Source organism: Telmatherina bonti (genome assembly GCF_933228915.1).
Source record: "Telmatherina bonti genome assembly, chromosome: 8".
Classification (NCBI taxonomy): domain Eukaryota; kingdom Metazoa; phylum Chordata; class Actinopteri; order Atheriniformes; family Telmatherinidae; genus Telmatherina; species Telmatherina bonti.
The window spans coordinates 10,510,029-10,798,386 of NC_136626.1; the positions used below are offsets into that span (position 1 = coordinate 10,510,029).

The following is a 288,358-nucleotide window of genomic DNA, read 5'->3' on the forward strand; positions in this document are numbered from 1 at the left end:
ATCTTTATGAAAATTCATACACATGAGCTACATGCAAGGGCGAACAAAAAATCCTCTTAATGTCATGGTGAAATGTCGACAGGAAGGCGGCCATTTTAGGTCAAAGTCAATATTTTGGCGTTTTAGCACCTCGCATTTTAACGAACTCGTCCTAGAGCTTTTATCCCACTGAGCCACAAATTGCTGAGGATGTTCAGGAGGCATGTGTGATTAAATGTTGTGTTATTTCTTCTAATAGGAGACTTAGTTTACGAGGGGCGGGGCCTCAAAGTTTGATGTCTCGCCATGAAAAATTAAACGGATATAACTCCCACATAAAGCAACATTTCTGCACCAAATTTGCTAGATATGATGGCAGTCCCCTCCTACAGAGTTCTATATGTCAATATTTTGATTATGAAATAGCCACGCCCCCTGGAGGTCAAAAGTGTTGTTTTTTGCTCACACACCCATAACTCTGGCTTGGTGGACACCACATGGCCCAAATTCACTCAGGCATCACAAAACATGTTGGTGAAGAGATCTGGTAAAGGACGTTGCTCTACGCTGCACGGCGTGCCCGTGACACCATGGCGAAGTTCCATGCGGCGGCGTGACATCATAAATCACTATAAAATTGTCAGTTTTGATCTGATCACCCGAAAACTTATAGGGATTAATAAGGGATCAGTCCTGAACAGATTAATGTGACCATTGCTGGTGTAGACCTAAGCTCCGCCCACTTACTACAGGAAGTGTTTTTTTCCACGTTTGAGGGTCATGCTTCTAAGCAAATGGTCCCAAACACTTGAGACTCCTCCAAAACATGTCAAACCCTTTCATGATGCGACAATAAAAACCTCAAGTCGCTACGCTAAACGGGACATGGCGAATGGCGGTCCAACGCCATGAAACAGGAAGTACCTGTGACCAAGCCATGGAACCTTGGACCGCCACCATACTTGCCATGACTGATGACAGTAAGGCCCTGAACTAAGCCCCATTGAAACATTATGGAATAAATGGAGCATGTCTCCATAGCGCCCCCTACAAAATTTCAATCAATCAGCCCCGCCCACTACATGGACCGACATGAATAAAATTCAGCACAGTTGGAGAAGCTTCCAGTACCTTCAAAAAAGTCTCTTGGACATATGGGCTAAATTCAACAGGAAGTCGGCCATTTTGAAAAAGGTGCCATTTTTGGGGTCATTTCTTTGCCATGCATTTTAAACAACTCCTCCTAGGGATATTGTCCAACTGACACCCAACTTGCACAGGATGCTCAGGAGGCATGTGTGATTTAAAGTTGTGTTATTTCTTCTAATAGAAGATTTAGTTTAGGAGGGGCGGGCCCTCAAAGTTTTATGTCTTATTAACAAAGACTTATTGCTAAAACTCCCACATAAAACAACATATCAGCACAGGAATCGACCCATTTGATGCCAGTCCCATGATGAACAAAATCTACAATGCAATAATATGACTCTGAACTAGCCCCACCCCTTGGCAACAACAAGTGTCTGATATCATGAACCAGGAAGTACCTGTGACAAAGCCGTGAAATTGTTGATCTTCACCATACTTGCCATGAGTCATGACAGTTATGTCCTTAATAGAGTAAAATTACAATATAGTGGAGAAGATCGTAAATGGCTCCATAGCGCCCCCTACCATATTTCAATCAATCAGCCCCGCCCACTACATCGACTGACATGGATAGGATTCGGCACAGTGTTAGAACCTTCCAGTACCTTCAAAAAAGTCTCTTGGACATATGGGCTAAATCAAACAGGAAGTCAGCCATTTTGAAAAAGGTGACATATTTGGGGTAATTTCTGTCATTTTCTTTGCCATGCATTTTGAGCAACTCCTCCCAAGAATTTTATCCAACTTTAACCCAAATGAGTCAGGATGCTCAAGAGACATGTGTGATTAAAAGTTGTGCTATTTCTTTTAATAGGGGATATCATTTAGGAGAGGCGGGGCAGCAAAGCAGATGTGATGCAACGAAAAGGAAAACTGACATAACTCCCACAAAAAACAACCAACCTGCACCAAATTTGCTACAGATGATGCCAGTCATATCCTTCACATTTGTGCATGTCAATAATTAGATTATAAATTAGCCCCGCCCCTTGGTGAAAGGAAGTGACCGTTCATAAGGCCTAAATGGCCTGAAGTGCAGTCTGGCTGCACTTTAGGTCGAGAGAGGCATGGGAAGGATGTTGCCAGGGGAGGCGGTGGCATTATGCCGAGCGGCGCCATGGTGCGAGGGCCTATATCACCGCTTGCGGTTTTAATTATTATTATTATTATTATTTTTATTCGGACACTTCGCGTGCTTTTTTGGAGGCCTGAACGTGCTCGAAAACTCACCAAATTTTGCGTACCCCCCCAAGGGAATACGAAAAATTTGATATTTTGAGGTGCTCCAGAATGTTTGGGCGAAACTGAACGAGAGCGCCACCTATTTTAGGTGCCCCGCCACTGCATGTCGTTAATCTTTATGAAAATTCATACACATGATCTACATGCAAGGGCGAACAAAAAATCCTCTTAATGTCATGGTGAAATGTCGACAGGAAGGCGGCCATTTTAGGTCAAAGTCAATATTTTGGCGTTTTAGCACCTCGCATTTTAACGAACTCGTCCTAGAGCTTTTATCCCACTGAGCCACAAATTGCTCAGGATGTTCAGGAGGCATGTGTGATTAAATGTTGTGTTATTTCTTCTAATAGGAGACTTAGTTTACGAGGGGCGGGGCCTCAAAGTTTGATGTCTCGCCATGAAAAATTAAACGGATATAACTCCCACATAAAGCAACATTTCTGCACCACATTTGCTAGATATGATGGCAGTCCCCTCCTACAGAGTTCTATATGTCAATATTTTGATTATGAAATAGCCACGCCCCCTGGAGGTCAAAAGTGTTGTTTTTTGCTCACACACCCAGAACTCTGGCTTGGTAGACACCACATGGCCCAAATTCACTCAGGCATCACAAAACATGTTGGTGAAGAGATCTGGTAAAGGACGTTGCTCTACGCTGCACGGCGTGCCCGTGACGCCATGGCGAAGTTCCATGCGGCGGCGTGACATCATAAATCACTATAAAATTGTCAATTTTGATCTGATCACCCTAAAACTTATAGGGATTAATAAGGGATCAGTCCTGAACAGATTAATGTGACCATTGCTGGTGTAGACCTAAGCCCCGCCCACTTAAAACAGGAAGTGGTTTTTTCCACGTTTGAGGGTCATGCTTCTAAGCAAATGGTCCCAAACACTTGAGACTCCTCCAAAACATGTCAAACCCTTTCATGATGCCACAATAAAAACCTCAAGTCGCTACGCTAAACGGGACATGGCGAATGGCGGTCCAACGCCATGAAACAGGAAGTACCTGTGACCAAGCCATGGAACCTTGGACCGCAACCATACTTGCCATGACTGATGACAGTAAGGCCCTGAACTAAGCCCCATTGAAACATAATGGAATACACGGAGCATGTCTCCATAGCGCCCCCTACAAAATTTCAATCAATCAGCCCCGCCCACTACATGGACCGACATGGATAAAATTCAGCACAGTTGGAGAACCTTCCAGTACCTTCAAAAAAGTCTCTTGGACATATGGGCTAAATTCAACAGGAAGTCGGCCATTTTGAAAAAGGTGCCATTTTTGGGGTCATTTCTTTGCCATGCATTTTAAACAACTCCTCCTAGGGATATTGTCCAACTGACACCCAACTTGCACAGGATGCTCAGGAGGCATGTGTGATGTAAAGTTGTGTTATTTCTTCTAATAGAAGATTTAGTTTAGGAGGGGCAGGCCCTCAAAGTTTGATGTCTTATTAACAAAGACTTATTGCTAAAACTCCCACATAAAACAACATATCAGCACAGGAATCGCCACATTTGATGCCAGTCCCATGATGAACAAAATCTGCAATGCAATAATGGGACTATGAATTAGCCCCACCCCTTGGCAAAAACATGTGTCTGATATCATGAACCAGGAAGTACCTGTAACAAAGCCATGAAATTGTTGATCTTCACCATACTTGCCATGACTTATGACAGTTATGTCCTTAATAGAGTAAAATTAAAATATAGTGGAGAAGATAGTAAATGGCTCCATAGCGCCCCCTACAATATTTTAATTAATTAGCCCCGCCCACTACATTGACTGACATGGATATGATTCGGAAAACTTGTAGACCCCCCCAGTACCTTCAAAAAAGTCTCTTGGACATATGGGCTAAATCCAACAGGAAGTCGGCCATTTTGAAAAGAGTGCCATTTTTGGGGTCATTTCTGTCATTTTCTTTGCCATGCATTTTGAGGAACTTCTCCTAAGAATTTTGTCCAACTTTAACCCAAATGAGTCAGGATGCTCAAGCTGCATATCTGATTAAAAGTTGTGTTATTTCTTTTAATAGGGGATATCATTTAGGAGAGGCGGGGCAGCAAAGCAGATGTGATGCAATGAAAAGGAAAACTGACATAACTCCCACAAAAAACAACCAACCATATTTATAGACATGTATGTACAGATGAACATGCAGGTCCATCTGAAGGAATTATTAATTATGTGAATCAGTTTCATATGTGTTTTCTTGTTTAGAAGCAGACTGATTGCTCTTTGATTTATAGACATTTGTTCGGATTCTTGGATAGAGTGGTATTGGATCAGCTCTGTTGATGGATTGATTAAAACATCCAGTGCGGCTAATACTTACAACAATAAGTTACTGAAAACTATATTTATGTAAATGATGTTAACAGTTTTTAACAAATGTCACAGGCATGTTAATAAGCATAATGAATTAAAACTAAACTTGAAGCATTTATGTATTATTCCTCCCTGTTGCTCTTTGTCTGTACTGTGGGGGATTACATGAAAAAGAAAAAATCTGAGGCTTTGGTTCTGAGAATGAGCAGCTAATTCTTGTTTTGAATAAAGTAAAAATAATGTAACATCCATTTATGGAAAACTGGTGGGATTTTTTTTTCAATTTCATTAAACACTGTGGCATATTTGATCCACTTTTAGATTATTTTTTTCAATTTATTGAAGCCAGAGTATGTAAGATTTCAAAGCGATTCTTTCCAACACTAGGTGGCAAACACCATGTAGTGAGCAAAACCACACAACTGCTACCTCTACAAACCACCACAGGGCGGAAGTAGTGAGCTAAACTTGCTCCTCACCCCTCCCATCCTCTAAATACAGCGGAACCGTCACCGTCCACAAGACTCAAAGTTTATTTCCATCCAGTATTTCAGCTACACATGAACCGGTAAGTAACTGTTAACACAACAGGCTCTTCGTCATGCTGAAAATGATACTCTCTTATGGTGTTTTTTTTGCAAAGTAGTACGTAAAAATGACAATATCGCGTATGGAATAAACGGTGGTACTAAGAAGAGGCTAAGCTACGTGCTAAGCTAGCTATAGTTGTTAGGCTAATTCTAACTTTATTAATATTTCTGCATATATTCAGCTGATGTTAGACTGAATCAGCCTAACACAGGCAGTCAGACACTGACATAATGCAGAATTTACATGTTTGAATGTTGTTACAGCGATGATCCGTGTACACACTTGTTTTCAGTGATGAATATGACATGTTAAGGTTGCCAGGAAGGCCGAGGCAGGGCTGGTGGACGGTCCGAGGACAAGCGGGTCAGTCTGAGGAAGACGACCTGCAGCTTCCAGAGATGTGACTGGCTAGCTGTAGTACAGGTAAAATGCAGTTTCATGTTCACTGTTTTGTCTCAAGATATTACTGATAAAAAACATTTATTACAGGAATTCCACAGTATTCCAATAACCAACAATGGTAAACGAGGCTGAAGTTAGCTTCCGATTCGCAATATGTGTAAAGGGCAATTCCACTGAATTTTTCGGAAACACCACATTAGACCAGGTCCTGACAAAAAACTACAACACTTGGACTCTTAAAACCTGGGTTAAAATATTCCACATACTATGCAGATTCAATAAAACATAGTGTCTGATTTGTGAAATCTTTATTCTATTTGTGAAAATGCAAATAAGGGTCATTTCATGACTTTTTTGGCATCTGGACCACATTACATCAGGTCCTGACAAAAAACTAAAACACTTAGACTCTTCAAATGTGGGCTAAAATATTCCACATACTATACCAGTTTTTTGTCAGTACCTGGTCTAATGTGGTGGTGTTTCCAAAAAATTCAGTGTAATTGCCCTTTACACATATTGCAGCCATAAGCTGTGGATCGGAAGCTAACTTCAGCCTCGTCAATGGTAACTGTTTTATGTATTATTTGTTGTTGTAACATAAATGTAATTTTATATTTGAGCTTGTTACCTACTGCTCTGTCTTCCATATGTTACTTGTTGCTTTGGCATCCAGACATTAGTTTTAGATATTACAGTAATATATTAACTTAGTCTCTGAACAAAGTTGGTAGACACAGACCTTCACTAAAAAATCTGATCTTTCACTTTTCACTTTGTTTTCCATCAGTTAGTAAAATGTGGCTCTATTTATCTAACCAATCTTTTGTATAATTTTGCAGAGACGTCTTGATGACATAAATGTGAAGGACCTAAGAAGACTCACATCCCAGCTCCTCAGAAGGAAACAAGGCTTGATTCCCAGTTGCTGTGTGGCTACTGAAGAGCAGTTTCCTGATCTGCACAGACACAACATTGGTTTTATTTTTGGTGTTTGATTCTTTTTTTCTTTTCTAGTAAACCACAATTTAATAGCATTTCTGTGGAATCTATTGTTTACATGTTCGTTGATTGTATTGTTTCTTACTTATAACTTTGTGTTACTAATTAAGTAATTTGAGCTACTTTGTACAGTTTGAAGCGTTTTTAAAATAAAGAAATTTAAATGCTTTTCCCCATTTATTCAATACATTCAAGTCATCTAAATAACTGCAGTAGGATGTGATCATACAGGAACAAGATAAAAGTTTATTACAATTTATGACTGTAATAAATACAGATCTAACAGTGTATAAACACAGCACAAATCCCACAGAGAAAAGTCTATGATCCACAAACAGAAGACACAACTATATACAAAAGATGTGAAGTTTAGATTCCACAATAGAAGGTCAATAATTCCTGTTCATGTTTTATGTGTTGCACCCTCGCTGCTGACTTCATACACATTTGTAAACTTTTTTGTTCATTACACTTATGGAAATAATTATAAGATGCAGTGGCCCAAATTCACTCAGGCATCACAAAACATGTTGGTGAAGAGATCTGGTAAAGGACGTTGCTCTACGCTGCACGGCGTGCCCGTGACGCCATGGCAAAGTTCCATGCGGCGGCGTGACATCATAAATCACTATAAAATTGTCAATTTTGATCTGATCACCCTAAAACTTATAGGGATTAATAAGGGATCAGTCCTGAACAGATTAATGTGACCATTGCTGGTCTAGACCTAAGCCCCGCCCACTTACAACAGGAAGTGGTTTTTTCCACGTTTGAGGGTCATGCTTCTAAGCAAATGGTCCAAAACACTTGAGCCTCCTCCAAAACATGTCAAACCCTTTCATGATGCCACAATAAAAACCTCAAGTCGCTACGCTAAACGGGACATGGCGAATAGCGGTCCAACGCCATGAAACAGGAAGTACCTGTGACCAAGCCATGGAACCTTGGACCACCACCAAACTTGTCATGACTGATGACAGTAAGGCCCTGAACTAAGCCCCATTGAAACATTATGGAATAAATGGAGCATGTCTCCATAGCGCCCCCTACAAAATTTCAATCAATCAGCCCCGCCCACTACATTGACTGACATGGATATGATTCGGGAAACTTGTAGACCCTCCCAGTACCTTCAAAAAAGTCTCTTGGACATATGGGCTAAATCAAACAGGAAGTCGGCCATTTTGAAAAAGGTGTCATTTTTGGGGCAATTTCTGTCATTTTCTTTGTCATGCATTTCTAGAAGTTCCTTCTAAGAATTTTGTCCAACTTTAACCCAAATGAGTCAGGATGCTCAAGAGACATGTGTGATTAAAAGTTGTGCTATTTCTTTTAATAGGGGATATCGTTTAGGAGAGGCGGGGCAGCAAAGCAGATCGTGATGCAATGAAAAAGAAAACTGACATAACTCCCACAAAAAACAACCAACCTGCACCAAATTTGCTACAGATGATGCCAGTCATATCCTTCACATTTCTGTATGTCAATAATTAGATTATAAATTAGCCCCGCCCTTTGGTGACAGGAAGTGACACTTCATAAGGCCTAAATGGCCTGAAGTGCAGTCTGGCTGCACTTTAGATTGAGAGAGGCATGGGAAGGATGTTGCCAGGGGAGGCGGTGGCATTATGCCGAGCGGCGCCATGGTGCGAGGGCCTATATCACCGCTTGCGGTTTTAATTATTAGGCCCGAGCACCTTGGCGGTGCGAAGGCCTATTGTAATTGCAGTGTTTATTATTATTAGGCCCGAGCACCTTGGCGGTGCGAAGGCCTATTGTAATTGCAGCGTTTCTTATTATTATTATTTTTATTCGGACACTTCGCGTGCTTTTTTGGAGGCCTGAACGTGCTCGAAAACTCACCAAATTTTGCGTACCCCCCCAAGGGAATGCGAAAAATTTGATATTTTGAGGTGCTCCAGAATGTTTGGGCGAAACTGAATGAGAGCGCCACCTATTTTAGGTGCCCCGCCACTGCATGTCGTTAATCTTTATGAAAATTCATACACATGATCTACATGACAGGGCGAACAAAAAATCCTCTTAATGTCATGGTGAAATGTCGACAGGAAGGCGGCCATTTTAGGTCAAAGTCAATATTTTGGCGTTTTAGCACCTCGCATTTTAACGAACTCGTCCTAGGGCTTTTATCCCACTGAGCCACAAATTGCTCAGGATGTTCAGGAGACATGTGTGATTAAATGTTGTGTTATTTCTTCTAATAGGAGACTTAGTTTACGAGGGGCGGGGCCTCAAAGTTTGATGTCTCGCCAGGAAAAATTAAACAGCTATAACTCCCACATAAAGCAACATTTCTGCACCAAATTTGCTAGATATGATGGCAGTCCCCTCCTACAGAGTTCTATATGCCAATATTTTGATTATGAAATAGCCACGCCCCCTGGAGGTCAAAAGTGTTGTTTTTTGCTCACACACCCATAACTCTGGCTTGGTGGACACCACATGGCCCAAATTCACTCAGGCATCACAAAACATGTTGGTGAAGAGATCTGATAAAGGACGTTGCTCTGCGCTGCACGGCGTGCCCGTGATGCCATGGCGAAGTTCCATGCGGCGGCGTGACATCATAAATCACTATAAAATTGTCAATTTTGATCTGATCACCCTAAAACTTATAGGGATTAATAAGGGATCAGTCCTGAACAGATTAATGTGACCATTGCTGGTGTAGACCTAAGCTCCGCCCACTTACAACAGGAAGTGGTTTTTTCCACGTTTGAGGGTCATGCTTCTAAGCAAATGGTCCCAAACACTTGAGACTCCTCCAAAACATGTCAAACCCTTTCATGATGCCACAATAAAAACCTCAAGTCGCTACGCTAAACGGGACATGGCGAATGGCGGTCCAACGCCATGAAACAGGAAGTACCTGTGACCAAGCCATGGAACCTTGGACCGCCACCATACTTGCCATGACTGATGACAGTAAGGCCCTGAACTAAGCCCCATTGAAACATTATGGAATAAATGGAGCATGTCTCCATAGCGCCCCCTACAAAATTTCAATCAATCAGCCCCGCCCACTACATGGACCGACATGAATAAAATTCAGCACAGTTGTAGAAGCTTCCAGTACCTTCAAAAAAGTCTCTTGGACATATGGGCTAAATTCAACAGGAAGTCGGGCATTTAGAAAAAGGTGCCATTTTTGGGGTCATTTCTTTGCCATGCATTTTAAACAACTCCTCCTAGGGATATTGTCCAACTGACACCCAACTTGCACAGGATGCTCAGGAGGCATGTGTGATTTAAAGTTGTGTTATTTCTTCTAATAGAAGATTTAGTTTAGGAGGGGCGGGCCCTCAAAGTTTTATGTCTTATTAACAAAGACTTATTGATAAAACTCCCACATAAAACAACATATCAGCACAGGAATCGACCCATTTGATGCCAGTCCCATGATGAACAAAATATACAATGCAATGATATGACTATGAACTAGCCCCACCCCTTGGCAACAACAAGTGTCTGATATCATGAACCAGGAAGTACCTGTGACAAAGCCGTGAAATTGTTGATCTTCACCATACTTGCCATGAGTCATGACAGTTATGTCCTTAATAGAGTAAAATTACAATATAGTGGAGAAGATCGTAAATGGCTCCATAGCGCCCCCTACAATATTTCAATCAATCAGCCCCGCCCACTACATTGACTGACATGGATATGATTCGGCACAGTTTTAGAACCTTCCAGTACCTTCAAAAAAGTCTCTTGGACATATGGGCTAAATTAAACAGGAAGTCAGCCATTTTGAAAAAGGTGACATATTTGGGGTCATTTCTGTCATTTTCTTTGCCATGCATTTTGAGCAACTCCTCCCAAGAATTTTATGCAACTTTAACCCAAATGAGTCAGGATGCTCAAGAGGCATGTGTGATTAAAAGTTGTGCTATTTCTTTTAATAGGGGATATCGTTTAGGAGAGGCGGGGCAGCAAAGCAGATATGATGCAATGAAAAGGAAAACTGACATAACTCCCACAAAAAACAACCAACCTGCACCAAATTTGCTACAGATGATGTCAGTCATATCCTTCACATTTCTGCATGTCAATAATTAGATTATTAGTTAGCCCCGCCCCTTGGTGACAGGAATTGACTCTTCATAAGGCCTAAATGGCCTGAGGTGCAGTCTGGCTGCACTTCAGGTTGAGAGAGGCATGAGAAGGATGTTGCCAGGGGAGGCGGTGGCAATATGCCGAGCGGCACCATGGTGCGAGGGCCTATATCACCGCTTGCGGTTTTAATTATTATTATTATTATTATTATTATTATTTTTATTCGGACACTTCGCGTGCTTTTTTGGAGGCCTGAACGTGCTCGAAAACTCACCAAATTTTGCGTACCCCCCCAAGGGAATACGAAAAATTTGATATTTTGAGGTGCTCCAGAATGTTTGGGCGAAACTGAAGGAGAGCGCCACCTATTTTAGGTGCCCCGCCACTGCACGTCGTTAATCTTTATGAAAATTCATACACATGATCTACATGCTAGGGCGAACAAAAAATCCTCTTAATGTCATGGTGAAATGTCGACAGGAAGGCGGCCATTTTAGGTCAAAGTCAATATTTTGGCGTTTTAGCGCCTCACATTTTAACGAACTCGTCCTAGAGCTTTTATCCCACTGAGCCACAAATTGCTCAGGATGTTCAGGAGGCATGTGTGATTAAATGTTGTGTTATTTCTTCTAATAGGAGACTTAGTTTACGAGGGGCGGGGCCTCAAAGTTTGATGTCTCGCCATGAAAAATTAAACGGATATAACTCCCACATAAAGCAACATTTCTGCACCAAATTTGCTAGATATGATGGCAGTCCCCTCCTACAGAGTTCTATATGCCAATATTTTGATTATGAAATAGCCACGCCCCCTGAAGGTCAAAAGTGTTGTTTTTTGCTCACACACCCATAACTCTGGCTTGGTGGACACCACATGGCCCAAATTCACTCAGGCATCACAAAACATGTTGGTGAAGAGATCTGATAAAGGACGTTGCTCTACGCTGCACGGCGTGCCCGTGACGCCATGGCAAAGTTCCATGCGGCGGCGTGACATCATAAATCACTATAAAATTGTCAATTTTGATCTGATCACCCTAAAACTTATAGGGATTAATAAGGGATCAGTCCTGAACAGATTACTGTGACCATTGCTGGTGTAGACCTAAACTCCGCCCACTTACAACAGGAAGTGGTTTTTTCCACGTTTGAGGGTCATGCTTCTAAGCAAATGGTCCCAAACACTTGAGACTCCTCCAAAACATGTCAAACCCTTTCATGATGCCACAATAAAAACCTCAAGTCGCTACGCTAAACGGGACATGGCGAATGGCGGTCCAACGCCATGAAACAGGAAGTACCTGTGACCAAGCCATGGAACCTTGGACCGCCACCATCCTTGCCATGACTGTTGACAGTAAGGCCCTGAACTAAGCCCCATTGAAACATTATGGAATAAATGGAGCATGTCTCCATAGCGCCCCCTACAAAATTTCAATCAATCAGCCCCGCCCACTACATGGACCGACATGAATAAAATTCAGCACAGTTGGAGAACCTTCCAGTACCTTCAAAAAAGTCTCTTGGACATATGGGCTAAATTCAACAGGAAGTCGGCCATTTTGAAAAAGGTGCCATTTTTGGGGTCATTTCTTTGCCATGCATTTTAAACAACTCCTCCTAGGGATATTGTCCAACTGACACCCAACTTGCACAGGATGCTCAGGAGGCATGTGTGATTTAAAGTTGTGTTATTTCTTCTAATAGAAGATTTAGTTTAGGAGGGGCGGGCCCTCAAAGTTTTATGTCTCATTAACAAAGACTTATTGCTAAAACTCCCACATAAAACAACATATCAGCACAGGAATCGACACATTTGATGCCAGTCCCATGATGAACAAAATATACAATGCAATAATATGACTCTGAACTAGCCCCACCCCTTGGCAACAACAAGTGTCTGATATCATGAACCAGGAAGTACCTGTAACAAAGCCATGAAATTGTTGATCTTCACCATACTTGCCATGAGTCATGACAGTTATGTCCTTAATAGAGTAAAATTACAACATAGTGGAAAAGATAGTAAATGGATCCATAGCGCCCCCTACAATATTTCAATCAATCAGCCCCGCCCACTACATTGACTGACATGGATATGATTCGGGACACTTGTAGACCCTCCCAGTACCTTCAAAAAAGTCTCTTGGACATATGGGCTAAATCCAACAGGAAGTCGGCCATGTTGAAAAAGGTGCCATTTTTGGGGTCATTTCTGTCATTTTCTTTGCCATGCATTTTGAGCAACTCCTCCCAAGAATTTTGTCCAACTTTAACCCAAATGATTCAGGATGCTCAAGAGACATGTGTGATTAAAAGTTGTGCTATTTCTTTTAATAGGGGATATCGTTTAGGAGAGGCGTGGCAGCAAAGCAGATGTGATGCAATGAAAAGGAAAACTGACATAACTCCCACAAAAAACAACCAACCTGCACCAAATTTGCTACAGATGATGCCAGGCATATCCTTCACATTTCTGTATGTCAATAATTAGATGATAAGTTAGCCCCGCCCCTTGGTGACAGGAAGTGACCCTTCATAAGGCCTAAATGGCCTGAAGTGCAGTCTGGCTGCACTTTAGGTTGAGAGAGGCATGGGAAGGATGTTGGCAGGGGAGGCGGTGGCATTATGCCGAGCGGCGCTAATCTTTATGAAAATTCATACACATGATCTACATGCTAGGGCGAACAAAAAATCCTCTTAATGTCATGGTGAAATGTCGACAGGAAGGCGGCCATTTTAGGTCAAAGTCAATATTTTGGCGTTTTAGCGCCTCACATTTTAACGAACTCGTCCTAGAGCTTTTATCCCACTGAGCCACAAATTGCTCAGGATGTTCAGGAGGCATGTGTGATTAAATGTTGTGTTATTTCTTCTAATAGGAGACTTAGTTTACGAGGGGCGGGGCCTCAAAGTTTGATGTCTCGCCATGAAAAATTAAACGGATATAACTCCCACATAAAGCAACATTTCTGCACCAAATTTGCTAGATATGATGGCAGTCCCCTCCTACAGAGTTCTATATGCCAATATTTTGATTATGAAATAGCCACGCCCCCTGAAGGTCAAAAGTGTTGTTTTTTGCTCACACACCCATAACTCTGGCTTGGTGGACACCACATGGCCCAAATTCACTCAGGCATCACAAAACATGTTGGTGAAGAGATCTGATAAAGGACGTTGCTCTACGCTGCACGGCGTGCCCGTGACGCCATGGCAAAGTTCCATGCGGCGGCGTGACATCATAAATCACTATAAAATTGTCAATTTTGATCTGATCACCCTAAAACTTATAGGGATTAATAAGGGATCAGTCCTGAACAGATTACTGTGACCATTGCTGGTGTAGACCTAAACTCCGCCCACTTACAACAGGAAGTGGTTTTTTCCACGTTTGAGGGTCATGCTTCTAAGCAAATGGTCCCAAACACTTGAGACTCCTCCAAAACATGTCAAACCCTTTCATGATGCCACAATAAAAACCTCAAGTCGCTACGCTAAACGGGACATGGCGAATGGCGGTCCAACGCCATGAAACAGGAAGTACCTGTGACCAAGCCATGGAACCTTGGACCGCCACCATCCTTGCCATGACTGTTGACAGTAAGGCCCTGAACTAAGCCCCATTGAAACATTATGGAATAAATGGAGCATGTCTCCATAGCGCCCCCTACAAAATTTCAATCAATCAGCCCCGCCCACTACATGGACCGACATGAATAAAATTCAGCACAGTTGGAGAACCTTCCAGTACCTTCAAAAAAGTCTCTTGGACATATGGGCTAAATTCAACAGGAAGTCGGCCATTTTGAAAAAGGTGCCATTTTTGGGGTCATTTCTTTGCCATGCATTTTAAACAACTCCTCCTAGGGATATTGTCCAACTGACACCCAACTTGCACAGGATGCTCAGGAGGCATGTGTGATTTAAAGTTGTGTTATTTCTTCTAATAGAAGATTTAGTTTAGGAGGGGCGGGCCCTCAAAGTTTTATGTCTCATTAACAAAGACTTATTGCTAAAACTCCCACATAAAACAACATATCAGCACAGGAATCGACACATTTGATGCCAGTCCCATGATGAACAAAATATACAATGCAATAATATGACTCTGAACTAGCCCCACCCCTTGGCAACAACAAGTGTCTGATATCATGAACCAGGAAGTACCTGTAACAAAGCCATGAAATTGTTGATCTTCACCATACTTGCCATGAGTCATGACAGTTATGTCCTTAATAGAGTAAAATTACAACATAGTGGAAAAGATAGTAAATGGATCCATAGCGCCCCCTACAATATTTCAATCAATCAGCCCCGCCCACTACATTGACTGACATGGATATGATTCGGGACACTTGTAGACCCTCCCAGTACCTTCAAAAAAGTCTCTTGGACATATGGGCTAAATCCAACAGGAAGTCGGCCATGTTGAAAAAGGTGCCATTTTTGGGGTCATTTCTGTCATTTTCTTTGCCATGCATTTTGAGCAACTCCTCCCAAGAATTTTGTCCAACTTTAACCCAAATGATTCAGGATGCTCAAGAGACATGTGTGATTAAAAGTTGTGCTATTTCTTTTAATAGGGGATATCGTTTAGGAGAGGCGTGGCAGCAAAGCAGATGTGATGCAATGAAAAGGAAAACTGACATAACTCCCACAAAAAACAACCAACCTGCACCAAATTTGCTACAGATGATGCCAGGCATATCCTTCACATTTCTGTATGTCAATAATTAGATGATAAGTTAGCCCCGCCCCTTGGTGACAGGAAGTGACCCTTCATAAGGCCTAAATGGCCTGAAGTGCAGTCTGGCTGCACTTTAGGTTGAGAGAGGCATGGGAAGGATGTTGGCAGGGGAGGCGGTGGCATTATGCCGAGCGGCGCCATGGTGCGAGGGCCTATATCACCGCTTGCGGTTTTAATTATTATTAGGCCCGAGCACCTTGGCGGTGCGAAGGCCTATTGTAATTGCAGCGTTTATTATTATTATTATTATTATTATTATTATTATTATTATTATTCTCCTAATAAATGAATTGCTTTTTTGGAGGCCTGAACATGCTCAAAAACTCACCAAATTTTGCGTACCCCCCCAAGGGAATGCGAAAAATTTGATATTTTGAGGTGCTCCAGAATGTTTGGGCAAAACTGAATGAGAGCGCCACCTATTTTAGGTGCCCCGCCACTGCATGTTGTTAATCTTTATGAAAATTCATACACATGATCTACATGCTAGGGCGAACAAAAAATCCTCTTAATGTCATGGTGAAATGTCGACAGGAAGGCGGCCATTTTAGGTCAAAGTCAATATTTTGGCGTTTTAGCACCTCGCATTTTAACGAACTCGTCCTAGAGCTTTTATCCCACTGAGCCACAAATTGCTCAGGATGTTCAGGAGGCATGTGTGATTAAATGTTGTGTTATTTCTTCTAATAGGAGACTTAGTTTACGAGGGGCGGGGCCTCAAAGTTTGATGTCTCGCCAGGAAAAATTAAACAGATATAACTCCCACATAAAGCAACATTTCTGCACCAAATTTGCTAGATATGATGGCAGTCCCCTCCTACAGAGTTCTATATGTCAATATTTTGATTATGAAATAGCCACGCCCCCTGGAGGTCAAAAGTGTTGTTTTTTGCTCACACACCCATAACTCTGGCTTGGTGGACACCACATGGCCCAAATTCACTCAGGCATCACAAAACATGTTGGTGAAGAGATCTTATAAAGGACGTTGCTCTACGCTGCACGGCGTGCCCGTGACGCCATGGCGAAGTTCCATGCGGCGGCGTGACATCATAAATCACTATAAAATTGTCAATTTTGATCTGATCACCCTAAAACTTATAGGGATTAATAAGGGATCAGTCCTGAACAGATTAATGTGACCATTGCTGGTGTAGACCTAAGCCCCGCCCACTTACAACAGGAAGTGGTTTTTTCCACGTTCGAGGGTCATGCTTCTAAGCAAATGGTCCAAAACACTTGAGACTCCTCCAAAACATGTCAAACCCTTTCATTATGCCACAATAAAAACCTCAAGTTGCTACGCTAAACAGGACATGGCGAATGGCGGTCCAACGCCATGAAACAGGAAGTACCTGTGACCAAGCCATGGAACCTTGGACCGCAACCATACTTGCCATGACTGATGACAGTAAGGCCCTGAACTAAGCCCCATTGAAACATTATGGAATAAATGGAGCATGTCTCCATAGCGCCCCCTACAAAATTTCAATCAATCAGCCCCGCCCACTACATGGACCGACATGGATAAAATTCAGCACAGTTGGAGAACGTTCCAGTACCTTCAAAAAAGTCTCTTGGACATATGGGCTAAATTCAACAGGAAGTCGGCCATTTTGAAAAAGGTGCCATTTTTGGGGTCATTTCTTTGCCATGCATTTTAAACAACTCCTCCTAGGGATATTGTCCAACTGACACCCAACTTGCACAGGATGCTCAGGAGGCATGTGTGATTTAAAGTTGTGTTATTTCTTCTAATAGAAGATTTAGTTCAGGAGGGGCGGGCCCTCAAAGTTTTATGTCTCATTAACAAAGACTTATTGATAAAACTCCCACATAAAACAACATATCAGCACAGGAATTGCCACATTTGATGCCAGTCCCATGATGAACAAAATCTACAATGCAATAATGGGACTATGAATTAGCCCCACCCCTTGGCAACAACAAGTGTCTGATATCGTGAACCAGGAACTACCTGTAACAAAGCCATGAAATTGTTGATCTTCACCATACTTGCCATGACTTATGACAGTTATGTCCTTAATAGAGTAAAATTAAAATATAGTGGAGAAGATAGTAAATGGCTCCATAGCGCCCCCTACAAAATTTCAATCAATCAGCCCCGCCCACTACATTGACTGACATGGATATGATTCGGGACACTTGTAGACCCTCCCAGTACCTTGAAAAACGTCTCTTGGACATATGGCCTAAATCCAACAGGAAGTCGGCCATTTTGAAAAGGGTGCCATTTTTGGGGTCATTTCTGTCATTTTCTTTGCCATGCATTTTGAGGAACTTCTCCTAAGAATTTAGTCCAACTTTAACCCAAATGAGTCAGGATGCTCAAGAGGCATGTGTGATTAAAAGTTATGCTATTTCTTTTAATGGGGGATATCATTTAGTAGAGGCGGGGCAGCAAAGCAGATGTGATGCAATGAAAAGGAAAAATGACATAACTCCCACAAAAAACAACCAACCTGCACCAAATTTGCTACAGATGATTCCAGTTATATCCTTCACATTTCTGCATGTCAATAATTAGATTATAAGTTAGCCCCGCCCTTTGGTGACAGGAAGGGACCCTTCATAAGGCCTAAATGGCCTGAAGTGCAGTCTGGCTGCACTTTAGGTTGAGAGAAACATGGGAAAGATTTTGCCAGGGGAGGCGGTGGCATTATGCCGAGCGACGCCATGGTGCGAGGGCCTATATCACCGCTTGCGGTTTTAATTAGGCCCGAGCACCTTGGCGGTGCGAAGGCCTATTGTAATTGCAGCGTTTATTATTATTATTATTATTATTATTATTATTATTATTATTATTCTCCTAATAAATGAATTGCTTTTTTGGAGGCCTGAACATGCTCAAAAACTCACCAAATTTTGCGTACCCCCCCAAGGGAATGCGAAAAATTTGATATTTTGAGGTGCTCCAGAATGTTTGGGCAAAACTGAATGAGAGCGCCACCTATTTTAGGTGCCCCGCCACTGCATGTCGTTAATCTTTATGAAAATTCATACACATGATCTACATGCTAGGGCGAACAAAAAATCCTCTTAATGTCATGGTGAAATGTCGACAGGAAGGCGGCCATTTTAGGTCAAAGTCAATATTTTGGCGTTTTAGCACCTCGCATTTTAACGAACTCGTCCTAGGGCTTTTATCCCACTGAGCCACAAATTGCTCAGGATGTTCAGGAGGCATGTGTGATTAAATGTTGTGTTATTTCTTCTAATAGGAGACTTAGTTTACGAGGGGCGGGGCCTCAAAGTTTGATGTCTCGCCATGAAAAATTAAACGGATATAACTCCCACATAAAGCAACATTTCTGCACCAAATTTGCTAGATATGATGGCAGTCCCCTCCTACAGAGTTCTATATGTCAATATTTTGATTATGAAATAGCCACGCCCCCTGGAGGTCAAAAGTGTTGTTTTTTTGCTCACACACCCATAACTCTGGCTTGGTGGACACCACATGGCCCAAATTCACTCAGGCATCACAAAACATGTTGGTGAAGAGATCTGATAAAGGACGTTGCTCTACGCTGCACGGCGTGCCCGTGACGCCATGGCGAAGTTCCATGCGGCGGTGTGACATCATAAATCACTATAAAATTGTCAATTTTGATCTGATCACCCTAAAACTTATAGGGATTAATAAGGGATCAGTCCTGAACAGATTAATGTGACCATTGCTGGTGTAGACCTAAGCCCCGCCCACTTAAAACAGGAAGTGGTTTTTTCCACGTTTGAGGGTCATGCTTCTAAGCAAATGGTCCAAAACACTTGAGACTCCTCCAAAACATGTCAAACCCTTTCATGATGCCACAATAAAAACCTCAAGTCGCTACGCTAAACGGGACATGGCGAATGGTGATCCAACGCCATGAAACAGGAAGTACCTGTGACCAAGCCATGGAACCTTGGACCGCAACCATACTTGCCATGACTGATGACAGTAAGGCCCTGAACTAAGCCCCATTGAAACATAATGGAATACATGGAGCATGTCTCCATAGCGCCCCCTACAATATTTCAATCAATCAGCCCCGCCCACTACATGGACCGACATGGATAAAATTCTGCACAGTTGGAGAACCTTCCAGTACCTTCAAAAAAGTCTCTTGGACATATGGGCTAAATTCAACAGGAAGTCGGCCATTTTGAAAAAGGTGCCATTTTTGGGGTCATTTCTTTGCCATGCATTTTAAACAACTCCTCCTAGGGATATTGTCCAACTGACACCCAACTTGCACAGGATGCTCAGGAGGCATGTGTGATTTAAAGTTGTGTTATTTCTTCAAATAGAAGATTTAGTTTAGGAGGGGCAGGCCCTCAAAATTTGATGTCTCATTAACAAAGACTTATTGCTAAAACTCCCACATAAAACAACATATCAGCACAGGAATCGCCACATTTGATGCCAGTCCCATGATGAACAAAATCTACAATGCAATAATGGGACTATGAATTAGCCCCACCCCTTGGCAACAACAAGTGTCTGATATCGTGAACCAGGAAGTACCTGTAACAAAGCCATGAAATTGTTGATCTTCACCATACTTGCCATGAGTCATGAAAGTTATGTCCTTAATCGAGTAAAATTAAAATATAGTGGAGAAGATAGTAAATGGCTCCATAGCGCCCCATACAATATTTTAATTAATTAGCCCCGCCCACTACATTGACTGACATGGATATGATTCGGGAAACTTGTAGACGCTCCCAGTACCTTCAAAAAAGTCTCTTGGACATATGGGCTAAATCAAACAGGGAGTCGGCCATTTTGAAAAAGGTGCCATTTTTGGGGTCATTTCTGTCATTTTCTTTGCCATGCATTTTGAGGAACTTCTCCTAAGAATGTTGTCCAACTTTAACCCAAATGAGTCAGGATGCTCAAGAGGCATGTGTGATTAAAAGTTGTGCTATTTCTTTTAATAGGGGATATCGTTTAGGAGAGGTGGGGCAGCAAAGCTGATGTGATGCAACGAAAAGAAAAACTGACATAACTCCCCCAAAAAACAACCAACCTGCACCAAATTTGCTACAGATGATGCCAGTCATATCCTTTACATTTGTGCATGTCAATAATTAGATGATAAGTTAGCCCCGCCCCTTGGTGACAGGAAGTGACCCTTCATAAGACCTAAATGGTCTGAAGTGCAGTCTGGCTGCACTTTAGGTTGAGAGAGGCATGGGAAGGATGTTGGCAGGGGAGGCGGTGGCATTATGCCGAGCGGCGCCATGGTGCGAGGGCCTATATCACCGCCTGCGGTTTTAATTATTATTATTATTTTTATTCGGACACTTCGCGTGCTTTTTTGGAGGCCTGAACGTGCTCGAAAACTCACCAAATTTTGCGTACCCCCCCAAGGGAATACGAAAAATTTGATATTTTGAGGTGCTCCAGAATGTTCGGGCGAAACTGAACGAGAGCGCCACCTATTTTAGGTGCCCCGCCACTGCATGTCGTTAATCTTTATGAAAATTCATACACATGATCTACATGACAGGACAAACAAAAAATCCTCCTAATGTCATGGTGAAATGTCGACAGGAAGGCGGCCATTTTAGGTCAAAGTCAATATTTTGGCGTTTTAGCACCTCGCATTTTAACGAACTCGTCCTAGAGCTTTTATCCCACTGAGCCACAAATTGCTCAGGATGTTCAGGAGGCATGTGTGATTAAATGTTGTGTTATTTCTTCTAATAGGAGACTTAGTTTACGAGGGGCGGGGCCTCAAAGTTTGATGTCTCGCCATGAAAAATTAAACGGATATAACTCCCACATAAAGCAACATTTCTGCACCAAATTTGCTAGATATGATGGCAGTCCCCTCCTACAGAGTTGTATATGTCAATATTTTGATTATGAAATAGCCACGCCCCCTGGAGGTCAAAAGTGTTGTTTTTTGCTCACACACCCATAACTCTGGCTTGGTGGACACCACATGGCCCAAATTCACTCAGGCATCACAAAACATGTTGGTGAAGAGATCTGGTAAAGGATGTTGCTCTACGCTGCACGGCGTGCCCGTGACGCCATGGCGAAGTTCCATGCGGCGGCGTGACATCATAAATCACTATAAAATTGTCAATTTTGATCTGATCACCCTAAAACTTATAGGGATTGATAAGGGATCAGTCATGAACAGATTACTGTGACCATTGCTGGTCTAGACCTAAGCCCCGCCCACTTACAACAGGAAGTGGTTTTTTCCACGTTTGAGGGTCATGCTTCTAAGCAAATGGTCCCAAACACTTGAGTCTCCACCAAAACATGTCAAACCCTTTCATGATGCCACAATAAAAACCTCAAGTCCCTGCGCTAAACGGAACATGGCGAATGGCGGTCCAACGCCATGAAACAGGAAGTACCTGTGACCAAGCCATGGAACCTTGGACCACCACCAAACTTGCCATGACTGATGACAGTCAGGTCCTGAACTAAGCCCCATTGAAACATAATGGAATAAATGGAGCATGTCTCCATAGCGCCCCCTACAAAATTTCAATCAATCAGCCCCGCCCACTACATTGCCCGACATGGATAAAATTCAGCACAGTTGGAGAACCTTCCAGTACCTTCAAAAAAGTCTCTTGGACATATGGGCTAAATTCAACAGGAAGTCGGCCATTTTGAAAAAGGTGCCATTTTTGGGGTCATTTCTTTGCCATGCATTTTAAACAACTCCTCCTAGGGATATTGTCCAACTGACACCCAACTTGCACAGAATACTCAGGAGGCATGTGTGATTTAAAGTTGTGTTATTTCTTCTAATAGAAGATTTAGTTTAGGAGGGGAGGGCCCTCAAAGTTTGATGTCTCATTAACAAAGACTTATTGCTAATACTCCTACATAAAACAACATATCAGCACAGGAATTGACACATTTGATGCCAGTCCCATGATGAACAATATATACAATGCAATAATATGACTATGAATTAGCCCCACCCCTTGGCAACAACAAGAGTCTGATATCATGAACCAGGAAGTACCTGTAACAAAGCCATGAAATTGTTGATCTTCACCATACTTGCCATGAGTCATGACAGTTATGTCCTTAATAAAATAAAATTACCATATAATGGAAAAGATAGTAAGTGGCTACATAGCGCCCCCTACAAAATTTCAATCAATCAGCCCCGCCCACTACATTGACTGACATGGATATGATTCGGGACACTTGTAGACCCTCCCAGTACCTTCAAAAACGTCTCTTGGACATATGGCCTAAATCCAACAGGAAGTCGGCCATTTTGAAAAGGGTGCCATTTTTGGGGTTATTTCTGTCATTTTCTTTGCCATGCATTTTGAGGAACTTCTCCTAAGAATTTTGTCCAACTTTAACCCAAATGAGTCAGGATGCTCAAGAGACATGTGTGATTAAAAGTTGTGCTATTTCTTTTAATGGGGGATATCATTTAGGAGAGGCGGGGCAGCAAAGCAGATGTGATGCAATGAAAAGGAAAACTGACATAACTCCCACAAAAAACAACCAACCTGCACCAAATTCACTACAGATGATGCCAGTCATATCCTTCACATTTCTGTATGTCAATAATTAGATGATAAATTAGCCCCGCCCCTTGGTGACAGGAAGTGACCGTTCATAAGGCCTAAATGGCCTGAAGTGCAGTCTGGCTGCACTTTAGCTTGAGAGAGGCATGGGAAGGATGTTGGCAGGGGAGGCGGTGGCATTATGCCGAGCGGCGCCATGGTGCGAGGGCCTATATCACCGCTTGCGGTTTTAATTCTTTTTGTTTTAGCTGAAACACATTCTTTCATAGACATGTGGAGGCAGATGGATAAAAGATGTAAATGTTTCAAGATGATCACCACAAGCAGAAGATGACTGATGTGAATTCAGTCCAGCAAAGTAGCAGATTGAGGTTCTGAAAGTTTCACAAACAGAGACGTCTCTGCAGTGCCCACAGAGAAGTCTGAGGTGCAATATGCATTTCCATGAACATAGAGATCATAGCTGCAGTATATAAATCTGAAAATTCACCTGCACATACATTTTCAATCAACATTCTCAGTGATGTGTGTGACAAAAAATGAATTTTCTTTAACTGAACGTTAGTCCAGGACAGTGGCAGAAACTGATTTCATTATTAGCTTTGACCACACCATTTATATCAATAAACCTGTCAACATACACTTCTTAAAAGTGCTTATATACTTTTGAATCATGGTGGTCAACACTCTCAAAAATAGAGGTACAAAATAGGGACATTTCTGTACCTATAAGTACATTTTAAAGAAATGTTCTCTTAGAAGTACAATACTAGTCTTTAAGAGACCAGAAGCACACCTTCAGAGTACGAAAAAGGGTTCAAAGTGACATAAAGTACAAATTTGTACCATTTTAACCATAAGGGTACCTGCAGCATTGAAAAATGCTTATATTGTTAGCAGCAGTGCTTTAAGTGGGCCGGGACGCAGTACCGGCACTTTTAAATTCTATCCTTTTTCGTACCGGGGCTATTTTCTACAGCGTATGGTGCATACTGGAACTTTTACCAGCTTTTTTTTCAGCGATCAGTATACCCTCCTACGACTTCACCACATATTACAACTGATATTTGATGATTTTATTTTAAAAAATTTTAAAAAGTCGCCTCAAAAGAAATGTATTGTTAAGACCGGTTTAGACACACAATGCTTGCTGTAGCCCACAATGTCAGTATTTTGAGTTTTTGAAGATTATGTCTAGATTAAAGATAAGATAATATTGCTAAGTGACATGGACCAGGCCTAATGCTGTGAAAACATAAAAATCATAACTTGATAAGGTACAAAAATAGACCAGAGCTGAAGGGTACAGAAATGTCTCTCAAAAGAGTACACCCCCAGCGACAAGCATTTGTACCTTTTTAGGTACAAGCTGGTACCTCTATTTTTGAGTGTGAAGGAAGCTTAAATGAAATATTGTCACCATTCCTGATAGCTAGTTTGCAGCCTTATACAGCAGGTGTCATTTCTGAGAAATGTTGCAGGTTGTTAAGCTGAACTAAAGAGAACATGTACAGAAGTCAGTCTCTATCAGAATTATAACTAGCCAAAGAAGAGGAGATGGATAACTTGCTCTATAGCGTTGACTGGAAACTTTACATAAAATTGTCACTATAAGTATTTTAATATCAACACATTGTAATCTCTGACACAGATGACCCAGCCTTTAAATTGGCATTTCAAATCTGTTGATGCTTCACACAACAGTTATTAATGTGACAGCCCCACCACTGTTTTGTCTTTAACTGTTTTACTTTCTGTTGAGCATGTGCAGGGCCATCCTTATGTGTGGCACACCTGGGCACAGTGTGCTCTGCCACAGTTTAAGAGCTCCACCAAGCCTGAGCTCAAGGTGTCTCCCAGGCTTGGGCTTAGAGATCACCCTGGCTGTGTGCAGGCGTGGCACTTTGTTTTGCTTTGGTTTAGGTTGCTTTGTTTGTTTGTTTTTTTTTTTTTTTTGGGGGGGGTTTTTTATTTGGTTACGTTTCTATTTTACTCATGTTGCTTTAATAAAGTTTATTTTTGTCCCAACCACTTTTGTCCCTGCCCCCCTTCTTGGTTGCAACATCTGAGCCTGGCTGTAACATTAATAAAACACCTAAAATCATTTGTGCTAAACAGCTACATTAACACACTTGTGCACATTGATAAAAAAATAAATAAATTTAAAAAAAAACAAAAGAGAGAGAGAGAGAGAGAGAGAGAAACAGGAAAAAAAATAATTTATCTATTAACAAAATCATTAAATATATACAGTGAGATATATATATATATATATATATATATATATATATATATATATATATATATATACATATAAATCACTGTATATATTTATGAACATTTTACTCCAACCATTAACTATGGTTAATTTTTGTTCTTTTATTTTAAAATTTTATTTTATCATGGTTCATTAAACTTTTTTTACATCAATGCTTACTTAAAGAATCCTAAGAATATCTTCAGTATATTTCTGGAACCCAAAACACCTCTCGGTGAAATGTGTCTTGGCAGCTACAGTTTGTGAGTGTGTATAGTTTTATGTTTTATCATGTGTCTTAAACTGAAGACATAAAAGATAAACCTTGTATTTTTGGTTTACATCTTTTTTATGGATGATTCTATAGTTGCAACGTCTGTACTGATCAATAACTAATTCCAGCCTGATGCTTCATGCCCCGGTGTTGACACTAATTGCTCTGCTACTGATAAAAAGATCCTTTTGAGCTGAATTGACTGCTGGCATTTTCAATTCAATTCAGTTCAACTTTATTTATATAGCGTCAAATCACGTCAATGCCATCTCAAGACGCTTTGCAGACAGAGAAAAAAAACATAATGAAAGCCAATTCATAATCAATTTGAATGAATATGTGTGTTTACAGTGACTATTAAAGTTCCAATTATATTCATCTAGGCAATATATAGACAGAAATGCAATATAAGATTCATAATTATCTCCCTTTTAAATGGACTCATAATATAGTAAAATACCCCTGTACCTCACAACTTCCAAGTACTTCAAGATCCATTAAAAAAGCTGGCAAGGTTAGAATAATAACTTGACACATTCTTAGATGTACTATAGGCATGACTGGTGGTGATCTGAAATGCAAATCCAGTAGGATTTGCAGGAAGTGGTCAGTTAGAAACTGCATATATTTTGCAGTAGTCATTTTGACACCTTCAGGCACCCTAAAGGGGCTTGCCATCCCCTTCCCTGTTATTCCAGCCCACTCCGCTACCACCTTGTTGATGCTGCAGGCTTCTTGGCACTGCTGGCCATTGGTATATAGGCAAGCGCCTAAGGTGCCAAACACTGGAGGGGGGGGCACTGCTGTAAGACAGAAAAAGGCAAAAAATAAATAAATAAAATTAATTTAAGTAAAAATAAAATAAAAAACAGATTCCCAACTAGTGACCTTTCCTTTAATTTCAGGTAGACGTTATTGACAGATGTCAACTTATCCAAGCGCTCCGGCATGGCTTTCAGACAGTTAAGAGAAGCAGTGAACAGTAAAAATGTTCTTTTATTCTCTATTTTTTTTACTTTTTACTTTCTTTACTGGAGAAATGAGACCCAGAGGCTGGACTAACTAGGGGTGTATGTTGGCGATGTCTATTAGAGCCAGAATATATGCGTTTGTCAGAATTGTCCAATTCAACAATAAAACACTGTCTCCAGTGTCAGTTCAAACCGTCGCCATCGAGAAGAGAGCCCAAGTTATAGTCGCGGGCCTTTCCCTACACTCACCGCTGCTTCAAAATACTACGTGAACTTCAGTGGATTCATGATGTGTGAATAGGATCTAAAATTTAGTCTTCTTTAGGTAGGAAAATTGAGTAATATAGTCTTTCTGAAGCAGCACTCAGTGAAATGCAACTTTTAATGTATGTCATTTATATTGGTTAACCACAGAAGGGTCAGAACAAGGCTGGTGTATGAAAAGAGACAGGTGCATGCAGGTTTAGAAGCCGTTTATGCAGTGAATTTGAAACTGCCACTTTTGGCTGAAAGAGGAGATGATCAGTGGGCATTTAGGCCAAAAAAAAAAAAAAAACACCTCTGCAAACAAATAAATACTTACATACATTCATACAGACTGGTGTGATGAACTGAGAAACAAAACAGAAATTTAGCAATTACTGTGTGTTATTGAGGAGATTTAAAAAAAAAAAAAAAAAAAAAAAAAAAAAAGCAACAACGGTCCATGGAAGCCACTGACTTAGTTTCTTAAAAGTTTGTGCTGTGTGCAGGAGAGTCGTCCTTTAGGTGCTGATTGGCCAACACACTGTGCCACCTCACAGCAGCTGGCAGTACAGCAGCCGCGTGCGTCTCTTATTGAGTTTACAGACTTTCAGCGCTGCTCTGGTGGCCATCTCAAACACATGCCTTACACCGTCCTTGGTCTTGGCTGAACACTCCAGGTAGCCAAAGGCACTAATGCGTTGACCATTTCTCTGCTCTCCCCAGACTTCACTGGTTCCTGTTTCATTTTGGCCAACTCTGTGTGTGCGCATCATTTCTAAGGTCTTTCTTGTTGCCCACGAGGGCCATTTAGGGACATTTGGACAGAAGTGTTTCACTTATGGGATTAATTTCTCTGAAATGTTCTCTAAATTGTCAGAAGTGTCTATGGAAAAGCAAGTGAGGATAACGTCTATGTTAGGATAAGTTTCTACAAATTAAACATGACAACAAGGTTAAAAGTCACTGTGACATAGCAGCACAAACAAATTCCTCATATTTAGCCAACAGTGAATGAAAGACTGTCGAGAACTACAAGTGAACATCTACATAACTACAATAAATAAATACAGTATAATAAATGAGATATTGTACAATAGGTCCATCCATCCATTTTCTTAACCTGCCAATTCAGGGTTGTGCGAAGCCATAGCCTATCCCAGCAATAACTGGGCCACAAGCAAATGAGATTTATATAGAATTAATGTGAAAAATAAAGAAATTGTGGTAGAGTGGTAAGGCCTTAACAAATATAACTGGACAACAAAAGGTAAAATGAGAAAGTTAACTTTTATTTAATACTAATGCCAGACAACACCACCTGGGGCACAGGGCTCCAGGAAATAAATGCAGGGTCGCTCCTGTTGAAATAAGAGACGTGGGAGGGAGTTTAAACGATTTAATTAAAAGCTAAAATTAACAGCGTATAAAACCCACTGTTAAGACCTATTTAAAAGCAAATAACTATATAAACCAAAGCAACCAGGCCAGCTGGGACCACCAGTGGAGGGCAGCCTACAGGGAAGGAGTGTCCCGGTGTGTTGCCACCTCTTACCTTATAAATACAATCACACTTCACTGCAAACTAACTGTGGAGCCCTCCTATGCCCAGTGCATCAAACAAACCAAACCAAACGTGAGGGTCCCCAACCACGGGTGCCTAGCCCATCCACCAAATGGTTCTCAGCTGCCTAAAGGAAACAAACAAAAGAAAAATCAACTTACAAAACTAAAGCAAAAGAAACAAACAGAACTCATTAAAAGAGACTACAATAAAATTATGCCAAATCAAAACAGCAGCAGGTGGATCTATAAAAACAGAAAACACAATTAGTAAAACTACAAAATTAGTTTTTTCCATTTCAAGTTCCTGTTTCTACTCACCACCCTGAGTAAAACCAAGCCAGGAGGAAGAGCACAGAGGGCAGCCAGTCACCACCACCAACACAGAATCAGCCAGCAGAGAAGAAAATCAGCAGGTGTCTTATAGGTACCTGCTGATTAGCAGGGAGGGGCCAACCTGAGCCACGTGACACCCATGTGTGCGCACCACCACAAAATCAATGAAAAATATTCTGTACTGAAGAAAATGTTGGGACCACAGGAAGCCCAGTCAAGTACCTGCACGTCCCTCTGCAGCCATGCCCTCATACTGTGTGCAGACGGTGGTTTTGTGTTGTCTCTGTAAATAAATCTGCATGGCTCTTTCCAGAAAATGTTTATTTTGAGGGCAGCTTATGTTGCTCTAAAATCTCCATAAAATCCATGTATTTCTTATGAGAAAACTCAAATACTAAAACACTACATACCGTCACAATGTGAAAGTGCCTTTTTTGCCTTTAAAATGGCAGGGGGATGGAGGGCTGGTAAGGGGAGGGGGGGCTGCGGACAGGTTCTGGTCCTTGGGGTGCCCTGCTCTGGTGTCACGGTGATGCTGGCCTGCGGTGGTTTTGCCCGTCGCATCTTGGGGCTCCAGTCCAGGGGCCTCCTCTGCTCTGGGCTTGGTGCTTGATGGGCTTGCCGGGCCCAGGGGATCCCCCCCTGATGCTTCGGGGCCTGGCTGTGCTCCCCTTGTAAACACACGGTTTACCCCTGCCACATCATCACACGTGCACATTCACACGTGCATGCCCACAAAGGCGCTCCTCTTTCCATTTGCTTTTTACTGAATGTTGCTGATATTTATGTGTTGCCAGGTTCCCTGCAGGTATGTTTACATGCATTCTTAAATATCATTATTATTCTATATTAGGTATCCTGTAGTTCCATAGCACTGCAGCAGTTTGTGTGTGTGTGTGTATGTATATATATATATATATATCAGGACTGATGATTACAATTAAAATAATAAAAATATTCAGATTATCAAGGGCAGCCATATATAAGACATGTCTCCCTTGCTGGAATAAATCTGTCTGGCTAAGCACATATATATATATATACATACACACACACACACAAACTGCTGCAGTGCTATGGAACTACAGGATACCTAATATAGAATAATAATGATATTTAAGAATGGATGTAAACATACATATATACATATATATATATATATATATATATATATATATATATATATATATATATATATATATATATATATATACACCGTGATTTTGGCAGCTTAGACAAAATTTTCCTGTACACTTTAATTCTGCACCTTTCTCTCCTCTCTTCTTTCTTTTTTTCTCTTTTCCTTCCCCCCCCCCCCCCTCCCCTGCCAGGTTCAGCATTAGCATATCAGGACTGATGATTACAATTAAAATAATAAAAATATTCAGATTATCAAGGGCAGCCATATATAAGACATGTCTCCCTTGCTGGAATAAATCTGTCTGGCTAAATCTGGCTAAAAAAAAAAAAAAAGCACATGCACGTTGTCCTAATACCGCACAGTCAGAACAGCCTCCATACAGCTTAACGTAATTATATACTTAGAATAAGGTTTTAGATACATTGTAAATTTATTGCATCATTCCAGCAAGGTGCTGGAAACCTTCCTCAGATGTTTTGTTCTATATTGACATGAAAACGTCCCCCAGTTGCTACATATCCATGATGAGAAAGTGCTGTTCCACCACATGTTAAGACACTGTGTTGGATCTGGTGACTGTAGAAATCACTGGAGTACATTTCATTTTAAAGAAACTAGTTTCTGAGTATTTGAGCTTTGTGACATGGTGCATTGTCCTGCTGGAAGTATGCATCAGAAAAAGGGCCACTCTGGTAATAGAAAAATGGACATGGTCAGCAACAATACTCAGGTAGGCTGGGGTGTTTAAAAATGTTCAAGGAGTCCAAAGTGTGCAAAGATAAGATCGACCCACACTACTAAACCAGCACCAACACAAACCTGAAACACTGATACAAGGCAGGATGGACTCGTGCATTTCAAAGTCAATTATAATTTTTCTTTGTGAGCAAATAGATGCAGGAATCAAAATTCAAAATAACAATAATTATATTAAAAAGGTATATGAAAATTAGTTTATCTTTTTCTGGACTGCTATAAGAATCAGTACAAAGCAGGAAGAAGCACAAAGTAAAGAAAATAAAGAAAATAGCACAAGAAAGTAGATAAGATGGATTCTGCATTAACCAGCTAAGATTTACCATGTCATGACAATCTGTTATTTTCACACATCAGCCTTTGTACTGTCCAGGAGATCTTTTCTCAAGCTGATTAATCTGTGGAATTATTGTTGCTACTTCCTCTATTTCATTAACATTTAGCTGAATTCCTTTGGGGGAACTTACCTGTTTGTTTTTCTGTAGGCTCAAACATTCATGCTTGCACTGTTGAATAAAGAGACGAGGATCATCCCGTCCCATCCTGTCACGCTAACTGTTCCAGTACAGATCAATTACAATCTATTGCTCTGGTTCTGATGTCTGCATTACATCATTTACAGTTTGCTTAATTACTTATAAATTTATCTAAAAAAAAAAAAAAGTTCAAATTACTGAGAAATTAAACAGTTGCAGAATTATTTAAAGGAATTTTCTTTGGATGAATTACGTCATAAATGATTTATATTCTCAAATCTAAGTCACCATGTATATTTTATAAATACTGAACTTGGTGAATTGGGTGTATCAGGAGTTCCTTCTTTCTGTAAAATAATTAAGAAAGGATGTCTTTTAATATTTTAAAATAAAAAATAGCTGCATAAAGGCACAGTTTCCTCTGAATATATATTTAATAAAATGCTTTGGTGTTATTGTGTAGATATATAGTCTGAACCTTCTCTCACATGTATTCTTCACTTTGAATATACGGAGCTTAATGAGTGTGAAAATGCTGCTGAAACTAAGCGTGTGTGTCCACGTACACACTGTAAAAGTCGAGGGCGGATATTACTTATGTGGCCTTTGCTTCTTTTCTTCTCTGTATCCAAAACCAGCCGGCTGAGCAATAAACTTAAAATCAATAACAAGGTCACTTAAAAGAATAATAAAGCACGTTGCCATTTTAGTTCCTCAACAACCACACTGAAATTTGTCATTTGACGTGGCCTATTAATCTTTTCTTTTCCTCACATCAGTTACCTGCTTTAGCATCCATGTAGATTGCTTCTGTCCTCTAGTGGAGAAAGTCAGAAAACACACTAGCACACACACACACACACACACACACACACACACACACACAGATATACATTCAGTGGTCATCAAGACCAGAGTTTAAAGGTTTTGACAATGGCTCATGCACTAAAATAAAGAATAATTTCAGTGTTTTGGGTTTTGTAACACAAATATTTATTGAGCGGATAATAATTGGAAAACTACAATATATTTGGTTCTGATGGAGAACATGAGGCGCTTCAGTATCTCGCCCATATGCACCTTGACATGGGAAGACTGGGGTTGGGCCCATTGGCTGCATGCAGGCCAGCCACACTGGAACAGATCAAGCCAGAAATCCTGGTGCTGTTTTTAGACTCTTAGCTAAATTTGAACAGATATATTAACCCTTTAAAGCCCAAAAATGTGGAGAGAAGTCTATTTTTTAAAACCGAAGTCTTTATTTAACCCTTTAACAAATCTGAAAAAATATATATTTTTATGGTATTTGTACCATTTGTGACGATGCGATATATCAAAATTATTATACTGAGTCCTCTGCTTTTTGGTATCCATCAAGGTGCAGGAGACCAGTATTTTATGGTGTACAACTGGGTTTTGAGTAAAATTTCAATCATAAAGTGATGTAAAATGTTTCAGAAAGTGTATGTATCTAATAGGATACATTTGGCTTTATAGGGTTAAAGAAGTAACCAAATCAGCTTGACGAACTTGAAGAATATATCTAGAATAAGAGGGCTGATGACTCAATACAGGGGTGTCCAAAGTTGGTCCTCAAGGGCCTCTAAATGTCCCTGCTCTAACGGTCCTTCCTTCCCTGCTCAAAAACCAGCAGGATTGTGGTCCTAGAGAATCCATGCTGGACACCTCTGGCTCAACATTATTTAGAAAAACTTGTGCATTTGTCTTCAGTATTTTTTAGCAAACGCAATGGAGTTTTTCCAGCTCTCTAAACAAAATCCCGGATGCTGCCGCTCAGCTTCACATAGACCAGAAAGGAGTACATGTCACTGCTGTTGTCAGATCTCCACACTGCCTTTCTCTGCACCAAATAATTGATTTTGAAATGTTGCTGCAAGGCTACAAGTGTCTGTTGCAATAAAAAGTTTAGACACGCTTTTTCAATAAATCCAATCGGATGGTGTGCCCAAAGTTCTGACAAGTACTGTATATCTAAGATCATATGGCAGCAGATATTAATTAAAATGTTATCGCCATTTGGACCCCATCTATTAATCTTTTTTCTACACAACTTATAACAAGTCAGGGTTGTGTTGGAGCTGCAGCCTGTACCCAGCTTTGCTCCTTTTGGGTTGTGAATTTCTTTCACTTGTTTTGGAGTTGCAGACCACCCCAGAGATCAGACTGACTTTGCTTAAAATTAACAAAACATTAGCTTTTGGATCAGAATAGAAAAAAACAACTTCCTCATTGTTTACAGAATCTTTACAAAGTATCTCTGCAAACGTCTTTGAGGTGCAATGTCCATATGATACCACAAGGGGGCGCTGCTAAACCACTCCTAAAACCACCGTGCTTTGTGAGTCCACTAGTGGCTGTGATTGATTACAATTTGTGGTCGTCGCTATTGTGTTTTTTAAATAAATATTTATTATTCAGTGCTATTGGACATTAAAAACTTTTTGTGGGCTGCTGGATTGAGGACACAGTGAAAGAAACAAATATCCCAACACAACCCAGGCAAACTTTATTTTAAAAAAAAGAAAAAACATTAACAACAAGAGGTTATTTATGAAAATTGTAAGAGTGTTTCAATCAAATGAAACGGATAATTTAATAAATGAGTACTAATTACATGGCGTCGCCTAGATATGGAGTCAATTACTTTAAACAAACAAAACCAGAACTAAGGTGATTGTCATTGGAGCCAAAGAAACAACTACAGGTCACCACATACCTTTATTCTGTACACCTAAAAACCACCAACCAGGCCAGAAATCTGGGTGTAGAGATGGACTCATACCTAAATCTGGAAAAACACATTGAGGGGACAATAAAGTCGGCTTACTATCACCTTAAAAATATATCAAGGATACAAAGGTGTCACGAAAGCAGTGGAGATGTGGTGTGGACCCAATTGCAGAGATGAGGGAGGCCGGTATGCAGAACTCAGAACGATTTATTTTCCTCAGAGGAACCCAGGGAACTCAGAACAGGCAAACTAACTGAGGTACAAACAAATCGTTCTGAGTTCTGCATACCGGCCTCCCTCATCTCTGCAATTGGGTCCACACCACATCTCCACTGCTTTCGTGACAGAATGATCCAGCCAACAATGAGTGAACATGAGTGGTATAAATACACAGGAAAAACCGAACGAGAAACAGGTGAAACAAATGAACTAAATGAACCCAGGTGAACCAAATCAATGAACAGGAAACTAAGACGCTAACCAAGAACCAAGACAGGAAAAACTACAAAATAAAACAGGAAGCCCAAAAACAAAGCATATAAAAACCCAAATCATGACACAAAGGTTTGATGTCACAGCAGGACCTGGAAAAACTAGTCCATGCTTTCATCTTTAGTTGGCTTGAGTACTGTAACAGTGTCTGTACGGGTGTTCCTAAAAAAAACCTATGAGACACCTGCAGCAGCTAATTCAGAACTCTACTGCACGTGTCCAGTTCTGAGGTCTTTACGCTGTCTGCCCCTCCGCCAGAGGATAAACTTTGAAGTTCTGCTGCTGGTCTATAAAGCTCGGAATGGTTTAGGACCAGAAGTACATCAGAGATCCCCTGTCCCATTGCGATCCCAGCAGACCCCTCAGGTCATCTGGATCCGGCCTTTTATCAGTTTCCAGAGTCAGAACCAGACATGGAGAAGCTGCATTCAGCTTCTAGGCTCCACCTTTCTGGAACAAACTTCTAGAAAGCCCCAGATCAGCTAAAACATTTATTTAAATCCAGGTAAAGACTCTCCTGTTCTCAGCTACAGTTCAGTAGTTTTTATCCATGTATGTTTCTTTAAGGCTGGAATTGATCACTTTTTTTTATAGTTTTAATTTAATGGGGGGTTTTTTTGTTTTGTTTTTTTACTTTTCCTTGTTTTTTTGTTTTCATTTTAAATTATGTTCCTTCTTTTCTAATGCTTTTTTGTTTCTGTAAAGCACTTTGAACCCTGTTGTTGAATGGTGCTGTATAAATAAACTTGCCTTGCCATGCCTAAATCAACAATCCTCCCCACCAGAGCCAAGACAGAAATTTGGCTCATATGACCATTTCTACATCAGAAATTTAACTAAAATTCTCTATGAAAAAAAAAAAAATCCAATAAAAGATTAAGTGTTCGTTAATTCTTCATAGTATAACTAGTGGTCTGCAGAGCTGCAATGGGTCATGACCCATTAATTTCCTGTAAAGATGGCACGGTGTGGAACAAACAACAGCAAATTTCAGTTTTAGAAAATAAAATGGGGGAGAAAAGCTTTAAAAAGCCGGAGGAAATTATCCCCAACAAATAGAAAAACCCAGAATAACGATACGTGGCTACCAAACGGCAACCTCCGGCGGTAAAAAGTGAAGCCTATGTGGAAGTGCATAAAACTGCAGTTCCCCCTTCATCCACTAGGGGCTGCAAAACAGAGCAAATCCCCATAGACTCCCATGTTAAAAAGACCAACTTCGAAGCAGAAACAAACGTGTTTACAGCCTGGTTCAAAAATCCATTTTCAGTTAATAGGTCAGGTTTACCTTCATGACAACTGTGGGGGGAGAGAATTTTTTCTAACTCGCCCGTTTAAAAGTAATTTAATCTCAAAATTTGGCAAATTTAGGGGCGTGTCCTTTTGATTGACAGGTACCTGATCTAACGCTTCAAGTAAGAAGAACGTGGAACAACAGCAGATTTTAACCTTTTATCAACGTGACTTAGCTTTAGCCCGCTTACCTCCGTTAGCTGGTTAGCTCCTGTTATGTTCGGGTTAGCTCGGTTTGCTCTTAACTACAGAAAGCTCAGAGGTAGCTAGATGTCAGTCATCCACCATGACGCTCACAGACCCCTCTCAGCTCCACCTCTTTACCATATTTGCATTTTCCGGGTGAGATGACAAGCATGCCCCTGCCAAGATGGTGACGGTAGGAACCGCCCACCGAGCTTCAATTCAGCTCTTCAGAAACCTACAGGTGACGTCACAGAGGCTCCCTCAATCTCTCTTTATATTCTGTCTATGGCTACCTTGTATAAGCTGCAATTCTTGTAAAATCTTGTCTGACTCACAAGATTTTACGACAACTAAGGCTTCTGCGCTAAACGCGGTTCAATGGAAACACCTGCAAATTGCAGTTGTTTGTTGCAACTTACAAATATCGCTTTTATATTGCAAAAAGAAAATGTAATGGAAACGCAGCCACTGAAATGTTTGTGTTGTGGTAAACCCTCCAGTGTTGCTAGCTTTTGTTTGAATAAATTTATTGAGATGAAGGAATGGCTTGTTGAACTCTTAGGCTGCCATTTGGTGGTGTCAAAAGAGATTTTGTGTTCAGTTTAAAATCATATCTAGGGTACACCATATATAATAATATAGGTATAATCATAAATCATAAAATTAGTTTTACTGGTTCCTCTTCAATGCAACTTCCTTTGTCTGACTGTATATTTGTAATTAAAGTAACACTGAAATAGATTGCATTTCTGTGTTACCTCAGTTAGACTAATCATCCCACTCTGTGGATTTATTTAATGCCCCCTGTTACTTCATTTCAGACATTATGTGGATATAACCAGAGGTGAGTCATGATTCAACATGATTACCTCTAAACAACTTTATGATGCAGTGGGTATCTTTAAATAACTAAATAACACATTCTGTTGTTGCCGAAATAAAGTCAGATCCAGTCAAATGCCTTTTTACTAAAGAAAGTGTTTTTGTTTATTGTTTTTTTCATTTCAAGCATTTTAAATTTCCGGTATCAGGATGTGAGTGACCTTCAGCACTGAACATGCTGTGCTGCATATGAGTCAACCGCCACAGGAGTCCAGGAATGCCATGGCTATTTGACTGCAAGTTTTGCTAATCGAGATGAGAAGAACTGACAAACTAAAGAACATGTTCCTATTTTCTATTAACCCACATTTAATCTGAAACTTTATCTTATGGTCACCATAGTCATATATCCTGTTACAACGTATAACAGCCTCAGCAGACTTTACAGGCCTTAACTCTAAAGCCAAACATCTTATATTTGTTACACAAAGTTTCTGAGACATTGTGCATCACTTGTCTTCTGCCTCCTAATAGATACCCGGAAGTAGAAGATTACAATGTAATATTTTTGATATATTACATGGTAATAAATGATAAATATCTTCCCCCAAATTCTTCGGGTTTTCTTGGATTTTGTTAAAGAGCCAAGCAAAGACCTCAGTTTTTAAAAATAGACTTTTCTTACCAGTTCTTCATGGTTCATGCTTTAAAGGGTTAACAACCCAAACATTACCCCACATCTACATTTCCCTTTCTGCTTCGTAAGCAGAAAGGGAGGGGTAGTTTGCAAAGCACACAATCCCGTCAGTTGAAACAGATTGACAAAATAAATTTTATCTAACAGCACTGCATAAAAAATGACAAAAAAGGATATTTTATTTAATTTATATAGGTAAATTAATTAAAAAAGAGGGAAATTTTTCTGATAATAACATGTTTACCACTATCTGGCTCAGAATCAGTTCGGTATCTGGGTCAGTGGTTCCCAACCATTTTTTCTTGAGGACCCTTTTCATTTGCATACTAAATGCTCCAGACCCCCCGTGCTGAAACCGTGCGTGGAGATTGTCACCATGAATAATGTTCTCCGGCTGAGCCTTGTCCCTCAATAAAACCAAAGTAAATTAACAATATTATAGCTTTGTTTGTTTTTTTCTGAAAATAGGGTCAATGTGTGGGCATTGATCTCAGTAACAATAGCTCTGTATGTTCAAAACCTCAAGGACCCCCTGTGAATTTTAGTGTCCCGGGCCCCTTGTTGGGAACCACATATCTGGGTGGCAGACCCTTCCTGCTGATTCTTGCAACAGTTTAACACCAGATGTTCTGTGGAATGTGTTTTTGCATGCGAATTGTTTTCATGTGACATATACTGGAGTATAACTTATTCAAAAGGAGCAGTCCAAACTGCATGAGGTATTGAGAAACAAAGGCAAATCTTGCATTGCTCAACAGCAACATTTTGTTTACATACTTTCCAAATTAGGGTCAGACTATGCATTATCTGTTTATGAGATGTTTCAGCCAGTCTCTGCTCCCTTACATGATAAACCAACACAAAATGTGCATGTTCTGTAGTGTTCTCCAAATTGTAACATCACACTTTTTTATTTACTTTTAAAATTACAACTGATTATTACGCCTTTTTGATTTATTTACTTTAAATGAGATCCTCAGCTGACTTTCTGTAATTCAGTGTGTTCTATTTGTTCAATTGATTTCTGCAAATGATTACCAGGAAGTTAGAAGATAACACAAATAAACTTTTACAGGAATTCACTTTTTCTTCTTTTTACAAAATGATAAAGTTAATTCACGTAACATGGCATACAGTTATTTGCAATGATCCTGTTTGTTTTTTTGGAGAATTGTACAACCATCCATTGAGTCAGCCTGTATAATCACTTTTGTTTATTTGTTGAGCTTTAGAAAAGATCTGCAATATGAACCTTATTTACTGGTCCACCTAAAATGACATTGTATTATTTTTAGTGTTTTATTAAGGGTTCTGCTTATCATATAAGGCACAGTGAGTGGCCACTTCCCGCTTTGTTCTGCGAGTTTAGAAGTGGAGACAGCACACACTTGTGTAATTATTGAGCAACCTTCTCTCTCTCTCTCTTTCCCCCAGTTAAACACACAGCTCCCTCTGTATAAAACACTGACAGTTTCTGTCGCCCTGTTTTATTTGGTGGTTCTGGGTAATGAAGAGAAAATGCATGTGATATCGCAAAGTTGTGTCCTCTTTTTGTGGATACAGGTGTTGACTTCTGTGGAATCCAAAGGTAAGTCCAAAAAATATTATTTAAAGCTGACCTAATTGTTTCTTTTGTTTGTTTGAGGTTTTTTTTTTATTTATTTCTTGATAACCTGCAACTAATATAACGACACAAAATCACACTTTCTTTATTGGTATTCCACAGATTGTACACCTGCAGAATTCAAAGCAAGTGACCACTTTGATTCATATTTGGAAACAAGTGGTCTGGAGTCCGCATACCCACCTGGAAGCTCAGTAAAAGTCCCCTGCAAGATCGGTTACACTGGATTTTTCAAGATCCTGTGTCTTGATAACGGTTGGAGCCCTGCGTCTGGGAATAAAATGTGTGAACGTAGGTTACACACAGACATCTATCTATCTATCTATCTATCTATCTCTCTCTCTCTCTCACGATTTATATATATATATATATATATATATATATATATATATATATATATATATTATAAATATGTATATATATATATATGTATATATATTATAAATATGTATACATATGTACTGAGATTTTTAGGCATTTATAGAAGTTTAAATAATGTACCTTGCCCTGTTTGTACAAACCGTTTTTATATCTTATGTTTTGCACCATCTATTTTAAGCGAAATCATGTGGCCACCCTGGAGATTCTAATTCTGCACGTTTTCGCCTCGTGGTTGGAGATGATTTTGTCTTTGGGTCAGAAGTTCTTTACACATGCAACAAAGGGTAGGACAATCTTACCACATTACTAAATTTGTGTTTACCATTGTGCTTTTGAATGTTTCACTCAAACCTAACGTCTCTGTTTAGTAACTATCTTCCATGTGATGACTTTTGTTTTCATTCTAATGACGATTAAATCCTTCCAGCTATGTAATGATCAGTCGCTCAGACCGACGGCGTTGCCTGGCAAATGGTTGGGACGGTGCTGTTCCAGTCTGTGAAGGTATGAATGACTGATTGAGTGCCTAATATTGTAAAGGAAACATTACTTTGAATTTCTTTCTTTTTCATCCAAGAGACATGACTAAATACAAACACTGTTTATGGATTCATACATTTGAACAAATTTCTTTCATCTAATTAATTTTTTTAAATGTTGGTCTGTACAGCCCGAAAATGTTCAGCCATTCCCGTGGATAACAATGTCCAAGCGGACAGGGAGACAGATGGAGCAACCTATGGCACCATAATTCGATTTAGCTGCATAGAAAGTGATGAAATGTTAAGTGGACCAAATGAGATTATTTGTGATCAAACAGGAAAATGGAGTAGCCAACCTCCAACATGTAAAGGTATGAAAGGCTTCCAACTAATATCCAGCATCTCATAATCTGCTTATGACCTAGAGAGATCCTAGCACACCTCTGTACCCACAATATTTTCTAAATATTTGGCAGTCTTAGAATTAAATTTATTTAAAAATGATTTATCCTATTCCCACATTTTTTGGCAGGAAGAACTATCTGATATATTTTAACTTGTTTATGCATAACCCACACTGTTCCTAACATTAAGTTACTGAAAAAATGTAATCTATGAAGGATGGACATGACATTAAAGTACCGAAAAGGAGATGAGAGTACTCTAACGATGAATTAAATCAGATTTTTTTCAGATTGTACCTGTTATCTGACAAGCTGCTAGTATGTGATTACTTTCTAAACTCCTTTAAATCAACAAGTGTTGCAGTTATATTAATCCTCATGTGTGATTTCAACAGGGATAAAATGTGAGGCCCCGAGTGTTGAGAATGGTCGTGTAACTGGCAATCGCAGAGAATATAAGGAAAATGAATACTTGAGTTTTGTCTGTAATGAGGGATACACAGCTGCTGACAAAAGACCTTCAAAATGTACCCATTTAAGAGGACAAGCAGAGTGGTTACCCACACCTGCATGTAGAGGTAAATACAATCTCACTAATGTATGCTGATTGTGTCATGCTACGCAGTGAATGTTGAGCTGTGAATAAAGTTCTATAATCTATATTGTTACAACAAACTAACAAATACACTTTGTTTACCTTTTTTTTTTTTTTAATTTATTTATTTATTTCCCCAGAAATAAAATGTCAACTACATCTGCAAGCTGAGCGAACTACATTTGATCCTCCATATAAAAATGTGTTTTCACCTGGTGAATCTGTAAGAGTCACATGTGGGGAGAAGGACTGGGTTTCCAACCCTCAGTCTACCACAGCAGACATCACTTGCAAAGATGATGGAGAATGGACAGCCCAACCAGTATGCCATGGTGAACAAATTACTGAGATTTTTCACGAGAGAGATGATGCACTTAGTTTTTCAATCTTTATGTTTGAAGAATTCTGATGATTACCAATCTCATCTTGATTTAATAAGATTTTATCTCATTGCAGAGGTTATATGCCACGACCCAACCCCAGATCAAAATGTGTATTACTGGCATGCCACTGCTGCTCAAAAGAGATTAGGTGGTACTAAAAGTTATTCTTGTAGATCTGGTTTTGTAAAACCACGTGGAACCACTCAAGCTGTATGCAGAAGAGATGGATGGATACCGAAACCACTTTGTGTAGGTAATGAGAATTTTCCCATATTTTCCTCTAGTAAGTTGTGGTTTAATGTTTTCATTTTCATTTCATATATATGGAAAATTAAAAATGAGAAGTTTTCTAAATGACTGACGTGTTCCTTAAATGGTTTTAGTTGTTTATAATCATTTTTTTACATTTTATTTATTTTTGTTTACTTAAAGACACATCTAGACATGTCTGCAGAGAGAATGAGGCAGAATGATGGAGGGATGGGTGTAAAGTAGTCTTCTCTTTCTTTTGTTTGTTTATCTTCCAGCAACACAGTGTTCTAAACCAGTCATTGAAAATGCAGAGATTGTCCGGAATATCAAGGATTCTTACCGTGAAGGTGAGTCTGTCACGTATAGATGCTCGACCGGGAACCGACAAGAGTTTACTCTGACCTGTCAGGAAGGAAGTTGGAGTGGGGTTCGGACCTGTCCAGGTAGGAATGTTCAGCTGTTAGAGATTATCTTTAGAGGTGAATTACAGTGCAGTTTCATAGAGTGTTTACAGCAAGGCAAGTCTATTTATATAACACATTTCATGTACAAGATAGTTTTTTTTTTTACATTAAGCATTGGAAATAACAGAAAAATACAATTGAAATATCCAGAAAAGAGAATTACAGTGTCCATCTCTGAAAAAATGTCATACTTCTCTTCCAGAGCTTGACAGACGTAATAACGAGCCCCTAAGCTTGAAAATTATGAAAATATGATGACAAATCAGAGATTTATCTATAAATTTAGCAGGACTTGCACGTCCATCCCAGTGACACTTTGAAGGTGTCTATAAAGACAACCTTCCCTACTATTTCTGAAAACTGTGAACACAACAGTCAAATATGGCCACTTCTTCCCTGCTCAGACAGCTGAGAGCGACCAGTAGTGTTAAAAACAAAACAGTAAATCTGCATCCAGTTGCAGAACAAAGCAATAAATCAAAAGCAATAAGATTTTTGTAACAACCGTTTCACATCAGATTTGTTCTGCCAAATGTTTCTGTCCATCATCCTGCGCTCTTTCACAAAACCAAAAGAGAAGGACCCTCATGACCAGATTTCAGCATTTCACACGCACTCAGACATGCCATTGAAAAAGCTACATACTGGCCCGTATGTAAGTGAAGCGCTTTGAAACGTTTAGTTCCTCTGTACTGAATCTCAGCTGCTGTAGAAAACACAGGGACACTGCAAAGAAACAACTGTATGAAAAGTTATATAAAACAAAAAAAAAAAAAACTGGTCCAGCTGTAGGACTGACTTCACAGGACGATACAATAAACAGCAGAGCAATTACTCAAGCATGATAGTAACATGCTCATGCCACCAGATGGATTTAAATGGGGCATAACTATGATTAAGCTTTAAAAATAACCTTCCTCTTTCATGTTGCATTCAGGTGTTATGTCTTGTACAATGCCTGACATCACAAATGGATTTGCCATTAAACCATTGGACGACACTCTGTACTACTCCTGTGATCAGGACTATAAGCCTTTTGCCTCAAAAGCTTGGTGGGGTGAGGCCAAATGTAAAGGCAGAACCTGGAGTGAAAATGTACGATGTATAGGTAATCATTTCCTCTTGTCTCAATATTTTTGAATGTCATTTATTCATTCATTTATTCACTTTCTTAACCGATTTGTTCAGTTAAGGGTCTTGCCAGTGAAAGCATTCACTGGGCAAGGTCAGCAGTCGATCACAGGGCAGTTTTCACTGTCATTTAGTAAATTTGCCACAAAAGAAAAAAAAAACTTCATGATGATGCAAGTATCATATTCTTAAAAAAGTTGTTTTACTTTATTCTTTCACATTTTTTCTCTGCTGTTTGCGTTCTTGTAAGTATTCATTTAATGGGACTCTGTTTATTTGGTGTGCAAGGTTTTTAAAAAAAATTCTCTGTGCCTAATAATTTATAATCCTGTCTTTCAGCAAAAAATGCATGTGGAAAACCTCCTGTGATTCCTAATGGGGTGTTGACCCGTGAAAGTGGTCGAAATTTAAGGATCACTTGTGATGATGGATATTCCACTCAGAATAATCCTATAACCTGTGAAAATGGAGAATGGACGGTAACAGAAGGTTCATTCGAAACTATTTGCAGCCGTGAGTAGTCACATTATTGTTCTTATTGCTATTAATATTTTTATATATGAAGAGACAAGTTTCACATTATTACCATCAATGTCCTCATGTTTTGCAGCCGATCGCACACAATGTGACCCACCACCTAAAGTTGAGAATGCAGTTATTCGTGAATCAATTCAGAAGAAATATTCATCTGGTTCTGAAGTAACTTACGTTTGTCGTGATAAGTATATGACACAGGGTAAAACTAAATTGACCTGCAGTAATGGGGCATGGGAGGACACCACCATTATCTGTGACCGTAAGTAAATAAAAAAGCTTTGAGAAGTTACTTAATGAACTTTTGAAACATGTTGTAGTTCCAGTTGTTGGTTTTACTCTTTATCTAGAAGATCCAGTGAAATAATCTGTTCATTTTAGTCCAGTTTTTTTATGTATTTAAAAATATAAAATCCAATTATTTAAGAAATACATACTGCTGCTAAAAGTTTATAACCTGTAACAATAATTATAATTTGTGATTATTATTATTTATTATTATGATTATTATTATGATTATTATCAACAGAAGTACAGTTAATCAGATCAGGAAAAACATATTTCTTACACTATTATACAAAACCAAATGGGAGGAATCCAACGCTTTCTTAGAAATATGTGACAGTAAAGATGTAAAGTTTCCTGCTACCCAGTTAAAAGCTGATTTGAAGTTCAACCTGTTATATGGTTTTATGTTTCTTTTATTTGAAAAATATTGGTGGGTGACTTAATTTAAGTATTGATATTACTGTTTTTGATTGATTCTAGTGTGATAAGACTTAGAACATTCTACTATATGGACAATAAAATGATTTATTTTAGATGTATTAAAAAATCACCTACTCACCCAAAATCAGCCTCTCACTGGGATGAGGCTAAAGTCAGGGTTTTAAAATAGTACCAGTAATAACTTTGTTTCTAGACACCCCAATATAAAAATTCTACATGTAAGACTTGACAATTACCACAAGCTTCATAAATCAGGAGTCGATGTGGTTTCTGTGGATTTGGTTCAACTTTGTTTCAAAAGTCTCAGATGTCCAGAATCACCTCCACTTACTAAGATACTACCAACTTTCTGGATGAGTAACATCTTTTTATCTGCATAAATGCCTTAAAATTTTGGCTCAATGCCACAGATCAATTTCTTTGCATCAATATGTTCATTTCTACAGCCCAATCAACACGTATTAGTAATGGTATCCATGATACTAGTACTTTGTTTACTTGGTATCAGAGCGATACCGCATCTTGCAGCATCACACACCCTCAGCTGAAAAAATCCCTTCGAGAGCAAAGCACAACAAAAGTCCTTAATTTCTTTTTTTGGGATATAGTAAATATTTCTTTAATATAATGATGTCATTCTTCCTCTTTAGTGCAGTTAAAGCAACTCCACTTATTGATTTAAAATTAGGGAAAGATTGTGGATTTTCTTTCGTGCATGGATGTCTATAGGTACTTAAAACAGAATGTAGAGCAGCATGATTACAGTCAGGAGGGAGGACTGGAAATGAACCCTACAGTTTGTTGTCACAGTGCCACAATTCGTCTCCTAACACCAAATATGAAGACTCTTTTACTGTCACAGAAATGCTTTTTTTCATCCTTTTATGTCGCCATGTTCACTTTATGATGACATGAGAGGTTCAAGAGGGATTGAAAATTATTGGACTTTTCCTCAACAGAATACTGTGAAAAGCTGCAAGATGACAAGCTCAGTGTTGCCTCAACCTCAGTAGAAGTAAGATATAGAAATGAAGACACAATTAATTACAGATGCAAGTATAGTAATAAAGAAGGCACTGCAACTTGTACTGATGGCATGTGGAGAAAAACAGTAGAATGTGAAGGTAAGAAGGAAGATTTCTGCTCATTTATCCTTAAATTATATAGATTTTTATCTATAATGGCCTTGCAGTCCTTTAAGTGTATTTCTTATGTAAAGGGAAAACATGAGTAAGAGACTTATTTTGACTCAAATAACATGGAGTGTGTCCATGTTAACAAGTCAAAACATTAAGAACGCTGTTCATTTAGTTTGCTTGCATACAAATCTAGACATGTCTGCAGAGAGAATGAGGCAGAAAAATGGAGGGATGGGTATAAAGCAGTCTTCTCTTTCTTTTGTTTGTTTATCCTCCAGCAAAACAGTGTTCTAAACCCGTCATTGAAAATGCAGAGATTGTCCGGGATGTCAAGGATTCTTACCGTGACGGTGAGTCTGTCACGTATAGATGCTCGACCGGGAACCGACAAGAGTTTACTCTGACCTGTCAGGAAGGAAGTTGGAGTGGGGCTCGGACCTGTCCAGGTAGGAATGTTCAGCTGTTAGAGATTATCTTTAGAGGAGAATTACTGTGCAGAGTTTCATAGAGTGTTTGCAGCAAGTCTATTTATATAACACATTTCATGTAAACGACAGTTCAGAGTGTTTTACATTAAGCATAAGAATTACAGCAAAGTACAAATGAAACATCCAGAATAGGAGAATTACAAGTAGAGAAATGGAATAAAGACTAAAAAAAGATGTTTCCATCTCTGCAAAAATGTCCTCTTCCAGAGCTTGACAGACATAATAACGAGCCAATAAGCTTGAAAATGATGAAGATATGATGATAAATCAGAAATTTATTGATCAATTTTGATGGACTTACACGTCCATCCCAGTGAAACTTTGAAGAGAAACTTCCCAACTATTCTTAGTAGCTGTGACTACAACATTTAAATCTGGCCACTTCTTCCCTGCTCACACACTCTAGCTGAGAGTGACCAGTGGTGTTAAAGACAAAACAGTAAATCTGCATCAAGTTGCAGAACAAAGCAATAAATCAAAAGCAAAATCATTTTTGCAACAACCATTTTCCATCAGATTTCTTCTATCAAATGTTTCTGTCCATCAGTTTACACACTTACAGGACACTCATGACCAGATTTTATATGAAAATACCTGTTTATGCTTGTTTTGCTTTATTCAGACATGCGTGTGAAAGAGCCACACACTGACCCGTATACACGTGAAGTATAACATGCAGACTTTGAAGTGTTCAGTTTCTCTGTACTGAATCTCAGCTGCTGTAGAAAAAAAGAGACACTGCACAGAAGCAGCTTAAAACCTCTCTTTTCTACATGTGAACTGTAATGTGACTGCTCTACACTGACAGTGGAAATGTCTTTAGACGTGGTGCTGCAGCTCATTATTGTTGGCAAAGCTTTAGAGAAGCTAACTTTTTATAACGGCTGACATACTAGCAGTTCAGACCTGGATGGGGTTAAAACTTACAGATATACAACTAGTCCTGCTGTCAGATTAACATCACAATATAGGAATAATTCACACATGACAGCAACAGCTCAATATTAAGCTTCATTCAACTGAAGAAAGATGTGTAAAAAGAAATTAACTTCAGTACAAGAGCAAGACTGGTGCAAAAGAAGAGACTGCAACTTGTGCTGATGCTGATGTAGGAGAAAATAGTCCAATGTGAAGATTAGAAAATATTCATATTAATATTAATATCATTTATAACGTAACTTGTTAAGTACCATGTTGTTATTTGCTGTAACTGCAGTTAAAAGGAGTTAAATAAGTTGTAAAGACATCTGGACAGGAAGTATATTGATGATGTGCTCATTGGAAGACGGCTACATCTTGTGTTTTATCTTTCTGTTGTTAAATATTAAAGGTTCAAGTTGTTCGACTCCACCATACCTTGAAAACGGAGACTACTTGGGAAGCAAAAGTCTGTATGCACATAATGAGAGAGTTGAATACAGCTGTCAGGCTTATCACAAAATAGAGGGTGGACCGTACAAAATATGCAAAAATGGTGTCTGGACTGGAGAGATACGATGCCTCAGTAAGTTGCATTTGAAAATTTCATCTTGAATTGTGGGATTATTTTGTATATTATACATAAAAAATACATATTATTTGACCAATCAAATGATATGTATAGTATAAATACATTAAGATCTAAATACATAGTTTATGAAGTGGATCATTTATTGACATGTAACAGGAAACCTGACGGTAAAAATGATTTCCTAACACTTAATACTTATATTGTTGGTGAAATATTGAATATCATTGAGAATAAAATCTCTTTGTGCCAAATCATGCATAATAAAAAACACAAGCATAATAATCCTGCTTCTTATGAGCCAAATAATGCAAATTAAAAAATATATCATGCATATTAGTAATTTAGTGAGACATTTAACAACCAATTAGGTTTACTGGGAACGTGTCAATAACATGATTAGGCAAGAAAGGAGCATCTCAGGAGGCTTAGTCTGTGAGAGACAAACCACGTAGCTGAAATGTCTGAGGAACCTGAGAAAGTGCTGCAGTAATTTCCAGATTAAATTATTTGATGGTTATTCTACAGTTCTGCTTTTACCAGATGAGGCCTAAAACCCTTAAAAAAGCATCAACAAACATTAGTTTTGTTAGCAAACGTCCTGATAAAACCTAAAATATGAGAGAATTTTCACTGCCTGAGACTCCACAGTAAATGCAGAATAAACCTAAAATGTGGTCTGTTTCAATTATTCTTTCACCTGCAAGTATTAATGTTAAAGACAAATCCTTTAAATAAAAAAAAAAAAAAAAAAGGGGGGGGGGGGGTGTATATATTTATCTGTCACAATATCCACACCATGTTCTGAAGGTTTAAACTCAGATAAAATACGTTGTTATGAGTTTGTTTCATTTTCACAGAAGTTCAGGTACATGACTGTTTCAGTTCTCCTTTGTTGTATTTTTCTAATTGCAAAACTCTCATTGTATTTATTCTCTTGCAGAACCCTGCACCGTGGCTGAATATGACTTGGATGAGCATAACCTTGATTTTTTAAAAACAGAATACAACAAACTATATGCAGAACATTTAGATCACCTTACATTCAATTGTAAACCTGGATATGTTCGTGCTAATGGTGTACCAATGCGTCAGAGGTGTAATGACGGTTTGATGACCCTGCCCACCTGCAGGAAACCATAGTGACTTCAGATGGATTAAAATGTGCATCAAAACATGTAAATGATCGACAGCAGTAAAGCGTAATCTCATTCACTGCTGTGTGTGGTTATTTTCATAACAGCATATGTGCTGAATCTTTTGTCTGTAAATGTTTATTAAATAAAAACTCAGTACACAACATGTGTTACTTAAAAAACATGAATGTTGATAGTTGTCATTCATTCATTCATTTTCCGAACCGCTTATTCCAATTCAGGGTCGCGGGGAAGCTGGAGCCTATCCCAGCTGGCTTTGGGCGACAGGCAGGGTACACCCTGGACAGCTCACCAGTCCATCGCAGGGCCATACAGAGAGACGAACAACCACACTCACTCCTAGGGGCAATTTAGAGTAACCAATTAACCTATCATGCATGTCTTTGGATGGTGGGAGGAAGCCGGAGCACCCAGAGAGAACCCATGCATACACGGGGAGAACATGCAAACTCCACACAGAAAGGCCACTGACCAAACCAGCCAAGGATTGAACCAGTGACCTTCTTGCTGTGAGGCCACAGTGTTAACCACTGCACCACCGTGCAGCCCTGTTGATAGTTGTGGTTTCTTTAATTCTCTTTCATTTTTTACAAATCTGAAAAAATCTGCATGAAATTAAATAATGTACAGGATCAGATGTATTTGAAAAAATGTCATTTTATTTTAAAATATTGTACAAAGACAAACAAAATTTCTTAATCTGAATACACACAAACACACGTACACACACCTAGATATGTGTATGTGTGTGTGTGTATGATTTATAAATGTTTTGTTTTTCTTTGTACATTGTTTTACAAACACTTAAAAGAAAAAAAACTTTGCCCACCCTCATCATGCTCTAGCCTCTCTACAAACATCTACATCCAGTTGAGGAACCAATGAGGAACGTTTAGTGACCAACCTGTGCACCACAGAAACTCTATAAATGTATTTCAGAGAACAGATTCTGTTTCATTTCATGCAACTTACCTCAACTCTGTAAAACATCAAGGAAACATCTGCAGCAGACAAAAACATAACATACTGTGATACTGTCAGCAGAAATCTCCTTGTGACTTACGGATGAGTCTGATAAATTTTAATCCAGCTGTAGATGATGAAAAAGCAGACGAGGCTCGTACACCTGTGGTTGCTATTGATGCTACCTTGCAGAACCTGTCACACTGCTGAAGTCATCCAAGATGCTAGAAGTGCTTGATTCTTGCTGCACGACACCGGACAAGTGCTTTTCTCGTCATGTTAGTGTTGAACCTTCTCATGTCAGATGGTGGGGATCCCTTCCACAAACAGCGACAGATAAAGTAGATTAAATAAGTATACAAATCCCACAGGAAAAGCTGATTCCTGACTGTGATTCGTTCATGCCGGGGAGGCCCACTGAGGCGAGCTCATAACGGCAGGTCTGTGTAAAGAGGAATTTAACCTATCACTGTCTGTATGTTTACATGACCACAGATACATCAAACGAATGTGTTTGAAGGAACAACAGCAACGTTTCTAACAGACAGACAAGGCTGTTTTCACACCGCAGGCGAATATGGCTCAAATCTGACTTATTTGCCCACACATGACCCATATCTGACCACTTTTTAACAGTCTGAACAGCACAAGCTTCATGTGACATCACACATTCATGCACGTATTATATTAAATATGTATTATATTCAGTCTCTTTTGGAGGTTCCCACACATTATATACCATTTAAAAGCTAAGCTTCTTGAGATTCCAGTGGCGTACTGGAACTATTCCAGGCTACAGTCACAGATTTAGTGAAACGTAGTTTATTGTTAAAGTCAAACTGTACACCAGTAGCTGATGATGTGCAACAAAAATGTTCTTGTTACATCAACAAGGATCCAGTAACCAGTCCAGTAAAATACAACACAGTAAGTACATAAGATTATAGTGTGGATTCTCCACATTCAGGAAAATTTCTCTTTGCTCTGTTCTGAGCGAATAAAGAGGACTAGTACATCTGTTATAAAAAGAGATTGTAGAGTTCCTAAGCACTACACTGTATTTGCACTAAATTATCTCCAGGATGAATTTATAAATGTTTGCAAATTTCCAAGTCAACTCTCATGAAGTGAAAAAAATTAAGTGCAGTCGTGTGAGCACTAACCTAAAGTCTCTGTGTAGTTATTTTGCATTTTATATATATATATATATATATATATATATATATATATATATATATATATATATATATAGAGAGAGAGAGAGAGAGAGAGAGAGAAATAGATATATAGATATATATATATATACTTAGGACGTAACATGCAGATGGGAATCTGCAGCTGAGAAGCAAAACTTAATTGAAGCAAGGAAAACAGTCCAGGGAGCTGGTAGAGCTGCAAGCAGGCGCAGGTGAACTGAAGTCAGGAGTTGGGCAACAATCTGGCGCCAAATGCAAGATGGATTCTAGAAAATGTACTGCTGGTGGGATGAGTTGATAAATGGCAGCCGTGTCTTGGGAGTCAAGCAGAAGAACCCCACCCCGTGCACACACACACACACGCACACACACACACACACACACACACACACGCAAACACACACATGCCTGGAGAAAGGAAAAGAAAAGGACCAGTTTGAGTCCAGAAAACCATGACACGTATTAACTGAATCTGGTGCAAAAAATCTTCTCACTCAATTTGATTAAAGTATTTGGTTCAGAGGGAAATGTGTGCCATGTAAGAAATAATGTAATACACTGGATCCCACAAAGAAGCAAATATGGAAAAACCACAGGGCATAATGAGAACTCTTTATTCCTACAGCAGTTGCAAAATGTGCAAGTTATGCAATTATTTGTTTAGAAGGGCAACAATTTGTCACCAGCTGGGCAGGTTGTTTGCTTTTTTGGACTGTGACATGATAGGTCATCCCGAAGCCGCCCACATGTACTTAGATTAGCTGTTCCAGACTCCCAAAACATTGGTTCCGTATGGATTAAACATGCAAATTATAAACAATTTTAGTTTATTTACTTAAACTGTGAACAGGGACTGAATCCAGCAATAATCATATCTCAATTAATTTTTGCACATTCATGGCAAGGACACAAGCCGGTGCTTGAAAGTGACTTACCTGTGTTTGCAAACGTGTGTGTGTTAAAGAGCAAGCTGGGGGAGTAGGAGGTGTCACTTCCCTTGTGAGAAGAGTAAAAGACAGGACGTCTTAATAGAGAGATTGTATTTCAGTTTTTTCCAAATACAGAAGCCTCTGGATTTTCATGATGAAGGCGCGTCTCCATCTTTGCATTTTTATGCTGTGGCTGAATGTGCAGGGCTCTTTGCAGCAAAACGGTAGGGAAACCAGAGTTCTATTTTCTGTTGTTTCAATGCTGTGCGAAAACATATAAAACATTCACTTTACAAGCAATTTATTTTGAGTTTATTTGAAAAAAAATTGCACATTATTTATAATTATATGTGTAGTAATATATATATATATATATATATATATATATATATATATATATATATATATATATATATATATATATATATATATATATATATATATATATGTGTATGTGTGTGTGTTTATAACAGTAATAATGTATGCTTGCATTAAATTTAATTATCCAGCAGACCGAAGTTTTACTGTGTAAAGTCTTGCAGATATTGCCGATGTTTTGCGTGAACTCATTTATTCATTTATTTATTTTTAGAGCCCACTTGTGAAGTCGACATGACAAACACCAATCTCTTCATAGCTGGTTTACCTCCTCAGAATCAACCAATCACAGCTGGACATAAATTACGTTTTCTCTGCAGTGATGAGCACAAACTGCAAGGTGCAAAGGAGATTGAGTGTTTGCCAACTGGACAGTGGAATCTGCCATTCCCAACCTGTTCCGGTACGTTCCGCACCATGGAGGTCAATTCAGTTGCCTTTTCATTTCATGTTAGATCAATTTTATTAACAGAGAAATTCAACTACCACATAGTTCATGACTCTGTTAACAGTTTGACTGTCTTACCTCGTCATTCTGTGGCAGGAAGAGTACTGGTATAAAGTGTTTCCACTCTTACAGTACTTTGCTCTTAAATCACACCAAGATGATACTTGATTAAAAACTCGACTTTGTGCCTTTCTGAAAAGAGTTTACCTGTTCTCTGTCTGTGTGCAGGAGTTCCTCCCACCATGCAAATATGTGCATGTTCAATTAATTGGTAGATCTAAGCTCACCTAAAAAAGTGAGTGTCTGTCTAAGTGTTGACCCTGTGATGGACGGTATTGTGTTTGTGCGTGAGTCAATGATCAAGGCGCGTTGTGCGTTCATTACCTTTATTCAACTACTTTCCACATGTTTACTACCTTGCCGTAAATTACACCTGCTGTCCTAAAAGGCACAGTAACCTCACTGTCACTGTGTACAACCAAGGGAATAACAACATGAAGCATACATGAAGCAGGCAAATGGCCTGTTCTATAACAGACTGGTAACATGTGCAGGGTTTAGCCTGACTCTCAGCCCCTCTGGAACCATGAATTGGATTAGAAAAGTATAGATTATTCGGGGTGATTTCCAAGACTAAAAATAATGTATATTCCTAATTATGTCCATGACCAGGGAAAAAAAAATAAAGGAACCCATTTAAGGCGGGCCTAGGCAAAACTGGAGACAAAAGTTTCTATCATAAAGGGATGCAAAATGTCTTAAGAAGTGTTTGTCTCAAATGTGATACATTTGGCTTTATAGGGTTAAGTTGATAAAAGAATTTCAAACTTTACAGAAGTAAAAGGGAAGTGTGTTAGAGATCAAATAAAAAGTGGGGCCTGAATTTACAACCCTTTGATGCTAAACAGTTACAATGATGACTCAAAGGCTGGAAATAACAAAGCTTGACTGAAGCTGCAGATTGTATTTTGTATAATGGTTATCCAAACACACAAAGCTAATTTTTACTATCTATTTTAAAACAATATTGATTTTTTTTTTTTTTTTTTTTTTTTTTTTTTAAAGATCCCACCTGTGAAGTTGGTGTGATGGACCATCATCTTTTTGTATCTGGTTTGCCACTGGACCGAACAATTCAACCTGGACAAAAACTGCATTTTCAGTGCAGTGAGGGGACTGTACTGAAAGGCTCAAGAGAAATTGAGTGCTTGCGAAATGGACAGTGGGATTCCCCCGTACCAACCTGCTCCGGTATGTTCACCTAAACTAGGGGTTAACTTCATTTAATTTAGTTTAAAATGTCTTCTGATCTAACTTTTGGATCAACATTATCTACTTTTACTTTGCTCACAGCTGGTAAGTATCTTCTGATCCAGTTCAGCTGAAGAATTAAATGCACTATTAGAGGTGTTAAAAAATGCTTCTATTTTTCCCCAGGATAAACTTCAATATTTAATTAAAAGGGCAACAAAACTATTTTTCTCTTTAAGATCAAACACACAAACTAAGCTCAGAGCTCAGACTAACAGAGAAAGCCTAACATGACTAATGCTGCAGGCCTCATCTGTGGTGGAACAAGTCTGATCGGCCTCACAAAGAACACAGTTACTGAAATAAAATTGTCAGCAAAACGACCAACAGGACAAGAAACAACAAGACAAGCAGCAGTGACAGAAACTGCAACAGCAAGGCTATGGCTCCAGGTGGAACACAGCTCAATACCAGAGGCAGCAACAGGTAGCAGGTCCAGATGTTGATATTAACACCTAAATACCAGAAATTCTGAGTAAAGCAGCGTCAGAGGAAGGAACTGTTGCAGATTAGGAGATATAAATAAAAGAACAATATCTTGACTTCATGTCTGTAAACATTACATGAATTTTAAAGCAACAAAAATTGTTAATGGACTTGGTGGAAGAGATAAAGGACTTGACAACATATAATAGTGAAAAAGGGCAATCACATCACCAGATGCTGGAAGTACAAAGAGCCAAAACAGGAGTGAAGACATAGAAACGTGTCATTCCTTCCAAGCAAAAAGAAGAGTGAATCAGTCCTAACAATGTGGCCTACTAACAGAAAGCAAACGAATATCCTCCTTAAACAAGGGAAGAGCTTGAAAGGAAACATTTTAACTCAATTAACGCCTTACAAAGATAAACTTGGGCATTGCCAAGGAGACATAGCTTCTAAGGAACAGAAGACAATTCAGGCAACATGGACTGCAAATTATAAGGTGTTTAGCCAGCTAAAAATCTCACCTGAGCAAGCTAGAGTGCTGCCCAACAGATAGATGGAAGACCTGGAAAATCACCGGGAATGCTGAAAGGACATATATGCAGAGACTATTTATGAGAGCTTTGGACTCGGAAATTGAGCCAGACAGTAATTTTTTGGACATTGTAAGCAATACAATAAATAGTGTGATAGATGTGTAAATTTAGATCAGAAAATCTCAATTACTCAGTTTATTTGTAAAAGTTTGAATGCCGAACACCAAAGTACTGCAAAACACTTGGTTGAAATTAAAGAACCATTTGACATAATCGTTTCTCTTCTATTCACCTTTTTTATGCTGATGTCTCACCGCTTCATCGGTTAAAGGCAGAAGAGGGGGAAAAAATACATGTTATAACACAAATATTATAATAATAAAGATTAAGATTTGCCTTCTGCCCAAAGTCAACTGGGATAGGCTCCAGCTCCCCCGCGCCCTTAATTGGATTAAGCAGTTCAGAAAATGAATGACTGAATGAATGAATGAAGATTAAAATTCAAGAATCAAGAGGAATCGCATCACCAGAACGCTAAATGTGTCCTGCGTATAGAAGGTAAACCATCCTTCTGCTACCATAATGATGTACAGGAGAGGTTTAAAAGGAAAAGAAAACCACACTAAGAAACAGAAAACTGTTCATTTCTCCATGTTAATATAAAAACAACAACCCTTTAACTTTCACATGAACAAAACAGCCAGAAGACAATGTTTCTTTGTGTTTCTACATTTGTTTTGGACAAGAATGAACAAAATCAATGTTTTTTTAGGAAATGGATGCAATGTTAAAAAAAAGAGGCTTTTAATAATGTAATAAAAGTGAAAAGGTTGAAATTTGAAGAAGTAGTGTTACAATACTTAGTTTGGCTTTTATATACCCAAACCAATTAATAAAGATGGCTTAGGCAGGTTTATTTCCATATTTTTTTAAAGAAAGTCAGAGTTACTGCAAATTTACCCCTACCAAATGGTAGACCAGGACCTTAAAGGGTTAATGGCATTTATAATTGGAAGGTAATCAGATCTGCCAACCAACCACCACAGTTACCCCGCTCTAACCAAAGCCAGAAAAGGTTAAATTGGTTTCAAAATAGAGAAAGTTCAAGAAACACAATTGTTGCATTGAAAGTGCAATTGCGTTTAAAAATTGAGGTTGAAGTGTAAAATTAATACTACAGGTGAAAATGTGACATCTGGAACTACAGTAACATATTAAGCTGTATTTTCTCTCTTGTTGCCCACATTCTTGTAGGTTCTTCAAGTTGTTCGACTCCACCATACCTTGAAAACGGAGACTAGTTGGGAAGCAAAAGTCTGTATGCACATAATGAGAGACTTGAATACAGCTGTCAGGCTTTTCACAAAATAGAGGGTGGACCGTACAAAACATGCAAAAATGGTGTCTGGACTGGAGAGATACGATGCCTCAGTAAGTTGCATTTGAAAATTTCATCTTGAATGGGATTATTTTGTATATTATACATAAAAAATACATATTATTTGACCAATCAAATGATATAGTATAAATACATTAAGATCTAAATACATAGTTTATGAAGTGGATCATTTATTGACATGTAACAGGAAACCTGACGGTAAAAATGATTTCCTAACACTTAATACTTATATTGTTGGTGAAATATTGAATATCATTGAGAATAAAATCTCTTTGTGCCAAATCATGCATAATAAAAAACACAAGCATAATAATCCTGCTTCTTATGAGCCAAATAATGCAAATTAAAAAATATATCATGCATATTAGTAATTTAGTGAGACATTTAACAACCAATTAGGTTTACTGGGAACGTGTCAATAACATGATTAGGCAAGAAAGGAGCATCTCAGGAGGCTTAGTCTGTGAGAGACAAACCACGTAGCTGAAATGTCTGAGGAACCTGAGAAAGTGCTGCAGTAATTTCCAGATTAAATTATTTGATGGTTATTCTACAGTTCTGCTTTTACCAGATGAGGCCTAAAACCCTTAAAAAAGCATCAACAAACATTAGTTTTGTTAGCAAACGTCCTGATAAAACCTAAAATATGAGAGAATTTTCACTGCCTGAGACTCCACAGTAAATGCAGAATAAACCTAAAATGTGGTCTGTTTCAATTATTCTTTCACCTGCAAGTATTAATGTTAAAGACAAATCCTTTAAATAAAAAAAAAAGGGGGGGGGGGGTGTATATATTTATCTGTCACAATATCCACACCATGTTCTGAAGGTTTAAACTCAGATAAAATACGTTGTTATGAGTTTGTTTCATTTTCACAGAAGTTCAGGTACATGACTGTTTCAGTTCTCCTTTGTTGTATTTTTCTAATTGCAAAACTCTCATTGTGTTTATTCTCTTGCAGAACCCTGCACCGTGGCTGAATATGACTTGGATGAGCATAACCTTGATTTTGTAAAAACACAATACGACAAACTATATGCAGAACATTTAGATCACCTTACATTCAATTGTAAACCTGGATATGTTCGTGCTAATGGTGTACCAATGCGTCAGAGGTGTAATGACGGTGTGGTGACCCTGCCCACCTGCAGGAAACCATAGTGACTTCAGCTGGATTAAAATGTGCATCAAAACATGTAAATGATCGACAGCAGTAAAGCGTAATCTCATTCACTGCTGTGTGTGGTTATTTTCATAACAGCATATGTGCTGAATCTTTTGTCTGTAAATGTTTATTGAATAAAAACTCAGTACACAACATGTGCTACTTAAAAAACATGAATGTTGATAGTTGTGGTTTCTTTAATTCTCTTTCATTTTTTACAAATCTGAAAAAATCTGCATGAAATTAAAAAATGTACAGGATCAGATGTATTTGAAAAAATGTCATTTTATTTTAAAATATTGTACAAAGACAAACAAAATTTCTTAATCTGAATACACACACACACACACACACACGTACACACACACACACACATATATGTGTATCTGTGTGTGTGTATGATGTATTAATGTTTTGTTTTTGTTTGTACATTATTTTACAAACATTTAAAAGAAAAAAACTTCGCCCACCCTCATCATGCTCTAGCCTCTCTACAAACATCTACATCCAGTTGAGGAACCAGTGAAGTATATATATATATATATATATATATATATATATATATATATATATATATATATATATATATATATATATATATATATATATATATATATATATATATATATATATATATATTTGCTGAGGTTGAGGAGCCACTTTATTTATGATCTTATCTTATTAGTTATTCATCAGAAACAATGCTGTTACAAAGAGAAAATGAACCCACAGAACTGGTTAGTGGTCAGATGTTAACTGTTTTATTGAACAATAACTGGGATGACCAGGTCCAAGGATCTCAGCAGTATCTGGGAATGCAGACAGAAAAGGGATCCAGAGAGGACCATCTGGGTCGGTCAGATGGCAGAACAGGCAGCAAAAGGCAGGACAGGCAGGACATTGTTGAGGCTGTGGTTGGTCTCAGACTAGGACTAGACAGAAAACACCTTGGAAAGGCAACAATCCAGCATAGAACAGTGAACAGCCTGGGGTTTAAAAGCATGTGAGGTGCACTCAGCTGTGCTGCTTAACAATAGACCACACCTCCAGTAAACACCACAGAGAGAGAGCTACACACACACACCAGGGCTTGCAAATCTATGACAACTGTAGTGTGTCCAGGGTCACTTGGCCATTTTAGGTCTTGTCTAGCATGTACAGGGAGGAATATTTACAGCTTTCTATGATATTATCTGGGTGTATTTACAACTTAAAATCCTGCAATTTTAATCAACTATTTAACCAACTATTTTATTGGACCACTGTTACCATACTTGTTGGTCTGTCTTTACTGCAGTATCATCTGCTACTCGTTTACAGAGTTGTTTCAAATATAAATTTGTCATAAATTTTTACTAAATCGGCCATCATGATTGTTGCCTGGAATGGCATACAGTACATATTCAAACTTCAGGGAGCTTAGTTTTCCATTGGCATATAACATGTAGGTACTGCAAAGGGAGGATGAATTAAATGCATATTTATCAACGCGTCATAATTTGTTCACAACAGGTCTTAATGCTCAATGCCAATTTCTTTGCCTAAATAAGTTTTTGTTTTCCCCATGCAGCCCTGAAGTGACCACCAGAAAGGATTGAGATGCCACATAAAGTATTTGACATTAATAGACTTTAATGTGGATGTCACATCTGTGTGTTTGTGTGTGTGTATCAGTTTTGAAACTGCTGTGCAATCAGTGCAAACAGAATGATGGTATAATATTGTTCTGCACATAGTTTACACTTGATCCTGCTACATCCAACCTCCTCCAGTACAGAACCAATCCTGTCTATTTCACTTCAAGGATGTAAATGTAGTCTCCACTGACAGTGGGGCTCTCTGACCGGGGCCTCCCTTTGCCGCCTCGTGACCAGGCTCGAGGGTCATTACAGCAGCACAACGTGCTTGATCAATTTGTTCTTGATTTTGGTACACCTGTCTTCAACTTCACTGATCTAAGATAATGTGGTTTAGATGTAAAATTAAGTGAACACAGTTTTCTTTTGTTTTTACATTAGCCAGTGGACTTAGAATGAACTATAATAAAGTATAATAAATAAATAATCAATTAGTTTCTGAAATCTGTTGCACCGAAACAATTTATGCTGTACTGTCATGAAAAAAAGCGTTTTATTATGACTTTTTTTTCATAGTTTTCCTAACAAACTTAAAGAACACACTCAATGCCTTTGGTGAAAAGTTGCTGTTAAATGGTGAAAAATAAAAACCCTCTGCAGACACACAGTGTTCCTGATTCAACCTTCATGCAGTTGGTCATTCAAGTCATTGTAGGTCTTGTTAATATCTGCTACTTCCTCTCATGCAGGAGTTTTCCACTTTTTTTGCTTGAAAAGAAAAATGCATCACTAAAAATCAAGTATCATATTCAAATGTATTGAGTCTTTATTGATTAAACATGTAGACAAAAGATTCAGCACATATGGTTTTATTAAAATGTCCACACACAGGAATGAATTATGGTAAGTTTTGCAGCTGTCGATCATTTACATGTTTCGTTGCACATTTTAATCAAGCTGAAGTCACTGAGGTCTCCTGCAGGTGGGCAGGGTCATCACACCATTATTACACCTCTGACGCATTAGTACATCATTAGCACGGACATATCCTCTTTTGCAAATTAATGTAACATGATCATTATGTTCTAAATACAGTTTATTGACTTCTGTTCTCATGAACTCAACATTATGTTCATCCAAGTCAAATGTATCCACAGTGCAGGGTTCTGCAAGAGAATAAAATACAAGGAGAGTTTTTGTCAATAAGAACTGAACCAGTAATATTCCTAAACTTCTGCAAAGTATAAACCTTCAGAGCATGATGTAGATATTGTAAGTGTCAAATATATTGGACGCTATAGCAGGCAGTGACAATTCTGTCATATTTCAAAGCAATGTTTGTCGATACTTTTTTAAAGGCTGCAGGTTTCATCAGGTAAATGCAATATTGTATAATAACCATCAAATAGTGTCATATGGAAATTATTGCAGCGCTTTGACTAACAGTTTTCAGTTATGTGGTTTTTTTCTTTCAGAGACTAAATCTCCTGAGATGCTCCTTTCTTGCCTAATTATGTTATTAACACATTCCCAATAAACCTAATTGGTTGTTAAATGTCCTACAAAATGATTAATGAATCAAACTGATCCAAATGATAGTATTTTAGCTTTGATTTACTTTTACATAGAAGGTAATAGTGAGTAGAAGCAGGATTATTATGCTTGTGTTTTTTGTTATGCATGATTTGGCACAAAGAGATTTTATTCTCAATGATATTCAATATTTCACCAACAATATAAGTATTAAGTGTTAGGAAATAATTTGTACTGTCAGGTTTCCTGTTACATGTCATCAAATGATCCACTTTATAAACTATGTATTTGGATCATAAAGTATTTTGAACATACATAGTATTTGACTGATCAAGTGTGTGTTTATTATGTATTATATACAGTATTATCACAGACTTCAAAATTAACATTTTTCAAATGCAACTTACTGAGGCATCGTATCTCTCCAGTCCAGTTACCATTGTTGCATGTTTTGTACGGTCCACCCTCCATTTTGTGAAAAGCCTGACAGCTGTATTCAACTCTCTCATTATGAGCATACTGACTTTTGCTTCCCAAGTAGTCTCCGTTTTCAAGGTATGGTGGAGTCGAACAACTTGAACCTTTAAAATTTAACAACAGAAAGATAAAACACAAGATGTAGCCGTCTTCCAATGAGCACATCATCAATGAACTTCCTGTCCAGATGTCTTTCCAACTTATTTAACTTATGTAACTGCAGTTACATCAAATAACAATATGGTACTTAACAAGTTACGTTATAAATGATATTAACAGCGTTCTTTATGTTCTGACTTGTTGTATGTTAACATGGTTACACTTTCTAATATTTGAGAGTCAAAACATCTCTTACTCCCTTTTATTATATAAATATGTTTGAAAGACTGCCAAGTCTAACTAAAATATACTATTAACTGTCTCATCAAAGACAACTGTGGTGAGAACAGTAAATACAAAGTACTATAAACTGTTAGGGATGTACTGTATATATATCATTTAAAGATAATGTATTTTGTTTCAAAAAATGTTTTTCTTATGTTCACATTGGACTATTTTCTCCTACATCAGCATCAGCACAAGTTGCAGTCTCTTCTTTTGCACCAGTCTTGCTCTTGTACTGAAGTTAATTTCTTTTTACACATCTTTCTTCAGTTGAATGAAGCTTAATATTGAGCTGTTGCTGTCATGTGTGAATTATTCCTATATTGTGATGTTAATCTGACAGCAGGACTAGTTGTATATCTGTAAGTTTTAACCCCATCCAGGTCTGAACTGCTAGTATGTCAGCCGTTATAAAAAGTTAGCTTCTCTAAAGCTTTGCCAACAATAATGAGCTGCAGCACCACGTCTAAAGACATTTCCACTGTCAGTGTAGAGCAGTCACATTACAGTTCACATGTAGAAAAGAGAGGTTTTAAGCTGCTTCTGTGCAGTGTCTCTTTTTTTCTACAGCAGCTGAGATTCAGTACAGAGAAACTGAACACTTCAAAGTCTGCATGTTATACTTCACGTGTATACGGGTCAGTGTGTGGCTCTTTCACACGCATGTCTGAATAAAGCAAAACAAGCATAAACAGGTATTTTCATATAAAATCTGGTCATGAGTGTCCTGTAAGTGTGTAAACTGATGGACAGAAACATTTGATAGAAGAAATCTGATGGAAAATGGTTGTTGCAAAATTTTTTAAATTTTTTCATATATTGCTTTGTTCTGCAACTGGATGCAGATTTACTCTTTTGTCTTTTTACTGGTCCCTCTTAGCCAGAGTGTGTGAGAAGGGAAGAAATTTGACTGTTGTGGTGTCAGCTACTAGAAATAGTTGGGAAGTTTCTCTTCAAAGTTTCACTGGGATGGACGTGTAAGTCCATCAAAATTGATCAATAAATTTCTGATTTTTCATCATATCTTCATCATTTTCAAGCTTATTGGCTCGTTATTACGTCTGTCAAGCTCTGGAAGAGGACATTTTTGCAGAGATGGAAACATCTTTTTTTAGTCTTTATTCCATTTCTCTACTTGTAATTCTCCTATTCTGGATGTTTCATTTGTACTTTGCTGTAATTCTTATGCTTAATGTAAAACACTCTGAACTGTCGTTTACATGAAATGTGTTATATAAATAAACTTGCTGCAAACACTCTATGAAACTCTGCACAGTAATTCTCCTCTAAAGATAATCTCTAACAGCTGAACATTCCTACCTACTCAGGTCCAAGTCTCACCCCAACCTCCTTCCTGACAGGTCAGAGTAAACTCTTGTCGGTTCCCGGTCGAGCATCTATACGTGACAGACTCACCGTCACGGTAAGAATCCCTGATATTCCGGACAATCTCTGCATTTTCAATGATGAGTTTAGAACACTGTGTTGCTGGAAGATAAACAAAAGAAAGAGAAAACTGCTTTACACCCATCCCTCCATAATTCTGCCTCATTCTCTCTGCAGACATGTCTAGATGTGTCTTTAAGTAAACAAAAATAAATAAAATGTAAAAAAAAAAATAATTATGAACAACTGAAACCATTTAAAGAACACGTCAGTCATTCAGAAAACTGGGACATTATTGTCCAGGTGAATGGGTGAACATTTTTGGGTTAGAAAGGGCAAACATTAAAAAATAATAATTGGATGAAAAAAAATTGTTTAAATGTATAGATCCATAAATATTGTTTATTTATCTGTGTATTTATTTATTTATTTATTTATTACAAAGAAATTCATTAAAGATAATGTTTTCTTCTTAATAATAGGTAATACATGAGTACACTTTTTATTGTCAGGTCCATCCTTCACCATTGATTTGTTTGGTTTTTGAACAGTTTGTTACATCAACTCAAACTGAATTTCTATAGCTCTTTTTGTGCCAGAGGCAACACAAAGTGCTTTTTAAAAAATAAATAAATTGTAAATAAATAATTATGAACAACTGGAACCATTTCAAGAACACGTCAGTCGTTCAGAAAACTTCTCATTTTTAATTTTCCATATATATGAAATGAAAATGAAAACATTAAACCACAACTTACTAGAGGAAAATATGGGAAAATTCTCATTACCTACACAAAGTGGTTTCGGTATCCATCCATCTCTTCTGCATACAGCTTGAGTGGTTCCACGTGGTTTTACAAAACCAGATCTACAAGAATAACTTTTAGTACCACCTAATCTCCTTTGAGCAGCAGTGGCATGCCAGTAATACACATTTTGATCTGGGGTTGGGTCGTGGCATATAACCTCTGCAATGAGATAAAATCTTATTAAATCAAGATGAGATTGGTAATCATCAGAATTCTTCAAACATAAAGAATGAAAAACTAAGTGCATCATCTCTCTCGTGAAAAATCTCAGTAATTTGTTCACCATGGCATACTGGTTGGGCTGTCCATTCTCCATCATCTTTGCAAGTAATGTCTGCTGTGGTAGACTGAGGGTTGGAAACCCAGTCTTTCTCCCCACATGTGACTCTTACAGATTCACCAGGTGAAAACACATTTTTATATGGAGGATCAAATATAGTTCGCTCAGTTCGCAGATTTAGTTGACATCTTATTTCTGGATTAAATGGGAAACAAAGTGTATTTGTTAGTTTGTTGTAACAATATAGATTATAGAACTTTATTCACAGCTCAACATTCACTGCGTAGCATGACACAATCAGCATACATTAGTGAGATTGTATTTACCTCTACATGCAGGTGTGGGTAACCACTCTGCTTGTCCTCTTAAATGGGTACATTTTGAAGGTCTTTTGTCAGCAGCTGTGTATCCCTCATTACAGACAAAACTCAAGTATTCATTTTCCTTATATTCTCTGCGATTGCCAGTTACACGACCATTCTCAACACTCGGGGCCTCACATTTTATCCCTGTTGAAATTACACATGAGGATTAATATAACTGCAACATTTGTTCATTTAAAGGCGTTTAAAAAGTAATCACATACTAGCAGCTTGTCAGATAACAGGTACAATCTGAAAAAATCTGATTTAATTCATCGTTAGAGTACTCTCATCTCCTTTTCGGTACTTTAATGTCATGTCCATCCTTCATGAATTGATTTTTTTTTTAACTTTTTGATTGCTTTTGCTAAATTTTCAGTAACATAATGTCAGGAACAGTGTGGGTTATGCATAAACAAATGAAAGTATATCAGATACTACAATCTGCCAAATGTTGAGGGAATAGTATAAATCAGTTTTCAAAAAAATCTAAGTAAAACAAATGTTAAAAATTACTGTAGATACAGAGATGTATTAGGATCTTTTAATAGTGTCAGAAGCTGATTATGGGATGCTGGTTACTAGTCGGATACCTGTCATACCTTTACATGTTGGAGGTCAGTCATTCCACTTTCCTGTTTCATCACAATGATTCTAATCTCAACCACCTAGGGCTTCATTCCTCAGTGTGCAGCTAAATCATGCTACCATATTGGTTCGTCTACATCCCTGCTCACCGACACATTATCACCAACATTAACCATTGGAAATTTTTTTCCATTTCGTCAGTGTTTAAAAGAACCTTCATATCCTTCTCCAGACATTTCCAAAACCATTCTCATCTTGACTCATCCGAACCCACAGTAACTGAGCATTTCTGCAATAAAAACAACTCAGTGGTGACAATCAGTGGAAGGTTTGGAGGATGGACAACAACAAAAGGACCACATGACTCTTTTGAACTTTTAGATGTTGACTCCAAGAGAAACATCATCATGAGGAGAAAATTGCAGTTATAAGTCATCTCTCGGCTGGCCTGGAAACGCCTCGGGATCCCCCCCGCAGAGTTGGCAAATGTGGCTGGGGAGAGGGAAGTCTGGGCTTCCCTGCTTAGGCTGCTGCCCCCGCGACCCGACCCCGGATAAGCGGCAGAAGATGGATGGATGGATGGATGGACTTGCAGTTATTTTAGTTGTTTTTCCAAAAAATTTTGAGGAAAAATAAATAAAAATAGAAATGATAAAAGTATTATGAAGGGTTAAACATGTTTCCTTTTATGAACTGTAAAAGTCACAGTTTTTCCATGTTTCTGTTCACAGTTTTGAGCTCAACCACATATGTTGACTGGACAGTGACTTTTTGACCCAGCAGCCAAACAGTTCATGTTAATCAAGACCAGAATGTGGGGCAACTGTTTCAAAGCAGGATAAGACCTTTTGAGCCAAAAACACGGGGTCTGCAGTGCTCGTCAAGAGTAACCTTTCCCAGAAATGAACCATTCCATAAGTGATGCTATTCACGTTTGCATTGATGCATTACCACCTATTACAGCAATAAATAATTACATATTGAAAGGTAAATAAAACCCACATCCAGTCCTCTTCATGTGGGACATCTTTATTGATTCAATAAGAGGTAATAATTCACAGTTGTCCAGGCAGCTCAGGTCACTTCCAGTTAACTAAAGCATTTCTCTGCCAAGAAAAGGGGTTATCACATTAACAAAACACCAACACAGAATCAGTCCATCAATAATTTGCCTAACCCTGAGTTCATTCATCTGAGATTGACATGGTTTACCGTAGCTGTCAGTCAGGCCTTTGTACACAAGTACAGTTCAGTACATATTCCTATAAAGCTGTGCATGAATATGCAACAATGCATGAAGAAGCAACCACGAACATCAGATCCTTGCTTCAGACTTTTACAGTTATCAGATGTCGGCTTTTCATGGTCATGTTAAGGGACTTAATATTTAAGTAAACCCAAACCTGACTTGTGCTTTGTGTTGTCTCACAGTTAAGACGGTCCATTAAGGCCCGTTTATGCTCAACACAGAAAACCAAAGTGTAGATTGACAAACAATTTCATCTGTCTCCATGTTTTTTTGGTCCTTTTTCAGGGTTTAGCTATCCATCTCTTCACGGAGGGACGTAGGACGAATACCAACAGAAATTATTGGGGACAGTGTTGAGTTGTAAGGGTGACACACGAGCAGCAAAAGGAACAAACCAGAGAAGCAGAAGAAGAAACAGAAAAAGACTACACTGAAACTACAAATTTATCCGAAGAAGAAGCAAAGGAGAGCTACATACACACTCACACACACATATACACTGCTTAAAAACATAAAGGGAAAACTAAAGTAACACGTTGTAGATCTGAATGAATGAAATATTTTTATTAAATACTTTGTTCTTTCCATAGTTGAATGTGCTGACAACAAAATCACACAAAACTTATCAATAGAAATCAAATTATCAACCCACGGAGGTCTGGATTTGGAGTTATACTCAAAATGAAAGTGGAAAAACAACAGGCTGATCCAACTTTGATGTAATGTCCTTTAAACAAGTCAAAATGAGGCTCAGTAGTGTGTGTGGCCTCCGCGTGCCTGTATGACCTCCCTACAACACCTGGGCGTGTTCCTGATGAGGCGGTGGATGTTCTCCTGAGGGATCTCCTCCCAGACCTGAACTAAAGCATCCGCCAACTCCTGGACAGTCTGTGATGCAACTTGGCGTTGGTGGATGGAGCGAGACATGATGTCCCAGATGTGCTCAATTGGATTCAGGTCGGGGGAACGGGCGGGCCAGTCCATAACATCAATGCTGTTACAAACCCCTGGCTCTGCTAGGGGAAAAGGGGGAGCAACATTAAAGACATAAGATAAGTTGAGGGAAACAAAAAGGTTTAATATTTTACCAACATTTTGGTCACCACACAACGTTGTTGATTCACACCACAAAATAATACAATAGCCAAAGAGAACCAGGCATCTAAAGGCTAACTACAAGGACCAATAAAACAGCAGCAGCAACAACACCAACAATCTCAAGGTTTCTCAAGGGGCAAGCTGTTCCACACCAGAACAGCTGCCCTGAATCTTCATTTGAAGCTGGTTTAAATAAGGAAGCTCCAACCAGCCAAGGAAGGAGCCAATCACAAACAGGGGATGGAACAGTCGGGTGTGTCCTGCAGAGGCAGCCAATCGCAGAGGTGTGATGGCACAGCTGCTTGTCGGAGTCTTCCTGAAATACACAAGCTGAGGCCTGGGGCTGTAACAAATGCCTTTGTGTTGCAGGAACTGCTGACACACTCCATCTACATGAGGTCTAGCATTGTCTTGCATTAGGAGGAACCCAGAGCCAACCGCACCAGCATATGGTCCCACAAGGGGTCTGAGGATCTCATCTTGGAACCTAATGGCAGTCAGGCTACCTCTGGCGAGCACATGGAGGGCTGTGCGGCCCTCTAAAGAAATGCCATCCCACACCATTACTGACCCACTGCCAAACCAGTCATGCTGGAGGATGTTGCAGGCAGCAGAACGTTCTCCACTGCGTCTCCTGTCACGTCTGTCACATGTGCTCAGTGTGAATATATATATATATATATATATATACATATATATATATATATGTGTATATATATATATATATATATATATATATATATATATACATATATGTACTACGTTTAGATTTGTGTGTAAACATGAGATGGCTTCTACTCAAATATGTACCAGTTTTCATTTATTTGCAGAAAAAGAATTAAACAGGAAAAATTCAAGATTGCAGCATCTTTGTGTTGACATTTTAAAGTCTAAAGTTTCTGACCCTTTAAGTTCAAATATTACCAATAACTATAATAATAGAAGTTTAAAGCTGCAAAGTACCATCAACATCAGTTTTAGTATATCTATTTAACTTAAGTTATTTATTTGTCATTTAAAAGGCATTCTGTCCATTTTTTGGTGGTTCAGTTTATTATATGAGCCGTGTGCCATCCATTCCTGCAGTAGTTAAAGATTAACGGTTCGCTCATTTTTGTGTAATCATTTCCCAATCTTTCTTTTTCTCTCCTGTGAAACCGCCAGCTCCAGCGCTATAAAAAATGTCTCAGTCTCTTATGTCCTGAATTAACTGTGGCTTCAAGGTAAAGAAGACAAAAATGTATGCGATATGTAAAAGTTTCATCCTGTTTTTGTGGATTTACACTCTGACCTTTGTGAAATGTCAAGGTAAGTCACAGAAATATTTTGGGTTTTTCTGTCTTTCTGTTGCTTGTTTTTTAAAGGGAAGTGTGTGTGTGTGTGTGTGCGTTAGTTCATATATTTATTCTGCAAACCACACTGGTTCTCTTTAATCCGAGCTTTTACTATCCAACGGACCCTCCTCTCCAGGACCCCTGAATTGACTATACGAGTGAGGCTGAGGGGAATGATCCCCCGTTGTTGGAGCACAGCCTCCATTTTCCCTTTCTGAAGTATAGAGGACCATCCTGTCCGTCCAGAGGCACTGGAACATAAAGTCCATTTTTAATACTGCAGATTAAATAAAGTGCAATAACCTGTTATTTGATGTCCAAATTTCACAGGGTTTTTGTGTTACAAGATTTAATTCTGTTGTATCTGCAGAAGCACAACAATGTGGCCATCCTGGCATTGCCCAGTTTGCAAGTTTTCATCTCGAGGGGGCGGATGACTTTGTGGTTGGATCACGAGCTGTTTACACCTGCAAAAAAGGGTAGGACTATAATGTTTTAATCTATTTTTTTATCATATGATTTTTGTATATTTCCTGTAAATGTGTTTTTTTTTTTTTTTTATTTGCAGCAAATATTTATTGTTTGCTTGAATGAATGATTAAATCATTGCAGTTATCAAATGGCCAGTCTGAGAAACATTCGCCGTTGCCTGGCAAATGGCTGGGATGGTGATGTTCCAGTGTGTGAAGGTATGAGGTTAACAAAGGAGCTCACTCATCATTACATTCTAAAGGGAAGAAAATGTAATCCAGCATGCATACCCTGTCCTTTTATAAAGAAAACTATTATAACTTTATATGTCTTTGCATATTTTATTTATACAGTTAATTTTGTATGTTTGTATTCACAGCCCAGATGTGTCCAACCGTTTCTGTGCACGACAATGTCCAGGTGTTTGGAAATGCAAAAGAAGCAACGTATGCCAGTGTACTTCGATTTCGCTGCGCATCCAGAGATGAAATCTTAAAAGGATTAGCAAAGATCTTCTGTGATGAAACAGGAAAGTGGAGTGGCAACGCTCCAACATGTGAAGGTATGATAGGCTTTCAATGATTTGGGCGGAAAACACAGAAGAAGACATCATTTTTATGATGTTTTACATTAAAAATGAATAAATAACCTCCAAACACTGAAATAGTCACCAGAACATTTAGATATAGAGAAATACAAATTTAGAAAGTATTTGGCTTTCTTAGCAAGGGTTAAATTGAATTATCCTCAAACTATTCTCACATTTATTGACAAAAAAAATGTTTGATATTGTTATTTTGTTGAAAATCAGGACACATATGTACACAACTTACACAATTCAAAACGTTAACTTGGAAACTATGAAGCTAGAAAAGTTCAATTGTTAAAAAACAACCAATTCAGATGATAAAAGATGGGCTTAATGTTAAACCTCCTGGCAAATTGTTAGAATACTTAACAATAAAAAGAAAATGTAAAACTCAAAAGTGTTTTAGTTTTATTAAGAACAACAGTTCAGTTCTATTACAATAATTAAGAAGTTAACAAGGGACTTAGCTTAGCACCAAGTGCATAAGATTGCATCCAAAAGCCAACATAACCCAGTCTTTCTTACTGACATAAATCAGAATTAGCTCCAAAAGCACACACAAACAAACACACACACGTATACAGTGCCTACATGCATTTTCATACCACTATATGTATCTTCATATATAGATAGAAAAATCTAGCAATATTCATGTATTAAATTGACAAGTCTAAAAAAGGGTTGGGACGACATATTTTGTCTGTTTAATGTTTAATATGAAAAGAAAAGAAAAAAAGATGGAAATATGAATGTTAAAAATTTAATTATCATCATAGAAAATGAGCTAAATAAGTTGTGAAAGCATTCTAAACATCAAAAATGTAAGAAACGCTGTTTGTTGTTGAATTCTGCCTGAAGACTAGAAAACCAAATGTTGAGTGAAACTGGAGATTAAAGTCCAAGATAAACACCAGGAGTGGAAATAAATGTGACATCATCTTTATGCAGCGATTGGTCTGTCATTCTTGCAGGGGCTGTAAATTGTTCAAAACCACCACTTCTTGATAACGGAGACTTCATGGGAAACCAAAAACCACAGTACGCACATAATGAAAGAGTTGAATACAGCTGTCAGCTTTACTACAAGATGGATGGTGAGCCGTACAAAATTTGCAGAAATGGTATCTGGACCGGAGAGATGCGATGCCTCAGTAAGTTACAGTAACAAAAATATAAGTGGTATTTTGCTTTCTGAAACAATTCAGTGTTGGTGAAATTCTGATTTTTCCAGTAATTTTTCTGTTTCACATCACTGATTTATAACCCAGGAATGATATATATCCTATCATAGTATGTTTTCTTTCACAGTGTTTATAAAGTTATTAATGATATGCAAGAATAAAAATACAGTAAAAGTTTTGTACAGTAACAAAGTTTTATTTCTCTTTGTTTATCCAGCAATTTTTACAGCTACGATTTCCCTGTTTTCTCTTGCAGTGCCCTGCACAGTGACTGAAGATGACTTAACATCACACAGCATTGATTTCATGAATAAAAAATCAGACACAACTTATGTAGAAAATGAAAATTACATTGAGTTTATTTGTAAACCAGGAAAAACGCATGTCGGAGATGTTAAATTGCGCCAGAAGTGTGATGATGGTACGTTGACCCTGCCCACCTGTCAGTAGAGGTTTTAGTGAACAGATTTTTATTTACATGAAAAGATTCATGTAAACGATTATTCTGGATTATTGTTCAGCATCAGGTCACTGTAATAAAAGGGTTTCCTATTTTTATGTAGCAAAGTCTGTCTTGTAAATTTACATCAATAAAACAATAACTTTTTTTCCCCCCCAATTTGTACTGTATTTGGGTGTTTATTTTGAATGCTAAACTCTAAAACACACATTAAATAAATATTTTCAGAGGTCTTTATTTATATTTGGTCTCTTAAAAGTACATAAGAAAAGAAACTAAGATTATTTTTGTACATTTACCATTTGTTCATGTCAAAAAGCTGTCCAGCAGGGGGTCGGAGACAAGTATCAGATCGTGTACGAGTGTTTTGAGACTAGTTTTGACCATAAAGTGATGCAAACAGTCCCATAAAGTTGTCCTCAAATATATTCATAGCCTCCCATTAATAAAGGAAAATAAAACAGCTGGTGGTGAAATCAGATGAAATTGACAAATGTAATAAAAATTTTATGAAAATCATCACATTGTTTTCTAATTCCGGTTAATTCAATTTAAAAAGCAAACAAATATGATAAAATAATACGTTACATCAGTCAAACTAATATATTGTTCAACCATCCTTTGATGTTTCCACTAGTCAAGTGTTTTCTGTTCCTCAGTCAGACTTCTCCACCTGTCAACACGCATTCTGTCCCACTGTTTATCAGAAAAGTGCTCCGATTTGTCCAGAACCCATTTGTGTTTTTTCACCTCATTTATATGAAAAAAGTGTCTTATATCACTAAATTATAATTTAGCAAAAGTTTAGTTATTGTTCTTTTATTTCAGTTATTGAGTGTAAATTCAGCCTTTTCTTTAATCAAAGGGTCTGAACACGTTAGAGGACGACTGTACGTACCAGATATGATATATACGACATTTATGGGTTAAACAGAAGATCTATGACGATGGAGGGCACGATGACTGGCAGTCGGTCATAAAACTATTGTGCAGAATAAGTTGGAAACTAAAATAAACTGTTTTCATCATCAGCAGTTTCGTTCAATAAATCCAAGATTATTACAATTTATAAGATTATTATAATACAAAATATATTTTGTCCTTTAAATTGAGTATTAAGGAGATTTTTTAAAGTATATGAATAATCATATGAAACACAGGTTTTCTGAACATTCATTTTGCAATTTTGTCATTTACAAAATATTTTTATTTAGATTAGCAGGTAATGAATTATAGGGTCACTAGAATTTTTTTTTTTTTACTTTCAATCAGTTACTGTACATCTTGAATGTTGACATCAAATAAAACATTGTATGTCTAAATTTGTTTTAGTTTGTATTTGTAAAGGAATATTACATTTTTTTTAACCAAGGTTTCTCCTCTCTCTGTTCAACTTTTCTGTCAAGCAACTTTTAAAAAAGGCACAAAAACACATAAAAAAAAAAAACTAAATAAAATAAAATGACAGTTTTCATTTATTTAAAAGGATTGTAAAGTTTATTTCCTTTCAAAACTTTACATTATCAAAGATGTTTTCTTTACCGTGGTCAACGTAAAACATTTTTAAAATGCCAAAATGGAAAATATACAATGCAAATGCCAAGAAATCCTTTTAATACCAAAGGAAAGACAGGGGAAAAAAAGAAAAACAGTATGATGCAAGATGTAGACTGCCAGCACAAACTGTTGCCAAGTAGTTAAAAATCTTCCACATTATGCTTAACAACATTATTTTCTTTTCATGAGATGCTGTGACCTTTTATTTAAGGAGAAAATCTATGTGTAACCAGGAAAAGCCGCAGTCTGGGAGCAACAGCCTGAGACTGAACCAACTCCATAGATATGCCGCCAATAAAAACCATGTCAACATATGAACACAAACACTTTCATATTTACAAAATGACAAACTGATTAAAACAAAACAATATTTTTTTCAGTAAAAAACTGATGAGATGATGATGTATTTACAAAACGATGGACAGTGTGTCTGCAACCATCTGAATGGCCCTGAGAGGATCCACGATGTCTTTGAGTTTGTCTTTTCTGAGGACCCACTCAGGAGCAAATCTGAAACACACAAAATCACAGCATATTTACATTAAAAACAAGATCCACGTGTCTCATTATCACACACTGCGTGGAAAAATACACACTTTGGTGCGGGACGAGATTTACGAGGCGTTGCTGCGATGAAGAAGCTCCCATTGATGGACGCATTCATCTTCTGTTTGATGATGGTTCTCTCTGCATCCATCTTGTGCTTGCGGGCAGTGAGGCGATAAATACTGCGTATCTTATCCAAGGCTTTGGGTAGTTTTGTGACTTCCTAAAGGAAAAAAAAAAATCTAATTTTAATTTTTTTTTTTCCTATAACATGGGTAAAATGCAGTTTAATGGGTTTGGTGTGTAAAGCAGCTGTGGACCTGAGCGCGATGCTTGTCCTGCAGCAGGAGGGCAAGAAGGAAGCAGGCTTTGGTGAAGATGCTCCCGCCTTTTTCTGCCACTTTATCACCCGCCTTCTCCCGGTACCTCTGCAGCAGATCTAGTAGCGTCTCCACCGAGTTCTCCACTGAATACACCGCCTCTATGGTCTTATGGTACTGAGGGGAGTGCAGAGAGGGGGGAGATAGACTGGTTCAGATGATGGAAATGATTCCAAACTTATGTTTCAGAATTTCATATATTAAGTCCAATGACACTGGTAAAACCATCGTTCTCATTAAATTTAACCCTGTATGGGGAGGGGGGGTTTAAAACCTGCACAACAGTTGAAAAGTCCTGCTTTAGCTTTTCCACAACTATTCATATGAAGGTTTTATACGATGAATTTTGACAGATCGTTGTTTGCAACATGGGATGAACCAAACTCTGGAAGGATTCAGCCACTGCGTAGCGACCATAGACTGTATATAAAGAGATGGACGGAGTCTCCGTGACATCACTCATAGGTTTCTGAAGAGCTGAATTGAAGCTCGGTGGGTGGTTCCTACCATCGCCATCTTGGTAGCGATGTCGTCTCGCCTGGAAAATACAAACATGGGCAAAGAGGTGGAGCTGAGAGGGGGGCTGTGAGCATCATGGCGGATGATTGACATCAAGCGAACTCCGTGCTTTCTGTAGCTAAAAGCTAACCCGGAGATAACAGGAGCTAACCAGCTAACGGAGGCAAGTGGGCTAAAGCTAAGTCACGTTGTTAACCGGCTAAAAACCGCGGTTGTTCTACGTTCTTCTGACTTGAAGCCAGAGATTGGTACCTGTCAATCAAAAGGACACGCCCCTAAATATGCCAAACTTTGAGATTAAATTACTTTTAAATGGGCGAGTTAGAAAAAAATTCACTCCCCCGACAGTTATTATGAAGGTAAACCTGCCTTATTAAACCTAAAATGGATTTTTGAATCAGGCTGTGAACATGTTTATTTCTGCTGTGAAGTTGGTCTTTTTAACATGGGAGTCTCTGGAGATCTGCTCTGTTTTGGAGCCCCTAGTGGATGAAGGGGGAACTGCAGTTTTATGCACTTCCGCATAGGTTTCACTTTTAACCACCGGAGGCTGCCGCTGTGTAGCGACAGAGCAGTGTGGTCACTTCCAGTTCACATATTTAATAAAGTAATAAAATTAAATTAAAACAAATCAGACTGTTTTATTTTTTGTTTTATTTGGTGGTGGTGGTGGTGGTGGTGGTGGTGGTGGGGGGGGGGGGGGGTCTATAAAAATGTCAGAAGTCTATAAAAATGTAGATTTAAATTTAATCTAGTCTAGGCAGTAAAATTATTTTTATAAACTGTGCTGCTGCAATCTTTCCTTAATTTCAAACTATGAAAAATAAAATAAATAGATAAAAATGGATGAAATGAGGTCATTCAATCAGCTTTTTTGTGCCACAGGTGACTATTTTCCAAGTCCAGCAATCAAAGTCCACAGACTTTAGAAGCAAACAGTGTTTGCCATGTTTGTGCAAAGCATGTGGAGAGCACTAAATATGGACTCTTTACAATCAGACTCTCAGCTTATTGGCCTTGAGTTTTCATTTTCATATTGCCTGTACTGCAGGAAAGTCATGTAATCTGCGTCCCTCACATTTTTCAGGTTCACAGAACAATCGGCAACAGACAACTCAGGAGGACACTTTATGGTGTAGCACCACCAGCCGTCCTGAAACTGCTGCACATTTTTATTTATAATTAAATTAAATTTTAAGCCTGTAAAGCTAGCAATGTCTCAAAAATAAAATAAAAATTCTAATAAAATAAAGAATTAACTTGAAAAATAGTGAAATCAAATATAAATAAAAACAAAACAGATTAAAATAAAATCAAATAGTGACACTGTGCATTTCTTTCAATGTGCAAGTTTTGTTGGTTTTTTTTGTTGTTTTTTTTGCTAAATAAATTATCAGCCATGGCTTCAGCAGGAAGTGTTTGCTAATTCTGTTTTAAAAGGTCATATTTTGTTCAAATAAAGTACAAACTTAGCAGAATGGTGGAAAAACAGAACTCATTGCAAATCAACAAGAGGTTACCAAACAGGCCGACCCAAAGTCTGGACAAGGTTTGCAGAAGAGAAACTGAGCCTCGACATCAACATGTTGATTTAAGAGAACAGAAAGTCTGCAGGGAAGTGACAAATCTGAAAACTTCAGGAAACAGTCTGCATGCATGCAGTATGATCACGTAACCTCTCTGCAGTAAACATGAACATGACCTTGCTCTGTTGCTACCTTCTCTGTGCACAGTCTATTGACATCAATGTGCAGCAAACACACATTTTTAATCATCAAACTCAGGATGAACAAAACAAATGCACAAGAATCCACTGAATATGTCAAGGAAAAAGAATCGTAGTTGTGTAAGACAGCTTTTCCTGCAGAGGATGCTACTGGGATTTGTTACAGTCATTTCATTTATGCTTTCGCACTTTCCCTCCCATCAATGTGACTTTTTTCCTCATTTTGGAGTTGATTTTCCTCCATGAGACGGAGGACAGTAACAGCTGTGCTTTGTCGACTTTGTTTAAGATGTCCAACAGTATTTATATGCTTCCTAATGTCACTAAAATAAAATAAATAATCACTGACTTTAGAGGGGGCTCTGTTCTCCCATCCACTGTGGGAAGGCCGACACTTCTCTCCCAAGCACCAGGGCAAATGTTGGACTCAAAGAATGACTTCCTAATCTCTCATGTTTGCATCTTGAATCATTTAAGATTTGATTATTTCTCGTCAGTACTTTTGTAAATACGCAAGCCTGGTTAAAAAACAAAAGACTTATGTTTACAAAGCAGGGCTGTTGCTACATACCGCCACATGGACAGAGTCCGCATAGTGAATCTTTCATTTAACCTTTTTTTTTTCCCCCCCCTTTTTCCAGCTTCTAGAGCTTCAGACCACCAGCAAACGCAGCATCTGTCAAGAAGAGAACGTCTAATATTTCTACTCTCTCAGGTGCTCCTTGCATCCAGGCTGTGCATGCTCCGCTGCTCCTTATTCATAAATGTGCAAACTAGAAGATGCAGTTACTACACTCCAAAATATATTGACGTAAGCTAAATGATCGTATCTGCGTCTCCTTCATGCTCACAAACTCTGAATGTTCATGTCCACAGCTGTGGCAGAGGATGTGGAAGGTTTTGGACTTAACAGGAATGTCACTAACCAGTGGAGGGGTGTCAAACTCCAGACCTCGAGGTGCCGGGATTCGGCAGGTTTTTGTCGTTTCCCTCTACCAACGCAGCTGATTTGAATCAAATGCAGACCAGCAGCTTCTAGTCAACCTGTTTTTAAGTTTTGGTCAGGTGTGTTGGAGCATGGAGACAACAAAAACCTTCAGGATACCAACCCTCGAGGACTGGACTTCGACAGAGGATGTCTGGTGACAAATACTCTCCATGCCTGAAGCATGCAGCCTCTCACACTGAAACCACATTTTAAGTCAAAAGCAACTCTAGTTTTCATGGGCCACAATCCTGCAAATTTTAGATGTTTCCCTGCTTCAACACACCAGATTCAAACTATTGGCTTATTGTCTAAATTGAATCAGGGGCTTTTGGAGCAGGAAGGCATTTGAAACATGTAGGAGTTTGCCCCTTAAAAAAACCCAACAAAAAGTCACTGAGTCAAAGAAAGTTTCTTTTTTGAGGGAAAAAAATTTTTAAATTTGATTCCTTCAGGAAAATCTTCCTTCTGAGCCTAAATGCAGCACATCTGCATTAACAATCAGAAGACCTGATATTCTGTCTCAAGGGATGAGGTGGAGAGGCTGTCAACCTGGTGCACACAGAACAATTTAAGCCTGAATGTCCAATAAAAAAAGAAAACATAAGACCTGATTCTGGACTTCAGGAAGCACAGACAGCCTCACACCCCTCTCCTTATAAATGTACAGGTGGAAGCTGTTTCCACCTTTACGTTTCTGGGCATGCACATCTCTGCTGACCACTCGTGGACCCGTAAGGCCCTGGTGAAGGTGGAAGAATAACCTGGACCAGAAGCTGCTGCTGGCCTTCTATCATCATTGGTGGAGGTTGTGCTCACATACTGTCTGTGTGTGTGGTGTGCAGGCTTCAAAGCAGAGGGCAAGAAGGCGGTGCAGAGGGTTTTAACACCTGTCCACATCCTGCTGTCACAGCAAAATAAAGGCCGTGACTGGAGACCTCACACACCCCGCATACTCATTGTTCCACCTGCCGCCTTCAGGTCGATAAAGTCCCATACCGCTAGACTGACAAGCAGCTGTTTCCCTATGGACTCACACACACACTACACACACACACACACACGGATGGGCATAACATTCTGCACACTACTGCACAACGTTAGTCTGGAAAGCCAGACTCTCGCTGTACCAGCGTGGAGTCTGGGGACTCACTCGCATTAAATGGATTTCTAGGGCGGGACAAACAAGCGCGGCGTAAACCAATCAGAAAACTGGCGGACGTGACGTCAGTAAAGCGGCAGCCTACAATGTCCGGAAGTGTTCAGTAAAGCAAATGCAACAGAAGAAACTAAACATGGTGTAAAAACATTTGATATGTTCCTGGTCATTTAAAACAGCATTTACGGCAAAAAGAAACGAACTCCCGCCATGTCCGTGTGCCATCATCAATGTTCTGAAGAATAAGTGATGACGCAAGGAAAGAATCTCTTCAGATCAACCAATCAGAGTGGTCGGTTTATTTAAGACCAATGCAAATCTCCATGAAGAAGAGAGACTCCAGACTGAAGTCACTCTGTATTGAATATATGGGGCACTCATGTCTGACATGCCAGGCTAGCACAGCGCACTCTTTAGTTTAACATCTGTATCTGTTTCAGTATCTTTTCCTTTTTTCTTTTTAACCGTGGTGTAAAATGACACTAAACAGCAATTTCATTGTAACTTGTGTGCAGTGACAATAAAGTCTATTCTAATTCTAAGATGTCTCAGTGCTATCAGGGTGGATTGGAAGGCCTATCATGAGGAGAACGAATGCTGTGAATATGAGGGATTCTTTGGATACATAGTGTTACTCTGACAGCATGGGATGAGTTTAACTGTAAGGTCAAGGCAACATCAGAAGCGCCTTCAGACCGTCTATCGCTGTTAAATGCCACTCTGTATCTGTGGTACCTTGGACAGGTTGAGGAGGATCTGAATGGAGAAGGTGATGACGTCCATGCAGGGGACGCTCCTGTTGCAGCAGCGGATTAGCGTGAAGATAACGTTGGTGGCTCCGCTCTCCACCAGGCGTTCGCAGCACTCTGGTGACAGCCTTGTGGCGGTCTCTACACACACACACACACACACACACACACACACACACACACACACACACACACACACACACACACACACACACACACACACACACACACACACACACACACACACACACACACACACACACAGTCTTTTCTTAGTGTTGAGGACAAGATGCACTATTTCGAAATGGCACAAATAATTTTGTCATTATCAGCAATTTGATTTATTACAACATAAAACCTCAAAACAGCCCAAGAGGAACTTTCTCCTTCCACATTTCCTTAAAATCTCAGCTTTTCTAAGGGTCACTTCTATTAAACATTTCCACATGGCCACAAGAAGTACATAAAAATCACCAAGGGGCTCTTGGGGATGGAAACAAGTCGCCTTTGACGCCACAAGCTACATGTATGTATACTGGATGTGGCAAAGACCAAACAAAGGATAAAGGGAGAAAAAGAAGAAGAGAACAAATAGGAGAAAAAGGAGAGAAAGAGAAAACTGATAGCAAGCAGCTCCCAGCTGCTACGTCTGGAAGGAAACTTAACAGAAAACATCCTATAGCCTCTGGAAGAAAACAGAGCAGACAATCCTCAGGAGCACCTAGAAAAAATATATGGTGTCTATAACTGGGAAAAAGATCAATAACAACAACTAGCGACAAATAAAAATATAACTCTAGCTATAGGTGATTAAAGTTGAAAGACATCGTGACAGTAGAAGCATGTGCATTAGAGATGTGTGTATGTGTGTTCTCTATTCAGTAAACTTTGGGAAATAAAACTGCATGCAGAGCCCAGTCGAGGTGCATTTCCTCTGTGTTGCATGATATTATGGTATCAGATGGCCTGATGATGATGATACTGCCACTGTTAGTAATGACGCTTTGTTTTTATATTTTACTAGTCTAATGCAGATTATTGCACATTGTGATAGTTATTGTGTTACATATTATAATGAATTGTGTTCTGAATGATATTTTTCATTCCTTCATGAATATTTGAATACTTTCAGACCCTATCACTGCATTTAAAAGAAAACCCAACTCTCTTTTTAACCCCCATCGGCAGCAACTAAACAGGACCAGTTGTCTTTGTTGGAGGCTTAAATATCACATGATCATATAAAAACCAAGTCTCACCCAGGTTTTTCAGGGCCTCAAGAATATAAGAGAAGTGTTTGTATCGAAGGAGGTAATCCAGTGCAGATGAGGTCTTGTTGTACAGTTTGTCCTCCTCTCGGACGCCAGCAGAGACTTTACACAAGCGGTACCTCAGCTTCACAAGCTTGGGATTGTCGTTCAGTCGGCGAGAGCGATGTCCTCTCCACAGAGCCTGAAAGCAGCAGATGGGGAAAAAGACAAGACAAAATAAACAAACTCCAATTACCTGCTGCAACAAAAAAAAGAAAAAAGAAAAAAAAAAAAAAAAAGAAAAGCCAAATGAAAACAAAAGAGACGCAAATGTGACCCGCGTACCTGAGCCTTGACGATGCCCTGTTGAACCCTCTCCTGACGCCTGAGGAGGAGGAATTTGCGGACGGCCATCTGGATGACGGAGGCAGCCCTGTGCCGCCGGGCGAGCCAACTCCTGACAGCTCTCTGTGCTGTAACCACCTTCTTTCTGTCCTCAAGATACAGCCTCCTCTGCCGCTTCGCTCTCAGCCATCGCTTAGAAAAGAGAAGAGAATCGTGTAAAGAAATGTCACACTGACAGCGCTGGAGTTGTTTGGATTTTCACTGCTTTACCTGTATTGTTAGAACAGAATGGATCTGTCTTTTTGCTGACTCCAAAGCCCAGTGAGCTTTCAGAGCTCGCTGGATCTTTATGGCAAAGAGATGATGGAAAGCCGCGGACGTGAAGCGGAACGTCCTCTCTACTCGGGCTGCCTGCAGGATCTGGAACATGTTGATGTGCATTAAAAACTACCTTATTTAGGATTTATTTCATCTTTAGGATTCCTGGACACAAACGATTTCATAATTTGAGCCATTATAAGTTTCGACATGGTTAAATAGACCAAACTAAAGGTTGTCTGGTAGACAAAGCAAACATTTCTTCCAGCTTTGACCCTCACCTGCTGTTTTGCTCTCCAGGCTCTGAAGCATCTCTGCAGAGTGACGACAGCTCGCTTCAGTTTGGTGTAGTCGCTTCTCTCCGCTTTTGCTGCCACGGTAGCTCGATATTTTCGTTGAATGATGAGGGCAGAAAATTTCAATTTCAGATACTGTTGTTGTTCATGATGTGCTCTGTAAGCTCTCTGGATGACTTTGGCAGCCTGATGCTCTTGTTTGATCATTTGTCTGGACTTCATTCCTCGATATGCAGCCTGCAGAACAACGGCTGCTTTTCTGACTTCCTGGTAATGTTTCACCTCAACACCTTTCCGTTTCTGGGCTCTAAACCTCTGCTGTAAGACACATGCTGCCCAGCACCGTCTCCTGAAGGCCTGCTGCTGCTTATGTCTCTTAAAGTTAGCTTGGAGGACGGTAGCCGCTCTGTGCATATTTGCAATGTCAGTTCTTACACGATGCCCTCTGAAAGCTGCCTGCAGAACGATCACAGATCGCCTCATTTTCAGAAACTTCTGCCTTTGCAGCTTCTGAAGAACAGAGGCCCGATAGCGTCTCTGGATGATGACGGCAGACAGACGCATTGCCAGAAACTTGACTTCCTCTCTGTGTTTTCTGAATGCAGACTGGATCACAGTAGCAGCCTGATGCCAGCGAGCGACCTCCTTTCTGACCTGCTGTCCTCTGTACGCAGCCTGAAGGATGACTGCAGCTTCACGCATCATTCTGTATCTTTGTGTTTGTTTCTTTACTTTCAGAGTTGCCCGATATCGTCTCTGAAGGGTCAGGACAGCAGATTTCAGAGTTTGATACTTCCTTTGTTCATGATGTGCTCTGTAAGCTCTCTGGATGACTTTGGCAGCCTGATGCTCTTGTTTGATCATTTGTCTGGACTTCATTCCTCGATATGCAGCCTGCAGAACAACGGCTGCTTTTCTGACTTCCTGGTAATGTTTCACCTCAACACCTTTCCGTTTCTGGGCTCTAAACCTCTGCTGTAAGACACATGCTGCCCAGCACCGTCTCCTGAAGGCCTGCTGCTGCTTATGTCTCTTAAAGTTAGCTTGGAGGACGGTAGCCGCTCTGTGCATATTTGCAATGTCAGTTCTTACACGATGCCCTCTGAAAGCTGCCTGCAGAACGATCACAGATCGCCTCATTTTCAGAAACTTCTGCCTTTGCAGCTTCTGAAGAACAGAGGCCCGATAGCGTCTCTGGATGATGACGGCAGACAGACGCATTGCCAGAAACTTGACTTCCTCTCTGTGTTTTCTGAATGCAGACTGGATCACAGTAGCAGCCTGATGCCAGCGAGCGACCTCCTTTCTGACCTGCTGTCCTCTGTACGCAGCCTGAAGGATGACTGCAGCTTCACGCATCATTCTGTATCTTTGTGTTTGTTTCTTTACTTTCAGAGTTGCCCGATATCGTCTCTGAAGGGTCAGGACAGCAGATTTCAGAGTTTGATACTTCCTTTGTTCATGATGTGCTCTGTAAGCTCTCTGGATGACTTTGGCAGCCTGATGCTCTTGTTTGATCATTTGTCTGGACTTCATTCCTCGATATGCAGCCTGCAGAACAACGGCTGCTTTTCTGACTTCCTGGTAATGTTTCACCTCAACACCTTTCTGTTTCTGGGCTCTAAACCTCTGCTGTAAGACACATGCTGCCCAGCACCGTCTCCTGAAGGCCTGCTGCTGCTTATGTCTCTTAAAGTTAGCTTGGAGGACGGTAGCCGCTCTGTGCATATTTGCAATGTCAGTTCTTACACGATGCCCTCTGAAAGCTGCCTGCAGAACGATCACAGATCGCCTCATTTTCAGGAAGTTTCCTCTCTCTTGTCTTTGAAGGAGAAAATCCCGATAGCGTCTCTGGATGATGACGGCAGACAGACGCATTGCCAGAAACTTGACTTCCTCTCTGTGTTTTCTGAATGCAGACTGGATCACAGTAGCAGCCTGATGCCAGCGAGCGACCTCCTTTCTGACCTGCTGTCCTCTGTACGCAGCCTGAAGGATGACTGCAGCTTGCCGGCTTTGCTCATACTGCTTCCTTTGTTTCTTCGCTGCTACATTAGCCCGATACCGGTTCTGAATGTTAAGAACAGCTGACTTCAGTGTAAGGTAGAGTACATGTTCATGGTGAGATCTGTAAGCCCTCTGGATAACACTTGCAGCCTGATGTCTTTGTTTAATCAGTTGTCTTGTTTTCATTCGACGGAAGGCGGCCTGTAAGACCGCAGCAGCCTCTCTCTTGGCATTCAGAGCGTGCACTTCCATTCTCATCTGTCTATTAGCTCTGTAGCGTGCTTGCAATACAAAACAAGCCCACTGAAGCCTCTTGTAATTTCTTCTCTGCAGATACTTTCTGAAGTGAGACTGAATAGTTACAGCTGCCACACATCGAACACGTTGCTGCTTTCTTACTGAATAGCCTCTGCAGGCGGCCTGCAGACAAACGACCGCCCTGCGTTTTGACAGATAGTCCGCACGGCAGGCTCTTGCCCGGGTCGCCGCTCTGTACCGCCGCTGACACACCAAAGCTGCTGCTTTTATAGCTAAGAACTGCTTTCTAGCTCGAATGGAGAGATACTTTCTCTGAATGACTCGAGCTGCTCCGTCCATCTCTGCAACGCTCCTCCTGTCCTTGTGCCCGCGAAACGCTGCCTGGATGACCACAGCTGCAGATTTCATTGCTCTGTACCTCTGCAGCTGTTCGTTTCTCAGCATTTTCGCCTTGTAGCGTTGCTGAATGATTATAGCGGCACACTTGGTGGCTAAGTACGCGACACGGATTCTGTGCATCCTGAACTGAGCTTGGATTGCAGCGGCAGCGCTGTGCTGCTTCTTCAGATCTCGCCTCACTCTAGATCCCCTGAAGATGGCTTGTATCTTTAAGGTGGCCTGTTTTAGCTCCCTGAACTCCTTCTGCTGCGCCCTGCAGAGGAGGAGAGCTCTGTATCGGCTTTGGGTGACGATGGCAGCACTCTGGAGGAGAAAGTATTGTTTCCTACACAGAAACATCCTAACCAAAGACTGAACGGTAGTGGCAGCCTCATGCTTTTTTCTCAGCTCTGTTCTAACTTTCATGCCTCTGAACCTAGCTTGGAGTGTAACACACGCAGCTTTCTTCTGCAAGTACGCCGTCCGTGTGTCCTTTCCAGTCACACAGGCTCTGAAGTGACGTTGAATGGCTACAGCTGCGGCCTTCTGGGATCTGTACTCTGCTTGTGCTTTGTGCCGACGGTAGCAGGTCTGTATCAGCGTTGCAGACCGATGCCACGTCTCTATTCTCTTCCTGTCCGCTCGGCCCCTCCAGTTGGATTGTACCACAACCGCAGCCTTCCTGACAGCGTCGAATTCCTTCTTTGCCTTGCGAGACAAAACTGCAGCTCTATACTTCCGCTGTATGACAACGGCGGCTTTCCTTAAGCTGAGAAACTTCCTTTGGGCAGCGCATTTCCTGAAAGCTGCCTGGATCGCCGACGCTGCGTCGTGCTGCTTTCTCAGCATCTCTCGCGCAGCTTTTCCACGATAAGCAGCCTGTATGGTAACAGCCGCATGTCTCAGTTTCACAAACTCTTTTCTTTCCACGTCTCTTGCCACCGAGGCCCTGAACCGGTGCTGGATTGTGACTGCGGCACATTTCCTCTTCAGTGCCATCTTTCTGACAGTGTAACCTCTGTAGGAACTTTGGATGAGAACAGCAGAGCGATGCTGCAGCTTCAGCGTCTGAAAGCGACGCCGCTGCGCCAGGCCTCTGTACTGAGCCTGGACTAGCACAGCGCTTCTCTTCAGCCTCTTGTACCGATGGAAACACAGCTGCATCCTGTACCACGACTGAATTCTTACAGCAGCATCGCATCGTTCTGCCATTTTCTTCTCGTACCATCTCTTATAAGCAGCTTGGATTAGTCTGGCAGCACAGTTTTCCTTTTGCGTTTTCCGAGCTTTCCAGCCTCTGTATGCTCTCTGTAGTTTCACCACGGCGTTCCTAAGGCGGAGATAACCTTCCCGGTCTCGTCTTGACAAAGCCAAGGCTCTTGAATACATCTGAATGACCCTGGCTGCTCGGTGAATTTTCCCATAAGCAGCAGCTGCCCTCCTCATTCGCCACTGCGCCTGGATTACAACTGTGTAATATCTGAGGCGTTGGTAAGCCCTAAAGGCAGAGAACGTCCTCCACTGAGCCTGTATGGAGAAGATAAGACCCATTAATCAAAAGAAAAACAGACAGCTGCATCATTATGCTGCAAAATGTCAAAAACAAAAGTTTTAACTCGGCAGGATGTAAATTCTAAATTAGAAATATTACCGTGTCCTTGGCTAAACTTCTCTACAACTGACCAACATCTTGTTATTTACGCATTTTCTGCCTAACAAACACCTGCCTGGATGACAGTCGCAGCTCGATGCTGCGTTGCCCGAAGTTCAGCTTCTTTCTTCAGCCACAGCCTGTTGCGAGCTGAAAAACCCCTCCAGACCGCCTGGATGAGAACTGCGGCTCGATTCCGCCTCTCGGCTCGACGCTTCTGAAGAAAACGTTTCACCAACACCTGGATTCTCCCAGCAGCCTTGTTTCTTTCCTGAAACAAACAAAGAAACAAACTAATTATCGCTCCTTGTCCTCCTTCCTCCTGCTTTTTCCTCATAAGAACAGGTGAAAAGGAAGCGTGTGCAGCTCGTTTGTAACATCTGGGAGTTTAAAGTCCAGGATTAAATCTTCAGTGAGAAATAAGGAATAGTGTTGAAATGTTGTGCAACTGCTGAGATCTTGTATCTTTACACATCAACCAGTTGCAGCAACTATACAGACTCCAGCATGTCCACCAGTAGAAACAACAACTGGATAGAAAATAGGCAGATGTATGCTTTTGTTTTAATCTCTGAAAGGTTTAATTGTGCATGTCTGCTGACAATTTCAGCTGCCTGTTGACACCTGAAAGCAACACTATAGAGTACTGATCAAGATCAGTTGTTGGGAAGGGCCGAACAGCAACCTGAAATATGCACAAAAAGAAAAGAAAAAAAAAAAAAAAAAAAAAAAAAAAAAAGAGTGTTTGGGACAGTATTGTGGTTATATTTTTAACCAGCTGATGAACAGATATTTATTAAAATGTTGATGGCTGCCACTTTGAGATACATGATTTGTGCCCCTAAGGAACCGTTTTAATTGCTACAAGTAATACAATTACAAATAAAACAAAACCAAATAAAACTAATTAGAGTCTAATTAGAAAATCTGAATTTCAAACAATTTATTAAAATAATCTAAATCTATTTTTATTTAGTAAAGTATAAAATAACTGATCAAAATCACTCAACAAAAGGTTGAAAATATGTAAATATATTGATAAACAACGTGATCAGCTGTTGTTGATTCTCGTGTAAGGTGAGAAGAGTCAGTGAAAGATGAATAAATATAATGAAACATAACAGATGCACAGCTGTAACAGCTGGAGACTGCATGGACCTCCAGCCCTGATGCAACATCAGGGTTACTGCTGGTACCACGCTGAATGGCCGGAATACTCTTCATGGAAACATGTAAAGAAACAGAAAAACCACCAAACCTCGTAGAGTTGGAGGTCTTTCTTTAATCTGTATCTCCTCCAGACACCTTGGATGACTCGAGCTGCTCTGGTTTCGTTCCGCAGGTCCAGCAGACGAGCGCAGAGGAAAGACAAGTAGGATACCACCACCTGCAAACAAATCCACCTGGATCAGGAAATTTTACTTCGGTCTTTAAATTTGAGTGTGTGATTAAAAAAAAAAAACAAAAAAAAAAACAACGTTTGTTTTGATTATTTACAGCACTTTGTGCTGCTGTTATGCATGAAAACTGCTTTATAAATAAAATTGGATTTGATTTGAATAAGGGCTGTCAAAATTAAAGTTTGAACACAAATCATTTAATCTTTGGCTTTGACATCATCCTGTCGAGAAAAGCTGCTTTTGGGAACGTAGGCACCTTGTCACAAGCTCAAAAATCACATGACCATCTGTATTTATGAAGAAATACAGACAGCCTTGTGTTTAGAGGACAGTGCAGGATGGCCCACTTCATGATGGCCCAGTTTGTTTCGTTTCATGCATGAGCTTTGCTGATCTGCCTTCATGCTTCAGACATGGTCTTTCATGGAAAGTGACCATATTGAGTTATCTTTACAATTAATCATGGACTTTAATACAGCAAATAATGATGTAATCTTCACATCTCTAACTACATGCACCATGGTCTATGTGTTATATGGACTAACTGAAAGCAGTGTCATGAACAGGAGAAAAGTCTTTCCCTTGCCGACAAAAGTGAAATAGTTTTTGCAGAAAATAATCTGTGTGCTGCAGAGGTTTGAGGGAAACCTCCCGCCTGGTCTTACCTTCTCGTTCGGGATGGTGTTGGACATGTCGGCCGGGTTGATCATGGCTGGAACTCCACCAAGGAAAGCCACAGCACCGTTAACCAACCTAAAGTTGTTTTTCTCATTCTCCAGCAGCTCTTTAAACTCCACTGATGGTGAATTTAGGCCTGTTAAATAACACAGATGCAGTTATAAGATGAGATTGTGTCCATACAGTATATTATTATTATCCTTAAAATAATTCCGATAGAGCTTTTCGAGCAATCATATTCCTCAGCTCAATCTTTTTCTGAACAGGGCCACTGTAAATATTTGCTACATTAGCATAATTAAATAAGTTAAATATCATCCATCCAACTTAAATTGTCATAAAAACATCTACTTCATTTAACAGGAACAATTTTTCCTAAAATTTCAAAATTTCGCCTGATGCTCAACAACTGGCTGCAATTGGGTGTCAGTGCAGAAGTGAAGAAGGCGACGCTGGTGATTAGAAATTAAATTTCAGTGAAAGTAGAGGTCATCTCAGCCAGAAACACGCCTGAAAGAGGAAAACAACGCTGCACATCTGAATATATTCAAGAGGTAAACTGAGCAAGCTCTTCTTCAGTAATTACATTCACATGCAGGATTATCTGAGGCCCTCTGCAGGTTTTAGATGTTTCCCTGCTCCAACACACCTGATTCAAACGAAACGCTTCTCCCCAAATCTTAAATCCTGCACAAACCTTTTTATGACCCTTTACTCTGAATAAGGTGTGATGCTGCAGAGAAACATCTAAAACATTCAACACAGCAGCTGTCAAAGACCAGAGCTGGAGATCTCTGATGGGATGCATCAAAACTGGGAAGACCAACCAGACCAAAACTGTGCTGACTCAACTCTTTCTGCTCTCCTCAACACATCACTTTAAACAGCTTGTGTAAAGGACTGGCTACTCTGAGCTGGCAGCACAGCGGACATGTACCGTTAGAGTCTGCTGGAAAGGAGTCAAAGGAGCTGTCTGAGTCGCTGGCTGCACCGCTAAGCTCCAGGCGGCCTCTGGGCGAGCACTCAACAGTCTGGGTGGTGCTGTGACTGACGGACGCTGCTGGCAGGAGGCCGGGGTGGTAGTGGTGGATGAGGTAGCAGAGCACACGGCCATCTGAGAAGGTCACAGAGAAGTTCTCCACCTGTACGAACAACAGACTTCAATCCCAGTCCCACACTGCACACATCCATGGTAACACCTAAACCTGTGAGCTGTCGGTGGAAGTATCACCTTCAGACAGTAGAAGTCACACACAGCGCGGACCCAGTCCATCAGCAGAGTAATCTTGTTGCTCGGATGTTTGTATGGCACCGTGGACTTTGCAGGACTGGGTTGAATTCCCCGATCCGCCCTCACAGAGGCGAGTCTGCGTTTGGTCCTCAGGGTCCGTTTCAGGAAGGCAATCTCCTCCCTGAGCTGATCCTCATCCAGAATCACCTCCACCTTTACACATGAATGGATAAAAGCGTGTGAATCCAACTCAAAAGAGGGCATCGTAACTTCATATGAAGTGGCGCGTAAACAAGATGCATACGTGGAAGGCAAAGATGATTTTCCACAAGAGGCTCAGCGTTTTCTCTCTGTGTCCGTCAACAATGTCTCTTGAATCGATAATGGAGCCTAAAAACATGAAGAGAACATATTATTTTGACTAAATTAAAAAAAATATAAAATATGTCAGTACGTCAATATTCAAAAGACTGAGCCAAAAGATGTCATTTCAAAAGAACAAAGACAGGGAGGTGTGCGTTTCGTAGTTACCACGCTCATCTTTGAGGTCGACCCCTTTGCCTTTAAGCACTTGCAGGGCGACGTCGACGTTGTGGACCTTCTGCAGGCGGCTGATGGCGGGAAGGCGGAGCTTTGCTGAAATCCTCCAGTCCTGAACAAGGAGCTCCATCACACGCCTGATAGCGACATCACAAGACAAACATAAATAAATTATTTTCGTCAACATCCCAGAATGGCAGGGAGACAGTTAAACTGGGCAGATTGTTCATTATATTTTCCTTTTGTTTGTAATCTAGTGTTGTTTTCTTCTTTATTTGTAATTTTTTCTTTGGGAGGGGTGGTGCTCTTATAAGCCTATTTGGCTTCCACTTCTCCCATGAACATGTTACTTGTATTGTGTTTTTTAGGAATTGAAAGGTTAATTATTGTTTGTTTCTTTTCTTGTTCATTTATTTTTACTTTTACTGTTATTTTTAAGTGCAAAAATAAAGGTACTAAAGCAAATTGTGAACTAAATAATCAGATTTACAGGTGAGGGTTGGACTTATACCACATGTGCTTATGATATTAAACTATATCTAGTATACTTAAAAAAAAAAAAGTGAACTATATGGACTAAATGAACATTTCTGAAATAATGCTGCATTTTATAGTGAATCTACTGTAAATAGTAAATATGATATGTTTCTGCTTTTTCCTGAGGTTACTGGATGGCTAAATGTTTGACTGCTTGTATCGATTATTCCCCTCCGTATTTACAATAATGCTTTCCTAACCTTTACTCCTCTTCACAAGAAGAAGAAGCAATAGATACAAGCAGTCCAGAATGTCTTTGCACACACTCGGAAGCAGCCATCCTGACATGCAGCATACCAAAATAACAGATGGATCCTCAGCTAAAAGACTACCAAGCACTGGCATCCAAATTAAACATCATTCAAATGCTAAACAATTTTGTGATACCCTGCCACATGTGGACAAGGCCTTAAACTCAGGTTCCCTCTGAGCTGCAGGACAAACTGCTACTCAGAGCAGAGTAGCAGAGCAGAGTTTTCAAACTCAGGACGTCTCACTCACACGAGGCGAATGCCACATTTCAAGTCGACGGCTAAATTCTTCACGGCAAAGTCGAACTCGTCGAGGGGCGTCTGAACATGGGAAACTTGGAGGCCGAGGTAGGCGAGGTGCCGGGGGAGGATCCCCTCTCCGCTCAGGAAGTCTCTTGAGAAGGCTAGCAGCAGGTCTTTAGTCGCCTAGAAGAGAACAAGGCACAACTTGATGCATATTTAAAACCCTCCAATGAAATCATGTTCGATAGCATCGCACATTTCTTTTCAAACAAAGTACAAGTACTCGCATTTGGGTGTTTGCAGATACAGAGTACTGATATCAGATGCTATTATTAGTACCAGTGCATCCCTAATTACCATTCATTCATTCATTTTCCGAACCGCTTATTCCAATTCAGGGTCGCGGGGAAGCTGGAGCCTATCCCAGCCGGCTTTGGGCGACAGGCAGGGTACACCCTGGACAGCTCGCCAGTCCATTGCAGGGCATCCCTAATTACCAAAAAAGCTAAATAAAATGGTGAAAACATGACAGCTGCAGATAGAACTGCACACCCATGGATGGCCTTTATGTCTGTAATCACCATCAGCAGCCTTCAGTATTAAGAGATAAATATTCTCCTTTCCTAATGGAAGTGTGGAAAGAAATCCAAATAAAATAAAAAAGCATAAAAAAATTACATTTAATGGTGCATGGAACCCTTTTCGTTCAGCGAATCCTGGTTCCTTTGTGATCAAATGATTTATTTATACTTCTGAAGTTGTTCAGATTGGTGAAGCGACTTCACTATATTTGCCTTTTGTCATGTGTGTAACGCAACACAAGACTTAGTACCGCACTGGGATTTATGTACTTTAGCTTTTAAGTAACTCAAAACAATTAAGTAACAGTGCGACAAAACAACATTTGGACATCACAACGTGACTCTTGTGAGTCAGTGGGAGAGGGAAATGTGCCAAATAAGTAAGTAAACAAAATCTCTTTGTGGATTTGGTCTGTGGGCCAAAGAGGCCTTGGCCTACCTTGAACTCTGCGTCCACACAGAACAGACACGGGTCGTGTTCAATCAGGCGGGATTCCTTGCCTTTGTCCAGGAAACAGACCAGCAAGAGCAGCTTCTTCAGTGTGAAGCGAGACAGCGCCTCCTCGTGGCCTAATGGAGAAAAGGTCAAGATCTGTCTGTGCGGACTAAAAGCCAGATTTTAGAAAAAACATCATGAAATGTGTGTTTAGACAGCATGCGGTCATATTCAGAACAGTTTTTCTTTTATATGAAGACAAACAAACAAAAATTTTTCCTGATTTTTTCCAAAAGAGATAAATAAAAAACATTCATTTATTTTCCAGACTGCAACAAAGTCCTTTTTCATTCACTAGTCCTGCATTATTTTTCCGAATTCATTTCAGGACTGCTGGGATGCTCCAGCATCCCCGCAACCCTGGATTGGATCAAGCGGTTAGGATAGTGAATGAATGAATGAATAAATGAATAATTTCAGGACTAGAAGTTATTCTATTTGGCTTTGAAACATAATTAGTTACAGAACTTTAAACTCTCTGACTGCTGGAGAAAGAAAATAAAACTATAATAGATGTTTCTCCTCAGATGTTTACCACCTATCACGTTTTAGACCAATGATTTGAGGCTTAAGTGGAAGATGGGGCCTTTGTTTAAATGGAGGTGGGTGTGTGATGATGTGTGTGTGATAAGGAGTGCATGATCAGGTGTATGTTTTGAAACTAAAGTTTTTAACCTAAATGTGTGATGGTTTTTATATAAACATTGATCATTTGTGTTTATTATATGAAGCACTTTGAGCTGCTTTTGTATGAAAAGTGCTGTATAAATAAAGTTTGATTTGATGCTCTCGTTGTTTTTGTTTTTTTACATTAAGTTTCACCTCAGTTTTGTTCTCCCAGGAAGGACCAGAAGGATTTTGACCAAGTTAAAAAAACATTTGAAGTTTTGCTTTAATAGCATTACTATTAGTTAGTAACACTAGTAACTACAGTTAGTTCTGTATCCTACATTATCAAAAGATTAAAATAAAGCAGATTGCAGTTCTAAGGATTTCCCTCGCATAGCAGTGGGAGATCATAACTATCATCCATCCTGTCTCACCAACTGTAGCTCAATAATGGATCAATTTTCCTTTCTACATGGAGGAAGCTGCTGCTCCGCCAACACGTGGAGGGAAGTAAACTTTTCTAAGCTATTCAATATAAGTTATTTAATTTAAAACTCCAACAAGTTGTTGAGTTTCTCTAATGGACTGCTGCAGCATGCTGATGATAATGCGAGGAAGTTTGTGTTTCTGCTCCAAGAGGAAGCAGACGGGAACCGATTTCCCTTTCATTTGCTGTGGATTAAAATAAATATCATAGTCAGCTATAATTCTAATCCCAACTGGCTGCATTATTGTCGTATTTACGCACATGTAGTTCAGCAAGTTAAATCACTGTAATATCACTCCGTTATGGGCGTCACTATAGCAACAAGTTCATCAACTGGTTCAGATCAGCAAAAAACGTCTGAATGCATTTTTGACAGGATGAAAGAAACGCGTTGTAGCTTCACAACGGTTGTTTGGCATAAAAACTACATTGATGCCAAAATAAAAAAGTTCCTATACTTTAGCATATTTAGAAAGCTTTGTAAAAGAGAAACAAACATTTGTTATAAAATGTTTGCTGTGTGGGACCATGGTATGTGGATTAAACACCGTGCATTACACGGTTTTAATGCACTGTGCTGTGCGCCTTGGTGTTCTAGACTGTGTCGTGCATTAAAACTGCACAATGCACGGCTCCTTTTTGTTTAATCCTCACCTATAACCTGCTTCCAAAGAGTCTCCACCTCTACATATTCCTGAACTGTCTGCAGAACTTACAGCAGGGGTATTCAATCCTGGTCCTCCAGTGCAGAGCTTCTCTGAGCCTGATGTGTTCCAGTAGGGACACTTGGAAAGTCTGCAGGACACCAGCCCTCGAGGACCTGGACTGAGTATCCCTGTCTTACAGTGTAAAAACAAGTCCTGTAATCTCACCATCTTTGTAAAGATGAGGCACTCTGGGGTGTCTGAACTCGGCGGCGATGTCCGGGTTCCAGAGGAGCCGCTGGAGGATGAACATGGCCAGACCCAAGGCGTCGCTGTTGCTCTCCAGCGAGATCATCTCACCGAAGATGGTCTGGGGGGCGAGCAACATTATGAACATGAAGCCACCAGTGATAACAGTGGAAAGGATGATGATGATTTTTCTGCTTTTCTAATCTGGGAAAAGCATTTAAAATACCTCGAGACCGATCCGTAACCATAACGGGTTGTACGACAGGAGCCAGTTCAGGACTTTTTTACGTTCACCTGAAAAGTGACAAAGAAATAAAAGGAAAAAGACATTAAGGAAAACTATTGTAGATTTCAGAGCATCAAAGGTGCAAAAATGCAACACCGCCAGCACTTTTACCTATGTCCTTCCAGAGATGGCGGTCTTTCCGGATAAGCAGCCTTCGCGCCTCCACCTCCAGCTCGAGCCTCTGAATGGCCTTGACCATGGCCTCAGATGTGAACAGCTGGCAGGCAGAACGACGGAGGCGGTTTAGCTTCCGTTTGGCCGTGTAGGTGCTGAAAGACATCTCCTCTTTGGTGGGAGCTTTGGGCACGCTGAACTTGTCATCGCTGCCCATCGCGAGAGACACGGCGTTCACTACACAAGACACAAATAAGAGAAGAGGCAATTAAGCACTTTAAGACTTCTTCCAAACTTCTCCCAGAGTGCTCGGTGTTTGCTACCTTTAGCAACTTCGGTGTTGACTTTAAAGTCATCGGGGGTGAGGACGTAGTTGATCCACCAGGTGAATCCTCTCTCCTGCTTCTCGATCCACCTCTCATCGTAGAACATGTTCTTGGCAGCGAACGGCATTGGATGTCTGGGTAAAGCTAACCAAAAAAAAAAACCCAGACAATTTAATTACAACTTAAAGGAAACAAGAGAAAAGAAAACCTTTTTCTAAGTCACAGACGCTTATTTTACTTTTTCAGCAATAAGTACCGGTTTGTGTCGGCTTGATGAAGGTCAGCTTCGACTGCGCTACGGCAACGACTTTGGCAACCTTCACAGATGGAGCACCACGTGTCCTCAAGGATAAAGGACCTGTAAGTAATGGAACTGGTCTTTACTTAGCAAAAGGTCAGGCAGTAAAGGGTCAAAAACTTCTTAATTGTGCCACTTGTTGGGTCTCATGACAGTTTTCTAATGGATCGTAGTCAGAATATATAGTTTACCTTGTGAGGTGGTTTTGGAGCTCAGCTGTTTAGTCTGGGCAGGAACAACAGCTCGGGTAGTCCTGAGAGATGATGATGTTGCTGACCATGTCGAGCCTGAGGAAAAACAAAACAAACATGCAACCTCTTAATAACACAGTTATAACTTCTCAGCCCAGGTGGAGCTCATGTACTCTGCATCTGTCCGGAACATAACTCAGTTATGGACCGACTTTTGTTAAACTTTCAGGAAATCTCAAATGGAATAAGGAACAAGTGATTAGATATCAGGTGATCCAGATCTCCGCCTGGTCCAGAATTTTTTTTAAAGGATTCTTCACTGTATGGAAACAGGGATGTTTTCTCCATTGGCGATTTTAACTAAAAAAATTAAATAAAAAATAAAAACATGCCAGCTATCACTGGTAAAACCTGCCAGATGGAAGTCTCTGTGCTTCTAGTCTAGTTTTCCAAACACCAACTTTGTGTGTTTAAGCACACACTGATTTAGCACCAAAACCACTTACCTGAGGTGGCGACAGCTGTGCTTTAAAGATTTGGGTGTGTATTGGCAAGATTCTGGCAATATGATATCCATATGATATGTCCAGTACAGGTGTGATATATTTCCATTCTAAAAGCAAAAACATTTATTTTTCCAGAATGTAATGGTCAGAAAACAACCACACCACAGTAAGAACTTGAAGCCGCAAGGTAATGTTAGCATAATGCAGTGAAATATTTATTAAATCTGTAGTGTTTTTTAATATCAATCTATCATCAAACAAAATATCGTGATATTTCAGTACATTTTTCTAGTTAATCTTACCGAGTTACCTGTGTTGTAATCTATATACTGGTACTTACAAGGACACACCAAATGCTACGTCCCTGGCTCATCCATTTTAAAACATTACATTATATTATACATAAATATAAATGCGTGTTAGGGATATTCAGCTTTTGGGTGAAATTTCACAACAAGCCTAAAATGCATTCAAACCTGTACAGGTGAACTTAATGTGATCTTCTCTAAGCTTTTAAATGCACATGTCCAACTGTTAAAATGTTTCAATAAATTTTGCACAAGTTGCTGTTCTCTAACAAGGAGCTTAACGGCAAAAATCACGGCAGCTGTGTGATCCTTGAATTGAGCAATAAATGTCCTGGTTCAATTAGAGCTGGTGTTTAAACAGTTGTCCTCATCATGCTGTTCACATTTTGACATCATGAGACCAAGACGACACCTAACAATGGAACAAGTCCCTTGCCATAGCGATGCTTCAAACAGGACGTTCTCAGACAGAAGTGGCCACTGAGCTTGGAGTGTCACAGAGTGTCATCAGCAGGTTGCAACAGAGATATGGAGAGACTGGAAGAGTCACAGAAAGGCCTAGAAGTGGACGTCCTTTGGCCACATCCCGTGCTGATGACCGCTACATTGTGAACACTGCCCTGAGAAACCGGATGATGAATGCCACTCAACTCCAGGCACATTTAAGAGAGGTGAGAGGCACCCAAGTGTCACGTCAGACCATTGGAAACCGTTTCCATCAGCGTGGTCTGCGTGCTAGACGACCTGCACGGGTACCTGACCACACCACCAGGCACAGGCATCATCGTCTTGCATGGGCCAGGGAGCATTTACGCTGGACGAGGAACCAGTGGGCCTCAGTGCTGTTCTCTGATGAAAGTCGATTCACACTGAGCAGAAATGATGGCCGGCAACGATGTTGGAGACGTCAGGGAGAGCGCTATGCATCAGCCACTGTTGTCACCAGGCGAGCTTTTGGTGGTGGCGGTGTTACAGTGTGGGCAGGGGTGTCCACTTGGTACAGAACTGCCCTACACTTTGTGAATGGTACAGTGACAAGCCCATACTACCTGAATAACATCATTAATCCAGTGATTGTGCCCCTACATGAACAGCACAGGCCTAATTTCATCTTCACGGACGACAATGCTCCTGCTCATCGAGGCCGCATCATCAGGGAACGGCTGTTGGAGACTGGTGTACCTCAAATGGAATGGCCTGCACTCTCTCCAGACCTGAATCCCATTGAAAACCTGTGGGATCAGCTGAGCCGTCGTGTAGAGGCTCGAGACCCTGCACCCCAGAACCTCAATGACCTGAGGGCCGCCCTTCAAGAAGAGTGGGATGTCATGCCTCAGCAGGCAATAAGTTGCCTTGTGAACAGCATGAGACGTCGTTGTCAAGCTGTAATTGATGCTCAAGGGCACATGACCAGATATTGAGACGTTCAAATTTTTTGTTGTGGTGTAACTACCATTGTTGTTACCTTTTGTGTTGAATGAATTTTTTGAGATGAGGAAATCAGAAGTGCATCCTTCTACTTAAATGTCTTCCTTTTATGATATTATATCACTGTAGCATGAACATATTGCATTTTCCATAAATTTCACCTGAAAGCCAAATATCCCTAACTTTTTGTGAGTAATATATATATATATATATATATATATATATATATATATATATATATATATATATATATATATATATATATATATATCTTCCCCCCCCCCCCCCCCCTCACATTTCATGTATTGTGCCGTTCTCATGTTCCTCTAAAAACACAATACAATTTTTTAAAAAGAGTCTTCTACATGCTGATGTGACTACTACTAGCCCGAAATACAAAAACTATTTAAGGTATTTTGATGAGTATTAGGGATGCACGGATCCACATTTTTTTGGGAGTTCTGATCCAATACCGATATCTGAAATTTTAATATCTGCAGATACCGATATTTACCGATACCAAATCTGTTTATGTGAACATTATTGTGACTATGGTTATTATTGCTGTTATAACTGTGTAAAATTTCATTAGGTTGTAACAAATGACCCATCCTTTCTGAAGTTACCTCACCCATACAAATATAATAACATTACAGATCTAACAATTTCAACAAGTTTTACTTTGATTTGGCACATTTTACCTAAATAAAACTATAAATGTGTGGTTTTGAAACAGATAGCTTTTAGTGTAACAAAAAATGTCACATTTTAACATTCAAGGCATTTATTTAGTTTAAAACATGTCTGAAGCATGTCATCAAACACATCTGCGTTAGCTTGACTAGTGTGGTATCGGGTATCGGTTTTGGTATCGGTACACTTTTCTTAATACAAAGTACGAACAGACACACTTGGTATTGAGCTGATACAGATACTGATATCGGTGCATCCCTAATGAATATAGAGAACATTTAATGGATTACATAACTAATAAGTGATTGATCTTTAGATACAACATTGATAAATGGTCTGGATGGTGGACAGATGAGTGACAGATAACAGATTAACAGGTGGGCTGATCCTGACATGGTTTATACACAGCAAAACTGAAACATTTATTAGATGACAGAAACTTCTGACTAGAATATTTCAGCATGCGTTTCACTGACTGTAAGCAAAACTGATGAAAACATGAGTGTTTCCAGATTTACAGTTGGATTCTCCGTTCCCTCCTCTGATGGAGCTGACGTGAGCTAAGCTGCTATATATTTGGACAAGTGACTGACGATTAATGGATTAATGATGATGGATGATGTTTTGCTGGAAGATCAATCATCAGCAGATAGTTGACCGATGGATAATTCATGCTTAATCAAAAGAAGACAGCTTATTTTTGATTTATGGACCCTTTAAACCGGAAAAGATCAATGGCATCGTCATTATCATGTTAGATGGATGATGTTTAGATTAGAGATATGACAAACAATGAAGATCTACATAGTTAGACAGCCAATAATAATAATAATAATAATAATGATAATAATAAACAGATGTTGAGACATCCAGTAATATAACTGAACTTCATCTGGAATTTTCTCACCTGTTGCTCCTTGTCGCTGTGGTGCATTCTTCCTCCGGACTGACCTCAGGGACTCGGTTTTTTTGGCCACCACTCTGCTCCTTTTCGGCCGCTCAGAATTCCCAGCATCCTCAGTCTTCCCGTCGCATTTCAAATACTCCTCGCTCTTTCTCTTTTTGTTCTTCATCGCCACGTGAACAGGAAACAAGTCTTCCTGAACGGAGGGAGGCGCAGCATCAGGTGCGTAGGAGGATGACGCCACGGCTGGAGGCGAGGCGATGGTAAAAGTGAAGGGAGCAGGGAGTGACGGAGGTGGAGAGGTGACGGCGAAAGAAAAACGCTGAGTGGAGGAAACGGGGAAGGTGGATGGCGCTGGCGAGCAATCAAGCCTCGATGTTGGGCTGGAGGAAGTGAACTCTGGGATGGGTTGCCCATCATCACTCAATGCGGCTCCAGCATCCACGTCAACGACTGGAAGGCTCGGCGTGCGTGGTCCAGACTCACACGGACTGCTGCTGTCAGAGAGTTCAAGCGTTCTCTCCAAGAGGCGTCTGCGGGATTTCTTTATTTTCCTTCCATCAGGACTGATCTCCTCCACTGGTGCTTTGCTCTTCGTCACCGTGACGGATGTGAAGGAGGCCTTTTTCACCTTCCCTGCAGCTTTCTCCTCTGAAACATTCTTTTTACTGACAAAGAAGGTAAGTCTTTGCCCGTTGGACTCTGAGAGGTCTGGGCTGTCGGGTAACGCTCTGAGGATTTCCCCGTCACTTCCACAGCTGTGTTTCTCACTCTTCGACTCCAGCGAATCTGAAAACTCACAGCTTGAGCTTGTGTCTCGAGGACTGGTGTGGATGTGGCTCAGGTCAGAGTCGATGAGAGCCAGAGCATCTTTTAAAGACAATGCAGAGACTCCAGCTGATACACCGTTTGCATCAGCACCAGCTGACCTTCCCGACGCTGAAAGTGGGCTCTCAGATCTAACATGAGGCATCAGCTTCTTGAACCTCTCAGGTGTCCCAACGGGGGACAGCGTCTTGTTGAGCATTCTGGTGAGATCTTTGTTCTCAGGTTTTTCCACCAGAGTGTCTGGACTGGCAGACACATTGCCTGAGTCTATGAACTTTGTGGTGGGGACGAGCAGAACAACAGGAGAGTTCTTCTGAACGTGATGGACAGCCTCCTTATCTAACAGAGCCACACTCTGAAGCCTCTGCTTGGGATGTAAAGCCCTGTTGTCCCCCGATTCCAGAGAGGAGGAATCAGTCTGGCCATCTTTCAACAGGGACCTCTCTCCGACAGCCCTTCCCGCGTTAAGGGAAGTGAGTGGGCTACGAGTTTTATCCCGCTTGTATTGTGGCTTTCGGGACACTTGGAAGGTTTTATTGGCAGCCATCTTCAGTGGAGGCTCCGTTTTCTTTCTCCTCAGCGCAACCACTTTTTCACCTTCTCTCTTGTTTTTGATTGTGTCCCATAAGCTCTTCTGAAACATAAATTTAACAAAACATGTCAAACGAATCATACTTTGAGTTTTCTAAGTAAAACTCAAACATAATGATTTATAAAATTGACTGATTTTTTTTTCTTTTCTTCAACCCAAGATTTAATAAAAACCTTGCTTGGCGTTAATGCAAAGAAAACACAAACATTTTCTTGCCGAAGAAGTTTGGGGGGAAAATGCCCTTAAAATATAAGATCTTTATACATACAGAACAGTTAACTAACTTTACACAAAAGTAAGGAAATGTGTGTTTGGTAGTTTATTTCTACCCTTTTATTGCAGAAATTTGTGTTGTATTATCCATCACTGGAAAGTAAGGGTGGGAAAATTTAATCGAAAAATTTAAAATCTCCATTTTTTGTTTCATAATTTAAAATCGATTTTTTTTTTTTTTTTTTTGTTAAAAAAATCCATTTGCTTTTATTAAATAAAATGAATCCACCATAAAATTTTTGTCATTTTTTTATTGGTTTTATTGATCTTTTTACGTGTCTTCTTGGGCATTATAGCAGCAGAATGATGGTCTGGCTACTGTGTTGTTTTCTCCTAACTGAAATCAGGAAAAATTACTCGCAAAAAAAGTTTTATAATTTTTGTTTTTAATCTAAAAAAATTTAGCAATATCAAACAATTATGAGAATAAATCGAATCGGCACCTAAAAAAAATCTGAATCGAACCGAATCGGGAGAAAAGCATATCATCACAGCCCTACTGGAAAGTATTATTATTTAGCTTTACAACAAAGTCTAACTTGTAAAGATTGTGCAACTGCAGAATAAGCAACACAGATAAACATGTGTGTAGTACCCCTCCAAAAAATTATGCAAAAATACCCCTGAAATATACACAAGTCGATATTCACTCGTTTTAAGATTCAACTTCTGCAGGTGTGTGTCCGTCTCAGAAGTTTGACTGACACCAAATGTACTAAAATATGATTCTGGAGGAAGTGACGATCCCACATCTCCAGAATAAGTGACCCATTTCCATCCTCAGGAATAACAACGCTCTGACACAGTTATTTTCACAAGTCTTAATGTTGATCTACCTTTTTCTTTTTGGGGGCTTCTGCTCTCCCCAGCAGAACTGCCTGGTGTTTGAGGACTCCATTGGCATTGAAGATGATGAGCTCTCTGATTCCACCTTCTTCAGCTGGAGTCCAGGTTATTATTAAACTGAAGGAGCCCTCAGGCTACAACACAAACACAATTTCTCTTTATCCTTCACCAGTTTGATTCTTGTGTCCAGTTAGAAAGACAAACATTATTTTATTCTTATTTTAGCTTAATTGCTTGCATAGTGTACACTATACCTGTTCAGATTAGCATATAATGTTAATTAACATAAATGAATAAATACCTGAATTGTAAACGTTTTGTGGTCCACAGAAAAACCTTTACTGGAGGGGATTTTGTCAATAGAAACCTCCGCTTCCACATCCTCTGAAGGGTTCTCAACTTGCAAAACGACTGACCTCGATGTCCCCAACTTTACCGTGCCAAAAGTCACAAAAGGAGGCTTTGAAAACTGAATTAAACTTAAAACCGGGGTATTATTCTCCTTGTTGGAGTCTTCTCTCCTCACCGGACTGAAGTCCAGAAATCCACGCTGCGCTGAAGTAACCGCTTCAGTCATGTTAAATCCCCAAAAGGTCTGCTTAAAATTAATCTACATCTCATACAGTTGGCTTTTTAAAAAAGTCAGTCAACCCAAAAACAAAATATGCTAACCGCTAGGTAAGTATCGTTTTATAGCGACAATGGTCGATCAGAAAACGTTACAACAGGCTTCCCACATCAACAGACTGGTTTACGTTCTAGTTTGAAATGTGCAGTGATGTTTGATCAGCCAATAACAGACGAGTGCGAGATGTGTCACGCCCAATGGAGAAAAAGAATGCATTCAATTTGCGAGAACGCAAAGCTAAGAACCAATCAGATGCCGATTACGTTTTTAAATCACCAGAATCCCCGCCTACATTCAGAGAGCAAATTAAAGTGAAGATGTATCACTCGGATATTTTTTTTAACATTACGAAAACGTATAACTAATATCAATTTATAATTAGACTTTAAGGAATTTAATCTCACATAACTGTGGTTAAAAGAATTAAAAGGATATTTTCATTTGCACAATTGCCATAAGCTGTGAGAAGCATTTGTTTTATTTTATGTTTGTCTGAATTTTTTGCTCAGTACGGATTCGTTCTGTTTCCAAGAACAATTAAAATAATTTAAGATGATCATGGTCCTTGGGGCCCATCGTACTTTAACACAGCCGAATCAACTCAATCGCTCAGTTATCAGGTTTTCACAGATCTTGGCAGGCAGATAAGTTAATCTGCATCAGGTGTACTGGAGTTGGAAGGAACGAAAACATGCAGGGCAGCAGGCCCCGAGGACCAGGATTAAGAAAACATTGGACAAGACAATGATAAGTAGTTTCTTTGACAGAGCACGACAAGTAAGCTTGAATTTTGACGTCACATTCAAAAAAGGTGTGTGCTGTGAGTATGGCCTTTATCCGGAGAGGTAGCTTGCCGTGATCGTATAGTGGTTAGTACTCTGCGTTGTGGCCGCAGCAACCCCGGTTCGAATCCGGGTCACGGCATATTTTCTTGAGGAAACGTGTTCGTTTTCCATCTATGACTGTACTGTATTTATTTCTATATTCTTGTTTGCATGTATGATATATATATATATATATATATATATATATATATATATATATATATATATATATATATATATATATATACCTTGGGAGGAGTTCCCCACTGGGACTTAGGAGTCTCCAGTCCATATTCTGCACAGATGTTCCTGTAAACTATGCCAGCTACTTGGTTATGGCGCTCCATGTATTCTTCGCCTGCTAGTATCTTGCACCCTGCTGTGAGGTGCTGGATTGTTTCAGGGGTTCCTTTGCATAGTCTGCACCAGGGATCCTGCCTGGTATGATAGATCTGGGCCTCGATTGCTCTGGTGCTCAGTTCCTGCTCCTGTGCTGCCATGATTAGTGCCTCTGTGCTCTGTCCTCCAGTCCAGCCCTCTCTCTCTCTCTCTCTCTCTCTCTCTCTCTCTCTCTATCTCTCTCTCTCTCTCTCTATATATATATATATATATATATATATATATATATATATATATATATATATATATATGTAAATGTCTATATGCTATACAGATTATATATATATATATATATATATATATATATATATATATATATATATATATATATATAATCTGTATAGCATATTAGACATTTTCCTGGAAACCAGACTAGATTTACAAGTGGATGTTTATTCAGTTGTTTTTTTGCTTAGGTTTGGATAAAGAAGAAGACCAACACTTTCAAAAACCAGTATTTCAAGTTCTTAACGTACTCAGCCATCTACCGTATCCACTGTCCTTTTACCTGCAAACCCCCCATTCTACTGTTGTACTCACAAGAGCCCCTTTTAATATGTTAATGTGTTTTCATGATTACAAAGAATACAAAAGAGCTGACTCACAGTTGGTGGCTTGACATGAAATGGCAGTTCCTTGAAAGGAGGCATGCAGGTACAAAAGCATGGTCTAATCATCTTTTGTAATTTGATCTCATTTTCTTTTTAACAGCTAATAATAGTTCCATGATTATTTCTCCATATCTCATAAGCCTTCATACTTAATACATTTTTCTAGGTAAATTCACACTGTGTGTTGCCAATAAAACTGTAATACACATATGCTACATTTGCAAAGACACAAGGAGATAGTGGTCATCGTTGTTTGTCTTTAAATCGTTTACTGTTAGTTATTATATAAAAGTTATCACAAAAGTGCATTTTTAAATCAGTAGATTTCTACATGTAATGTTGCAGCAGGTAAAATTGAGGATAATTCTGGCTGCTTTACACTAGATAATGGCTTACTGTACAAGCATGTAGAATATTAATTGTCCCTTACTTTTCAAAAGCAGTCTAAATCGGACATATATATTGTAATTCCATTTTTTTTAATTTTTTTTTTAGAATTTTAAGACAACATAAGCATATAATGAAGGTGAAATCTCTCCACTTGGGCCACTTTTCACTGATCTTCTGAGTGAAATGTTCATGCCACCGTGCTGAAAGACTTCATTGACACCATTTGCTGCTCCACCCTCTTCAGGTCAGAGTTGTTCACGTGACCCAGACGTCGTCCAATCAGCTGTCAGAAGAAGTCTGCTCGTAATTTTGAACAGACGCAGATCAGCCGACGTCGCAACGATGAGGGATTCTGCAGTTAACAGGCTAATAGCAAAACATCGCTGAATGTTTCCTCGTAATGTGGATTTTATTTATTTATTATTATATCGTATGAAGTTGTAAAACAATAGCGCTGCAACTTATAAGCATGAGTTCCCATATTATCACTCCTGGACCGTACCGAGCCACAAAACTGGTAAGTTAACATGGATTTGGTGGCTTGCAGTTTGCTAGCTGGTTCATGAAGGTCTTTGGAAGCGCGAGCCAAGCTTTTTAAATAAGAGTTGCTTCTTTCAAATCAAATTTAAATGGTTTATTTCACAGATACAGACACTGTTTTGCGTATTTTAATTCTTAGGTGTTTTACAAATGTCCCTCTCCAAACAATAATAACCAGCTGCTTGCTTTCTCAGTCACTTTGAGGTGCTACACCTGAACCAGCTGAGAAACTACGGAAGTTTACATTTACATCTAATAGAAGTGTAAAAAAATAAAAAGGTAAATTTCTGCCTGAAATAGTGAATTGTTGTTAATTTAAGAAATAAGTTAGTCACTAGTACTGAAACCATCTAAAGCAGAGGTGCCAATCTCATTTTAGTCCAGGGCATGCAGTATGATTTGAGCTCAAATGGGATCAAAATGGGCCAGATCAGTAAAATAGTCGTGATCTATAAGATAATAAGACCTATAAACGATGTCAACTTATTATTTTTCCATTTTGGCTCAATGCAAAAAGTACAATATCAAGAAATTTACATTAAATGAGCTGCACAATTGATAGAAGTTTCTTGGGTGCAGTTACAACATATTGCCTCCTTTTTTCATTTTTGATTGCATTACAACATAGAAATGTCAAAATATTTAATCACAGGTATCTGGAACTTAAAAATGAAAACTGTTCATATTATGATTAAATAAGTTGCCAAGAGCTTGATGTTATTTTTCACACATATACTGTAGGAAATATGCATGTGTACATTTTCTCACATATGTGTTAATATAGGTGCAAATAAAATCCAGTTACCACCTGTTTTGATCAGTGACATAGAATACAATAGTGTCTGACCATAATGCAACAGCTTTGAGGATTTCACTCTAGGATTCATGCAGAAGAGAAATGTGCAATTATCATAGTTTCTAACCTGACATGCTGGATGGTCTGTTGCAAAGAGCCTCATTCTTCTGTTGTAATCTCTCAAGAATTCACCTGTGTGACAAGATTGTCCAAAAAATCCTTGGTTTGTGGAAACGTTGCTGTTCTTTTAAACCTAAGCAACTGTTTGCTGGTAAGGTTATAATTCAAGTTTGTTTTAACTTGCTGAACACTTTAACAACTATGTTGGATTGCATATACATGCTTTACAGACAGACATACCCACCCATGAAACATGTAAACAAACTTAAAGTTATGCTCATCATAATTATCTTCTCTTTGTCTTCTTCCAGTGGAATGAGGTGACACGTTTGTTTCGTGCCGGCATGCCCCTCAGGAAGCACCGGCAGAACTTCCGGCATTATGCTTCCTGCTTCACCGCTTCTGCTGCTGTGGATTGGCTGCACCAGCTGCTCCAAAACAACAGCAACTTTGGCCCCGATGTCACCAGGATACAAACGGTTCAGCTCCTGAAGAAGTTTTTGAAGAACCATGTGATCGAAGACGTGAAGGGCCGCTGGGGAACAGAGGAGCTGGAAGACAACAACGGGCTGTATAGGTAAACAATATGCAAACTCTGTGTAGTTGTTCAAAATATATATTTAATTAAAGCTCACTGTAAAGATGTTTTTCTCCAGATTTCCCTCAACTTCTCCTCTGAAGCCCATTCCTTGTCCAGCTCCAGCTTCAACCTTCAGCTCCATAAAGAAAAGATCTTCATTCAGGGACAGAGAAGGTTTCTTCAAGTTTAGAAGCATAAAGAAGCATGAGAAGGAAGCTCTGGTGAGTAACTCATCATATATTATCCATGTTTATACAGTTTTATTTGAAAGAAATCACAAAATTTCCCTTCAGTTGCAGTTTTCCACAAACGTAAAAACAAACATTTCCTAGCGGAGATCAAACTTTGTATGTCATTTTCAGGAAAATGTAGATCCTGCCCTCCAAGTGCAGCAGGAGGGAGCGAACCAGCCCATGGAAGAGCAGAAGCTCCAGAGACGGGAACTGACGCCAGAGGATGAACGGGAAATCTGGAGAGACAGCACCCTGACCCAGTATAAACACAAAAACTTCTCACCTTGTGTCTTTGTTGCTGTTTTAGACTCAGAAATGTTCCACCAACATAAAAATGGAGATACAATTTGATGCGCAAGACCTGAGTAACGGTTAAAAAATTCCAGTGAGGAGCACCCACTTCTGTAGCTTAATGTCTTCATGTTCTGTTTTCAGCCTGCAGAGGATTCTGGGCGTCGCATCGCTTGAGGAGGTTTTAGACCATCGCTACGTAAACCCACAGAACATCATTCACAACATGACCAAGGTCAACAAGCACGGAGTTGTTACACTGGATGACAAGACAAGTAGGTTCATTCATCACCAACTAAAGGTCCTAAAGTTGAGATAAAGTCATCATAAAAGAATAATATATCCTGCATGTTGGGGCTGCACAATGTTTAATATTTACCTCCACAGCGATATTGGCCTGAGAGATATTCATAATGCCATGACTGCCTTAATGGTGATACGCAGTCATCCCTGTATTTACAGGTTTCTGAGGAAATGAAGTTGCGTTGTTCCAAACACAGCTGTGCGCGCTCGTTCTGTGTGTGTCAGTGGTGAATGAAAGGAACTCTAGTAGATGCTGTTTTCTGAGGCAATAGAGCACATTAGAGGAGAGTTGTGATGGTTGAAGGGAAGTGAGATGAGCGACAAAAATGGCTAAAAAGAAAAGCATGTTGTGCTGTTTGGAACTATTTTAGTTACAAGAGATGATGCACTACGAAAGCATACTACTTGATTCAGCCTCCAGGAGAAACGTGAATCTCCGCTGCCACCAAGAATACAACCATTAGTTACACAGAGTTCCTGAAAACTGGCATTAGTTACAGCAGCGCTGCAGATGTTAAGTCATGTAAAAGCTGTAAACAGATGAACAACACAGCAGTTTTTACTGGAATCCTGTAAGAAAATAAACAGAAGTGTTATTGAATTTAATTTTTCGCAAAACATGTCATCATAGCAACTTTGAGCAGTGTTACTGCTTGTTTACTAGGGCTGTGACGATATGCTTTTGTCCCGATTCAATTGGATCCCTTTTTTTTTTTTTTTTTTTTTGACTGCTGATTCGATTTAAATTGCAATTCTCACAATTCTTTGATGTTGCTCATTTTTGTAGATTAAAAACAAAATAAATGTGTAAAAAAAAATTTGTACGTCATTTTTTTTATTTCAGTGAGGAAAAACAACACTGTAGCCAGACCGTCATTCTGCTGCTATAATGCCCAAGAAGTTAAAAGATTAATAAAAACAATAAAAATTTTAAAAAAAAGACAAAAAAATTTATAACGGATTATTTTTATTTATTTGGAAAAAAAAATTTAAGAAAAATGTATTTTAAAATAGTGAAGCAAAAAAAAATACAGATTTTTTTATTTTTTTTAAATTCAATTTTCCCACCCCTATTGTATACCATAATATCATGCAGCCCTAATGCAGATGATAAAGTTTTACTTTGTTACCTGTTGTCATCAGCATGATTTAAATGAGTCGGACTGGACTGTGTGTGATAACCTGTCAACCCCTCACTAGATGATCTTCCACACTGGGTTCTGTCTGCCATGAAGAGCCTCGCCAACTGTGAGTCGCAGCTTCTACAAGCTCTCTATACAACAATAAATACATTTTCTAAAAAAAATAAAAATGTGTCAGAAAATCCAAAGTAAACCAAACTAAGAGTTTCTGACTTCATGGTTGATAACTTGGTTTAAAATCTGTTCAGTCTCTTATGATTTTTTTTTTTTTTTTTTTTTTTTTTTTTTTTAGGGCCGAAGTATGACAGCGACCAGCCGTCCTATCCCGGCTTTGAAAGAGATGTCTTCAAAACGGTGTCTGATTACTTCTACAGCCTTCCACAGCCGCTGCTTACATACGAACTGTACGAACTCTTTATCAACGTGCTGGGTAGGTTTGCTCCTTCCTGTTAATCCTCTTGGTTTTGGTGTTATGGTATGAAAGTACAGAGATTTCTGCAGGATCTTGTCACGCTGCTGTGTTGATGCCGAGTCCAGTGTGAGTTGAATGCTTAACGTCTAACCGTGCCTTGTACTCCTAACAGAATTATGGGATGTTTGTGAAGTCCTAACGGAAACGCTGTATGTGCAGCTGTACTTGTGCGTGCACTGATGTTTGTGTTGTCTCAGCTGGTCGGAGTCTAACTAAACTCTCTCCCCTCCCCTTCACCGTCTGCTTGCACTGACACTCTACCTGCACCGCTCGCCCTCTTCCCACCTCCCTCTCCTCGTCTGCATCTGCTTTCAGAGTTTTGTGGGTATGTCACAGCGCCCGCTAAGCTCCAGCGTGGGAAGCGCAAGAAGTCAGATCTTCCTGCAGTTCCTCCTCCAGCGAAGTCATCGTTTCGCTCCACAGAGTGTCTCCTATTGTCCTTGCTAAGGCAAGGCTCCTGCGACGAGGTGGAATCCCCCATGAGCGAGGTGCTCGGCGGGAAACTGCAGTCACGGCTCGCCGCACTGAAAGGAGACGAGGGCAGTCGGTTAGGAGGCAGCTGCAGCAGTCCGAGTGCAGCTGCATCCATGAAACCTCAAACCAGGAGTTGCTCTCTGGAAATCATCCTTGATGACTCTGCTCCTCTCACCCGGCAGCAGCTTTTTCTGTCCAGCGAGAGTCTGGCATTTTCCTCCCAAAGCAGGAACAGCCAGGGTGCGAGTCCTCCTGCTACTGCAGCTCAGGAAAGTCCCTCAGACTCCTCGTCTGAGTTAAAAACTCACAAAAACCCTTCAGGAGCTCCAATTAGAAATCGACTGTCTGTAGTTCCCGCAACTGGAGCGCCAGCTGCACAGAGGTTGCGCTCCTTGCGGCCTCGCAGCGTGGGCAGCTGTTTGGACATTGTCGCGGAAACCACAGAGGAAGACGTCAAAGAGCTGAAGTGGCAGGGTCGAGCAGCTAGCTGCCTCAACGTGAGCGCTCCTGCAAAGCAGCATCCCTCTTCCTCAGCTTCACGTCCTTCCTTCTTCTCTCATCCCTCCTCTTCTCCCCATCATGTTTTGACCTTTTTTTCACCCGCTGCGACCAAAGCACAAGGGTCCAGTACCGCCACAGGGCCCAGTATGCCTCGATATGCTTCCAGTACCTGTAATCTCTGGCCGCCCCCTGCGCCTGCTGTTGTCCGGCGCTGCCTCAGCTCTCTGGATGTGTCCAAGCCATCTCCACCTGTTTCACTGCTCAAGCCTGTCTGTGTGTCCACCAGCAACTTCCAGCATTCCCAACCAAAACCTGAGCACAGTAAGAGCCTCTTCCCAGTCTGTCTGTCTGCCTGCTAGGTCCACGTCCAATCAAATAACCTCATCTAACACCTACTAATATGAGTTTTCTTCTTGACTTGTCTGAGAAATGAGGTAGGATAAAGTAGGCATGCGAGTTGTTACAAATCATTTGATTGTGTTTTTGGTTTAGTTATTTTAAAAAGTGATGGAAGATGTGTTATCTTTAAATAAGACTGTTTTTTATACCCTTACTATTATAAATTCAGGAAAAAAAGTGGACACAAAAATAAGTGAGATATTTTCTGCCTTCATATTCGAGATTTTTATAGAATTGCATTGCTTTCCTTTGATTTTCCTGTTACTGGTCTACATGGAAACTAGAAAAGTCCCGTGTAGTTTTAAAAAATGGTGTTAAAAAAACAATACTGGTTGCCTGTAAAGGAGCAAATCTCAACGATGGCATACTGCGCTGCTTCTTAATGGAAACCTACGATATAATCCGCCCTTAAATCTTACCTAACCCATCTTGCATTGTAGTTTTAGTTAATTCCTCTCATCATTCATCCATTCATTTGTCTTATCTAGGGGTGTCAAACTCCAGTCCTGGAGGGCCGGTATCCAGCAGGTTTTTGTTGTTACCCTCTACCAACACAAATTTAAATGGATCCAGCAGCTTCTTGTCAGCCAATTTTTGAATTTCGGTCTGGTGGGTCGGAGCAAGGAGGCAACAACAACCTGCAGGGTAGCGGCCCTTCAGGACTGGAGTTTGACACCTGTGATTAAAGTGTCATGCAGTGATGGATGAAGGCGGCGATGAAGAGTGATTCTGATGTCTCTCGACTGACCGAGGAGCAGTGTGACATCATGACTGTGTCTGTGTATGTAGGCGTTCTCCAGCCTCAGTGTGAGCGTGTAGCCATCGAGGCCTTGCAGCTTTGCACTCTCCTCCTTCCTCCTGCTTCTCGCAGGAAGTTGCAGCTGTTGATGAGGATGATGTCACGCATCAGCCAGAATGTGGACATGCCACGCCTCCACCCGGCCATCGGTACCCGAACACTGGTAAACAACTAACTAAAACACAGGAAGCGTTTTAGATCAATTTTATCTGTAACTTTGAACTTTTTTCATTTCAGTGGTTCTGACGGATTTAGTTTTGTTTACTTGTCGTGGTTTCTCAGATGGTTCATACATTTTCCGGCTGTGTGCTGAGCAGCGCTGAAGAGTGCGACTTGGACGAGCTTTTGGCCACCAGACTGGTGTCATTTCTAATGGATCATCAACAAAACATCCTCTCAGTGCCAGAATACCTGCTCAGTGCGATCAGTGATCACATCCATTACCTACGCACAGCACAGGTACACTTTGTAAACTGTTGTCCATACACTGGAAATTAGATCATAATTCAATTTGCAGCATATTCTCTAAAGCAATACATATCCACACTAATGCAAGTAAATGCTTATGAATGCTGTCTGAATATTTTACTTTATTTTATTTGACCTCTTGGAAGGTTTAGGGTCATTAATCCTGATTTTAGACATTTTAGATGAAATAATATTTGAATGATGTGAAGATTACTTGCTGTTTTATGAGGCAATATGTACTCTACTGTATGAAGCTTCAAAGGTTGTAGAGCTTGTGTGTTTTCAGGGAACTACAGCCATGTTTTCAGATTGGTCAAATAGATATATCAAGACATCTAGATGATTTTGAGTGTGTGAAACACAATTTGAGAGAGAAAAGCATGAGCTTTGCTAAAGTTGGTGTCATTTTTACACGATGGAAGAATGATCCATTGTGTCTGAAATGAGCGCAGACGTACCGATGTTCTCCATCCTCTCCTCAGGTCCCTGTCGACTCTGCTCCCAACACCGATGATGGCGACCCCGTATGCGTGCCGGTACAGATGTATGCCTTCTGCCGTCAAATAAGCGGTGCAGAGTTTGAACAGCAGAAGCTGGAGTCTTCTCAGATAGCAATGGAAGAGTTGCTGGAGATCCTGCTGACAGACCAAAACATGAGTGACAAGTGCAGACGCAAGAAACTGAAGCAGGTAGTCTAAACCCTCCACATGCTTGGATTTTCTTACTTTAGCTATACGGTACAGCCAAACGTCAGTGGTACTTCCGCAGCATGGGGTGGAGTGTTGTATTTCCTGTAGACAGCACAGCTGTTCCTCTTATACCACGGCAGGAAATTATTCCATTCAGCAGAGGTTATTTTGACTCTAAAGCCATCTCACCCCTTTATCATTCCGGCCCAAACATCCCCCCACCACTACATTGTGTCTTTGCAGCCTTGTTAGTACACGGTGGCTGTCCAACAACCATCTAGAACCCCATCCATCTTTTGGATGAGTCCATCAGTGTAAAAAACAGTTTAAAAAAAGAGCCGCCTTGTATTTTAATTAAATATTTCTCTTTTGTTAAGGACGGTTGAAATGCAGCTTTATGCACTACAGACTGCAGTGTCCTGCATGGAGAGGTTCTTAGAATCCCACAGATGCCAACAGCTTCAGACTCCTGCTAGCTGCTCAATCGTCGCTTTTTTAAAGGCTTCTCTGCATTTGTTGACACCACTGCAATGACCTGGCGACCTGTCCTGGATGTACGCAGCCTCTAGCCTGCTCATTGCTGGGATAGGCTTCAGCTTACCTGCGACCATTAGTTGGACTTAGCAGTTTTGGAAAATTAATGAACGACTAACTGTTCTTTAAATGCCTTTATCTAAACCAGTCTGCTCTTTCAGTCACACACATTGATCCTCAGTTTTTACAAAATGTCTGTTTTTAATTCCCGCTGCAAGGTACTGTACCAGTTAATGCTTTCCATTTGCAGAAAGATGCTTCTTCATCGTCGTACTGTGTGGAAACTGCAGAATACCGTAAATGCTGTGTGATGAATGCGATTGGCTCTCGCTGCTCTGACGCCTCCGTCGTTGTTTCCTGCTTCTTATTATCGCCTTTGCTTCAGTTTCAGAAGCAGTATCCAGACATCTACAGACGTCGGTTCCCCGCCTCAGACGGGGAAAAGAAGACCGACACCCAGCCAAAGATAAAACCCCCCCTCCTCACCATCAGGAAGACCAAAATGTTCAGCATCAGGAATTAAACCAATGAAAAAGCTGCAAGCTCTCATTGCACTCCAAATTGTAGTTGGTTTTTTTTTTTCTTTTTTGCAACCATAAATATTGTTACATTAAAAATGCTGTTATTGATATTTCCTCGTGGGCTCATATTGTTAGGAGGGGCCTGTTGTATTTATGCAATGTAAATATGTGTGTATGCTGACAGCTGACATGGATATTAGCATGTTAACAGGACGTCTTTTAGACTGTTCCTACTTTAGAGATGAAGTTCATTTTTCCTGTTTTGTTTACCCGGTAAGTTTTGTCGCCGTATTCAGATTTTAGCTGTTCGTTGTTTGTGCTGTTATAAAGTTTAGAACAGATTTGGGAGAAAAATATGCAATTCTTCGATCCTCGGTGGGAGTTTAAGATTTATTTTTAATTTATTCATGGGGACGTGGAAATGTTTTGTTGTAGAATTATTTGTCTTGTGTTTTTTTTCTTTAGTTTTTCAGACTTCTCTTTAATAGAGACGCTCTAGTTTGACTTTAAATGTCCTTCAGTGTCTGAAATTTCAGATTAAGCTCATTCTTAGTTTTTGTTGCATTTATTTGTGATGTTTTTAGTTTGTTTTTAATTGTTTGTTTCCTGGAGATCTTTTAGTACCCAGATTTTTTTTAAATTCAACTCGGTCAGTAAAAACGGAGCCGATCAGTTCTGGAGTTTTTCTTATGAATCACATCTCTCTTTTTTTTCTGTTTGAGGAAGGATTTTGCACTTGGTTTAGCTGTTTTGTTTTGTTTCTGTACAAATATTATCATGGTTAATCTGTAGACATTTTCCTAAACACTTACCAGCTGTTCAGCTCCCATAGTTTGGAATTAAAACTTCATAAAAATGATTTCTTTGACATGTTAGCAGGCGATTCTGTATCATTGGCTGAAATTATTTGGCAATATTGCAACATTAACTGCTTGTAAGAGACATAATGTCTAGTTTCATAAGTTAATTTTGGTACGACATACCAACAAGTCTCTGGTCAGCTGAAGGTCTTTACAGATTCAACCTCATGTGACGTGTATGAGGAAATGTAAAGATTAGACTTTTTATTTATTTAGTATCCTATGAAGTATTAGTTGTAACCTGATGTTTGTTTATACCTCAGATAAAATGGTTTATGTATGCATGGAAGCATTTATGCATTCATCATCAGTGTTGTTTCGCTTTAACATAGGAGTGTATGATGTGCACCAACAACTTTTCAATGTTTACTATGCAAAGTCCTTGGAAATAAACCTGCATTGATTTTATGAGTCTGTTGTCATGAGTGCGCAGTTAAACTATGTAATCTTAGACTTCTCTAATGATGCCATGCGGCCACAGTTACTGTGTGTGGTTGTCAGGTTTCTGCTTTAATCTTAACTAACCCACCAACCTCACAAGATTCACTTTAACCTGAAGGACTGCTTGTTGATCAGACTTAACCTACCAAAGAGATTCCCTTTGACTACATGTTAACGTCCTTTTAACTGAGTTTATATGCAGTGAGAAAAACTAAATAAAAAGGATAAAGGCTTGACGAAATAAAGGTACTGGTAAATATTGAAGTGATAATAAATACCCATTCCTATAAAAATAAATACACAAGACTAAATAAAAAATTGATAGAGGGATCTACAAATATTCCACAAATTTGCAACATTAAGCTTGAAGAGGTTAAACATAAAAGTAAAAATTCACAATTTTTTAATATGAAGTCTTATTTTAACATATCTGTTGTGGCATATTTACCATTTATTACCATGTAATATGTCAAAATTATCTGCCTTCTGGTGTCTATGAGGGGGCAGATGATGACAATCAGATTATGTTAAACAGGATTTTGAACAAAGTTTTCATCATAAAGTGATACAAAATGTCTTAATCTTAATGTCACTGGGTTCTGTTGGATTAAGTCTAATGAGTGAGGACTGAACCAGACTCGGGTTTGTTTCATCCTCGCCCCAAAATGTTTATTACATATATTTTGTATTTATTTTTTCGACTATTAACCTCTGATTTGTGCTGCACTTTTAAGATCCTGGAGAAAAAAAGAAAGAAAAAATGGGGACTTTATCCTAGTTGATAGTTCAACTAATCCAAGTCAACTTCTCCAGACGAAACTATTCTGAAAGTATAATCGTCTCAACTAAACCTGGGACTATAGGTTGGGACTGGGACTATGACTGTAATATGATTTCATCTTTATCTAAGTTGCTTTTTTCCAGACCATTTCTGGCTCAGTGGCTCAAATACACTTTTTTTCAAGAAAGCCCGACTTCACTCATGAAACAGTCATTAAATCCACCTCTGTGTCAGAGAGGGTCCTTCATGTGGATAATTTTATGTCCAAACAGCTTCTTGTCTTCAGCTATGTCTCTGTCTTAAAGAAACTTGAAGTTTCAAATCAGACTGATGGTGTTACACTGGTTTACATAAATATATCACCTGGTAACAGAACAGAGAAAGGTCATGAAATTGTTATCGCTGTTATCCTCATAGTGAAACTTCAGTTAAAAGTCAGTCCTCAGAGGAGAATCATTCTTTCTACCAAAGATCATACTGATCTATGAAACAGGACATTTCAGTATGATCATGAGCAGCTGTCTCACAGAAAACACAGCTGGCGATTCAAAGGACAAGAGGATGAAACAGAGTTTTATAAAACTTTGCTCAAAGTCCTTCCTGTGACCGACTTTTGCAGTCTCCATGTTGGCAAATATTCCCATATTTAGTTCATTCTGGCAAATAAACCAAAAATTTTGGGGCATGATAGACAGGTATTAGCATCAGTCTGATGACATACATACATGACATAGTACTGCTCCTTTAAACCTTTTGTAATGTGACTCCTCTTTCATCCAGCATCAAACTATCATCTGTCAAGACAACAGACCACATAAAGAACACAAATGTACATGCTGATTATTTGTTTTCCTCATACTTCCCTCTTTTCCAAAGAACCAAGTGAAAAACAATGTTTTCCAGAGCTGTCTGGAACTAATTAGACAGAATATTTTCTCCTGCGTATCCCCCCTCCAAGCTGCAGCAACATGCTGCTTTTAAAAGCTGACTTTTATTAGTTTGACCCATGTCGTGGTTAGTGTGTGTTTTTGTTTTCCCAGGTTGAAAAAGACCATGTTTAGGTGCCTTCAGGAAATTCTGCATGAAGCTGAGGGCCAGACGGCTGAAAGGAGAGGAGACAAAGCTGGTTTGTTCAGCTCTGGTTAAAGGTGGGGGAGGCGTGGGGAAGACTTTTGAGAAGAGGGGGAGAGCAAAAGCCTTGAAAGGGATAGGGAAGGGGGTGAGGAGGGGAAAACGAAAGAAGGGAGGAGGGCTTAGTTTCTATCCTTCACCACAGAAAATCTGTTTAGTTTAAATCCAAGCCGGAGTTTCTTGTGTGCAGAAGGTGTGAGGAGTTTCTAGCAGCATGGTCAGCCGGTGAGAAAAACGCTTTCTTTTGGAGTAGGAAGTTAAAAAGTAAATGTAAACAGCTTTAAGGTTGAATTTTATTTGTTCCCTGGAATGAAACAAGAGAAATCCGCTGGCAGATGTGTGTTGTTTTGCTAAACGAGAAGAGTTTTTATGACGATTCATCTGAAGAGATTGTAGATCATTCAGTTTTTCATGCAAGATTTTTTATTTAAATAGCAGATGAAATGAAATATTCTAGTAAGATCCCAAACTAAGGCAGTTAAGAAAATATGGAAAAGGCATGGATTTAATACCTGGAGAGGATGCTTTTGCTCACATTTTCCATTATAAGGAGATGAAGATGAATTTCAGAAACATTTTACACAAACAGGTCCACAGAGGACAAGAGGATGTAAACAAAAAGGAGAACAAGAGGCTTTTATGTTTAAATGAATGAGTGTAAAAGTTAGAAGTAGAAAAAAGAAACAAGAAAAAGATTGTTATGGCAAGGTATAAAAGTAGAAACAAGGAAAGTCAACATCTGGTCCATTTCGAGCTGCTTTTCTCTCAGTTTTTCTCAGCCAGTCGAAACTGTAAACAACAACTTGTGAAATACTTTAAATTTCCATGAGTTACTAAGTCCCGTTGGTATTTTCAAAACTAACAATGAATCATGCCTCAGCTAAGCCATTAGAAATTAAAAAGACTAGCTCAGTTATGGGATGAAATTTGTTGTTTTTATGTCCTTCTTCAGCGTGGAGCATCCTGCTGCAGGCTACAAGAAGATCTTTGAAACAGTGGAGGAGCTGAATGAACCACTAGCTGCACATGTCACCGGTAAGAAAACATGACAGAAAGTCTTTATGCAGCCAAACAAGCTCGCATACCTGACACATCACCTAAAATACTCAGTATTGGTTCCAAAGTATTGATTTTCCACATGTATGTTCTCATGCAGCCGAATGATTCACAGTCAATGAAAACTTTACTTGCTAATGCTGCTTAGTTGAAGTCATTGAAAAAGCATCACTGCCCCCATTTAAAGCTTTTATTTACTGAGACTCAGTAAAGCAAGTAAGCAATTCTCAATTCATAAACATCTTTTTAGTTCAACCATGAAAACAGGCTGATTTTAGGTGAAAGACTCTGGGAGTTACTCTGAAAAAAGGCTACTCTGTATTTACTGTGTATTTATTTACTACTATTTATTCATTTATTATTATTTATTTTTATTTATTTTATTTATTTATTATTTATATTATATTTATATTATATATTTATTATTTATTATTATTTATTCATTACTATTTATTATTTATTTATTTACTACTATTTATTTACTACTCTGTATTTATTTACTCTGTAAATGGCTACTTCAGGTGTTTCTTCTGCATTGGTCTCATTATTAAAATATTTTTCTTGATAAGTTGTACAAATTTGACTTAACACAAATATTTGCCTTTTCAAAAGTTGCAAAGATCAGAAAGTTTGGGGCTTGTATCCTGTTGACACAGGTGTTATCCCGTCATGGCTGGGGGGCAGTCTTCTCAGGATGGGCCCAGGTCTTTTCGAGGTGGGAGATGAACCTTTCCACCACCTTTTTGATGGACAGGCTCTCATGCACAAGTTTGACTTGAAGAATGGTCAGGTGACGTACTACAGGAGGTAAGGATGATTTACAGAATCACAAGGTTTAATATGACCGTCTTAGTTCTACAACGTCTCATTTTTACACACCTGCTTTGACATGTTTTGTGAAGTTGGGAGTGGGACGAAGCACTTCCAGTAAATGTTATCATGCTTTTCTGTTCAAACAGATTATACAAAAACAGTAAAACACAGAGCAAGAGCATTGGATATTTGCTAATTTCATGACCATAGATAGATAAAAACGGCTTTACTGGTTGAGTGGATGTATGAGGCATGATGTTTGTGCTCAGATTCATCAGAACAGATGCGTACGTTCGAGCCATGACAGAGAACAGAGTTGTCATCACTGAGTTTGGCACCACAGCATATCCAGACCCCTGCAAAAACATCTTCTCCAGGTAACCCAGAGAACGGCTATGCAGCTGTTATTCAATATTTACTGCAGTTGAGTTGTTGGCTGGATACAGTAGGGCAGGGGTGGCCAAGTCCGGTGCTCGAGGACCACAATCCTGCAAGTGTGAGGAGTTTCCTTGCTGTAACAAATCAGCAACTCAAATGAATGGTTAGTGAGCAGACTGGTGCAGAGCTTCACATTCTATTCTATTCTGTTCTATTCTACAATCATTTAGCAGACGCTTTTATCCAAAGTGACTTACATATGAGTGAGAACAACACAAGCACAAAATCAAACAGTAGAGGAAGATGCTAGTGGACTGTCCACTTAGATGTAGATCCTTGCATGAAGTGCTACAGGCTTTTTTCTTTTTTTCTTTTTTTTTTGTTTTTTTGTTTACTCCCTTCCCACCATATAATATCACCTATGTTACAATACAAAGAATTAATATCATAAAGTTTGTTGCAAAGAACTGGGCTAAGTTCTCCAACTTTCCGATAAATACATCAAACTCTGCTGAAATCTGCTCATCTCTCAGGTGTGTTGCAGCAGGGAAACTTCTAATGCTTGCAGGACTGCAGGAGCTTATACTTATACTTTAAGTTATTATCGTACATCCTATTTAGGGACATAAGTGGTCTTTATCAGTTCAGTTGCTTGTAAAAAAAAAAAAAAAAAAAAAAAAAAGGTTTTAATCGGCTAATTGCCAAACTGTAAATAGCTTTTTCCACATCATACCTTAGTCTTCCGTGCTTCTTTTTATTCAGAAATCGCTCCTGTAACGTTTAAACATTTATTTCCTGATTTGAGAGTTGTGATGTTTGCACTGGCTGCTTTCAGCATCTTATATGTGAATGTTCTGGGACTTCTTACATTTAACATCGTTAGGGTTTCAGAAAGGTCATCTTGGAAACAGCTGTTTGCCAAGCCAACTTTATTTATAAAGCACTTTCTGACAGCCACTGGTAACAAAGTGCTAAACATAATATAATTAACATATTAAAATGATAAAGTTTAAAACCATAAAATATAAAACAATGAAACAGATAAACATTAAAAGCAACAAAAGCAAACTCATTCTGGGTAAAATGCCAGTGAAAATAGGTGGGTCTTAAGAAGGAATTTAAAAGTGGACAGTGATGAAGCCTGGTGAAGTTTGGACCTTTGCAGCTGTATTCAGTGTTTCCAATGTTCTTTTTGACCCTCCTGAATCATGATGTTTTTACTCGTGTTGCCATGAACAGATCATTCTGTTCAGCTCAGATCCAAGCTGCATGATGAACATTTAGTTTTCCTTTCACTTGTGTTTTAAGGTTCTTTACTTACTTCAGAGGCATTGAGGTGACTGATAACTGTCTGGTGAACATCTATCCGATTGGAGAAGATTTCTATGCTATCACTGAAACCAATTACATCACCAAGGTTGATCCTGATTCGCTTGAGACATTGAAGAAGGTGGGAGCTGATTAGAATTGAATTTTTTGTAGTTTCAGGCTTTTTGAGCCTCAACCAACTTACAAAAAGGTATTAATTGGGCATTTTAACATGAGTGAAACAATATAGTTTTGGAAATGTGAAATTTTATCATCTTTGCATGTTCTTGCATCAGGTGGACCTGTCCAAGTACCTGTCAGTGAATGGTGTGACGGCCCACCCCCACATTGAAGCAGATGGTACGGTCTATAATGTGGGGAACTGCTTTGGCAAGAACATGAGTCTGGCTTACAACATTGTCAAGATTCCACCTGCTCAGAAAGGTGAGTGAGGACCAGAGCAGGCTTGTTCTCACCTAAACACACAGCAGCAGCATTTGGTTCAGTTCTGGATTCAGATTCATTTGACAGAAAATGATATGATATTTTTGCAAATTGCTTTTTTTTAACTTCATATTTTAGCTCCACAATAGGGGGAACTGAGCCAAAATGGCCATTTTAGAGATCTTTAATCTGCCTGTACTGAAACTGCTCTAATTTAGCTATTTTTCATCTGTCATCCATTGCAGTATTAATGTTTATATATTTTACACAAATCTGATGAGATTTAAAGCCACTGCTACATCATTGCAAAAGGATATTTATTGTTGTTTTTTTTTTTTAGCCGGAAACTTTTCTCATGTGTGCCTTTGTGCCATCTTCATTGATTCTGCACCAGTAACACACATATTTACACATCTTTACAAGCCTTAAAAAGTTCCCTTTACTTTAACTAAGTTTTTCTAAGTCACCTTCTGGTTGCAGAAGAATACCATTTAATTATGATTATATGAGCTTTACTTAATCAAATGGTTAAATAACATGATGCATATTTATTTTGTGGGCTTTTTAAAAGGTACATTTTAATATCTGAATCTTGAATTGCATACCCGCATAAAATGCAATAAAGGAAATGAAAAATCTCCATGGAACGCAGGAGTGGATTTATCCCCTCTACACTGATGACAAAATCATAATGTAGCACAAAATATACTTTTTTTTTTTTTTACCTCTAGATCCAGTTTACTTCCTTCTGATCAAACTAATATAAAAGACAAAAACAAATTCTTTTTTCTTGAAAAATGTTATCTAAGGTTTAGGCATTAGAGTTTACAAATAGAACAATTCCAGCATTATGTTTGGCAGCAGATTTAACAAGAAAAGACAAATATGAAGACAATAAAACCAAATCCAAAACAACAAAAGAGGAGATAAACATCTGAAAATAAAAATGAGTGTATTTATGTGTGTCCAGATAAGTCTGATCCCATTGAGAAATCCCAAGTTGTGGTTCAGCTCCCGAGCAGCGAGAGGTTGAAACCCTCCTACTTGCACAGGTACACAGAAATGCCATTAATGCAATCAACACTATGACAGAAACAGAACTAAACATGTCTGTCTTTCTCCCTCTTTCTTCACCTGGAACATTAACCCCTTATGGGACAAGTGACTATTTTTGTTCACTTCATTTTCTTTCATATTCAGCATGAAACTTTTTTTTTTTTTGTTAAGGTAACAACAGAATGGAGGTCTTTGTACATACCAGCAGGACAATTTTTGGTTAAAATTTCTAATTTCAAAGTATTTCATAGAGTGGCCCTTAAAGGGTTAAAACCAAACTCTGTTTGCTTTTATGTCTGTAGTTTTGGGATGACGGAGAATTATTTTGTATTTGTGGAGCAACCGGTGAAGATCAACCTGCTGAAGTTCCTGTCAGCTTGGAGCATCAGAGGAGCAACATACATGGACTGCTTTGAGTCCAATGAAACCATGGGGGTAGGCAGGGACAAAGGGTGGGGGGCAGAGGTCAAAATCTGGGATTGTATATGCATCCTTTGCCATTCAATCATTAACTAATGAGCACTCAGCACATTGGTTATGTGTGTGTGTGTTGAAGACCTGGTTCCATTTGGCTACGAAGGACCCAGCATGTTATCTGAGCAGCCACAAGTTCAGAACGTCAGCTTTCAACCTCTTTCATCACATCAACACCTATGAAGACCAGGGATTCATCGTGGTGGACCTCTGCACATGGAAGGGGTGATTGTGAAGCTCTTTGTGTGTATGTAGCTGCTGAAATGTTTGATGTATATTTGCATCATGATGATGTGTCTCCTGCTCTGCAGACATGAATTTGTGTATAACTACTTGTACCTGGCCAACGTGAGAGAGGAGTGGGAGGAGGTGAAGAGAGCTGCCATGAGAGCTCCTCAGCCTGAAGTCAGACGATACGTTTTGCCGCTGGACGTCCACAGCGTGAGCTGACACGCACACACACAGCGAGCTTGGACCAACATTTTATCAGCTGTGCAGCATCCTGGTGATCAATACGGATGCTGAAGGAACAGCATCACTTAAACCTGCTATTGACACAAGAAAATAAATCATTTTAAGTTGAAAATATGATTATAACTAAATATTTTCTCTCAAATGTAACTATGTAAAATAAGGATTAATGTACCTGTTTTATGTGCTCTTTAAATATAATAAATAAAATCCAGTATTTGCTGAAATGTCAAACAGAGATTCATGAGAAAAATCAACCATTTCAACTTTCTTTCTGTTATCTTTGCTTTTTTCTCATGTTATTTTTACTCAATCACAAGTTCTGAATTAAAGTTTTTATTTAAAAAAAAAAAAAAAGAAAAAGAAATCATGTAAATGATGTTATGTGTGTTTTGATGTGTCCAGGAGGTGCAGGGGAAGAATCTGGTGTCACTTCCCTACACCACAGCAACTGCTGTTCTTCACCGCGATGGCACCATCTGGCTTGAACCAGAAGTCCTATTTTCTGCTCCGAGACAGGGTAACACACACACACACACACACACACACACACACACACACACACACACACACACACACACACACACACACACAGTTCAATCACAGCATGTCACACAAAGCATTTATAATAATGAAAAACTTTATTTAACCAGATAAACCCATCAGGTAATTTTAATGACAGAAAAATGGCACTGTCTCTGACATTTCTTTTATGTCCTGCATACCTGGTACTTTACTTTTTTTTTTTTTTTTTGTCTTGTTCACCTTTTTAGCAGGTAGAATTATTTTCTGGATTCTGTGTACTGCTGGGCAAATTTACTTTGCCAAGGGAAGCATTATAGATATTATGCTTCCCTTGATATTCTGGATTCTTATTTTTTATATTTTTATTTTGCATAATTTTTTGTATTACAAAGTTTGTACATTACATTTATTAAAATATCAAATATCAGGTTTTTAAGTCAGGTTGCTCTATTTGTACCTGTAGGAAGATTTGTTTTGTGCCCAGAGAGATAATTAACTTCATTATGACACAAACCGTACAGCAAAGGTAAACCAAAACAATCTAACGACAATAAAATGCAAGACAAAGGGATAAATATGGAAAAGATCAAATAATAATCACTAGCATCAATACAACTTTTAATATAAAATAACTTTTTAATCTAGGCCACAATAAAACAAAAGAAGAAACTAATTTCTAGACTTTACTGGGGAGGAATAAACACATGTTTAGCTTCGTTGTTCAGTCTACATGTACAGTTCTCATTGTCAGGGTGGATGATCAGGCTTTCCAGTCATGTTAAATACAAAAACCCAATTAGTTTCATGGGACCAAACACAAATTTCCTTCCTTTTTGTGCTAATTTCTGAATGTTACATCAATCCATTTCCCACTAATGAGCTTCCTCTCTGTTATCATCTGTCTCAGCCTTTGAGTTTCCTCAGATCAACTACTCTCAGCGCTGCGGGAAGAAGTACTCCTTTGCTTATGGCCTTGGACTGAATCATTTCATCCCTGACAGGGTAGGAGCACTTTCATTAATCCTAGTGAGAGATGAAGTCGCAGTGAGAGTCTGTGAAGTTACCACAACACTGTATGAGCAGCTGGTGGTTGTTGCTGTAGATCGTCAAGCTGAACGTGCAGACCAAAGAGACGTGGGTTTGGCAGGAGGAAGAGTGTTACCCATCAGAGCCGCTGTTTGTACCAACACCTGGAGCCACAGAGGAGGATGACGGTAGGATCCCAACCTTTTTGCAAAAACTAAGTCGCCCCATGATGACTTTAAAAGTTTGAGGAAAACCTTTAAGTAACTTCTCAAATACAAGAAGTTATTTTTTGTTTGTCTCTTTCTTTGTGTACAGATGTAAAGAACAATTGAAAATTTGGAAATATTACTGAACACATGTATGTATATATGTGTATATGAATATGCGGTAAACACTGATGGCAATTTGGGTGGGGTTTAATAGTTTTTTTTTTTTTTTTTTACTTCTGCCCACTCCTTTTTGAGTGTGGTTTTGTTTTGTTTGGTTTCTTTTTTCTTTTAAGTTACTTGTTGTTTTTTGTATGTTTTATTTATTTTTTTTCATTGGAAATATATCGAAATAAACTTTTCAAACCAAATGTTGTCATTAATCGTTGTTGGGTTTAGGTTAATTGTCCCTTTGTATGACCCAGTTTTAGCTGTCAGAGAGATGGCCTAACAGCTTCCTTCCTTCCTCCATTAGTTTCAAAATCTCTTCCTGTCGGATCAAAATCTAAAGTCAAACCTGTTTACAGTTTTTAAAGTCGCACTACTCACTTTTGGCAGATTTAGTCACTTTGGCACCCCCTGGCAATAATTATCCCTCCTGCATCCTGTCTTTTCTCTGAACTTTCTCTAGTCGGTAAAAGTTATCTTAAAGTAAACTCATCTTCTCGTCTGTTCCGACACTTTTTTCCTCTTTCTTCTCCTTGCTTCTTCTGAGAATATTATTTTGTGTTTCTCTAATAAATAACCCACAGTGCATTTTCAATATTGCCAATGTGATGATATCCACTTGCTGGATGTGGGGGTCTAAAGCAAAATGTTGTGGGCTGGAAAAGTAAAGTTTCTCAGCCTCAGGATGCTGCAAAGCAACGACAAACCCAGGAATGTGCAGAATAAATGCCAGCTTAACATCAAAATAAGTCAGAAACCAGATGTTTGGTTTTTTTTTGTTTTTTTTTAAATAACTCAAATGTACTGCATGTCTGATCTTAAAATGTATCTGGACTCAGAATCACCCCCTTTGTCTGGCCTCTGCAGGTGTGTTGCTGAGCATCGTGGTGAAGCCAGGCGCAGAGAGACCAGGATTCCTGCTGGTGCTGGACGCCATGAACCTGACGGAGCTCAGCAGGGCCACGGTGAACACCATCATCCCTGTCACTTTACACGGGATGTACAAGCCATAATCTTCTCCTCCTGAACGCTCCAGTCCCTTTCAGTTTCTTACCAGCTAAAGTGATCATTTGTAGCAGCAGATCTGCTAAAACTCTGGGAATATGCTCAATAAAAAAAAGAACTGATTAAATGGTTAAATAACATGTTAAAAGTAATTTGTTTAGCCTCCAGGTTACTTGTAATGTAAACAGTATCTTGCAGCTGGTGGTGAGAAGCAGCAGATGTAAACAGGAACACAATGGGAATGTTCTGTCAACAAAATGGTTCATAGCTGAAACAATCATTATACAGTAATAACAATAAAGTACAAACACTACTTTTGCTAAAGGTATTTCAAACAGTTTTATACAAATAAAAACTCATCATAATGACTATATCAGGCAACATTTTGAACATGTTAAAAGGAAGGAGGCACCAACCTGGATGCATGATATGAAAATAAATATCTTTAAATATTTCTTTAATGTGACGTTACTTTTCTGCTTTTTTTCCTTTAATGTTAGAAGACATGTTTTATAAAAAAAAACATTTTATGTTAACTTTAATGGCAATAAAACCTAAAAATGAAATGCATCGTTCAAAGTGGTGAATTTAATTATATTTGGATGATAATGCAGTGACAAAAACACACCAATTTGGCCATTTAAAAATGATTCTTTTATACAAATAAACAATAATACAACAATTACTTTACATTACTGATTACAGAATTACACTGTCTGTGTTGGAGCTCCGCTGAGGTGCTGTGATCTCTTTAGTCAGGACCTTCCAGAAGTGGCTTCAGGCTGACAGAGATCACCTAGCTGCACCGAATACAGCCCAACAATCGTTCAAAATGGCACTTTTGTCAGCCCACTGGCCAATCTGGAGCAGATTTCAATCTTACATGAATTCTCAAGTCCTGAACTCCTGGAGTTTTATGTAGGGGGAAAACCAAACCCTGATGAGGCACTTTTCCTGGCTTTTCTCCTTAGTGAATCCCTACATGTAGAGTAAAGATAATTATCTGAGTTAAAAATGCCTTTACAAATGCATCAGCAGTAAAACATGTCAGTAAAAGTTTTTAACATCTGGCCTCTATGCCAGCACTGGTCATAATCTAAGTTTCTGTATGAAACTGACTGATTAAATGATCACATAAATATAGATTAGGCAGCTGTACAGCAGTCATGTTGTCCCGATAACTTCTTCCAGTCAAACCGAAAACTTGCTTTAAGTCAAGTGCAAAAAGAAGCAACGTAATCTGGGTCATGAGCGGTGAGTCCAGGAGGAGAGAAGTGTCTACATGCGTAGAGGAGCTGACTGTCGTTTCTCTGTAGAAAGCTGATACTGTTGCTGTTTGATGATATCCAGGGCATCTCTAAGAACCTGCAGACGTCAACAAAAGTTATGTTAATAGCAGCAGAGTCTCTTCAAATGTGCCCTAACAGCTACCAGTGACTAAAACCAACTTTATTTGACCTTTCTGGTGTCCTGTGGCAGAATGACTCCATCGTCCCACATCCTGCCAGAGGAAAAGAAAGCTGAACTTTCTTCTTTCAGGCTCTTGTTCAGCTTTTCCTCCTGCTTTTTCTGCTCTTCCTCCTGCTCATCATCAGGGAGAAGCAGAGAGCCAGCATGACCCGGAGCCGTCACGGATACTCTGGCGTTGGGCCACAGGAACAGGAAATTAGGGTCAAACGCTCGTCCACACTGGAGACACACAGAGAAAAGATACTAAAATTAATCACACATGCAGTTGAAACCAGAAGTTAATGTTCAAAAAGAAGCATAAACTCTTTTCTTTTCCTTGTCTAAAGTTAAATGAAGCTAAATGTCTCCTGTTTTAGGTCAGTTAGATGTAGAGGGGTTGACTGAGATGCTGTGGAACGGACTCAACCAGGAAAACTGTGAATTTTTACTTTCAGAACGATTAAATTCAGTGATTCAAACATTGAAAGAGGATGAGGATGCAAATAGATATCTTAAAGAAGCACTTGTTTATTTGCAACTGTCACTCACCATAGCATAGCTGTCAGCGCCATGGCAACCACCAATCACCACAGTGATTTTTGGAACGGAAGCACACGCCACTGCTGACATCATTGAGCCCTGAGCCTTCAGGCGGTTGCTGTTCGTTTCTGCCTGGAAGACCAACACAGAGAACCCTGATCTGACACAAACATACCTGATTTTAATGTAATTTCTAGATAAATACATATTATCTATGTTTCATTATAGCCAAAAACCCTTTGAGACTGTTAACAATCTCACGCATTCAGAAAAACCTGGACATTGTGAGGGTGTTTTGCTGGAACCGAGTACCTGAGATGTGGTGAGTGTCAGGGCTGCTGCAGGTGCTGTGTTCTGGAGGAAGATGAGCGGGATGTCTCTCTGGTCACACAGCTGGACAAAGTGGCCTCCTTTTAGCGCAGCCTCGTATGACAGCACGCCGTTGTTGGCTACTATTCCCACCAAGTGGCTGAAAAATACAAAACAGCAGGGATAACACATCACAAATGAAAATATGAATTAATAACAGATGTGATACCAGCAAGCAGAGACATTCAGAAACTCTTTTGTTTGTGTTTCGGTAATATCTTTTTCTTTACACCTCATCTTTAAAACTGGAGCTTTCGGCTCAATGCTTCCCCAGATGAGCTGATCTGGGAAAGCGCCTGAAGTTCCCAGAAGCGGTTGCCAAGACAACAAATGGGCCACACATCGTCCTCCCTTTAGTAGCATCCAAGCAGGTAGTTCTCTTGAAGCTCACTGTGTCACAGGAGGACCGTATGGAGGAGGGAAAAGTACTCTGCTTGGTAAGCAAGATGTGAAACCATTGAAGTGGGAAGCAAAGGATTTATCGGCCAATCCAGGGTCTACAAGATGCTGGGAGTCGGCCAGAGAAGAGCCATCAAGCCTGATCAGTCCTGCCTGGAACGCCCGGGGGAGGGGGTCTGATTGTTAAAAGACCCGAAACCACTGTGATCCCAGGTTACATCACTGATGTTTCCAGGGCACCATATGGTGTATCTAAGATTTTCTTTATGCATCATCTCTAAAACTAAAACACATTTCATTATATGAATATAAGTTAATAATATTAGCATTCTGTCCATGCAGCTAACGCGTGTTAGCATAGCAATCACCATGAGTGGGTTTGTCTCTGTGTGTGTTTGGATCTTTCACCCGTGTATCTTTGCAAAGCCAGTAACCAGCGTGGTTCCATAACAAGCTTTAAACTCCTGGAAGCGGCTCCCGTCTGTCAGCCGGTTTACTATCTGGACACACAGAAGACAAAGAAACTGCATGTTATTAATTCTTAATCCCACAAACATAAGAAAGCAAGGCAAGTTTATTTGTATAGCACCTTTCAGGTACAAGACAATTCAAAGTGCTTTACATGAAACATTAAAAGCATTACAGAAAAAAGCATAAAAGAAAATAGAAATAACAAAATCAGAATAAAATCATAAATGATATCAAAATATTTAAAAGCAGAATTAAGTCAAAGTTACTGTGCAGATGTCATGGATGGGGCATGAGAAAAGAAATGTTTTTAACCTGGATTTAAAAGTTTCTACATTTGGTGAAAGTTTAATCTCCACTGGCAGAAGAACAACAAAGTTCCCGCTCTTCAGAGGCGAGACGCTTTGTGTGTTTGTGTTGTTGGGTTCTGTACCATTTTAACATCTAGACTGTAGCTGTAACTCTGAGGAGCAAGCCCCAGAAGCTCCTCTGGGCTGTACAGTGGCTCCTCCTCCGTCCTCCTCAAGGTGTCCTCCTCTTCCTCAGGCAGGTGGAAGTTGAGGGTGGAGATGATGTTTCTGGTGTAATCAAATGCCTCCTTCTCTTCCCAAGCGAAATGGTCCACGCAGCCACTCACCCTGAAAGGAGGCAGTAATGTGAAAAATTCACTTCAAGTTTGGTCTCTATTTGGGGTTTGTTTGATTTGCACACCTACGCAGAGTGCAGTCTAGCTCCTCCCAGGTCTTCTGGAGAAACCTGCTCTCCTGTAGCAGCTTTGACAAGCGGCGGTCCTCCCAAGAAAATGGTTCCTATCCGGTGCACCATCACCGCTTCTTCTGCCATCGTGGGGACGTAAGCTCCACCCGCCGTGCAGGACCCGCACACCACCGCCACCTGTATGATCCACAATGATTTCTAACTTAATACTGTGAACATTACATGTTTTTATTGATTTTTTTTGTTTAGTTTTAAAGACATTTTCAGCCTCCTTGGAGTCTTTTACCTGCGGGATCTTCATGGCGGACATGATGGCTTCATTATAGAACGTTCTTCCTCCCTGGTTCTTGTCAGGAAAAATCTCTGACTGGATAAGCAACACAAAGCCGATATGAAAAAATAAAGTAGCAGCCAGCTTGATTCATTATGCAAACTCCTAAAGAAAGAGGAATCTGATCTAAAAAAGATATTAAATTTGACGGGTGTGTGTTTTAACCTGCAGCGGTAGGAAAGCTCCACCAGAGTCCACCAGGTACACGCAAGGCAGGCGGTTTTGGATTGCTATTTCTTGTGCTCGGAGCTGCTTTTTCACTGTGATTGGATACGCGGTTCCACCTTTCACAGTTGCATCGTTGGCAATGAACACACACCACAAGTCATTGATCCTGCCGATGCCTGAACACAGACACAAACATGTACTTAGTGGTCTCCACAAAGGCTTACGCTTGAATATCCACAGAGTGAGGCATAAACTGGTCACAGTTTAGGATAAACACTGAGATTATAATCTATAGTTAATACCAAAGATACAGGAGGTTTCTGACCAGTCAGGCAGCCGGCTGAAGGGATATCCCCATACGGTAGACCCAAACCGGCAAATGGTGAAAGCTCCAAAAAGTCCTCATCATCCAACAGGAGCCGCAGTCGATCCCTCACCAGCAACTTCCTGTTTCTCTGAGTGTGTCTGGCGACGGCGTTCTCCCCTCCCCCTTTCCTCACCTTCTCCCTGAACTCTGCATACCTAATAAACACAGACAAGGATTTCACTTCATTCAATTTGAGATTTTCCCAGTAAAAATAAACATAAAATTAAAGTTCCCAGTCACTTCATTCTTAATTACATGACATTTTGCAACAGCAGTCCATTCGAAATAATGCAATCATGATTTCAATCAGAAAAATTCAGCGGTATATTCAATAAAACCTGAATGGTTGATGCTGCTGACCTGAGCAGAACCTACATCTTAAGGCAGGCCTTGCTGTTTCTCAGGTTGGCCTCGTACACGTGGTGGTGGATGGGCTGGAGAGGCAGGTCCAGCACTGGGAAGGCACTCCGCAAAGCTTTCCTCCTCCTCCCGACCGCAGAGCTCATACAGCGGACTGAACTCTGCCTGAGCTGCTCAGCAAACCTGCAATAGAAGATTCATATGAGAAACAGGTTTTCATGGTTTGTTTATAGCCGATAACAGATGAAAAGATGGAGACTGTTGTTACGAGCAGGAAAGACATTACTCTTATCAAGTAAGAGTTAACCAGACCTAATACAAAATAAACAGATTAGTGCATTCAGTTTAGAAGTTACATATTTCAGATATGCATTTGCAAACAGGCCTATATGTGTGTTTATATGGATGTTACGCCCCTGTCACTATGTAGCGTGCAAACAAAGTCAGCAAAAATTTATTTTTTTCTGTCATTTTAAAAACAGACTAATGGTAATAAATGTATTCCTACACTAGATCTGTAATATAGTGTGCTTTGGCTCCTATGTACTTCTGCAGCCTGTTAGTTACAACTGTGCCAAAGGTCGTCTGAAAGCTCAGCAGGAAAAATAAGGAAAATGACGGAAACAAACGCAAAAAAATGTCCTCTTACCTCAACATGCAGCTCTGCATATCTGACTTTGTGTGTTGTTTTACAGCAACTTAGAAGTTCATGAAAATTAAACGAGCACCAAATAATACCAACATCAGAGTATAAGGTCCCTGAGTTACTTCTTCTTCTCTGTTTAGCGATTCTCTGACGCGTCTACTTACCGCCCCCTACAGGAGCGGAATGGGAAGTGCAGCTTTACAAAATTATTACCGACAAAGAAGCAAACAAAATATTTTTATCTGAGTAAACTTACAAAAATGCTGCGCTTCGATACAAAATTTAGTGATCACACTCACTTTGAGAATTTTCAGCGTGGGTTCCTTGTACCTGAATTTGTTTAAAAGAAAATGTTCAATTTGCTGACTGTTTTACCATTTAAAGACAAATAATTTTTATTGTCCCATAAAAGTAAATTTTGCAGCAGGAATGACAAAACAACATAAGTAAGAATGTAGCAAGTCAAATTTTGACAGAAAATGTACACATTGTAATTTCCATGTTTGCCTCAGAGCGTCAGAAGGTTAGAAATTGATACAAGATCTTAAGAACTTACACTTGGTTAATTTTTTACCTTTAAAAAACCCCCAAAAACTGTAAATACCTGTAAATACTAATTCAGTTGGGAAATGAACAAACATTAGGTTATTAAAACAAAGCAAAACAACAACAACAACAACAACTGAGCAAAGTTAAAAAAAAAACAAACCCCAAAACATCTTTATTTTTAAATCTACCAGAAGGTCCATGCAAATCTGATTTAGTTGAAGAACACATGATGAAAATCTGACCTCTTCTAAAAACTTACGGCTGTTATTATTATTATTATTATTATTATTATTATTATTATTATTATTATTATTATTATTATTAGACATGTATTTTACTCAAAAGTATTTCTAAGTCCTCCAACTTTCAGATTGTTTTCAGGTTTACATGAACCACCCCACACTTTGGTCACTATGTCAACACCTGTACTATTACATCTTCACCACTAGAGGGCGCTGCTTCATTACTTTGAATCGGTTGATTAAACACGTGTCTTTATCGTGAGAATAATTTGTTTTAAATCAAATTCAGAAGAATATTGTCATCACTTGTACACATTTAGGTACTTTCTACATTCTGTTGATCTCACTTTTAATCTCCAAATGTTCTGTAAACTAATTTGCTAAATCAGAAGTCTGATTTTATTTACTTTAATCAACAATGTAAAACCTTTATAACAAAGACGCTTAAGATTTCAGATCACTGCTCATAGTTTGTAGCAGTCTTTTAAGAAATGAAAAGAAACTCAGAAATCACAAACTGGCATTATTAAAATGAAGAATATCAGAGAAGAGAATAATGTTGGAGATATTTAAGGGGCTGCAATGTGAATAAAATATAGCAATGGCAAACTATAAATAGGCAAAAAAAAAAAAAAAAAATTGTATTTAAAAAAATGTACTGGGTTAGAAATATGTAGCCTACAATGCAACATCCAACATTAGTTTGTAGTAATTTCCTCCTTTGATAATTATTTCTAAAAGTAAGATTATATTTATTTACTTAAAAACAAATTCCAACGGGAAAGGATTTTAAACATACTTTTAAAATATATTTTGAAGTCGTTTGTGCATTTCCTTATTTTGCCAAAAAACAATTGCTACTAATGTTTATAATTAAATTATTTCATTGATTACATAAAAACGTATAAATGTATTTTATTTATTTGCTGATAATTTCTAACTTCACAGGTTGGTTTATTCATACTTTCATGAGTAGTATTTTGATCCAGGACTCATGTGTTTGGGCGGCTCTGTAGATTCAGGAGAAGGCGGAGAGGGAGGAGAAGAAGGAGCAGGAGGTGCAGGAGTGTGTGTTTGGCAGAATCAGTCTGGAGGACCTGAGTCCCGGCGGCACTTTGGAAGAGTCCAAGCGGGGAAAACTGACTCCAAAACGGGAGAACTCACAAGCAGGTGTCCGCAATGAGTTGGGGAACGGAGCTGTGGGTGAGTTTAAATTCTAAAATGTGCTTTTGAGCAGCTGCTGGTTTTATTTTCTTTCCTTTTTGACACCGCGGGGACTTGTGGGAAACCGAGTGGAAGAAATGTACCGTGTTACCGTGAAAGCTTTGTGTCGAAGCGGCTAAAACGCCGCTAAGCGACCGGTCGCGCTGTTAGCCGGGGAAGCTAAAGCTAAATCCGGCTGAAAGGCGGTGACAGCGGCGGAACAAAAGGCAGGCACGTCTTCAGACACACGGGACACGACAGACAGACAGGCGGGGGTGAAGAAGGCTGCCACCTTCCCAAGGTTACTTGTTAACTTTAATAACACCCGTGCAGCTGAATTGATATTTTTCTTTTGTTTGACAGGCAAGTTGTGAAGTTGTATCCGCACGGTGTGTGTGTGTCACACCCTGTTTTTGGCAGGCACCAGGATGGAGGGAGAGACCACCATCCTGCTCAGTCCTTAAGATTAACCTCACATCCCTTTGGTTCAGCATAATTTGGCCCTTTGTTTCCAGCTATCCACTGTTTTGTCTGAACTTGCAGGTGATTTGAAGTTGCACATGTTTACACCAACAAGCTCTGTTTTAACACACCTCCCTGTGTTTGTCCTGCCTTCATATCCACAATATGACTGGCTGGAAGGCATTGATTTGAGATTTTATTTATAAAGCCTGCCATAAATAAATTAGTAAACATCAACATGAAAATAAAAAAATAATTGTACACCAGCCATGTCTCAAGTTTACATTATCCCCCCATACACACACACACACACACACACACACAATGGTAACTGATTAGACATGTTCTGGTTTCCATTCAGTATATTTTGGGGTGTTGGCCATCACAGGCTGTGTAACCAGAGAGTTGATGCCAGCATCATCCCCCCATCCTCCCTTGTAAACGTGTGGAGAGGAGGAGGGGATACTTCGCCTCCTTCAGATGATGCTCCTCCAGCTGACCTCGTGGTTATTATCTGCCATCTGAAATAAGCTAATTTTTTGATTGCTCAGCCTTCAGATGTAACGTGAGCGTGCTGGTGCGGACAAAGAGATAACTGTTTGCTTGTGTGAGATGCAGGACTTCCAAAGGAAGCGTTCTTGGACACAGAGTTTCTGTTTTTTTCCCCTTCCATTCATGTTTTCCATTCAGTTTATCTTTCCTTTCATACTCTTGCATTTTTTGTCTGTGGACTGAGTACAAAGAAGTGTGGACATCTTACACACAATTAGTTGTGTTGGATGGTATTCCCTGTTAGAGATGGAGACAAACTGGGTACAAATATATGAGAATCTATGACTTTCTTTTGGCATTTAAGGTCCTGTCAGTTTTACTCCCTCTGTTCTGGTTCAACCACTTCAACCTACTCTGTTTTGCTAAGGTAATGAGCCTTGTATCGTTTGGGAATTGAGGAATTGTGTCCATCTATCTGGGATAATCTATCTTTTAGAGGTCTAGGTGACCTCTACTCCCAGATTCCCCATAAAAACTAAAAGGACTGATAAAGAAAGATATATATATATATATATATAAAGCCAGCTTACCTTTGCTTAGTGGAGGGATAGGGTCAAATCAAAAGAGGGAACTGGGATTGTGCCTAAAGGTTTGATTTTTTTTGTGGGATTAGGCATTTGATTTTATCTGCTGTATTAGAATAAAAATATATTTAGTAGCATAAATGCTTGCAAAGCAGAATATTAGGACTGGTAGGTGTGGGACATGCTTGAAAGGATAAGCACGTTCAGCAGTTGAATAAAGATGGATGATGCATCTGTGTAGAAAGTTGGTGCATTAATTTCCAGAACTTTTCCATTAAAGACGGGCTTTGTTGCTGTATCTGTAAATATCATTTATTTGTTTTCCATCTCAAAGAAAATTGCTCCAAAAATCTTTTAAGTGTAGAAGAATAAATAAAAAATAACTCCACCCTGCCTTTTTTAGACAGTCCAGATCAAAAGGGGGGGCGGGGACACGGAACAAAAAAATCTGCGTCCTCTTTTTGCCAGTGTTGTGGTAAAGCAACGTGGTTGTGTAGAAGCTGGCTGATGGACCGGTGTAATCCTCTGATGGGATTAATGTGTTGGCTGTCTGATGTCAGATTAGGGATTACCATCCACGAAAACCATGTAAAACTGTTGATTGGCATTTGTTACACATTATATTCCAATGTGTTTTGCACATCACTATCCAGTTTAATTTGCTTATTTGTTAATTTAAAGTAAATAAAACTGAAATGCACCAGGCTGTCCAGTAGAAAAGATCACAGCCTTTTCAGTGATAATAAAAAAAAAAAAACTGCTAATGCTTGTAAAACGTGTATATTTTAATGAGAGTTGTATTAATTCAGACTATATTTCTTTTTTTTTTAATGCATCCAAGTCAGCAAATTGAATACATTTTAGTCAATCCTCTCTTCCAATGGGTGATCCTGACTCTTGTTTTTAATAAAATAAAGACAGAAAAATAAGAAAAGCCAAAGCCACCAGTGTAGCTCAGTGCTTTTGCTCTTTGCTTTGCCGTAGCTCAGCTCTTTGAGGCAACACAAAGCAAGTGAGGAACATCCTATTACTGCATTGGCTTCCTGCCTCAACACACACACACATAAAGTAGGAAGTGTGTGTCTGAATTAAAGCTCTGTCTGCGTTGTGTGTGAGTTAGTGCCAGGATGCCGCCCTGCTGTGCTCTGGTCTGTCTGCGTGAGGTGAGCTGGAAGCCAGCAGAATGGAGCGGCCAAGTCTGACTGAAGGACAAGAGGCTGACAGGCGGTCGTCCCTCCTGATCGGACAAACTGAAAGAAAAGGAAGAAGGGATAGAGAGCAACGAGGCAGAGTGAGGAAGGACATGTTCTAAACCACCGGCTAGCTTTAGGATTTTTACTTTTAAGGCTGTTGCAGGAACAGAAGAAAGATTGTAAAACTCATTCAGAGCAGGTTGTTAACCTCTGATCAGTGTTTTTAGGATTTGGCAGACCTCTTCACTGCTTCCCACAAGTGTCCTATGGGAGGCGTTGAGGTTATATGCCAGATATTTCATGCTTTAAGCAAGAACGTTGCTTGAATCCTCAGCATCAGGCTGCCTTCAGATTCAGACAACGGTGCTTGTTATCCAGGCTCCTGTTCAGGATATTTATAGACTGCAGCCTGCAGTACATCAAAGTCTGGCAATATCTCATTTTACTGACAGTAGGCTGGCATCTCTGCTGCTCTCAGATTGCTTCGTCTTGCTTTACCTGACCATCCACTGCAAGTACTGCACTTCACGTTTCATAAAAAAGGATACACATATAAGTTTGAGAGTCGTAAACCTGTGGATGTTTGACGTTTTAGATGATCAAACTGGGATTGTATCCACAGTAAAGTCACTGAATGTAATGGAAGCATTTAGCTTTTATTTAGAAACTGAGTGTGTGGCACATTTTGACAGCTCTGCATGATTCCTGCCAAATCTCAAGCCTTCATTTTGGTGCTTCTTCTCTTTTGCTTGTGGATCTGTTGTAGCTGAAGTTCTTCTGAGAAACTCGCTGTTTAGTAGAGCAGAAGCCTGGTTCTGTGCAGGTCACAGTGGGTGTGTAGGAAGTCATGCTGAAGCTGAAGGCATTGGCCTGGACATGACAAGCTGTTAGACTCTTGTCTAGCCAAGCCTGTCAACACATTGTATGTGCAGGGGGTGTTTTTGTAGGTGTGACTGAGAGATGATGATGATTTCAGCTCGGGGTGCGTGACAGTGACGGTCAATGCCCTTGTAGCTTTGTGGATCTCCTTGCACGACAAGGAGGATGTCTTTTATTAATTGACTGAATTGCCCTATCGTGCGCCCCCACCCCTGGAGACAAGGTGGAAGATGAAGATGAAGATGGAGAGGAGGGAAGGAGGTGTGATAGATGAGTGCATGAAGAGAGGAAATGTCATGATAGGAAGTTTTTTTTATAGGGAGAGGGAAACAGATGAAGGCAGATGGACTGAGATGAGGTTGGCACGGTTTAGACATAATGCATCAGATGAAACATTAATGATCCCTGTGGAGAAATTTGTAACGGGATACATCATGAATGAATGAATGCAATGTCAGTCAGAGCAGAGCAAAACGAGTAGAGAAATAAATGTAAACATTATCCGTATTTGCAAAAAGTTGAGCTTTTATATTTGGTTTGCTTGAACGTCATGCCAATTTGAGGAGATGTTTTCATGTAAATATAAATTAGCGACTGAATTCCAGCTTCTTACAGCAGAAACAGGGATTTATTGCAGGACTTTTTGATTCAATGTTTCTGTGTAATGTGTGAGCTCAGTCAGGAGGAATTAGCAAATCAAACACTGCATAGAGTGCAAAAAATATCAATTTAATTTCACAATGTTATCCCATAAATTTGCTACTTATTATAGTAACAAAAATGGGAGAAAATGCAGATAGTTTTGTACTAAACAGCTCAAAATTTGATTTAAAAAAAAAGACAGCTCTTGTGACACTGAACAAAGATTTAAAAGCAGATTCAGGTTGGGTTCCATCAACATTTTCTATGCACCTTTACAAAGAGTTGATAAAATGGTGATATTCCTATAAACTTACTTCCTCAGGTTTTGGGGGAAAACGATAAAAAAGATTTGCTGCGTGTGCTACAAGGCAACACCCACCCCGGGTCAGTTTACATCAGGAGTAGATAATTCTGGTTGTCGAGTGCCACAGTCCTGCAAATGTTAGGAGTTTCTCTGCTGCAACACACCTGGCACACATCAGACCTAGTTAGCAGACTTGTACAGAACTTGACATCAAACTGCAAAAGTCTGCTAATTAGCCTTTCCTTTGAATCAGCTGTGTTGCAGCCGGGAAACTCCTAACATTTGCAGGACTGTGGCACTCGAGGACCGGACTTGCCCACCCCTGGTTTACATTTTACTTGCAAGACTGAACACATGAATGATCAGCTTTTTGCCTCCAGATCACAAATGTTTGGAATAAATGCAGATATGAAGGAGAAGAATGAGAATCAGCATTATACAGAGTACTGTGAAACATTGTATGACTGCTCCTCAATACAGAGAAACAGAAATAAAATCACTTGCAAAAATATATGCTTGATATTAAAAAAAACAAAACAAAAAAAAAACCCTCCATAAAATCAGATTAACAGTTCAGAGTGTGACTAGCTGAGACCCAGACTGTTTCACAGTTGCAGAAGTTCTGATGGAGGAGATTGGGGGCGCCGAGGTCACAGTTCCCAGGTGAAAGCTGTTTGTCATCATGCTTGTACTGGATCTGAATCTCCTGAACCTCTTCCCAGATGTTTACAGTTCAAATGCTGAATGTTCTGGCTGGGTTGTGTTCCTGCTGATGCAAAAGGCCTTCTTCCAGAGTCTACTGGTGTATAATGGGTCAAACTGGGGGAGTTCAAACCCAGTACTGTGCTGAGGTGACCCTACTATTCATTTGGGACTTGCATATGACACAGTGATGGGACTGGTGAGGATGCTGTGGTGAAGACCGCATCCAAGACATCCAGTCAAAAAGAATTCTTCAGTTTCACTGGATCTGTTTTTTAGACTGGACTAATTTTGCTTTTATTATCTCATTTAGTACACAACTTCCTTATGTGATTTTTATTCAAGGAGAGGCTCAACACCTGGTGTGTTAACATTAACACACAGTGTCAAGAAGTTTGCAGGAAATAAAAATAATCCGTTTTTTCTTAACAAAGGGACAGTTTTTGAATGTAACAACAAGCTTAAACTGAAATCTGTGTTACAAATTCAGCAAACCACCAAAAGGAAGAACCGGCCAGTCCTCTAATTTCATTCCAGAAGACTGCTGTACACACACACACACACACACACAGACACACATAAACACAAAGCCTTCTTCCTCTGGACATATTTCCAGAGTTTATCCCCGCTGCTCCACGTTCCTCCTCCTCTTCCTTCCTCTCATCCTCCTGCTGCGTCCCTCTGGACTTGATCACAGCTGCATCCAGCCAACCAGCTGTTTGGCCGTGGAGTTCCTCTTGGATTCAGACACCATCACACCTGTACGCCTTGGAGACCAGTGACCCAGAATGAACCACGCTTTCTGTCGAACTAAAAGAGCCATTGCATGTGATCTCACCTGGGTTTATCAGCAACAGCTCTGATTTTCTTGGGAGGATGGAAGGATTTATTTGACTCTTTGATCAATGTTGCTGCGTTACTGTCCAATTTGTGGAGTCTAACAATTTCCTGGATGTTCTTCTATTTTTAGAAACAATATAAAGAAAGACTGACTTATTTTTAGACGTCGTATTTTTAAGCTTATATTTATTTGGACTTTTCAAGTCAGCAACAAAGAATGTGTAATATTTAGTTAACATAACTTATTTCTGCTGCGTGGCTGGTAATGATGAACTCGTTTCCAGGAAGAAAACAGTGAATCATTGTAGATAAACAGTTGCAGCCCTCTTCTAAGTCATGACTCTGCTAGATGCGAGGCTTTGGTCAGAGCTGCAGCTGTATTCAGCACTTGGTCTGTCTTCCAGGAGTCTGCCTGTCTGTCATCTGTTTATTAGTCAGTTATCTGATTAGCCAGCAGAGGAAAATGCAGGCTTCAGGCCACATGGAAAAACTGGAAGATGGGTATTTTACTGGTGAATTTTCCCTAAAACATAAAAACATAACCCAGTCATTAAAGTAAACCTCTGCTGGATGGCTGGATGCTGTCAAATCTTTACTCTCATGTTACATGAAACCGGACTGAAGCAGGTATTTCCACAAAGATCTGGAAAAAGTGGCCAGCTTTGTGGATCTGTGGCATGCCCTGTTCGAGAAAGATTAAATGTTATTCTGTAGGCGACTTGTCTTTGCTTTTCTCTGATCACAGTTATGGCATATCTTCATCAACTTGCCGTCTCATTTATAAACATATGTAGATTTTGTGTTTGAGTAGCCCACACACAATCTGTATATGTCTGGAAAGTGATGGAAAGAAACTAAATGCTTGGCATCACAAGTGCAAATTTACTAGAAAACATGCAAGAACAGGCCCATCATTAGAGCCAGTATTACTATTTGAATTAGGCCTTTAGAAAATAGAATAATTTTGACATATGTACAATTAAACTGAGGAACAAACATTCAGATATTGTTCACGTAAATAAAAAAAAAACGAAAAAAACGCTGATCAGCAAAAGGCTTTATAATCCAATACACACCACAATCCTGTTTTAGTTTAGAGGTGCAGTTATTATAAAATATGTTTACTAGAGAGGTTTACTGGAGTATTATCGGCATACTGATATTATCTGTCAATATTGACATTAAAATGCAGTATGGGAAATCATGAAAATTAGCTTTTACTTTTTTAGTGGAATAACTTTTACACAACATGCACATATTAGAGTTAAAAACTCTTCAGCTATGTCTCCTCTCACTTAAAATGACAAAATAAAAGAGATGCCATAGTTTTCCAGATAATTTTGTTTGTTTGGAACAACTGGCTCCAAAAACATCGGTATCAGTCGATATCAGTATCGGAAATTAGACAGTTGGACAAAATTGGTATATTGGATTTTGGTTAATATTAAAAGAAAAAAAGCCAATATCAAACATCCTTAATTCTTACCTTACTTTTTGGCATACTTGCCTTAGAGATTGGGCAAAGGAATACAATAATGATAAAAATCAAAAGATGAAAGAAGTATATTATCATGAACTGGAAGATGAGGACAGAACAAAATCTGAATATATTCATCAGCAGTTAATAGTTTGGATGGAGCTTTTATGCTCTATTAAAATCAGTTTGTACTCATTAAATCTAAAGTTTCTTTGAGTTCTGATAAATTTTTTCAACATTTTTTTAAAAACATTCATTCCCTATAAAGTACAATTGACATTGATGAGTGTAATATCGCCATGCTCCTCTTGGTTTGTCGTCATTACCGACTTCTCCAGTCTGTTCCTTTCGCTATGCAGAAACACAGCTGCAAACATTAGTTCTGTGATGTGATACAAAACTGTTATTGCCCGAAACGGAAAGAGTCAACTCTTAAAAATGCTACTTGACTCTGCACCATTTCACATCTCAAGCAACGACTAAACGTGAACACAGCTTGCATCTTCATCGTAAAATCTGATGAGGATTGTGTTGTTATCTGGTTGGGGTAAAATAATCAGTTTGTAAAGGGAAATAAAAAGTAAAAAAATTGAGGACAGAGACTGAGTATTTGTAAATGGCACCAAGATGTAGACATTTTCAGGTCTTCAGTCATTTTGTCAGCATCTTGCAGCCATCAATAGTGGATGGCGTTCTAAAGAGTCATTCTCCTGGAGAATCTTTTATAAAGTTTCACAGATGCATAACTAACTTTGCAATCAAAATCAGTGGAATGAGAACGCCCTGGTGTCTGTTGTAAACCTGCAACAACACTTTTAAGTTTGTGACATAGTCACTGAATGTCCTCCAGCTGATGTTTACTAAACATATCAGCTGCTGGCTAAACCTGCTCACCTGCAGCATTAATCTTCTCTTCTCAGTACATCTTTTCCATAGCAGGAGTTTACAGTACCAAGTTGCTTTATGACATACAGGATTAAAGGAAAAACACGATCTGATTTCCAGCTAGACAAAAGAGCACCAAAACGACACAGGGTCTCCTTACTTTACTGATCTCTCTCTCTCAGAAATATTACAGGGATTTTGGAGAAATTTAATAAAATTTGTGTTTGTATTTGAAATTTGAGGTGTCATGATGGTATTTGTGACATTGGACTGTCGTCTTTTTGCTGCAAAGTTGCTTTTTTGTATGAAGGATCCACATTAGCTGCTGCCAGTGCTGCAGGTAGTCATCTAGGAGTCCACATATAAAGAAATAATGCAAGAAATTGGCTTCAGACAAATTACTAACAATACAGTTTAACACCAACAACTCAAAAGTGCCATACCAGCCTGTACTCCCTATCACCCCACACCTGCATGATAAGAAACAAAACACAAAATATATAATTATCAATACTAAAAATACAAAATAATGTTTACAGCCAACTTTATTTTTGTAATGCACTGGACCAGATAACAGCAATAGTCAACATTATACAGTTTTATAACTTGTCTGATGGCGTGATCTGTTATGTTATATGCACATTTTTAAATCTTTAATTATGGACAGAACTTTTCCCATTGTGGTTACAATTCTGCTGATATGATGACACCCCTGTAGCTGTTCCACAAGAGTAACACCCTAAAGTTTAATTTTTATGGACTTGCTCCAGACCATAAGCCTTCATAATGATGGGCAGAGGCAGCTTTCTTTTAAGCCTGATTAGAGTTACGCACTTTGTTTTGGCAATATTTAGAAACAACTTATTCTTATCAAACCATTTAGACACACAGTGCAGGTCACCTTGTAACAGGTCTTTTAACTGAAAAAAGCTGTTTGGAGACATTAATAACATTTTAAATATTGATGATTTTTTTTAGCAGTAATTGAAAAGAGGAAAGGGCCTAAGCGGCTACTTTGAGGAACTCCACATTCTAATTTCTTTGAACTTGAAAAACTCCCATAGAAGTAGACTTAATGTACTCTATTAAATAACTTTGTGTCGACCTTACGACTCTGCACAAAAACCGTAAGCTGAGTGTTTTACAGTAGAATGTTTATCCATCACTTGTAGGCATGTTGGAACTCAGAACTGAGAAATTACATGGTTTTCCACGACTTTTCCATGTTTAGGTAAAAGTACTTTGTTTCAAGCTGAGTGAGGTTAAAAATATGAGCAACATGTTCAGGAATGTAATTAGCAATAAGGTTTATTAATTTACCGTCAAGATTTTTCAGTTCATACTGTTTATCCTTTTTATTCCAAATTTAAACTTACAAATTGTAAGTTACAATTTGTAACTAATATTTATATTTTTATTAGTTCTGTGGCCTTTTCATAATTAGAGCCATTCTTTTTAAATCTAAAACTTTCCCCTACATATTTATTAAAATATCACACAATATAATTTGGTTTAGTGTTGAACTTCCTTTCAAATTCAATGAATGAGGGAACATTATCATTTGGCCTGTGTAGAATATTATTTAAGCTTGCCAGAGTTTCTTTTTAATATGTTTTACTTTATGAACTTAATTTTAGAAATGTTTTTTTTCCGGGAATTTTCACTTCAGTAACATTTCCATATTGCGACCACTATGTTGTGACCACTAAAACCCACTGGAACGGACACAGTCTCAGAGCACACTTCTCTGTAATTTGTATATGCGTGATCAATACATACACATAGTAACCCTTGTAGGTTCATTAATAATTTGAGTTAGATTACATTTACTCATTGTTATAGTAAATCTTTCCCTCAGTGAGCAGGAGGAATTTTCATAACTAATTTTGCATTCAAAAGCAATAAAATGAAAACGCTTTGGGGGTCTGTTGTAAACCTGGAACAACACTTTGAGTTTGGGACATAGACACTGGATGTCCTCCCGCTGATGTCCTGTGGTTGTTAGTTTACATTAGTCATAGTAATAGTTCATCTTTCCTACAGTGAGCAGGAGGAGACAGTTTGTTGAAATCCCCCTGTAAATATAGTTCCCTGTCTGTTATTTTCATCAGTATGGGACAAATATAGTCCGTATATTGTGACAGAACTTGGAGTCTTAAAGTCATTCCTGACTTTAACTGAGATCTAGTTCTCTAAACTGCCACGTCTCTGTGCTTGTTATTGTCTGAAAACCAGAACCAATAATCTATAACCTGAATCTTTAATGTAGTTTACTATGATGCATCTGGGTCTGTCACTGCCCACAGCAGGTTTTCCTGCTCAGTGCTCGTGCCCCAGCTTGACCTCCCAATAGCTGCAGCTTTTCTGCAAGGATCCCTCTCGCCTCAGACTTGGCCCAAGTCTCACCAGGTGATTCCTCAACCCCATCAAGCAGCAGCTTGTTTCACCTGGAGAACCCCTGTAGTTGTTACATTTTATCAGTGTTTGAGAATAGACTATCATTCATTCATTCATTCATTCATTATTCTAACCGCTAAATTCAATGAAGGGTCGGGGGAAGCTGGAGCCTATCCCAGCAGTCTTTGGGTGAAAGGCAGGGTACACCCTGAACAGCTTGCCAGTCCATCGCAGTAGACTATCATTTATTTTCATTAAACTGAATTAAGATTTTTAGCATGCACATTACGTGTCTTTACGTCAGCCACCTCCTTCTATGTAAATCGAAGGCTTGTTTTGATTTCCTGGAGCTGTTTGGATAATGCATCCAGTCTCGTATGGGAAAAATCCATGATATGTTAGACAAAGCTTTTACAACTGTCTTGTTTTGATAGTGTCAAAAACATCTTTTTCTGTTTGAGAAACAGCTTGTTAACCTGTTATAGCAAAACATACCCCATCTCAAGTCTCTCATCAGGTTTATGCTTTGGTGGTTTAATAAGTCAGGATTAACAGCTGCTAGCATGAATTGTACAGCCGTTACCCTGAAACACACACATCTGTTCTACTGCTTCTAGCTATGGTGGTCTGTTTTCTTTAGTTATGTTTTTTTGTTTTTTGTTTTTATTTTTAATTTAGTTGGTTGAGTTGAGCTATAAATGTGGCGTAGCGGTGCTGTTGTATTTAATAGACGCTCAGCTAAATAGCTGAACAAACTTAATGCCTAAAAGTCAACAGCTGGTTACTCTGGTTCTTACCTTTTTACTGTATTGTGGTAGAAGACGGGAAAGAGAAATATTTAAAGTCAAACTTCAAATACAAGTAAAAATATTCATCTACTACATACATCTACCATCAAAATATATCACTAGCTACCAGGACTGTGACAATATCATCCCCCCTACTGGCGCCCTAGAATCGTCCCGGTTCGATTCCGATTTGTTGGGCGCCGATTTGATTTAAATTGCGATTCTCGCAATTCTTCAATATAGCTGATTTTTGTAGAAACAAAAAATTTACAGATTTTCTTTTGCTAGTCATGTTTCTTGACTTCAATTAGGGAAAAAAAAACCCACAGTAGCCAGACCATCGTTCTGCTGCTATATTTCCCAAGAAGACAAAAACAACACAAATTACAAAAAATTTTATAATGGATTATTTTTATTTATTTGAAAAATCGATTTTTTTTTTTAAACTTTTGAAATTCTGAAGCAAAAAATCCCGACATTCAATTTTATAAATTCGATTTCCCATCCCTACTAACTACAGTACAAGGGGATAAAAATCCACCATATTAATGATCTGGTCTGTTATGTTGTTATAGATCTGCTAAAAGTACAGAATCTCATGCACTTTCTATCTGCTGGCAACAGTGGGAGCATCTGTGTATGGTTTCTGTCATCAAATGAGATAAATAACATTGGAGAGTTTTGGGGTGTTTTTTGCCAAAACAGTGGGCAACCACCAGGATAATAAGGGGGGATACGCTGCAGCGGGCAGAGTTGTTTGTCCCAGATTCCTCATTGGATGGCGAGGACCTCACTCAAAAACATCAGTTGTCGTTTCTAAAACTTCTGTAACTTTGTTCAGTTTCACTTCAGCATCACGATTCTTTCAACGCATAATGCTCATATGACGTTTCATTGTTTCCTTGAACTTTTTTGTCCACTGCAGCAAATTTTTAGAGAAAAAAACAACACAATAAAAAAGTTTAAAGAGTTTAGTTGGAGAGAAATCCTTATTTTTTTCCTTAGTTCCATCCTCAGTTCCTTTAACACAATGGCAGACATTGTGATGCTTTCTTCTCTGAAGAGACCTCACAAGCTTTATTTTGTTCCTAAAATTGGTATAGATAGTTTGTAATTGCAGAGAAATAATCTATTCTTTTTTGGTATGTTGTTTTCAAGCAGAAATCCCCCAAACACCCTTGGGGCTAAAGAGGTTAAACAATTTTTTGCCGCTTCTTTGTGTTGTGTTCATGTGACTAATGACCAGTGGATGTGTGTTTGCCACATGATGATAAACCATTAGCTGCTCTTATCCTGCTGTTGATGGCCGTGACTTTCCCTTCCTCCTCATCCTCGTGGCAACTCCCTTCATGTTCTCAAACAACCCTGCCTTTCCCCTCTGGGTTATATCTTCAGAGTGATCAGAATTCTCCAACAAAGATACTATTTCTTTTTATTTAAAGGTTTCCCACAGGAGTAGATAAAATAAGACTTTACTTCTCATAGACTCTAGTTATGTGGAGTTGCTGCTTGTTTTTTCTTCTAGGGACCATATATGGGAAGTTTTTTTTTTAAAAATGTTGAAATGGGACAATTTTTCATCTGTTTTCAGGTACAAATGTTTTTCAGTTAACTGTAAAGTTTCTTGATGGTCTCTTACAATAATATATGCTTTAACTATGTAAGTGGAAATATACTTTTATAGTAAATAACCTAAGCTCTGAATAATGGTTCAAGAGCTTTTGTATGTTTTCTTGTTTTTTCAGAGCAACCTAAAGACCATTTCCCATAATTTCTAATGAGTCTTCATCAGTAGTTCAGAGATAGCACTAAGAAAGATTTTAGCCACTGGTTGATCTGATCTATGTGCTTTTTCTATAAAGAAGCGTGTGAGAAGCGTGTCAGTCCATGGAGTCCAAATGTCTATAACTGAGAAAATAATAAAGAAACAAATATGAACATTTTACCTGTGTTCATTTTTGTCAACACATGTGAGGTAATGTATCATCTTCTGTGACATCGACTGCACAATCTGACACTGAGTTGCAGCTTCGGGGTCATAATTTATTAAGACTGTGTTTTGTCATGGAGGGCTTTAAGGAATTTGGTTTCTGTTTAACCCCATGGCTGATTAACAGTTACCATTGTATACAAGAAATACAAAAGATGTATCAGACGTTTTATGTTGTGCAAGATGTATGGGAAACACTGGCTTTTGTCTGGAATTTGCCACATTTCACATACCATAAATAGAGATGTACACATGGGTCAAGTGTAACTAGGACAACCCCTCCTCGTTCCTTTCCCCACATTTCCCTTCAGTCTCCCTCCCCCGTGCAACATACAGCCTGCTTGCATATGAGGAAACAATGTTAATTTGAGCAACAAAAGTTTTCCCAGGCTGTTTATTTGGCAAATGAAGCTTCAAAGCCCAATAAAACTGCTCCGTGTTGCCATCAACTCTGAGCTGCTCTTTTTCACATACACAAACTAGCTGCTCAGCATGGAGGGTTGCAGGTCACCTAGGTAACAGTGCATGAAGTACACAGTGTACCCCACGGTTACCGTGGGTACCTAAACCCGACTACATCAGGTAGCTGAAGTGTAAAGTAAATTACTGGAATACACAGCTCTTCCTACATTTTATTTAACAGAGGCAGATTGTTGTTGTACAACTTTATAACAATGTTGCCTTTTTTAGAAAGCAGGAAACTGTTATTAACACAGAGACAATAGACCCCCTGATGGGATCAGATTTCAGCAGTCATTGGTGAACAATTTTAACCCACTTTGTGACCTTCTTTTGTCTTCCAAATTAGTCTTTAAAAAAACACAACATTGTTCGACTCCATTATAAGCTTGTCATCACTCATTTAAACCCTGACAGAGTTTAATAATTGTCACAGGGAATAGTGTATAAAAATGTGAGTCCATGTTCATGGAAGGAAAAGTTGGAGAGAGATGATTATAGTCAGGCATGCTGTCATTGACATCGCACAGTCTATTACACTAAATTCTATACAATATAATAACACTGACTAAAATCTTTTCAGAGAAAATCCTTTGAGGTGCACAGGACAACAAAGAAGTGAAAGTGCTTGAAAATGATGGACTAGAAAGTGGAAATGGCCGACTATAGGCGTGTGAAAGATGGTTATATGTGGTGAATTATGTCTACATCTCTGATTCATCTGTGTGAAAATCTGTAAATACAAGCTCCTGCCTCATATTGTCCCTCATAACGTAAGCAGCGCAATGTTAAGCCTGTTACATACTCCACAAGAAGCAAGAACTGAGTTCTTGTTCTCGAGGCTGCAAGAACAAGAAAAAACGTCTTGTTCGGCAGGTCTATACATACTACACGAGAAGCAGGTCTGCAGCGGGGAGGGATCACTGCGGGGGGTGATGTCTGCTTTATGTGCAATGAACCCGGTTGTTACCTCCGCCGCGGAGGCTGTTTTCCCCGGCGTCTTTTTGCTTAAGATAACTTAAAAGGTTACGGAGGGATTTTATAAATATTCAAGAGTTGTTGCAAATGTAAAAATGAAGAACTGATTAAATTCTGGTGGTGATCAGGATCACCGTTTGGATCCAGGAATGTTTTAAAAGGATTCTTAAACATTGTGCTTGGTGGAGGTTTCCGCTCTCCGAGTTTCTAGTTTCATATTTAACGAGCAGCTTCGGCAGGGCGGGTCGTGCACGCGGCTGGGTCAGAGTGTTTTATTGTCACATGTAAAAATGTTCGTACTTTCTCACCACCTCGATAAGCTGTTTTATCAAAACACTCCGTTTTGCCGGCAACAGCAAACACACGGAAGCAGCAATTCCGCTTCATGCTTTCTCTGTGTTAACCACGCCCACCTCCAATGTCCGACCAATCACACGATACTTCTCGCAGCCCCGCAAGAAAAAAGCTCTGCCAGCCCGGTGTGTCAAGAACTGTCCTCAAACACGTCCGCGAGAACAAAATGACGTCATTTTCTTCTCGGAGCCTCAAGAACAAGAAAAAAGTTCTCGCTTCTCGTGGAGTATGTAACAGGCTTTAACAATGTGACTCCGAGTAAACCATGGACGGGATGACAAACTTTATGCCATACTATGCTAATTTGCATGATGCTTAAGTAAATACAACTATCGGAAGATTTGACATGAAACTAGACAGTTATTCATGTTCTGCTCATTAGGGTCAGTATGTTTTGTTGATTATGTAAGTTTATGTTAATCATCGTCATTTGTTTCTTTTGTGGACTCTTTTGATGATGATTATTTTTTTTATTGTTCAAGTAAGTAAAATGTTAAGTATTTTCTGAAAATGTGTCTTTATAATGTTTCATCAGCAGCCAAAGTGTTCATTCATTTAACAGCATGGATTTCAATGAAATATAAATTCCCACTTACATTTTGGACTTAAATGATAAATTAGAAATTGGAATACTTAAACTCAGGAAGGTTCAATACCAACATTTTACTTTTATACCATAAATATATAAGGAAATGGAGTTAATGGTTATGCAAACATCACACATTCATAGGGAAGTTTCAGTGTGCTTGCATTGTATGTGCCGTTATCCAACGAGCTGAAAACATCAATCAAAATAAACCAGATGTATAGATGCAGTTTTCCATTAACAAGTCACATGATGATGGCAGTCATGCTAGTTTCCTCTCAGCAAGAAGTTAAAGGTCATTTCTCTGTGTCTAGATCGTGGTAATGGCTTTTCTCAGGACATATTTCTACAGAATGCAGGCAGTATTTTGCTTAATGGAAGCTATTTTAAGGGGTTTTCCATTCAGTATCTGAGAAGACAGTGGTGACATTGTAAAGAAAATATATATACCAAAGAAGCTACTGTGAGACTGAATTTCTTTTTTAAACACATCTCAGCTAAGTTTGACTGCTTTTATGTATCCAAAGGGTAAAAAACTTCCTAAAACTGATGTTTGAGCTTGAAACACCTGCAGTTGCTTTGCTTGTCAGATGAGAAGCTGTCAGAGTGGAGGTAAAAACATTTACAATCGACAGGTTGTTGTTTTTGTTAAAAGGCTTTAAACAGATCTGCTGGGTTTTTGTCTTACAAAAAAAAAAAAAACCAAAAAAAAACAGCATGCTGTCAGCACTCACACCAAGTATCTCAGCCCACAGTGAGCCACACGAACCAACATGAACACTTTGAGGGGAAGGTGTCACCGTCTACTCACAGTCTCACAGCTGGAGGCCTCGTGCCAAACTGACTGTGATTATGATGCCGGAGTGAGTGTTCAGATAAGTTAGAGACCTTGTGGCGATTTGTTGTAAATGAATACGCCGTTTGTACGTGTGTGTGTGTGTGTGTGTGTGTGTGTGTGTGTGTGTGTGTGTGTGTGTGTGTGTGTCTGTGCAGCTCTGATGACACAGCTCAATGGTTCCTTGGGAAGATACCCTAATCACCACTTCCTGTTCTTTCATATTGAACACGCAGGAAACACTGGTTAATCCTGTGGCAAACCACTGAAACTATCTGTGCTATATTTAGCAATCGATGTATGATCATGTCTTAGTGAAGACATTTTGTCCAGTTGTTGCTTCATTTCAGCAAAATTCCCAACCAGGAACAGAAATTAGCTTTTCTCAAACTTTTTATCTACAAATACACTCGTTCAGCAGATATTTGTTAATTACTATTATCCGCTACCTCAAACGATTGTTTTTACTCATTGACTGAGAATTTGTGGAGGCATCCAAGCCATTACAACCATAATAAAAGAATAAACAGTGACGTTGTTAGATTTGTCTAATTCCAAAATACTTTGTGCTGCTTTTATTTATCCTGAAGCTACTGTAAAAAGGTGATCACTGCCTTCTGCATTGTAACATTAGACCATAGCAGGTGCTAATAAACACAAGGCAATGAGCTTTAAGAGCTGCTGCCTCATAGTTGTGTAATATCCACTGCAGCTGTAAACTGTATAGCCTTCTTTGCCATAAAGCGTTATGTGAGTGTGTATATGTGTATGTAACGTCTCGCACTTGGTGACTTTATCAGCTGCTGTCACCCTGAAACACATCAGGACACTTGAAAGTCTCTAACTAAGGAGGGTTAAATAGAATTATTATGTATTTCTGTCCAAGAGACTGGCATTCCTCTATTCGCATCCTTTCAGAATCAGAGAGTAGGCAGGAAGTCTGCTGGTCGCCTGCTTCCTCCCATCCACAACTAAAGTGACCCTGGTCAATATCTCTTTAGATAAAAAGCATCAGATGCAGGAAGAGACAAACTAAAGGATGCTGATCAAAGTCAGCGTTGGACCTTTACTGATGAGGTGTAGAAATGTGTGAAAGTGAAAGTGCAGCCCTTTTATTAGAGTACACAAGATGAGAGAATGATGAAATGAACAATTTATCCAGTGAAAGAGACCGTCGGTTCCATTGATCCTCTGTAATATCTACTGTATGTATTGTTTCTGCACTAGCTTTTATACTAATGAATGTTAATTTTGAGTTTTTTTTGCTAGATAGGTTATTACTGGCTCACCATGTTTGAATTATACTCGTATCTCGAAGCTTTATCAGCCATTTTGCTCTTGTTCTTTCTTTCAGTCTTGCCTAACCTGTCTGGGTGTATATGAAGCTCCAGTACAGGAAAACAATAGAGCAGATCAGGTTGCTATGAAACTAGATTAGTCAGCTACACACAGGAGTAAACAGGTGTGAGCCTGTTTTCCTCAGACAGGCATTAAAATATAGCCTGAATGGCCTGGACTCAAATACTCAATTTTGGGATTTGATGCTGTGAATTGTTGGATTGACCTTCTACTTACTTCTGCTGTCTATAAACCATTTAAAGCCTCATCATAAATTTTTTCTAAAAGTTTTGTGAAGGCTTATATCTGATTTGAAGTGTTGCCTCACACTTTGCTTGCTCGGTGGAAAGAATTTCTGCTCCAGATGTGAAGAGGAGATTCTGGTGAATCTTTTGCACACAAGCCCAAAATAATCCTCCATGAAGCAGAAGTGATGTTAATGCAAGAAACCTGCTCGTTAATGTTGACATTTGCATAATTATAAAGTATGTTTGGCTGCAAATATTGCAAAAACTTTTGTTTCCTTACTTTAAAAGAGTCAGGAAAAGTGGTCGGATGCATACATGGCTGCTTGTTGGGACAACAGCATTATTGTGCTGAAGCTGGGCTGCTCATGTTTATTATTGTCACATGACACACACGTGCACTCTACAAAGCAGGTGTAACTCCTTCCCCCATCAGCAAATAGCTGAATAGGTTAAAGTTTGACTTCCACTGATTTATGGCTATATTGCAGAGACAAAGAAGAATTTCTCTTGAGCCATTTTTTTTGTGGTTCCTCCTGAAAACAACATTTTTGGCTTTGTGACACATGAGATACGATGTCAGACTTTTTTGATGCAGATGTTGTCATAGAAGAATTAAAGGTTAACAGTGGGTTAGAGCATATTTAGTCACGTGGACCTTTAACGGATAACTTGCAGTCGGCACAGTCTGGTGGTTGTTTAGTGTCCCACTGGTGGGTTAATGTTTGACTGACATCTCATGATGTCTTGTCTTTGTTTTATTCGAGTGAGTCCATGATTGTTTCACAAGAACTAAATAATAAGCCCAACTCTTCAAACCTCACAATCACAAATCCAGACAATGCTGTTAAAGTTAAAAGACATACTCTGCCTCCCATGTGATTTTATTTATAGTCACATCTAGAAGTTGTGGTATTAATGACCATATTTTTGGTGTTCATGTTTTGCAAACTAAACCTTTAAAAAGCAGAAATGAGACATTTTTACCTGCGAAAGACTTAATTTTTCCTGAACTCAGAACCTCTAAAACTGCAAACCTGAACTTAGACTGGTTTGCTTTTAGGCTTTGACCTCTTTGAGTTGACCCTGCTTGACTTTAGCCAACATCTGTTGCACCTATTTATCCGTTTCTGTGTCTAACGTGTTGAATTGCATCTGCAATGCCTTTTCCTTCTGCTTCTCTTCAGACCTTTCTTCATGTGAACCTCTGAGCTGTGTTTCCTGGCACACAATGAACACAGTTTCTGTTTATTCACCCCTGGGGCCAGCGATTGAAAATGTTTGACGGACTAAGCCATTGAAGGATTTGAAAGCACACATTCCAGTGCAGTCTGTCCAGAAAGATTACAATAAATACAGTAGAGACAAGGTTTTTGGTTATGATGCTGCTTCTTAGAGACAGAGTCTCTGACATGAAGCAGTTTGATAGTGTTCTTGTAGAACAACTGCACAGCTGTGCAACAAATACAAACAAAACTTATTTAGCTGTAAACAAACACAGAATGCAGCTATTGCATACAAAAAGAAATCTATCTTAACTCCTGCAGGACATTTTAAACTCCTGCAAGCACATGCAAATCCTCATCTGATTGGCTAAAATACCTCAAAGGCACACATTTAGCTCCACTGGTGTACAGTACACACAACAAAAACAAGTTCTAAACTCATGTCACAATCCAGCTCACTGACTTATAGCAGACTGCAGAGTTTCAGTCCTTGATTCGCTTTAATTCACTGGAATTATCAACAGTTATGCTTCATATTTCCCCTGCTTGTGTGGGGAGCCAGATTGCTGCATGTTTGTGCAATTATTGCATGGAGTAGTTTCTGTTTCTGGAAAGAAAGAAAAAAAATATTAGACCCTGCAACACAAACCAAACAGTGGTAAGAAGTGTGGGCAAGCAGCATGAAGATAAAACAGTGGAAGCAATTCATTTCATCTGAAGTAAGTCAATTACAACATGCTATTGGTGGAGGCTGTGGTGGGTTGAGTGCTATTTAGGACCAGGTTACAACTACTAAACTCATGCTTACTGCAGCTTTTAAGGCTACATGACATGTTTTCAAAGACGATCATAGAAAACTGAATCTTTGTGATTATTAACATGGTATCACCTGTTTGGTTTTGACTAAACTAGTCAACATTAGTTAAAACTAATTGTAAATGCTTTTTAAAAGCAGAAACCACATCAACACAAAACTAAAACAAAAATGTATCGCTTCACTTTTACCTTAAACTCTGATTATATTTTCATGAGAAGTTGCAAGTTTATACACTTCTTACAAAAATGTATTAATATTTAACTTTCAGGTAGAATTTACAGAAATTGTTACATGAAAGTTAAGTAGAAACATGCAAAAGTGATAAGTTTATCTTTTATTTAAACAAAATGGTTTTAAATAAAAATGTAACGTCTCATTGAGACATTACAGCTGTCAGAGTCACAACATTTAATGTTAATGTTTCAAAACATTCAAAACAGGTTTTTTATAGCGTTATGTTATACAGTAAGTACTTAAACACTGAAAAGTTGGACATTTACATTAACAAGTTCAGAAAATGCATAGTTAATTTCACAGTGTATTTCAGGTACCTTCTGACACACAAAACGTTGGATACCACCATCTTTGTGAGGAGTGTATGTATGTTTATAAGACAAGTGCTACCAAGACAATAGACACCACCTGCATTTTCTCCCTTTTCTTTAACGTACCTTTTTGGGGTTATAATCCAAAATTTTGTACAACTGTGAGACAAATACCAGTTTTTCATATGCAAAAAGTATTAAAAAAATTAAAGAGCGTGTGGATTTGTGGTTACACTATTGAATGTGACATTCTGAGAATATTTTCATACATAGTATCAGCCATTAAATCACCAAGATCATTATTCCAACATGTGATTGCAAAGTGTTGTTATATCATTGATATATTTGTCTGGCTTGTGCTGTAAAGTTTTTGTGTTTTAAGTCTGCTGATAACAATATTTATTGGTTAAATTGATTGAATTTCCAAATGTTTAATTCTTCTGCACTTTCTTTTGACTTCTTTGCTTTGTAGGTTTTTATGTTATGATATAATCAGACCTTGTGGTGTATCATTTACAGGTTTTGATTAGCAAAAACAATCTCTGAATTCTTTTTTTTTCCCAGAGATGCAGAGCTCTTGTCCTTTTTTAATTTTCTTCAACACCTTCCTCTTGTTTTCTTTACCTCCCCTCTGATCTGAAAATCTCTCTCCAGTCTTCTCCTCTCTGACACTCCCTCTTCAGCATCCAGCACACAAAACACAAATCCCATCTCATCTCCACCACTGCATTCTTGGAATAGAAGCTCTTGTTTTTTTGTGGAGGGGGGTTGTTTTTGAGCAGGATGAAACAGACACAGTAAACACACACACAAAGTGCAGACAGAGCCTGGGGGTCTGCAGGGTGATGCCAATGCTTCAGACAAGTTGACATTTCCCACCTAGTTTCTGCCATGTGTGCACCGGTGTGTGTGAGTCTGAGTATTTGCACCGTGCACTCTGCTCTTGAATGCCGCAGTCTGTAATTAGTCTATTGTCTTGGTAGCGTTTTCCGTGCTTATTAACCTCGCCTTACCCTGTGAAATGCTTACAGGCTGTCTGGCTCTCTGACTATCTTCGGAGGGGCCGTCTAGCTGCCTTATTGGTTATCAGCGAGTACTGAAGGCTGTCTTTTCCTGGTGGAATCTGCACACATGGCGTCTTCAGCTCTCCTCGTCTGGGAGCTGAATAACTTATTCATCTGATAACCCACATTAAAGCAGAGCAGTGGTTTTATCAGAGGGGTTACTCAGAAATACAAAACCTGTGACCTGTTTTTAAGCTTTAGTCTGGAAGAAAGAATATGCATGCCATCGTCTTGTCAGTCACTGCGGCTCGTATCTATTGTAGCTTCTATCCTGTAGCATAAAATACATTAACTGCTGTAGCACACGTTACAAATTAAATATTTAAACTTAATTAAATTCATATTAATATTTGATGTTAAATATTTGTTTTTATACTTAATCATTTTCCCTAATAACCTCAAAATGTGGCATTTTGTGATTAATCTTGTTTAATTTATACTGTAAGAAAACAGAATCATTACTGAGGAACTTGTTTCATGAGTCACTAATTACGTTCAACAAAATGTGGTAATTTAGTATTTTTTTTAGGTTCATTTGCATCTCAGAATCTTTTATAGTTCGGAGATTCATGTGGGACTGCTCCTTCTCTATTTACTCATTTAAGAGATTGACATTTTCACCCGTACCTGTGTTGTGAGGTCTCTGCTGAGGCTTTTGAGTTATGTGTGCTGGTCTTCTTCACCTGGTAACTCTTGGCATGCTTACACAACTGAAGGACTCTTGTCATTAATCCTGACATTATTGTTATTTCCACGCACGCTTACCGCTTGTCAAAGTGTTTAAATGTTTGTTTATTTGGCTGTTTGTAAAGTACAGTGCAAGTTTGTTTTTCTCACTGCAGTACTCCACTGCACACTGCTCAAATGCATGTAGGTTAGGCATCTAGTGTTGTGTTAGTGAATGCATCCCTTCCTGTTATTATGTGCTAATTATGCAACAGGATGTTGTTCTGGAGCTGCTGATAACATGGCTTTTTAAGCACCTTTTGTTGCGATCAGAGATCAACAGAGGGTGGTTATTTTGTCCTCTTTGGTATCACAACTTTCCCTTTTGTTTTCATTCTTTTATTGTCCTTTAAGTTATACACAAAGAATTTTTGTACATGGCACGCCCCCTTCATGAGGTCATATCAATGTGTTTTATCTGGTAATTCAGAAATATTTCTGCCATTTAGGACTAAAAGTGAAAAATCTGAAGAAGTTAAAGCCCAATAATCTTCAGACCTGGTCCTGGGTTGAATTCCTGAGTTAAGTGCACTAAAGTGCTCTCTAAATAGTGAAATGTTGCTTTTGCAGCAGCATGGGGTTACCGAGCAGACAAATTGTGGCTCCCAGATTCAGGCAACTAGTCTTTAGCCAACCCAAAGATGTTGTAATTTCCCTAGTGAGCCTGTCTGTGCTCAGCTTACCCCAAACTACAGAATGAGCTCATACTCTATTACTTATTCATAGACGCTGTCACACAGGCTGACGCAATCACAGGCAGACATGCTGCTAAAAGGAGGTAGATAAACACGTTTGCAGACCGGGCTTGCAGGAGAGGAGCCAGTGGGCATGAAGACAGGATACAGAAATAAACCCCAAAGGAACCCTAAAGCATGTAATAAGGCTTCAGTATAACAAACCTGCTGATCATATTCTTGCTTTTTTACATTTTGGCTACGTAAAAATGTTTTACTTTGGACCAAAATATGTGTTTTTAAGTTTTTATTTTGCTGCTGCTCTGATAGAAACCAATGGAAGTGCTACGTTTCATTGTGCCTTTGTTTGAATATACCAGGATAATTTTGTTTGTCTCAGCGACTGCAATTAGTCAGTGTGTTCTTCAACGGATGGCTGCTCTTGGCAGCAGACTCGCTCCTGCTGTCTGTTTTTGTGTCATTAGGATTTGTTTTCCCTGCAGTTCACAGCAAAAATAAGACCTCAAGTTACAGTCTTGACCAGATCACTGGGAGAGGACCACAGTGGTTGGTGGTTAAACAAACATTGGAACAAATAGTGGACTGGTGATCAAACTCAATTCTCCTTTTAATGAAAAATAAAAGAAAACCCCACAAATTCTTTGTTAAAAGGAATGCAGTTCTTTTCTTTTGTCCTTCCCATGAAAGATAAATTTTAAATTTTATTTACTGATCAAAGAAACGGCTTCATTTAAATCCCACTGTCTCCAGCAGCTATTTAGAGGGCTAAATGCTACTAAAACTAGAGTCAGCAGCTAATTCCCAGAGGATCCAATCATTGCCCTCATGATAAGGATCAAAACACTTGCTTATCGACTTAACTCTACCAGCGTATCTATTTTCTTTTCACATTTCGCTCCCAACACTGCCGAAGTGAAAAGTGTGAAGCCGGCGATGCTTGTCGCCGTTGTTTGAGACTCGTTTTTGCTCTGTTGGTGTGTAAAGAGAACGGTAACGGAGAAACACAGATTTCTCATGCTGTTTGTCGTTTGCCTCGGTGACGTGTGGATTTCTCCAGTCCAAGTCTTTGTGTTGACACGCGCACACACACACACACACACAGGAAAGACAGCCCAAAGCCTTCAGTGGCTTCAGCAGCTCGCTCATTATTTTTGTCACCGCAGTCCACTGTCTCCTTTTAATTGTTCAGAACGGCAAAAAAAGACAGAAAAGTATATTCTTTGTTTCAGAACACACACTTGGATACAGCTGTTTTTGTTTTTGTTAAAAGAATTGAATGATTTCAGTGGAGCCTGAAGGTTGTCGTGAGACCTTGTACCTAAAAAAAAAAAAAAAAAATCCTGGTTAAGAAGCACTCGAGCAACACCTGCACGTCCCGTCTTGTTGCCTTTCATGGGCCTTAAACGGAGAGTTTTAATGACCAGCAGCCGCAGTAGGCAACTGATAAGACAGGCTGTTTGTGCTAGATGGGTTTCAGGTGTGAGTTTGTCTGAAGGTGTAGCAGGAAACGTGGTTGTCCGAGAGTAAAGCGCTGATATTGTGTTGTTGTGTGTTGTAAAATACAGACGTGCTTATTGGATCAGAGGATGGATTGGCTCCTGTGATGTGGGGTAAAGTCCACTTGGAGAAAAAGGAAGTGCAAATTTATGCAACGTTGATAGAATTTATTGTCTTTATATGTTAATAAAAAAATTTCAGAATAGGACTGGTCCTTAGTTGGTTCAAAAGACCACCGCATCTAAATATAAATGAATCCTTATAGGAAATTGCAGAGGGAGAAGGAGCTCTTGATCAAAACACAGGAAAAAAAGCAGGATTTATACACGTTTCTCCTGTCGAACACACAACATTGCAAGAAGGAAAAGGAAGATAGTAGCTTTCGACTGCAACGAGCAGATATGGTGATCTCTCTGTGTTTATATGTTCAGGGGGATGGAAATGATGGTGTGTGTTTTACACTTGAGAGCAGTTAACTGTCACTGTCAATTAACAACAGATAAACTGTGACCTACAGAGCTGAAAGATGTCTATTTAGGCTCTGCGTAAACACACTCAAGACATAATCATTGAAGCTGAGGTGAGGTGTTCTGGTCCCTCATGTAGCCACATTATTTTACCACCGACTCAACCACCTGCTCGCCTGACAGGCTTCCACACAAATGGCAGGATTTCCACACAAACGGCAGGATTTCCACACAAACGGCAGGATTTCCACACGAACGGCAGGATTTCCACAAGGCCCACATCAAGACCTGCTGCAGCACCGACTGCTAGGAGTGTTATGTTAAAGCACACACACTTAATGAATATATTATAGGCTGTAAAGTCATTTATTTGATGTGAGCAGAGAAATTTTAAGTGGTGTGTAGTGCCATATGCAGAACACAGATCACTAAAAGGAAACTTTTGCAGAGCTGCTGATGCTTTTGTTTGCTACTCACCACAGCTGGTTCTGTTTGATGGACGCTTTGTGTTTCTTTGCATACTGAGTGATAAACGACATCAGCTCAAAAGTGGGGATCCAAATGATAATAGGAGGTATAAACTGGCACACTTAGAGCTGTCCACTTATAAGTGGCTCATCCAAATAGCATCTTTAAACAGGTATGAACCAGATTAATCAATTATTTTTGTTTAATGATCATCAGCCAATCCCTGTGCAAAGAAAGCAGATTAACATTCAGATGCATTTGTTGGCAGTGCTGCGTTGGTTTTGTGGGAACAGAATTACGAAACTCATATTACTTCCTCTTGTGTTAAATGACTCTTTAATTCTGCTAATGTTATGTAATATGAAGCAACCTCAACCAAAGACCGAGCTTACTTTGACACTAGGAAGCAAACAACCATGATTTTCTTTTTTACATTTTTTTAAATCGAAGTTGATCAGCTGCTTCTGCTTTTGCATTTAATGTGGGACGATGTAGTACGTGACACTGTGTAATCAATAAACTTAAAGAAACGAGCATCATATATTGGCCCCAAGTTCTAAAGACTGGCCCCAGACAACAAAAAACATATTGGTTGATTTATCATGATTTTCATCTCTTCCAGCTGTCTTCTGATGTAGGACTGTGGGAAGAAAGGAGGCTAAAACAGCAGATAAAATCAATTTTCTTTCTGTTTCTTCAAGACTCATGCCTTGTACTGATATTTTTTGGTTTACATCTAACACTTCTTTAAAGCTTGGATTGAATGGAAGAGTCATTTTAGGTGGAAATCTGGTACGACAAACAAGAGTCTTTCTGAGTTTTTTGTGTTTACATTAGTTACTTAACCTTCATCGCACTGCATAAAAAATGTGTTTTCCTTATAAAACTGCATTCTTTTTCACAAACAGAGAAAAAATCATGCCTATCTGTTTTAAAAGCACATATCTTTCTTGTTTGTTGTAATAAAGAATGAAAAAAATATGTTCATAGTGTCTTTTCATTGTCTTTTGCATATATTTTTTGAAAAAAAAAAGAAAAAAAAATACACACAAACAAAAATTTATTTACAGTTTTTCTTTGGAACTTTTTACTGGTGAAGATCAGGGCTGCATTCTATCTTAAAAAGACTCGATTGTCCTGCTCCGTCTCCCTTTGCATCGTTTACTTGGTCCGCATACCGATTAGTCTCGTGGACATATAGATGATCTTTTCGTTGAAGAATAGCTCAAACAGTTCCCCTTCAGACACATGATTTAATTGTCTTATAAATGTGGCCCTGCAAGTTCACAAACAGTGAACTGTGTGACTGTATTTTGGCTCATTCATGCACCGGCAGCTGTCAAGAGCTTGCAAAAATCGGGTGCACGAATGCAGCGGCAGTGTGCTGAAGGTTAATGCTGAATCCTCGGTATTCTTCAATGACTAAAACATGTTGTTTTTTTTTTGTCTCTCCTCCGCTGTCCTCATTGTCTGTCCTCTTTGTTTTTCATTCTCAGGACCAGTTTGATAATCTGGACAAACACACTCAGTGGGGAATTGACTTTCTGGAGCGATATGCAAAGTTTGTCAAGGAGAGGCTGGACATAGAGCAGAACTATGCCAAGCAGCTGAGGTAAGAGATGCAAACAGAGAGACAGTGATTTTCTTACATTGCAGCTGTGGAGAAGGACTTTATCTTTATTTCTTGCGTCATCTCACTCCCTTGTAATGTCTGGGTTTTCTTGATTTGTGTCTGATCTGACAAGCTTCTCCAGATAATGAATCCCAGTGTCACGTTTATAGTCTTTTATATAATACAGCGACACAAATAACATAAATAATGAGTAAACCTTGCAGATATCACAGCTTAAAGTACTTTTTAGATTTTTATTGAGTAGATGTTGGTATCAAGCTGACTTTCTACTCATGCAGCGTCTGTGTAAGGTCAGTTACAGTGTCACCGCTGTATGTTCCATGTAGGTCTGCAGAGGCTTGATGCACACCACTTCCAAACCTAAAATCCACCCCTGTGATTGGTCAGTTTGTAATTATGTTTCTGGATTTTTGGACGTTCTCGCCGAGCATGTGTGGTAAACACAGAAGAGAAACTGCTTTAATCCAGGGGTGTCCAGCTCTAGTTCCTGAGGGCCTAAAACCTTGGAGAGTTTCCATGCATCCCTGCTCCAACACACTTGACTCAAATGAATCAGTCACTGTGCCAAACTTCATTGGCTGTTGGATCTATTTAATGTAAGCCAGGTGTGTTGGAGCTGGAACACATGAAAAACCTGCAGGATTGCAGCTGCCAAGGACAGACTTTATTCCCCCCCCCCCGCAGTAATCCCATGCTCGATCGCGATTGCATGTTTTTACTGTGTCAGCTGCACCAGCACTACTGTATGCAGACTCCACGCGAGTATAAATCCAGCTTTACGATGCAGTTTTGCTTGTGTTTGGTTGTGTTTTGTAATTTGGTGTTTGGTTCAGCAGTCATTTGGCGGATTCACACCAGCCTTTTTGGTTCAAACCTCGTTCATTTGGTCAGAAAATCTGCTTAGTTTTGGAAATTGTGAGTGTGTGTAGGAATTCTGATTCAGATCATAGAAGTAGACATGATACACAAGTGGATCAAATACAGGGAGTGGATTACAAAGCAAAATGCATTGTGGGTAAACACACCTAAAACATAGATGGAAAAACTGAGTAAAAGTTCTAACAGAAGTATGGTCAAGCCAACACCGCTCGGGTCTGATGCAGCTTCATGTTTTGCTGCGATGTGATAGAAACGGAAGTTGTCCTGCATTAATCAATAGATGTATGAGGCTTTCTTCTTCTGTCTCCTGTCTGCTCCTTCATTCTTTATGCAGTGCTGCCTCTGGCAGGGAGAGGAGTGTGTTGTTTCAAAGGTTTGATTAATTTGAGAAGTGCAACGTGAAGACAAACTAAATCTGGAAGCATGTTCCACCATCGATTCTCGCTGACTATCCTGCTGCGAACGTACCATAGAGGCATAAACTCTTCGCGTCATGACTGCCCTTCTCCCACTAGCAGCACCAAGAATCACTTTTACAAGAGCAGTAATAAGAATGAACATATTATTAGACGAATGGGGAATGTTTTTTCATGCAGCTGGCATGATGTTGAGTTGTATGCAAAAGTTCTGGGACAGCTGTGCATCTTGCTAAAATTAGTAAAAAGCAAAGACTATGAAAGCTTTTTAGCCTTTTACTGCAATTTATGTTTAATTTCACAAAGCCCAGTTATCACTTCAGTTGTAGACGTCACACATCTGACAGGTGCTAGTTATTTATGATAATTTATGACCATTTAAAGAAAAAAAATCAGTGAGTAGAAAGCTTGTTAGCAGGAAGGCACGTGTGGGTAACGCCGTGGTGTTTCAGTGGGAACAGAATTGTGAAGCATGTGCTAACCCCCCTTGTGTCAATTAAAACTGAAATGAAAGGATATTGCTGATGACATGAGTATTTATATGCTATTGACTCCAGTGTTGCAGCTTCTACGTAACTCAACAAACACCAACCCAGCAAACCTCATTAAAAATCAGCAGGGTCCCAGTGGTTGCCAGTTTCAAGGGAGGAAAATCTCTGTTGAATGTATAATATGAATAAACATGCAGGCATCACTGCTGCAGGTCTGAAGTCTGGAGAATGTTCAGAGACACGACTGTCTACGTGAAGCTGTGCATGTTTCAGACAATAAATCAGACAGCAGCGCTCCTTACTCTGCTGATGACAAGAAAACACACACACTCATACACACATATTCCTCTGCTCTCCTGCTAATTCCTTCAACTCATTCACAACATTTACTGGGGTGTGTTTGTTCCCAGCCAGAAGGAGAGGACAGCCACAAGCTTTTATGTGTATCTGACTGTCAGCTTCTTGTGTTTATACTTGTCTTTTTCCTGCCTGCTTCTCCCTGTCATTCTGTCAGGAACTTGGTGAAAAAATACTGTCCCAAACGCTCTAAAGACGAGGAGCCGAGGTGAGTAACTTCAGATTACTTCTCTTTTTTGTTTGCCTTCTGGATTTCTGGAAAATGGAAGAGTGGAAAAGGCTTGTTGGACGCTATAAATAATAGATTATTCATTTGAAGGATCCAGACTCTGAGTTTGATTTGGTTATTCCCACTCCGCCTGTCTGTAGAGTTATTAAGCAGTTTAGTTGGTCATATGACAAGAGGGCACTTCGGAAGTGCTTGAGGGTAATCAGGGAGCACTGATTCAATTATTATATTTTAGGGGGTGCTGTTTAGTACTTACAGATGACTTGTTGTAGTTTATTTGAGAAATGCAATGAAAAAGTCAGATTTATTGTGTAAGACAACTCTGTGTGCAAAGCTGAGCGTAGTTTCATTGTTCTTTTATTATAAATATATGTTTTATCTGCAAAATATTTCCTCAAGTCACACCACAAACATGACATTATAAAAGCCAGAGAATAAATCAGATTGGTTAATAAAACTGCAAGATTTTTTATTTAAATGAAAATTGAATTAAATTAAATTAAAATGAACATAGCTAAAGTTAACTTTAGCTACAGCTAGATTTTGACTTACTAATCATTTATAATCTTGATTATAACTTAGTATAAAGAAGCAGAGCTTGCTGTTTTTACACAAATTTTAGAATTTTTTTTAGATTTTTAGACAACAGAAGTCCCACCATTCTGCAACGTTTTACATTTCCATTTTGTGGACAAAAAACTCTGTGAAAAATCCTGCAAAAATTGAGGTTACTTTGTCGCTTAAGTACATTTTTTCCTCATGTGATTCAGATTGAGATTGTGCATCTAGTGGCAGAGCAGAGACAAACGTGTCCTGTGCAAGCTTAATCATGCGTTAATTGTGTGCAGATTCACATCGTGTCTGTCATTCTACTCCATCCTGAATGAGCTGAATGACTATGCCGGTCAGAGGGAAGTGGTGGCCGAGGAGATGTCTCACAAGGTCTATGGGGAGCTGATGAGGTATGGCCAAGACCTCAAAGCTGAGAGGAAGCATGTGAGTACAGCAGCAAGCTCATTGTGATGCCTGCAGTAGTGAAAGTAAAAGTTACTTCCTGTCACAAAGTAGATGTTGATGTTTGTATTCTCTGCTGCTTAATGTGCATTTGCTTTTATGTGGCTTCACTTGAGAGGATTGATAACTTAGATGTAGTGTCAGCTATTTGGCTCTGATGTATCACCATGGTGATGGTAGAAACTAAAAAGAAGACTGCAGTATTTGGGGAGCAAACAGTTGCCTTTAATTTTTTGTGCCATGAGTTAATCTACAATATTCCACTTACTGACAGGGTTATTTTTAATCAGAGGTTTTCATCTGTGTCCCGATGTTAAAGGCATTTCCTGTTTGTATTTCCTGCTTTTACCAATTTTGCTACCTGTGTCATAGACTTGACATCATATCTCATAGATATGATTTGATTTTATTGCTGGTCTTATTTGGCTCAACAACTATTAGGATTGAAGAAAATTCTGTTTGTTGTTATCTGTCACAGAAAATGTCAACTTGTACTTTATTAAAATGTTGACAAATTCGATTTATTATGTAAAACGTGGAGCTAGTTTAAAATTTGGAAATGCTCTCTAAAATAAAGTAAAATTTAATTTTATTACTCTAATAGTTCCTGAGTGTGCAGTGTCCCCCTTCCTCTCTGTATTAATAACCATGACAGTAAGCAAGAAGGAAACTGGTTTGATTCGAGGTAAAAAGGCTCCAAATCAGCTGATGGTTGGAAGTATAATGTTGATTTCTATCCAATCTCTGGTGTACGTCTGAACCCATGGAGAGGAACATAAAGATTTATTTATAATTTCCAGCTCATTAATAAAAACAGCTTCACTTCTAGTCTTGTCTGGATTTTTAACAACATCCCATCAACAGATCCACCCCTGTAACAAGTCCACATTTACTGTTAATGACTGAATATGAAAGCTGGAAAGGACATGGACTTTAGATAGCTTAGTTAAATTATACAGTGTATTTTATTGTAAATTATATACTTCTAAAAAACACAACAAAAACCCCCCAAAAACTAAACAAAACAGCCACTCTGGTGTGGGCTGCTATACTTCTTTTAAGATGGATGGATGTAGCGCTGGGCGATATGACCAAAATCTCATTTCACGACGTAGCTCATTTTATATCCCCATAACAATATAAAATTATTTGTGTAATGTTGTGTCAGTCATCAGTTATGTGTCAGATGTTGCTTGGCAACGGCAGCAGTGATCTCCTTCCATATGGGGGAACTGTGGCTGTATGACGTTTCACAGGTAAATGTCTGTTGCAGCGTTTGCTTCTGGAGTTTCTTATGAGCTTTCACCTCCACTTGATGCTGCTTTTGCTGCTTTTGCTCATTGACTCTATTCTTTATTCTGTGTTCTTTATCCTGATTCTTGCGTAGGTGATAAAATGTGAGTTAGTTGCATCAGAGTCCGTTGTTGGGACTGTGAGCTAGTCTGTTGTCAGTTCCACGTCAGTCTTTTTATATCCAAACAGCATTCAGACAGAAATTTCCCTTTCTTTAGGAACAAGCTCATCAGTTTGGGTCGGCTGGTTATCTTTTAGTGAATTATCCTGCTCTGAAACACGTCTGCTACCGTCTTCCTCCATGTTTGTTTATATATTGCAGCGTTCATGCTGTAAAGTGCATCTTGACATAAAATACTGCAGTAAAGCAGCTTATTGTGGCATAATTGATAGAGCCTCACATGAAACGATCGACATTTTCTATTGTCCAAACGATATATATGGTCATATCGCCCAGTCCGATGGATGGATGGATGGATGGATGGATGGATGGATGGATGGATGTTCCACCAACCTCTGTGTGAAGTCCCTTTACAGTTACAGTTACTACTCCTGTAAATCTGTATTCTTCAGTGTAATTGTAAAAAAGTGCTGTTTTTCTCTTTGTGCACATATTCATGTATTTTTCTGTGTCTCTGAACGTCTTCGTGCAAACGAGCAGCATCTACAGGAGTGCAGGAAAGCTCAGCAGTATTTGGATCATTGCTGGAAACAGATGGACAATGTAAGTGGGAGGGGAGGGATGAAGAGAAAGATAAGTGTTTTAGAGTAAATATTCTCTCTCAGGGACGGCCAGCTGTGCTCATCTCATACTTGTTTGCATGAAGAATGAAAGAAATGCTAACAGAACGAACGGAAGGCCGAGCTGCATCCACTTTTCCATTCCACAGCGCAACAGAATCCTCTTTTTATAAACATGAGACTAATAAGGGAAAATATATATGTTGGATTGAAGAAACAATTATTAGAATTAGTTTTTTGTTCCAACATTAATACAAACAATAGATTTAACTTTTATTTTTAACTATAATTTTTTCCATTATATAAAAAGACAGCTTTGCCTCTTTCTTCTTTCTGGTAAGATTATTTGTCCAAAGGGACTCAGAACAGGGGCCAAGACTGGGAAACACACACACACACACACACACACACACACACACACACACACACACACACACACACACACACACTAAACCCTCCCAAAGCAAGGCAAGGCCCATGTGCCACATTTGGCCTTTGATAGCCTTCTGTCTGGCTCCTGAAAAGCTCCAGAGGGAAAGAGATATTCCATTTGTTCATTTCTGAGATCATTTCATTACATCTAGTTTATTTCATAACACTTTGCTTGTTACAGAACATATAATTAACCACTACAGTTCCAGAGGAGCTAACAAGCTAATAGCTGCTTGTTAAATTTATTAATAATACACGTGCAGTCACATTTTCTGGCCTGTGGCCCGTTAGAAGTTTCTCCAGTATTTCAGTGTGTGGTCTCCATGACTTTAACAGTGACTACTTAGTGACTAGACGGTAATGTCTCAGCTATTCACTGCCTTTCCTTCGCTGCTAATGTAACCCAGATGGGCCTTCAGGAAGTAAACTATCTGCGTCTGATTCATCTCCCTCTCATTCACATATTTCCTTCGTTTTATTTACTGACAGGAAATGAATGAGTAACGGTGAAATGTCATGCAACCATTTCTCTGAATATATCACACAGTTTACCCTCTTTATCCTTTTAGAGTAAAAAGAAGTTTGAGCGAGAGTGCAGGGAAGCGGAGAAATCCCAGCTGACCTATGAACGCTTAGATAACGACATCAACGCCACCAAGTCAGAAGTGGAGAAGGTAGGAAGCTCCACCTGCAGTGCCGCCGCAGTAAATCATTTAACAGCGCAGACACAGGATAACTTTCCTCACATGCAGATGTTTTATTACCATTAAAAATACCTGGATGGTGACTTCATTCTGCAGTTGGCAGAAAATTAAAGACAGAGAAGAAGAGTCACTGCAACACCTTGCTTTTTTCTGTATGTTTTTTTTTAATAGTTTAATGTAAAACTGTATTTGATTAATCTTCATGATGAATATTACAACAAAATCTTCCATGTTTTCAAATAGAAATAGAAAAATGTGCAAAATATGAGCTGATTCCACATTTTCTTCTGCTTTGGCTTTAAGAACAATTAAATGTGTGCGTTTTCTTTTGCGATATGGTGACCTCATTCTGTGTTTGTGTGCATGTGATTGTTGCTCAGGCGAAAGCCCAGTTCTACATGCGCAATCACATGGCCGACGAAAGCAAGAACGAGTACGCCGCTCAGCTACAGAACTTCAACGCAGAGCAGTGGAAACATTTCAATAATGCCATACCGCACATTTTCAAGGTAAAACACACATTTCACCTCATGTTTTTTCACTTTTCATTTTGATCTTTGAACTCTGAAACCGAATTTTAAATGATGTCTATGAAACCAAACAAATGCAGTTTCCAGCTGTAGCACAAGTCCTGCAGCATGTAACACCGAGTCAAACTTGGTGCTGATGCTCAGCTCTTTAAAACATGTCGAAATGTTTTAAAATCCTTTAAAATGACTTCTTGATGGTGTAAAGAAAAGAAGTTGGTTGAAAGAAAAAACTAATTCATTAAAATGAATGTTTAGGTAAGTAAACGTAGGTATAACAAGAGCGAGTCTAAAAGGGTCACAGTCAGTTCTATAACATTTTGAATCTGCATGCCAGCAAAGCACTAACTTTTGTGCCCACTCAGACCCGTATCATGTTTCGAGAAAGTGTTCTGCTGGGTGTTCTGCTAAGTGCTCCATTGAATGTTTAATTTAGCAGCGTATCTCGTGTATATCTTCATTAAGCCGGGTGTCAGTTCTGTCCAGCTAAATGAGAAGTTGTTTACACTCAAAAGAAGCTTGTAAAGTGTCTGTCGGAGCAGCGAAGCATCTCTTTGAGTGTCCCGCTTCCTCTGCTCTGCGTTAAGAATCTGCAAGACATGGATCAACGTCGGACGGTGAAACTGGGAGAGACGTATCGAAACTTTGCCGAGGCAGAGCGAAGAGTCATCCCTATCATCTCTAAATGTCTAGAGGGAATGGTTACTGCAGCTAAGGCTGTAGATGAGCGAAGGGTATGTGGCCAACAAAATCAGTCATTTCTTTATTTTTATGAAGAAATAAGTTTGTCCAAGGCTGATCTCTATCTCACCCCCCCCCCCCCCCCCCCCGCTGTTGCCTGATCTTCTGTTTCTTCAGGATTCAACCATCGTCGTGGAGTCGTTTAAGTCTGGTTTTGAACCTCCGGGTGACTTTCCCTTTGAAGACTTCAGTCAGAACTTGAGCAGAACAGGTTCAGACGGGACCATCAGCAACACACCTAAAGTAGACAGAGAAGGGGGCCCGGGGTCTCGCTCTGACCCAAAACACCCCATGAGCAGAACCAAGAACAAGCTGTGGCTGTTTGGAAAAAAACCAAAGGTAAAAGAGTTGAACAACCGTTCATCAGCTGCTCTGACGGTAATATCCAGCAGGTGATAGTATATGACACGGCTATATTCTTTCCGCCACAACTTCAAGATCCAGAGAATTAAATTGTTTCATATGAACAAGGTCAGAATTTCTTAATTGAACCTGGATTCTGTAGAGGTAGGTTTCTGTCAGACATCTGCTCTGGATGTGAACGCAGCACGCGGCGACGGGGTCAGAGGTGCGGTCTAAATAAACTTCTTTAGTTAATCTCACAGAAAAGCTAAACTTGAAGACAGGTTTCTAACAGGTGGACTCCAGAGAGAATAAAGGTAGCTGCTGATAAGCTGAATAGACATTCCAATAAAGATACTGATGATGAACGAGTGCAGGTGAATGAAGTTGGTACTGATTAGCTTAAACAGTTTAGGCTATCATCTGCACACCGTAATGGATCGACTACTGGTAACAATTTCAGCTGAGTCTGTTAAAATAGTTTTTGATGAAGTGAAAGAAAGCCGAGGAAGAGTCAGTTACAGTTAGTGGCCAGTCGTCTGTGTACCCGCCGCCTTATGATACCAACATGACTACAAAATACATAAAACATGCACAAATCAGAGAGAAATTAGCAGATACTCATCAACATTACGTTTTTTTCAACACCAAAGTTTTATCCTCAGCAGGTTTTTATTTTTCCACTCGTCTCTACCCCCTCCTGTGACACACCCTCCTGGACCTTGGTCATCTCCATAAAGGCAGTGTTGGTCATTTATTAACCATCTGCCGTTGGTTCATGTTTGCTCCATCAGCTGCCTCACAGTTTAAGGAAGGGATCTGTGCGATGGATGGGGTGTGTGCTTGTTGTAACTTTAACACTCACTGCTCAAAATCTCCCCAAACATGCATTCGGCTGCGATAATCTGGGTCTTTATGACCAAGGAGAAATCCATCAATTCTGTTCATTAGAGACCTAAAAGCTAGAAAATTCCACACATAAATTGTAAATAAAAACTACAATGAACACTGTCCACTGTTGCCTCGTGGATGTTCAGGTTGGGGATTGGATTGACGTAGAGATCGATGCAATCTGCTTGTTTTCCTTAACTAGTAATGACACTGAGATGACATTGTTGTGAAGTGGTACAGTTGAACTAAGCTATCCCTGACATATCATCCAGTGTTCCCATAGGACCCCTTTACCTGTACAAGGAAAGAATGGAAACAACATGACAAGAACAGATGACTCAGATTTGCTTGAATCATAAGATTAGAGCTGTTTATTTTGTGTGTGAAATCTTGAGAGGGCCAGTTTGTTAAATGTGACCCTGACCTTCTCCCTCCCCCACATCTAGAAGCCTCAATAAAAACAGAAGTACCTGTAACGATGCATCACATATCAAAACGATTTGTAATCCTGACTTCTGGCTTTGTCCCTCTCCTCCTGCTCCCTGCCAGTCCCCCTCTGACTCACCTCCCCCACCGCCTTCCTCCTCCTCTCATCAGCGGCACACCTCCCTCTTCTTTCCTACACCACGGTTCAGCTCTGACCTTGTGAGCCACTATCTGTCTGAGATAAAGACTACAGTTCCCAGAATCCCCCACAATTTGCGCGGCCTGAGAAGAGGGGTGAGATGTTAAGTTGAGCTGTGTTTGAGGCTGATTGAGGGGATTTACTTTCTCTAAAATATCTGCAGGATGTCTGCACAACCTGCAGCAGAGTTAAAAATCTCTCGTTTTAGAAGACTTTGATGGGGCACCGCTCTCATCAGGGTGTCATGATCAAAGTGTAAAATCATTGCAGAAATGGAAAAAAAATTGCAGGCATCCTGTAGTTTAGTTTGTCTCTCTCTCTTCCCTCTGTCACATTTTTTCTCATTTTTTTTTATTTTTTATTTCCTTGTCTTTTGTGATTCTTTTTCCTCTCATTTCTTAGACTTTTTCTTCACTGGCATGACTGCAGATCACTGATGGTCGATGGTGTGTTAGCCTGGGAGGAATTTGGAGGGTTTTAATTTTTAGTGCTACAGTTGCAGTGGTGTGTGTGTGTGTGTGTGTGTGTGTGTGTGTGAAGGGGGGAAATAACATCACCAGCATCAGGTGTGTTTTAAAGATGCTGGTCTGGCTTGAATCTGCAGTGCTGTGTGTGTGTGTCCTAACACTGTCATTCAGCTGTGAAAACAGAACTTTCTGTTTTCAGACGGTTTAATATGATCTTGTGAATAAACAGCCGGTTCTCAGTGCCAAGCTGGAGCTTCAACCGGCTTTCCTTCCCATCAGCTCTGTCAGCACCATCTGTGATTGGCTGCTTAATGTGTGAGATTTTCCTCAGAAGAACAGACGGACAAACGGGCAGACAGACTGCTCAAAGTATTTCTCACAGATTTATTGGAATTTTGCAAAAGTCCTCCAGGCAGACGAAGTGTATTAGATTCATATTTCTTTGACTCTAAAGACAAAATATAATTGTTAAAATTTAAATTATGGACAGATTATTAACCCTGAAATAATTATTAATATATCTGAATATAGATGGTGTATGGTCGTCATCGTTGCTTCATGTGTGTCTTTAAGAAAAAAGTGTAAACAGCAGAAACATAATATCATGTACTGTAGTCGTATCCACAAGATCACAGAAATGAGCGTAAACTTGCAAAATGATGACATTAAAAACTTTGCAGGGCATTTTACCTTATTTGACACACTATAGAAATAGTGATTTAAAAGAATAAACACAAACTCAGTGTTCTCCTAGTTTCATTTTATTTTCCTTTTTCTCAGTTTTCATTATGAATAACTTATAATACGTAGAAAACATATTTTTGTTCATTTCAAATCCGGCATGTTTTTGCTTTTACTTTGAAAATAAAGAGAAAAATGCCTCTCTTTTAGTCCAAAAATGTAATCCAAACAAATTAATTTCTCTGAAGGATGAACTGAAGATTTATGCAATAATTAAGAGAAATAATCTGCCTGTGGAGAAAGATAACTGCACTTGGTAAGATTTCCTGTAATTAGAAAAGATTTCGACCAAATAATTTCTCAAAACAAAATGATACTTAATAAGTACCGTATATAATAATAATACTTTTTTTGTTTTTAAATGACACCAAACATTTACACTAAAAGAAATAAGTCATAAAAATAAGATTTATTTCAGACTTTTTAAGGCACCCCCATCACTTTACACTGAATCCATTATATATTAATGGTTGTGAGAGGCTACATGTGTGCCCACTGCTGTGTGATAATATCCACCATGAGTGTGTCCAGCATCTCCAGTCACCAGCAAGCATTCATACACCAGAACACAGGCGTACTGGTGGAAGTGCCTTGCCCATGGACACATTGCCTGGGATGAGTTGGGAGTCGGACTGCAGACTTCACAGTTACTGGCCGACTGCAACCCCTAACTGGACTGTGTGCTGCACTAGCATCTCTTTAATCTCGTCTTAAAATATCTATCTTTTTTTAAAGCTTGCATTGTTTTGATTTTGGGAATTTTACCAAGTGCAAATATTTTTATGCATTGGTTGATTATTGCACTTTATTTTAATCTGAGTCTTTTCGAGTGATTTAAAGATGGCTAATTTTTGTTGTGTGTGTGACTTGGTCCTGGGAGATCTTGAACCAGGGTTTTACAATTGGTTGTGAAAGATGAGATGAATATCATGTGATCTCGTGGTTTAACTGATATGTGTGTCAAATAGCCAATTTCAGGATTTATTACCTAAGTCAGAAATAAAAAATAAAAAAAACCTTATTTTAAGAGAAACATGATAAATATTTGCTACACATTGTGGTCTTGCCAAGGACATCCCACTCAAATCAGACTTTATCTGGTTGAATGTGGGACTGTAAGACTTAGTTAGGAGACCTCTTTTGTTTTGCAGTGTGCTGTGTTTATTAAACAACCACAGTAAGTGTCATGATTAACTTTTCATTTTGCTGTGATGTTTGACGTTCAGACCACTGGGAGCACTAACAGACAGCGTGACTGGTCTTGTGTGATGACTAAACTGGTGACTAATCAGCATCCCATGTTCTCTTCTTTTACTATAATGGTTAATGCGTTACGGCTCAGTGGTCAGTAAAGATGGTAAGTGGATCTGTGTGAGTATGTAGACTAGACCTGGGAAGACCAGCGGTGTAGCTGACAGTGCATGTATCCCTGCTATGTAGGACCTCCCTTAGTATCCAGCACAACGCCTGTAGAGATGGCGAAGGTTAGCTGCTCTGTTTTATCGACTGGCTTTCCTGCAGTCTGTCAAACCTGCAGTACAGGTGGATGCAGACATGCTCATGAATGTACCGTTCCCCAGAAGTAGAGGAACAGATTTAATGTAGCCAAATGTAATAGAATGGTGTCTGCACTTACTTCAGTCTGCGTGGAAAATCACAAGACACATATTTAAAAAAAGCCCTAAAAGTTTTTTAAGCTGTGGTTTTTTATGTTTTTGAGCAAATAATTTTTAACATAAGTGCAGCACAACAGCTCCCTGTTTATTTGAAGTGCCTATTTAAACAAGGAGTGGAGGCATGAACCAGATTAAACTGCAACGTCTGGGTTCTTCGCTCTGTGGTATAATTAGTCATTAAAAACCTCTCCAGAGAACACGTTAGAGAAACAAACTCCAGTCTTCATTCTGTCTGTGGTGTTTTCTGAGGATCATTTTCTTCTTTTTATGTTGTTTCTCTCCACCAGGCGTCGTCCTTGGAGGATTTTAGCCACTTGCCTCCTGAGCAGAGGAGGAAGAGGCTGCAGCAGAGGATCGACGAACTCAACAAGGAGCTCCAAAAAGAGATGGATCAGAGGTAAGAAGCTCACAAGTTCGGACTACTCTCATGTCCTGCAAGAGGAGCAGTTGTGGATTTGGATTTGACAACATCTTCTTACTATCATTAGTTCAAGCTATCAACTATTGTACAAATGTCTGTTTTCCATCAGAGATGCCCTGAACAAGATGAAGGATGTGTATGAAAAGAATCCCCAGATGGGTGACCCCAACAGCCTGCAGCCAAAAATATCAGAGACCATTTGTAACATGGAGAAGCTGCGCTCAGAGATCCACAAAAATGAGGTACAAACGGGGGTTTCACAGCCAGATTGAATAGCTACAGCTGCTAGTGATGGCACTGCCGACTCATTTATGGTGGGAGATGGTGATGCTGGCAGTGTCTTCAACATGCCTACTAAACTCCCTCTCTGTGGACAGACTTGGTTGTCTGAGGTGGAGGGGAAGCAGAGCTCCAGAGGAGACAGAAGACACAGCGCAGACAACCACCATCACACTCCTCAAGGCAGAGAGAGGTGCAAAACATTCAGCTTCTTTCTACCTGCATGTAGAATTCCCTTTACAATATAGCAGCCAAAATAAAACACATGTATTTGCCATATTTTACACTTAAGCTCCTGAAAAGACTTGATGTATGATGTAAGATGAAATCAGCAGATATTCTGGATGATTCCTCCATGTTGTATCTGTACTTGGTTAGTATATGTAAGAAACCAGCAAACACAAAGCTCTCGCCTGTTTCCCATCAGTCCTGAGGGCAGTTACACAGACGACACCAGTCAGGAGCATCACACGCCTCACCACCGCCCCAGTCCCGCACAGCCCGGACCGCTTAACCCCGACCCGCATGAGTTTGATGATGAATTCGACGATGACGACCCGCTACCTGTCATCGGACACTGCAAAGCGCTGTACTCTTTCGATGGTAAGAACCTCATTACTACAGTTTTAAGCCTTAGATGACCAACTGGAGGATGTTTAAACATACATAGTGATGTGCAGAGAGATGCTAACGTCACATAAAAATGTCTTTAAAATGTGGATGTGAGACGAAGACCTTCCCCCTTTCAGGGACTCGTATCCGACCAATAATTTCTCCACATATGTACAGATCAAGTTGACATGAATGTGTAGGCGTGTCCAGACTTTTCATATCAATGCAGATCAAAGTGATTTGTCTTCATGTAAGCGATTGTTTCAGTTTCAGTTTTATTTATGTTGCAGCACTGCACAACCATGTTATCTCACAGCACTTTACAGACACATCAAGCCAATTCATAATAAATAGCCTAGCTAAGGAAAACCAACAGATTGCATCTTGACTTGGATCCAAGCTGGATCCTGAGCAGGCATGAGGTGAGAGTGGAAAGGAAAACTCCCTTTTCACAGGAGGGCAAAACCTCCAGCAGAACCCGGCTCAGGGAGGGCAGCCATCTGCCTGGACTGGTTGGGGTGGAGAGGACAGGAAAGACACATATTTGTGGACTGTGTTTTAGTTTGAGACTAAAACCAACACTAAGGCTGTTTCTTTTCAACTCTTAGGTAAGAACGAGGGGACGCTGGTGATGGCAGAGGACGAGGTAATTCTCTCTTTTTTAAAAAGTTTTTTTTAAGTAATTGACATAAAAAATATTGCTGATCTTATTTATATTTGTTGTTATGATGTTTTATTAATCAGTTTCTTTGACTTAATGAGTCAAAGAAAAACATGTTTAGGTGATATTTGACTTTAGCAGAGCATTAAAAGAGTTTTTTTTTTAAATTATTATTATTATTATTTTTAATAAAGTCTTTGGGTTCATCTTTCTTTTATCCAGTGTTGCCTGCTGTCCATGCTCACTTTAGCAGGAAAGGCGCCACCATGTGGTGATCTGTGAAAGTGGAAATATTGCAAACTGTAACATGTTCCAGGCAATTTTGCCCCAAATTTGCACAACAGCAAAGATGTGAAAACTGTTACAAATAAAGAATAATGGATGCAATTTAATTCAACCTTAAGACAATTTTTTTATTTCAGGATTTTAAATAAATCTGGATCATATTATCAATGCTGCAGTTTACTGATTTGTATGTAGTCTTTTGTTTCTTTGTTGCGTAATTCATCCCAGCGTCACCAAACCTGCTATGGACCATGTTTAGATGATCACAATCACTGCTGGTGATGTAGCGCTTGTCTGTGATTGGCTAACAGTCTTTTGAGGATGTAGTCAAACTGATTTCCTGATTTCTTCTTCTCGGCGACGTGAACTGCATAAAATAAACACAAGCTGCCGATAAATTCAGCAGCTTTACTCAATCACAGTGCAGCGTCTCTGGAATTTGCACTTTTTTGTTGGGTTATTTATTTAGTTTAGCTTTGTGTAACTAAATGTAACCATAAGATATAACTCCCTAAATTGTTTAAACACATAATCAGTAACAAAAGCTGATTAAACACAAATATAGGGTGTAAAATGTATTTGTTAGAAGGTAAATGAACTTTATGTGCTTTATTTATGTTTGTTCATCATGTTTGACATGTTAACCCCCTGTCTTCAGGTGCTGTACATCATTGAAGAGGATAAAGGTGATGGCTGGACACGGGCGAGGAAGCAGAGCGGGGAGGAGGGCTACGTTCCCACCTCCTACGTAGAAATAACTCTGGAGAAAAACAGCAAAGGTGCCGTCACCTACATTTGAAGCCACACTGTCCTCTGTCTGTCATTTCCTCCATATCTGCCTTCCTGTCCACGTAACACTACAAAAGGAAAAAAAAAAAAAAGACAGAACCCCAACATCTGCATGGACTTTTTACTTCCATTCCCCCGTTCTGGTTTCCATCCGTCTCTTTACTCCTCCGTCTGTCTGTTCCTCTAACATTGAGCATCTTCATCCCCTCATGTCTGTGGGACTCTTGTCTCAGAGGCAGTGCCTGACAAGCTGGAGAATACTGTGTATGTGAGTGAGTGTGTGTGTGTGTGTGTGTGTGTGTGTGTGTGTGTGTGTGTGTGTGTGTGTCTGAATATGAGGCATTTCCACCGTTGTTAGAGCCTCGTGACACTTCTTATCGATCAAAGCATTTAAATTGTTTTATGTAACATATTTGAAACAATCTCCTTTTTTTTCTGTCTTTTAATTATTTTACTCTTTCTTTTTTTTTTAAACTGGAGATGATCAAACTCCCTGATTTTAAACTATTTTTGTTCATGTGTTGATTTGAAGTGAAATATGTTCTCATTTTGTCAGATTTTCTTTCTGTTTGCTGTGTCTGTGGGTGTGTGTATGCTTTTTTTTTTTTCTTTTTTTGTTATTTGTGCCATTACACCAGTTTTGTCTGGATTTATCTGCAGTAATACGTTCTATTACCACTTAAAGGAAAAAAACCTCCACATTGCAGTTTTTATTACAGCACCCTCCTGAAAGAGAAAACACATTTACACATGAGACATTGTTACAGGAGAAGGGTTCATCTGGTCATTTTAATATCCTGACAGTGCAGATATTTCTTCATCTTTGGCCCTTTTAATGTACATTTTATTCTTTGGTTGGATAAAGTCGACAGGACTGCTAATGTTTTTGTGTTTTAGTCCCTGAAATGGCTTCAGTTCCCGAAAAGGGGCACCTACATTTCCCACAATGCCCTTTAAACCTTACTGATTTAATCTGTGATTCAGCCTCCACAAACCATGTGCCCCTTAAGAAACTTCTGTCATATTGTGTCATTTTTTCCAAACTGCTCGGGTACCTTCTAAAGGTGGCATTTTGAGGTTTTAGCCAATGTTTCCCAAAAAGGAGACCAGGTTCAGGAAATGAGCTGTACGTTGGATTAACACCAAACTTCAGTTTAATGCAGTGCATGAATGTGTTTTTTTCAGTCAGGAATAAACCAACTTTATTCTTAAGCTAGAAGTCTTCAACCTTAACTCTGACTTGAAACCCAGATGTAGTTTAAGAAAACACAAGTCCAGATGAGGAGGATTTCTGTTCAGTAAAACGTCTGTAAGAAGTTATGCAGGATTATTCTCACATTCCTGTAATTGCTCACATGTTTGATACTTGATATAAAAACTGCGCTGACTCTTTAGTTTCTGCAGCAACACGAGCTAAATCTCATATCACAGGGTTCAGCATCACTCCCTGAAGCAGCAGGATGCTGAACTTACTGCCACGTGTTTCATTGTGTGTCACCGTTCTTCAGTCTGCTGAGCTGTTGCCACAGTAATTCTGTGATTGATGTGAGTCATGATTAAAATGTTTTGAATTAGGCACAGAGTTTTCATTTAGAGAGACAGACTCTTTTTTTTTTCCCCCCCCCACATAAACTAAACACAGACTATTCATCCCGCAAGGTGCCTCATGTCTTTTCAGCTTCCTTTTTTCTTCCTACTCAGCGAATCAGATGAACAGAAAGTGACTTTTAGGAACAAACCCCCTGTTGTAGTAACTTGCTTTCTTTTCTATGTGACTGCAGGTTCCTGAGGGCTGCAGAGTGGTCGGGCTTTGATTGGCTGGTGGAGGGCTCATGCTGATTATTGGTGTCGGGGCTGATTAAGACACAGAGTAAGAGAGAAGAGGGGGAGAGAGGTAGAGAGATGAAGCAGGGCTGGGAGGGGAGGTCTGCATGTCTGCATGCTCACATATCCATAATCAGCAATACTTTCTGAGAAGAAGCCAGAAAAGATGATCCCAAAACCACAAATGGGCAATAAAATATTTAAGAGCGTTAAGTATGATCCAGGTTTGTACTCTGAGGAATCCATTTGGGTTCAAATCAGCAGGAATAAAAGTCTTTTAGACTAGGAGGTGACAACTACAGCAGCACGTACACCAGTCACCATCACAATGCTCAGTGTGAGTTGAAGCTGGAATAAATAGACATCATGGCGAGGTTGTGTGTGGTGACTGGAACTAACTGAGTCACAAGATAAAGTTAAACATCACCACAAACTGAATCCTCCAAAATCAACATAAATAACGTTTATATAAACCTAAGAACATGACTGTAGTGCAGATGGATCTACTGCAGGTCTGGTCCGTCACACGGCATCCAGCCGATCTTCTGTGGAGAACTATGGGAACGTTCTGATCCATGTACAACCAGTGTTCATAGTTTTTATTGCATCTGAGTGGAGAGTTGGCACTATTTTAATTCATTAATTTTTCGTTTTTTAAGGATCTTAGTTTAGATGCTGCAGAATGACTGTTGGTTTCCTTCAGTTTTAAGCCAAAACTTTTAGTTTTAAAGAGCTCAAAAACGCCGAGGAGGGAATGTGATGAATCAACTAAACTTATAGGGAAAAAAAACCTTTTGAAATTTTCCTGTAATTCTGGCCTGTAAGGGAGATTTTCACCCCTGCATGGAAGGTGAATATCACTTAACTGAGCATAAATGAAACACTTGTTCAGTTCTTGCTGAGATGAAACAGGATGACAATGTTTTACTGAAACACAACAAGCTGCAAGTTGTCTCCTCCTTGTCTCAATCAAACCAAAAACCAAACCCTGTTGTGAAATTTGTGGTAATAAGATGTATTTAAAGGGTGCAGCAGTAGATGCTCTCCTTTGGTAAGGTGTGATTTTCAGAAACATTCTTCCGTCTTTCTAATGTGTTTAAAACAGTTTATTTTACACACGCAACTGTTTGGGATCTTTTGACGCTGGATTTGATTTTTCTCTCAGTAAATTCATTCACATAATTTCCATCTGCTCCATCTCTGAATGCGTGAAAAGCATCTGATTTAGATCATCAGGGTGGTTTGCTGCCACTAACACGTCAGTGCTGCTGTGCTGCGACTCACTCCTGTCGTCATGCGTGCTCTGTTAGTGATGTCTGCCTGTCTGAGCCACTCTGCTCCTCATGCCTGCCTTCACACTCATCCAGTTGCATGTTTTAACGTCTCCCAGACATGACCAGGTGTTGTCATTTGTGCAAGTGCTTGTGTGTGTGTGTGTGTGTGTGTGTGTGTGTGTGTGTGTGTGTGTGTGTGTGTAACTCCAGCTGTGGTTGTATGCCGAATGCCACGTTGTTCTAATGAAGCATGATTTATTTATGTCTGCGTAACGTCCGTCAGAGCTCGTTATGTAGATAGGACTCTCAGGTGAAAACGGGACCTCTCTTCCTCGTCTTCCTCGCTCTTTCCTTTTCATCTGCCAGTCGACCAGCAGGTGGCAGCCTTCCCTCACCGACTGCGCCGCTCAGCTCCATCTGGACTGGGCCACTTTTAGAAGCTCCCAGCTTCAAAGAGGAGGTCTGGACTCTGCCTTAAACCTCGGCTTTGTTTTTATCGGTGGAAGGATTTTTTTTAACCCACCCGGCTCTCCTGCCTGACTACATCTCCCATCAGCCAGCTGGGCCAAGGGGAACGCTCAGCTGTTTCTCCACGAAAACTTCATTTATGTAATCAGCTTTCTTTTGTGAATGTGCTGACACACACACACACACACACACACACGTAGCAGCAACATGTATGGGGAAGCCACACAGCTCATGTCTGGCTGCAACATGTGAAAGTGTGCTGCTGCATGTGTGACGTTAGTTTTTAACCATTGAATGATTTGTACATAATATCCGTTTTGTCATGCTGAATGTGTTTCTATGGTGATTGTTTTTAGGTTTGTTTAGTTGATCCTCTTCTTGGGAGACAAGCAGGTTTGAATGGAACCGATGCACTTTGCCCTGATGTACTACAGCATTTGAATCCGATTAAATGAACGAATGAGAGACGATCTGTGTCGTCTGCTTAGACACGTGTGAACTTTATAAATGACCACTAAACAAAAATGGCTCTAATGTCATGATTTTTCTACTTTTTGTAACTCTTGATGAAGTGTTTTTTTGGTTTTTTTTTTTGTTTTATTTGCATGATTTTTCTCACCTCTGGTAACTTTAAACGCCTCACTTCATCCGTTTGATGTACTAACATGCAGAACTACAGTCTGATGATGCGTCGCACATCAACCGTATCCAACCAGCAGGCGGCCACACTTTGCTTTGTTTCTTCAGTGAAGCTGTGAAATGTGTAGATTGATGCTGTAGATGTTACTTGAACTACTTTTCCCGTCTTCGTGACACAGCTTCCATCTGTGACCATTCTGCAGTCGTATAAAAGGAAAAGTTATTTTTTTGCCACATTCTTGGACTTAAATGTGTCTCAGTTTGTCTTGAAAACACCCCTGTTTGTTTCTCAGTTTGTTGAAAGCTTTGAAACAAACAGGAGCGTCCCATCATGACCGACCGTCCTCTTGATTCCCCCATCACCGTGTAGGCTTTACTTGTTTCGGGATGCAAAATGGTGCAAATGAAAGAATCGGAAATGTCAGAATTTCTTCAGCCTCCCATGTTTTAAAAATATTTTTATGTGATCTGCTAATATGTTTAGATTTGCCTTTTTTTCTCTTCCCTCTTAACGTCATATTTGCAAAAGCTAACACAGATTCCATACGTGATCTAAAATAAAATGTGCATAAACATAAATGTGTTTCTGTCCTCCAGCAGTCTGGACAGCCACAAGCTCATTTCTGATTTATTTTATGGCTAAAGCTGATGTCTTCCAATGGCTGGTTTTGCAGAACAGTCTGCCCAAAGATATCCAACTTTTGAGTGAAATGAAATAATAAAAAGCGGGAACTTTTTATGTTGAAGGCATAAACAAGTGAATGTTTTGCCGTGTCTGATTATTGCAGCACAACAACTGGATTCCTGCTTAATGTCGTATATTTAATTAACTCAAAAGCAGGATTTATTCACATAGAGATCATAATCCTTCATCAGGGCTGGGAAAAGCAAATGTGTTGCTGTCTGTTATTGGTTTTGGATAATTCAAGTATTTCTCTTAGTTTTTTTTAACACGACCCTGAAAGGGGCAGTGGAGTGAAGCATCTCTTAAATCAAAACTGCTGTTAAAGAACACATATAATCTGCAATACAGCAATTTTAAACCCAGTAAAATAAACCTGTATAGTGTCTAATATAGTGTCTAATACTCTGTAATGTAATCATCACTGTACTGTAACTGATTTTCATGCAGATGTATAAAATAATAAACCAGCTTTGATGATGAACCTGCATTAAGTCCACTGTGAGCGCGGTGATGCTTCAGACCAGACGTCCTCTCTACATTCCTGCTTTTTTTTTTTTTTTTTTTTTGACTTGTATTCATGTGTGGACACTTGGCAGCCCTCACCTCCATGTAAAGACCACTGTGCTTTTTACAGGAAAATAAAAACAGCAGGTACAAGATGTTGGCAGGATAGAACCATGTAAATCTGTTTTTACCATGTTGTAATCAATGGCAGTACTTCTCTCTCCATGTTGTGCACATCTTTTTTACTTTGAATGTTTCTGACACTTTGTGAGCAAAATGCCTTTTTCTTTTCTTTCAAAAAGTATTCTAATAAAATAAGCAGCAATGGAAAAAAAAACTTTGTATTGCTTCTGTGAAGGCAGGAAAGGGTCGATGCTGTAATCACATACGAACATTGTGTCATACTTAACTGCAGCGTTACGCAGAAACACAGCTGTTGCAGGTCGTACAAGGACTCTTCTTTTCAGTAATTTTTTAAGTCCAGTGTCTTGTTTTGTGCAGTTTTATAGTGTTGATGTATTTTGCACCTTTGTGATCATTATGTACAAATATATAGCTGCACTAAAACGCCTATAAATGATCATACTTTACATCATTTTTTTTTTTTTCTTAAGTAACTACTTCAGACCTGCTTAAACCTATCCAATATTCAAACACTTTCAGAATTGCAATCCGTTAAATATCAGTTTAATTTTAATTAATAATTAAAAAAACTTAATTATTTTACACTAAATCAATGGTGTGGGGGGGCTGTGGTGCTGAATAAAGTCTTGGATATGTCAAAGATAAACAAATGGATTTAATTACACTATATTTTTATGAAGTATCAAAGAGTTCATCTGGATGCCTTTGTGGCTAAAAACGTTTAACTGACTTCCATTAAGACATTTTTTTTATTCCCACCGTCTCTACAGCTGGACCTTATACATTCTGTAACATCTGCATTTCATTTGAAGGAACTAAGTATAACGTTGCAGGTGTGTAGATTTAATCACCAACAGCTACAGATATAGTTTCGTGTTCTTGTTGCTGATGTTCTTCCTCATGTTGTTCTGTTTTTCTTCGTACAGGTGCTCCTGATGATAGTCTGATTTGTTTTCTGCTACATTTCTCTACAGAAAAAGCAGATTTTATGTATGGTTTTATAGCAGCTGTGTGTGTGTATTTCTGTCAATGAATAACAGCAGAGGTAAATCTGAGGACACAAGGGTTAAATTATAGTTTTAATTCTTCAGCACCTGCAGATATTTAACTCTTTAATCACCCAGATGACAACATCGGATCATAATCTGCATTTATTTAATCTTACCACAGAAGTTCATGACAATATAAACATTACAATTTTTTACATTTAGTCTACAAAAAGTATGTACAGTCTATTATTAACATGCTTCAATATGTACAGCTTTAATCAGTGATTTCTTTTGCCTTAATGTACAAAAAAAAAATCGTTTTCACAAATGCAGAAATTCTGCATATTTTTTCTTGCAGCGTAAATGCAAAATGAAGATCTAGATTCTTCAACTAATAACTGTTTGACTTTTTTTGTTTATTGCTTTTTAATCCAGCAGCAAACTGAACGGGTGGTTTTCTGTCAAAGATGCAAGTTTGAGAAAAGTGCAGCTGATACATGTTATTATATTATTAAACACATTTTATGTCTGTATGAACAGTCAGTCCATGGAGATCATTCACCAACTTACTTTAAGAAAAAAAATGCATCAAGGTATTTAATGACTTCAAAATGCATTTCTAGATCTAAAGATGGCTTTAACGCCTTTACAGCGGCTCTGAGCTCAAGTGATGCTGCTTTTAGGGATGAATAATATTCTGTCATAATTGTAATTTTAACCATGTGTTTCTTCTTGTTGGAGGGATTTGTGACCGCTGTCTTCTAAACATAAATGGGCAAATATGTTGTCACAGTCCACTAAAAACACTAAATATTCTTTTTTTATGTCTTCTTTTTCGATAAAGACGCAGCAAATAACATTATTACTTTCATTTAGTTACTTAAAGTTGTTACAATGTCAAAATGATCCACTTGCAAAAACTCAACATGTTAAACATTAAAATTAAATGTTTAGTAAAAATTATTCTCCACTTTGTGAACAGTTTTCTCTTGTTTATGTGTGGGAATGATTATCTATAACTGAGGTAGAGACGGAGGAAACGAACCAGCATAATAAATCAAAACGCTCCATTTAAAAGGCATATTGTTGTTTGTTTCTGCACTGATTTGCTCGAGTTTTTTAACTTGCAGCCATGCTGTGTGAAACCTGCTGACATTGTTTTTACTGGACTGTGAACCGTCTACTCCTCCTCCTTCCCTTTTGGCTTTGTCTCTTTCTCAAAGGGTCACCACAGCTCCAGGCTGACCTGCTCCAGCCTACAGAACCAGTACGGAAGCCATATTCGCATGTTTTCATTGGCACGTCTCACAGACTGTAAACTGTCTATCCAGCTGCTAGTCTGTCATTCTGAAGTCTACAGTCATTTTAACCTTTTGGACCACATCTTTAACTCTTCCTAAAGCTTCTTCTACTTTCTGTTCCGGGTTTTTCTTCTCAGACGAAGAACAAAGTGATGAATGCTGTACAGACTGTAAAGGTTGTGTGAGCTATATGTGTTCATGTAAAATATAATTAAGACTGAAAACAAGGCAGTGAACTACTGATCAATTTTAAATAGAAAGGAAAAAAGGAACAGACTTTTGCATGTGTTCGACCCGCTTGAGGCTCGATGCTGGAGTGGAGGCTGCAGATCTCCAGGTGGGCATCATGTCCTGCTCTGCGAAGCTCCTTGCCCTGGATGGCAGGAAATCTGTTCCGTGCCTCCTGCTGTGATGCGTGTTTGCATTTGCTGAGATAAAGTCAGATTAAGGTTTGGGTTTTTGGCGGAGGCTCCAGTTTCCGTGACAATGCAGTGAGGATAAGTTTGAATTTGTTGTAGCGATCTGATTGGTTGACTGTGGCTCCGCGGCTTCCCCACAGCAGCCGCAGCTGGAAGTCTGTTTTGAACACTTCAAGCAGATCTTCGTCACACTGAAACCCTGAGGACAAAAACACACCATCAGGTTTTACTGAGCTGGAAATAAAGAGGATAAAAAGAAAAGCTAAATTTGATTTAGTTTCCATGTTTATTTTTTACCATGTAAGATGTTTTGTGCGTTGACTGTGAAGCTCTGTGCATTGTGAGCGACATCACGTGCAGCGTCGAGGTGGCGCAGCATGATGTCACAGCCCTGGTCGCTAGTGTCCCAGAGCTCCGCCCCTTCAGATGTGATTGACGGACGCTCCATCAAGGTGAGGAGAGGCAGCAGGAGCGGGACGCAGACCAGAGGAGGAGAGGAGGCTGCAGGAGAGGAAAGATATATTCATCTTTTCTATCCTTTCTGTTTGTGATCATCTCTGATAGTCACAGAGCTTCCTGTCCTCCTACCTGTTCCCTCATATAAGTTCTTATAGAATGGTTTGAGGATTTTCTCATAACTGATGGCGGTTTGGGTGAAGTTCCTTCGTAGCGTCGTCCAAGTTTCCTCCAAACGGCTGATCTGGAAAATTAACAAAAATTTTATCAGACTTAAAAAGAAAAAAAGGAAATTTTTTCAAGACTACTTTTCTTTATAGAGAAAATTTTGTTTCTTTACTGTCCAATAAAAGTAAGTTAGAATTGAAACCTAAAATTATTTTTTTTAGTTTAAAAAAAAAAAAGGAGAATCATCTATATATATATATATATATATATATATATATATATATATATATATATATATATATTTGAGAAAGCATATTTCCCCGACTTCAATCAAAACTATTATTTTCAACAAAAACTACAGTTTTCTTCAATCAAAACTAATGTTTGTAAGTCAAAAATTACAACCATTGTGCATAAAAATAAGTCCTCTTTACAGTTAAAAACATTTGGTTACAAGTTGTCACAAGTTTGCAAATCAGTCCTCTTTGCAAGTTTTAAAGTTTTGGTTGTGAATTTAACTGCATTTGATGGGCGGGGCCTGCGCTGGTGAATGAGAGCAGAGTTTCTATTGGTTGGTTTCCCCTGGCTCCGGCGCCAGCTGCGCCTTCTGTGTTTCACCCATTTCTCTCTTGCTGTCCTGCTTGCAGGTAAAGTTGATAGCCTGTTGGTCTTGAAATCTATCCCAAAAGTTATCAATTGCACAACATATCGTTGGCCAAAACCCGTCATACATTTACAATACTCCCACTTTAAATCACAGCCCCGCGTTTTACACGCCACACCCTGAAATTCACTGGTTAAGCTACTCTGCTCAGGCCATGACTAGCAGACAACCATGTCCCTGCTAATCAGTGTGCTTGGAGCAGCAAACAAGGTGTTATAATTAAATACCTGTGTTATTATTGTAAATGTATGGCTGGTTGTGGCCAACGATATGTTGTGTAGCGGCTTTTTTTTTGTTTGGTTTTTTTTTACTTTCAAAAATCATTTTTGGTTTCAAATCTAACTTATTTGATTGGATAATAAAGAAACTGATTTCTCTCCATATTTCTTTTGGTTTTTATTCCTGTATTTCATCTTGTGTGTGTGTGTATGTGTGTGTTACCTGTGGCAGTTCCAGAGCCTTCATCAGAGCCGTGAAGGCGAACATGTCCCCCACCGTGTCCTTCAGCTCCATGGTAACCATGATGATGCGGTTCAGTGTGGACGCCCGCTCCTCCACGCTGCCTGTGCATCCCAGGATGTCCACAGCAACGCCGATCGCCATGGTGTGGTGCCTTGTAGACAGAGGAGAGAGGTGGATAATCAGCAACGTCTGATGGTTGTGTATGCTGAGAGCAGGAACCCCGTCTGATGCGTCAGTGTGTGTTCATAGTGACCAGATGAGCTTTTAGGTGCACCTGTGGGGAAGCCTCGTACAACAATGCTGGGAGTATGTTGGTCCTTTTCATGCTGGATGTGTTAAGTACCTTTCCATCAGGTCCAGCCTCAGCTGGCGGCCGTGCGGCAGCGTCACCAGCTCCAGACCAGAGGACACACCCATCTGGCCTTTCAGCTCCGGGGTCACTCCGAGGATCCTGGCGACCTGGACGGAGGGTTAGTGACGTTTGGGGGGAAAAAAAAAAAAAGAATTTTAAAACCATTTTTGTTCATTTTTTTATCATCCAGTGATGGAATCAAACACGTGACTTTTTCTGTGGCTGTTTCTGCTGCGTGATCCCGTACAGCGGCAGCAACATGAAAATCTCAACGTCCACACCGTCCCCAGACTCCTCGTTCACTACATGGTTCTGCACAAGCACACTGTGTTGTGCCCTCATTCATGCGGGTAATTTTATGAGCACAACTTTTTTCTCTCTGGATATTTGGACACACGAGGGCAGGGGTGGGCAACTCCAGTCCTCCTTCCCACCAGTGTGCTTGCTCAGGATGGGAGATTGAGTTGGAGCCTCCAACTCAATCTGTTGGTTTCCTTACATAGGGTATTATGAATTGGCTTTCATTATGTGTTTTTTTCCTGTCTGTAAAGCATCTTGAGATGGCATTGCTGTGATTGCCGCTATATAAATAAAGTTGAATTGAAATCCTGCAAGAGTTCAGAGTTTCCCTGCTGCAACACCTGATTCAAATCAATGTGTAATTGATGAAATTGATTGCAAATTTCTGTGGAGTTTGATGTCAAGCTCTGCATAAGTCTGCCAATGAGGTCTGATGTGTGTCAGGTATGTTGCAACTGCAAAACCACAAACATTTGCAGGACTGCGATCCTCAAACACTGGAGTTGCCCGCCCCCTGCACTGGGATCAGTGTTGTGCAGAAGTGTACAGAATGTGTGTAACATCAGAGGGGATTGTCGTTCTATGGCTTGTCCCGTTTTCTATTTCTTTTCCTCTCTTCCTCTGCGAATGTCTTTTTACATTCTCTGCTGAATCCGCCAATCAAAATAAGATGTTATTGTTCACTGTTCCAAATAAATATATGAATGATACCAAAAATGAAACGGAGGAAAACTGTCAAAGCAATATTTAGAAAGTATTTTAACCAAAGTATCAGATGAACTGAAATTATTAAAGAGATGAAAAATGATCAGGATATTAAACTGGCTGAGATCAGGTTGTGTGTGTGTGTGTGTGTGTGTGTGTGTGTGTGTGTGTGTGTGTGTGTGCACGTATGTTGCTAGTATTTTGTGGATGTTTGGCTCCTTTCTGATTATTTCAGTCATTACATTTGAAAAGTGAATCTTTGTTCCAGCAAAAAATCTACTAAAGTAGTTTTATGTTTACTGATGGTTAACACTATGTGTGTGTGTGTGTGTGTGTGTGTGTGTGTGTGTGTGTGTTTATTGTTTAAAAGGATCCCCATTAGCTGACTCTAAAGTGGGACGAGCGAGTCTTCCTGGGGTTCATACAAAACCACAAAACGCAACACAATAATACACAAGATGCAGATTTTAATTGCAATAATAATCAAAACTATAGCAAAAAATCCTTAAAAGCATCAGAAATTATTCACTAAAGTGATTATATTAATGGGTATTACATTGTATTCGTACAATAATAGTTTCCATTCCCTACTTACTCATGTAAATAGTGCATTCTCAGATGGTACTATAAATATACTTTTCTATTTAATTTACATTTGTTCAATGGCGAATTATTCCAATGATTAACGGCGGGATAACGGCGTTCCCTTTCAAGCATTTTATTTTGGACGTTGCAACGTATGTGTGTGTGTGTGTGTGTACCTGGCAGTCAGCCATCAGCAGGTGTCTGGCTATACTCTGGTGATTGTGGCTGAGCAGCAGCTCCTTCGCTCTCTTCAGAACCACCATCTCCAGTGGTTTGTTTTCCGGTGGCAGAAGTCGAGATCCGAACTCTGCTGGCTTAAAAACGGATTCTGTTTCCACAACCGGCCGCTGAAAAGCGTTCCTCACTTTTCTCCTCCTTTCATTCTCTTCATCCTCCTGATTTTCCCTGCCTGCATCCTCCTCTTCCTCTTCACTGGTGTTTGCTAAGGCTGCGATGGCGTGATGGTAGGAGCTTCTGTCCAGCCCTCTCCGTCCTCCCTCTTTGTCCTCCACCCTGTCCGTCTCCCCTTCCCTCTTCAGTCGCTCCACGTAGCTGCAGATGGGAGGATGGAGTTCAGGGTCTGTGACGTTGCTCGGGGATTTTGGCTGCCCCTGCGGGCTGCAGGATCTCAGGTCTGCAGGGCTCGGCTGCAGCCGCTCAGTCCGTCCCGTCGTCGCCTGTGACTCAGGATGCTGGACACCTTCAGCAGCTGAAACTATAGAAGTGGAGGAGCTGAGGGAGTCTGGGGGGAGAAGCTGGCGTTGGAACTTCTGGGGCTTCGTTGGAGGGACAGGAGGACCTGCGGCGACTATTAAACATAACAATATCCACCCTTTTTTTTTTAGAGTTTCTGGGCAAATTTAACAAAATAAAACACACATATAGTTCACTAAATGGAAAAAGTAAAAACCTGTGATGCTTTAAAGGAATGCAGCTGCATCCAGAATTCTCATTTGTGGTTTTAAGTTGGACAGAGAATGAATAAATGCAGTTACCTCCACTCCTCCTGGAGGAAGAATGCGTTTCTACACATGTGAAGTTTGCAGCAGGTACGTCCGGGCTTGGGGAGGAGGAGGGCAGCAGGGGCTGAAGGCAGGGGGGTCGAGCCAGTCGAGCCAGGGGCACTTTGCTGGGTTTGGGGGGCGGTTTAGGACACAGCTGGCTGTCGGAGCCGCGGATCGCCTGCCCTGCAGACACAAACAACACAACATGTGACTAAAATATTCACCTTTATCTCCAGCACTGTAACGTTTCGTTCAGCATCACATGGCAGCAGACAGCCTCGGTCTCATGTGTTATTTGATAATTAATGTGGGAGCCACAAGTAGAAAGAGGCTGATTTAATTTCATATTTACGTTTTAGTGACAGCGGGAGGAAATATGAAGGGAGTTTACACATCTAGAAGGACCAGCTTCTGATTATTTTCACAACCCACATTGGAGATTTTACTGGCCCCTGCTGAGCTTAACAGCTTTATTTTTAGCCTTTCAGACAGATTTTTTTTGCCTCATTTCAGTCATTCAGACGAGAATCCAGCAGATGAGAAATGTGTGCAGTGATTCAGAGGCTGTGGAACAAGGCGGCTTTATTCATTCATTCATATTCTGAGCAGTGGGGATGTTTTTTATCAACTATAGTTTATAGTTTCTTTTATTTAATTTCACTATTTATTCATGTTTATGGTTTTGTCTTGTTTTTGTTTACTTGTATTTTTCATGTGCCCTTTTCTTTTTTTTCATTTAAACTTCCTAAATATCTGCTGACCTGCTAGAGGCTCTGCTCTGCGAGGGACTGAGGGGCTCAGCACCGGCTCACTGCCCGTGCGAAACACCGGAGACTTGGGGCTGGGCAGCGGGTTGTTAGGAGACTGCTGGGGATACGGTTTGGATCCTGAAGAAGATAGGACAAGCTCTCAGTGTTTTAGAAACAGCCAGCAAAGAAAAGAAAAACAGGATAAACAGGATTTGTTTCAGATCTTTCAGACATGTTCTCACCAAGAGGTAGGAAGCTCTCTGATTGGTGCGCCTTGAGTGGGCGTCGTCGCTCCTGGACCTGATTGAGACTCGCTGGTTGGCTGCCGCAGCGATCCTTCAACCTGCATGAAACAGAAGGGTCAAATTTAGTCGTCAGAAAGGAAACATTTTCACGTGAAGAACACAAGATAAATAAAACAGAAATAAACAGAATCCACATGGAATCATGTTTTTCTTCTTCTCTGTTTCTTCTCTTTGGATTATTCTGTGTGGGATTACTTGTTTCTCACTCCTGCTGTGTTTTTTCCCACACAGACATGGACCTCATCCATCCTCCTTCATGTGCTCAAGTGCTGTAAGTCTGACACAATCTTGTACCTACAGAGGAAATCTAACGCACATGGAGCGTGTTGAACATGCAGCCTTCAGTCAGACGCGTATGAACAAAACTTTACCGTGGGAAAAGTTTTCAGTGTGTGAGCGAAAGTAAAACAAACTAAAGAAACTAAACTAAAGATGAGTAAATCTGTGTCTCCACTACTATTTATTTGTTCTTTTACATGTTATCTTACAGACTTTCCATCAGAGACGTCTCTAACAAACACATTATTAAAGTTGCAGGGGAATTTGCTGGCTTGTGTGAGTTTTAGGTGAACAAACCTGAGCTGGCTGCTTCGGGTTAAGCCGTTCTCCTGGCAGTGCGTGCCATCGTGCACGGCGTGTGCGTTGTCGTGCGTGTATCCGTTTGTAATGTTGAGGCTGAGACGTTTCTGGCCCCGCCTCTCCTGAGGCATCAGCCCCGCCTCCTGGTGACTGCCTGACAGACCGTACTTTTCCTCCAAGCAGCGCAGTGGCAGGGTCCTGTTGATCGGCTGGAAGATGATGGCTCCCACCACCTTCAGAGGGCGGGTAGAGGAGGGGAAGACCATTTACCAAAACATTACATTATCGTGCTGCTTCGCTAATATGTGATCTAAACAGAAGTATTAATAAATATTAAACCTCTCTATCACAAGGCTGATTCTTCTGCCTCCTGTCTGTAAAGACTTACCCAAAATAAATGAAGTGTATCATCACTACAAGGGCTTTATGTATAATCTGAACTACAGATATGTCAGAGAAATTATGTGTAACTATCAGAGTCAATACTTCTAAAACACAAAGAAAATCTAAATTTTGTCTCTAATTTCAGTGAAAACCGCTTTTGCATCAGAGTAGCCTGAATATTCAGTTAATAACTAATAGCAAAAGTAAAATCTTAAAGAATTAACTGAGGAAGTTTTATAGATATTTAACACACAGATGTCCAGGTGGAACCGCCTAAATGTTTCATCTGGACATGTTTCTTCTCCAGTAGAAGATTGAAATAGTAATAAGATTTTACTGATATATCATCATAGTGATTTATTTCATCCACGTACGTCAAAACGTTGTTTTTTTTTTTGTCATTTTAAAAATTAACTTAGATTTCTACAATTTCTCTTTCAAATAAAACCAAACAAGAAACACATTAATGAGACTCCGACTGGACGCGAATAAAAAGCACATCTGAAATAAAGTTTAGAATCAAGCAAAGGTTACACAACAAGAAATATTAACAATAACTATTTATACGTAATATTTTGTTTGTTTTTACTGTGTTTAACTTAGGCTAGGAGGCGAAGCCAATCTACCACACCTTTAATCACCTGACGAGCTTTTTTATACTTCCCTACTTCTGTTTGTCTCCTTCTATTGACCCCTCCCTTTCTTCTTCTTGTCCTCCTCCATATCTTCCATTCTGCTCACACATTTGTTGTCTTTTCATGCAGCTTTCCATTCTCCCACCTGCCTCTCTCCTTCCTCCCTGCCCCACCTTCTTTTTCTTCTTCTTTCTTCCACCTACATTTGTCTTTCTTTCTTTTTTATTTTTCTTTTCTTTCTACTGTCTCTATACTTCTCCCGTTCGGCTTCATCTCTCATGATGTTTCCTCTCATTTGCTTGTTTTCCTCTTCTTTTTCTATCAGGTATCATCCTCCAGTCAACTTCATAAAGAAAACTTTATGCCAGTGCTGTTAATGCGTGGTTCTTGCATGTGAACAAGATATTTCCTGGCATTGAAGTCATGTTGATGCTTGGAATCTCGCCACTTCAAAACAGTTTTTACTGAACAGAATGCATATTTCTGCCCATGAAAGTGAAATGAGGCTAAAACTCACTGAGGCATCATGCAGGTAAATATCTCTGCACACCACTGGTCGAGTTTGATGATAAATAACTCAATTGACCTGTCAGTAAAGAGAATTCAGGGACGGCTGCTAAAAATCTACATTAGAAACCCCACGAGGATGCAGAAGTCAGCGAACAGAGTAAAAACTTCGCTATAAAACATCCCTCATCTTCATGGAAACTACCGGGACTGTTATGAATCAGGAGGAGAGCACATTAGCAGAATGTTTTCAAGGTGAAACTTTTGACAACAAAGCAGCAAAAGATATATTTATGATTATGCTTTTTTTCCACATCTCTTTAGCTGCAGTGTTTGTCCCACAGTCATGGGTTCTGCAATCAGCAGTCTGCAGGATGCTACTATCAGGTTTTAGTTACATCTCCATGGGATTACTTGGTGTTTTAATTGTGTTTCATTTGTCATGTCAGTGTAAGGTAGAGTCTTTTAGGTGAGTTTCTCCCTATCACTTACTTACATGTTCATATTTGTGTTTCCTATAAAGTATGGATCTCATGCTTTTCTCTGTACAGAGGGCTCTCATGACAAGATGGCACTTAGAGGTGATAAAAGAACAAAAACATCTTAAAACTCACCTGTGAGACAGATTTTCTGTTGCCAACATAGTATCTAATGAGTGCAGGGACGCTTTCAAATCCTTCTCTCTCCAGCCGGTACTCAACTCTGGAGTAAGCTTCGTTCACCATCACAACCTGAAATGGACACAAAAATCTAGTTATTAACCTGTTATAACTGTTAAAGCTGGAAGCAGAAGGTGCAACAACAACAACTGATGTGGTGAGAAAACGAGCTGACGGTGCTGCACAGTGATGGTCTCATTAACCCAGAATTGAATCATGGTCTGACTGCTGTACAGAATTACTGTGTAGATCAGGTGACATTTAGCAGTAAATCTTAATAATTACAGAAACTAAAACATCAGGAGATGAGCAGCTGAGTACCTTCTTGTTGATTTTAAAGTGCTGAGCTGCGTTTCGCCATTGGCATGTCAGAACGTAGCTTCCTGGACTGGACAGCGAATCGCGGATCAAGAAATCTCCGTCACGCTGCACCAAGTTTTCTGCCACCTGGAACAACACAGGCAGTTACATAAGAGCGCACGCACACAAACAGTGGTTGTTTACAGTGCAAACATTTAATTAAATCTAATAATGGTCGTCTGTTGCACAACTGCCATTTTTATACGCAGGTCCAAGTGTTTATCGAAGATATGTAATACCTCAACCTGTTCCCATTCATACAGACACATGTATGTAACAGTAACTTCTCGGGTCACGTGTGCTGTTTTTGTGAAGAAATCTGAGGAATTTCATATCATATCTTCCACACATAACTTACTTAAGATGATTTTCTCTTTTCCCTTTATCAGTTGGAGGTTAGTACATAACATAAACAAGAACAGCAAATATTTTGTTCAATTAAAATAAAATTAAATGTAAAGTAACTTCATAAATCCTAGAGGAAAATTGAATTTTATTTAACAAAATTAACTGATAATTAAAACCAAAACTGAGACATGACACATTAAATCCAACTAAACACAGAAATATCTGTGAATTAAAACAACGTTTGGTGACAAATGAGCCCAAAAACCTCCGTTTCCATTCCAGTCTTGCTACATTTACAGCCTCTCTTCTTTTTCTCCTGAACACACAACCCTTCATACACAACTCAAGACTTTAATTAAGTAAGTGTTTGTGTAGTGTATAATGGTAGTTTAGTTTAGCCAAAGGAAGCAGCTTATTAAAAGTGATTACATCTTACTGCTACATTTCAGAGGGAGCACACAAGCCCTCTCTCCCAAACACACACAACGCAGTGTATAGAAGGCTTTCTATACACTGACCTAAGGTTACAACCTCAGTGCTGCTGCCAAGGCCACTATTTAAGTTATAATCTCCCTGTAATCACTGTCTGCAATAAGACGGTCTAATAATAGGTGATCTGGTTCAACAAGTTTTAAAAGGAGGGACTCCTGACGCAGATTTATGAGTGTGTTACCTGTCTGGGAATGGCTCCGTGGTACCATGCGTGGCTCCTCGGCTCCTCGCAGTTCATCTTCAGCTCTTCCTCGAGCTCTCTGCGAAGTTTCTCTGAAGAACAGTCCAGGATGAACTGGTCTCTGGAGAACTGCCATAAACACACCAATACACAGTTCAGTGCTTCCACGTTTATAAGATGGAGGTCCAGAATGAGCTGCAGACAATGGCATCGTCCATCCATCAATCCATTTATTCATTCATCCATCCATCCATCCATTTATTCATTCATCCATCCATCCATCCATCCATCAACCATCCATCCATCCATCCATCCATCCATTTATTCATCCATCCATCAACCATCCATCCATCCATCCATCCAACCTTTCGTCATCCATCCATCCATCCATACTTCCATCCATCCATCCATCATCATCCATCCATCCATCCATTTCAACACTTAAAGCCATTCAATTCTTTATCCCAAAAAGTATTAAAAGGCTCATAATATAATATGATAAAAAGTAGAGTATGCAGGAAATAGAAACTAAATTGATTGTTTGGCACATAGAAATGATAGGCTTTGACGGTTTTCTTCATGGTCATCCATTTAATGTGTTACACAATAGACTGAAGATCTTTTGATCCCTTTGAAAGAAGCAGTGACTGATATGGTTCTATCATATATGTGCCATTTTATTAATTCACTGTAAACTAAAATATCTAAGCAGATTGAAGGTCATGTAGTGGAAATATATGTGTTTCTTTTGCTTGTCTGTAGTAGCGTATTCATCATCATGTGATTTGTCAGGTTTATAATGTGACCACATTTCAATGTTAAAATCTTTTGTCGTTTTATTTAAATTAGTCAGTCGTGTAAACAAATGGGTTCATCCAACAGCTGCTGATGAGGTTTTCAGCATTCTTCAACCAGCAAATGTTTGAGCCTCTTTGAAACACAATGTTGTAGTCATTCTTATTAAGGTAAACTACAAACCGATCTATCACATCTAAAAATCATAAGTGCCCCCTTTTAAATCTTTACAGTTTAGTTTTTTCTCATTCAAATCTCTTTATGCTCCACATGTCTTATTTATACTTCCAAAATCCAGGTTCCCACATTGTCTTTGCTGTTTAGATGTGCGGTGTCATGATGCTGGAGTCTAAAATGCTTAGGCAAGGGATATGCAGGTAAACTTCGCAGCTGGAGGAGCAACAAGTGCTACATCTACAGTCAAAACTCAAATCGTTTATTTAATCTACCTAGCCTTTCCAAATTAACATAAAGTCAAAGAAAGATGTATGTTTTCAGCAAGAAACCTTATATAAAGTGTAAAGCACGATGGTGGGAGTATTATATCCTAATCAACAATCATTTTTATGGCCTATATCAAAGACAATGAAAGAAACTAAAGTTTAGGGTAAACATTTACTGCCAATCACACCACAGAGTGACTGAAATGACAAAAAAAACAAAAAAGAAATAAAGGCAAAAAAAAAAAAGGAGTTTTTAGAAACAGCCAGCTGTTCATGTCCCAGTATAAATAATGTGCATGAACTGGAACAATGAAACAGTCTAAAAGTCCAGATGTGGATCCTGCAGAAATGTTGAGGTGTAAAGAGGAAAGAAAACAGATGTCTTACAGAAGAGGGGAATGTGTGGAAAAAGGGACAAAAAGTCAGCTGACATAATGTTTTTTGTAAAGGTGCAACACCAGCTTCTGACATGGGAGGAGGGGGGTGAGGGTTAGCGATAATATAGAATTTTCCTATGATTGAGTAAATTATGTAATTAAACTTTGCTCTTAGTTTGTACAAGTTTAAATGTTTTATTGATTAAATATACTGTACTTTTTAAAGTTGCTAATTACTACTTGATATTTGGCACAACTCTATGCACGTATTTCCCTTGTTTTTTCTTTTCTTTTTTTCAGACCTGACATATGAATTCTGTGTAATCATGAGCGTATTATTACTTCCTCTACATACTCTTTTATCATAGTAGCCACATGCATACATTTCACATGTAATAAAGCTTAACTGTAATTTAATACAAATTCCTCTTGACATAAAATGATGAGAAAAAGTCAAGTAAAATGAACTCTGGGTAATTCCTTTTAGTTACCCAGAACCATACAAATATTCATCCATGTGTTTCAAATCAGTCCACTGAAGGTCATCTGAAATGTAAGACAAAGGCTAAAGTACCAGTTCAGATCGAGTCCAAACAGTCATGTTTCCCAGTTCAAACACTGATTTTATTGATTGGTAAAGTCCCAGAAAGTTTAGAAAACATGAAGACCTCCAGAAGCTCTGAAACACCTGCATTGCATACTCACATGAAAGCTGCTGGGTCTCTGCATTGTGCCTTTGGTTTATATTCCATAAACAGATGCTTCATATCAGACACACACACAACGTAGTTTCTATCCCTGAAACACGGCTGCTCACTAGATGCTCACACACTTCATTCTCGTCCGATCTGTCACACATGTCCACAGGCTGCCTTTCCGTTCTGCGTCCTCGCTCATTTTGCCCTTCAGTGTTCCCTCTCTCTCTCTCTCACGGCTTCACCCTAATGTGATGTCATCATCCTAACACCAACCGCCTGCCCAGACCTGCCTCCATACACACCTTGACCTGAAGCACACAAACACAAACACTTCTACGAGTCTTCTGCATCTGTGAACCTGTTCCTGAGAGCTCCTGCCACATGCAAACAGGTGCTTTTACCTTTTATCACTCAGGTAAAACACTCTAATTGACTATTCTGTTCCCTAAATGCTGACTGAGCTCAGCTAAGCCACACTTTCAGCAGTTTCTGACTTTGTTAGTTCTGTGATGAGTAATTTCACTTTCTTCTTTTTTTCTTATGAGTTCAACATGAGTCACAACACAGCACCTCTGAATTTGCCCTTTGTTCCACCGTCCATGTCTGAGAATCCTGGTCTTCTGCCAAAAAGAGGTTAATCAGTGATCCTTTCTGCGCTCAGGGCAGCAGGCATCATGACAAACAGTTGAACATGTTTATGCTGATACAGAATGTACTAAAATTTACACTCAAAGTTTAAATTTTCTTTCCCTGGCAAACTGAACCTCTGGATAAAGATAAAGAATTGGAGGGAGACAGAAGTTCAGCTTCTGGTGAGCAATGAAGCTGTCTGCTGTGATGATTGTCTTCATATGTTCCAAAGGCTTTGTGCACATCTCTGAAACCTGCCTGTCTTGTCTCTTTGTACTAACAGATCTCCTGCACTTGACTAAATCTAGACAATGTGGAAGAATCTCACTCATTACAGTCTCTCAACCAATCACAGTCGCACATTGGAATAACAGTAGCATTGTGCACAGCACACATGCATTCATTAAAATGTGATCTACTGAGTCATGTGCATGGATAAAACAGGAAATTTGTATTTAGGGGTCTTTATGACTCCGAAACAGAGTGCATCCTCTCCTCTGAATACCTTTTACCATCTCTCTGCGGCTATGCTTCCTGTTGTTTTTTTTTCATATTTTCTGTTCATAAGTCTTGCTAAAGTCATTAGAATAGACTCGTCTGCTTCCAGTCTCCAAACATGACAGGAAATCAGCATATCATGTTGCAGCTTTTACTCAGAAACAGCTCAATGCATCACAGGCTTGATGGTGTAGCACACGTGCACTTATTTAGTTTGAAACAGAGCATCCAGCCGGTGTCGCATGACTAGTGTCGTGTCGAATCTGAACGGTTATCCAGTCAAATCCTGCAGCTGCACCGACGTTGCCGAGTGGAGTCAGATTGTCTGTTCTGTAAGTCGTGAGGATTGATGAAGACAAAGCTTTTCTTTTTTAGTCAATTCAACAAATTTATCCTGAAACCTGCGGTAGGTAATCCTGCTCAGGGACATATTTTTTTACTCTGGGTGAAGTGGTTCCTCATCCTGATGGTAGTCTATACATTTTGTAATCATGAACAATAAGAAACATAGTTAGACCCCTCAGTTTACTGTAAATCTGTAAAAACTAACCAATTAAAACGTTCGGATCGAAGTGAAGTTGTTTATTTCTTATATTTTGAAAGCTTCTTCTCCCGGCTCCCCTCCTCCCCCTCCAGCACCGCATACCTGATCGCCACACTCTGCATATAAACAGCGTGTTAGGATGAAAATACAAAGTAGTGAAGAAGAAACTCGGAAGGCAAACATGGCTGAGAAAATTAAGAAAGGATTTCCCGATCCGAATCGGTTTATTTGCCTCCTCCCGCTAAAAGGCAGAGAAAGAGAAAATTGTTTGTGGAAAAAGCTGCAAATAAAAAAGCTGCGATGTGCAAGTTCAGGTTGGGTGGGGGTTGGAGTGAAGGGCGGGTGGCCTGACGCGTCTCAAACAGATTACTGATTGGAGGGGGAGGAGCCAAGACAGGGTACCACTTGCAAATCTTGCTCGCTCCCCAACATTACCTACCCCAGCTTTATGTCACAACTGAAGGTGTGAACTACATGACTGCTGAAAACTTCAGCATCACTTCTCATTTCTTTAAGACCTTTAAGACCTGAGAAATATTATTGATTGGTCTTTAATTTGAAAAAAGACCACTTGAGGGTGTCTATAAACCTTTTTTTGCTTTTGCATTGTGTTTTTTTTCCCACTAATTTCTCTCTTGTATGTGTGCAAGCCCCATTACTGAACTGCCACCCTAAAAAAAAGGCTAATTCTGCATCAAACTTGCATCCTGTCTGTTCTCTGAGCGCTTTCCAGCCAGTAAAAATCTGTCCAGTGTTAACCCTTGTCTTATCTCTTGCTCTGTCCCTTCCTCTCTCCCTCCCCTAATGTCCTCTTGGTTTACAACACCGCTTAAGTAAATTGTTGCTTTAACATGATGGAAAAACCTGCAGTGAAGTGCAGTCACAGTACGCTCGGAGTCTTGCAGTTTTTTCTGGTGAAGCAAATGATGACAGGCCTTGGGGCCGAAGCGATCTCAACCTATTCTCAAACTTTAAATGGGTAAGAAGCCCCGCGCTCGCTTGGAGCCGGGCATGCAATGTGAGCCGCCTAGTGGGCCACTTTTGTTAAGAAGAGCTGGTGCTGCAGGATAAACCGCAGCTTTGGGACCCTGCAGGACAATAATGGCTCCAGGAAAATACAGAGGTAATGTCAGTGTGCCTCGACATAAGGCCGAAACATGGAGTTTTAATGTTGGACAGTAATGTAGTGTTACTTTAAGTTAACCTTTAGTACCAGACCACTGGAAAAATTTTAGAGTTCAGTGTTTTGCTTGAAGACACAACATGCAGGCAGGAGGAGCCTGAACCATAACCCATATGGTTCAGGCTCATACATTTGGCCCAGCAGTGTAGGGAGGAAGAGGAAAATAACGTGGAGGTCATGGCACCTGTATTTTGTTAGACTTTTTGTTTTGCTTTTCATCAGTTGTAAGCTACACCTCTAACACTCCGCCATCCTTTTCCCGTTGTTTTCATGGCAAAAGTTTGACTGGATGAACTGAAGAAGAGCTGCAGGTTCATGTTAGTCTCTGCTGCTCACATGAGCTACAATGAAATGGTTTCACACCAGCAGTTGTTTTGTCCGTAGAGTGAAGAGCAGCTGGGTTTAGAAGATGGCTGAATAGCAGTAAAGTGGCAAGGTCACTGGGCTTGCATGAGGAGATGTAAATGGAGGGAGGGTATTGATCGGTCAGGAGGAGGAGGAGTAAAACAGCTCAGAAATGAGGAGTTGTGAAAGAGAATGAAAAGAAGGAGGGATGGAGAATGAGAAGGATGTGATTCATAGAGGAGTATTTTTAAAGGCTGCTATGAAGTATGATGTCATCCTCAGAGAGAGGCTGCATTTATACTGTACCAGTCTGTGTGAGCGGACCACAACACAGCAGAGTGGCTTAAACCATCCGTCTTTATGGCATCTTGCCTTTCCAACCTCTTCGTTTTCACACATAAACAGCTGACTGAGCCATAAAGTCACTCCATTTCCAGTCAATGTTCGATGTTCGATCCAGCGACACTGAATTCACAAGAACTCATGAAACCCGATCAGGAACCGCACCAATCAGCCTCAACATTATGACCAATGACAGCAAGGGAACTTTCTGCCCATGAACTTGTATTAAAACCAGGGAATGCAGGAAAGTCTAACAGTTTAAGTGACGTTGTTCAGGGTCATATTAGATGACTAAGTCGTAGCATCTCCAACTGCAGCTCTGATACGATGCAGCTGGGCTGTAGTGTTAGTTTTATGGACGGAAGGAAGAAGAGTAGTCGTCTTTCAACTTGAAAGTTGGGGGATTGATCCCTTTGACTGTGTGCCAAAGTGTCCCTGGGCAAGACACTGAACCTTAAGCTGCCCCCTGATGTGCCTATTGGGGTATATATGTACATTGTTTTGGATAAAGCATCTGCTAAATGGCTGTAGAATAGAATAAAATGGCCAAAAGTGTACCAAGAGGGAAATACCGGTGAAGCTGTAACTAAAATTCACTAATGCACCATGGGAACGAAGGTTTGCTCATCTTGTATCATTCATAAAACCTTTTAGAACTAAAACAGCAAAGTAAAACTCTTCTTATTTGCTGCGAAAGGGACTGCATGTCTGCACAGAATGCTCTGATGAATCGTGTCTTTGTTTACAGAAAAAAATTTGGCAGCTCATCCCTTCTTACTGTCAACATTTCTCTCAGCTGCCTGAAAGAAAGCTGAAAAGGAATAGAAATAATCTGCTCTGTAAAAAAGGATTTCAACTGTCCTTAGATTTTCTTTAGATTCATATTATTTTATATGTTTCTGATGCACATGTAACATCAGGTCTTTTTGATTCAGCGATGATCTGGATAGTTGACATTATAATCTCTGTCTTGCCCTAATCCGCTGTGCTCTGTATTGTTATGTGCAACGTGGTTTGTGATGAAAACCTGACTGAGTCATTTTACATTATAAACTATCAGCAGCAGCATTTGACCAATGCAGCATCGTTACGCCTTGCTACAACATCCGAGTTCGTTTATTTAATTACTTTCACATGTAATGTAATAATCAAAAGAAAAAAGCCTTATATAATACTAATAATGAAATTAAAAAAAATTCTGAATCTGCTGATTGTTTACATTGACCTGTAACATATTAATAAATGCCAACTTTAAGTGAGAAAGTCAGACATTAATGCTTTAATAATATTTTTACACAGTAACCTAATCCCCTGTTCATTAAATATTTTAGTTTTATACTCCAGGTAAAATTATTTTACAGCCCAGTAATCTCTAAATCACTAGTGACCATTCACCTTTTCTTAGTTTCAGTGCAAATAAGTAACAGGACATCCTAAAGATGGATACGTTTGATGGATAATGTAGCACATGTGCACGTTTATAAACATTTAGAAATGTTTTGAAAAGTTTTTTTTTTTTATTTACGTATTTAAATCATAGAAAAATATGTGAAATATATTATAGATTTATGACCAATATATAAAATGTATAACATGCAATTAATTTTTACATAAATTCATTTATAAAATAGATTTTTTCATAAATATGTTAATTAACGTCATAGGTTTTAAATACCTTTATGTTTCACACACACACACACACACACACACACACACACACATACATACATACATACATACATACATACATACATACATATATATATATATATATATATATATATATATATATATATATATATATATATATATATATATATATATATATATATATATATATATATACATATAAAATATATACATAGCCAAGCCAACTTTATTTATGAAAGCACGTTCCGACAACTACATATATATTTTTAAAATGTATTTTTTCTACATATTTTATTTATCTTATTTGTTTTACATTTGTATTTTCATTTACAGATCTCAATGGATCTACAACATCACCAAACATTTAATTACAGATATCTGGAACCGAAAGACACACACACACACACACACACACACACACACACACACACACACACACACACACACACACACACACACACACACACACACACACACACACATATACATATAAACAATAAACAAAAGGCTTTTACGGAATAAAACATTATCAACACACAAACCATTCATATTACCTGAATTAAACTAAAACAGAAACTAAGTCTTTAAACATCCCGATCACTAACGGCCGCCATGTCCAGTCTCAATGGTTGTCTGTAACTTATGTAACTCTATACCAGTTATTTTACCAATGTGGTTGTTCTAAATGACATGAATCTGATATCATGCTGATTGCTTTTTGGAATTAAATTCAGTTAGCGTGAGGGGATCTAATATAACCTGCAGATAAATGCTGCCTTATGTGACTTGGATATTTAGCTATTAAATCAGCACTCTAAGTTCCTCCAGATATGTAGAAATCTGTACCACTTGCTTGCTCAGTTGGCTAATTTAACTTTAATGTTAAATCAGAAGATTTACCCTTCACCCAAACATGTCGTGACACATTTAAACCCACGCATGCCGGCTGGACAGATGTCATCACACAAACGTTTTATCATAAGCAGTTGTTGCCACTGAGGTCATATTTTGACACAGCACATCGCACATCAGGCGTTGACACAAATCTGGTTATTTCATGATTATTTTTACAGGAGGTTGTGTTTAAATCTAACCTTAAAATAATCTCTTAATCTTCAATGTCAGAACAGGGATTATAGGAATTAAAATGGCTTCTAGGTACTGTTGTGCCAGTGGAGACACATTGGAGGCTCCCAGTGGTGCTGCAGCATGCTCTGGTCCACCATGCAGAGCTTTATTCTTTTATTCTTGTTTTATTCAGTTAGTTTTCATTTAATTCAATGGTAGTTAATTAACAATATGCATCAAATTTTGTAGAAAAAAACTATTTTTTTTCTCAAATAACATACATGGAGGATATATATTCCCTGAGACAAATATGTTGAACAAATATCTTCAAGTTACAAAAAGCAGCTTGATCATTTTTTACGACTAATTTCAATAATCACAATGAAATTGATCAAACAGTTTCACAAGTGCAATCACTGTCATCATCATTAAAATAATACCCTTGTGGTCTGCATTGCCTCTGGTACTTCCTTTTCCATTCATGCATTCATGCACATTTCTGTCTCTGTCTCCTTTAGGCAGGTCACAGTACATTTCTCATGGCTGCTGCTGCTGCAGGGTTTCTGACTATCAACCAACCCTGGAGTAAAGCAAAAGAATATTTTGGTTGCTGTTTGCTTATCCAGCAGAAACATCAGCTGAGCATTTGAATGTGTCTCAGTGCTCATAAAAGTTTCATTCCAATATTTCACATTTCCTTTAACATTTCTCAGACTGGATGGAGAGTTTTAAAGCGTTGGAGCTGATGAAAGCTAATTACTGTGCAGCTTCTCATGTCTTCATCGTCAGAGGACCCCTTCCTTTCCTGTTTAGATACAACTAAATGCAAGCATCTTCCTGTGTTTAGGCCAGGAAGTACTTTACTCATCAGTTTAGAAAAGCTGCAGGAAAAGCATCATCTAGGAGATTATGCTGCAAACGTGGATAGAAGGGAAGAGCAAAGAGCAAATCTCGCATTCTTCATTTACATGGTTTAGATCAGATGTACTCGTGTTAAAGACCAAGAAAAAGGCTTTTAAAGACTGATTAAAGCACTGCAACACTAAGCATCATCTCTGAATAACAGACGGGTAATACTGAGCTGGACTTCAGATCAGATGTCTGGTAACTAAGATGTGAGAAAAGATCCTTCTTGAATTACTAGTGTGTGTCTTAAAACAGTGACCTGTGTATGGGTGTACCTTGCCTCTCAGCTGGGATAGGCTGCAGCTCCCCCATGAGGATAAACTGAATGAAGCTGGGATAATAAAATCGATGGATTGATGGATATAAGGATGAATGGATGATGGATCACAAGGTTTGTGGATGAAAGTTGTGGATATTTAGCTTTTACTGCTTCACACTTTCAGTAAAGTGATTTCCAAAGTGCAGAGAAAATAAAGATTATAAAGGAAGACTGACATCCCATTTCAGTTTGACTTTATTTTACCAAATAATCTTTTTTTTTTTTTTTTTTTTAAAGTTCTCCTGTTGAAATAAATCTCACCCATGTAGAAAGAGAATCATATTATATATAAGCTTGTGACCATTTGTGTCTTTCAGATACTCATTGATTAGGATTTATGTGCAGGCGCAGGATCATGAAGCTGGTTGTCTATGGTTAAAGAGCAACCTCCTGGAGAGACAGATGGAGGAGAAAATAAAAGAGGGCAATGGAATAAATCCCCAGGCTCTTTGGAGTCAAAAGCATGGATATGTGGAAGGGAGAGGCGTGCACAGACGGAGTAGTGGGAGGGGAGGCCGAGCTTGAGGGGAAAAAACTGATAAGAGCAGTTCAACAGGGATGGGGATGGTGGCGGGAGGAGTGTGTGTGTGTGTGTGTGTGTGTGTGTGTGTGTGTGATGCCACTACACAACTCTCATTCTGGAGATAAGATCATGTCATATCAACAGATTTTTAAGTGCCTAAAACAATTCTACAAAGTTTACAACTCATCACAAAATGACTTAAAGCTTTAACTTTTTGTTTCCATCATTCATTTTACAGTAAGCTAAAGAGTAAAAGTATTAGTTATAAAGGTGTCTTCAATGAAAACGTTGATGATTTAGTTTAAACATATTTTTAGCACAGTGTAATACGAGATAAGAAGAACTGGGACTGGCTGCATTCATATGCACAGCAATGTTCTGGTATTAACACTGCAGGACTGTGCTTCAAGTGGGCCAATCTAATCTCATTTGCCTTTTGCAGACATGTATAAACATCCTCAATGCATCTTCTGAGATTCAGAGTTCAGATTCTTTTCTTATGAGTAAAATTAGAGCTTTTTATTTATTTATCTAAGAACTCATATAAGGGAGAAGCCAGTTTACTTTGTCACTTTTGTTGACGTGTGTTAGGATGTGCAGCCCAAACCGTGCGCTTCATGGATCTCCTGCAGCTCTCCGTGCAGGAAGATCTCACAGTTGACTTAGTTTACAAATTAATTTGTTCCTACACAAATCTCTGAATCTGCTTCACTCTGACTTTAATCTTAATAATAACAATGGATTAGATTTATATTGCACTTTATTGCTGATGGCACTCAAAGTGCTTAAATTGGGTCCATTATTCATCCTCTCCTCATCATACCTGGTGATGGTAAGCTACCACAGCTGCCCTGGGGAAGGCTGATGGACAGTGCACGCCAACCGCCTCTCTGACCGCCACAGAAACATTCATACAACTGCAATGCTGACACTGGAGATAAGGACAGTGAACTGTCTTGCTCAGGGACAGAACAACAGCTAACTGTTGAACCCTCAACCGTTCAGTCATTGGACGACCTGCTCTACCACCTGAGCCACTGCTGGGACAATATTCTGCTATTCGGTGTATCAGCCAAGTCCTATTAATGACTTCCACCAACATAATGACATTTAATCTTTCTTATTTCTTAGTTTGCATCGAGATATCTCAAAATGTCAAGGAAAACTCTACTAAAAGCCATTACCGAGCATTTACAAACACAATTAAAAGCCCAAACAATTTTATGGGCATGCATCAAAAACATTAAACAGAGCATGTCCATTTTAATGCTTCTGCTAATTTCCCCACTTCGAGCAAACCACACAAAAATATGGACTGGGAAAGCAGAGACTCTGCTGATTACCAAGATGTTTGTTTCATCATGCGTGAAAAAACTCACTTAGCTAGCAGTGAAAGAGCAGGAAAAGAGAAATCTTGATTTTGACACCTCTGTTGTGGTGTGGAATATCTGAGCTTTCTTTTGGAGCCCAGACTTCGTTTATGCATCTTGTTGTTGTGAAAATGTGCTCAATATTTATTTTGAATAACTCATTTCAGACAGAAAAACGGGCCTTATGAGGTGTGTACTGTAATGTTATGAATTTGCCCTTTATGACACATTAGCCTTGAACTAGCAATTACCTAACAAACTCCATCTATAATTCATGACAGTACTGAAGCCGTTAACATGTATTTTTCATGGTTACGGTGCTTGTTGATCCTCATCTATGTCCTCCACACCAAACCCATTACTTCCTGCTAAAAGTGAGTTTTTTTCCCCCTCTTCACTGTCACCTGCCACCCCGTGCATTAACAGGATGGACGACTGAATCGAAGACATGATTCAATACAATTTGTTAGTTGACCTTTTAACTGGATCACAATGAATTGGCCTAAACTGATTATGTCTGCAAAGTGCTTTGAGATGACTTAGTTGTGAACTGGTGCCATACACATTAAGTTCAAATGAACTGAATAGTCACAATATATGGTGTGTGTGTGTGTGTGTATGAACATATATAATAGGAAAATGCAGGCATTACAATTTACAAATAGATCAATATAAAACTGACTGAGTGTAAATTATCACACATCAAATGAATAAAACGTAATTATTTACATAACTCCACCTGACCCTCAGTTTGGTGGCTTGTGATCTCATCAGGAAGATTTCATCACATGCAACTTTTACACCTTGCATCAACGTGTGTTTTCCTTTATCTGGTACAATGACACATTCTAAAAGCTAGTGCAGAACAATCTGAAGAAAAGGATCCCGGCCGATCTGCACAGGGACAGAATACGTCACCGTCGCCTCCTGCACCGCTGCTCACTTCATCCAATTAAGGTAATGACATTCATACATTTTACTGACGTCATACAGAAGACAAAGCACCACAAGTTAGTAATTTATCATCCACATGTGGGTTATCACTCCGGTCCTGGTACCTCTGTATCTATAACTATCTGTGTCTCACCCTTGCCATCGCACACTGCCTTGTCTGTCTGCCAACACCAGTTATGGATGAAGCCAGCATATATCTCACTCACACACTCAAGACAGTCACACAAGTCAGTCATTTATGAGATCGTCTGGTCTGAGTAATACAAGCCCAGTGTTCAACTCACAGAGAGAGCAAGGCAAAGAGGAGGACTATTCAGCATGATTAGATTTTGTCCAGGCTAGAAGTGGTACCATGTGCTTTTTAGACTGTTTTCTGCAGGCCAACATGGGACTGTATCTTTTTTTATAATGCCCTTTGGTGGACTGGTCAATTTCCTGTGGTCTGCTGCTTTAAACAACAGCAAGACATCAAAGGCGTCCTGCTACGTATGCTTACGTTAACGAAAATTGCAGGCTTTTCATAGTTTAAAACCAAGCTAGATGCTATTTCTAATTCAGGAACTTAACAAAAAACAAACAACATAATAAGAAACAACATAAACTGAAGCATACATGTGCACAAAAACACTTGCACTTGCTGTCATGGATTGCACATGACAAGATTAACAATCAATACCTGCACACATGCTGCTCACACACACCATTTCTCTCACCTTTCCACTGATGACAGAGTTCTTGTGGTAGAAGCAACACAGAGCTGCTGCCAGGGCCTTCAGGTCGCATCGCTCTGACATTTCTTCCTACCTTATTTAACTGCGCAGACTGACATTAAATGCTGCATTCAGCAGGTTATTTTAGCTGTACACCTCCGCTCTGGTCCCACTGACCACAACCCTACAGCTTAACTTGGATAAGTTTCTCAATTGGAAAGAGCCAAATAATTCCCATTTGTTTATTCCAAGTAAAACTTTCATCCCAAAGGTATTCAGAAAGATGGAAAAATATAAAATGGATTAAGTAAAAATCCTCCAGAGAAGAAACTTTTTAAATCTAAGCAGACATGCTCCTCATTAGGACGACTACAGCTGCCATCATTCTGTCATCTCTCTGCTTCACAGTCCCCTGCAGAGTGATCCCTCCACTCCTCCCTCAGCTCAAAACATCCTTTCTCACACTTTTCCTCCTGTGCCCCACCCCCCCGGGGCTCCATATATGGATGGGAGAAAGAGCCACGTGGGAGGGTTTGAGCCTGTCATGTGTGGTTTGACTGGGAGTGGTTCGAAAGCAAAATCTCCCTCTCACTTCCCACTGAAAACACATGGATCATAAACGGATAATCATACTGTACTCCACACAAACTCACTCATTCTGCATCAGGCACATGATCCCATGTACATTTTCATATTAAAGCTGATTTATTAACATATTTCTAGTAGTGTTTGATTGATTTTTTTTTTTACTAATAAAAAGTACGATAAAGTAAAAAAAATTAAAAAAAATAAAAATTGCCTGATTAATTTTCCTTTTTCCAGCACTTTATTTTTGCCATTGAGAAACATTAATTAAAAGTAATCAAATACATTTTTTGTAGTACTTTTGGTGAGTTTCTGCACCTTGAAGGTGTTAAAAAACCGGAATATTTCAGTAACACAAGAGAAAGAAAAATCACTTCCTGACTTGGTAAGTTTGCAAAAGAAACACTCAAAAATAGCTGCAAGCTACTTTTGCATATGTAAATAATCCACAATGCTGCATTATGAGTGTGATAACAGGACAGAATCAGCAACGTGCATGTGTGTGTCCTGTAGAGTGATGCTGATAAATATCAGATCATTTAATGACTGGTGAGGAACTAAACTCCCATTCTAGTAAAAATGCCACAACTTTCCCACACTCTTAAAAATACACACACACACACACACACACACACACACACACAACTGCATTCAGGCAAAAAGATCATCATGAGTCATAAAAAAGCAACTTTTGCTTTACATTAAAGACACAATTCCGTCTACATGTAAACACACTAGTAAAAACACAAACACACAAAAGGGGTGACACCCCAGTTGAAAACATATTCTGCCACTAATTACAGTGTGAACTCGCTGAGGATCCAGGAAGGAAATACATGTCAAACATTCCCCGGGGCACCACACACACACACACACACACGCACACACACATGACTGTGGACCACAGCAGCCCCAAATCACCAGCTATGCTAAATGTTCACCTTAAAATACACATGTGTTGCTCCAGGAATGCTTTGGAAAACAGCGAGGGGCAGAAATCAGTGTGCTGAGGTTGTGTAGTTTCTATTTCATTTGTTGTTTCTGTCAAATGGACGGAGAGTAGCAGAGCCGTTTCAGCCTAATTATATTACATACTGAAGGATAAAATATATCATGGTATATAAATATGGATTTAAATATGTAGTTTTAAGATATGCGTTCAGCTTCCGGAGCAGAGATGGAGGAATGATGAGCGGAGATTTAGAGCTTGTGTTGTTGCAAGTAACAATGTGGACATAAGTGCCACTTAAATGGTTTCTCCATCTTTAAAAAGAAAACTGCTGATCGCAGCATTTTCTCCTTTTTTTTTCTTTGCTTTCTTGGCAAACATTTTGCCATAACTGAACTGTACTGGAAACAGAGGAATGGAAGAATAAGATGTGTTTCAGTAACGGCACAGAAAAGAAACCTGAAGTAGAAATAAATCATAGACCTAAAGTAATACATTATACACAGGAATGTTATGATCATAATACCGGCTGGAAGTTTGCCTGTTAGGGATGAACTCTGGTCATTTTGCTTATGGAAAGCTTAGCATCAGTGACAGTCACGGCCACTTCCACCATCATTTGAATGCATACACCCGAATATGAATTAGTGCAAGAGTTCATAATGTAAATGCTACGAGTCCAGGTTCTGAAATAGTATAACATAACTTTAAGCCTTCATCTACCTTCAGAAATCATAACATTCCCAGTTTTTACAGTCTGTAAACTGTCACACAGGCTCAGAAATAATACAACAACTGCATTTCCAAAGCTGAAATAATGTTAAATGCCTTGGCTTCCTTTTAAGTAACCGTTTATGGTTTTTTATTGCATGATACAAGTGGTGGATTTTAGAGTTGTCAAAATTCAAGTGGCTGAAAGAAAAAAAAGGAAGAACAAAAGATATATATATATATATATATATATATATATATATATATATATATATATATATATATATATATATATATATACACCAGATATATGTCCATGTTGAACAGTCACGTGTCCATGCCAATTGCTTTCCTCAATGAGGTCTTTGTACATTTTCATTAATTCATTCATTCTCCTAACCGCTTAATTTGATGAAGGGTCGCAGGGAAGCTGGAGCCTATCCCAGCAGTCTTTGGGTGAAAGTCAGGGTACATCCTGAACAGCTTGCCAGCCCATCGCTGGGCCGTTTGTACATTTTATCAACAATTTATTGTTTGATGTTGGTTAAAGTTTGAAATTTGAACAAATATCTATTGTCTGTATGATTTGCTAATTGTGTTTGTTCACGTATTTTAAGCACTTGACAAAAAAAAAAAAAAAAAAAGGAAAATATTTACTGTCATCCTTGAATTCTTTTATCAATGTCCAGGCTGGGGTTTTTCCACAGTTACATGCATAAAGCATCGCTGGAGTTGTAAAAAATGCTTGAAGAGTCACAGTTTATAACAATTAAAGATGCCCCTATTGAACTCATCCCTACATTAAACTGTCACAAATGTAACACAATATTGCACAACTATAACACCAGTATGACATCACACTTACAAGCAGGTCAGACATGCTGGACAGTAGTGTTAAACAGCAAAATGTCAATTACTGCTCTTCCATTTTTCACTTTTTGACTTTGCTGTCAGCCACAGTGGGTTAATGTTAGGCACATAAACATGCTAGGCTTTAAATAATAACACAGGTGTGGCTATAATTAGGAGGTTTTACTTTAAATGTACAGAAAATTATGAAAGATGGGCAGCTGCAAGTTTTTGCAACATTTTATCACTCTGTTTTAACATGCATCCAAAGACATGAGTCACATGACATAAATGAAAGACTCTTTAGGCCAGACCTCAGCATATTAGATCAAAGTAACCTTTGCATCTCTTCTATAATGAGTAGTGAGGGCAATAAAGAAAAAAAGGGCCAGAAAAAGACTTTTCTTGGATACAGAAATGAGGCGACACTGCCTCCTCTGATTCATACTATCTGTACAGATAAATGGGAGGAAGAAAATCTAATAAAATAAACTCTAAATACTCGCTGAGCAGGTTACTCACATAGTTGTCTGTTTGACGTTTTCCTTCATCGACAGGCTGAAACGATGAAACATGGTCTAACTGAGCACCTGCTGATCCATCTCCAGTTCAGCAGTTTGTCTCATGCTAGTAGTACCTAAATCTGCCCACTAGGTGGTGTACTCCTCCAAAACATCCAGTATATAAAGATAAAGATGAATGACATTTAAACTTTAAATTCATATCTGTTGTTACATAGTTTTATCCTGATACTCTCTCTATCCATGTGTGCAAGTGTGTATGGACTGCAAGTATATGGTGCACACACAAGCTACTGCAATTTAAGACCACACACACACACACACACACACACACACACACGCATGAACACAGAGCATTATTGTTTTGTAAAGCTCTGTCATGAGGGTGCAGAGCGACTTTCAACTCAGAGTGGGAATAAAAAAGAACAGAAGTGTGAAGAAAGAGGAACAGAAGACTCAGTGAATTACAGAGGAACAATCATCCAGCTTATCAAAAACCCCAAAGATTTAAATGCATCACATCCTCATATGTTCTTTATTAGATGAGATCAAATGTGACAGACAAAATCACCCTTTTAGTCTAATTGTTTTTCATCTTTTCCTTCATTAAACCTTACAGTTAATGTTGATATTGTTGTCTAATGCTCTGTTTCACAGAGTTCTGCTCAGCATGTTGGGATTTTAATGTTTCCATATCTTAAGAAGTACATGACATTTACTTTTCTAATGGAGAAAACAAAAATTGAAACTAACACTAAAATTAAACCTATTAACAATGTCCTTGTAATGCTACGTGTCTTCATGCACTGCCTGACTAAACATGGAAAATAAATATAATGAATGATCAGTTTTAAGTCATGCTGTAGAAACATATTCTGTCATCTTAAAAAAAAAAAAAAACTTAAAAAAAAAAAAGCAGGAAATTAACGCAGCTCTGGATGCAAAAAAAAGGTTGCAGCATAGCATAAGCTTCAAATAATCCCAGTGGAAATGCAGGAATCAAAGCTAAACCTTGGTAGAACTTGTCTTTTAGTTTTTCTGCCAGGAAGAGTTTAAACTAAACCCGGCGATCAGGTCAAAGAAATACTTCATAGTGAATCTGTTCTAACCTCATTTAATGTCATTTCTTTGTCCTTTATGGGGTCTGAAGCTGAATTTTGACATCAGACAGATCTGGTAACAAGACTAGCCACAAGGAGACAAATCAGCTTTAAATGTGTTAAGTAAAGGTTATATTCCTGCCACTGTTCTCCACTTCCTTCCCTGCATACTCCCATCTCTTCCCATTAACTCTCTACATGGGCTGATTGCACTGGACAGAGCATGGCTGGCTGACCTCACACCATTTGACTTTTCCAGGGATGTGACACTGCACACCTGTACCTGTCTGATGTGGACACGTAGGTCTTCAGCCACTCTGGAAATGTAAACACACCTGGCATGGCAAAGAAGAGCTGACAGCTATGTTTACACACATATTATATAATACAGTAACTTCATATGCGGCAGGCACACAAAGAGCTGCACACTCTGTTGACACTAACAGATTGACCAAAGAATTACACACACACACACATACACACACATACACACACACACACACTGCTATTTGGGCATGTGTGCATACAGATTCGAGTGTGCGTGAGGCTGGCGGCTTGCTCTCGTGGGAAGGATTGGGTTTGCTTTTCACGCTGAGGTGCTAGCATCCAAACATATGAGCTAATAGATGAAGATGAATGGAGAGACAGAAACGGTCAGCAGATGGAGAAAGCAGGTGAGAAGCTGAATAAAGAGCACATGCAGGAAAGAGAACTAAAGATTTATGAGTAGATATATGGATATATACTTAAGAAAGGAGCAAATGAGATCAAACATTCAGAACTGATGCAGCTTGGCTGTAAGTTGTTTTTACAACGTTTGTTAGGATGATTTAACATAAAAATATTCAGAACAAACTGGATTTTACTGTCCAGCATGATGATGAGAGCATGATTTATTAGTATCACATAAGACCTAGCCAGGTCCAACCAGCACTGAAACAAATTACAGTAGAAGTACAATAAATCTTCCTTAGAGACTGATGTGGTGCACATACACAGCACCACAACAAAAGTAGATCAACTAAATAACTTCAACCGAGCAGTTGTGTGTAACAAAAGGTTAGATTATCTCATATTTCTCTTCTTTTCATGGCTAAAGCAACTGTTAAGTGTAGCGGTTTTAACAAAATAACACAAAGACTAAGACACAAAATGCAAAAAAAAAAAAATCAAAACATGTTTGATTAGAAAGCCTGAGCTCATCAGACATGTTGCTGGTGTGTTTTTGTGTTTGGTGCCTTTGTATTACGGTGATTTACTTGACAGTAAAATAGAAATGATGCCGGATAATAAAACAGTCAAAGAGCAGAGCGGAAACATCAACAGTAGAGAATATCATGTGTCATCTAGATGATGTTGTGTTAACAGAATCATCACATCGTGTGTGTGTGTGTGTGTGTGTGTGTGTGTGTGTGTGTGAATAGGAAATAAAGCAGCGTGACACCGATAGCAACATGTCAAACTGCATGAAGTAAAGGTGCATTTATTCCTGTAGTCCAGGAGCAAATGGATTAAATTCTCCACAGCCGGATGTTTACGCTGGAGCCTGCAGAAAGAGCTGATTGTTGTTTTTATCTTATGATGTTTCCTCTCAGCTTTATTCCACCTGTTTTTACTGTGGAGTTACTGTCGAGTTTCGTAACACCTGCATGTTTTTATTAGCTGTATTTTCTGCTTGTAGAGCATGTTGAGTTTATTTGCAGAGACAATAAAATATGTATTAACCTCATTACTGTGTGTAGCTTTCCCCTTTGCCTTTGCTTGAATTGCATCTGCACTTCTCTGCCTTATGTGCAGAAACAGAGTTGATTTCTGTAAACCACCACTCTTGTCTTTATGCAAACGCACAAACAAAGTAGACTCTGATGAAAATGAACAACTACCACGAACATTTGACCGTGCACTTTAAAGAGCATAAAGTCAAAGCACAACAGCTGTTCTTACCTTGACATAGTCGACTGCGGCATCCAGGGCTGCTGCAGGGTCCCTGGGGAAGACAGACAGAGACATGGTTCGGTTTAGAGAACACATCTCTCCAGCAGGACCCCAAGAACTGTGTGTTGACCTCTAGTTTCTCCTTGTATTGCTAAAATAACAAAAGCTGCCTGTGTTAGATACTAGTTCCGGTCTGTCCCTGATTGATGCTGGTGTAGCCCCCCTCTCAGTTCCTATGAGAAGATGACAAGCTCAGCGGAGGGGTGGTGTGTTTCTGAAGCTTTAAATGGATTTCATGGGTCCGAGCATGCATCCATATTATCTACACGTGAGACCAAGAGAGAAAATCTGCCGTAGAGATGAGAGGCAACCGTAACGGTATCCAAATCTCACCAGGTCCCACTCTGAATGGGAGTTTCTAAAAGAGGGCGGGGGGGTAGGTGAGCCTCACTCTGAACTGCTTTAAATCTGAGTCTTGCCCTTTCCCTGTCCTTTCCCCTGTCTGTCTCTGACTCTTATTCTTGTAGAAAGTGGTAAACATGCTCACTCACTGCCCGGCCGGGCCTCCTCCCTCACTTTTTCTCTCCTCCCCCGCCACAACACACACATCACAGCCGCACGCCTACCCTTCTGAGCTCACTGACGATTTCACAGAGGGGTTACAGAACACACACTTTTACTGATTTTACATCCAGAACAAACACGAGTTATTTTCTGTCCCTTTCTCCTCATCTCACACTGTTGTTTAATTGTCAAATTTCACCCAAATCACAGTTTAATTAGAATATTTTTCCCTCCATATTGTCTGTTCTGACCATTCCTACTAGCAGCTTCTTACAGAAAAAAAAACACATTTGTAATTGTTGTGTTTTTGCAATATCATTCTCAGAGTGTCTCCATACAGGAGGCTTTCACCCTGGGGCTCAGTGAAAGAGGTAATTAGTTCAAATCCATGGTTACATTAGCAATGTTGGTTGTTTAAATCCCTTAAGCCTGCAATGGTGTTCCCACGGGAATATTAGTGCAGTCCATTACTTACCAACCAAATATGTTTAGCTGTAAGTCCCTTCAGCCTTAATATGGTCCCACATAATGAGTAGGATTTACTTATGTAGCTGAACAGAGGCCTCCATTCACAACAAGCTATAGTCAGCTGTTGTACATGGAGTGTTCAAGCTTTTCTGTCACCCTCAAGATCTACTCCAGACTGAAGGAAAATGACAATGAGGGGAAGAGCTGAATCTGGACAATTATACCTTCATAGGTCAGCTGATCATGTTTCCACCAATCCCAACATGCCTTGCAGAGCATTGGCATGTATTCTAAATATCTCGAAAGCTATGTCCGATGCTACAATGTGTTAATCTGCAAAGCAGAAGATTTCTTAGCTACTCTATTCATGCCAACAGGTTGCAACTGTATATTGTATCATCACAATAATTATTATTTTCTGTTGAAAGAGTCAGAGATGCAGCTTGCACATATCCGATTTGTAAGATTTCAGATCTATCATTGATCAGTGTACAACAGTCACTGATGCAGTCAAGAGCCAACTGAGCAGGGATGTATCCAGGAATTTTTAATGGGGTGGCCAATCAATAAATATCACTGCCTGCTATGTCCAGCAGGGTCATTGTTAGTTTTGGGTAAATTAATGTGTGTTAAATACAGAAAAATCTTTGGGATCTAGAAGCTCTTAGAAAATGGCTTTGAAGCATTTCCAATGCCAGAAACAAAACTCTGTTCACACACTTGAAAGTAAATTGTACAAGATGAACTTCGAAAGGAGCTGATTAGTATTACAATAAAAAAAAAAAAAATAAAAAAAAAATGAAACCTTTATTTCACAGATGAAAGAAAAAGAGTTTAAACATTAATTATATTGTTGTGTAAACACAAAAAGGTCAATCATCAACAAACAAGTGAAGGACAGTTGATGTTTTACTATCTGAGGTTTGGTTCTGTTTTCAGGGCTAACAGAGAGTTTAACAAACCAAACCCTTAAACTGGACCCCAGTCCCAAGTCCGTTTGTATTTCACACACTAGTTATTTATGTTTATTGGTTCTATTGAATGAAAAAAAAATCTATTAAAGTCTAGTAAGTAAAGTTTATTTATATTGACTTTTCAAGTTAAAGCCACAAAGTGCTTCAAAATAGTTCAAGAATAAAAGGACAAAAACAAATGATCTGATGTGACCTTCTCTAATTGATTCAGAAAACAGAGATTTATGTTTCATGTCAATATTCAGATCTACTCAACTTTATTTATATGGTACTTTATCAACTGCAGAATAACAACCAACACTCTTTACTGAGCAAAAAGGCACTGAATGGACACAATTAAATCTAAATAAATAAAGATGATACACTTTAAAAATGCATAATAATCAAAACAAATTGAAAAAAATATTAAGTAGTAATATAGAAAGTAGTAAAAGCAAATAGTCATGATTTATGTCACCATTACAGATTACATAAAAGGTGTTTTCTTTTTTTTTATTTTGTACTTGTTCGCTATAAGACTTTTTTTTATGTGCTGCTGGGGTCAGTGCTTGGCTGGACTTTTGAAAATAACATTTACCACATCAACCACCTGCCCTTTGTAACCCGGGTCTAAGTACAGTGTGAGAATGCAATGAGAATTCACCACAGGCTGACAACACCCTCGGTTAGATGAGCTGCCGCTGAAAAAAACTCCCCGTGTTTCCCTTTGCTCTGGCTTAGACAGGTCAAAGGTCAGGCAGACGAACGGTGAGATCACTGAGACTGCTCAAGATTTAATTAGCACCTTGATGAATCTTTTAAGTTTTATTCTTTGCTGACAGATGTATCTGAAAGAATTTAAACAAAGTGGGTGTGAGATGGTCAGGTGCTGGCATTACAGACTACACAAACTGACCACTGCTAAATCTGCCTTTTCTGGTCAAGTTGCCAAGACAGCGACAAACACAGAATTTTTCTGCTTGTACAACCACAAAACCGATCCGTAACAGAGGCAGGGGCAGAAGGAGAAAGAGCTGAGGCGAGTACGAGGACAAAAAGAGGAGGGAAGACAGAAGCAGGCTGCACTGACCGCAGTCTTTTTCTGGCTACTGCTGTTCATTGCACTTCACCACACAATACTCAGCATGACCACAGCTGGCTGAAGTTAGGGAAGAAACCATAGTTATGTGCATGTGGGAGAGAAAGAAAGGACGAGGACAGTCAGTGGAAGAAGTGAGGAGCATCGGCAACAGCTTGTAGAGTCTGCAGGCGGCCCACAGAGGTCAGTGTGTTTCCACCATACAGACAAACACTCAGCGCTTCCTGCTAGTAGCATTTGTGTCTAAACTATCATTTCTATGCTTTATTTTTCACATTGTAAATTTTTATTTCTAGAATGTGTGAAAACAAATTAAATAAGAGGGTGTTCATCTGGAAAATACTAAAATACGAGGAAAGGACGAGAAAATATATGTCTGAAAGGCTAATAACGATGTACAATTTTGAAAAAATAAAAGTAAAGTTTCTTTCCTAGATCGTCTGAAGCGACTCTCTCGACCAAATATGACTCTTTCTCTGCTAAAGTCCATTTGACAGGCTACAATCAATCAATCAAACTTTATTTATAAAGCACTTTTCATGCAACCAGCAACACAAAGTGCTTTACATAGTAAAAACAATTTCTGAATATGAAAATAAAGCCTTCACAAACCGCATGAAAATCTCCATCACACATGCACCATTTCTATTCTAAACAGACATAAATAGGAGACAGGTAGAGAAGCATGCTTCAGTAATCTATTACTCTGTTCATCTATCTCTGCACTCCTCTTTGCTCCCTCCTCCTTTCCCTTCATTCTTTCTGCCAGTGCCCCCTCCTCTCCTGGTGGTCCTCCAGCTGCCTGCAGAGGTCAAGAGAAAGACAAACTGGCCAATCGGGAGCTAGTGCAACATAAGGTCAGGGGCCACAGGTCAGCTGACATCATGAGCAATGTAAAGTCAAGACCAATTGGCCAGTGGTTGCATACATTTAAAAAAAAAAATCATCTTTTTTTAGAAAACTCAGCTGTAAATTGGTTGTCCTCTTGCAACATAACTTATTCTGTTAGTGGAGAGACACTGAGCTGTAAATATCCTGATTTTATAACGTTTTTATTCAAACATCATCATTCAGTGGTGCTTTGATGCTGTGTATTATCTCCCCACCTGCACAGGCTGAATTTGACCTGGACAAATCGTCCTTCTGTATGTCAGCAGCATCTGAAATGGATCCAGTGTGGAGGCAAAGAGATGAAGGGAGCAGACAAAGAGTTCACAGTAATCTCTGATCAGCGCTGCCACACCCTGACCTACAAAGGTAGCCCGACTGCTGGGGGCCACAAGTGTGCACCAACAGACACACACACATGCATACACCCTCAAAGCTGGCTATGTAAGATACAGTCAGCTGTAACTCTATACTGGAGACAGAAAGATGGGAGAACATGATGAGGGATGAGGTGTGTGTGTTCTGTCTGAAGTGGAGCTGACTGCTACGCCTCCTCTGGGCTCTACTTCCAACCTCACCTCTCTCCATCCAGCTCTTAATTCTCCATTCTGAAGACAAGCAGTCTGAACATATCAGAGGTTTTCCTACAGATGCTGCCTGATTCCACATCATAATAAGACAAATCCACAGCGCTGACTGGAGAAAGAGGAAAATTCTACAGACGAGCAGGATGATGACGTCATCTCCAGACTGGTGTCAGACTTCTTCACATTCCTCTTTTTATCTCTTCTATATCTAATCGAAGGTGTCAGAAACATTTCTAGTTGTTTGTTTTTGGTAAAAAGGCAGCTTGTGAAAGTGTAGAGTAACTTTATTCCCAAAGGAAGCACAGCAGCTGTTTTTTTCTATAAATAAACCAGCTAAAAAGTTTTCAGAACCGCCTTTTAAGCACATGAGCTGCAAGTGTTTGAATCCCTAATTTCAGTAATACTTATGGTGAGACGTCATTAGCTTCATGTTTTAAAGCAGATAGAATAACACTGCAACGTTTCATACAGACTTATATGTACAGAATGGTCAAGAAGAAGTCACAAACTGAAAGTGAAAATATCAGCATGGTGAATTATTATCCATAATTATCCGTTTTACCTGTAACCACTGAAGTCATCACTGACATTTTGGAGCAGTGAGGATGTCGTGGGTTGATGGATGTGCCTGGAAGGCAGTAATGTCTTCCCACAAAGTAGCGGCTGTGTGTGATTGGCCCCTCCTCTCTTGCGTCGAGGCAGAGTACCATGAATTGAGACAGACTGGTAGGAGGGAGTGGCAGTTTCTGATAAACTGCTGTGTCCTTGAGGGAAACTGCAGAAAAAGAAACAAAATATTTAAAAAGTTTTTTTATTATTTAAAAAAAAAAAAAAAAAAACCTTTAATATTTCTGTCTTATTGAAAAGATCCTTTAAGAAAAGCGTCAAGTGCAAATTATATTCACAAGTTCTTGCAGTAAGACTGCACATACTGTCATGTGTCATCATACACACCCAGGTCTGGAGCTGAGGAGGTCCATTGAGGAGGTGAGGGAGCCCGGTAGCCTCCTGGAGGAGCTGCTGGGTGCATCGAGAGAGGTGCTGGGCACTCCAGGGTGAGCAGTGCCTCCTGCCAGGGCATGGTGTGCATGGAGAGACCTGGGCAGACTGGCAAAACGGCCCTCAGCCATCATCCTCAGCTCTGAAAGAATAAACACAGATGTAAACAGCCAGTCAGAAAGAAGGCGACTTATATCTGACAACAGGGTACATTGTTCTTTTTTACACAATAAATTAGTAAACAAAGCTTTCAAACTCATATTCAGACCACAAATTACCCGTGTCCTCAGAAAAAGCAAAGTTATGTAACTCCAGGAACACATAGCAAAAGCGTAAAGTGTAATATTCTGCTTTTAAAACATGAACTGCATCTCAAAACACACAAACTGACATGGTACACTGAGAAAAAACGTAATGACACATGACACAAAACACACACACACCACACCCGAACAAGCAGACATGGATCATGCATTCTCATACACAGTCGAGTGATCGAAATACACACCATCATACTGCCTGGAGGAAATGAAAATGGTCATTACATAATATTACATAAGTTGTGAAAACTAGTTGGCCTATAATCATGTTTCTTATAAGTAACTTAATGATTCTTCCATTCTTTAAGCACAAGCCCAGCAGCAGTCTTTAGGAAAATATCAAAACACTTGATGTCCCGGTAACGTCCTTAAAACAAAAGACTTTTGTTGCAATCGACTCCGTGCAACTTACTTGTGCTCAGGCAGTAGCTTGAGTTAGGTGATACACACACCACAGTTATAAATACACACTGATGAAGAAGACAGATAGCCTGACAGGGCTGGAAAACACTGGACAGGTTCTTCATAAATTCCCCTTCTGTGTGTTGAGGACTGGACAGCACACTATCATCTGCTGTGAATCACTCAGCATGCAGCAGTTAGTCACACCGTACAAACTAAAATATCATCAGATGACAGACAAGATGGATTCACAGGCCCTCCCTATTCCTAATCTCATCAAACCCAAGGATCTGACCTCAACAACTCGGCTGCTTGTTATCCTGACTCGGTTTAGAACCAATGTGATCAGAGAAAGCCGGCAGCGCTGCAGTCTTACCAGATGATCCAAATGGATCAACACCATGACTTTAATTCAAAGACAGATAATTACGTTGTCGGAAAACTACTAAATGCAAAAACTGCCCGACTTTGTTCTTAATGGTTAGAATCGAACTTCATAAATGACTTCCCAGAATCTGGAGAAAAGAATATAAATTTTACAGTGTAGTTGAACATATTCAGTACTTTATTAAAAGCAGACTGAACAGAGGAAAAAACAGAACAAAACATGATATCAGCACACAAAAAAATTTCTTTGTAAGCAAGATAATACCACAGGATTATCCACAAAGAACAATACATCCAGATACACTTATTAATACACGAGAATTTAACTCCTCTGTCTTGGAAGGGTGATATCCAATCTTTATCTGGATGCATATGACGGAAACACAAGCCGACATGGTGTTGGATTAGCGCAGGCAGACGACGATAAACAGCAAGTCAAACAGCTAATGTGGAAAACCACGCTGTCTAACTCTGAAACACTCAAGTTTTAATGTGAAATCTTGTTTTGTTCAGATTGTTGTGAATCTGTGTAAAGCAGTGTGATCAAAAATTAGATAAACTTTCACGGGACTATTTCCAAGAAAAAAAGACAAAAACTATATGAACACAGAAATGAGAAGAAACATTAAAACCAATCAGTTGCAGAAGGTATTTAATCTTTTTCATTAGCTTATTGAAAGACAAATCGAGCAACAGAATTTCACTGGCCTACTTCCTGTTTTTATTTTTGGTCTGGATGCACCAGATTTTGTCTATGAATGTCTGATAATAATCATCCCTGCACTTTAAACAGAAATCCTTAAAGAACTGGATGCAACTGAATGATAATAAATGGGTAAAAATGAAGCAACAATTGCAACGAAAAAAGATGAAAATGAGAAAGGATGCAAAATGATTGCCTGACTTATTTACAGCTTGTTCATACTGCACATGTTTGGATTAAATGCACTGGAGCAGTGAAGAAAAAGCTTCAAGCACCCAGAGAGCTCAGACATTGGCCTAGCCTTTGTCTTTTGTTTGCCAGTGATTGTGGGACAGACAGGCAGACATGTGAATGATGATATCTAAAAGTTTATCCTAAATCTTCAATAGTTATGATTAATCCTGATGAGAGCAGTGCGAAAGTAAAACATGGAGATGAAACTGAAATTCTCAACCGAACCTCGACATGTGAGAAAATACATCATTTAAATGTAGGAGGAATTTTAACTCAAGCTATGTTTCATCACTTGTACCACCAATCTGGAATGACGTATTTTAATTAGGTTGACGATTTGTTGAGTAGACAATGTGGCGTTAAGATGTTACGTCAGGGCTCCGGCTGCTTTATCCTTAAGTCTCAGAAACTTGGATCTTTCTGGCAAACCAGTCTGTATTTACAATACCAGCCAGAATCCATTCAGAAAAATGGGAAGAGCTTACGCCACGGAAGATAAATGTTGGATTATCTGCAAACTTTCTTCTGTGTGTAATTCGCCTCCTGTCTTCATTTGTGGAAGACCTTGGATCAGAAGGGGTTCTCAGTGCAATTCTTCCTGGTTGTGGATGAATTCTGCACCACTGTTACCGCGCTTGCTGGTTGATGACCATTCATTCTTTTTTTAATAGAGATATTCTTTCCTTACTTTCTTAAGCTTATTGATTTATTGGGTTTGGCGCGCAGGTGAACGTGCATCCTTTACACATCAACAATGTCAACAGCTTCAAAATTAGCATCAGGAACAGACACAAAGGTGAAAGGTTTACATGAGGAAGAAGCAACTGCTAGAGATACAGAGGTACAGTATGTTGTTGGTCATGAGAATATTTGCTATAAAATGACAAGAAATGAAAGAAAATCTTGAAGGTGGTCAGCTATGTGTTCAACATTGTATGAACAAACAGCTGACTCATTGGCTATTAGTTGAAATGGCACACCTCAGAAATGTTCTGTTTTACAGTGAGTCAGTCCAACAAGCACATACAGGGTCCTGAATCTGTTATGCAGTGGAAAAACAAGGCATTCCTCTGAGTTTGGCAAAACGTCAACAGAGGAGCTTCAACCTCTTGTGGGGAAACAGTGGAGTCAGTCTGTGAATGCAGATTATTTAGTCAGCATACCTGCATTTCTTAGGAATAAAATAAATTTAGCTTTAAAGACTCCGACCGTGGCTTTCTTATCACTTCACACACTTTTTATTTTGTTCCTCCTTTCACTTACATCACACTTGACATCGCATCATTGGACAAAACCATGAAAGCAAAATTTGGCCTTTAGTTATTATATGGAAAGTGAAGTCTGACTGGGGAACACAACTTTATAGTGGATAGAAGTCAGTGGGTTTTCAGGAAAACAGTCTGGAACCACCATGTTGGAAGATGCATCTTGGCACCATGTGTGTGAAGAGTTTACTGTAAGAGTGTGATGGCATAAACACACCACGACTCATAAAACAGGCTGCAGCTGAAGTTTGTCATTTTCACTGGTGAACCAGTTTAAACTGGAAAGGATGAGATCTGACTGAAAAGTCACAAAGTGTTGATGTTTATTTGCCAGTTTTTAGTTTGTTCCTACATGCAACAAAAGACTGAAGCAGTGGGGTCACCGGCTTGTCACGATGACTGACAATAAAAATGCAAATACACTTTTAGAGAAAAAGAACAGCTGGCCAGTTCAGAACTTGTCAGTGTGACATGGGAAGTTTATACACACAGACACACACACACACACCTTCGAATACACTAAAAAAGAACTACTAAAGGCATGCTGGGCCAGAGTGTGGATTCCTCTGAGGGGCAAAACCATTACAAGAGGAGCACCTATTATAAGACCTTAAGGGATTTGTCTGGTGTGTGTGTGTGTGTGTGTGTGTGTGTGTGTGTGTGTGTGTGTGTGTGTGTGTGTGTGTGGCTCTGACCATCTGCCAGACGCAAACACTCCCCTGCACTGGAGAAAGGATTGACTCTTACTGAGTGCAAAGACAAACACACTTACAGCACTTACATAAATACTTTGTGGATCAGTCTTAGACTAAATTATTCGTGCTGAAAGTGACAGGAAATTATTTCTACAAAGGTGTGCCGAGTCCCATGTACTCCCCCTTCTAGTTCTTTCTATTGTAACCACTTTACGCCCTTCCCATCTACTCCTTCCATGCCTTTTAATGCACATTTCTGCCTTATTTGACTCCCTCTATTCCATCCACTCTCATCCATCTTTCCCTTTCTCTCTCAGGCCCGAGCCCCTCCACACAGACATCCTCTCCCTCTCATCATGATCTCGCTTCTTTTGCCTCCTGACTTTGTCTCCTCTCCATTGTCCTTCCACTGCTTATGATAATAAACTTTTCTCCTCCCCCTCCTCTTTTTACTTCATGGCCTCATCCTCTCCTCCCTACAGCTGTTCAGCCACAGGTCACCTCGTTCTGCATCTCACACACACACACACACACACACACACACACACAAACACAAATTAGTGCTGGTATTTCCTCCACCAAGGCTATTATAATCTATATTAAGACATAACCTGGCACGCTATCCCCATTTACAAAAGAATGAAAGTGGAAGCATTTTCTAAATAAAGTTTGTTGAATTGTGTAAGTCAGTTTAACGATGCCTACTTTCTGCAGCTGCTGGTTCACGCTAGATGGATGGCCACCGTTTACAGAAATGAACATTCATGCTCGTGTTTTGCCGGAGCAAAAACTTCCTAATTTCCCTCCAGGTTTTACTGACATCATTTTATCTTATCCTCCTGGTACACTGAGCCATCTGCGCACTAAAGTGATGTATAAAATGTTATTTCTCTGGATCCTGACATAAACCCACAGCAGTAATAAATCATCCAGGAGATTTGTGTTTCTATGTTGTGGATCACTGAGGATGACTTGATACACATGAGCAGTGACTCTGTAGAGAGGCTGACATCAGCTTTTTGTTGCAGAATCTGTTCTGATCCTCTTCCTCAGTGTCAGCTCCTATTTTTAGCAAATTATGAATAATATACCACGAGGGAGTTTTTATAATTCTCTCAGTCAGAAAAGATGGTTGTTTTCCAAACCTCTGCAAAGGTGCCAAGAAAAATCAGCACAACAAAACCACAGGACTTATTTGGTTTTATGCGACAGGCCAAAGAGGGATATGGACGTACCTGATTGGCTGTGGACTCATTTGTCACACTTTCATTGGCTTACGGTTACATGATGTTTTTAAAGTCAAAATTAATTATTACGAATTAAATAATGCAGAATAAAAGTATTCTCCTTCATGTTTACATTTCTGAATTGAAATTTAGATGAAAACACGTTTTTTTTTTTGTTTTTTTTTTTGCCTTTACTGAATTCCGTTTTAGATCTAGGGTTTGGGAAAGGTTCTGATTGGACAGACGTGACAAACTTCGGTCTACCGGAAATAAACAAACTCCACTTCCTGCTGTTCATCTCTTCAGCTACATCATGGACAGCCACATGATAAGAACAATTTGCATTTTGATTTTTATAATAATTTTGAAGCACCAGCTTGATACGAGCATACTACTTCACTGTTTTCAGCAGCCTAGGAGGAGAAGTACTGGAGTTGGGAGGTATAGGACCACGGGGAATGTGTGCTTCATCGCGACGGGACATTGTAATGAGTTTACGCAGAATCACCAGAATGAACTTAGAGCAGAATGACCGTTTACAGGATAGAGGAATTAATCAGTTCGGATTTAAAATGGGGGAAAAGTTTAATTCCAACTTGTCGTTTCCATTCACAATTGGGTTTTTAAAACGTCATTTTTCACCTTTTTAAAGCAGATTTAATTTTTATTCAAAATTAAATAGGAATTAAAACCTTCATGTAAACGTGGCCATTGTGTTAAGCAGAACAGAAACACTGAAAGTAGCTGAAATCTGTCATGTTGAACGAAGTAGGTAATCTAAAAAAGTTTCTGATCTCCCCGTCTTCATTTTCACATAAGCTGTAAACCTGTGACTTGAGATGTGGACAAACAGTTCCACAGCAAAAAATAAAACCAACAAAAAACAAAACAAAACAGCAGCTTGCCATTTTAATGGACACCAGCCAAAGAGTGTGTTTTCCTTGACCGTGGTGCTGCAGACAAAACATTATAAAGTGAGATTTGCTTTGTCACCAGGGATGGCGAAGGCCTTGAGTTGGGAACACAGAGACGAACACACAGCCTTGGGTGGGAAACGAGTGTAGATTAACAGGAAGAGGAAAAGGCAGTGTAAACATTTAGATGACAGACAACTCATTACAGAAGATTACTAACAATCATACAAGTGTGCTGATCTTTTCCCTCTCTCCTTTCCTGTCCCCTGAGCGCTCTCTCTCTGAATCACGAGATGAGACACAACTCTGGATTAAATTCAACTAAATTTAGTCCAACACTGTGATGCTATCTCTCTCCATGTGTCTTTAGCTGACACTACGCATCCGTTGGGAGGCAGACAGCAACGGTTGTAGTTTTTAAAAGGCTGGGTATTTGGAGGACCAGCAGAGGTCTTCAGCTGGTCCCAGTTGGGTCTGACAGAAGGAATTATAATAAGTTTAGTTTACAAAATACATAATTAATATCATTAGAGCAAACACTCTTGGTGGAATCTAGACCCATCATCAGTGTTGCATCCTTTTAAAAAATTGTATACAATTAAATGCTTTGACATGAAAGCAGTTTCTTACAGGTAACTGAGTATGCTGCAACACTTGCCTCTCATCGTACATGCAAACATGGACATGCATGGGAATGAGGGGTTTCCTCTTGCTACCTAAAAGCATTTTTCTGCTACGGCATGCACACAAATACAAAACACACACACACACCATTGCATTAGTGAAACCACCCCTGGCCAGAAGTGAACAATGGGAAAAACTGTCACATGACTGCTGTGTAGAGCCGGGCTTTGTTGAAAAGAGAGCCAGCGGTGTCCTACTGCGCTCTTGTGTGCGTGGGTCCACCAGCATGTATGAGTGCATCAACTGTGTGTACAACATATTAATGAGCCTATTATTAAATCCCACAGCAGTAGCTGCCATTTCATTTCTGAATCTTTGTGCATTTGTCTCTGTCACATTCTCACACAATTGCACCTAACTTTTCTCAGCGTGTGCTCTGGTTTTGTATCTGCATGGAGGGTGGTAAAATCTGATGTGTGTGTGTGAAGTAACTGATAACCCCACTGTGAGCCAGTCAGTCACACAGGGTCGGCTGAGAATATATTCACTCTTACACAATTAATCTAAAATTATGATAAAAAAAAAAAAAAAAAAAAAAAAAAATCCAGGATTCAGAGAGGTGTTTTAGCACCTTTTACGATATAACATTCACACACTGATCGATCTGAAATAGAACAGCACATGACAATTTACTGATGTACACAGTAATATTCACAAACTGCTCAAATGATAACTTTACTTTCAGTGAATTTGAATAATAAAATTATGTTAGAATGAAGAATAATTTTCATATTTCTATCCCTGAGCATTTCCTGGTGGCTGTAAGCTATAAATTAGTGCTACATAAATAAAATGACAAAAGTTTCATTAAATTTGGCTGGTAAAATCAACATCAAGCTCAGTGATTCATGAGGTTCACAGCTTTGGTATTATTTTTGTTTTTCTTCCTTAAGCAGTGTAATGAATCAGAGCAGGACATGCAGTGATGGATGAACTCAAACACAAAAATGGCTGGGTGTCATGTTGATTGTTACCAACAATCTGCCCCTATCAACCAAATAAACAATCCTGATTTTTTTTTTTTAACTAAAACACAGCTTGCATGATTCATAGGGTTTAAGTGATGAGACAATGGGTTGGCACATGTTATGTTTTCAGGCTTCAATGTGAGATACAACATGAATGCGGGACAAGTACAAATTCAGGAGATCATTAGTTTAGCTTAGCATAGGATGCTGACAAAGCAGGAAAAAATATCTTTCACCGTATGCTGACACAGAGACTAGTTTTCAATGTTTGGATGTTTCGTCCACATCAAACTGGCATTATGGAAGCCTAAAAAGCCTTTTTTCTTTTTTTTTTCAAATTGGGTTTAAAAAATAACATTTCTTACAACAACACTTTTTACTTGTTTTTAAAGGACATGCACGTGTTTTCTGAACTGAAAAGATGTGCATGGTCCCACTTTTCACTTTACCCGAAAACAAGAGCAAACCAAGAGAACAGCGAAGATGACAAGAGTTTTATTCATGTTGCAGAGACTATTAAAAGACTCATTAGTTTCCAGATCTTTACACTTACACTTACACTCAACCTATTCCCACTCCGTGACGTCACCGTAGGTTTCTGAAGAGCTGAATTGAAGCTCGGTGGGCGGTTCCTACCATCACCATCTTGGCAGAGGCATGCGCGTCGTCTCACCCGGAAAATACAAATATGGGCAAGAGGTGGAGCTAAGAGGGGAACTGTGAGCGTCATAGTGGATGATTGACATGCAGCGAACTCCGAGCTTTCTGTAGCTAAGAGGTAACCGAGCTAACCCAGAGATAACAGGAGCTAACCAGCTAACGGAGGTAAGCGGGCTAAAGCTAAGTCACATTGTTAACCAGCTAAAAATCGCGGTTGTTCAATGTGGTTCTTATTTGAAGTGGGAGATTGATACCTGTCAATCAAAAGGACACGCCCCTAAATATGCCGGACTTCGAGATTAAATTACTTTTAAACGGGCAAGTTAAAAAAAAATTCACTCCCCCCACAGTTGTCATGAAGGTAAACCTGACTTATTAAACGTAAAATGGATTTTTGAACCAGGCTGTAAACATGTTTATTTCTGCTGTGAAGTTGGTCTTTTTAACATGGGAGTCTATGGAGATCTGCTCTGTTTTGCAGCCCCTAGTGGATGAAGGGGGAACTGCAGTTTTATGCACTTACACATAGGTTTCACTTTTAACCGCCGAAGGCTACGTCCATCTTTCCTATACAGTTTATGGTTTATATTCATGTTACATGTCTTATTCTCTGTTTTTGGTGTAGTTCTGTGGCAGCGCTACAGCGCCACTTACAGGCATGGCATATGTACTACATCCTTTTCAGTGATTTTGCGTCTACGTTCCTAGAAACAAATCTGTAACATCTGTTCTGTCTCAGTTTGGATGTTGCCTGAGCCTTTAAGCTGCTTGTAAAAACCCAACTTGTAGAGGTTTTTTAATAGTAATGTGCATCTGTAAAGGGCATAAACTAGCTGTGCCATATGTTGGTGTTTATGCTACTCTGAGGTATTCTAAATCACTTATAGTTTTAAGCTTTCAGCGCTAAAAGTATCTTTCACCCAAACGACATTAATTCATGATATTATAGGAGCTCTAGCTGGTACTGGAAACTATTTGGATGTGTACATTTGAAAGACTAAAGCTAGATCCTATGTGTGCTTTAGCTATAAGATGTTTAAACATCTAAAATCTTGAGACTAAATGTAAAAGTTATGCATCTTAAATGAAAATAAACCAATCATCTTTATAAATTTCCAGTTATTGAACCAGTCAGGCAGTGACCAGCAAGTCACTTTACAGCTGAGAGATTGCTGAAATGCTATCTACCTAATTCCCCAAGAAACACGCCACACAGAGAAAAACTGCCTGTGAATGCGTGAATCCTTCAGTCCCAGTTGAGCTCTGTGAATGTGACACAGGCACATCTCAGGATTAATTAAAAGGCTGAATCCCGCCGGTCCTGTTCATCTTTACAGGGAAGATCAGACATGACACTGACTAATGTCTGAAACAACCTGCTGCATATATGTTTTTCTGCACAAACACTCACACGCATGCACACATGTCCATCTCTGTCATCATCTTGCAGATGGCTTGCTGTTAAAAGGTGTGTTCTCAGAAGTGAAGCAGTCAGAGTTTCCATTTAAGCAGCAGTCGCTCAATCTGTCATAGTGATCCTGGGCTAAAAAGTGAAACCTTGTTGGATGAGTGGCCCACATTTGTTGTACATGTCTAAGCAATAGGCAACACACAGCCAATAAAGGGGTTACATTTTTTACTGCATTTATACAAAAAAATGAAATAAAATCAAAAGTTAAATCCAAAATAGACAAGTATTTACTAAATAAACATAATCAAAGAAGAGGAAAAAGCAGATAAAAGCAAAACTGTTGATCTTATCTGTCATATTTCATGTAATTATTCCCTACTGGGGTTTCCACACCGCCAATCTCAACAACCACAGTTACACCCAGTGCCTTGGGATCGCAAGTTCTTGCATAAAAACTCCCAGAGTAAGTGTAACTCACAGCAAGCTGTAAACAATTCAGGAGAGGATGGAAGGACACACAGCAGAGATATGCAGACAAAGCACGGGAATGTGGTGAAATAAAAAGCAGGATTTTCTATTTCTCTCTTGTAAATACATACATATATATGTACATATACGCATATATGTACATATATGTGATTATATATATATATATATATATATATATATATATATGCAGTGTGACATTCAAGATGTTTGTTCTGCAGTCAACATCTACATATACACAATCTTACACACACCTACTTACAAACAGGCTGGTAGACACATTGATTCTTACCTGTCAGTGTGACCTCTTCTCCTTTTTGTAATTATTGCGCTTACTAAGTTTCTAGTCCTTAACACTTCCACTCAGCCTATTCCCTTTCATACTTTGAATGACTTGCTTGCTGACTTGCTGACCGGCTGAAAGTGTATACGCTCACGCTCCTTTAGACAGGCAACAACAAGTAGCGCTGCACAATCACACACAAGCCCATCCTCTTTCTCTCTCTGGGGAGTGATTTGTGAGCACCCAGCCCCTCCTTCTGCCTTGTCTGTGTTTGGGAGGAGTTTTCTTTCTTTCTATTGCAGCTGAGTTCCCCCCAACCCTCCCAGCACTGCCAAACCTCCCCACTGCCCTCTTCTTCTCTACCTTCCCCCTCTTCCCCCTCTCATCTCCTCTCATCTCCACTCCTCTGTGTTTCTTGCGCAGCCTCATATTTCATGCTCAAAGTCCTTTTGTTTGGCACGTATATTACACCAACCCCACCAACTGCTCTGGTGCTTAAAGAAGATTTAGATGTGACCCAATGTCGCTATTTTCAGACAGGAGAGACAATGCAAAAAAAAAGAAGAAGAAGAAAAATGCAACCTCAGCATGGTTTTGCCATGTCTGAGCAACTTTAAGCTCTCAAAGACTTGTCAAGTTTTAAAAATTCAGCCCAAAATTGGTTGAAATATAAATCTGTGCAGTCATAGCGTTAAAAGTTGTTGGTGAGTTTTTATAACATTTCATTCGGGTAGGAACGTAGACAAGAAACAGATATGTTTCATATACGAAGGCGATGAAAAAGTTGTACTTGTGTCACTACTTTAAATCTGAGGATGTGTGCACGTGTTGTTTTGTGTGTGAGCCTTTGCTGGCTGCCCTCAGGACACCGCTCTCTCCTGTCTTTGTCCTCCTGTTCCTTTGTATTGTCTAGAGCTGATAACACTCAGACACGTGCATGTTTGTGCATGTTTGTGTGCACACATTTTCCTTTAGACAATGCAACAAGCCCATCCTGCTACTGTGTAAGCCAAGACGATGTGATGACCCACGTTGGATGCAGAGACTGCTTATTTTCTTGCACTGCCAACTGGTGGTCAGGTGAAGGGATGTGAGTTCATATAAATGGCAAATTTGATGTTGTATGCCCAGTTGATGGCAAGAGAACATGATAGTCAGGACAACAGTCTTACTGTATCAGACATAACAATCAATGTGGCCAATATGTAGCTTAAAATGGTATCTGCCTTTCAGTCCAAGCACTCTACTGCTCTAGGAGTTTTTTGTTTTTTTTTACCATTATCTGACTTAAATGTATTTTAACAACACAAGGCTGAATATCCTCTGCATATGCTGTGCTTTAGGGTCATGCAGCAGCCTTGGTTTAGTATAATCAAAAGCAGATAACAAAGAGACTGTGTTAAAACCCCAATGAGGTTAAAAGTAACTGTTTGTTAGTTACAGTTGCATTTATTGCTGTAAGTTCAACAAAACCTGTGTGAGTAAAGCTTACGACACACCATAATAATACTTCCACATTATGTAGGTTGTTCAGACACATCATAAGAGATCTAACAGGCGGGTAACAACAGAAATGTAGCGTTGTGAAGCTCATTGTCAGTTCACTTCAGCTAAGTAAAGACATACAAACTCAGGCAAGTTCCAGTAGAAAATACATCCTGTAAGTTTGGATGCAGCTGCCAGAAATGATTATAAAAAAAAGGCATGTGGAAACTGCAACAGCTCCCACTGTGGGTCCTGGAGGCAGACACCCTCTCTGCCTTTAAGATCACGCTTAAGACCTACCTACCAAATAGTATTCTGGCCGTCCATTGGTTACGCAACCATGGGGACGTTCCACGATGAACTGAGCACTTGCTTTTTATCTTTCTCCTTTTCCCCCCATGTATAAATATATGACAGTTTTAACATCATTAACATATTTCTTCTTTTTCTGCAGGTTTTGATCTGTCTCTTCTGTCCTCTCCACCCCAACCCGGCGAGACAGACGGCTACCCTACCTGAGCCGGGTTTTGTGGAGGTTTCCTTCCTGTTAAAAGTTTCCTTCCCGCTGTCGCTGTGTGCAGCTCAGGATGGGGGACTGGATCGAAGTCATGACTCAATGCAATCTGTTGGTTTCCCTCACCTAGGCTATTTATTATGAATTGGCTTGGATTGGTGTGTCTGTAAAGTGCTGTGAGATTATATTGTTGTGAAGTCGTGCTATACATAAATAAAATAAAGCTGAATTGAATTGAATCAAACTGAATTGAATTGAATTGAACTGAACTGAATTGAATTGAACTGAATTGAATTGAATTGAATTAAATTGAATTGAATTGAACTGAACTGAATTGAACTGAATTGAATTGAATTGAACTGAATTGAATTAAATTGAATTAAACTGAATTGAATTGAATTGAACTGAACTGAACTGAATTGAACTGAATTGAATTGAATTGAATTGAACTGAATTTAATTAAATTGAATTAAACTGAATTGAATTGAATTGAGGGCTGCACGGTGGTGCAGTGGTTAGCACTGTGGCCTCACAGCAAGAAGGTCACTGGTTCAATCCTTGGCTGGTTTGGTCAGTGGCCTTTCTGTGTGGAGTTTGCATGTTCTCCCCGTGTATGCATGGGTTCTCTCCAGGTACTCCAGCTTCCTCCCACCATCCAAAACACATGCATGATAGGTTAATTGGTCACTCTAAATTGCCCCTAGGAGAGAGCATGAGTGGTTGTTTGTCTCTCTCTGTGTGGCCCTGCAATGGACTGGCGACCCTGCCTGTCACCCAAAGCCAGATGGGATAGGCTCCAGCTTCCCCGCGACCCTGAATTGGAATAAGCAGTTCAGAAAATGAATGAATGAATTGAATTGAATTGAATCGTTTCTGAAAGTGGCAGATTTGAGTGGATTTGAATGCTCCTGAATACCTGAACATTCATATCTATATGATGCATCATTTACTTGAAATCCAGTCAAACAGAAAACATGAGCAACAGGTCTGAACAGAGCTCACATGTTTTGAAAGTTACAACACAATTATAATTTATAAAGTAAATGATGCAACAAATCCTTAAATATTGATTACAAGTTTGAAAAGTGAAAAATGAATCCTTAAATGCATCCATAACTTCAGTTTATTAGTAGAGTTGGGGCAGTATATAGGAGCTACAGATGAAGTTAGTCTGACCTGAAGGAGCTTCCATTAATTCCAGTATGAAATGTAAAAGGAAGGAATAAAGGCTCCAACATGGGAGCGTATTGAAATATTTAACAACTTTCTTCCAATATTTTGCAGGTGATGTTTTGTTTTAATCTTCAACTGCAGGTTTTCCAAACAGTAAATGGAAAAGAGAAGCAAAGTTTAACTTTCAAGTGAAGCTCACTTAGTTTTCAAGTCAGTGATGTGGATCGTTTAAATCAACTTTGTTTACAATCTGTCACTTCCTGACTGAATCTGATTTCTGTGAAGCGGAAGTCAAACAGAAAACAGAACAGGCTTCACTAATTACAGGGATGACTCATGAGACCTACAGCTAATTTAATTCTAAATGAATTAATAAATAGTTCTGTCATTCAGGGAGAGTCTGAGTCTTTTTTCTTTTTTTAACAAACACATGTAAAAAATTCTTGGCATCTGTGTGTGTGTGTGAGGGTGGTATTTCCAGGAAGCTGCACAGTGAGTCAGTGGTGTAATCTGTAATCATCTCCTGAATCACCTGAGTCTTCCCAAAATACAGGGGGCACAAGAGGAGGAGGAGCGGGGGTGGGGGCTATAATCCTTGGACGATGACTGACACATATCCTTGCGATGAAAACTCTTATCAGTTTGTTGGCAAAAGAACAAACCATCCGTCGAACAGGCTCAGAGACACATCCTCACACTGTAAACTGACGACTCTCAGGTGGCTCTGCTCGACATTTTAGATGGAAAAAGGATGGGAAAGTGTGTTTTTTAACAAAAACAAAATGAACATGGAGAATCAGAATCTGTTCTCAACCCCAGAATGCTTGTCAATCTGAAAAGAAACAGCATGCAGATAAAAACAGGATTCATCAATGCCAACATGCGTAAAAAAAAAAAAATTTGTTGTATAACTTAGCATTGTTTATGGGCTTATCACTGATTTGGTTAACTTCATTTGAATTCCTGATATCATTTTCAGCATCATGGTGCTGGTATGAAAGCTGAGAAAATGTTTTGGGGTTTTTTTTACCTTAAACAAGCGGTGGTTAGACTTTACTCTCATAAGCAACATTTTCTGATATTAGCCTCCAAAAGACTTAAAATAAAAACAAATGGAAGTCTGTGAAGAGTATAAATCTGCACATGTAACCCACAACAATACTCTAAAGATGGATCGGTCTAACTGGCCATGGGTTATCTAAAAATGAGGGGAAAAAATATGCTAGTCTGGTATTTTCTAATGAGTTTAGTGTGTTGGAGTCTGACTTTAGATTGCTGTATTAGCTTTTTACTGCTTAATGTAATGTAGCTGTTGTTAGAATTGTTTTTCTTCAAATGAGGCTTTTGATGCCACAGCTTTACTTGTTTTCCTTTTAAAGAAGTCTGTAGACCAAAATGTGCTTGGAGCTTGCCGCACGATGATGGCCATTTCCTGCACTTCCTGTTAATGTGAGACGTTAGGCCAAGCCCTGCCTTGGCAGCAGCGAGTTGGCATAAAAGTCTTGCTGAATCACTCATTTGCAAACACAGACCACTAATAAAACTCAAGGCAACTGCGTTTCCAAAACCTATGAGTAGAAGTTTGCTTTGGAAACATGTATTAGCAAAGCTAACATAGACATACAGAAACATATTCTTTTTTTTTTTTTTTTCAAACTTTGTAGTATTTCTATAATTTCTCAGTTTGAAGATAAAAACTATGCAGTGAACATTCTCACCCTGATAACATCCTCTCTCCCTCCCTTCTCTCTTTTCTCTCCCCCTCATTCCACAAACTCCTTCTCTCCCTATTCCCTCCACTCCCTTTTAAAAAAGAAAAAATATCTGTATACAGGAGCAAATTTGTTCCCATGTGTGTGTTTCTGATCAGAAAAGTGAGCATGAAAATGTAAACATGAAGGGAGTTCCTCATTCCTCCAGCCACAGCACTGCCTCTGAAAATAAAACAGAGAAGTTTTTTTCTCCCCTCTCCCAGAATGACATTTTATTCCTTCTGACTCATGTGATCACGTTTCTGTGGTACGTCAGTGTCAACAGTTGATTCACAGCAGTTGTGGTGTGTTTAAATGGCAGCAGGGCTGCTGAATCAGTCGAGAAGATCACTGTTTTGTGGCAGCTTCTGGTTTAGAGCAAATAAGAAGATGGAGTATGAAGTTTCTGACAGTAACTTAATTATCTAAACAAGGGACCATGCCAAAACACGCAGTGTCCTGTGTATACGTCTACAACGTGTTACTGTATGTGAGAAAAACCTTTTTGCTGATGTGTTTTTTCTTCTTCAAATACAAATCACAGAAGTTCTTTTTTATTTTTTCCTCCTCATCTCCTCATTATTGTTAATATCAAGTAAATTATCCTCAGATGTAAAAAGAACTTTCAGCAACAGGTTGGAAAATCAGAGCACAGTCCTGTGATTTGTACATAAACGTACAAATCCTCCTGATTGTGAAGGAAAGTGTAAAATAAAGTTTTGCGACTGACTGATTATTGCTGGTTTCATCAACTGGACAATCGGCCCGTTGCATGTGTCATATCGCCTTCTCTCATCTCCTATTTCCTGGCTGATTCTCTGTTATTCAACAGGAAGGTATGAGAAAGAATGGAAGGCATAAAATAAAAATGTAGCCAGATTTATATACAGATTTGAGAGAATTTGACAGAAACTTGGAGTAAAAATGCAACAAAAAGGCTAAGAAATCCTTTTTTACAACACATGGCATGAAAAAAATTAATTAATAAAAAGTTATCAATCGTTAAATGTTCTGGCTTCGTAAAACAGACTTTTTATTCTTCAAATTTATTTAATAATGAAGATTTATTAATAAATAATATCAAATAATATATTAATAATATTACATATTAAATAATATTCTCTCTTTTATATATATATATATATATATATATATATATATATATATATATATATATATATATATATATATGTATATATATATATATATAAAAATAGATATGTAGTTTAGTTTTGCGACACAAATAGGGGATCATTATAATTTTGGGAACTGGATATTCTCTGCTCGGACATGCAGCTGATAACAGCAGGATGTTGACGGAACAGTTGGTGTTGCTGACACGCAGGGATAAAAACAAGACGATGTTGATAGTATACTTAGTATTAAGTCTAGGTCACGCTGATGAGTCTATCACCTTCAGGACGGAGACTGTCGCTGTTTGTCCTGTATGTTGGCAACATGAATTATCCAGCATGTACAGGCTGTGGAATAAAAACATCCCTGCAAATACAAACAGAGATAAAGTCACACCACAGCGCAGACCTGTGATTTATCTGCAGGTTGTTTTTTAAACGCTGACCTGAATGAGCATCAAACAGTGTTTGATTGTCCCTCATTTAAGTCAATTTTGTATCTTGTTTACTGCAGTTCAGGCTGTAGTATTAATGGCATGTTTAGGTATTTATTGGAAATAAATATGTATGTATATATCAAAGCAAAATTAGCTTTAGCGATCCCTAAAAAGAAGTTAGTGATTCCCATAGATGTGATGTAATACAGCATGTCTGTCGGTGTGCACCAGAGCTATATTTGGACTACAAACCAACAAGTTTCCATCTTGCCACTGTTGTATTGGTATTCTGTTACACATCAGAGTCCACCAGGGAAACAAACAAACTGCCTGCATGACCAGCTGCCATCCCACTCCTCTTCACTCTCTTTCTCACACACACAGGGGAAAACTGGTGCATTCATACTGGAACAAACAAGAGCAATGCCAAACTTGTGTCAGTCCAGATTAAGCATGGCATCACACAAAAGTGAGTTGGTCTGTGTGTGTTTTAGTACTAACTTCCTTAGCTCATATCTCAGTAAGGGATAAATCAGATCAGAAGGTCGCAGCTGGTATGGCTCGAAGAATTAATGCAAAAGTGCATGTTTAGTGAATGAAAATGGCTGGCTTTCTGGAAAACCAAGTTACTCTGCATCCAAACTTATTTATGCTCTTTGAACTGGCGACAAACATTTAGCATGTAATTTCTTTTAAGGCTAATCGCGAAAAACAAACATCCATTTATCCGTGTTAGGCTGCAGTTTACCCAGCAGCTACAAGATGAGAGGCAGGATGCACCCTGGACAGGTCGCCAGTCCAGCACATGGCAAAGATAGATATGATGAAAACCTGCTTTCACTGATATTCATTATAATTCAATTTAATCAGTTTCTTCTGTCTGTAGATCCACTCAAGCACCACGCATGAATATAATCAAGTTAGTCAAATTGCATTTTAATCTGCACAGCTGGGTCATTTTTGTGATTCTTGCAGAGGAGTACAAAGACTTATCTTTCAGTTTTTAACTGTGTATTGAACTCCATCATATTAAAGCACATTTTGGCCACTGAAAAAGGCCCAGGATGAACCCTGTTTCAGTGCACATCCGAGTTTGAACATCCTCATCACAAGGTACACGAGTGCAATAGTCGCATCGCAGGTCCTGCAGGAGGCTTTTGAGAGTACCTGACACACAAGTTTGTTTACTTCCAGTGGCAATAAACAAATCTTTATGGTAAAACACAATTCATGTTTGCACATTATAGAATGAAACATGTAATCAGGACCGAGCACAATAACCATACTGTAATATTCACAAATAGAAGGAAGATCAGTGTTAAATGGCAATTAGTTGGCAGGAGGGCCGCATAACTCAAAGCATCTGTTGAAAATGTCTGCATTTTTTTCATATTCCAATATTTATGGCAGGGTTAGAAACACTGCAGTGTCGTTTTTCCCCGATATCGTGCAGCCCTGGTGGATGCTATGTATAAGTAATGCAAAAAGAAGATTTTGCCCCTGAAGGCTGCTGTCTGAGTCAAACGTGCACTGCTGTCTAACAGCACAGACATGTGTACTCTTTGGGATTAATGAGGCTATTTGTGTTTTCATGTTGTTCTTTCTGCTCAGTTTACTTTTTTTCTTTAGATGACTGCTGGCCACTTTTACACATTGTTACACTTTAGACTCGGCAATCTTATGATTCATTTAAATTTATGCAAAAGTGAGGCATTACATTCTCATCTTCTCTGCTGTTCAGCTTAGTTTGCACACATTGCAGCACTATACCACCCTGTCTTTCTTTTTCTACAAGAAACAGTTAACTTTAAACATTTTTCTCTAATGTTGCTCTGAAATGAGACTGAGTGGACCTTTACTCAGCTTAAATGTGTTTCACCACAGAAGTTTTGAGAAATTCCCTTTGACCATATCGACTGCAGTCAGTTCCACATGAATCCATGTATTTTTGCAGGAAATGAAACATCCCGTATGGTCTGGACAACATGACAACAGCAGACAGGAACAACATGTACCACCTGATTGGAAATTACAGCTGAAAATTAAGAGAAGCCTTCTGGAGGCATGGAAGACTTGTATAGCTCTTTTTAGGGACGCATAATATGTGACTTTTTTTTTTTCTCCGAACCACATAATTAAATAAAATCATCCACTGTTAAGTTAGTGTGTGTTATCATGCATATCCTTGTAAATGTACAGCATGTGACGCAAGTTAGAGGTTGCAGAAGAAAACCACACACAGTACATAAAACTCTATTTGATTGAAACCAGACCTATATGTAGTCCTGCGTCATCCACTTCAGCTTATCAATAGACAGCAGAATATTAATGCTAATAAAGTCTAATAATCTGAAACCATGGCTTCTGTTTTTATATAAAATCACACAAGACCTAAGTGATAATGAGAATGAATCTTCTGAACATAATGAGGAGCTTCTGCGCTGTAGCAGCAGCTCTAAGCAAACCTCAAACTGCCTTAAATATGTAAGGTATGAGGATGCATGTGTGGCTTATGCTGATGCATCTTATTTCACCCTCTAATTGAAGCATCTTTTCTCCTGGTGCAGCATTTTAATCTCTGGCAACAGGGAAAGTACATCACACACACACACACACACACACACACACACACACACACACACACACACACATACACACACACACACACACACACACACAGAGACATGTTAGATTCCTATGTTATCCTATTTTATCATTTTGTAACAAACACACTGGAGCATGGTGAATTTATCGAACTTGCAAGCCTTGAAGATAGCCATGGCTACGCAATTATACCAAAGAACCAAAGAGAAAGAGATAAACATGATTCCGCTCACCTGGAGGCGTCCCCCAGTTTAGGATCAGACAGCAGATACGTTCTGTACTTTCAAGATTAAATCAAAAACCTTTGATTAGGTTTGAGTTAATGCTGCCTTGCAGGCAACCTGGAATTACCACCATGATATGTTGTTATGGGTTCCGACTACTGAGAGACCTCCCATGATGCACTAAACATCTTTTCCATACTTTGTGATCTTCTGTGGCCCCAGAACTGAGTCAAGCCTTGCAGGTCAAGTCTCACTAGCAACAGACAAACATCATCACTGCTGCTCCGAAGGCGAGAATGATGCAGGTTGGAATTAATTCAAAATAAGCCAATAAAAATTTGGCTTTTTTCATACTTTCACGTGATGTTCTGATGCTACTTCAGATGTTAAGTTTGCAATTTTTTCAAAATGTTTCATACATGTTTTGTTATGTTCCAGGGATGCTATTACCAGTCAAATCCAAGCAAGTGGAGTTTGAGTTACAGTCAGCGAGTTTTTGTTCTCTGCAACTAAATCGTATAAATCTGGAGGTTTTCTCTTGGCAGGCTCAGCTTTATCCGACCAGCTCCAAAACTCTTTTTCATGGTTATTGTGTGATCATTTGCATGGCTTTGGGATCTCCTGGCATTAAATCACCATCAGGTGATCAACAATTCACTTTCAATTTACTTTAAAATATCTTTTTTTTTTATACATGTAGCTTCCTTAGCACTTAGCCCAAATTTCCACAAACATGTAATTAGCTATTTACTAGTATCTTTATTCACTGAAGAGGAAATTATCGGAATCACACGAACAAAAAGGGAGCTTATGTCAAACAAAGTTGTTTAAGTGAAAGCTCATGTTGAGATCTGTTGTTGTTTTTAAAAGCACTTCAGTCCAGACGCAAATGACTAGTTTACCAAAGAGATGCAAGCCTTTTTATAGCTCCTTCTTCCTTTTAGAGTCTCAGAAAATCTGACCAGTTCAGCCAGAAGAGACAGTTGTTGATGTGGTCAACAGATTGTATTGTTATGGCTGCAAATTGCCCCACTTTCACTTTGATTATGTCAGCCTTTAATCCTGAATGCTAACAGCTTTGTTAGCTAACGCGATTCGCTAAACTTAGTATTGGGGATAAAACAGAGTCGTGTATGACTCAGTCACCACGACAACAGCTAGATTTCACAGTATAATGCATGGGAAACTTAGGAGACAAAGCAGTCTGTTTCTCAGTCTTTCTCACTCTGTCGATCTCTCACACACACACACACCATGTCTGTATATACACACACCTATAAAAATGATTAAACTCAGCAGGACTGTAGGCCTCAGCACTCTGGTCTCTACTTACTGACAACTTTGGAAGTGTGTGTGTGTGTTTGTGTGAGACAGCATTGTCCTCCACCAGACATCCCACTCCCCACCAGCGGACCTCCAGGCATCAGCATGCCTTTACATGACACTCACGCTATCTGTCTTTGTCTTTGGGAGTCAAACATGGAGAATTAACAACCTGATGGAAAAGATGAGGGAACAGATTATGTGGTCATCTACATGGCTGTGTGGGAGGAGATTAGTACCTCTCCTCCTCTCCCGCTCCTGGAGGAGTCCCAGAGACGTCAGAAGGTGCAGGCGGTGGAGGTGATTGTGGACCCCGAGCTCCAAGAGGTCATATTCTGAGATGTGGAGCAAATCCTGGAATACATCAAAATGAAAAGGTCAATTAAATTTAGGGAGCTGAATACTAACAGCATGACTAATGTGCATAAAAAAAAAGAATAAAAACCCCAACAACTTCCATTTAAATTATTGAGAGCTCAACTTTTACAACTAAAACAAAAAGGAAACTTTAAAAAGAAAGGAAAATTTGGGTTTGTCTCTGGTGAAAGAAAAAGTTTATTTTTAGACCACCATGTTCTGAGCTACAGTATATCATGATAAGAAACACTCTTCTTTACTTGGACTGACATTAAAGATGCATTACGTAACTTTCTGACCTTAAAACTCTGCTTTCCCGACTTGTTCAATGAGACATCTATCATGTGCATTTCCAAGGCTGAAAGAACAGAACTATACTACTTTTACATCTGGGACGCTGCGCGACATTGCAGCAGAGTTTCACTTCACACTAGAAAACACACTGGCTGTTTTTAAAGCAGGAGTCATCGTAAGATTGTTTTTTGCTGGCTGCAGAGAGCTAACAGGTCAGGCAGGCTGGATGCCGAAATAGCCGTCGATAGGAGGCGCATGACGGGTAAAATGGCAAAAGTTCCATTGTGTGTCTTTAATGTTGCCAGTAAAAAGGGGGGCAGAAGTAGTTGTGACCTTGTGACCCAGGCCACATTGATCTCTGAACCAACTTCAAGCTTGACTTTGACAAGCATCAGGTGGTCATCTTAACTAGATGGACCCTGTAAAACAGCTACAAGAATACTTCTGGTGACACTCCTTTGGTCTGGAAGTTGTTTCGTACCCAGTTTATGGTTCTTGGTTTTGCGACGTCAATGTTTAATCTTTGTTTTATAAGCAGAAATAAATGTAACCAGTAGTTTCCCTGTTATAACCATTTGACATCGAACGTGGACCTTCTGGGTGAAACTGTAAAAGGATTTATAGGAATGGATCCAGATTCTGGGATTTTCCAACCAGAAGCTTTGGGATAACCTTTTGAAGCTTGTGTCCATAAATGAGTTACGTTGTCACGCAGGATGATGCTGTTGTTCCTGATGGAAGGCTAGAAACAGTCAGTCTAGACGGTGTAGTGGCTCCAGGAGTGTAAATGAAAACTTTGAGACCACTGGTGACCTCCCCATAAGTGTGCCGTCTCCTCCTCATATCCCACTCCTGTCATTACGTCGTTTTAACACGCGAACAGACACATTAACTGACCCCTGAAACACAGCAGCGCTGTCTTTAAGGCAGAACTTAGCTTCCTACAGTACTGTTGCTACACAAAAAACACAGGCATGTAAATGACACGGTGTGTCATCGCATGCCAATTCCAGTTCAAACCAAAGCCTTTTTTGTTTTGGTTTCTTAACAATACAGCCATTCTTTCAGCTGATCATAAACACTGCCCTATTTAGACGACACACACAAATGGTGGGCAAACCCATGAATCTAAATACACACACAGAGACACAGAAGGAAATCACACGCAAAGAACACGCAGGACACAAACACACAAGCATATCTGCATCACAAAGAAGACAAATGCAAATATGCACACAACAAAACCAGACTCAGTTATAGTCATATGTGTGTGCATGTGCACAAAGATGCACAAAAGCTGCTGCAGGATGAATTTTAGTAAACAAATATGGATGCACACTGCAGATGCACACAGAAAAACCTACATAGACACATTGGATCACAACACAACTGGTCATTGCAGTCAGGATGCCCAGACAGATCAGTAATAACATGATCAGGGAGATAAAACCACTTTTCATTCACACAACACATGTGTTATAAGTGTGTGTGTGTGTGTGTGTGAGAGAGAAATGACCAGCATATCACAAGCTGTTGCTATCTCACAATCTCCCCATCTTTCCCATCTCCTGTTGCATCGGACAGCGAGTTGACATGTTTTCTTTTGTCTTTCTTTTCCAGATCATGCAGAGCTGAACAACAATACAACCTCTCATACCAGTCCTGCGGAGAGTTGACAAAGCAGCTGTGGATGTTGGCTTTGCTTGGGTAAATATTGCTGCAACAGTGAAGGTGCAAAAGAGTGAGAAAGAGCATAGACGCAGAAAAAATCTGGACAAAACCTATCTCAGTATATAGCTACAATGCATCCATTTTCTAAATGACATTTTGAGCTGCAGGCAGCTCTATGCAGAGCTGTTGTTCTACATTTATCTGAGTCTCAGACAAGAGCAACAGCAGTAAAGTATCTTCATGTTCAGTGTCATTCAGGAATAATTAAATGTTAATTAAATTTTGTCCAAATTTTCAGCAGGCAAGCTCTCAGTGACCATTAGATCCATGAAGATCTTTACACTGACTTCCTCTTTATCAAAGAATCAAATTTCTGCTGTTAGTTTACAAAGCACTGAATGGTTTAGGACCAAAAGTCATTCAGGATCTTCTGGTCTGTTATGATCCAAGCAGATCCTTCAAGCAATCTGGGTTTAAGTCTTCTGATCCCAGATTCAGATCTAAACATGGAGAAGCAGCGTTTAGTTTTAATGTTCCTTCCATGTGGAACAAACTCCCAGAAACCTGCAGGTCTGCTGGAACTCTCAGCTGCTTTAAATCAAGCTTAAAAACTTTCTATTTGCCGCATTTTCTCCAAGCAACACAATGTAACTTATATTTCTTGCATTTAATCTTATTCTATCTAAAGAAATATCTGTCCTTGTTCAATTTCTTTAATTTACTTTTAAGTGTTTCCTGTGCACCCAATGTTTTATGTAAGGCACTTTGAATTATGTTGTACAGAAAAATAAACTTGCCTCTGTGAGGTTAGATAGCTAGAAGAACTATAGTGATGGAGACATTCACGTCTATCCTGGTAACCCTGATTTTTCATGCAGAATTTTAGTAATGAAAAATCAGAGAAATGCCATATTACATGATTAACCCCTCTTTAAAAATAGTTTTGGTCGTTGCATTAAAGGGGTGCTCAGGTAAAATAAGTTGGGAACCAGAGGCTGAGAAGTTAAAGAGATGGATTTGAGGCCGGCGGATCCAGGTTTAAGTCTCTGGACTGGCAACAAAGCTGAATTACTTTGGGCCCTTGACCAAACTGCTTTCCTGTCACCAGAATCTCACTGGTCCGAATGACTAGAATTGGTTAAATGTATTCGTACAATGTTTAATTATATAACATTTTATTACAAATAATAATCCTTCTGATTTTTTTCTTTTATTTTGGTATTTTTTTTACCCTAACTGTTTGTAATTTCCCTGTGATTATATGTGCTAATGTTATTCCTTAAAGATTCAAAACTAAAGATGTCATTTGACAGTAAATGCATAAACTTTGTCATTTTACTGAATTCTACTGTCATTTTAAAGATTGACAATTGTTTTAACATTTTTTACAGTGTAGTTTTGTTTGTTTGAAATTAGTGTGCAGGTAGATATTAGCTGATGTTGACTGAGTTAGTTCAAGTACAGACTGTGTTCACAGGCAGCCTGGATGGATTAGAGCTGAGCCGCATGTTGTTGTTACAGTCTGCAGGGGAAGTTTAGCAAAGCTGCAATAAGTTCATTATGAATGGCTGATGGTTACAATTCAGTTGGAGCATAATTCTTACTTTTTATCATCCCCTAACCAGCAATTACTCTGCCAATAACCTTAGTTCATCAGCTTCATGCATACATTACACATAATTTATTGATACTTTCAATTTGGACTGAACAAATCCCATTTAACCCAGAGTAATTTCAAGAAAACAGCTAACAAGGATATTTAAAGTTTATATGTTGTGTATTATGATTCTTGTTATCCAGATTCATTATCTGAATCTGAGGCATCAGATGAGGGTCGATCAAAAGGTGTAAAATAACATTTTCTTGTCTACACCCCTCTCACTGCTACTTTCACTTCCTTTCTCATATGTTTCCCCATTACACTTTCACTGGCTGCACCTTTGCATTCTGGGAAAACATTAGCAGGGGGTAATGAGATAATTCATGTCTTATTGGCTCATCAATCTTCTCCCTCAGCCAATCGCTGTCCAACATTCAGAATGAAGATGGTTAATGTCTGGATGTTAAAACATCCTCCACACCAGAGTCCGGTCAGTGTAATAGGCCCCTGATGAAGTTTTATTAGGCTGCTTTAATAAACTGCTGTGGGAAACACTCTTAAAAACAGCTATTTTTCCCGTTGGCTGAGCCAGAACAGAAATGTTTTCCGCCACAACATTCATGCTTAAGCCTCCATTATAGTTAACCTTTAGTTCACAGGGAAAACAAATCTACCTTTGCTGATTTCAGACATGTCATAATTTATCAAGGAAAAAATATTGCTTGCATTGCAGATCCACAATGTGTAATTAAAAGTTACTTACCTAAAAACAAGATAGTTATTTATGTTTTGGAGCCCCGAAGGCTGAAGATAAAAAATGAGTTCAGAAAAAAAGATTAGCTCCTATCAATTTAAAGGTTATAACACTTGTTAACTTGGGGAACAAAGTAGGGGCATTCTCAAAATTCATTGGAATCTAAGTTGGACTGAGACCCATTCTCAGCAAAAAAAAAAACCCAAAAAAAACAAAGTAGTTTTTCAGTAAAGTTGCTTATAGACTGAGAAACATAACCTCCTTGGCAAAGGTGATAATAATTAAAATGGTGACAATAAATATTCGTTATATCGAAATCTACAGAACATGATAACACCTTTGTGCAGGAAGAACACAGCTTAAATGAATGAATGTCAGCTTAAATGAATATCAGACCATCTTCAGGCCCACAAGCAGCAGTGTCCATAAAAAAAGATCAAAATCTGAAAAATGATAGTTTAATCAACTGTTACGGCCCATGGCCAGTCATCTAGCTCATCATTTCAACCAGCATCACCTGGGGGATCTGATACACCTGGCTTTCTTCCTGGAGCTGCCCTCAGGCTGATGTGTGCTGGATGCTGATTGGTCACCACACGCCCACCTACTCTTGATTGGCCAGACCTTCTACTGAGCTCCCGAATAAAGGCTGTCACCAACCTTCGTTCCTGGCAGCTGTGTTTTGGTTGAGCCTTGGTGCCGCAGCTTGCCACTCTTTCCTATGGAGGAGACTGACTGTTTGGTGTTTGGTGTTTGGTGTTCGATTTGACGCTTTTTTTTTTATTACTGCTGGGTTGGTGCCAGCTTTGGTTTATACTTTTGTTGTCGGGTTTGTTTGGTTGTTGATTTCTGACCTTTGATGCTTTTAAGGACTAGTGGGTCCAAAATAAAGCCTTCAGTTGCTCATTTTCCTGGTTTCCTTTTGTTAATGTTGCCACCCCTGTTTAACTTGGACAAACTCCATTGAGGGTCGTAACACAACAAATGCATAGAAACCGTGCACCAATCCACCAACAGAAACCATAAATGAAATGCTGCCATTTTCTCTGTGCCAAAGCTCAGTTAAATGATCTGAGGAATAAACTATTATAAATTATTCCCCGGTCAGATTAATTAAAAATTTGAAAGTCATTTGTAAATTATTAACACCACCTTTTCTGAACTAAATGGGATTATCTGTCTTATTATTGGTGCTTAGCTCAAAAATCCCACCTCTCTGCTGGTATGGAAGTGTATGAAACGGACACATCTGGAAAGACATTGCCAGTGCTGGAAGGTATTTATGGACTTCTTCAGAGGATTATGTACCATTTCATATAGCATTGTCTTGCATTTTTCAGCAAGACAATGGAGTGCATACTATAACAGCTTTGCAGTGTTTGGTATATCATGAAACCAAAGGACTGTTAAGCAGCTATCATCCTGTATGGGACAATGTTCCTCCTTAAAAAAAAAAGTGGTTTCCTCAGTTTCCAGACTTTACATTTACAGTATATGATGCTGCTCAGATATAAACAAAGCCCTGCTTTTTTGAGATATGTTGTTGCCATAAATTTCTTTGTTCTACAGTGGATAACATACTGTTTTGTGGGATTTTCAGTGGTTCGCTGACATCTAGAAAGGGGAAAGGACCTTTAATAACTTTTTCAAGAGGTTCTTGGCTCTTTATAGATTATTTTACTCTGAAGCTACTTTAGGAGCTTATGTAAAAGACAGGAAACAATGAAATACCAGATTTGTGCATCATTATGCATGTTTTACCTCAACGCCATCATATTCCTGCTCCAAAGCCATACAATATTGCGGTAGTCCCAGTTGGCTCAGCCAGCGGGAGATCGACTGGTGCTTCATGGTGACACATATAACTGCACAGGAGTGTAATCTGATGCAGACACACTTTCTTCTTTTAGGTGGAACCTGAAACACAATGAAGAAACAGAGCAACAACTGAATTTAGGTTAGCAGTGGGACAAATGATCCAAATAAATTAACAAAATTTAAACTAATCTCATGCTAAATGTCAAAGTGCTTGTTGCATGGACTTTCTGCATTTAATCTGCAGATGAAATGTGTCTCTGCCTCTTGCGGTGCGCAAATTAGGATAACTCATCATCCCTCTGCCCATTGACCTTTCGCAGCTAATGGCTCTGGAATGTGCCAGTTTACTTTTAGCTGGATTTTTGGAAAGCACAGCCAGACATGAAAGATAAATCTTCACATCCTTTCAGCGGGTCTGAGAGAAAAACTCTGAAACATTTAAACCCTTTCAGTCAGTGTAAGACTTTGTTGCTTTTTAGAAGACTGCGCTATGGCTACCATATTGCAGAAAAATAATAGAAAATCAATGAATTGTTGAAAACACGAATGTCCATTTTCACATCGCCATGGTCAAAATATATCACATCAATACCAAATCAATACTTTGTTGGCAGCATATTTTCACCTTCAGTGGCTGTCCACATACTTTGTGTTTTAGAAGAAAATAAAGGATGTTATATGCACTACATCTGAGGTGTCCAGCTCTGGTCCTCAAGGGCCACAATCCTGCAGCTTTTCCACGTATCCCTGTGCCAACACACCTGAAGAACTTCATTGGCTGTTGGATCCATCTAATGTATGCTTTGGAGCAAGGATACAGCAAAAACCTGCAGGATAGGGGCCCTCGAAGACCAACTTTGGACAACCCTGCACTGCATGAACTAAAAACAGATCAATCATCTCTAACTGGCATGGTAACCTGTACCAAAGCCAATAATTCAGTGTGGAGAATAATCTACACAACATCAGAAAGATACACACACTATATGTATATATATATATATATATATATATATATATATATATATATATAGTGTGTGTGTGTGTGTGTGTATCTTACGTACGTCATACACACACAGTGGATAAGCACTGTGCGTGTATATATGTATATATACATATATATATATATATATATATATATATATACATGGCTAATTTGTTTACACTGTATTTCCAGCAGTTCAAGACCATTCAGATATGAAAACACTGGAATTTGAACTTTTCAATGCTGTTTCAGACAAAGAAAAGTCTTTTATTACGAAGATATGAAGACTATTACCAACTAATATTGAGATTTTAAAAACAGCTGACAGTCTTCTAAAGTGCTGGTACTTGCTTAACTTCTTCTGGTTCAAGTATATTTGTAAAACACCAAGATTACTATCTTTGAAATTACTATCATTTGATCAATACAAATTACATTTCTATTGATGAAAACTAGAATGAATCTCTCTGCTGTATGTGATTACCTGCTAGTTGCCAGAGTCACTGTGTCCTGCATGGTGTTATGTGGTGGCAGGGCACAGCAGAGTGTAGTGGGCTGCATTGTCATGTTTTATGCATGTGTGCATTTTTTCAAGTTGTGTGGTTGTGTGTCGCTGGGAAAGAGAAAACAATGAAAGCGTTGTCAGGGAAAGAAGGTGGAACTGAGCACGTGCAATAAACCCCACACCCCACTCAATTGTATTAAGTGATGTCACAGCGATGTACAGGATGTCAGTGATGCCACTAACGGTTGTTGGATCCACCGGTATCCAGAGTCCATCTACTCCTATCCATCTTTAGGATCCATCAATCATATCAGGGCTCAGTGTGTGCCATCACGTTGATTAGAAGAAGAGAGTCCTTCATACAGAATATGGAGTCCTTTCAGGGTCTTCCACAGCTTCCAATTTAACTTAATGGAGGTATGGAGGTCATTCAGGAGAATAACTAGCCTCTGTGTCCCATTTCATAGTGAGCTTGTATACGTACTATACTCCAAAACCAGGCATTAGAGGGAAAATTCATCACTTTTTTACATCTTTGATGATATTTAACTTGATAACTCTTCTGCTCCTGTTTTTGGTTACAATCTGTGTTTTATTTTACATGTTTGAATAAACACTGAGCCATCTCCCCTGCAGGCTGGACATCAGGACATCATGCTGAATTGTAGAAGGTTCCTGTGTCTGATTAGGGCACTTTCACCTCAGCCTTTTTGATTCGAATCTGAGTCTGCTTGCTTGGAAACTCCACTTCTTTTGGGGAAATGTGAATGCACCAAACGAATTTTAATTCGGATCAAAGAAACAGACTTGGTCCGCCTACAAATGCAGGTCTCGGCCCGTTTCAAGTGGACCAAATACAGGAAGTGGACTACAAAAATAACCTCATTTCCTGCATTTGATGTAGTATTGCATTGTGGGTAAATACATAGCAATGGCGTAAAGAGTTCTCCCCCTTGTCTGTTTTTCATGCTGCGTCCATTGTTGCAGTGTATTTCTGCAGTATACTTGCAAAGGAAACATAAAAAACCCAAAACTGATAGTTTCGTGCTCCATGTTTAACTCAAAACAGTTTTCTTCTTTACGCAGGTCTTGTCCTCGCTTTTGCTAAATACTAGTGCAGCGCCACCTTTGGTGGGAATGGAGATATATTATTGTAAAAGTTTTCCTCGTTTGACTAAAGTGCAGCGTGAATGCCATCTCGGTCTGCATGGATACACCCCTCTACAACTGAGTCAAGTCCCCAATCGGACTGCACCCAAAGAGAACTGCTAAGTTCATTCTGAGGAAGAATGTTGGATGACTTTTCACAACCAAGCTGGAGTCAAATCCTAAAAAAAAAAAAAAAAAAATCTTTTAGAACAATTTTAGTGATTTGAGTTCTGTTTTTCTACTAAATGTATCCTGAGTAGTCAACCACGCTTAAAGCTTCTCAGAAAATGTCCGTAAAGATGAAGAAAGTATTTATCTATCTGCATCTATCTATGAGAAGTGAATTTGTCTCCATCTCAAACAACTAACATCTTAAAAATTTAATGCCAGAGTGTACACAGTCAGAACACAGGCTTCTGTCATTTGTAAACATGCTGACACAATATGGACATGTGAACAACATGGTGCAAGATGGACTGCTATATGTACCATGTCTGCTTAACTGTCCACAACATATTAACTGATAAAAGATCACTAACTTGAGCTGCACTGAAATTTCTGGGCACGATTGGTGGTGGAGGTGGTAAGGACCCAAATGCAGAGCCGGGAGCCAGAGATTCAAAATCAGGGAGTTTTGTCTATTCATCAGTCATTCATGCAACAACACTTTAAAATAAAACAAAGTATAAAAAATAAACAAACTTAACACTTGTCCCTATATGGACAGGTCCACTTCTTTCAATCTCCGGTACTTTACTACACCTAGAAGGTTATGGATATAGCACAATATCTAAGCTCTTCCTAGGACAGCGCTCCCCTCGACAAAGATCTCTTCTTATTTCTGGGCTCTGTTGGAGCCATTCTCCCAATGTGGAGGTCATGGCCCCGACTGTTCTGATTACCAGTGGCACCACGGCTTTTCATCTCCTTCAGCCTTTGCTATTTATCAAGCTGTTCCTTCTTTTTGATGTTGCTGTCATTCAGGATTGCAATATCTATCACGATTGCCTTCGTATGTAGTTTGTCAACCACCACCATGTCCAGCTGGTCTATCAATCACTAGTTTATCAGTCTAGATCTGGAAGTCCCACAGAATCTACTTCTGGCATTTTCTGCCACCTTGACCACAGGACTTCCAGCCCAAACGTGGTACAGGTGTTCCTGCACACCATTTCAGTCACCTGATTGTGGTGCACCATTCATGCAACACGTCCCTGCATCTATGTGCTGGATGTTTTAGGACGTCTTTGCACGACCTGTATAAAGTCATGTCTGGTGTGTTGTCTCTCACCTTCAGCCACGCTTGTGCTCTGTACCTGTTCTCATGCAGCCATGATCACTTCCTCTCTTCTCACTTACAAACCAGTCTTCTCTGAGCATTAACAAGACCTTATGAGGCCACTTCTCCAGTCTGTCATATATGTATATATATTTATGTATATATATATATATATATATATATATATATATATATATATATATATATATATATATATATATATATATATATATATATATATATATATATTTATATATATATGTATATATGTATATATATATATATATATATATATGTATATGTATATATATATATATATATATATATATATATATATATATATATATATATATATATATATATATATATATATATATATATATATACATATATACATATATATATATATACATATATATATATATATATATATACATATATATATATATATATATATATATATATACATATATATATATATATATATATATATATAAATATATATATATATATATATATATATATATATATATATATATATATATATATATATATATATATATATATATATATATATATATAAATAAATATATATATGTGTGTGTGTATATATAAACACACACACATACACACCCTCTTAGTGCCGGACAATTTCTCTTATCCAGAACTTGACAGGTAGCCTCACTTTAAATTCTTTTTCTCTACTTTTTAATGCAAGTTGAGCTCAATATTTTTTTTTCCTTAGGAGGGATCATGATAAGTAGTTTTAAAGTGCTTTTGTGGATTTTCATGGCACTGAGAACATCCAATGCCATCCTGTCTACACGTTTTGCCCCGCCTTTGCAACTCTATGTAAAATTTTCTGGCCATAAACACGGTAAATTGCCCATTTTTAACTTTCACTTAATGAAAAGGATGTCACAGAAAGAAAATGGGTTCAAGTTAGATTTCCTCTACATGATCAAAGATGCTCCGTCAAGTCTCACAGATTTAACAACTGCAGTTAATTGAGAAGCCAATGCAATACAAGAATTCCCATGAAACCAGCTTTGGTCTCCCACGTCTGTCTGCAGCTCTACACACCAAGACTTTTAAGTGCATCTTTCAGACAGATGATGGAAGTAACTATCGAGCAGCACAGACTACTGAACAGCTGTACATAGTTTCAGAACGCTGAAGCTTTGCTCTGACGATAAGTGGTTTATCTCATAAAATTTAAAAGGGCTCCACATGGCTACTTAAAAAACCGATAACTGAGACAAGCAACTGAACATGTGGATTAAACCTGAAGAAAGCCGGGTATCACTTGTGATGAGAAAAGGATTTTGCATTAGCTGCATGGCCATTAGGAAGGCTTTTGGAAACAGACACTAGTTGCTGTTACAAAACAGGGACAAGTCAGTAGTTTTCTTAGTAGAGATAAAGGTTTTATTGTAAGTTACTCCTGGGGAGCTCTCTTCTAGACCGCTGGCATTTTGCCTCATTATTTACAAATGGAAAGAACATGCTGCTCACACACTTTCTCAAAAGCGCTGACAGGAGATAAGAGTACGAAAGAGGTCAGCCCTCAAGCAGAGAAGAAAAGAGCACTAAGTACTCCCGATAGAACCAGAGAACAAGTTCTCTATCGAGAAAACTAAACCCGTAATCTGCCCCTCGAGAGTTCTTCTTCCTCTCCTCTCTTCTTCCTGTTGGTTTGACCTCAGCTGTTTCCCATGACCACATTTCTCAAGAGAACTGTCACAGCATCCATTTTTATCATAAAACATAAATAGACCTACTTATTTTATGATCCAAACAGACCTGAATATTTAACATACACTCGAGATACAGCTGAGGAACTTTGGCAAACAACAAACTCAGAGGCCAGAGCAGCCAAGACCGCATTAGAGGGCAATTTTTATCTTTTTACTCAGCCACTCTGTAATGCCTGCGTTGGCTGCCCTCTATAATCCAAGGGCATTCATCGTGCCAATCACATTAAACTGACACACAATCCAACCAATTGAATTAGCCTGTAAAAATAACATCAGCTTCACCACCATCAATTCCAGTTCTTGTAACTCAGCCATGCGATGTTTGGTAGGGAGACCGTGTGGGGAAAATGAGACACTTTGACTCAGATAGCGAGCTACTACGCTGATAATTCAGATGGCACACAACACTGCCGTCAGTTCATCTGCAAGCAAAGTGATAAAATCACAGAAAGTGTAGCTCAAGCTGTACATTCAACAGCTGTCCTTTGTATGTTTGCAGATTTTATTAACAGGAAAGCGTAACATGTTACTGGATAGTGACGTCTAAATGGTATCCAGTATACTCACATGTTAATCTTCAGCACAGACCACCAGCATGACTCATGTCTTAACGCATTTTTGATAAGATTGTGCTACATATTAGACCTGAAATATCACACATGATGTCATTGATCCACATCAAAGGTAGATTAAGGCTACCTCCAGGGGGATCTGACCCAGCTCCAAATACAGTATTGAACACAAAACTGGACATTAACGTTGTGATGTATGAATTATTAAAAAAATAAAAACAAACAAAAAAAAAAAACCAATGACATATTTTTTCACATCCAATATTTTACTTCTACAGATATGTACAGACACTTTCCTTTGTCTTTAATACTATTTGACTGTTTATTTAGTTTATTTATTTATTCTATTGAAATATTTACAAATTACATCATTTTCGTGTCATGTTTATCACTGAGGTAAACTATTTAACTACGTATATATGAAATATTATACACATATTTGTTTTTTCTTCAGTGAGTGGTAATGCTGTGTGCTGTACAGCGGCTGCACTGGGGGACTCTCCTAATGTCCGCTGAAGTGGAAAAATTGCAAATATACCACCCTCACTTATGAAAATACTTATGTATGGACTTATAGGGCTGTGTACAGGTGAGGATGATGAGCTGGTGCACAGGTGTTGGTGATCAGGTTGCAAACCGGCAATGCAGAGCGTTGGAGGGAAGAGGAGAGGGTCTTACAGATTTGCCTCTCTGGTTCCAGTCTGTGAATTTAATTTCAATGTTTGTGTGCAAACGTTTAACGTTTCTGATTTACTGCTGTGTCTGATTTTTACTCAAAAAGATTTAGATTGTAGGGCAATGCTGCCTGACACACACCTTCACCTTCTGGTGTCTTTTCCTCATTGTGCTCAACTTTGTGGTCAACTAAATCTGGATCATCAGCTGGAAACCACCAATCACAGATGCTTCACTCTTTCAACTCCAGTTCATCACCTGGTGGCTCTTTGATGTCATTCCCACACTCACTCCTGTGTATCCCATATCATGGGGTGTCAAACTCCAGTCCTCAAGGGCCGGTATCCAGCATGTTTTTGATGTTTCCCTCTATCAACACACCTGATTCAAATCAAATGGATCCGGCAGCTTCTTGTCAACTTATTAATGAATTTCAGTCAGGTGTGTTGGAGCAGGAAGACAACAAAAACCTGCAGGATACCGGCCTTGGAGGACTGGAGTTTGAAACATGTGGAGCAGGCGAACCGTGAAGCCCCTACATCCTAACTCTATGGAGCATGTGATGACTTTCCAGCCAGCCTTGCTACACTCGACCAACAAGTCAGCAAACACACTCAGGATTGCAAACAGTTCAACACAATCAAGTATAAATTCTGCATTATAACTAGACATTATTAAAATGACCTTATTACATTTTAAATAATTCCTTGCTTCTGTCTTAAATGATGACCAGTTAGCCACAGACGGCTGTCAACCCAGGCATTGGTTCAGCATCACACCAGGCCAGGGATTAGTTAAGAAATAAACCATTTAGCCTTTACACAGTGAGGTCAACATGTTTTTGGCTCCAGGTAACATGTACAGAACTGAAAACACAACATCAAAATAATTTATTAGGATACAAAGTCATACAAACCAATTAAGTTTTTGGTTTTCTGCTCAGTGACAAAATAAGTGTCCTAAAGTACCAGAAAGCAGACTGTTCAGTGAGTTTCTCACGAGGAGCTGAGAGAGGAGGAAGCTGTGTAGGGCAGCAGATGCACATCTAAGAGCAATCACCACAAATTAAGCTTTTATTGATCATTGAGGTTTTGTTAAATTTTAGGGTTTTGATTATAGGAGTTAGTATATTGTTGTCGGGGACAAGTATGTTCATTCTGATTTTGATTCTGGAACTAGAAGATGAAGTCGGCATATCGCTGTGTGTGAGAAGGCTCCGTGACATCTCCAGCATATTTCTGAGGCTTGAAAGTAAACATGCAACCCAGGCGGCATATCATTTTCTCCCGGTGGTTTGATGCTTGCCTTAAAACATGTCTGAAGCTGCCTGCAGTATTTGTCTGCCTGTAGTTACAGAAACTCCAGGAGTGGCTAAATCATAACAGGAAAGGTTATTGTAATAAGGATCAGGTGACACATTCAATGACTACTGATTGATAATAGGATGAGGAGGCAGTTAAGACATTTACTTGTCTTACATTTGTCCTCTCCATGTATCCAATCTTTCATGTGGTTGACTTATTCAGTTCCTAACTTTCTTCTGTCTTTTTATTGCCTCTCATCATTTTTCTTCTTACTCTTGACCTCTTCTCAACTCTTTAACCACTGCACTCCTGCCGTGACCGAACTTCCTTCCTTGTCTCATTTGTCTTGCCTTTTAAATGCACATATTCAGTCTCATATGGCTCCTTTTGCCATCCTTTTTCATATCAATCTATCATGCAGTTTATAGTCACTTCTACAGTGAGTCAAAGCAGCTTCACAGCTGCATGCAGTTCATGCATACATGCTGAGACATTACCAGAGGCGGTTTATGAAATTGACGACTACATCAAGTCATCTCTAATATGGAGTTAGTCTCTCTCTTTCACATACACAGGTGCATAGCAAGCATGGCTGGGCTTGCAGTGAAGTAGCCACACAGCTGAAAACATCTTATTTATGTGAAATACAAGATGACTTTCAACGTGTCTCTTCTCTGAGCAGAGCGGCTGACACCACGCTGCTCCACCACATCAGCACTTTTCATTCCGTTTGGACTTTTGCCTCCTAGAGGTTGAATTTCATTTTAAGTTTTTCTTCCTTGGTATAGATTTAAAAGTTTTCCTGGATGTTCATTTTTGCAGGTTTATGAGTCATCTAAAGACTACCATCTTTGTATTTCTTTTACAAGCCCCGAGGGGAAGAAGAAAGTACTTTCGGAGTGTAATTTGACTCTATAAAATGATACAGTACTTTTTCCAGTCAAAGTTAATCTCTTGTCCTTTTACCTTAAAAAAAAATGATTGTGTACGACTCTTAGTAACTGACAGGTTATTTTGTTATAAATAAAAAACAAAAGCTGATTTAATCCTGACTACTGTTTATCGTTGGATTTATGCAGATCCCTGCTGGGTCTGAAAAGTATTTTCAGAGCTGTGAGCCAACATGTTTCTGAATTACAGTTTGCAGTGCTATAAAACATAATGCACAGAAGAATTTGCAGCTAGTTATCACCTGTACAGAATTCACAGATTTTCATTTAGCTTAAAAAGCATAGAAATTCAAATGAATAAAAAGGAAAGGTAAAAACAAATATTGTAACCTGAGAATAAAACAGTCACGTTTAGTGTAATTACATTCATTCTAACTTTTTGCAGGATATTTGAGGAGATGTGATGAAGACAGATGGAGTGCTGTAGACTACACGGCAGCATCTGTGTTTCATTTTATCTGTTTTGGAAAAGGTCTAATAGGGTAAGGTTAACATGTAAGGTTAACATGCAAAAATGATCTTAATTAGTTAGAGAAGTTCATTGTGTAGCATCAGGCTGAACTGACAACATGATTTAATATTCTAGAAGTACTTTTACAAAGAGATCCTTGAAGAAAAGGTATGACTCCATGGAAATGAATTTCCCAGGATGAAATGTTTGCTTCAGTTTCCATCAAACACCATAATATCTGCATCTTATTTAAACTTACATCAGCTTCTTCTCAAAGTGTAATTCTAAAATTCCCATTCTAAAATTACAGGCTTTTATTTTAGACTTAGATTTGCATGATATAAATCATGGGGTGAAAAGGTGCACAGAAAAAAGGAAAAACCTGTCCTACCTTTTACGATTTGCAGAGCGACTGATTGACAGAAAAGCTGCAGAGATCTGCTGCAACCTGCACACTCAGCTTGCGTTACAGAAGCCTCGTTTAGGATCGTTGCATTGCAATGTTCAGCTGTGGATGACACCAATATGCAGTACTGTCGACACCTCATCTGAAGTCTGCAGAGGCAGAACCTGCCAGCACCAAGAGGAAGATGCGTTCTTCACGCACGGAGGTGAAACTTTGCCAGCATCACGTCCGACTGCTTTCACCGACCAATGAAAATACACTTCCCTCATAAAGGTGGTGCTTTGGTTATAAGGTTAACTTTACCTTATGATTCAGTCATTGGATTAAAGGAGGGGTTAACGTAAATCAAGGTGGGGCTTATTATCCGGAGTGTGATGTCTGAGGTGTGTGCTCCACTGATAACCTGGAGGCTGTCATTGTCTCCCTTTCCAGTTTTTATTTTGTAGCCTTAACTTAACTCCAAAACAGTGAAAACTTAATTGTGCACAATCATCTATGCGTATAGTTATTAATTTATATTTTTAGAAGTTACACACACCATCTTCTATTTGCTATAGACCCTTCCTGATCCAGTATCCTTCATTTTTCTTTAGGTCAATTTCTGCCCTCATGTGGTCTTTTTAATTAGGTGCAATCGGTGAAATTAAAGCGTCAACCAGCAGTCATTAATGGATGCAGCTCTACCTGATTGATTTAGAAATATCTGCACATGCAAAAGCACCAAGGTTTCATTTGTCAAAGTTTCCACAAGTGACGCTTCCTCTATATGAATGAAAAAACAAATAAATAGATTAGCCTACATAGCAGGGATTTCATGAATAAAATGAAATAAAAAAATTTTAAAAATCAAGCCAAACTGAAATTATTTTTAAATGAGCTATTATATGATATATGTTGAACTCTTTAAATTTGCCCAGTGTTAAATTATGTCAGCCAGCTGCCATCCTTAAAATATCTATTTATATGCAAGTTCGCTATTTTTAGATAATAGCAAAAAACTGTACGTCGTGGAAGTGAGCCACTATTATATCAGTTTAAGAATAAAGTAAACTCTTGGCAATTTATTACATTTTTTTCATTTGAAAAGCATAAATTTAACTTAAAACTTTTCCTGCTGCGGTCCTTCACTTTGACTCTTTGCCCTTTAGTCTTTGACAGCTCAGTAGCCAATAGGAGCGTGGAACGCAAACAAGCAGGCTTTTCAGCCAATCACAATCAAGATAAGGCGGGCGATGTGTTGTTGTGATTGACGCACCTCTTCCTCCTTTTTCAGCCTGAAATCAATAAACTGCAGCCAAGACGTTGAAGGAGGAAGAGAGAAGAAGCTAAAGATTTGGCTTCGCTGTAAGTACTCCTTTAAACCTACCGATCCTTTTACTCAGTTAAATCTGAGTCACAAAAGAAGAATGTGAGTAAATTTATCTGATTAGAGGTGAAACAGCCACGAGCTGCTGCTGCTGCTCACAAGACTGCGGCATGTGATATCGATTAGTGCAAACCTACACGGAACAACTGCTGTCCTGTTCCAGCTCCTGCATGTCTGCCGAAGACACAACATATGCTGTAAGTTAAGAGGATGGGAGCAAATTTTACTCATGTTTGCACCGAGTTTCTATTTTGTGTTCCTTGCAAAGAACTTTCTAGAAAAACACAAGTTTTTAGAAATGTTTCATTATTGTGTTCTCGTGACTTTTAGCATCACAGCTTACACACTCCAAAGTTTTTTGTTTTTTTTTTTTAATCATTTTTGGATGGATTTTTTTTCTTTCTTTTTTTTCCCCTTTGTATATACAGCATCAGCCATATGTATCCCTGATGCAGAGGCGCCATATGGGGGGTTAAAGTTTAAAAGATTGTAAGGGCCCCAGGACTTGATGGGGGCCCAAAAACATGTACAAACTAAATAAGAAAATCATTAAACTTTCATTAAAAATTATAAATACTTCTTTCAAAGGTTGTAATAACATATGGCAGTAATCTAAACTGATAAACCATTTACATTAAAATAACCTAGTCAGATGTATGCACTGTGATTTAAACGTTTTATAGGGCACCCAATGAAATACCTTCAAATTAGAAATTTTACCCTAGAATTCTGGTATGAACCAAGATCTCCATTATGTTGTTACATTAACACACACACAAAAAAAGTTTCATGCTGAATATAAAAGAAAACAAAGTGATCAAAAAATAGTCACTTGCCCTATAAAGGGTTAAACACAGCCCTCGGTCTTTATTATTCCCATGAAAAGCTTTTTTTTTTTTTAATCAGCTTGAAGCAATTGAAGCAAAAACAAAAATCTAAATGATGCGATCAAGTGGTAGGATCTATGCCATTGTCTTTCATAGGGCCCAAATTTTCCTGGTGGCGCCCCTGCCCTGATGGGTGAAAGCTCCCAGAAATAAGTCAAACAGGAAGAGTTGGAAGAAGATAAACCTGCAGTCATTAGTTTAATTTGCAACCATGGTGCACGTCTACAACTGCCATCCTTTCACCTCACAACAGATTGTGCAGGTAAGTGGAGCCCAGCTGGGACATTAAACCCTACATGCTGTGTTTCATTGTGTAATATCACCTCTGCAGCTCTTAACTCCTTGCAATATGAATGTGGCTCAGGTGGAGCAGGAACCGGGGCTGGTCTGCTGTGGAGGTGGAGCTCTGTTCGTGGTGGCAACTGGAGGATGCAAGGTAACTCTACAATATGCATTTTTACACCATTATCAGATTTGCAGTTTTTTGCGTTGGTGTTGCTTGAAGTTAAATGTTTGCACATTATGTTTTGTTGCCTCATGCTGAATCAAACAAAGGTGGACGCGTACAGTTTGGAGAAGGAGGGCTGCCCTCTCATCTGTCGATTTGCCACCATGGGCACTGTGAGGAGCATCCGGCACAGCAACATAGGTTTAAACATTTATTCTCTTTTTTTTTTAATTTATTTATTTTTTTACACAGAAACCAGAGACATGGTTTTTGCTCCTTCCTCTTTCGAAGCAGCAACATGTTTTCTGTTTTCTACACACCAGATGAAGAGAAAAACACAACAAGAAGGAATTTTAATTTCATGACTTTGTATTGTTTTTTTTCTTTTTTGCAGGAGACTACCTGGTAACCATTGAAGAAAAGAACAGTGCCACCTATCTGAGAGCCTACACCAACTGGCGCTACCAGGTACACACCAACCAAAGCTTTCTAACTATATTTCACTTTGTTATAAAGATGGAATATATGCATTGCTTTAAAAAAAAAAAAAAAAAAAGAAAAACATATTTATTCATTTTTGTACATTATGAAATATGCATCAAACATAAAACAGCATTTGGAGCATTTCCTGGATCCACTTTGGGTCTGTTTGAGCTTCTTTTAATGGGACTCCAGTAAAATAAATAAACAAGCCATTGCATTCCCACAGTGGTCTCATTCAACTTATAAGTTTGATGCATCTCACATCATACAGAAATACCAACTTCCTGTTTGTGTTGTTTCTCTGACAAGGTCTTGAAGCTGTAACGGTTTTAGTATGAACCTGACTAAACCATGATGATAAAGCCTTTTATCGCTGGCTATTAGAATAGATGCATCATAAAGCATTTGTGGTATAGATAAAATACCCTTTAATAATAAAAAAAGATTACATGTGATTTAGGGCTGGATGATTAATCGATTAATTAGAATTGTGTATGAAGATATATTTTTCTGAAAATCGAGATTTTGTTTTTGTCCTGCCAGCACCCTTTGAGCTTCTGTAGATCATAGTGACGCTGGTTTCCCACAGAACCGCATAAAAACATCAACATGGCAGCTAGCAAAGAAAAGCTTGTTCCCAAAAAAGTTTCTTTTTATTACCTCATTTCCAGAGTGGGAAATTGTTTTGGTTATTTATTGTCAAAATACTCTAAAAGGAATAACTATTTTTCTTCCAAGATCGTGCACTTTTATTTATTAATTTATTAGTTTTTTATGTTAGAATAAAGTTAGACATGTGTTAGAATAAAGTAAGACAAGTGAAGTGAGGCCTATTCTTAAATGTATGCCCAAAGCTCTTTTTTACCAGCTTGTTTAACAGCTTGGACTGGCGACCTGTCCAGGATGTACCTGCGTCTGGCCCAGTGTTTGCTGGGAAAGGCTCCAGCTTCCTGCGACCCTGAATTGGACCAAGTGGTTCAATGAATGGATGGATAGATAGTGTCTTCTCCACCAGAGTGGATCATATTCTGTGTCGGTGCGTTCTGATGAGCGATTTCCCGCTCTGTGTTCAGGCGGAAGAGAAGGCCAGAGTTGGAGTGCGTTTGCTGGGCCACTTGCTGCGAGGGGCATCCGTGTGGGGCGGAGTGCAGATGGAGATCATTGAGATCCCTCTGGCAGAGCGTCCTGTTGCCATGGCGTGCTGCTCGATATCAGGAGACCTTCTGGTCGGATGCGAGAACACTTTAGTTCTGTTTACTTTGAGGAGACAGAACCAGCAGAACCTTGTAAGAATCCAGCTGCTTGGAAAAGTTGTCGTCATTGTTAATCTGACTCAAATTTAGGAGACTGAATGTTTTTACTGGTGATAATAATGATATTGATGTTGCTTTAGTGTTTTAATGTGTCTGTCTCCTGAACAAATCAGGGTCAGCAGAACGTTCAGGGTCCCTGGCCCAACACGACGCAGAGCAGCAGTCAGAGTCAAGGTAACTCAACAAAAGTAGCACATGAGTGTGAATATGTGAGCACATCAGCTGGCTGGCACCCATTTAGTTCCTATGCGTTGTACGGCTGTTTAGCTGTTTCATTCCCAAGAAGAAGAGATGAAAGATAGAGGAGCTTGCCTAAAAATGAACTTTTTATTTTAATTGTCTTCATAATGTGATTTGGCATGTACACAGACTAACACATGTAACATCATGTTCATTTGCAGATCATATAAAAGTGGCTGTGATTAGAGGGGAAAAAAAAGGTCCATCTTCCTCAGCCGACTTTGTGTTTTTGCTTTCAGGTCAGACTTCAGGTTCAAATCCGAATCTTTCTGTCCTGGATTTTGAACGATCCGTCATCCTGCATCTCTCTAAAATGTCTCCTAAAGAGGTACAGCTCAAAGTTTCACTTCTACGTCTCCTCTTTTCAAAACATTTATGGAAAACTTCCGCAGTCTCCAAACCTGGTCTTTGCATTTGGATTTTAGACCGTCCCACTACAGATGCAGCCAGAGGAGTTGGAGTGAATGTGAAGTATCTTTGCTTCAGACTGAAATATGAAAATGTCAACTAAGGATGTGTGACGCAACAGCATGATCGATTTCTGTCAGATTAGCTTTAAATAGATTTGTGCTGGAGTAGCTTTACTTTTAATTGGATTTAGAGTGTAGCATTAAGAACCCCCTCTCCCTCCCTACTTTCAGAGTTCTGTTGTGCCAAAAACAAAACATTACATTATACTGACAAATCCTTGCTTATGAGACCTCTAGCAAGCCTCCTGTTTTACAATCCTCCCTCTTTCGGGTGAATTTTAGGACTCAAGACATCATTCAGAATACTTTGTTACTCACACCTCCAGATTACAAGCAAGGAAAGAAAGTGAAGTTTGAAAACAAACAATGTAATGGGCTTTTAGTTTACATCAGTTTATATTAGGGTTGCGGGGGAGCTGGAGCATATCCCAGCTGTCTATTCATTGGACTAAGTGGTTAGGATAATGAATGATGAATGAATGAGTCTATCGTCAGAGATGTTTAGGGAGCCACCACCTAGTGGTCATTTGTAGTATTGCAGGTTACAGGACTCCACTATGGGACATTGAGTGTCCCATCTTTATATTTTAGTCTATGATACTCCCTTGATAACATTTCCTTGAGGAATAAAACACAAATTATTGATAACTTTTAACAAGGAAAGACTCACACTTGCTTGTATTCATCGTTCATGTTATTGCAGTATTGCCAACACTGAAATGACTGCAGCCTTACTCACCTCTCAGGTTGCACTCTGTGGAGGATATGTGGCAGTGCAGGGAGAGCTGGAAGTTCTGGTTCTAAAACTGGAAGCGACTTCTCTGCCTGTAACTGTGGACCCATCATCAGACACAAACAAGACCGGTATAAACACACACAACTACATCAGACACACAGTGTCATGTTTGCTCTGCAGGGCTGCAGAGATGGATGGCATTGTCAAGGAAGTTTGGAGTCCTAAGCTCAAGTTTTGCCTAAATGTGCTGTGTGTGTGTGTGTGTGTGTGTGTGTGTGTGTGTGTGTGTGTGTGTGTGTGTGTGTGTGTGTGTGTGTGTGTGTGTGTGTTTTGTTTGTTTGTGTGTTTGTTTGTTTGTTTGTTTGTTTGTGCAGCAGATTTTCTAGAAGACCAGAGCGACTTTCTGCTCGTTCCGAGACACCAGGAGCTGCTTGGCCATCGAGCTAAAGACTGTGACATCCCAGTGAGCATCGAACAGACCGGGCTGGAGGACAGGGGACAATACACACTGTTTTACGTTCTTTTTAGGTGAACTTGTGTTGGTCGTTTACGTCTTTTATAGTAAAAATATTTCTGACTTCTGATGTGTGTAACTTCCTCATAGACGTTTTTCACCAGAGTTCTTCCAAGGCTGCAGCGTGGAGGAGATGCATCTTCACTCCCTGCAGCTGTACTCCATGTTCACCGGTAAGTCAATTGTGCAGATTGATTTGTAGTGCTGCAGAACCAAAATTTTAAATAATCAGTTCACCTCGGTCACACTGTCTAACATCATCACGTCTCTCTCTGCAGGTAACCAATCAGTGTCTCAGGATGAACCCACCTGTGTGTTCTGCTTCTTCTCTCTACCCACCACCGGTTACCTGTACAGCCTGAAGGGTGAAGTGGAGCTCCTCTCAACCTATCAGTATCCAGAAAAAGTGCTGGAAGCAGTGCTCATGGATCACCTGCTGCACGTTATAACAAAGTATGTCTGCTTTGAGCTTTCATTTGACCTTATATCCAATTCATCACCAGGTTGTATGATTAAAATGTAGCTTTTAAGATGAATTATGGATGTGTGATTTAATTTTTTGTGTGTCTGTCAGGGGTGCGTTGCAGTGTTTCACAGTACGTTGTGCAGCAGTAGCAGCCAGGATTGAAGACCCTTACATTGACACAACGATAAAGGTAAGAACCTGCTCTAATAGCTACGATTTCTGGAATAAAAAGTTTACTTATCAGGTTTTCTATATATATTCTATGTTTTTGTGTCAGATGTACAATTCTAAATTGGTGCAGCTGAATAGATTTCTGTTTCAGTTTATAGCTGGACATCAATCATCTTTGTGTTTTCAAAGGCGTGCCCGCCCTGCAACATGGAGGTGTGTGCGCTCAGAATGCAGCTATTTATTGGTTTGCGGTCAGTGTGCGCCTACGGCCACCATGTCATCCTGCTCTCTGCCGCTGACACAGAAACGCCAGAAGAAACTGAACGCAGCACACCGCGCAGGGGCTTGTAAGTCACACACACTTCGTAAAAAGATCCTCAGCCAACTTTTATTTTTAAAGCCTTGTTAGACATGTCTGCATTTTTGCCCGCATATACCAGAATAATCTGAAGAGTGGTTTGCAGCGCTGGTGATGTGTGTGTGTGTGTGTGTGTGTGTGTGTGTGTGTGTGTGTGTGTGTGTGTGTGTGTGTGTGTGTGTGTGTGTGTGTGTGTGTGTGTGTGTGTGTGTGTGTGTGTGTGTGTGTGTGTGTGTGCACAGAAATGTTACGAATCTCTTTACTGTATGTGTGTGTGTTGCTATTTTAGTGAGTTGAAAGAAAACAACACGCTGACTGGTTTTTTCCTTGCGATGGGAATCGATCCCACAACCACACCAGCTCTGGAGAACCTTCTGTCGCGCCCCTTTCTGTAAGAAAAACCAAACCCCAACCAAAACTTTGTCACTTTCAGGTCAAGCTGCAGCACAGACACCTTTATAATCCTCATTTTAAAGGATGATAATCAACCAAAACCTTTTGTTTGATCTTTTGTAGTCTAGACAATATGATTGGTTTTGAAAAGTTACAATGAAGTTGTAAAAAAAAAAAAAAAAAAAACAGTTTGAATTGTTGTTTAAATCAATTCACTGCAACTGTATTGACACTGAAAATATTGCACAAGTTATTATTTTAGGCCTTTTTTCTCTCACTTGAGACCCTCGGCCCAACCCTGTTTTTAGGAATTGTGATAACTGAATTAATTTTAGGCGTACACATTACTTGTGAATATAGATTATGTAGAAAGCCATGTTAAAGTACTATGCTAATGCTATGTCCAAAAAATCATCTTAAAGTTCTCATTTACATGGAAGAGCCAAATCTTCCTCTGATTTTACTGTATGACAGTTTTTTCATTTACTTTTTCCTCTTGTCCAGAAGGTTAGAGACCACATGATAACATGCAGAAACTAAAGTCTTTATTTATTGTTTTTTTTTTTTTTTTTATAGATTTTTAATCTGTATTGTGTCATGTTGCAGGTTGACTTGAAAGAGACAACACTTCCTGTTTTAGATCCCGAAGCCAGATACCCATAACCTGCCTAACTGCCCTCTGTATGTGTGTGTGTATGTATGTGTGTGTCTGCGGCATGTGTGTGTGTGTGCACATTTTTGCTTACAAACTAATCATGTGTGGACAATAATAAAAAGGTTTGTTTTGGATTTTACCAGTTCACTGAACTGGATTTCATCCAACAGGTTCTTGGGTTTCTAATCGCTCCAAAACAAAAACACGTATTTGATATTTTTTGCCGTAATTTCTAATGAATAAATTATGTAAATTTACCCGTATTTTTCCAAAACATTAAATCAGTACTTTGCCTTGCTGGTACCTTGTATTTTGTGGCCAAACATGAGCACCAATCCAAGGCTTTAAACTCCAATCACACGAGCACCAGAAGTCCTGGTTTTCCTTGGTCCCACATCAACCTGTTCACTCATAGACCCCTAACTGTTTGTCTAACAATGTAAAATGTTATTTCATGTTTGCATAACGCCATTAATTTTTCATGGTTTGGCATGATGTCCCAGAGATTGTTCTTCTCAGGATGTTTTATAGTGATGTTCTCATGGTAACCATGAACAGCTTCCCTCTGGCTAAGTGGTCTCTAATGCATGTGTTTTATTTGTTTTTTTTCTTTTTTAAGATGGAAACTTTCTCTTTTATGTAAGGATTAAACAAGGAGCCATGCATTACACAGTTTTAATGCACGACACGGAGTCTAGAACACCACAACGCACAACGGAGTGCATTAAAACCATGTAATGTACGGATCCGAGTTGTTTATTCTGCTCATACCATGGTTCCACACAGTAAACATTTAAGAATAAATGTTTATTTCTTTTAAAAAAAAACTTGCTAAATATGTTAAAGTTTCGGATCTATTTAATGTTGACCTCCATTTACATTTTATACTGAAAAAAACGTTGTCAAGCAACAGCGAGTTTCTCTCATTCATCTGTCAAAAGACCGTTGATCTGGACCAGATGATGAACGCATTGCAATTGTGACGCTTGTAACAGAGTGATAGAACAGTGCATATATCAGTGATATCACTGAACTTTGTGTCTGTATATACAAAAATAATGCAGCCAGTTGGCATTAAAAAACTGTCACTGACCATGGTATAAGTAATGTTTACTGTTTGTGGGTACTTTGATTATGTTATTAGTAATTTGTATCTTTATAGAAAAAGAATGCAATTAAATATCAATCAAAGCTAAATGTAATGTAAGAATCAACCAAATTCTGTCAAAAGGTAAAGACAGAGTAGTACTATACTTCAGTACTACATGGCCAATAGCTTTTCTTTTGTTTCTCAGAATAACTTGTAGCTGTTTTTAGTATTCCTAAGTAATTAATCTTCCTGTAAACACAGAAGGAGCATCAATTGTTTTTTTTTGTTTTTTTTTACTATCAGTCCATTCTTTAAAAGGCAGCAGAAGAAATGAAGGTTTTGCTAATTTGTAGATTTATTGAAGCACCTTAATACTAAATTATATGTATACAACATTTAGTGCAGGACATGTTGTCATGCAGATTAGGATTATTTGTTGGGGTTCTTTTTTGTTTTTGTTTTATTTTCCTCAAAGAAGGTCTTGTTAGCTTGTTAGCAGAACTCCACACCCACCGCCTACTCACTACCCTCCACCTGGTGAAAATGAGTGCATCTTTAAGCAAAAAGCTCCAAGCAAAACAATATCAAACCACATTCATGACAGTATAGCTTGTTAGCAGAACTCCACACCCACCGCCTACTCACTACCCTCCACCTGGTGAAAATGAGTGCATCTTTAAGCAAAAAGCTCCAAGCAAGGATGTTGTGAAATAAGTTAAGTTTAAAAAATTGCATGCAATATTGTTGTTTAGCATTGTTCATTTCTCAGTAATTGTGCTGCTTTCTTCAATAGTTTGAAAACTAGAAAATATAAAGTAACGTAAAGGAACCGATATAATGTCCAAACAAGCGATTCACTCTGCTGTTAGTAAAACTGTAAAATCACAGGCCTGTTGCTAGGGACTTTGCTGAGTTTTCTGATTGATTGTTCTCATGTTGCCTCTATTTTTAATGTTTAACCTCAGTAACAGGAAGTGGACGATATCTTCCCCCAAAGAAACCAGTTCAGCCGGGCATGGATGGAACCTCTATGTTGTTGACACGGTGTCACCCCTCACTCTCTACCACGAGATGGTAACACTCACACATTTAAATGGCCATTACACAGACCAACTCACTTTTTGATAATATATTTATCGACGTGTGTGTGTGTGTGTTCAGAAATGAACCGATGAGACATATTTCTGGTCTCTTTGGGAGTTTACTTTATTTCAATCAATCTATACCTTGTTGTTTTGGTTTTTTTTTGTGTCCCGGTTGGTCAGGTTGAATACAGCCAGCGCTACGCAGAGACCAACCCACAGGCCCAGAGTCTTCGACACCTCCTCAGCGAAGCTCATCTCCTCCTTCGTGCCTCCCTGCTGCAAACATCAGAGCAGCAACAGAGCGGTGGAAGCAACGCTGCAGCATCCGTGCTGACTCGCTCAGGTGGAGAGGCACCGACTGACAGACAAGAGCTGGAGGTGGCTCTCAGACAGAATTGTGCCCAGCTGGGAGATTGTTTCAGCAGGTAACGCAAACATACCTGCAGGCTTGTTGCAGAATAAATCTCCATCTTAGCATAAAAACCATAATCACATCACTGATTGCACAGATACACTGAAGTGACATAAATAACTTTAAAGGCTGAATGTGGCATAGATCGAGTTATTTTATTGCAGATAAGAATGAAGCGCAGATTCACAACAAGAGCAGAGTATTAAATTAGATTAAAAGATTGATTTTTTTGTGTTTTAGTCTTTAGAGTTTCTTTGTTTTGTTTCTCATTTAATGTGTAGCATTAATGTTTTCTAACTTGAAATTGTGGAACTGACACACTGTTTCTTCTGTTGTACATGTTTCTATTTCAAGTCTATTTGGAGCTGCAATCTAGTAATTACTTATGCATAGTATCTGTCTTTTCCTGCTCTGACAGAGGGAGTCAGAAGGACTGCCACCTGGCTTTGCCATACTACAGGATGTCTGGTCTGTCAGTCACTGAGGTCATGTCCAGAAACCGGCCGCTTCCCAGCAGCCCTCATTATGGTCCTGGCTTCCTGTTTTACCTGAAACATTATCTGTTAGAGGAGGTAGACCACAGCCTCAGTCAGGTACATGAAATAACTTTCTCTTCTTAGATATGTTAGATACTTTAATGTAAATTGAATTTAAGAAACAGTCTAACTATTTTATAAAGTGTTTCCAAAATGTATGTTAATATATATTTAATGAACTAGTTTTTAATTCCTCATTACCCTGAATTGGAGGATGGATGGGTGGATGGATGGATGGACCATCAATTGAACAGACGTGTTTTGTCTTGTTGTACTACCTCATGCTAAAAATGAAATCACTTGTACAACAAAGGAACCTAAAATGAACCTGTCAATCATACTGGTTTTGCAGGAAGCAGCTGATGAGGTCGTTGACATTTTCAGCCAATCAGAACCTTCGATGATAATCAGCGTTTGTGCCAGCCCTTGCATGATAAACGTCAATCCTGCCCGAACGCTACAGATATTGCAGCATATGGAAGACACAGCCGAAGTGTCAGTACCCCTAACAATCACCATGGCAACCATGATGCTGCGTCTGGACAACCTGCCGAAGTTCACGGAACTGATGGAGCGACACGCTGAGGTTAAGATTTTGTTTGTATTTGTTTAAAGAAGGTGTTGAAGGGATTAAAATTTGGTTGATTTGGCTGCAAAAACTCCACATAGTATTAACTGCTGTTGGGGTGTGTTCAGATGCTGCTGGTGTATGGGTTCATCGAGGAGCCGAGGTTGTTGCTGCATGGTGGTGGAGGAGGCGGCCAGCATACGCAGGTCCGTCCCACAGCGCTGGCCCGGCAGTTGGCAAACTCCCACCCTGGACTGCTGGTGGCTGCCATGGTGGCTCTTCATGAGAACAACAAAGTTCAGCTGGAACAGGCTGACCACATATTCCAGGTGTGTCTCTCGTATCTGGAAACGTGCAGCTTTAAGGCTAATAGTAAAATGAATGGGATGAATTCTGCATGCAAGCAGTAGCAGTGAGTGTGTGTGTGTGTTTGTTTGTAGGAACTGGGCTGTGAGAACAGCTTACAGGTGGATTTCTGGGAGGCGATGCTCATGGCTTCATCGCAGGACGCTGTCATTCAGGAGCTCCTCTTCCGGGTGGCGTCAGTTTACATCGACCGCTTGACAAACTCTGCAGCTGCTCCTAAACGCAAGTCGCTGAAGAGCTCAGACGATCTGGTACAGCTGTCTGGTTGTATTTGTTTGCTAGAACTTTTAATGATAATAAATTAAACTATAAATAAATATAGCCATAAATGTTACTTATCAGTTTATTTGACACATTTCTACTGATCTTGAATTGTGTATGTTTCCCCCCCCCCCTCAGATCAACTCGTGCTCTCATTACGGTGCTCTGTACCCGTGGCTCACCGTTCTCAATCCAGCCAGCACCGCCAGCTCCCAACACCAGGAGGCGCTGCACAAACTTCAGGTGCTTCATTTTTACTCAAGTTGTTTCACTTAACAGTGAGAAGACCACCTACCTGACAAATGTTATTTGTACTAAATAGATGCGTAACAAACCATTAAAACCACTATGAGACGTGTGAGTTAAGCCATGCAGGTGCTTCGGTAACCAGAGATAATTACAGCATAATGGCGAATAATACAGACAGTAAAGCTGTAGGACTTTGCAGACGTCATCATCTCTATATTTCTATAGTCATATTGTTTTGCTGAGGTTTTCATGTAAAGTACCAGTAGACTCAAAAAATAAAACTATTATCCAGCCACAAAACAAGCAATTTAGTAACATTATAGAGTTTTAAACTTTTAAATTCAAGCCAAATTTAAGTAGAGCTGGATAAACAATGGAAGTGGAATATGATGGCACTTTAAAAACCCTTCCTCCTTGCTTATAAATTATTTACATGAATCTTCAGCATTCCCAGTCCTGTGGGATAGCATGAGCTCTCCTTTTGTAAATGATCACTGCCTGGTGATCTTTGTTCTAACAGAGATGATGAAGGAAGTGTTGGCAGCCTTTTTCTTACCATTTTAAGAATTTAATCAGCTCTTATCATAGCTGCCACTTAAGTATTTCCTGGTTATTTCTCTCGAAGAGACGCCTTTCTAAGCCAAAAAAATAAAAATCCCAATGTAATACTTGATTTGAACAAAGTGCAAATAGACATGAATATTCATCATTATTTTAACGTGTTAGTATTTGCTTTAGTAGTGATGAGCCTGTGTATATACTTCTATTCTTATGTCTTCTTATATATCTTGTGTTATTCTTACATTATTAGAAAATAATAAAATGAGCATTGTTCCACAGACTTTTTCTTATGCATGGTGCCATTTGTGCACAACTAAGAATACATTCATAAAATTGAAAAAGGAAAACAAATTGCAAACATTAAAGCCACATGACAGAGCTTTTTTAGATTTTCTCATGTTTAAACTCCCTTAATTTTGGCAAATTCTTTGTCTTGCATCCTTTTCTCTTTTTTTTCTCCCATTTGTTTGTTTTTATAAAGATCAATAGAAGAAACAAAGTGTAAATAGTAAAAGGCGGCAATTTTTCAAAGCATGAGGGTCTTGGTAAACTGAGAACTGACCAGAAGTAGTTTTGTCAAGAAGTATTTACCAGGTGGTCTTTTAAAAAAGTCGTCGACGGTGTCTGTGTTTGTCTGCAGGCTCTGCTATGCGGTCCTTCTCTTTTGCTCGGCTCAGTCGTGCCTCTTTTGGAGCAACTGTCAGAGGAAACCTTGTGGGGCTTCAGTCTGCACCTCCTCTGTGTCACCAGAAGAGGGCAGTACTCCAGCAGCATTGAGCGACTGCTGGACAGATGTCCTCAGGCCATCATCGCCTATGCCAACCACCAGTTACAAGACAAACACATGGTTTGTACTAAAAACAGGCCTCGTACTGCATGTGATAACTGCGCTGACCTTGCTTGATGTTCTAACTCTGTTTTCAGTTTGATTTTCATAACCATGGTTCCCATTTGACTAGATTTGTTTTCCTTCACAGGCACTCTGGTGGCAGAAACTGCTTCCTGAGCTTTGCAACCGAACAAGATCAGCCTCAGACAACAGCATCCTGCTGGGTGCTCTTAAAGGTAGACTGCTTTTGAAACTGAAGGGGAGTTTTCATTTCTTTAATTCACTGTTAATTTGATGTTTCCTTTACTCTGCTCAGAAAGTTACTGAACAGGTTTTGCAGATTTGGTACCAGCTTGGGCATGAAATCACGACTATAGTTATCACTAATATCAGGAACTGAATGATAAATAAGGGCAAAATAATAAAAAGAATGTGTTTCCTTATGTGATGTATGTAATAAACATATATAATATAGTTTAAATAGAAATAAAGTGTAGTTGGAGTAGTAGTTGTTTTTTTTCCCCTCTGTAATTTAACTGATTTCCATGTCAACAGAGACACTGGTTGTTGTCGCTATGGAGACGTCTCCTGCAGAGTTCTTGGAGCTCATTCCTGATGATGGCACAGCTGCATACTTCCTGCCTCACCTGTTGACCTGCAGCCAAAAACACCTTCTGGCCTAAAGAAAAAACACACATGTACACAAGTTGTGAACTCCAACACTCAAAGCATTCCCAAAAGGCTTTGAACCGTTGTGTTGGAGCCGTGAAAGGTTCGGTGTGACGTTTAAAGGCCTTGGCAATCTAAAGAATGATCCAACAGTATCTACAAGCTCTGGTTAAGCTCAGAGAGTCACGTGTTTTAGGGTTTAACTGCTGTTAAATCTGCTAAAACACTGATAAAATCTAAAAACTTTCTTTCCTTCTGTTGAGAAGGAAATTTTTTATGCGTTCTGTTTACCTGTAAATTTAATTTTATATGTTTTAACTTCACAGACGAATGGCTGAATTTTGAATTTTTCTTCACTGTTTTTATGACACAGATTTGTGGTGGATTTATCAGCTGTTAAATCAGCTGATCAGAAGTAAATAGTTGATTCGAATAAGTTTTTTTCTTGCTTATGTTTATATTGTCTCTGTTGAGAGAAAATTTCTGGTTTTTGTTTTTTTTTCTTTTGTTTTAGGAAAACTGAAACATTTCCTCTTGACTTAGTAGTGTTTTGTAATTTATCAATGTATTTATAATGTATTTATTACATATAAAAATATATAACATTTATTGAAACTTTTGAAAGAGGTCTTCTTCTCCACAATTTTTTGCTTCCTGTTTTTTTTTTTTTTTAATTAAATTGATTTTCTTCACAGTAAAACAATCCAAAACATCTCATTTGGTGAATATCAAACTTAGGTTGGAGGTCAAAGTCGCTGATAGAGCAGACAGAGAACCATCACTTTTGACAGATTCTGTAGTGTGTGATTAGTTAATTTACAGATATCAAGTATTACTCAAAGCAAATACTTTATCATTTTACTGTCCTCCAAACAAATAAAAAAAGCATCATAAAAGGAAAACAAACATGATTAACCTGCATCTCTGGTGTAAAATCTGCTATCTGAGCTTCTGTTTAACCCTTTCTGTCTCTTATTGAAATCCTTGGAAATGTAAGTTTTCAACCATATAAAACAAGTACTATTATAATATTAAATGGTATTACAAGACTTTTGGATGGGTTTTTTTTTAAATAAAAGAGATACAGCAGTAGATGGTCAGTACTCCCCCCCCCCCCCCCCCCCCCCCCCCCCTGGTTTTTATGCTGAAGGCTGATCTGAGTGAAGTAGCTGGAATGCAGCCCCATTGTGATGATCCTCCTCCTTCTGGGGTTTCTTAGATTAGCATGCAGAAGCATTTGTAAGTCCAATAAAATGTACAAATAATGCTCTTTGCACAATAAAAGGTTAAGCCTTCCAATTAAAGTCATTTGTCAAGTATGAAATCTTGTGCAGTTTAAAAACATTTTTAATGAATTATATGTTTTAAATACCAAACTCAAGTCATTTTTATATTGGCCTGATGAGGTTTAGAAATGCAAACTAGTGCTCCACAAGAGACAGTAAATCAGGATAAAAGCTTTAAAAAAAAATGTAAGGCTTTGATGGAAATTAATCTTTCAAACAGATATGAAAGAGAATGAAGAGTTAAGTCTGAAATATATCAATTTATTATATTTGTATCATGTATTTTATCCTACAAGTCTATAATCTCTTGCTTAATAATCAGATGACGTGTACAAAGGTCATTTATTGGCATCAGTGGATTTTAAACTGATCTTCTGCACTCATCAACAACAACAAAATCCTGTTAAAACCCAAGAAATGTGTCTGATAACAAAAACCAAAGTACAAGGGTTCACATTTTTTTTTACTTCTACAAATAGTGCTGACCCAACAACTGCTTTTTAACAAACGTCTCAGCCAATGACAGCCTCCAACTTGTCCACAGAGCCAATGGCAGCCTGAGAAGACAACTGTGACCCAACCAGAGCTTCAGACTCTGATAGACATCAGCTTGAGTTAATGAGAGTTCAGCTGATCAAATGTTTGGAAGGACATCTTCACCTGCAACTCTGCAGGTTTGACTGCTGGGGCTGAAACTGGAGTGTGAACAGAAAACCTTGCTGGCATGAAAACAGCGAAGAAGGAGAAAGGCCAAGGATACATATATAAGCAGAAATAATGACAAATATGAAGTAGAGGAAGATTAATTAGTGAAAAAAGAAGCCAATCTGACAGTCTGACCAGTGATACGACTCAGATAACCTGTAAAAAGGAGGAAAGGTAAAGAATAAGTGGAGATCTAGTTGTTTTTTAGTGATATTAATCAGGATGAAGCTGGGCGAGAGGAAGACGGTGCTGCTGGCCATCACAGAAAACATCGAGATGAAGCTGATTTCTTCAGAGGAACATCGTGTGCTCATAAATACCAAACAGAAGAAGGAAGAAAACCCTCTTCACCAGGTTTGTCTTCTGTAACACAACATTGCTGCAGACACAGAATAAATTAAACAAATTAAACACTAGAACCAACAAAAGCCCCACAGTCATGTTTTCCAGGTGATCATATCAGGATTTCAAAATGAAGGATTCTCCATGATAAATGCATCAGTATGTCAGCTTGCATGTGACATCTGATTACTCCTGATTCTATCACAATCTAATGGCTTGGTCAGCTCTAGAAGATCAGGATGTCACATGATATGAGCATTCAGTCAATGTACCTCCTGCTTCAGCCCTCTGATGGTGAAATTTATCCCGACTCAACACAGAGTGATTATCTTTTTAGTGCTTCAAGCATTTGGATCAATACTTTCAGGGATAGAGGATATAATATGTGTTCCACAACTGGAAAATCCACTGATGGCTGACTACGGATTTTATTATGACTATTTCAGGCAACAAATGAAACGGTAAGAACAACGAATCTAAACTTTTACAGAGCATCAGTAAAAGTAAAACTAGTGAGGAAGTCAAAACTCCAATGACCTCAACCTGGAGTCACAGACAAGCAGGGGGGTATGGTTGAAAACACGTGTCTCACATCAAGATCTTCACATTTTTAATTAAATTTCCTCCTTTTTAAATAATTTGTTTAAATACATAAAGTATTGAAAAATTAATACAATGTGCTTATTAATCCATTAAAACTGGAGCACATTAAATAAATGGTTTAATCAAGAGCTACTTATATGTGTCATTAAGTCATACTGGAAATTAATAATTTAAAAGTAACCAAATGTAATTAAATGTGTAAATATGTGAATTGTTAACTTGAAATAAATTAATACATTTTCTGATTTAATTCCTAATAATTGACTGTTTGAAAGTAATTTTAAATAAAACTGGTTTAAGGACATGCTATTTATTTAACCTTCCTTGGAATGTTATACTATCTACTATACTATCTATCCATTTGATACCTATACTTATTAGTTACCATGATTTGGAAAATAAATCTAGAGGAGAATGCTGCTTTAACTTTACGCCCAAATATCACATCCTCAAGAACCCCCCCCCCCCCCCCCCCCCCCCCCCCCAGGGGGACCCACCACCCTGGGAACTCTGCAGGATTGCTGTAGCAGTGATTACCCTGTCTGGAGGGCTGAACAGGGGTCCTGCAATGCAGCCCTATGGCTGTGGTGGTGGTGGGGGGTCCTGGCCTGCTGTGCTTGGGGTGGTTCCTGTGGGTGGTGCCTGCGTGGTTCCTGGTGCTGATAAATCCCCCAAATACCGTTTCCTCACAGCAGCGTCAATTTGGATATTATTTTTATAATATTAAAAATAATATTTTTAATATTATAAAATTATAATATTAAAAATATTTTAATATTATAAAATTTGTGTGCATGTTAAATATGCACTAACAGGTTTTTTTTGACAATGCAAAGCATTTTGTGTTGCTTTGTGACATAAAAAGATTTGATTTAATTTGAATCAACTTTGATGGTGAAGCTGACAGATAAAATCATTTCATGATGCACCACAGTTTGCACAGATAATCGAATTATTTAAAAGTTTTGTTTTTAATCATGTTTATATGTCAAATGAATTGCATCTTAAACAAATTAATCATATATTAATGTATGTTTTCATTTTCAAAGTTAATAAATTGGTAAAAACTTCATTTATTAAATGCTCTATGTTTTTCACTGTGGCCCTTTTCTCCATCTACATATTTGCTCCTCTCTTGGTATTTTTTCTCCCTCAAAGCTGTACACATAAAAGCAGTTTAAACTGGTTACAGATGGTACATGCGTGCAGAGACAATGTGAATACATAATTTAAGAAGCCCTTGGATTTGAGAAAATTTATTTTAATATCTGGTCTGATTGCTTTTAGCCAGGTCAGTTTTCTCTTATGAGAGCAATATTTGACCCTAAATGATATGGTTTTACACTGTTTATATAATCAAAACTCTGACGCTTGTGTGTTCCATATGCAGCAGCACATTATACCTTTTTGGATTATTTGTGTTTGTATAATATAAACTATTGACTCATAACCCTCATAACTCTCATTATACCTGGTGTTTGATAAACATTTCTAGTTCAGACAGTGTAAACACAAAATTGAAACTGCAGTCTGAGTCCTCCCTGTCCTGCTTTTTCCACCCAGTGTCTAGCTGTTTAGAGTGATGCCAAGGTCAAAACGGACAGAAGAATCTCGCTAATTAGTTCAATCAATAAGCTTGACTCCACTCTTTCTCTTCTTAAATCCAGAGATGCAGATACATGGAGCATCCTCTAGGCACTGGCTGTGTGGAGGATGTAGAGCTGCACATTCAAATGCGACACGGGCATAAAGCTGAACCCACAACAAAGCGCTCTGTTCAGGAGGAGCAACAGCACACCCCCTATGTGATGGACTTATCTGATGAAATCGAGATCGAGATGGAGGTCGGTGATTCGGATGGATGTGTATATGCTAACTAAAAATATCTCTGAATCTGGGCGGTTTGTCTTCATGTGAAATCACCTCTCAGAGGGTCATCATTCAGCTTAGCTATCTCACATTTCTTTCATGAATTCTCCTTTACTTTCCCTCCATGCAGTCGTTTCCACCCATCAGACTTTCAGATTTTGAACTAGTGGAGATAAAGTCAGGTGATCCTTCCATCGTGAGCCCGGTATGTCCTTTCAGGTCTTATTTTCAAATGGATGAATCAAAATAAATTTACCATCAAGACTTTTCGCTGCCTTCATGATTATCATTGGTAACCCACTGAGTCTTGCACCACCTCAGTGGGGTGCTTAATAGTTAATCCAGCATCTGTCTTCTGAATCATGATGTATAAAAGAGAAGATCTGGTATAGCAAAACAAAACCTTTGCAGATAAATGCTTCAGAAAACAAATGCATGTCTGTGATAACAAAACAGATTCTTAACCGTTTTACAAAACCTAAAATGTAAAGAGATTTAAGTCAGAGAAAACTTTAAAAGAGTGGAAACATTTCTTTGTTTTAAGAGGCAGAATGTCATGTCATTTGATTGCATCTATTCTGAGTTGTTTTACAGCAGAAAGCTAAATGTTCATGTTCTGGTGTGGTATTGGTTTTTTCTGTTATCAACATGTCTGCCATGTTCACATGTTTAGCTCACACACCATTTTCCCCCATAATACAACAAATCAATATGTTGTTTCAGCCGTCCCTGAACAAATCTTGTCGTGTCAAATGGAGAAGACTGACTCCCCAGAAGAGAGAACTAGTGGTTAAAGATGTGATCTGTCTCCCCAGAGGACACTACATGGCTCGGCTGGAGAGGTGGGGAGGAAATCTGGAGAGAGGGCTGTTATAGTTGGGCAACATAGCTATTTTAATTAGAGAACTTTTGACTGAGACACTGTTCCAGATTGGGTGATCGATGTGGCTTTCACGATCCCCGTTACTTATTACCACTTACTTTTATGTTCTGCAGACAAATTAACCAGCAAGCCTCTGTTGCCATGGGACTGACTGCTCGCATCACCATTGACTACAGCTGGTCCGCCAGTCAGATGGAGAGTCGACTGGCGTTGCTGTTCCAGGGACAATTCAACAAAAAAGCTCGACAAAACTTTTCCTTCACATATCTACAAGTGTGTGCGAGACGTATACCTAACCTCGAAACATATCTTTACCTGTTTCCATGCTGCTACAGAGAGCAGTCATGTCACGAATGTTTAAATATGATGGCTTGTGTTTCTCCAGTGTGTGCAAGGCTCCAGAGCTCTCTTTGTCCCAGACACACCTGCTGAAGGCTGGACTGGAGAGCAGGTTCTCAGGATCTCTGGACAAGGTGCTTTGTATATCCTCAGTCACCATGACTACATACAGGTACCCAGAACAGTCCTGCATATTTTTAATACCTCCTGTTGCTGTGGGAGTGCTGGAAGCTCTTTCATCTCCTGTTACATGACAAATAAATGGCATTGTGCCCTTCTTCATATTGATTTTCCTTTCAGTGTTTAAATAATGAAACTAAGTGGTTTAGTTGTTCGCATTGTCTTCTGCCTACAGGTTCACTCTAAATGTTCAACTAATGAACCACCTGCATTGAACAGGTCAGAAAGTGACTCTTGTGAAGTAACAATTGGAAATGACATTCTTACTAAATGGCTGATTGCATTTCCAGGATGGAGTTTTGTGTGGGCAACAGGCAACTGGTGAGGCAGATCCAGACCCGTGTCTGCAGGACACCTCAGACGGTTAGTTTCACCCTCTAAATCCTTCCTTACCCCACAGATGTAAACAAGACGATCATTTTCTGTCTTTCATCTGCAGCTCACACTCAACCTGGACACCATTCTGAGATTGTTCAGACAGGGGACCATGGATGTAGATTTAGAAACTCACATCCATGTGAGGAGGGAAGATGTGCTCCACAGTGCCCTGAGGGCGATGAGGAAGCCCGGCTTCTGCTTCAGGTCGAAACCAATCGTCTCCTTCAGTGAAGGCACAACCAGCGGCCATAAAGAAGCTCTGAGCGAGTTCTTCAGGTTCTGATTGCTTCATTTAAAATGCAGTTTTATGTATGTTTTTGTGTTTTATATCACTTGTTCTATCGTACATCCATTTTTTTTTTTTTTTTTTTTTTTAGCAGAGTTTACTTCTTGTATTGCAAAAAGGAAAATTGCGCCTGATATTGAAGCATGAGGTCAAACTCAAATATCTTTGAGGAAGGTTTTTTTTTCTTTCAGAATGGAGCTGAAAATGCTAAACTCTTGATAGCATCTTGTTCTTGATAGATGTATACGGGCCATAAAGTCCTTTCAGAGATTTTGTTTTAAAAGTTATAAAATGACAAGAAGTGCCCATTGCTGTTTCTCAGAGCCACAGGGTGATGTCTTAAGGTTTTAACCAGCAAATAATTACTTCAAATCATATAAGACAAGTAAAAATAGCCAATTACAACATTAATCAAGCAAAGACCAGTAACTACCTTTTCTCTATACACACAAGACTGATAATGGAATGAATTTTTTATATCAATATTGGTGATCAGAATTTAATTAGCAAAAGGGGATTTTGAAAGAAATACTTTTTACTAAAATCATCAAAGTCTTTAAATTGAGTTGTTCTGACGACATATTGAATGTTTTCTCTCACAGGTTGACTCTAATAGAGCTCCAGCAGAGCTGTGTTTTTGAGGGTCGTCCAGGGCAGCTGTTCTTGACTTACGACCTCACAGCGCTTGAAGACAGGAGATATTATGAAGCAGGTGTTCTCATTGGCTGGTCATTAGCTCAGGGGGGGCTTGGACCTCGCTGTCTACACCCAGCTCTTTACCAGGTTGGCTGCTTATCAGAAAATATTCTGCAATAAAAGGGCTGCCAAGGTTTCAAGATTTGAGCTGTTTTCTTTAATGAACATTACCACAAAACTAAATGTCTTTTGCAAACTATTTTATTTCTATTTACCTTCTATTTACCTTCTGTTTAACAAAAAAATGTTTTCTTTCATTTCTATCTGGATTGACTTATTTTTTCATTTGAATTTAATTTTCTGTTTGCATGTCTTATTAAATATTGGATCTATATTGGGTTTTAAAGTGTTGCATCCTTAATGGAAATTTAAAATTGCACACATAAAAAAAAAACCAGCTGTGGATCATCATCTGACTTCAGTTCTACATATGAATATGGAGCATTTCAACATGCTTCACCATTTTGGTTCAAAGATAGAAGTTTTTTAAAGGTGATTTACTTAAAGGTGCATTCAGCAGCCAAGAACTAAATGCAAACCTTCCATCCTGTTTTTCAGAACTTTTTCTTATTGATTAGATAAAGCAGCATTTAAAACTTGGTGTTCTGCAGCTGCTGCATTTTTAATATCTTTCTAGAAAGCGGATATGTGCACTGGCATTAGATGTGGTGACTTGTAGTGCTGCAGCATTGTGTTTATCAGTATTCTGGGTCATTGTATTTCTGTTTTGTTTTGTTTGTTTGTTTTCCAGCTGATGTGTGGTCAGACTCCATCTTTGCAGGATTTCAACTGGAGAGATATTGTTGATGCAGAGACACAGATTCATTTGCAAGAGGTAGTCAGCACACACCCAGACAAACACACACGCCTCACACATTAGTACTGCCTTCACTCTTTTGTAATGTGTTGTGATTAAATAATAGGTCTTTGATACTTTGGTACTTTTTTATTTGCTGTTCTTCTATCAAAAAATAATGACTAATCAAAATGCAAAATGGTAAAATTCAAGTTTCTGTGATCAAATTGTCATTCATTTCGAGCAGAAGAGTAAATAGAAATGCTACAAATCTTGGTTATGTTGTAGAAGAGGAAGCAGTGTGAATGATGTTACTGCTGAATTAAAATGTTCTGAAAATCATAACTCTCTGTGTGGATGCCTTTATAAACCGACCGAAAGAGAAACTATCTGCTGATTCTCCAACGTGCTCTGTGGCACCTGGAGACTTCAGCTTTTTTCCTCTCCTTTGTTGTTCCTTTTGCTTTGTTCGTTTTGCAGCTGCATGGTTGTCATGATGTGAAGCTACTGTCTCCTTCTCTGTGTGACTGGGTGTTGAGCTGTGGGATCCATGGAATCCATTCAGCCTGCTCTAATGAAATACCAGCCATCTATGCCCGCTTCGTAAAACACTACATCTACCACAGGTGGGAGATGCATGTCACATGTGGTGCTCATATTAGTTACCTCCTCTTTTACTATGCATTTTTGTAAGGAATGACTGTCCTCTGTGCTCAATTTTACCCTTTGCTTAACTTCAGGGTGGCCAGCATGATCTCTCAGTTCATTGAGGGACTCAACAGTTGTGGTGCTTTGTGGGATCTGGTGAAATCCCACTGGGAGATGTTTCTCCCAGTGATGACAAGTCCGCAGCAGCAGCCTCTGACCCTAAAGGAGTTCAAACGGCTCTTCACTATCTGCTACAGCCATCTAACCTCTGAGCTGAGGGCAGCAGAGGAAGCCACAGCCAAAAACTGGGAGAACGTCCTCACACTGGTCAGCGGTAAGCGGTGTGATGAGGGTTTTGGTAGGAGGAACACTATTCATTTGTGTGTCTTAAGATTTACAATGACAAGAGTTGGACTAACACATACCTTCCTTTTTTCCCCAATCAGATGGAATGACGGATTTTTCTTTTGAGGACCTGCTAGTCTTCATCACAGGAGCAGATCATCTTCCTCCTCTTGGCCTCTACAACCTGATATCTCTAAGATTTTACTCCCAGGTATTTTCAGTTTAAATGAAAGAATTAAAAAGTGTAAAGCTTTCTTCTGCAAGTCCAGGGAACTTACTTCAACACTGGGTTTAAAGGGATGCAGTGTAACTTTTGACACAAACACAAGTCTAACATGAGGAATGGATGATGTGTGGCATCAACATGCAGTGCTTGACACGGGCTGCCCTCTTCAAAATTCACACTGTAACTTTGCAGAAGTGGATCTGTCTCTAATGGGATCACGTGACCTGGAGCGCTTTGCACTACAACTCCTGGTCTGTAAACACAGAGGGCTCTGCTTTGTGCTACTTTGCTCTTCTTCCAACAAAGGTTTTCATGGCTGAACCAAGCGGGAAGGGGAAAACTGTGTCTGAGGAGACGAGAAAGAGGGGATTGCTCAGAGTAAAGATACTTTGCCCTTGGCAAAAAATTTGCTCCTTGGATTCTGATGAAAGAACAATGTGGATGTAAAACCGACTGTTTGTTTCAGTGCTACCAGACTGCTAAGTTAGCTTTTTGCAAACGTACCAAAATGTGATGAATTTTTCCACATCTTTCAGCCAATAATATTAAAAGAAATGGCAGAAAGTGCCTGGTGAGCTGCAGAACTTTGTAATATATGTCTGTCTTTGTTTTACTGATTAGTAGAAGCTAAATGTGGCTAATTAAAGCTAATTGGCCACAGACCAAAGCTAACGTGATTTCTCAAACAGTTTGCGCAAGTTGGGCTGGTTTTGATGCAATAAATGCATTTTCTGTAATTCATGTAAATGTCAAAGTGAGAGGATGAGTTGCAACTGGCCTGGTTTAGTTTTATGGTTTTCATACTGTTCAGTATGAAGCTGTAATGGGATATTGCTGCTGATTTCATTATGATAAGTTATTGATGTGAGTTTGCCAAAATTACTGCTATATTTGATACTCAAAACTATCATTTATAGTAGTGTTTTTGAGTTCGTTTTTGAACAGCATGGACGAAGACTGTTTAATTTTGCAACAGTTTTGTGTGGCTTGTAGAAATTTACAGGTTTAGCGCCCCTACTGGGCAAAAGTTCCACAGTATCCCTTTATGTAAGTTAAGCTTGTTTTAATGATCCATTTTACTGACTTTGGAACACAAAGTACTACAGTCACAATGTTGAATTTGGTTATTATTTAACATCTTGTGACATCTGGTAAAAACATGTTCAGTATTCAATATTCATTAGCTTTGTTCTCCTGGGTTTCCAGTAGCTACTGATAATATTCTTCAGCCCTATCTCTTTGCTCAGGTTGGCTTTTTAACCTTACAAACGATTGTAAAGTTCTTTCCAGAAAAATGTGAACAATGAAATGAAAGGAGCATTGATAAAGAGGGGGAAAAAAATCTGTGGAGATGGTCGATAGGATTATTACATTTATGGTCATTGTAAAAATACTATAGCACAGTACATGTTTATGACACTTTTCTTGTGCTTACCTGTAGTGTATACCACTCATATTACATAACAGCTTTAAAAACATACAAATAACAAGTCAAATAATACTTTCATGAATTTAAGTTTTGGTGCTCAGCTACAGAATTTGAGTGATTTGTAAAAAATGTTAATTCATTGGCATGAAGAATTCTTCACATCTTATCTGGACCAATATGAAAAGTTTTTTTTCTTCGAGAATACTTCTTGTATTTAAGTCTTTCTTGCCACCAACTAGTCATATTTTTTGTACTGTTGGTTTCTTCCATCGCCGGTTCATGTTTTTTCCACATTCTCAGTGAATTAATATAAAACTAATTACTCAAATAAAGAACATCAGGTGATCTTTCTGTTATTATTTTCACATATTTACCAGCTATGAGTCAATTTTCTCAGTTTAATCATTAACAGTATTACACAGCTCAATGATTTTTGTTGTCGGACTATTCCTGGCTTTTATAAAGCTCAAATATGCACTTACAAGTGGTTTGTTGAACAAACAAGGAAGACCTTTTCTTAAACTATGGACTCATAAATATTTGCATGAGATTATTTGCAAATAGTTTTAGCTGTCTGATGTTAGGGAGATGTTAACAGTATGAAATGAGTCCTGATGCCTAACTAACCTGTCTGTGAAGGTGGTAGACCACCTCAGAATCATCTGCTTATCTTTTTTTTTCCTGGTTGTCATACACTGTATGAAACTTTGTGTGTTACACCGGAACATAACACACCTATTCATTTACATTATTTGAAGATGCTGGCTCTCTTGGATACAACATTTAACTTTAATCAGGAAGCTAATTCAGAAAAATGCTGTTATAAGAGCTATAAGTTATGCAGTGTGACAGAAGACTTGGTTTTAAATTTGGAAACAGAGGGACTAAGGGTGCAAAATTGCAATTTTTCACTACAAAATGGCTTAAACTTGTCCTTCTTTTGTCCTACTTATATTACTGAAAATCAAAGCTTCTACAGTACACTGCTGGACAAAAAAAAAGCATGCACCATACCACAGAGGCAGTAGGAAATTATTAAATAGCATTAACATGTAAACTATGAACATTTCATGTTTTAAAATAGTATAAAGTTGAATGTGTATGCATTTGTATTCATCATCTTCTATTTTTCTAAACTGGATCGAATGAATTAGTCTCCTTATTGTGACTTTATTTCCCAGGTTGTGAACACATCAGATGTTGTCCTGCCCCACGCCTCTGTTTGCTCCCTGGAGCTGTTCCTGCCGAGGGGAGTGACCGAGGCAGTGGACCTGTCGGCGCTACTGAGCAGAGCTCTGCACAAGGACCTGAGCTTAGCACATCTACCTGCAGGAGGAGATGGAGAGGAAAACCACACAGAGCTGTTGACTTGTTTGGAAATGGAGGCCTTCTTAGATAATGCTTCCTCATAGAGCTCAAGGGAATTTTCTTGATGTTTAATGAACTAATGGGTTTTAAGTATTCAGTGGAGTGTCTTTTACAGCAGCTCTGCACAAAATATTTTAGTCATGTGGATCATATTGACTTTTAGAAGATTAGGACGGAATCATCTTTTAGATCTCAAAAACAAGGGTTAAGATATTAATTGTGGTTTTGACAGTGAACCTTTATGAATTCTTCTTGTTTTTGTGTTTTAGTTCAAGTGTTTTAAATTCCTTTTCTGCTAATTCACAGCACAACTTTTAACGCAAACACAATGTCATGCTGCCACTCGGCAATTTACAGAATCAGTCTCACAACATACCATTTCCTTTTATGATCAGATAACTGGAAACGTTACGTTATCTTAATGTTTGTTTTTTCATGAAGATTTTAGTTTATTTAATCATACATGCTTTTAATCAATTGCTGAATAAAGTTTATTTCAAAACAATGTGTGAAAGAACAAAATATGTTTCTGTAGACACCTCATCTTTAAAAAGTTTAATACATAATATGAAATACAAGAAATATACCTCCCCACAGACACAATGTAAAACATGAAGCAGTGCAACAAATATTCTTATAACTCACAAGAATCACCTGTCTTATAATGGGAAAAAAAAAAAAAAACTGTTCGTTGGGGAATTTCTATGCTATAAAGGTTTTCCCCATTTATATATTCACATTTCTATATTTTCCAATAATTTCATGGCAGTCTTGTAAAGGAAGAATAAAGGTTGCACACTCATAGACCATACAGCCAATAGGAATCTTTTATAAATTAGCCTGCATGCACAGTGTAAGCATTTCAGTTTGTTTTCATTCCAGATTGTGTCCACATTCAGGTTTTGGAATTAACTCAAAGTAATAAAAGTCACAGGAAAAACAAAAAAAGGTTCAGGTTACAGTCGTCAAAGACATTACAAGAACTCACCAGGGTTATTGTTGTCGGTTTCCTTGTTAATGCATAACAAAACGGACGTGAGTGAACGATGCAACATAATTTCCTGGTTGTCCGGTTTGTAGGTATGGCATTAACTTCTCCAATTGCAAAGCTTGGGAATTACCACACATAAATCTGACAGATCAGGTTGCTCGGTCTGTTAATCCTGTATTCTACTGCAAACTGGAGCCAAATTCCCATTTGGTAAAAGCAAGCAATGCAGTATTTCAAGTGTTATATAAACAATAATAAAAGGAGTCTTAAATCTAAACTTTTGTTGACTCAGAAATGATCTTAGACAAACTGGTTGTTGACAGTGGAGTCCACTGGTGTGTTAATATTTAAACAAGCTAAAACATATTAGCAACTGAGGTAAATAAGTGCCCCATATTTTCTCCAAACAATGCCGCCATCATTTCCGTATTTGGTTTCACTTAATTTGTAATTTCTTTACACAAAACCTTCTATGAGCCGCCTTTAACCTTTCGAATGCTCTTGACAGTGGTGGTGTGGGTTGTTCCATTCAGGATCTAGTCTCTGAAAAACTAGAAAAGAACAACAGGTTAGCAAATTTCCCTTTATGTTTGCTATGATTGAAAGTTGATCTGAGAGGATCAATACAAAATGAATGAGGGGGTTTGTGAAAAATGCTCGATTATTTCTTGCCCTTCTGGACTTGCATATTAAAATAAATTAGACTGAAATGTGCATAATATAGCCACTTTAAGTACCAGTGATAGCACTTTTTAACACTTTGGGTGATACACTACATTGCAGAAGGAGCTCTGTAGGGTTATCAGTGTTTAGGAGGGATGTGGGGCAGCAGGGAGGTGGGCTGGTCTTCAACATGAAGAATGGATTAGCCATTAAGCTCCTCTCTCCCACAAGTTCTACTGGTTTGTGAAATGTAAACTACAGTACAAATGCTGAATATGTGATGTGTCTGACAATCAGTTTTACCAGTCGCTCATTCACTGAATTCAGACCTTAGTTATCTCATTACCCAGAGAAAACAAACTTAAGTTTCTCAAGATAAGATAAATGATCCCATATTTGAAAAAAAAAAACAGTTCTCATGAGCTCAAGGTGATGAGAAAAATAACTCGCTATTTCGATATAATGATTGGAAAGATGTAGAAGAAGAAGAAGAATCGAGGATGACCGCTCTTGGCTTCCATAAAATTCACAAGACTTATACGGTTGTTTTGAAAGAAATACCTGTTTTATAAGTGCAGTGAGGGTGTCATTGCTGATCACTCCATGAGATGTTAACTTCATCCGAAGGTGTGCTACATGTTCCACATCACAGGATGTAAATTAATTCAAGGAGACAAAAAAAAAAAAGAAAAAGTTGAAGAATTGTACAGTCTTACAAAAACCAATAAGCTATGTATAATCCATCATAAAATTAAGGAGAATCATAATTTATTACCATTTTTCTTGAAAATTGAGACTTAAATTAAATTTTATTATTAAGAACCTGTCATGATTGTAGAGTGAGCGAATAAAAAGTTGCAAAATGATTATATCGAATCATACCTTTTGTGAGTGTTTTTTTCGTGCCTGTTGTCATATCTGGCAACTTGGATCCAGGAGTAGTATTTTTTATCAAATTGTTTGAGCTTGCAAATATGGATACAGATGCAAAGGGAGATGCAGTTGTTTTTTGGTCTGGAGTTGAAGTGGCTGTTGTCCTGGGGATAATGGTTGTAGCGTCTGGTGTTGGACCAGTAGTTTTCTGAAGGGTTATTGTTGATTTCAAATCCGTCACTGAAGCTGTAGTTGTTTTGGATGTGTTTGATGTGGGGACTGATATTGCTGTTGATTCTTGGGGATCAGCGGTTGCATCTGTGGTTGAAGCAATTGTTTCTTCAAGAGTTGTTTTTAAGGCAGGAGTGGTACTAGGTATTGTTATTTTGGTTAGTGTCAATTCAGATTCAGTTGCTGAAACTGTTGTCATTGTGGTTTGATTTGATGTAGGATTTGCAGTTGCTCTTGTTTTGTGTGCCTCAGTTGTTGCATCTGTTGTTGAAGCAGACATTTCTTCCAATGTTGGTTTTGATGAACCGTATGCCGTACTACTTGTTTTTAATTCAGATTTAGTCATTGATTCTGGAGATGTTGGGCTCACCATTATTGTAGGGGCTGAAGCTGCTGTTGTTCTTTGGGCAGCAAATGTTGCATATGTTCTGGGAGCAAAAGTTTCTACAAAAGTTGTTGATGAAGCTTTTGTATTGATTTTTGTAGTTTCAGATTCAATTATTGCAACTGTGGATATTTGGGTTACGGTTGAAAAAGGGGCTGCCGTTGTCTCTGTTTTTTCAACAGCAGCTGTTACAGCCGTACTTTCCTCCAGATTTGCTGTTGTTGAAGCTTGTAATGTACTGCTTATTGGTGAATCAGATTCTGTCACTGATTCTTCAGTTGTTGGAGATGTACTCGATGAAAGAGCTGCAGTTGCTGTTCTTTGGGAGGAAGATGTTCAATCTGTTGTTGGAGCAGTACTTTCTGCAAATTTTGTTGTAGAGTCTGATGTTGTTATTGTTTCAGATTCGGTTGCTGAAGCTGTAGTTGTTGGAGAAATAGACGATGTAGGTGGTAATGTTGCTCCATCTGTTGTTGGAGCAGTACTTTCTGCATGTGTTGTTGTAGAGTCTGATGTTGTTATTGTTTCAGATTCAGTTGCTGAAGCTGTAGTTGTT

General features: G+C 39.2%; 8 protein-coding genes across 8 annotated transcripts; 5 read left to right on the plus strand and 3 right to left on the minus strand.

Moving 5' to 3' along the window:
* Positions 1-38,832: 38,832 nt before the first annotated feature.
* On the plus strand, positions 38,833-57,466 carry LOC306759517 (complement factor H-like). Its single transcript, XM_079245185.1, has 19 exons — positions 38,833-38,919; positions 39,058-39,246; positions 39,515-39,620; positions 39,764-39,840; positions 40,007-40,189; positions 40,618-40,800; positions 40,958-41,149; positions 41,274-41,453; positions 41,728-41,895; positions 42,854-43,024; positions 43,387-43,560; positions 43,658-43,843; positions 45,270-45,434; positions 45,728-45,895; positions 47,268-47,441; positions 48,388-48,586; positions 52,388-52,490; positions 56,090-56,219; positions 57,150-57,466. Exons 1-19 carry the CDS (start codon positions 38,850-38,852, stop codon positions 57,347-57,349), a joined length of 3,018 nt encoding a protein of 1,005 aa, XP_079101311.1. The 5' UTR covers positions 38,833-38,849; the 3' UTR covers positions 57,350-57,466.
* Positions 57,467-73,095: 15,629 nt separating this feature from the next.
* On the minus strand, positions 73,096-101,371 carry aspm (assembly factor for spindle microtubules; the record flags this gene model as incomplete). Its single annotated transcript, XM_079245186.1, has 26 exons — positions 73,096-73,198; positions 73,285-73,457; positions 73,555-73,731; positions 78,739-78,893; positions 80,012-80,204; positions 80,348-80,539; positions 80,618-80,767; positions 80,947-85,131; positions 85,332-85,526; positions 86,514-86,642; positions 87,321-87,469; positions 88,271-88,475; positions 88,565-88,777; positions 88,869-88,954; positions 89,096-89,241; positions 90,143-90,318; positions 91,156-91,286; positions 93,181-93,322; positions 93,428-93,495; positions 93,599-93,838; positions 93,925-94,071; positions 94,184-94,285; positions 94,417-94,512; positions 98,259-99,717; positions 100,785-100,928; positions 101,096-101,371. The coding sequence occupies 26 exons, from the start codon at positions 101,369-101,371 to the stop codon at positions 73,096-73,098; spliced, it is 9,432 nt and encodes a 3,143-aa protein (XP_079101312.1).
* A 2,744-nt stretch (positions 101,372-104,115) lies between these two features.
* depdc1a (DEP domain containing 1a) lies at positions 104,116-112,510 on the plus strand (the record flags this gene model as incomplete). Its single annotated transcript, XM_079244864.1, has 12 exons — positions 104,116-104,163; positions 105,414-105,679; positions 105,759-105,903; positions 106,045-106,175; positions 106,351-106,481; positions 107,710-107,757; positions 107,944-108,081; positions 108,439-109,419; positions 110,287-110,459; positions 110,579-110,755; positions 111,247-111,453; positions 112,373-112,510. The coding sequence occupies 12 exons, from the start codon at positions 104,116-104,118 to the stop codon at positions 112,508-112,510; spliced, it is 2,583 nt and encodes an 860-aa protein (XP_079100990.1).
* Positions 112,511-116,674: 4,164 nt separating this feature from the next.
* Positions 116,675-124,659, plus strand: LOC306759140 (retinal Mueller cells isomerohydrolase-like; the record flags this gene model as incomplete). The annotated part of the gene is made up of 13 exons (XM_079244666.1): positions 116,675-116,756; positions 117,434-117,584; positions 117,860-117,967; positions 119,277-119,418; positions 119,573-119,720; positions 120,691-120,772; positions 121,079-121,211; positions 121,333-121,475; positions 121,562-121,691; positions 122,127-122,241; positions 123,154-123,248; positions 123,349-123,460; positions 124,514-124,659. The coding sequence occupies exons 2-13, from the start codon at positions 117,472-117,474 to the stop codon at positions 124,657-124,659; spliced, it is 1,467 nt and encodes a 488-aa protein (XP_079100792.1). The 5' UTR covers positions 116,675-116,756; positions 117,434-117,471.
* Positions 124,660-125,289: 630 nt separating this feature from the next.
* Positions 125,290-130,597, minus strand: LOC306759717 (methylcrotonoyl-CoA carboxylase beta chain, mitochondrial). Its single transcript, XM_079245437.1, has 12 exons — positions 130,469-130,597; positions 129,835-130,002; positions 129,418-129,614; positions 129,090-129,268; positions 128,880-128,960; positions 128,592-128,770; positions 128,310-128,514; positions 127,817-127,908; positions 126,953-127,109; positions 126,650-126,772; positions 126,110-126,340; positions 125,290-126,016 (listed from the first exon to the last, which is right to left on the minus strand). The coding sequence occupies exons 1-12, from the start codon at positions 130,486-130,488 to the stop codon at positions 125,930-125,932; spliced, it is 1,719 nt and encodes a 572-aa protein (XP_079101563.1). The 5' UTR covers positions 130,489-130,597; the 3' UTR covers positions 125,290-125,929.
* Positions 130,598-132,420: 1,823 nt separating this feature from the next.
* Positions 132,421-175,650, plus strand: fnbp1l (formin binding protein 1-like; the record flags this gene model as incomplete). The annotated part of the gene is made up of 15 exons (XM_079245438.1): positions 132,421-132,459; positions 159,891-160,006; positions 162,328-162,378; positions 163,248-163,395; positions 165,368-165,430; positions 166,449-166,553; positions 166,964-167,092; positions 167,698-167,844; positions 167,969-168,190; positions 172,881-172,990; positions 173,124-173,256; positions 173,392-173,486; positions 173,721-173,896; positions 174,514-174,551; positions 175,510-175,650. The coding sequence occupies exons 1-15, from the start codon at positions 132,436-132,438 to the stop codon at positions 175,648-175,650; spliced, it is 1,698 nt and encodes a 565-aa protein (XP_079101564.1). The 5' UTR covers positions 132,421-132,435.
* A 7,007-nt stretch (positions 175,651-182,657) lies between these two features.
* On the minus strand, positions 182,658-230,104 carry bcar3 (BCAR3 adaptor protein, NSP family member). Its single transcript, XM_079245764.1, has 17 exons — positions 229,993-230,104; positions 219,301-219,487; positions 218,909-219,121; positions 213,797-213,839; positions 193,783-193,911; positions 192,723-192,848; positions 192,357-192,473; positions 190,214-190,449; positions 189,575-189,675; positions 189,345-189,470; positions 188,575-188,766; positions 187,756-188,387; positions 185,981-186,096; positions 185,617-185,788; positions 184,476-184,587; positions 184,185-184,388; positions 182,658-184,086 (listed from the first exon to the last, which is right to left on the minus strand). Exons 2-17 carry the CDS (start codon positions 219,477-219,479, stop codon positions 183,908-183,910), a joined length of 2,877 nt encoding a protein of 958 aa, XP_079101890.1. The 5' UTR covers positions 219,480-219,487; positions 229,993-230,104; the 3' UTR covers positions 182,658-183,907.
* A 29,462-nt stretch (positions 230,105-259,566) lies between these two features.
* Positions 259,567-272,317, plus strand: hps3 (HPS3 biogenesis of lysosomal organelles complex 2 subunit 1). Its single transcript, XM_079245187.1, has 24 exons — positions 259,567-259,669; positions 259,772-259,843; positions 259,963-260,056; positions 260,250-260,323; positions 261,412-261,624; positions 261,765-261,825; positions 262,131-262,219; positions 263,108-263,225; positions 263,472-263,625; positions 263,702-263,784; positions 263,890-264,064; positions 264,186-264,267; positions 264,438-264,595; positions 264,896-264,997; positions 267,710-267,818; positions 268,010-268,254; positions 268,660-268,834; positions 269,130-269,363; positions 269,474-269,674; positions 269,786-269,962; positions 270,111-270,215; positions 271,423-271,629; positions 271,760-271,847; positions 272,167-272,317. Exons 1-24 carry the CDS (start codon positions 259,619-259,621, stop codon positions 272,292-272,294), a joined length of 3,195 nt encoding a protein of 1,064 aa, XP_079101313.1. The 5' UTR covers positions 259,567-259,618; the 3' UTR covers positions 272,295-272,317.
* Positions 272,318-288,358: the final 16,041 nt, after the last annotated feature.

What these genes read in the sequence shown, in the direction of transcription:
- LOC306759517 (XM_079245185.1), top strand. Translation starts at nt 38,850, where the DNA reads ATGCATGTGATATCGCAAAGTTGTGTCCTCTTTTTGTGGATACAGGTG. An exon ending in CTTTACACATGCAACAAAGG is followed by an intron (nt 39,621 to 39,763) that starts GTAGGACAATCT and finishes AAATCCTTCCAG; the next exon opens with CTATGTAATGATCAGTCGCT. An exon ending in CCCACCTGCAGGAAACCATA is followed by an intron (nt 48,587 to 52,387) that starts GTGACTTCAGAT and finishes TTTTCTCTGCAG; the next exon opens with TGATGAGCACAAACTGCAAG.
- LOC306759717 (XM_079245437.1), bottom strand. Translation starts at nt 130,488, where the DNA reads ATGCAGAGCTGCATGTTGAG. An exon ending in ATGCAGAGCTGCATGTTGAG is followed by an intron (nt 130,003 to 130,468) that starts GTAAGAGGACAT and finishes CTTCTATTGCAG; the next exon opens with GTTTGCTGAGCAGCTCAGGC. An exon ending in GCGCTGACAGCTATGCTATG is followed by an intron (nt 126,341 to 126,649) that starts GTGAGTGACAGT and finishes GTGTGTCTCCAG; the next exon opens with TGTGGACGAGCGTTTGACCC.
- bcar3 (XM_079245764.1), bottom strand. Translation starts at nt 219,479, where the DNA reads ATGATGGCTGAGGGCCGTTTTGCCAGTCTGCCCAGGTCTCTCCATGCA. An exon ending in GAACTTATATGAGGGAACAG is followed by an intron (nt 184,389 to 184,475) that starts GTAGGAGGACAG and finishes CCTCTCCTGCAG; the next exon opens with CCTCCTCTCCTCCTCTGGTC. An exon ending in CGCACAAAACATCTTACATG is followed by an intron (nt 184,087 to 184,184) that starts GTAAAAAATAAA and finishes TTTTGTCCTCAG; the next exon opens with GGTTTCAGTGTGACGAAGAT.
- hps3 (XM_079245187.1), top strand. Translation starts at nt 259,619, where the DNA reads ATGGTGCACGTCTACAACTGCCATCCTTTCACCTCACAACAGATTGTG. An exon ending in TCACTCTCTACCACGAGATG is followed by an intron (nt 267,819 to 268,009) that starts GTAACACTCACA and finishes CCGGTTGGTCAG; the next exon opens with GTTGAATACAGCCAGCGCTA. An exon ending in AGTTACAAGACAAACACATG is followed by an intron (nt 271,630 to 271,759) that starts GTTTGTACTAAA and finishes TTTCCTTCACAG; the next exon opens with GCACTCTGGTGGCAGAAACT.